The sequence below is a fragment of the Equus caballus genome, chromosome 14, assembly GCF_041296265.1.
Source record: "Equus caballus isolate H_3958 breed thoroughbred chromosome 14, TB-T2T, whole genome shotgun sequence".
NCBI classification, from domain to species: Eukaryota; Metazoa; Chordata; class Mammalia; order Perissodactyla; family Equidae; genus Equus; species Equus caballus.
The window spans coordinates 24,116,335-24,400,843 of NC_091697.1; the positions used below are offsets into that span (position 1 = coordinate 24,116,335).

The 284,509-nt window shown below is 51.0% G+C and overlaps 4 protein-coding genes and 7 long non-coding RNA genes across 15 annotated transcripts in view; 8 read left to right on the plus strand and 3 right to left on the minus strand.

Annotated features, from left to right (window-relative positions):
- Nucleotides 1-12,054: 12,054 nt before the first annotated feature.
- ATP6V0E1 (ATPase H+ transporting V0 subunit e1) lies at nt 12,055-47,182 on the minus strand. Its single transcript, XM_023617229.2, has 4 exons — nt 46,945-47,182; nt 42,040-42,087; nt 20,342-20,471; nt 12,055-12,551 (listed from the first exon to the last, which is right to left on the minus strand). Exons 1-3 carry the CDS (start codon nt 47,046-47,048, stop codon nt 20,378-20,380), a joined length of 246 nt encoding a protein of 81 aa, XP_023472997.1. The 5' UTR covers nt 47,049-47,182; the 3' UTR covers nt 12,055-12,551; nt 20,342-20,377.
- Nucleotides 47,183-47,209: 27 nt separating this feature from the next.
- LOC111767728 (uncharacterized) lies at nt 47,210-48,494 on the plus strand. The gene is made up of 2 exons (XR_011424996.1): nt 47,210-47,337; nt 48,116-48,494. It is a non-coding gene; the product is annotated as an uncharacterized lncRNA (long non-coding RNA).
- A 4,910-nt stretch (nt 48,495-53,404) lies between these two features.
- RPL26L1 (ribosomal protein L26 like 1) lies at nt 53,405-67,130 on the minus strand. Of its 5 annotated transcripts, XM_070232910.1 has the most exons (7): nt 67,056-67,130; nt 66,477-66,595; nt 61,404-61,550; nt 60,871-61,295; nt 60,335-60,511; nt 54,400-54,540; nt 53,405-53,724 (listed from the first exon to the last, which is right to left on the minus strand). In XM_070232910.1, exons 5-7 carry the CDS (start codon nt 60,500-60,502, stop codon nt 53,596-53,598), a joined length of 438 nt encoding a protein of 145 aa, XP_070089011.1. In that variant the 5' UTR covers nt 60,503-60,511; nt 60,871-61,295; nt 61,404-61,550; nt 66,477-66,595; nt 67,056-67,130; the 3' UTR covers nt 53,405-53,595. The 5 variants fall into 5 exon arrangements, with proteins under 5 accessions (XP_070089011.1, XP_070089013.1, XP_070089012.1 ...); XM_070232912.1 differs by lacking the exon at nt 67,056-67,130 and having other exon boundaries at nt 60,875-61,295; nt 61,430-61,550; nt 66,477-66,596; XM_070232911.1 differs by lacking the exons at nt 66,477-66,595; nt 67,056-67,130 and adding an exon at nt 61,742-61,881.
- On the plus strand, nt 56,373-57,801 carry LOC138917255 (uncharacterized). The gene is made up of 2 exons (XR_011424998.1): nt 56,373-56,759; nt 56,874-57,801. It is a non-coding gene; the product is annotated as an uncharacterized lncRNA (long non-coding RNA).
- Nucleotides 67,131-67,689: 559 nt separating the features above from the next.
- ERGIC1 (endoplasmic reticulum-golgi intermediate compartment 1) lies at nt 67,690-170,170 on the minus strand. The gene is made up of 10 exons (XM_023617230.2): nt 169,938-170,170; nt 120,746-120,807; nt 114,462-114,534; nt 104,817-104,911; nt 100,606-100,730; nt 92,743-92,847; nt 87,963-88,023; nt 83,779-83,879; nt 81,002-81,124; nt 67,690-69,561 (listed from the first exon to the last, which is right to left on the minus strand). Exons 1-10 carry the CDS (start codon nt 170,129-170,131, stop codon nt 69,454-69,456), a joined length of 1,047 nt encoding a protein of 348 aa, XP_023472998.2. The 5' UTR covers nt 170,132-170,170; the 3' UTR covers nt 67,690-69,453.
- Nucleotides 95,981-97,952, plus strand: LOC102150246 (uncharacterized). Its single transcript, XR_288252.4, has 3 exons — nt 95,981-96,120; nt 96,694-96,776; nt 97,665-97,952. It is a non-coding gene; the product is annotated as an uncharacterized lncRNA (long non-coding RNA).
- On the plus strand, nt 144,680-146,876 carry LOC138917254 (uncharacterized). The gene is made up of 2 exons (XR_011424997.1): nt 144,680-144,871; nt 145,228-146,876. It is a non-coding gene; the product is annotated as an uncharacterized lncRNA (long non-coding RNA).
- Nucleotides 170,171-223,706: 53,536 nt separating the features above from the next.
- On the plus strand, nt 223,707-227,032 carry DUSP1 (dual specificity phosphatase 1). Its single transcript, XM_023617236.2, has 4 exons — nt 223,707-224,582; nt 224,836-224,981; nt 225,349-225,568; nt 226,002-227,032. The coding sequence occupies exons 1-4, from the start codon at nt 224,216-224,218 to the stop codon at nt 226,370-226,372; spliced, it is 1,104 nt and encodes a 367-aa protein (XP_023473004.1). The 5' UTR covers nt 223,707-224,215; the 3' UTR covers nt 226,373-227,032.
- Nucleotides 227,033-240,081: 13,049 nt separating this feature from the next.
- Nucleotides 240,082-246,359, plus strand: LOC111767729 (uncharacterized). The gene is made up of 2 exons (XR_002799529.2): nt 240,082-240,642; nt 243,092-246,359. It is a non-coding gene; the product is annotated as an uncharacterized lncRNA (long non-coding RNA).
- Nucleotides 246,360-252,949: 6,590 nt separating this feature from the next.
- LOC102150421 (uncharacterized) overlaps nt 252,950-284,509 on the plus strand; it is a 33,350-nt gene continuing 1,790 nt past the window's right edge. Inside the window, exons 1-2 of the long non-coding RNA XR_011424999.1 lie at nt 252,950-253,370; nt 254,193-254,636. This is a non-coding gene — a long non-coding RNA (uncharacterized lncRNA). The remainder of the gene's footprint in view (nt 253,371-254,192; nt 254,637-284,509) is intronic.
- Nucleotides 261,806-267,515, plus strand: LOC138915055 (uncharacterized). Its single transcript, XR_002799531.2, has 2 exons — nt 261,806-262,099; nt 266,621-267,515. It is a non-coding gene; the product is annotated as an uncharacterized lncRNA (long non-coding RNA).

The window sequence follows — 284,509 nt, forward strand, 5'->3', positions numbered from 1 at the left end:
TAATATACCAGTTTTTCAGACGGGGAGACTAAGGCTCAGACGGGTTATGTTACTTGCTCAAGGTCAGGCAGCTAGTAAATGACCCAACTGGAGAACCCAGGACTGTTATCACAGCCTGTGCTTCCAGACTGTTCTTTATACTTCTTAAGGGCACGGAATTTACCTTCTGAGCACAGAACAGAAATCTGATTTTAGTAAGCATAGAGAAAGGAGGATTGGGGAACAGAATTGCTTGGCCAGATTCCTTTAGGGTTTCAGTTTTCTCTTAGGAGTAATTGCCTTTGAAAACGTGGCTCCTGTTTTCACAGATCTAGGGGAGTAGTATAATGTCAATGTCAAAACCGCGGACTTTGGAATCAGAAAGACTTTTCTAGATCGTAAGTTTCAAGAGGGCAGGGACTAGCAGTGTTGTTCAGCCTCTACCTTTCATGCCGGGCACAGAGGCAGTCATTAAATACTGGTTAAATAACAACCTGGATTTGAATCCTTGCTCTACCACGTGTGAAGCAGCACAAATTATTGAACCTCTGTGAGGCTCATCTTAAGTACCCTGTAGGGTTGATGTGAGAATTGAGTGAAAAAATTCACAGAGCACTATGGTAAGTCCTTCACATGTAGCGAGCACTTAGTGAATGGTGGTAGTATTCAGTTGTTTCAAGGACATCATTTAGAAGATCTACTGTAGACGAAATAGCAAGTAAGGATAACTCTAGACTTTAGCAGTTTAACAGCCACTAAAATAATGCTTTTGTACACAACATTAATAGGTAGGTATATGTAGATACCTCAGAGGAAAGTAAAAGCAAATCTCATCTCTCTATCCTTCACAACACCTTAGGGTCTCAGTACCCAATGAAGGAATGAGTATTTTCCCTACTGCACAGGAAGTAGCAGGATTGTAATTATTTTCTTTTTTTAGTCTAACATACCATATTCTAATTTTCCACATAAACCGGAGTTTAAAATTGAAACTCCAATAGAAAAAATACCTTGGGAAGTTTGAGCGGGGTTCCTCTCACTTGTTCATATGACACTGATACATTAAGTCTCCATGGAATACATCAGAGACTATCTTCTCTTGTAATACTATATTTGGAAAAACTCCACCAGATGGTTATTTCTTCCACTGTGACACTGCCCTCTGGACACAGGCATTTTCATTGCCTCGGCTGGGCAACAGTTCCTTGGGATCAAGGAGCAGCCCGATTCTTCTCCTAGCACGAGGCTCTGCCCGTGGACAGCGCTTACTAATGAATTACATTGGATTCCCGCCTTTGCATCTTTCGTTGTCTTGGAAAGGACAGAGTTTTGGCTAACAGAGACCTTTCCATCAAGGTTTGTGAATGACTATATCCTGCTCTGAAGTGAATGAAATCACTGACTGCTAATTGATTTGTGTTTCCCTGGGTGTTCTCCTGCCAGATTGTGCCACAGTCACAGTTGGCAGGAAGTTGGGACTCTGGAATAGCATTGGCTTGAGGTTCGGGAGGCTCTTCTTGTTCTAGCCACAGAGTAGTCACCACCTGCCATCGCCACTTCCAAAGTGCTTAAATTTGCTCCTGCAGCATCATGTACATACTGGGATAGCCGCAGTCAGAAAAACATGTTTTACCAAACGTGAGACAATGGGGGGAAACAAAGCAGTACTTAGGATTCCATTGAATGCTTAAAAGTAAATTATTTATTTTTTGATTAGGTAACATATACATGGTAGAAAATTCAAAAGACATAAAAAGGTATTCAGTGAATATTAAATCTCCCTCCTACCCCTGTTTCCTGGCGACTCATTTCTCCTTCTCAGAAGCAACCAGTTACCCATGCTCTGTGTGTCCTTCTAGAAATATTCTTTGTATATGCAGACATTTCACCCACTTTAACTATTAAACATTTTAAACCTTGATGTATTTGGAACACTGTTCTTGGAGCCAAGACCCCAATTTGAGCTGTACCACCAACTATGAGATCCAGGGTGAGGAGCTGGATCTGTCTGGGTTCCAATTTCTTTACCATAAGGAATCTGGACTAGAACTGGATGTTCTCTGTGATCCTTCTAACTTTAACATTCAGTTCTCCTGAAAAAATTAAAACAGTTGCCACAGGTCCTAACTTTCCTTATAACCTAGAGTTTGCACAGTGTCTAATTCTTCATTAGAGCACAGACTGAGCCCTGCCTGCGGATCATGTGTACGTCTTCTAAATGAGTGTTATCCTTTCGAGTCCAAGTGTTTTCTTTCCCAATCCCTCTGGACCTGTGTGATATGTTAAGATCTCACAGCTTCAGAAGTGAGATTAATTAACTCAAAGCTGGAAAATCTCCAGGAAAAGCTGTGTCCTTCTGACACTTTTAAAACCCAATTTTCTTCCTGGGAAGACTGGAGCATTGCTGAGGGTAAATCTAAAAGAGATACTAATTGATGGTTGGCAATTGGCAGCGATCCCTCACTCACTTCTCCTAAAAAATATTCTTTGGGAGAAGAAGAAAGATTAGGTCCTCCCATTGCCTTAACGTCTCAATAGGATGCAGTGTTCTTTATGTAACAGCTCTGAGCTTTGGTTTCTTACTTCTCCCAGAAAGCACCAAGTTCAGTTCCAAATGCCCTTCCCTAGTCTATCATTTACTTATTTACCCTGATTCCTCACTCCCCATGCCCAGAACCAGGCCTGCCATGGGATAGGAACTTAATAACCGCTTGCGGTCTGAATGCACAGATTAACATCCAAATCCTGCCCATCCTCCATGGCTCAGGATCCCACATCGTATGAAGTCTATTCCTACCGTGTCTATTTCTGCCCTCATTAATCTCCTTTCCTCTCCCACCCAACTGAGCACTTAATATACTTATTGTTTTGTATTATTTATATTATGTGTGTCGATATTTCCTTGACTAAATCAAGTGGCATAAACTCTGACATATCCTTGAATTATGCAGAATGCTTGGCACATCATTAGACAGCATAGTCAAGCCTGTGTTTAGTGATGAGTGGGGAAGGGAAAGGAGAGAAATAAAGAGACTGACACTTGTTGAGTGCCTAATGTGTACGTGAAGACACAGTCCTTGCCCCAGAAGAACTCAGAACCTGGTGAAAAAGACTGACATGGAAAGCTGAAGGTAGAGCAATAGAGTTTCTAAGAGGGGCGGCCCTGGGGCAGCTGTTCTGAACATGATACATCTGTGTTTCAGGGCCACTTTCTTGCTAACTTACTTGGGCAAGTTACCAACCCATCTGTTTTTTGATTTGTCATAACCTACCTCACAGGTTGATTTTGAGGATTAAACGCAGGACCTGACAGTGTTGGCTCCTCCGCCTCCTCCTCCAGTCAGGAGTGTGACTGGAGGCTTCCTAGGAGAAGCAGCACAGAGAAGGGCGACCGGCATGGCAAGAGGAGGCAGCAAGCGGCTCAGACCGTGTGATGACTCTGTTATCTTCCAAAGCAGCATTCCTGTCCAGATTGTTTTGTCTGTTTCACCAAGACTGAAAACTTCTAGGACAACTAATGTGGTTTTTTGTGGTTTGGTTTGGTTTGGTTTTTTTGTCAGCACTGAGCTGAACATACACCGTTAGTATTAGCAACTCTAACTGATAGCAAACCAGGAAGCCAGGGGGTGAGAACAATCCAGCATTTGTTGTAGGAATGACTCCCAAAGGACAGGTACAATGAGACATTCTTGTTGGGGAGGCCAGAAGTAGGACGATAAAAACAGAAAGTGGAGGACTAGGCTGATAAGAAGCAGGAACCAAGACCTGTAGGCGTGATAAGAGTTTGTCCAACTACAGACAGAGGCACGCTCCAGAAGACCCAACCTCGTGTCAAACTGTGAAGTGAGATTTCCAAATACAGGAAGTAACAGTCCAGAGAGGTTGCTAAAGGAAAGAAATAATAATAAAAAGTTCAGAGAATTGAGGGTGAAGTGAGGAGGTCCTGTATATCCAAGGTTTTTCCCCCCACAAATCCATGAGGTCATAAATTTCCCTCTTGCTACAGCAAAACCAAGGATAGTACCTACCCGTTTTGAGTTTTCATCCTGTTTGCACAAGGCGCAGCCCCAGAGTGAGATGTGTAAACTAAATGGGTGCAATGTTCTGCACCTGCATTCACACTCCAGTCACTGTGAGACAGAGAGCACATGAACGAAGCTGAATGCCAACTGTCGATTCTGTCCTGTGAGGAGGAGCAGCGCCAGGAGGAGGCCTCGCTACGCAGCCCCCGTAACTCAGCACCTACCCCGAGGGCACCTGCTCCCTGCCAACCTGGGCGTGCCCCCATTGCTCAGGCTCCAGCCAGAAGGTTTCTGGCTGCAGGAGTCCCGGTGAGCTGGCTACAGCTCTTTCCTGGTGCCCCTACACCAGATGCTTGACATGAGGGGGCTTCTTGTCCACTTACCCAATTGCCTCTTTCCAGCTTGGCAAAAGAGGAAGTCACCTTTGGGAAAACTGGGAGCAGTGGTGGGAATTGAAGTGGGATTAGGACAAAGTAGGGGGCCGTTCTCTCCTCCTCACAAAGCAAGTAACAACAGGTTTAGGCTCCCGTAAACACCACAGAAGGGAGGGCCGGGTGGGTGGTTTCTTCTCTCCTCTCTAGGTGGGGCACAGACAAGTTGGGAGCATTAGAAAGGGGAAATGCGCAATGCTGCTCTTTACCCTGCCCCAACCCAGTTACAGTCTGATGAAGGGTAAAGCAACAAATGGAAAGTCCTTAGGGCCCGGCACATAACAAGCACTAGGAAAAGGTTAGCTACTGTTGTCATTATTACTAACAATGGTTCTGAACTTTTCTGGGGGTCTGATGAAAGCCATAGACTTACTTGCTCCCCAGAAAAATGTACACAAGTATCCACACACCTAATTTTGCAGGCGACTTCAGGGGGTGTGCAGGTGTTTGTGTAATACCCTGATCAGGACCTGCTGCGGTCAGAGGGACACACTCCAGTGTGCAGGAACAGCCGCCTAGTCTGGAGGTCCAAGAGCACAGTGAAAACGCAGGGACCCTCGTTCAGAAATTAAGCATTTCACGACAACAAGAGCAGAGCATTAAACCAGGTACAGGGCCCTTTTAAGCATGGGGCCCTGCGCGACTTCACAGGTCCCACACCCATGAAGCTGGCTCACCAAGACCTCAGAGCTCTTGGTCAGACAGCTGTACCTTTGCTTTAAGTAAACTCAGTATTTAGAGAATGGAATTTACAAAATGTACATTTTTTTTTTTTTGAGGAAGATTAGCCCTGAGCTAACTCTGCCAATCCTCCTCTTTTTGCTGAGGAAGACTAGCCTTGAGCTAACATCCATGCCCATCTTCCTCTACTTTCTATATGGGATGCCTACCACAGCATGACTTTTGCCAAGTGGTGCCATGTCCGCACCCGGATCTGAATGGGCGAACCCCAGGCTGTGGAGAAGCAGAATGTGCGCATTTAACTGCTGAGCCACGGGGCTGGCCCCACAAAATGTGCATTTGAAAGCTGGCCTCTCACAGGACTCTCAGTGAATGAACACTTATTGAGCACCTACTTTATGCAAGGTTGTAGGGAACAAATGCTTGAACAAGCCAGAGATCGTGCCCAGCAAGGCTTTTGCAGCCTTGGGGAAAAGACCTGTAAATCATACGGTGAGATGACAGAAATGAGCAAAGGTTGCTGTGGGACCCCAGAAGGGAGGAAACACCATGGAGACTCGGCGACAGCCCTGGAGCCTGAGACGAGACTCCTCTGGGTTTAAATCCCATTTCATCTACTTAGCAGTCTGTAGCCTTGTGCCTCAAATTTTTCATGTGTAAAATGGGGCTAATAATAATATTTACCAAATGTGAGGATTAAACGAGTTAACGTGAAGCATTTAGAACAATGTCTTGCTTATGCAACTGCTACATAAGTGTTAGCTAGTATTAGCAACAGGGCTGATAACAATGAAGAAGAAAACAGCAAAAAAGAAAAAGCTGTAAAAGGGCCCTAGGGTCTCAGAAATGGGAGGAGGCTTGGGTGTGGGTGAGTGAGGAAGGGCGGGCTGGAGGCCCTGTAGCCATGTCTGCTGAAGGCGCAGCAACACCTTTGGAAGGAGTGGGAGTTTGATGTATTGGAAAGACAGACTTCTGGGTGAAGTCGGGTAAGCCGCAGAAACTTTGTTGACCTCAGTGTCTCCAAATGTAAAATAGGAATCCTACCTGTCCACTAACGTCACAGGATAACGTATATAAAAATCCGTAGTCAGCTGGAGGTGAGGGCGGTGCTGACTGCTGTGCAAGCCACACTGTTGACCATGGATCTCCTTCACAGGCGCCTCTTCGTCCTTTGCCCACCCCTCTGCAGGGGCTGCTGCTCGGGTCTCCAGCCGAGATGCTTCTCTCCCCACTCTACATACTCTCTTCCTGGCCCTTTATCCACACCGACAGCTTCAGTTATCTCCATGCTGGTGCCCCACATCCCCACCTCCAGCCTGGTCCTCCTTGTCAACTTCCAGACCCATATAATGACTGCCCACTGGGTATCTCCTCGTGGATGCCTCAGGCAGCTACAACTCCCACTGTGCATGACTGGACTCATCCGTGTGCCCCCATCTCAGGGAAGTCTCCACGGTCCACCCAGCTGGGAACCTGCGTATGATCCTGGACTCCTCTCTGTCCCTCACCCTCCAACATCCAATCATCTGTATGTGCTAATATGGCCCAATGCAGCTACTTCTCTGACCTCATTTCATTCCTATTGCCATATTCCACGACACTTCTCTCTCCTGGACTCCTGCAACACCTCCACCACTGGTTGGCCTAGAACACCTCAACCACTCCTCTTTGCCTAGGTCTTACTCATCCTTTGGGTTTACCCTTAAAGGTCATTCCTTCAAGAAGCCTTCCTCCACCATTACTTTAGCATTTCTAGTGCTCTTACCCAGCAACCTTACTTCCTAAGATTCCACACCAGCTACAGCGGCGTCCGCCCACCAGGAGCACCTGGGAGCTGTTTGACTGTCTTCCTGCTCAACTCTAAGCTCCAGGAGCTCAGGGGCTGAGTCTCTTGTGCTTACCATTGTTTTGAGCAGCTTACATCCGGACAGAGAATAGGGGCTGAAATACCTGTTGAATGTTGCTGAAGAACTTTTGTGGCTTGCAAAATCACACTTAGCTTCTTAACTCACGCCTCCTCAAATGCAACGCTTACTTTTACAAAACATCTGCTCTGCTTGTTCCGTTTTGGGGTGCAACCCACAGCAGTACCACACTTTGGACAGTGTAAAGAAACAATGGAAACCATGTCAAAATCCTGACTGCAATTGAAATGGAATCCTCACTTGATTCACGTGGCAGCAGTATCAGTCGCAGTGCATCCTCAGCTACTAGAATACTCTGGTTTTGGAGTTGGCATGGGGGGTGGGGAGTGGGAGTTGGGGGAAAAGGGGCGAATACATTTCACGAGGAGAGGGTTTTAACTGAAGCAGTGACACCACCTGAATGAAAGCCTTGCTTGGAGCAGTTAGGAGCGGAAGAACAGTGGGGCTTTTTCTAACCCATGTGGAACCCCAGAACAGTAACACCCCAGGCTTCCACTTTCCTGTGTGGGCAGAATTGGAATCAATGCTCCCTTTTCATTTCCCCATGCTGTGAGCACCTATACAAAAGGAGCCCAGAGTTTTATAAGCTGAATGCTCTGCACTCGGTCCTGCACAATGGAAACAGTTAATCAGAACTGCTGTGTGAATGCGCTGGTTTTCATTGATTCAGAATAGCTTCAGTGTTTTAATAAATCTAGCTGACTTCATTTCCCCAATCCTGAATTACTCTAAAAAGGGTGTGTTATATAATGTTTGAAAGAAGTACTAACACTAGTCTGACATTGGTGCCCCCCAAAACACCATTTTTTTCTTGACTATAAAAGTAACACATACTCTTGATGGAAAATACACAAATTTGCAAAAGAAATAATCATTATGAACAGTTTGGTCTCTTTCCTACCAGGCTTTTTTCTGTGTACATAAGAGTAAAATCCTGGGTTTTTTCTCTTAATGTAATGTTCTATTATCTTTTGTTATTAAAATAACTTTTATTGTTTCTTCTTTTTACTGAAGCATTACATTTTCATTGGAGAAAATGCTGAAAAGGAAAAAAAAAATTAAATCATTTGCAGTTACCATCCAGAGGCAGTATTAATAGTCTGTTGTCTTTTCAGTTTCTTTCCTAGACATATAATCTGGAAAAATGAATTATTTCAGGCACCATGACACTTCTTCTTTTGGACGCAGCATGGCTTACGTAAGTATCTCCTTAGGTTGGGCCTCAAGGTTGCTTTCCATTAATCGTGCTATGATAAATATCCTTTACAATGGTATTTCACACTGTGTTTTTTTCCTTTGAAAATTATGAATTTTCTATAATTAATTTCATCCATTCAACTCTTGAGAGGAAGTTGAAAGAAGGGAGCAAGGAGAAACGTAATCCATAACTCTTGCTCAAGAGTTCATCTCCATTTCAAATATCTTTGTTCTCCCAACAGAAGAGAGCTCTTGAATAGAGGGATGGGATGATGACTCCATTCTACAATGCCTAGATATGTATTTAAAAATACAATTTAAATAAAATTAATAAAGGAGCAATTGACTCTTCAAAATTTTTGGAAGATGAAATCGAAGGCCAAATGTGCCATGAGTCTGAGCAACAATTTAAAATCTCTCAGTTCCAAATATGCATCAGCACGGCAGAACAGTCACCATTGCTAAAAAACGGGCTGGAAGAAATGGACAAATGAGGGCCACTTCTGAAGCAACACCAGAGAAAGATAAAAGAAAGTACTGCTGGGTCAGGGATGAGGGCGTAGACATCACCATACATTACAGAAAACGACGACCCTCAGACTACATCTTCAGAAGCATGCCAGAAATACTCCCGTTCCGGTTGGAGAGCTGGTAGAACCTGGAAGGGCAGGAAGGATGTGGTCCAGACACTTGTGCTATGATTGTTTCTAAGAGATCCCTCTCCCTGCTCAGAGTTCAGGCCTGGAGCCTGGTGCGTGCCTTTCATTTTTCTGTAACCCAAGTACAAATGACTAATCAAAAGGGAAACCAGATGTAGAAAAAAAAAATCAGCTGGCTGCTCCTCTGGGGCCTATCTTTATAGAAAAGTATTGTCAGTGGGTCCTAGAGACTTTGTCATTTCTTTGGAAAATACCCTTGTGTATTATTTTATTTTTTTTTTGAGGAAGATTAGCCCTGAGCTAACATCTGCTGCCAACCCTCCTCTTTTGTTGAGGAAGACTGGCCCTGAGCTCACATCCATGCCCATCTTCTTCTACTTTATATGTGGGATGCCTGCCACAGCATGGCTTGCCAAGCGGTGCCATGTCCACACCAGGGATCTGAACTGGCGGACCCCAGGCCACCAAAGCAGAACATGCGCACTTAACCGCTGTGCCACCGGGCTGGCCCCACCTTTGTATATTATTGTGATTTACAAAGCACCTTCACCACCACCATCTCATTTGGTTCACAACCTCGTATGGCAGAAAGGGTAGGTGTTATCCCGTTTTATAGATGAAAAAATGTTGGCTCAGAAACTAAATGGTTTGCCCAAAGTTACATAGCTAGCAAGTGACAGAATAAGACTGCAAGCCTAGGGCTTCTCCTAATCTAATGATCATCCCAGGAGGCCACATCATGTTCACCTGGACAGGCTTTAGAGGAGAAGGACATTTCCAGTATCCTTTAAGAGCTGAATGGAGCTCCTCCAGTCTGGGCCCCGGCAAGCACCAGAGCATAGGGACTGTTAAAGGAAACATGATTTGCAAGCACCCATCTCAGATATCGGGGCACGCTGTAACAAAATGGTTCAGTTATCAGGGATGAGGTGAGGAGACAATGTACATCTGAGTTTACATATTAATTGCATTTAATCTTCTCAACAATTTCAAAAATGAGGAAACAAGCTCAAGGGTTAAGTGACTTCCTGGGCAAAGGGAACTTGCCGAGTTCCCTCATAGAGAGTTGCTCCCTCATTTCAACAATAGCAATGTAGCTGAGTGATGACAGAGTACCAGTACTTGGCCTTTAGGAGCTTGCAATCAATCTTTCTGGGAGGTCTTTAATCTCTAATTTGGCTAGGAAATGAGCTCCTGTCTTCTTCATAGGCTTCATGCTGATGCCATGAGGGCCTCATTAAGAGTAAGTCCCAGGAGGTTTGGAGAGAACCTTCTAGGTTCAGACTTGAGTTGCTGCCTTTTTAGGGCCTTTCACCTCCCTAGAAGGCTTACTGAACAGGATGTTCCCTGCTAGGGGACAATGAAAACCTCCCTGGCACAGCACCAGGTGCACCAGTGCTCATAGCCCTGTGTTTCCCACTGTTATTAGCGCAGTCAACACACTAATCTTCCTTACTCCTGTCTGAAGGAATTGGCTCCCACCAATCAGCAAGCGAGCCTATGTGCAAAAGTAACGTAATTCAGTTTACTTCCCAATGTCTAATGTACATCACTCAGAGTGAATAAGAAGTACAAAAATGCATCAGTATAAAGGGACAGAATAAGCCAGAACTCAGGGACTTGGATCAGCCAGGGTCATGACCTCGGCCTTTGACTATGCCATTAAACGGGAATGTGCCAAACCATGATGGTGAAAGAGAAGCGCTCCCAGAGCTGCCCTCCAATACTGCTGCAAGCACGCCCCAGCCAGGGTCTGCTGTGCTGAACCCATGCAGGCTCCCCATCAGCTGAGGCCACACGCTGAACTCAAGACAGGCAAAGGCAACACTCAAGGGAAGCGCCACCACATTAGGGACATCATGAGGCTCAGCTTCAAAAACACGGTGGTCTGCTGGGAAGGGTTCACACCGACCCCCAGCAATAATGAGCTGCAGAGCTTGACGTGAAGAATCCAGGTACACAGCTGCAGGGTGCCAAGACTGTGGCATCCTTTTACATACCCAGAGTAACCACCAGCATTGCTTTCTTAGATGGCAAATATTGATTAAGGGTCAAACAAGTTACTCTGATGGGAGACAGCTTGGTCATCCATAATGGCAGAATTCTTCGTTCCAATCCAAGCCCCAGGGCTGGCTTCTGGCCAGGGCAACTCTGAGAGGCGGGGTGGCAAGTGAGAAGTGCCCTAGAGTAGAAATTAGAAAACAGGGACCCTACTCCCCAGGCTGCCCCTGCGCAGCTACATTAAACTGGGCAAGTAATTCTCCGTCTGATTCCTTATCTATAAAACGATGCGTATATCACTATGGTCCCTTCAACTTCAGATCTTCAGGTTTATGGATTCCATGAAATTAGCTAAAGAGGCCCTTTTGCTGGAAATGTAGCGTGGAGTTGCCTAACTCTCAGGAAAACCTTAAGTTCAAAATGAAAGTAAAGAATGGAAAGAAAGAAATGAAAGCACGAGAGTCTCTTCAACTCGAAACTCTCTGGTCATAAGAATAGCAAAGCAATGAGTTCAGATAGTTTGGGAGGAATAAAAATGCAAACTGCAAAACAGGAAATCCACTCTTGGCTGGCTGTCAAAAAGCCATGGGCTGGTGAAAATTTTAGATCCATTTTAGTTCTTAATTTCTTAAAACCAGTAAAGTGCCCAAATTAGTAAATTCTTGAGATGCCTGCTACCAAAACATGGCACTACTGTCCCCGTCCCAGCCTTTTTAATCACTCTCGATTTCTTCAGTCCTATTTCTGAGGGTGTGATGGTACAAGGCACTGCTGGCCCCACCTCGTCCCGTGGCTGGGACTGACCCTCTCCCTTCACCGTCATAACCACTGTTTTACGAACAATGGTCAAATGTGGTCTTGTACTGTAGCTCTGCGTACACTGGCCTCACCTCTCCAAATAGCACATCAGCTCTGAAGCTGCAGGGACCCCGCTTTCCAGATCTTTGACTCCTCCAGCGCCTTGGCTACAGCAAGCACTCAAACGTTGATGAATGATTCAGAAAAGGACTTGCCAGTCTCTTCAGATATCTCAAACCACACAGCCAGGTTTATACATCTAACCCGTTTGTACTACAAGATCATTTTTTTAAAAAGGCATTATTATCTAGAGATAGAAAAAGCTTATAAAAATGAGCTTAACAAAAACACTGAAACCAGATTTCCATAGAAAGCAGAAAAATAATTTTATTCAAAAAGATGGCAGAAATAAGAAATTCATCCTGAAAATATACTTTGGTGTAATTCTGCGGGGACTGATCTCCCCTCTGAACATGCCCTCCTACTGACCGCCCCATGGAGTCCTGCTGTCTTGTAAGTTTTTAAACACTTTGCTGATTCCCACATCGTGAGCAGGCAGGAGGCATCTTCAAATCCACAGGTTCCAAGGAGAGACTACCGTATTTCTCAGAAGAACAGCACCTTCTATCTCAGAAGAGTGCATAATAAACATTTTACGGATTCAGCACAGTTTGGGTTAAGTAGGCACATAATTCATCAAAGTGTAAAAAAGGCGACAGGAAAAAGACTGCATGGTAGGATAAAATATTCAAATGCGGCGTGATGTAAGTAAGGCAGCTGATGGTCAAAACAGGCGAGTCAAGGGAGGTGGTCTGGGTTTGGAGGGGATTTTGCATCTAGAGGAATTCTCTTCATGACCTGCAAAACAAAGCCATTCTAGTAACTGGTCCTTACAACTTCCTCAGGAGGGCAAAAGGTTAACATCAAGAAAATCAATCAGGCCAACAATTTAAAATATATAGGTGTTCAATAAACACTTGGATGAAAAGTCGCTCAATTAATGTGCAAGTGTGGGTGGGTTTTGCAGGGCTGTGACAAAACATTACCAACGACATTGCTGAACTGGGGATCACAAGTCACGGTTTGACTGTGTCCTAGGAAGCAAGAAGAACGGAGCTGACTAAGTCTGATCACACTGCAGTCTCAGGAGTTCACTTGGGTTTCAGGAATCTGTATGTTCCTCCGCCTCTTACAGCAGGGACGCAAGGTTCCCACAGGCATGGCACGCTTTTCTCTACGTCAGACTCCTAAAGAGCAGGCTCCTTGGTACTCAGGGTTGCTCCTGGTTTGCTCCCCGTTCTTGCCACAAGTGTAGGTGACAAACTTCTAGAAGCTTAAAGGTGCGACATCACTTTTACAGAGCTAACAAACATTTAAAACAGGCATCTTCACACATCAAACTAACAGTGGTCGCATAAACTCATTTATATAAGGCTTATTTTATAAGGTTTATATAAATAAAGCCATATATGCTACTTTTGAAATTAAAAAACCAATAAAGAGAAAATATAAATTAATAAATAGTGTCTTTCAGAGGCAATTTCCACACAAGGTTTGAGTTGGTTGTGCATATAAGAAAACAAGCTGGTTATGACACATAATTTGCCAGAATGTTGAAGTTAAGAGCAGGTAGGGTGAAGGGCTAGTTAAGTTGGATGCAACGTGGTTTGTGGCAGGCAGATCTGAGAAGAGAGAGCGGATGGGCCTTGAGGTTTCCCAAATCAAGGGATACACCAGCAGAATCCAGAGGGCAGTGTGATAAAATGATAGGTTTCCCAAGGCCCAGGGCCCAAGGTCCAGAAGTAGGTGGGAGATGCTGCTACTCAGCCTTACGGTGCAAGCTGGGGTAGTCCAGCTGCCCTTGATGGTGGAAAGCACCAGACTGCTGGGGACGCTAAGGCAGGACACTGCAAACAAAATACATCCAGCTCAAGATGTAATCAGAGGACCGTTTTTACAATGCACTAGGAAAATAACCACACTGGGCCAGGGAGGTGCAGTTACCAGAGCTACTGGTTTCTTGTGGCCTCACAGCCTCATAAAACCTTTCCTCTCATCTAATGATCATTTTCTCTTCTTCTCCTTAGGCCAGCAGAACAGTGCCTCTGCACAGACAGTTCCCGGCAGATTATAAATTTCACTTGAGAATAGTGAAGTAGTGGACACAGACGTTTTGTGTGTTAATTTTCTTTGAACAGCATACTAGTTAGACCTCCTGATTGTTTAGGCCTTTTGGACAAATGAACAATCACAAAAAAGAAAAAACAGGTCTTCACTTTTGAAAACCACACTGAAACAGAGGGTAATTTTCACTCAAGCTCAGTGATCCCAGTTTAAGAAAAATGTGAGTGACTTACGTTAAATGGCACAGACGTGGTTAGATTTGGAAGTGAATTAAAGAGCACATGTTCTAATCATCTCTCTGACATGCAATAGCCATTTGGGGGTGTGGGTGAGGAACTCAACCAAAGGGTTCATGTTCTCATTTTTGTAAAATAAAGGAATCACTAAGACTACTTTCAGATAAAACTGCGAATGAGGACAACATAAAAATATTAAGGCCAGAACCAGGAAATCTGTTCAGGGAAGGAAGACTGAGTATATTTCTTAATCAAAGATATGTTTCATTTTTATCTTTATTTTTTCAGTTCAGATATTCATAAAACAATGCCTTCTTACTATTATGTGTAAGGTATGCATTTATCATAGATTATAAGAGGTATTTAAGCAAACTAAAGGTATGTCTATTTAACAACTCAAGGCAGTGTGCCAAATGAATGGCAAACACTGGAGAGTGACATACCTTGAGGGCCAGAAGAAATCACTGAGAAACCAAGTGGCCGGAAAAGGAAGGGCAAGGATGTGCAAGCTGGACGCTCAAAGAGAAAACATCAGAAAGAATTAAGAGAGAATGGGTAAGCAGGGGCAAGAAAGCAGAAAGAATGTTCACAGAATAACCTGCTTTCTAAATTAATGACTGTAGAGGGATGTGAGAGGCAGGAAAAGCTAAGTGAAGCTAATTAGGTCAAGAACGTGAAAATATACATCAAACTAGAAAGTTTCTGCACAGCAAAGGAAACCATCAACAAAACGAAAAGAGAACCTAACAACTGGGAGAAGATATTGGCAAACCATATAGCTGATAAGGGGTTAATATCCAAAATATATAAAGAACTCAAACATCTCAACAACAAAAAAACTAACAACCCAATGAAAAAAATGGGTAAAAGATCTGGACAGACAGTTCTCCAAAGATACACAGATGGCCAACAGGCACATGAAAAGATGTTCAACATCATTAACTATGAGGGAAATGCAAATCAAAACTACAGTGAGATAGCACCTCACTCTCGTCAGAATGGCTACAATTAACAAGACAGGAAATAATAAGTGCTGGACAGGATGTGGAGAGAAGGGAACCCTCATACACTGTTGGTGGGAGTGCAAACAGGTACAGCCATGATGGAAAACAGCATGGAGATTCCTCAAAAAATTAAGAATAGAACTACCATACGATCCAGCTATTCCACTGTTGGGTATTTATCCAAAGAACATGAAAACACGAACATGTAGATACACGCACTCCTATGTTCACTGCATTACTCACAACAGCCAAGACTTGGAAGCAACCTAGGTGCCCATGAAAGGATGAAGGGATAAAGAAGATGTGGCTTATATACACAATGGAATACTACTCAGCCATAAGAAACGCTGAAATCTAGCCATTTGTGACAACATGGACGGACATTGAGGGGATTATGCTGAGTGAAATAAGTCAGAGGGAAAAAGTCAAATACCATATGATCTCACTCATGAATAGAAGATTAAAAACAACAATAATCAATCACATAGAGACAGAGACTGGATTGGTGGTTACTAGAACAGAAGGGGGGAGGGAGGAGGGCGAAAGGGGTGATTAGGCACATGTGTGGTGATGGATTATAACTAATCTCTGGGTGGTGAACATAATACAATCTACACAGAAATCGAAATATAATCATGTTCACCTGAAATTTATATAACGTTTCTAACATTATATATTGGTTTCTAACCAATGTTACCACAATTAAAAAAAAAAAAGAACACGAAAATAGTAGGGCTGGAATCAAGAGGTCATGGAGGAAAGCAGTGGAAGGAAAGGCTGCGAAGGGGTCTGAGTGAGGGCAGACTGGGAAGGCCCGTCCAGAAAGCCGCCAAGCTAGAGAGCCGGACACAGCCTCACATTAGTCATTCTTATCTTTGGTGGCTCATGGGACCTTTCATGACTCTGACAAAAGCTATGCTTACAACACGTTACACGGCATTTCAAGGGCATGTACCCAGTAAAATCTGGGACCTCAGGTTAAAAAACCCAAAACCCTGCTGTAGCCCGTGGAGAACTACTGAGCGTTTCTAGGGCAGGCAGGGATGTGCTTCGGGAAGTGCTCCGTCCAAGATAAACAGGGTGGTGTCTGTAGACTCACTGCCGGTAGAGATGGGGACTGACGAGGAGCCGCCAGAACTCAGCACCGCGGCTGAGGGTCAGGGTCAGGTGCCCAAGGAGGGACGGAAGGACGGACAGACACAGGAGACACAACCGGATCCACTGGACCGGAGCAAGAGGAGAAAGAAGTGATCGAGTAGGTGCAGGCCCTAAGTGACAGGGAAACTACGGCATCAGGAACCTCAGCGGAGACGTGACTGAATTTGGAGCGGCAGCAGAATATCTAGTCAGAGGTGCCAGAGTGAAAGATGGGCTTTCTAACCACCAAATGCCTTGCGCTGCTTAACTTTTCACAAGTATGGCTTAATTTCAACCTCTCAACAGATCACAACCCTTCGAGAGCCCACGGCCTCCCCTGGAATCCCCTCTCAGTACCATGAATGTCATGAGCACTCAATTATTTTTGGAATGCCTAGAAAAACAGCTCCCCCAGAGAGAGGCCCAATTACCAACACCCTCTATTCCTCTCCTGTCCAGATTTTGTAATAAAATAGCATTTCTGCCCTTTTAGGACTGCGGTAACCCTATTAGCTCACCTAACATATTACAATCGTGTGTTAAACCAACTAATTTACAGGACATGGGGTGTGAAGCCAAACCCACTCCAAGGAGATTCCATACAAGCATCACACCCCGAAGGCTGTAGGGAAATGGGACATAGACAAAAACAGCAACCTTGATGTGACAGTTCCGTAAACATCTTAGGAATCTGGGAGAGGCAGTGAAGGCTGGCAGGGGGCACAGATGGAGTGAGCAGTGTTCTTGGAGTCCTGGGCAAGATTTCTAGCCAATGAACACAACGTGCTATCACTCAGCCTATCAGCAATAACCATGGCTCAGCTCCTCAATACATAAAAACAGATCAGGGTTATTACAGAGGCTTCAAGTAGCACTCGATCGGCGGGGTGTTTAATGTGTTGAAAGACCAATTCAATTTCATCTGTATAAAATCATCCTACAGCTTTCACGACTGCTCCTCATTTTTCTCTGCTGAATACCATGTCTGGCTTACACCTCCTACTTTTCAAATCTGGCCTCTTAAAGAAATCACGCACAAAATCAAACGCCTTTTCTCACCAGGGGAAGACAGGCCTAAATCCGGTCTCCGCACTCTTCTGTCACCTCAGAGTTGTATAAAAGTACAAAGTTCAAAAGGGAATCTGGCTCAATCGTTTCATTTTACAACCAAGAAAAGTGAAGTCCTATCTCAAGAGTTCTGTTTGCTCCATTGCTAGGCAGAGACAGGATCTCTGATGGGACCCAGCATACGGTCCTGCTGCAGTCACCGCCTCAACTGAGGAATAAAAGTGACATGGTGTCCCTAATTAGGGTTTGCCTGGCTGTACCCTCCTACTTCCTGGCATTTTGCTTTTAAAGAAACAACCTTTAACAGAAGGGTTTCAAGCTGCCCCAGTGTGTGCTGTGGCAGAGTGCAAGCGATAGGAATCGGTCTGTCAGGCTGACAGACACGTGAGACTGAAAAGAATGGGCAAATGAAACCTTCAGACCCACACACGCAACGTTATTTAGGGCCAAAGGGCCCAGTTCTCGTATTACAAGGGAAGGAAACGAGGCTCAGAGAAGTGGAAGGAAATACTGGAAGGAGATCCAACTCTGAGGCCTGAAGTTCTCAGCTTTAAACCCCAACCAACATCCTTACTCAACACTCACTAGAGTTAAAAGGAAGGCTGGGAAACAAGAGAACTTGATGGAAAAAGAGGCAGGTAAAAAAAAAGTCTTATGAATCGGATTTAAAACTATCTACATAAAAAGGAAATTAAACCCCTTTGGGCAAAGACAGAACTCTAAGGAAAAAAAAGCTGACTACTGACCTATCAAGTTAGCAAATATCCAGGTTGTAAGGAAACAGGCACTCTCCTATATGGATGGTGGGAATGCAAAAATGGTACCATCCCTATGGAAGGGAATGCAGTAATATCTAGAAAAAGTATATATACGCCTTTAACCCAGAGATTCCATCTTCAAGGAATCTAACACAAAGATCACTGGAAAAAATATAAAATGTCATATGCAGAGGCTGGCACTATGGCTTTATTAACAACAACAAAAGACTGGAAACAATCCAAAAGCACATCAATGGCTGTAGAAAGAATTGAGGAGGGTCTCCATATGCTGATAGAAGCAATCTCTAGGATATATTGTTCAGTGACAAAAGCAACATACAGAATACTATATATAATAATGATATCTTTGTTGTAACAGCCGTGTGTGTGCAGGGAGAACGGAGATACACACATACACACACACACATATATATACGAATGTAGGTATGTATTTGCTTATCTTTGCAAAATGAAAACTGGAAGAATAGATTTCTCTGAATACATCCTGTTTATAATTTTGACTTTGGAAATATGTTTTACATATTTAAACAATAGTAGCAAATAAAAAAAATACTATGAATTGAACACAGAATAAAACAACTTAATCTATATATCAAATTGATAACCACTTAGAGGAAATAATCATTTCACGTGACCACAGAAAAAAGCATTTTGTTCTTCATTTGTTCTAAGGACAACTAAAGCAGCAAAGAAGTCCTAAACTGCCTTCAATAAACTTATAAATTGCATTGGTATTATTTTGAAACTATTTTATATGTACTGTAGGATAATGAAAGTAAGTAATTAAGTTATTATCTTTAGGAGCCAAGATTTTCAGCATATGTGAATGATATTCAAGTATAAAACCAAAAACGTTAAGTAAAAACCCTGAAATGATAAATGTGAATTAGAAATACTAACATAAACTCATGATTTATTTCTTCTTAGAAGTACATACTTCCTGGCACTGTCCAACAACCCAGCAGAAATGGACGCACCTAGCCACCAGATCTTGGTTTTTAAATACCGTTCTCACTGAAAAATCCAAGGCCCACTGGGCTCGAGCACTGACTAGCGGACTTGGGTCTTTTCAGAGGGCACTTTAGAAAGCAACTGCAGGAACAGCTGATTTCAAGTCTGGGACAGAAAAAAACACAAGATGGATCTGGGACATCTTGATACTGCCAGAAAGTAAGGAAAATAGCAAAAGACTATTAACAGAAGGACATAGAAGCCAGTCTAGACAGGTTCCCACAGGTCAAAGAAGGAACAATTGGATATAAAAAGGTGAATAAATTAATTGACTAAAATTAAAAAGGAAAGAAAAGAAAACCTCACTGGATACCCGGGAGGTAACTTGGGCACCAACAACTTACTCTGAAAATTAAAAGAAAAGAATTAAATATGTATTTTGCTTTTCCTATATGATCTACATTTCAAGGTTACTAAATAACCCTAGTTGATGAGGGAAAGTTCATCTTTATAGAAACATTTCATCTAATCAAATGCAGAAGTAATGACAGAACCAGAAAATCACCATTTTGCAATTGCTACTGAAACGCTTAATTCAGGCTAAGATCCTCAATGGATAAAATCACTGGATGAGGGTTGACAGAGAACTTTACAATTGGAGGGACCAGGCTGTCATTACCCGAGCCCATTGATCATCTTAGCATCACTCAAGACAAGAGAGTCAGACACTGCCTCCTGATGTGAGACAATATAAAGGTCACATGCCATCTAAGAAGTATGCTTGCCAGAAAGGATGAACCAGAATCTAGACAAGCATTTAGCACTAACTTCCATTTATTGAAAGAATGGAGGTAGAGGAACACACCAAATGACAGGTTTTCTGACTCTCAGCCAGTGAATAAATCTTTCCACTATACCATTCCTCCTCTCTCTGGTCCTCAGAACCAATAAAACCTGCAATTTTAAGGCCAATTTTCAAAAACCTCCTGTCTCTATCCAAAGCATTCAGGAATGCTTTTATACCTGTCAGCCAGTTCTTAAAGTTGCTGAATCTTGCAATATCAAGTATAGGTCATCCTGTTCCTGAGCTGTGTCTGAAAGACTGCATGCGAATTTAATTTATTTAGAGGGCAGGGTAATAGCAGAATTTAAAAAACTCTTACGGATAAATCCTTTGATAAAGAGAATGGCCTAAGTTCCAAATTTATTTCTGCTCTTCAGATCAAGTTTGCTTTCAGCAGCCTGCCCTTGCCAAGTGTTAAAGTAGCCATAAAATTCTGAGGAAAAGTCAAGGCTAACTCTAGCTGACTGACTGACACACTGATGAGAAAGGTCAAGGGTATCGTCACCTCAATGACTGAGCACTGGAGAGAGGGTCTTCTTCCTCAAGGCCAATGATGCTTGAGATACCAGATGGTTTCATTTTTCAACTGTGGTCCAAAGAGAGGGTTGAGTTGGGCCAGAATTGCAATCAGCCAACTAAAAGAATAACAGGGGAGAAACAACAACGAAAGTGGTGAAATCATGTTGCAACCAGACCATTTTCAATTAAGATGAAAAAAAGTGCTTTAGTAAAACAAATCTATTCTGTTCAGACCAAACCTTTAATACACTTAAAGTTCATCACACATTGTGCTGATGGGAGCGAGTCTTACAACAAAATGCTTCACAGAGCAGCACCCTGCCTTCATTTCGATACATCTTAACAGAGCGGTGAGGCTCATCAGAGGACATCCTGGTCTTTTCTCTCATTTTCTTAATCTAAAGTATCCCAGGTTTCCTGGATTCATACAGTCTTACCTCAGAGTGTTTTTACCTAATCTCAATTTATCATCATCACAACTTCCAGGCTCAGGGAAAACGGGTGTTAACATTATCCATTCTCCAGATGCTAAGACCCACAACAGACACGACACGTCCATTTTCACTAGTGCAGCCAAGGTTACATTTCAGCCCACATCTCAAAATTAGACGGTAACACTTGAGCTCCCCTTCTCTAATCACCATCACCACTCAAATATGTGACACATTTTTTGAGCCTCAGTGAAGCTGAACCAAGTGGGCATTTAATTTCTCCTGCTTACTTCAGAATCTAGGTAACAAGGTATTCCTCTGTACTGTAGACTAGTTATGGAGGAAGTCCAATGATGTTACATATTACCTCAGGGAGAGAAGTGAAAAGCAGCAGCAAAAGCAAAAAAAAAGGGGGGGGGCCATGGCTGAGTGGTTGAGTTCACGCGCTCTGCTTCGGCAGCCCAGGGTTCCACTGGCTCGGATCCTGGGCGTGGACATGGCACTGCTCATCAGGCCATGCTGAGGCGGCGTCCCACATGCCACAACTAGAAGGACCCACAACTAAAAATATACAACTATGTACTGGGGGGATTTGGGGAGAAAAAGCAAGAAAAAAAAGGCAGCAGAGTCAAAATTGTCTTTAAAATGTTCTTATACTGCTCACAAAGTTCTGAATAAACGGCTTTGTATCTGATAGAGTAATTCATACACTTAATGAAGTTTCAGAATCACTGAGTTAAGACCAAAGCAAAGACCAAAAAGAAAAGACTGTAAGCAAATGTCTGGCCATTCCAACCATTCTATATTTTACTTATCAAACAAATATTTGATGAGCACCTACTAGGCTCCCGGCCCCAGGGCTACAAAGGAGAAAATGAACTGCCACTACCCTCACAAAGCTGACCTAACATAAGGTCAGGAAGGGAACAAGGCAGGGTGGAGAACAGAGAATGCTGGCGGTAGTGGGGGTACAACTCTGACAACGTGGTCAAGGAAGGCTTTTCCAGGAGGCAGCGTTCGAGCATGGACCAGAATGAAAGGACACACACTGCCTTTAACTCCTATTTGAAACTTAGGAACTGACCACAATTCCTCTCATTTTCTGGGAGGAGGTGTTGTAAAGAAGCCCAGCCTCCATCTCCTGATCCGGGAGGGCAGCTTTTAGTAACAAACTGATGCCGCTATCCTCTCAGCGTAGGACATAGGGAACGGCCTTCTAAGGAAAAGGATATATTTCTACAGCAGTCTCCTCCTAAAATTTTAGGGCTTGAAATTCCCCTATAAGAGGAGAACTAGCCAAAACCAACCAGGCCATTATCGGATTGGATCCCTTTTCTTTCATTTGCTGTCATTTTCAGAACTCTTCCAATCAAAGGATCAAAAGGCTGACTCTGATCACCCGTGATCAGACTGCCGGAGAACCTGCCAGCCCCACACCAGAAGCTTGCACCTACAGACACAACGCCCCACCCTCCCCTCCACACCCCACCAAAGGTGGTTTTGCGACAGGAAACATGACACCTGAGGAAATTGGGCCAAAAGAGATACCTCAAGCTGACTCACTTTATAAACAAAAAGTTAATTCAGATGAGATTCTCTGATCTGTCTTTAGAACCAGAGTATTAAACGCAAACAAGATACCAAGACTTGTATTTGAGGTTTAACATCTCTCTGTCACTGTAAAAAGGAAGAGGAGGAGAGCACAGGCAGACACACGGAAAAGCTCTGTGACTGCAGTGCACACTGACGGTGCAGAGCCAGGAGTCATGGAAAATTCCACACAGACCCAGGACTTCCCCAATCCCAGCAGGCAACAGAAGCTGACTTTAAAACAGTTGTCCGTCTTTTGTTAAGGCTAAAATAACTGGCCAATGCTTAGAAATCTGAACTAAAAATATGTTAGAACCTAAACTAGTCTCTGCCTCCTTTCCTCATCAAAAATGTATAGTACCGAATAAAAACACCATCTCCCTGTGCATGATGCTGTCTAGCAGTGGTTCTCAATCCTGGCTGCACATGATCATCACCTAGGGAGCTTTTAGAAAATACTGATGCTGGGGCCGGCCCCATGGCCAAGTGGCTAAGTTCGCACGCTCCCCTTCGGCGGCCAGGGTTTCACTGGTTCGGATCCTGGGTGCCGACATGGTAGCGCTCATCAGGCCACACTGAGGCGGCGTCCCACACGCCACAACTAGAAGGACCCACAACTAAAAAGTACGCCACCATGTACCACGGGGATTTGGTGAGAAAAAGCAGAAGAAAAAAAACAAGATTGGCAACAGTTGTTAGCTCAGGTGCCAAACTTAAAAAAAAAAAATAATGATGCTATACTTCACATATAACCTTTCTTCTAATTCCCCCAGACACAGTTAAGGAAACTGAGGTAGAGAGAAGCTAAATGATTTGCCTATGGTCACAATACTAATTAGAGGGGAGTGGCTCCTGAACCAGAAATCAGGTCAGACTAATCTTCCCACGACAAAAGTGACCTTCTGAAACATGTTAACTGACAACATTTCAGAAGGCATCAACTTAGCTCAACCTAAACTGTCTGGGAGTTAAGAAAAGAAAGAATCCATCTGCTGCTGACCGATGAAGTGCATCGCAGCCTTTGGTACCCGAGGGAAAGAAGAGAGACCCAGAAGAACAACGTCCACTTTGCTTGCTCAGATTAGGACTCGGGAACTTTTTGAAATTTAATTTTACATACTATTTTTAACGTTTCAAATCAAGCAAAACATCTCGCTTAAAAAAAACCCAACAAACCACAGTTTAAGAAAATTCCTTGGGAAACAGCCCAGGCCAGTTCATTTGAAATTTCATGGAGGAATTTTCCCCCTCTAACCAGCTGAGCTCTGTGCCTGCCCTTCCGACTACCACTTGACTTAAAATTTCCCTTTAAAGCTAATAAACATGATGGAGAACTGGAAGGAGAAAAAAAATCCATTCTGAATTGATGGAAGTGGGTAGTGGGTGGAGGAAGAGGTCATATTCCAATGAATCTATTACTTCATGTGTCCAAGAAAAGAGAACTAAATGTACCCTTCATATTTGCCCAAACTGTTCCACGTCTCCATAACCTGAAGTCCAGACTGAAAACTAACCATCTGAGATCATTCAAACTACTGAGGCAGCTATGGTACAGTAATATCTTTCAAAGAATTACAGAACTGGAACGGACCAGAAGTCAAGTCTCAGTTCCTCATTTTAACAATGAAGAAACTAGGTCCGAGGGAGCTTAAGACCCCACAGTGAAGCAGGGATCGAGCTGGAAGGGGAATCCAGGACTCCCGAGGCCCACTCCACCCCGCTGCTCCCATAGGGTATTAAGGACAAGACAAATGAAGCAGCCTAGCAGTTCTCACTGATCCCACGATCATTTACGAGTGCTGTGCTCCATGTCAGGCTCTGAGGACAGGGGAGGAACCGGCAGGGACCAACTCCCAGGGGTCCATGAGCTTGTGGAGACAAACCAAGGATAGTAGTAGCGTGTGCTTCGATACAGACCAGTACAGGAGCTTTCACTCTACAAACACTCCCTGGCCACTTACCATGAGCTCAGCTCTCGGTTGTTAGAATTCACCAAGCAGAAATACGCCCTCCCCGCAGAGCAGCCTATGCCCCGCTCTCTCAAACCCTGCTTTGTTCTTTCTTTCCACATTCAGATATGAGAACAGGGAACAAAGGCACGGTTACTTCCCGGTGACGTGCAGATCAAGCGGATAACTGCCCCGCTTCCCTGCTGGAACGGAGAAGTCTGGCTAGGACTTCTCTTCTGATCCTCCATCCCTCCAGGGAGAGCCATAATAGGAGTGACCGCCATCAGTGGGCTCCTTGAGAGACAGCAGAGATGCAGGAGGGCACTTGCCCTATCTCCACCAAGACGGACCTCTGTCCGATCCCCTCATCCCCCTCCAATGACACAAATCCTTTCAAGGGCAGCAATGTCATTAGATGCTACTGGAAAACACAGGATTCAGAATTACACAGGGCTGGATTTTAATTTCAGCTACACCAAATATTAGTGGAGTGACTCCAGGCAGGTGCCCTTATATCATGAGCCTCGGTTTCCCCTTTTGTAAAATGAAGATGATAATCCCTGCCTCGAGCTGTTTAGAACTAAACAGAGAGTACATAAAAGTGCTCTGTGCAGTAGCTGAAAAAGAGATGTTCAATAAATACTAGTTATTTTCTCTCTTTGTGAGACAGCTAAAAATGTATTCAAGCCACGGCAAGACATACAACCTAGTTACTTTACAAAGGAGTTTCTCACATAGCACTGAGTAACTCGCGTCTCCACCTCGTCTCCTGCCCGCACCCCCTCGGTGGTAGGCAGAATTCTAAGATGTTCCCTCAAGGCTGCCATCCCCTGGCATACACACCCTGTCTAAAGCCGGGATGGTGAATGTGATGGGACAGCCACTCCTGGGATTAGATCATGTTATATGGTACCACTGGCTTTAAGAAAGGGGAATCATCCTGAGTGGACCTGACCTAATCAGGCGAGCTCTTAAAAGGGACGAGACTTGCCCTGATGAAAGGCATTTGGAGTGTGTGTATCACTTATGAAGTCACTGCCGATCAGCCCGGAACACACCCTTCAATATGTGCTCTGTAACGCACAACTGAATTCCTTTTTCTCCTTTATAGAGAGCACGATGTGAAGCTTTCTCAGTAGAGGGAGCTGGAGGGACACTGCAGGTGTGGGCTGGAAGTCGGCAGAGTGGGTGTGAGGACATTCTGTGGAGCCGGCACAGGCTCAGGCCCAGAACACGGTCGCTCTTTGATCTTGTAGTCTCGGCCTGGAAGTAACCCTTCTGCAGTGCTCTCGACTCAGAAACCAGAGCCCCTGCATGACCTACACGCTTTGAAGGCCTCCTGCTCACACTGGCACAGGGACTCCCACTGCATACCCACGCCACTGATCGCCTGACCTCCTGCCTGTACTCTAGAGGGTGGCTTAATGCTTGCCCAGCACCTCCACACTAACTCTAGTCTGGCCAAACGAACAAACTTCTCTGCATCTAGTAGGCTAGACCACCCTTCTCCAATGAGGTCTGAATCCCTTCCAGTTTTGTCCTTTCTCAGGTGCTCTCCCTCAGCCCTAGGGTACCACAGAGTTTCCTTATATCTTACTAATATGTCATAGTTGATAATAATTATGTTAAACTTCCTCTGTTTAACCTACTGTGTGGGTCCTTATTGGACCCAGACTACAGGATGAGAAGGCTATGATACAAAGGAGAATCTCTGTGGCTGGCTTTGAAGACGGAAGAGCCATATGGCAAGAATGTGGGTGGCCTCTAGGAGCTGAGAGCAGCCCCCAACTGACAGGCAGCAAGGAAATGGGATCTCAGTCCTACAACCACAAGGAACTGAATTCTGCTACAGCCATGGGGGTTTGGAAGAGGGTTGCAAAGGAAAAGGCACAAATCTATTTTCCATTAGCCTTATGCCCACCCCATCTCTACTATGGCTCTTTCACTATGTAGGAATATGCCTTATTTTTGCCAGCTCTAATCTTGAAACATCTTTCCCTTTTTTCCTCCACACTTTCTATACCAGGCCTTTTGGTTCAGAGTCTGTAACAATCCTCTTATCTTCCAAATTATAAAGGAAAAGATTTAAAGTCAGAATAACAAAAATAAACTTTTTCATATAGCAGATAATATATTATGCTGGGCCAGGCACCCAGATTTCCCTTCCACTACAAACAGCCAAGATATTCAAATATTTTAAATGTAGCCATGACAGAAATGTAAGCACTTCTCAGACCTAAGAACTAAGAGAAGGCAAGTACCCAGAGAGCAAAATGAAGTGACTGCAGGTTGCTTTCCACACCTTGCGAGCACAGACTAAACCAGATGAACCTGAGCTTTTGTTTTCAGACCTCACAGGGCCTGGGAAACAGTAGACAAAGCCCAGGAAGGGAGTCTAATAACAGTTTCATTCCCCACCCCACCCCCCAAAAAAGCTGAGACTCCCCAAAGGGTTCTATCTTAAAGTAAGGGTAAATTAGACACAACTACCTCAAAAGGAATGCTAGGAAAATCAACTCTCTCAAATATAAGCATCAAGAATGAAGGAGAACACTGCCACTGAGAACTGACCTTCATAAAGGTTTGCAACTCAAATTCATTCTACAGTTTTTTAAAAAACCACATACCAAGAATTTTACTTAATTTAATCCCACACTGGTGATGGCCTTAGGCATCTGGCAGAAGCAATGTAAATCCTTTCTGGAGGAGCCCACCTTCATATCAGGTCGCAAAGAAGTCACACACATAAAATTATAAGGAAAATGAAGAGCTGGCAGTCAAACATAACTAAACACATATGGAAACAAGGCACCATGAGTGTGAGTCAGCAAAGACAGCAAAGAGCAGACACACACCTACAAGGACTTCAGATACTGGAATTATCAGATACGAACTAAAACTAAACTACGTCTAAAGAAATAAGCTTAAAATACGTGCAGGGAGAAAGAAGGAAAGAAACGAGGGAAGAAAGGAATAAGGAAAGGAGGGGGAAACAAAACCGTAAGGGAAGTAAAAACAGCTTGTATAGAAATGAAAATATAACACTTGAAAATAAAAAAGTCAATAGGTGAGGTTCTAGTTCTGGTAATAGCAGAATACTTGTATCAGACTCATTCTATACACAGTAACTGTGATCCCTGAACAAAACGAAAAACACCTATTTGACGATGCTAGAGTGTGTTCAAACGCAGGTAGAAACTGGAGGGGTTTGATCCTCGAAAGCAGCAGGCCACACTGGTACCTTGATACAGCATTTCCCCTGAGGACACCGTCTAGGTCAGGGGTGGGGCAGGAAAACTGGAGCACAAGCAAGAACCTGCAGTCTTACTGGCTTGAGGTATCAAAAGATGAAGCTCAGAGCTGCCAGAGCAGTTGGAAATTAAGAAGGAAAATCTCAAAAAGGAGGTGATGCAAAGGGGAGCCCCCAAACCTGTGTATAAATTCCTCTTAACTCCTTGGCTGATCCCTGACCCATGAATGTGCCCGGGAAAGGCCAAGGACTGGTGGAAAACACTCAGAAGGCTGAAAAAACAGAGCAGAGATTTCAGCAGCTGCCTACCCCTGCGGAAAGAAAATTTGGAGCCTAAAGTTAGAGGGGCTCAGTAAACACTTCAGGTTTTCCACGGAAACCCCAGAAGGGCCACATCTTCACAGAGAGCTCACTCTAATCTAAGGGCAAAACTGAAATAAATCTGCCTCAACAAAGTGTAAAATCAATCCTCCAAAAATTTAAGATGATCAATTAATAATTTAACTGCTTGTGAGAACAAAATGTATCCTTTTTCAGAGGAACAGAAAATCCAGAGTCTCGATCCTCTACAATATCTAGTACCGTAGTCCCCCTTATCCGTCGTTTTGCTTTCTGCAGTTTCAGTTACTGCGGTCAACCAAGGTCTGAAAATAACACTATGTCATCCACCTCATTTCATCCCATCGTGTAGACACTGTATCATCTCACACCATCACAAGAACAGAGGGTGAGCAGAGTACAATATTTTGAGAGAGCGCGCCCACATTCACATAACTTTTATTACACTATATTAATTGTTCTATTTTATTATTTATTGTTGTTAATCTCTTACTATGCCTAATTTATAAATTAAACTTTATTATAGGTATATGTATAGGAAAAAACAGTATCTATAAGGTCTGATACTATCTGAGGATTCAGGCATCCACTGGGGGTCCTGGAACATATCCCTCACATATAAGGGGGACTACTCTATTTAGTAAAAAACAGACACGCAGAAAAAAAGAAATGTGATCAACAGCCAAGGACAAAGGAATCACCAGAAACTGATTCCAAAATGACACAAATGTTGCAGTTAAAAGGTAATGACTTTAGGGGCTGGCCCTGGGGCCGAGTAGTTAAGTTCTCACGCTCTGCTGCAGGCGGCCCAGTGTTTCGTTGGTTCGAATCCTGGGCGCGGACATGGCACTGCTCATCAAACCATGCTGAGGCAGTGTCCCACATGCCACAACTAGAAGGACCCACAACAAAGAATATACAACTATGTACCGGGGGGCTTTGGGGAGAAAAAGGAAAAAACAAAACCTTAAAAAAAAAAAGAAAAAGCTAAGGACTTTAAAACAGCTCTTATACAACAAGGCTGGTTGGAAGATGGCAGCATAGGAGGATCCTGAGCTCCACTCCTCCCACAGACACAGCAAATCTACAACTACATGTGGAATAATTTCCTCAGAGGGAGATCTGGAAACTGGATGAAAAGAACCTCCATAACAAGGGACAACACCAAGAGGAGTGGAAGAGGCAGAGATACAGTCCTGCTGAGGAAAAGAGCACACCTGGCCACGGTGATTCACGGTCAGGAGTGATCTCAAAGGTAGGGAGCTTGTCCTGCAGGAGGGATTCAAGCTCCACATTAGATCCAGCACAGGAGACACAAGACCTGAAAACACCTGGCTTTGAAAACCAGCGGGGAACATGCCCAGGAAAACCAAAGAACTTCAGGAAAAAGAAAACCTGGTCTTAAAGGGCCCAGGCACAGACTCACTCAACTTGGAAATCAGCACAAAAACACCAGGTAGAAAAGTGCATAGCCCATTGGTAAAGGAGACTCACTTACTAAGCTTGGAGCGTCTCCCAGAGAAGCAGGAGGCAGTTAGGACACCCCTAAAAACTCTGAGACAGTGGTGGCAACCATTTTTGTGACCTAGTTCAGCTCTGCTGATATCAATGCTGGCAGGTGCCATTTGGGAATCCTCCCTTCAGCCTGTTAGTTGTGGATGGGGCAGCACCCCTCTAGGGCACCTGAGGCAGTCATGTGCAGCCAGGCAGCAGGGCCAACCCATGGGGGCTTGCCCTGCCTGCCCTGTCCACCAATGAGCCAGTAGCAGTTGCCCACAGCCTAGCAACCAGCTACACCAGGGGCGTTCCCTGCCCACAAGTGAGCTCACAGCAGTCCTGCACTACCAGAACTCACAGCCAGGAGTGTGCTCCTCCCAACAACACACCCACAGCAGCCACATGTGGCCAGGACTCGAAATCAGCAAGCCCACGGGCCAGCCCTGCCTACCTGCATGTCTGCAGCAATTGTGGTCTTGCCAAAACAGAAGAGCACACACAGCTCACAAAGGGGACACCCCTGGAACATTTGGCACAGATGATGAGAGGAAGCACACTGCTGGGCCGCAAAAGACATCTCCTAAATAAGACAACTTTTCCAAGATCAGGAGATGCAGCTGATCTACTTAATACATAGAAATAAGCACAGAGAAGTAGGAAAAATATTTGGAACATATTCCTCTGTCTCCTTAAAGGAACAAGACAAATACTCAAAAAAAAAAGAACTAAATAAAACAGTGATAAACAATCTACCTGATAAAGAGTACAAAGCAATGGTCATAACAATGTTTACCAAACTTGGGAGAGGAACAGATGAACAGAGTGAGAACGTCAGCAGGCTTAGAAAATATAAAAAAGAACCAACCGGAGTTGAAGAATACAACAATTGAAGTGAAAAATTCAACAGAGGGAGTTAACAGCGGAAGATAAGATCAGCAATCTGGAAGACAGAGTAGAGGAAATCACCCAAGCTGAAAAGAAAAAGGAATTAAAAATGCGGACAGTTTAAGGGACCTCTGCGACAAGATCAAGTGTACTAACATTTGCAATATAGGCATCCCAGGAAAAGAGAGAGACAAAGGGGCAGAGAACTTATTTGAAGAAATAATAGGGGGCTGGCCCTGCGGCTGAGTGGTTAAGTTTGTGCGCTCCACTTCAGTGGCCCGGGGTTTGCTGGTTTGGATCCTGGGTGCGGACATGGCACTGCTCATCAAGCCAAGCTGAGGCGGCGTCCCACATGCCACAGCTAGAAGGACCCACAGCTAAAAATACACAACTATGTACCAGGGGGCTTTGGGGAGAAAAAGGAAAAAAAAACAACAACAAAAAAGATGAAATAATAGCTGAAAACTTCCCTAACCTGGAGAAGGAAACAGACATCCAGGTACAAGAAACACAGAGAGTACCAAACAAGAGGAACCCAAGAGAAACACATAAGAACACATCATATTAAAATGTCAAGAATTAAAGATAAAGAGAGACTTTTAAAAGCTTCAAGAGAAAAGTAACAAGTTACATACAAAGGAATGCCCATGAGACTGACTTTTCAGTAGAAATTTTACAAGCTAGAAGGGAGTGGCATGATATATTCAAAACACTGAAAGGAAAAAATCTACAACTAAGAATACTCCACTCAGCAAGGTTATCATTCAAATGGAAGGAGAGAGAAGGAGTTTTCTAGACAAGCAAAAACTAAAGGAGTTCATCACCACTAAGCCGGCCTTACAAAAAAATGTTAAAAGGACTTCTTTAAGTGGAAAAGAAAAGGCAACAAATAGAAATAAGAAAATTATCAAAGAAAAATATCACTGGTAAAGGCAAATATACAGTAAAGGTAGTAGATCAACCACTTACAGAGCTGGTAGTATGAAAGTCAAAGACAAAAGTACTAAAATCATCTATATCTACAAGAAGAGGTTAAGGGATACACAAAATTAAAAGAAGTAAAATATGATGTCAAAAACATAAAACGTAGGGGTGGTAAAAAACGTGAGGTCAAACTGAAGAGACCATTAAATTAGTACAGACTGCTAAATACATAGGTTGTTACAGACTAACCTCATGGTAACCACAAACAAAAACCAATAGATACACAAAAAATGAAGAGAAAGGAACCCAAACATAACACTAAAGTCATCAAATCACAAGGGAAGAGAGCAGGGAAAGAAAAAAGGAACAGAGAACAACTACAAAAATATCTAGAAAACAATTAACAAAATAGCAGTAAGTACATACCCAGCAATAATTACCTTGAGCTTTCTCTCTTTTTTTCTTAGTGAATCTAGCTTAAGGTTTGTCAATTTTGTTGATCACTTCAAAGAAGCAGCTCTTAGTTTCACTGATCTCTTCTATTGTCTTTTTAGTCTCTATTTCATTTATTATCATTCTGATTGTAAATGGACTAAAGGCTCCAATCAAAAGACACAGGGTGGCTGAACGGCTGAAAAAAGCCCAAGACCAATATATATGTGCCACCTACAAGAGAAACACTTCAAATCTAAAGACACTCACACACCAGAAGTGAAGGGATGCAAAAAGATATTCCATGCAAATGGAAACAAAAAGAAAGCTGGGGTAGCAATACTTACATAAGACAAAATAGATTTTCAAACAGAAAGCCTAATAAAAGACAAAGAAGAGCATTTATCTAATGATAAAAGGAATGATCCAGAAGAGGATGTAACACTTGTAAATACCTATGCACCTAAATACATAAAGCAAATGTTAACAGACATAAAAGAAACTGATAGTAACACAATAATAGTAGGGGACTTTAGCACCCCACCTATGTCAATGGATAGATCATCCAGACAGAAAATTGATAAGGAAACACTGGCCTTAAATGACACATTAAACTACATGGACTTAATAGATATATACAGAACATTCCATCCAAAAACACCAGGGGGCCAGCCTGGTGGCTCAGCGGTTAAGTGTGCACGTTCTGCTTTGGCGACTCAGGCTTCACTGGTTTGGATCCCGGGTGCGAACATGGCACCACTTAGCACGCCATGCTGTGGTAGGCATCCCCCATATAAAGTGGAGGAAGATGGGCGTGGATGTGAGCTCAGGGCCAGTCTTCCTCGGCAAAAAAGGAGGAGGATTGGCAACAGATGTTAGCTCAGGGCTAATCTTCCTCAAAAAGTAAAATAAAATAAAATAAAATAAATTGTAAAAAAAATTTAAAAATTAAAAAAAAAAGAAGAAAAACAACAGAATACACATTCTTTTTGAATGCACATGGAACATTCTCCAGGATAGAGCACATGTTAGCCACAAAACAAGTCTCAATAATTTAAGAAGACTGAAATCATATCAAGCATCTTTTCTGACCACAATGGTATCAAACTAGAAATCAACTACAAGAAGAAAGCTGGAGAAGTCACAAATATGTGGGGAGTAAACAAAATGCTACTGAACAACTACTGGGTCAACAAAGAAATCAAAGGAGAAATTAAAAAGTACCCAGAGACAAATGAAAATATGACATACCAAAATCTATGGGATACAGCAAAAGTGCTACTAAAAAGGGAAGTTTATAGCATACACGCCTACCTCAAGAAACAAGGAAAATCTCAAATAAACAATCTAACATTACACCTAAAGGAACTAAACAAAGAAGGACAAAGCCTAAGATCAGTAGAGGGAAGAAAATAAACTAAATAGAGACTAAAAAGACAACAGAAGAGATCAATGAAACTAAGAGCTGGTTCTTCGAAGAGATCAACAAAATTGACAACCTTTATTTAGCTAGACTCACTAAGAAAAAAAGAGAACGCTCAAATAAATAAAATCAGAAATGAAAGGAGAAATTACAACAGATATCACCAGAAATACAAAGGATTATAAGAAAATGAAAAAAGCTTTTCCTATGAAAAGCTATGCGCCAACAAATTATATAACCTAGAAGAAATGGTTCAGTATTAACTCTCAGTAGACTATGAAAAGTTAAGAATGCATATTGCAATCTCTAGAACAACACTAAAAAGGAAAATACAAAAACGTATAGCTAAAAAGCCCTTAGAGGAATTAAAACAGAATACTAAAAATAGCCAATCTAAAATAAGGTATAAAAAGAAGAACAGAGGAATAAAAAACAGATGAGACAAACAGAAAACAACAAAACAGTGGACCCAAACCTAGGTATACTAATAATTACAGCAATTGCATAAGGAAAATCATTTGCCACTTGAAAGGCAAAAACATTCAGAATGGATAAAAAAGTAAGACCCAGCTATAGGCTGTCTGCAAAAAGGCACATTCTAAATATAAAGACAGGGATGCAATAAGCGTAAGAAAGGTGGTATGATTATTAATATCAGACAAAGTAAAAAACGAGTCAAGGAGTATTACCAAGGATAAACAGGGATATTTTATAATGATAAAAATGTCAATTCATCAAGACATAACAGTCATAAATGTGTATGCTCCTAATAACAGAGTTTCAAAACATATGAAACAAAAATGGAAAGAATTAAAAAGAGAAACAGAAAAATCCACAAGAACAGCTGATGATTTTAATACCCTCTCTCAGTAATTAATACAAGTCGACCAGAAAATTCAGTAAGGAAATAGATGATTTCAACTACCATGACCTGATTTTTATAGAACACAACACTCAACAACCACAAAACATACATTCTTTTCAAGTGCACACGATGGGCATCTACATAAACCGTATGATGGGCCATAAAATAAGTTCAAAAGATTGGAATCTTACAGAGTGTATCTTCTAGAAAAGCACCAAATATCTGGAAATTAAACACCACATTTCTAAAAATGAAAACACAGCATCATCAAAATTTGTAGGCTGTAGCTAAAGCAAAGCTTAGAGAGAATTTTATTCCATTAACTGCTTACATTTAAAAAGAACACAGGTTTGAAATCAATGATCTAAGTTTCCACTGCAAGAAGCTAGAAAAAGAGCAAATTAAGCCCAAAGTCAGGAGAAGGAAGGGAATAAGGAATAAAAGAAAATCTAAATAAATGGAGACAGAACCATGTTTATGATTAGAAGACTCAGTATTGTTAAAATGTCAGTTCTCTCCAATTTGATCTAGAGATTGAACACAATCCCAATTAAAATCTCAACAAGCTTTTCTTTTTTTAGAAACTAACAAGTTGATTCTAAAATTCATATGGCTATTTTAGAACAGCCAAGTAATTTTGAAGAACAAACATGGGGGACTTACGCTTCTTGATTTCAATACAAAGCTACAATATTCAAGAGAGTGTGGTATTGTCATAAAGCCAGACAGAGATCAATGAACAGGAGGGGTAGTCCAGAAACAGACTCACATATACATGGGCAAATCATTTTGAACAAAGATGCCAAAGTAATTTAATGGAGAAAGGAAAGTCTTTTCAGCCAATGGTGAAGCAACAACTGGGTATCTGTATTGGGAAAACAACAAAACAAAGCTTGACCCCACCATTCTAGCGCCTGTGGCCCTCGGAAGCGGTCACGCCTAACTGCCAAACTCTCTCCACTGCCAAGGCATTGTGCAAAGCCTTCAGGACCGAGTCCTTGCTTAGTAACAGGAACTAGGAGAACTAAGTTCAACAGGTCTCATTTCTTAGTTTACCTCAACTTTTGCCAGAAAAATTTTTTCCAAACCTCCCAGAACCATTTATTACGGCCCAAATTCTATCACCACTTGATCCAACTTCCTGTCCTTCCCTTTCTTCCAAACCCTTGCACTGTGTTTTCCATCACTTGCTCAACTGTCTGCCACTCACTCACACACTTCCCGTGTCGCCCACAGCTTCACTGAAACCTGGCTCCCCCAGAGGCTCTCTCAAGCGGAGAAGGCTTCTTGTTCTTGCATCAGCTAACTCAGGCTTTGGCAACGGGGTTAGCAACTTCCTTGCTCTCTCTGTGCTGCATCCAGACAATCTCTCCCATCCTTGTGGAAAACTGACCTCTTTGGGGTGTACGCCTGCTGATTTTACTACCCTCCCATCCCTTTTTACAGTCCAGTCACTTGCCCTTATTTAACAGTGGAGGCTCGAGGCTGCCCTTTTCTGGCTCTTCCTCATCTGTACACCTATGCTGGCACTCTCCAGATTTGGCCCTATCCTCTCGTCTCTTCTCTCTCCATCACTTCCCCTAGGGTAGGGTTTCTCAACCTCAGCACTATTGACATTAGGGGCCAAATTATTCTTTGCTGGGGGGAGTGCACTCTCCTGTGCAGTGGAGGATGGTCAGCAGCATGCCTGGCCTCTACCCACTGGATGCCAGCAGCAGCCCCAGTAGAGAATGACTGTCGGAGGAAATTGCATAATTCTCAGGGCCTCAATTCTCTCTCCCTATTTCCACTTTCCCACTTGACATCTTTTAGAAGTCTCACAGTATCTCAATCTTAGCATTACCCAAGTGAACTTTTATTTTGAAATTCATCCTAACCCAAGTCTCCATCTTAGGAAATGGTTCAAACCAGAAACCTGGGAGCCATCTGACTCCTCCCACATCCAATCTATTGGCAGGACCAATAAACTGTACCCCTCAATTACCTCTCAAATCTATGCACCTCGCTTCATCTTCACTACCATCACCCCAGACCAAACCACTGAGATTTCTCACCCTCATGAATCTAAGAACCTTCTAAATGGTGTCCCCGCTGCCACACTGGTCTCCAAGCAGTCTGTTCTCCACAGAGCAGCCACAGTGATCATCCCACCCAATCTCTCCTTTATTAAAAACCTGGAAAGATTTCCTATTCACTTTATATAAAACCTAAAGCCCTTACCCCAGCCCATAAAACCCGACACAACCTGGCCGCCCTGCCTAAATCCCAAACCTGCCACTCCCTGCCTCACCAGTAAACCCCAGTCACACAACTCTCCCAGAACATTCCAAGGTCCGGACCCCTCAGTGTCTCCGCATTTGCAAAGACCCTGACTGCAGTTCCCCCCATGGCTGACCCCTCCACAAACAGGCTTTCTGTAATCACCCTAAATAAATCTCTTTCTCTCTCCCACTGCCCCTATTGTTCTCTGTTCAATCGCAGCACCCATTTGGCCCTTTAAAGCACTTTCTCACTTTATTGCAACTTCAGAACGACTTGGCTGCTGCTGCTGTCAATCTGCTTGTTTGACTCCCCTCACTAGACGGTCAGCCCAGGAGGGCTGGGGTCTGGTTCCCTCCTGGATATCCAGGAACTGGCACAGAGTAGGTGTTCTATGAAATGCTTATTGGATGAATTCCAGGTGAAGGTGGATAACAAGCTGCGCAACAACCAACCAACCATAAATAAGAGAGACAAACAGAAAAACCCAATGAAAGGAACACATAAATTAGCTAAAACAACACACGGCTTCCTTTGGCTGTCCATGCGGGAGCTCTAAGCTGAAAGGAGCAAGGGCAGAAGGGCCTCACATTTCAGGAACAAGTTTAACTTGAGTTACCCACTGCTTTCCATTACTGTTGCCGCTGTTTCCTTTTATTAGCAGACATCACCAAATGAGATAGGAGACACACACACAAATTACCAATCTGTGGAGAGACAGAGACGGACATTCCACCTATACAAAATACATTTTCTGTCCTGAAGGAGCTTCAAAGCTAGAGGGAAGACAGAGACCACCAACCAGAAGGTCAACAGAAGGTCAAATAAAACACAGTGCTTCCACTGGCCAAGACAGGACAATCTGAACCAGCAAGGCCACTAATTATACTGGATTGAAACACATCAAATATGTTTAAATGTATCAGATCATAACGATACTTCCACAAAACAAAAATTGTTGTTCGCCTTTGGAAGATGCTGGGGAACCAATTCATTATTTTGAAAACTGGTAAGGAAAGAGAAAACCACATATATATCCTAGCTTTCCTTTATGAACTGTTTTCAGTTATCTGGATAACGAAATAGTTGATGAAGTAAATCTTTATTTATGGACATATTCTAGCTAATGAATAAACAAGAAATTTAAAAAACAGAACATCATTAATGATGTTAACAACTCAAAGAAAAATCAGACATTATGGGGCCCAGCCCCGTGATGCAGCGGTTAAGTTCTCATGTTCCGCTTCTCGGTGGCCTGGGGTTCACCGGTTCGGATCCCGGGTGTGGACATGGCACTGCTTGGCACGCCATGCTGTGGTAGGCGTCCCACATATAAATTAGAAGATGGGCACGGATGTTAGCTCGGGGCCAGGTTTCCTCAGTAAAAAAGAGGAGGACTGGCAGTAGTTAGCTCAGGGCTAATCTTCCTCAAAAAAAAGAAAAAGAAAAAGAAAAAGAAAAATCAGACATTATGTACCTCCTGATGAAAGCCTCAACAACATTTATGAAACAACGTACCAAAAAGCTGAACCTGAAAAGTGACCTAGCCCCTAGCTATGACTACCAACTTAGAGCAAACACAGAAGAAAGAAGAACATGTTAAATGACACCATGGTTATGCAATTAACAAGGACTAGACTCTGGAAAACTAAGGGGCAAACAACTCAGGTTTTTCTATTACAATATGCAAGAAAAAAAACAAAGAGATATGGCGAAGAAACCAATAAAGACAGACTTGGAAGACACATTCACCAATTGCAATGTGTGGTCTTTATGTGCATCTTCAGTGAAACAATAAATGTAAAATAAATAAAGAGACAACCAAGGAAATTTAATTATAGGATATTTGATGATATAAAGGAATTAACTTTTCTGTGTGTGATAATGGTATTGCGGTTATACTTGCAAAAAAGAATGATTATCTTTTAGAGATATATATTGCAATATTTATAGATAAACTGATATGTCTGGGGTTTGCCTCAAAATAATCTCAGGCAAAGGGGGAAAGTGTGTGGAGATGAGACAAGATGGGCCATGAGTTGAAAATTTTTGACAGTGGGTGACAGGCAAATGAAGGTTCATTATACTATTCTCTCTACTTTTGTAGAGAGCATACAGTAGGTCTTAAAAGTCCAAAAAAAAAAAGTTAAAAAAAAACCCCATATATGCTATAGTAAAGAGCATCCCAGAAACTGACCAGCTTGTGGCTACCTGGTTGGAAACCAAAGTGGAGGACCCTGGCCCTAGGAGGTGATCCTGTCCTGTGGCCAAACTGGTTCCAGAGCCAGGACCAAAGCAAGGCTGGGCTCAGCTGTGGATCTGCAAATTCCTGGACAAGTGGGCCAAAGTTCCTGTAGGCTGGGCAGGTCCTTGTGTGATGGCGAGTGTTAGGAGGCTGGAGGGGTGAGTGAGGGGGGGACTTGTTTAGGGTCACAGGGGTTTACGGGAATGAGTAGATGAGGGAACTTCTCTGGGAAGTGACTGGGGCTTCCCTGGCTCTTTATTTGTTTACCGCCTGTCTCCCCTCACTAAGGAGGGCAGGAAGATATGTCTGTTTTATTCATTCACTACTGTATATCCAGTGCCTGGTACACAGTATACTCTAAATACATACATTACGTGAATGCATTCTAATCAGGCCCAACAAAATACATGCTACAACAGCCTTGTAAGTAAACTGTGCTTACAAGTAACATACAGTTTTTTGAATCAAAATAATTTACTAAAAAAAAAATCACTGGTAATGTTACTTTACATTTTTCTTGTCCTTCGTACGTTTTTACACACAGCATCTTATGTAAAAACTCACAAAGCCATTGTACAACGTAATCAGACCAAATATTATTCACCCCAGCAGAACAAAGTCACTACTTCTTTTTCTATATCACTCTGCTGGTAAGATTTATAATTAGTCAAGTTCTACAAACACAGCACATTTTCCAAAAAGGAAATGTATCTTCACAATACAAAATTTCTAATTTACCTTGAAGATGATGTGAGTTTTGTGACTCTGGGTAAGCCACAACATAATTCGACATTAAAAACTGACTTAAGACCAAGAGAAAGTATAGAAATAGTGACTAATAGGATTGTATGCTTAAGAAACAAAAGTGATTCTGGTTCTACTGGCAGAGATCCTGATTTATTCAGAGCTCAAACAAGTTATGCCCCATGGAATCAAATCTTAAACTAGAACAAACTGGAAAGAGAAAAAAATTGCCACAAACAGAAGGCTATTTAAAAGTCCATGAATGCATTTCAAAACATGACTTTGTTTAGGAAATACAAAGTCTCTTTGGGTGTGTCTTACTTCAAAAGAGGTGTTTTAAGAAAATATATTTACTAGTGCCAAACAGTGAAGCTTTCTTTGAATTTCAAATTTAATTTCTTATAGAATCTCACTCCTTTGTGGAATAAGGTATGTAAAATATTTGGTGTTAGAATTCCACTCATATGTTTCAGGCAAATATTTTGCTAAACAGAATATATGATCAGGTTTCAAAGAAACAAAATGAAAAAATAATTTCATAGTCTGTACTACCCAACTCATTTCCCCACAAAATGGCCTCCAAAAGCATCTAATGTTGGAACACTGTACTACCTTTATTAACACACTGATGACACTACTGATCCACTGTCAACAGAGCAGTCGCCAGCCCTGTGGGACAAAGGAAAGAATGGCCTAAAATCCAGAAGCAAGAGGTAAGGGTTCATGGAGTTCTCAATCGAGTCACTGGGACTCAAAGGGAAATAATTTCCAACCAAGTCCAAATATTCATTTTACGCTTGAAAATTAAAAATGAGGCTAATTGGAAAGGTTTTTTCCTCTTTGTTTTAAAGAGAATATCATAAAAATTAACCAAATTTCAAAGATGATGGAGGACCAGAAAGTTACAAAACATCTCTGTTCCGTCTCAGTTTAATCTCAGGTCGTTCTTCTGTGTGACCATTTTCTCTTTTTTAAGACCTCACCACCAACCTTACTGCTCATGCCGCAGAGAGCTTCAAAAAAATAAAAACAAAGGCCTTTTCAATCACAGGACCATTCCCTGGCTCCTGGATGGACACAGAGCTCCCTTGTTCGGATTTCTACGGGAGATTCAGTAGGACAGGCTGGTGTTCAGTCACCCTTACTAAAAGGATGAGTTCTTATGATGCATGTACTTCTCATTTACTCTTCAGAGATGAACACGGCTGGTATAAGAGTTCCCTTCACATGTCACCTGTCAGACACCCATTCTGGAGGCTGAGCTATCACCTGAAAAAGCCTCTCTTACCTCTCCAACCAGAAGAAAGGCTAAAGAAGCCCAGTGGAGAAAGCCTCATCATCTAAGCCCCAGCGCCGAAGCAGCCAAACACCACCATCACCGCTCAGCAAAGCTTGTACAGTGGATTATGATTCAGCTGTAAATTCTCAAACCTGCTCTTAAACACGTGACTGAATGATGGGCCAGACAGCCAAAATTCATGGTAATAACTCTGTCAGGGTAGATTTTGATCCAGGCCAAGAACTAGAATTGGCTCATCCCCACATTCTTCAAAAAACCTTAGTGAAAAGCCCCAAGATATAAGAAATTCATAGACTCAGAGTCACAGAGAGCCATGGCCTTTCACCACAGGAATAGAATTGCTGCTTCCTACCTCATTCGGGCATTAAACAATAGTTTGGCCAACACCAATACTCTCCATAGAAGGTGGCCTTGGGAAACTAGAAAGCTTTCTTCTAGAAAAGAGAACCACTGGTTCAAAACTCTAAAAAGAAATCCCTAAAAGGATACATTTAATGGCATGTGAAATATACTTCAATTAAAAGAAAAAGGAAAAAAAGAAATCGTAAGGCCTTTGAATACCCTGAAGTGGTTTTCTCCATGAACTGATTAATACCGTTTTTTCTGGAGCTTGACTCATTCCATTCTTCAGAGCTGAAACCATCTTTAAAACAGTTCAACTGCAGTTCTGCCATTGCTGATGCTCATGAGGATAAAGAATAGTATTCCAAAAATGTGTTAAGCAGTTACCTTACATATCCCAAATAGTTTTCATTCAATGGTTTATATAAACTATATAATCTTTTCAAGTAGATGCTAATTATCATACTTTGACATAGTGTACAGTGAATTGTTTAAAAAAGTAATCCTTACTGTACTTGATTACAATTCTAACTCAACTTCTGTTCACCAAATAAACAAAAAACTCACAATAAAGAAGGCTTTATTCAAACACATGGATAAAGAGAAGAGATTAGTGGCTACCAGAGGGGAAGGGGGTGGGAGGGTTTGCAAAAGAGGTAAAGGGGCACATATGTACGGTGACGGATAAAAATTAGACAACTGGTGGTGAGCACAATGCAGTCCACACAGAAAGTGATACATAATAATGTACACCTGAAATTACACAATGTTATAAACCAATATGACCTCAATAAAATAACTGGGAAAAAAAAAAGAATGGCTTTACTGGCTTCCTAGTGAGATATTTAAGTGAAATGAGCAGGCCTAAATACTTCACAAGAGAAAAATATAAAGTAGTGCAATGACCATTTCCAGCTGATTATAAGCTTTAAATTTATGCCAAATAAATCACACTTGTAATACCAGAAGAACAAAGCATCTGCACAGTTCTTATGTAAATATACTGAACATACGAAAAGTGTGCTATTTCCAGCTCTAGGACATGATTTCTAGCTGTTACATGAGGGACACGCTCCAATGAAACAAAAGTGTAAAGCTGCACATCAGTCATGCTCCACTGATCTAATTTTCAATCACACACATTACAAATACAAAGAGTAACTGCTTATTATGCCAGGATAAAACTACTTATAAGAGAAACATACTTACAAGAGATAGCAGCAAACTGAACAGGTCACCAACATGGTGATGATAACTCTAAAAAAAAAAAAGAAAAATGCAAACATCATTAGATAACCAGCAAACTACGCAGACATGGTTGAAATCTCCTCCCCATGTTATCAAACTGGCAAGGACGGTGCACCAAGAAAACGGATCTGAATCTGTTCAAACACGGGCAGACTGCAGTGGGCCCCGGGGGCACTAGGTAGAAGTTTAAGAACGTAACTAACATTTGTATTTAAAGGGATGTGTATTGGGGCCAGCGGGGGAGGCGGGGCGAGAGAGTGCATAGTGGTAAAGTTCGTGCACTCCACTTCAGCAGCCCAGGGCTTGTGGGCCCAGTTCCTGGGCGCAGACCTACATACTGCTCATAAAGCCATGCTGCAGCAGCGTCCCACATACAAAATAGAGGAAGACTGGTAACAGATGTTAGCTCAGGGCCAGTCTTCCTCACCAAAAATAAATAAATAAATAAAATAAAGGGATGTGTATTGATGCCACAGGTTAGAGGTCTAATCCAAACCCATCTGAAACTGAACAGAAAAGGCTGCAGCGACAATCAGTTTTGACTTCCAAGGAATGACCCTCTTTGGTAGTATTCTCTGTAACGAATACACTTCTAAAAATATGACTCCCTAGCCTTGACCTCTCCCCATCTCCATTCCTGTCTGAAAACAGTTAAACTTGGATCTCTAATCAGCTGAATTTCAACATTTCTAAAATTTAACTCTCTTCCCATTTCTCTTTGCAGAGGCTCTCTTTATGAATCTCTGACTCCCCAGCAGCAGCTCTGCCATCTCCACCCAGCCTACCCAGCCTCAAATCCGTCACATTTTGCTCATCCCTTCTCTGCACCCTCAGTCACCAAACGCTGTGGATCAGTCCTCTGAAGCATCTCTCCCTATGTGGATTTCTTCCTTTCTATTCCACTGTTAGCACTCAAATTCGTCAGGTTTGCCTGGCTCAACTAACTGTGTGAATATTCAAAACTTTCTTCCTTCTCCTTCATTCTTTCCACCATCATCTCGGATTAATCTTTCTAAAATGTTCTTTTCATCACAGCACTCTGCAGCTTAACACCTTTTAATGCCCCCCATCATCCACAGGAGTAATTTCCAAAGAGGGGTCTCCACATCCCACGGAGTAAGCAAGACTATCTCCTAGAACGCAAGAAGCAAATATCAGAACTCCTATTTATTTTTTGACCCATCCTGTAGAAGTTCTGTGTGTATTTTATGTGGCTAATGTATTGGCATATTTACTCATTCAACAGATTTTCACTGAGTGTCCAGTATGCACCAGGCTCTGGGGAGAGGGTAGTGAACAAAACGGATGAAAACCCCCACCCTCCCAAAGTTTACACCAGAGTGGGGGAGACAGACAACAAACAAGATGAACAATAAACAAACAACAACTACCTCTCTGTCTATGGTCGGTAGCCAGATTGTCCTTAAGGGCTGATGGAGAAAATAAAGCAGGAAAGACGAATAAGGGAGTTGGAGGGTGGAGTTGCAATTTTAAAGAGGGTGGTCAGGAAAGGACTCGCTGCGGAGGTGGCACGTGAGCAACACGGAGGTGAGGGAGTGTTCCAGGCAAGGGACTAGGAAGGGCAAAGGCTCCAGGGGAGAGGGGACCTGGCATTCAAAGGGGAAGAGGCCTGTGTGGCTGAGCAGAGCAGGCAGAGCCCAGTAGGTGACGTAAGAGGCACACTGCAGTCCCTGAAAGGAAAGGGGAAGGTATTTGGAGGGATTTGAGGGGAGAAGCGACAAACCCTAACTCCAAATCTATTGGGATCTTGACGCTGGGCGGAAATAGACTGGGGGAAGAGGGGCAAAGGGAAAAACAGAGAACCAGTTAGGGGGAAATCGCAATCACCCGATGGACCAGGCTGGTAGCCGCGCAGGTCATGAGAACTGGTCAGAATGGATATATTTTGAAGGCCGATTCTTCAAAACAGAACTTTTACATTATGCTTATAATACGTAAATAACTATGTATGAGGTTTGTGCTAAAAGCTTTGACAGGTGCACAATAGATCTGTTTGATTTACAGAATCAAGTCCAGCTCCTCACTTGCAGTCAAGTCCCTCCACGCACGCTCCTCACCTCTCTCTACTCTCAAACAGCAGCTCTTCATTCCTGAACACAGGTGCCCTCACAGTCCCCTCCCCCCTACAGGTTTATCATTCTCCATTCCAAGCTTTTGCTCATCTTCCTTCAGTCCCTTGTCCTAAACTGGAATCCCTCGTCTGTCTTCTGTCTTCCTCAAAGGGCCATCTCAGCGCTGAAACAGCCGAGGCTCCGTTGTACTACCTGCTTAACAGTTTCTTATCAAAAGCTCCCTCACTGAAATAGCGGCTCTGAATGTCCTGCTGCTTAGGTAATGCTCGCTGAAGGACTTAGAAGAGTCACCATGACTGCGATTTATTTGCAAACAGTTCAGCAAAACTGTCTGTGTGTATATGTGTACATATAGGTGTGCATGTGTACATACAGGCGTATATGTATACACACACGTATTCATGGACAAAGCAAATGTGAACGTTACCAACTATTGAATGGAGGAGCTGGTGTACAGCGCTTGTACTCCTCTTTCTACTGTGCTGTATGTTTGAAAACCTGGAGCTGACTAAACTCCTGGCACCCGTCCCGGTGCTCCAGCCCACCCCTCCCCAACACCGAGCACACAGGGAGCCCCCTGAGAAAGCCTGAAGTGTTTAGAGAATCTGTGGATTCCTAAAGAGAAGAGAGGGACATCACGGAAAACAGGACTGGTCAGCAAAGCTGGTTCCAGGCACAGACCAGGTTTTACCTGCCCTTTTCAGCTGCAAGCAAGAGCGAGCGAGAGGGGCTGGATCAGAAGAGCTCTGGCTCTGGCCCGTTCTTCTCCCTGCCTCACCCCGTTTTCTGCATTGACGCACAGGGGTCTCACAGGGAGGGGACCGAACCTCAGTCTCCCTTCTTCCCCGCTCACACAGAACCTTTACTTATCGCTTTAAAGAAGATGTTTCTAATCCTTCAAATCAGAAATGCTCTCAGAAATTAAAAATTCATCATAGTCCTTGAAGCAATTCAGCTCCGTTGTGTATTTAAAAAAAAAATTGATTTGCAGTCTTTTCAGGAGGTAAAGGGGAACTGGTACTAATATTTCCATTTTACTTGGAGGAAATGGGAACATGGAAAAGTTAACTAAACCGTCCAAGGTCACAGGGATCAGAAGCAAGGAGCAGTGTTTCTCAAAGTGTAACACAGTAACTCCTAGGAGACACTCTGTGTTTTAAGACCTGCTCAATCCTGCCAAGAGCAGGAAATGCAAGGATGGGAGTGGGGGCTGTGAATGAGACCCGGATAATATTTCACCAGCAGGTCAAATACCTGAATCATGACACTAGGGCTGGAAACGGAGGGGCTCACATAATACAGGAGGGGTTTCACAACCCTGGATAATAGTAGTGGCATCAGGCCCCAAGGCTGGGTATGGTGGACCCCAAATCAGGTGGATTGGAGCCTTTAAGAAAGGAGTGGTCAATGCCACCAGCGCATTAATAAATGCTTTTCTGAGTATGAAGGCTGGAAAGGCAGACAGTACAGTAACGAAACAGCTGAAGACAGAAACACAACAAAGAAGTACTTTGCTGTTCTCTAACTCCAGTAGGAGAAAAAAGTCTGAAGAAGTGAAATTTGGTTAATACAAATTAGTTTAATAACCCCAGAATTCTGACACTCTCCATCATCTATTATAGGTTGGAGACATGAGCACATATTACTGCTGTTACGGGGGGAGGAGAGTAAAGGAGGACCAAATGCTACCCTAGAAACTCATCTACCATTTTTCCTTTTGAAACAAATTATGATTTACTTTTAAGCTACACAGAAGTAATAGGTCTAATATAAGGTTATTCCAGAGGGCAGAAGGGGCTCAGGGCACAAAATATTAAGGAAATAATAGCCTTTTCTTCCTTTAATAAAGCTAATAGAATTATCCACTCAATAGATATGTGAGTGCCTACTGCGCAGGCAAAGCACTGTGAAGCCACCAATTAGTTTCAAAGAATAAAGCAAAAGATGGTGTTTCTGACAAACTGAGACTTCGGTCTAAGTTTCACCACCCCCCGCCCCGATCTTGTGCTGAGAAAACATGACTAAAAGGCAAAAGAGGAACCAGAAAGAGGGTGTTCCAAAGCCCCTCTGAAGATAAAGGTCTATTTCATACTACAATAAAAAGTCTACTTACAGAACAAATAAAGCTCCATTTAACAAAGAAGTCTGGGGAAAAGTGTCTTTCTTAACCCGTCGTTCTAAGAACTTGTTACACTCCCTACGCGGGCGGGAGCGCCCTCCGACAGGTATGACGCAGGGCTTTCTCAACAATACCTCCTGCTGTGCCGTAATTAATCTCGCTTTAGATCAGGCCCCAAGGACCTCCTGGCGCCCACTAGATACAAGGCCTGGGCTCAGCGTCGTTGCACAAGCTTGTCCTGTGCAACTGCGACAACATGTGGAGGCAGAGAGGGCAACTTCTGCTTTATTTATTGGATCCTTTCCTTTAAGTTTAGACAAATGAGGCCTCACTCGGGTGGAGGGGCAGGGCTAAACGGGGAAAAGTCGTCTAGGGACGAACCCCGACTTCTCCTAGGGTCGCTAAAGAGCCATTTCCGACTGCACGCTCCCCACACATGACCATGATGAGAAAAAACCCCCCTAGAACTCCTTCCCCAGCGGGTCCAGGAGGTCCCCTGAGCACACTTGGGCCGGGGACACTGACGCTGCTGCGACCACGAAGTCGGGGTGCCGCACGGGGGTCGGGGCCTGACTCTAGAGTGGGGGCCACGCCAGCAAGGTCGCCCCCGCCCCCGGCCGGCCGGTCCTCCCCGCGCGTCCCTCGCACACTCACCCCCGGTTGGGACCCTTAGGGATGAACCAGGGCACCAAGAAGCCGACGAAGCCCCAGAAGACGCTCATCACGATGAGAGGCACCGTGAGGCCGCTGTACGCCATGGTCGCTGCCCCAGCCGCCAGCCCCTGCCCGGCGGCCTCACTCCGGTCCCACCCGGAAGTGTCAACACCGGGCCGCGTGACCTGCGCGCGCAAGGCCCCGCCTCCCGCGCCCCACGTGACCCGAGCGCCGACTCCACCCCCGGCGCTGAGAGACAGAGCCCCGCCCCCACCTGGCCGGTCTCGGGTCTGCAGCTCCTTCGGGGGACGTCGCTCATCCCCGAGCGCCGGAGCTAAGGGTCAAGTCATGGGGGACTCAGCAAAGTTTTCTGATAAGAACATGGCCCTTTTAGTAAGAGAATGTAGTTATTTACAGCTTTATCGTCTTTTTATGCAACAGACAGATATGGAGAACTTATCAATAGTTAAGTTACTCTCCTGAATTCCTGTATGTCAGGCACTGGGCTGTGAGCTTGAAGTGCTGGAGCTGATCGAACACTTCACTACAGCCTATGAGGTAGTTATAATTATTATCCCCACTTTGCAGTTGCAAAAAACAGGCCTAGGGAGGAGGTCGAGGATCTTGCCCACAGTCACACAGCTAGTTAGTGGTAGAGCCAGGATTCAACCTGAGGGTGTGATATTCCAGATCAGTGCTCTTACTACTACACTACTGTATATTTTGTGCACTGTGCCAGGTTCTGGGGTTACAGAAATCAATGAGATCCCCCTCGGAGTTCACAGGCTGGTGAGGAGATGGACTCGCCACCAGGCCGCTGAGTGCAGTGTGAAGGTAGAGTGGACCAGAGTGCACAGCTTCCCACCCCAGCCGGTCCTGAGCTGAGCCTTGAAAGCAGTAGAAGTTAACCAGAGTAGTAAGGAAAAGGTAAACATGACATTTCTAATGCTTGCCAAGGATTTTCGCACATGTTAATGATAGTTTGTGACAACCTTGAAACAGAGGAGGAAACCAAATCTCAGGTTAGGAGCTTGATAAAGCTCACCGACAGAAGCAAGATGGAAACATCTATAAACTAAATGCAGCGTGCTTTACCATGGACTGCAGTGTCCCTGCGATAGTCACATTTCCTTACCTTGAATGACTTCTTGATTTCTTTCTTCACCAATAGGATGGATTCCTGGATTAAATGAGAAGTTGGACTAATAATCTTTAACATCTGTAGCGACTCTTAAACATGATTCCAAGCCTTTACTGACCAACAAGGTGGGAAACTAGTCATCTTTGCGCTCATACTGCTGCCCCAAAGACTCAGCGTCCGCAGAAATTCCATTGTCCTTAAGTTCCAGTCCAAGCCCTGCCGTTTCCAAGGCCTGTTTCACCCCGTTCATGCGTCTCCTGTGTCCTTGTACTGATGTGTGTGTGTGTATCTTAACCAACCCTCTACCAGAGGGCAAACTCCTTGAGAACAGGCACTGTTTTAACTGATCTCTGCTCCTTAGGAGCACTTTATACATAAAATGTCCTCAATAAACACATGTACAACTGAATTGAATAGTTAAGAAAGGGTGAGACCAGCCAGAGCTAAATTAGAGAAAATAGTTTGCTCCTGCTTTCTTCCCATTCCTTTTTTTAAATTTATTTTTAATTGTGGTAAAATATACATACAATAAAATTGACCATCTTAACCATTTTTAAGTGTACTGTCCAGTAGTGTTAAATATATTCATATATGCACCTAATGTCAGAACTTTTCATACCCACTAAGCAACCACCATTCTTCCTTCCCCTAGCACCTGGCAACCACCATTCTACTTTCTGTTTCTGTAAGCCTGACTATTCTAGATTCCTGGTATAAGTGGAATCATACGGCATTTGTCTTTTTGTGGCCGGCTTAGTTCACTTAGCATAATGTCCTCAAGGTTCATCCATGTTGTAGCGTGTGTCAGAATTTCCTGCCTTTTTAAGGCCTAACAATATTCCACTGTATGATATACCACATTTCGTTTCTCCATTCATCTGTCAATGGATATTTGGGTTGCTTCCACCTTTTGGTTATTGTGAATTTTTTCCCGTTTCTTAAATAAATGCAAATATTTGAAGTTGATCTAAGTTAAGTCTAACTTTTGTTTCACCGTCTCAGCAGCATCTTTGAGATGTTAGGGAGCACAGGGATGATACCAGTTCTGTCTAAATCTGTTCCATCCTCTGGGAAATGAGAAAAATCCTGAATCTCAGTGTTATATTTCTGGGCTGGTATTGGTCAATAGCTCCCTCTATCAGTCAGCCTGTCAAAAACATTTTATCACATGGCCCAAATGAAAACTGGGAGAGAAGGAGAGAAACTGGGATTCAGTGGCCCACCGAATGGAGAAATATTCTTTGTCTTCAAGGCACTCAAAGTCTACTTCAGGAAATAAATCCGAGTCTGGGCAGTGTGCTCCGCGGACCCCTGGGGAGTCCCTGACTCTCCCAGCAAGGCTGTGAGGGCCTCCTTTTCTACCTACCAATCTGTGTGAGGCTGAGTTTTCTTCCTGTGCTTCCCTCAAAACAACATATTGCAACAGACTGAAGGCAGAAGCATTATAAGAATCCATCTGTCTTCTATCAAGCCAGACATTAAGGAATTTTATAAAAATGTAATGCATCACTCTTCTTGCTACATTTTTTGTTTTGTTTTGGAAAAGATGGTTATTTTCCATAAAAATGTTATTTCTAGGGGAGTGGCCCGGTAGTGTGGTCAAGTTCACATGCTCCACTTTGGTGGCCTGGGGTTTGTGGGTTCAGATCCAGGGTGCAGACCTACACAGCATGGCCACCAACAAGTGGTGTAGATCCATGCCCAGGAACCGAACCAGGGCCGCCAAAGCAGAGCGTCCCAAACCGAACTAGGCCACTAGGCCACAGGGCTGGCCCCAAGACTAGCTGTTTTAACTGACAAACTGGGATTTGAATGTCAGTCTTCATAGCTCCCATTCTTCCCACAAAACCATGCTGCCTCTCCTATTTCAAGTAGTAAGTCAACAAAAAACCCTAAGTTATGCACTACTTAACAAGAAGAGACCTTAGAAAACCTGCTCTAGACTCAGCTGCCTTCCTACTAGTGACAGGCTAGGGCGTGGCTGATTTCATTATTTCTGATGGACAAAGAATATTTTATTTATTATTTGTGTGCACTTATACTGTAATTATGGCATTCAGGCAATAAACCAATCTTATATAGTTGTTTAAATTTGAACGATGTGCTTTCCTCACAAAGACTTCTTCATGGGTCAAACTTTTAGAGAACACCCGATCCTATATGCATAGACCATTTCTGGGAGGATACAAAAGAAGCTGGGAACAGGGACTGCTTCTGGGGAGAACGGAGTGACTAAGAGTCAAGGTGACAAGGAAACTTAGTTTTCACTGTATGCCATTTTTAGGTTGTACCATATATAAGTGTCACTAATATTAAAAACCCCCTAATTTAAAAGAACGGTGGATAAAGACCGGAGCCACCAGCAGATGGGAACTGCTCACTGCCTGCAGCAGCAGCGGAGTGTGGCGGACTCCGGGTTAGAGTTTTGTCTGGGTCCCGGAAGATTCAATTCCTTGCCTGCCCAGCTCACACTGAACGCTCTGTGCTGAGCACCTCATGCCTGAGCGCCATATGAAAGCAGACATTCAGAAGCAGTTATCTGAGGTTAAAAAGTTTGGAGTCTTCCCAAAATAGCACAAGGGGACTCACTCAAGTGAATGGACCTCTGCAAATTTGATGAAAAGGTCAGTAGGAAACTGCTTAATTCAGTCATTCCAGGAAACATGTTCAAACCCCAGGGCCTGAAGCTTGACAAGCAGGCCCACCCTCTGGCATTCTCCAGTTCCCATTTCCTTCACAGCCCAAACACAATACTGCTGCCCTTAAATCCTTCCCTTCATTCAAGAACCAGCATTTGTCTGAACTCCCTTCAGAAACACTTCTCCCTCTGTTCTTGCAAGCAAACCCACTGCCAATCTCCTCTGAAAGACAATAGCTAGAATTTGCTGAGCTCTCTGTGCTTTATATGCACTATCTCAAGCAATAAGTCTGACAACTCCATGAGGTAGGTACTCTTTTTATCTCCACTTTAATAAATGACAAAACTGAGGCCCAGAAAGGTTAAGTAATTTGCCCAAGGTCACACAGCTAAGAACTGATAGAGCTGGGATCAGAACTCACATTTGATGCTGAGTTCCTGCTCTTGATCATGCACCAGTATTCACATGGCTTGGTATAAGCAGTCTCGTATGACTGGATGCCTGTGGGGGGATTACAGTTCTCAAAGCTCTTATCTATCACTTAGATTGAACAAGTCGCTGAAAACAAGTCAAGTCTGACTCCTAGGAAACATTGTAATTTAAATTCACTGATGAGAGTAACAGCTGGAGCCTAGGGCCAGACCAGGCATCAGAATATGTTATCCTTACTGTAAATTTAATCTAGTATAAAATCTTTTATGCAAATTTTGGGGTCCTAAAACACTTTGGTGGAGAATAAAGACAAAACTCGTTAGAAAAAGCAAACTACACACCTTGCTGGTTGACCCACTCCTTTTCCTCACTAGACATACAGCTCAGCATGCTAATGCTAACAAAGCACCCTGTGTGGCCCACCTACTCTATTTTATGTGCTGTATATATACTTTCCTACATCCATTTCCACAATTCCCCAAACTTACCCGGTCGTAAGCATCACATGAGAGCTGTGTGAGAAATACACATGCACATGAGACCTGAAGAGGTCTCTCTTCAGACCTCCTGCATCACAGAATCTCCAGGCAAGGGGCGGAGACTAACATGAGCCAGCACCAGGTGACTCCTCCAATCAGGCGAGTTGGGTGGACTGTCACTTTAACTTTCACAGCCTTGAAGATAAGCATTTTTAGCTTCTTACCTCGGTAGGGAAACAGAGGTTCCTAACAATGACTGCCCAAGAGCAGGATGTGAACCCAGACCCATCTGGCTCCAGAGACAGGACAGTATTGTTCTGCCTACTCTTAAATCAATGCCAAAAAGTCAGAGAATGTAGATCAAATTTTGTGGTTTGCGATCCCTTTGATTTCTTTTGTGAAAAATCATGACCTCTTTGAGTGCAGAATGAATGTCAGAATTGGAGATACAAGTGAACTGAACAATAATAGTGCTATAAGCATTCGCATAGTCACAGCTTTCAGAGGGCTCAGAAACAGCCCCCTGACCCTGACGCTTTCCATGAGACAGGAAGGCAGTGCAGGTATTACCGTGTTTTACTACTTAGAAAACGGAAGCTCGGAGATGAGTGATTTGCTCAAAGGCTTATGATCGTCCAGTGGCAGAGCTGGGACTGGAGCTTAACCGCTGGTGACGATGCTTTTCCCACTAAGCAGTACTACTGCTGCAAATACACAGGTTCTTCTGTTCCATACAAACGTCCAGTCTCTTATCAGACTCCAATACAGGGCTGACAGTGAGGGAACACCGGCAACAGCTGGCTAAGGTGGGAAGCGGTTCAAATCCTGGCTCCATCTCATGTTCTCTGAATTTGGACAATTGACCTAAGCTCATTTTCTTCATCAGTCAAAATGGGAAATAACTCTGATTTAGTCAACATTTGAGACACTCGTGTGTCAGATAAGCTCCGTGTTACTAGAGAGCCATAAAAAGCTCAGTTTGATCTATTTTAGATTATTTATCACAGAGGCAAGGGAAGATTACAGATGTGGCTCTGGAGCTAAATCTTGAAGAGTAACTACAAGTTTGACCTGGAGTCTAAAACTCAGATGCCAGCAGGGGCCAGGCAACAAGGTTACACAAGCGGAGAGCGCAGACTAGGGTGCAGCCAGCCCCTGGCTCCATACAACCGACACTGTGCAGGATCAAGACCCCACGCGGCCAGATGAAGCCATCTGGATTTCTCTGTGGAATCCCCCAAGTTTTAAATGTTGGAAATTGACTTTTTTTTTTTTAATTGTGAAAACAACAGAAAGACAAACAGTATCTGTCTGATATCACCTACTGGCCATGGGTTTCCTGAGTTAGCCTCAGGAGTAGGGAGGGGCATTTCAGTCACATGGAAACGGCACTTGCAAAGTCAACATCTTGGGAAGGGCAGCCTGGTCAGGGAGCTGCACACTATTTGGCTTGGTTGGAGCAAAAAGGAGAAGCTGGCCAGAGAGCAATCTGTCAGGCCTGAGACGTGGCTGTGAAAAGCAGCACCATTGCTCAGTGGGGCCTCTGTGCGTGCCAGTTCACAACATGACCTCCACTGAGTGGGACGAACCCCTGCATCAGGGACCAGAGCCCTGGCCTGTCCATCCATCAGCATGAGGGCCAGGCTGGAGCAGGGCTGTCCTACCACTGCCATTTGCTGCTCTGCAGATGAAATGTATGAAAGACCGGCAATCGGGAACCGATAACACGACGGATTGTGTCTAGAATACAATGCGAATTCCACTTGTAATTGGGAAGCAGTTCCAATTTTTATTCATAAAATTATTAATCAAAACAGTAAAAGTAGATTTACAGAGTCACATATCAACAACAAAACAGGAAGGAAACAAAATGTTCCAGAGACACTCTGAAAAGTTTCAAAGGAATACAGACCAGAACAAAAACCTATTAGTTACACCACAGCTACAGAACAGGCTATATTCACTCCTGCATTTTCTCAATAAGTTCTTCCTTATATTTGCCTTTCTCTTTTCCAACTTGTCGAGATTTGGCTTTGCGTTCAAGAATTGTTTTCCGATCTTTGTCTAGTTTTAATCTGGTGATAGCCACCTGTTGGGAGTGGGAAGACAGATGTTAGCTTTTCCAAGTGGAAAGGCTCTCTAACGCTTACTTTGCACAGCAGAGCCTCCCTCGACTACAGCAGCTTGAGGTCGTTCTTCTGCCAGCCAGACTCCCACCCCTGACCCCTGAGGAGTCAGATAAGTCTAGTGATATGAAATCTCATTTAGGTTGGAAAAATCGTATTACTAACATGTTTCTGGTTTGTCTATTATCTCTTGGGAGGCAAAACGCATTGTTTAAAAAACACCTGCATTCCCACCAGTTACTGGGCAATACAGTGATTGTAAGGCTAAGTAAGACCCCAACCATTCTCCCCTCGAGGATCTGAAACTCTGGAGGAGGGAGAGCCTACAAGACAGTGCATAAACTGGGAGTGCGAGGGAGGAACAGCTCATTCCATAGGTGGGTGTGAGGGCCAAAGAAAGAGATGCTCTCTCGCCTCCCTCTGGACATAATCTAGTGTGGAAGTGATGCCTGAAGGCCTGGCACTCTCTTGCCACCTGCTTGAAGAGGGAGCCTTCGCCAAGGCTAACAAAACAGACCGGGAGAGAATCTGGATCCTCCATGATATAATTAAGCCAGTGAATCAGTCAAGCCTGCCTGACCCCTCTCTGGAAGCCCATGCCAGGGCCACCTGTGTCAACAGGACCAACACGTCGATACCTTGCTTGGGTGAATGCCCACGTGGACGGTCGTGCCATTTGCCTTCTCCCGCTGCACCCGCTCGATGTAGATGACATATTTCTTCCTGTACACCTGGACTACCTTGCCAATTTGCTGACCTTTGTAGTGTCCTCGAACCACCTAAGAGGAAATGCAAAAGAGAATTCCCCCATTTCTAACGCATGACTATCATAGCGAGGAAATTGATCACCAGGAACACACATGCTAACACATAACTTTTTCCACAAAAGCAGGTTAATCCTGGCAGTCAAGTCAGCTATTTTTTGGGTATAAATCTGCTTTGTGTTATTCTAAGTCAGGTGGAAATTCACCTGAATTTTTTTCTTCTCTTATCTGAAAAACAAAATGTTCCTTGAATTAGGATAGCCATCAGAGAACAAGTCCTGAGAATTAAAAAATATAATTACTGTACATCTGAAACTAATACAAAGTTATATGTCTATTATATCTCAAAAATAAATAAATATGGGGCTGGCCCGGTGGCACAGTGGTTAAGTCCGTGTGTTCCACTTTGGTGGCCCAGGGTTTGGATCCTGGGCGTGGACCTACACACCACTCATCAAGCCATGCTGTGGTGGCATCCCACATACAAAATAGAGGAAGATGGGCACAGATGTTACTTGAGGGCCAATCTGCCTCACCAGAAAATAAACAAACAGATAAATAAAATTTAAGAAAGAAAAAATATTATTCTCAAGATCTAAATAAAGAATGGTTAAAGACATTATACTCAGACTCTCATGTAAGCATTTAAAATCCTATTTTCAAAAAGTAACTTATGACCTATGAAAATGCTCAAGATATGATCTTTAGAGAAAAAAGGAGAATACAAAGCTATATATAGAATATAGTCTGAATCTTGTGTGTATGTGTTTCATATATGTGGCATATAACACGATGGGATGGAAATATATCCAAATGTCAATAATGGTTGCTATTAGGCACGAAGTAGGGTTACAGATGATTATTTTTCTAATTTATATTCTTCCAAATTTCAATATTTCTAAAATTAACACAAATATTTTATAGCCAGAAAAAAATTAAAATGTCAAATTAAAATCTAATGGGTTGAGCCAGCCCGATGGTCCAGTGGCTAAAGTTTGGCACCCTCACTGCTTCGGAGGCTGGGGTTCGTTTCCCAGTCACAGGACCACCCCACCCATCTGTCAGTTGCCATGCTGTGACAGTTGTTACACAGAAGAACCAGAAGGACTTACAACCAGGATATACAGCCATGCGCTAGGGCTTTGAGGGGGGGTGGGGGGAAGAGGAAGACTGGCCAGACTTTAGCTCAGGGCAAAGCCTTCCCTACCAAAAAAAAAAAAAAAAAAAAAAATCGAATGGATTGTTTTTGCGTATGTACTAAAAATCCGCTCATGTTCCAACTGTGTTAGAAAACCAACTAGATTATGGCTTCCCTGAAGACAAGACCCTTCTAAATAGCTGACACAATGCAGGTGATGTTGATTAATAAGCAGAGAGGAAGTACCACATATAGGGAAATGGCGAATCTCAATGCTCCTAAAAGTACCTAGATTGCCCAGCTTACTCACTGAGGCAATTTTCAGGTTGAAAAGAGAACAGCCAGGCCTCACTGAAAATCTACCACCCTCTGTATCACCAGAGACTCTCATGCAGAAAAATCTGTGAAAAGACCCTATTACGTATCCTCAAGACTGAAGAAAGACGTTAGTAAAACAACTCTAAAGGAACAGTGGGTTAAAGAGAAGTGGACAAATGCTATACCCAGCGAGCAGGGGGATGGGATAAGACTAAATGACTTAACTGGAAAGGTGAGGGAGAAGAGGCAAGAATGATACCCAGTCCGGCTGGGCAACTGGATGGATGGATACGCCTCTGGATGTTCCATCCCAGAGGCATGGAACATTGGGGAAGAATTGGGCATTAGGAGAAAACAGTTTAGTTTGGAACACGTCGAATATGAGGCACCTAGTGACATTCTAGTGGAGAATTCCACACAGAGCCGGAAGGCCAACCAGGTCGGCCACAAAGATGTTGGAGTCATCAACAGCGACGGCAATCGAAGCCTAATTTTGCTCAGAGATCTGGTGGTATAAGAGGGCAGAATGAAGAAATCTGAGAAAGCCAACATTTTGGAAGACCTTGAGAGAGAGACTGAAGTGGCCAGAGAGAATGGGAAAATGGGGGAGCGTGGCCTTGGAGCAGCCAAGAGGGCCATGGAACGGTGAACTACAGGTGGGGTAAAGGAAAAGATGTGACAACGAGCTGGTCACTGGTGACCGTGGCTACAGTGCTCTTGGCGGAGCGGTCAGATGGAAGCCAGGGAAGTCTACAGCAAGGCGACAAGTTCACCAGAGGTGAGGAGGAGGTGGTGAGAAGACAGTCCCAAGGAGGCTGGCTCTGAAGATGATGAGAGAGACGATATATGCTTGAAAGAGATGTGAAGTTAAGGGGTCATTTTTTATTTTCAGAGAGGGGAAAACCTGAATGTGTCTAAATGCTGACGAGAAGGGACAAGTATGGAGGAAAAGTTAAAGCAAACCATGGAGCACAGGGATAACGGATAGAAGGATCTCAAGGGGAGAGGAGAGAGTGGAGGACCGCAGCATATGACAGATGGACCAGCCCTAGAGAAAGAGCGGCATCTCTTTCATTGTAACAGGAGAGAAGAAAGACGGAGGGGCGAACTGCAGGTAAATCAAGCTATGGAGCCAGGAGTTCTGAAAGTTCCTGGATGATAGCTTTAATTTCCTCTGTAAACAGGAGAATAGTGACTGCTCAGACAAAGAGGTGAAATTCAGAAGAACCCAAATGGGACTATTTCATTCTCCTGGTGGACACGTGTTTATCCAGTACAGCCTTTGGAGTCAGACCTGGGTTCACTCATTTTCTGTATTATTTCTTCAATATTTAACCCGAATTTCAGTTTTTTCATATCTAAAAAGGAAACAATTCCTACCTCATAGGCATTCAAAAATGGCAGCTCCTTCTCCCCTACCCTCCTTTTCTTTACCTCACCTTCCAATTCTATCCGGTCAATAATTTTTAATTCATCCAACAAATATTGACTGTGCCCCTGCTGTATGCCAGGCTCTATAATGAGGTCAGGCAACAAAAAAGAGAAGTTCTCTGGCATCATGGGGCTTACTCTGATGGGTAGTAGGCAGATAACAAGTAAACATGCAAATATATGATCACTAACTGGAATATGGCACATGGGATCTTCCCAGGATGATAAAAACAGTCCATGTCATAATTAGGATGATGGCTACACATGACAAAACTCACCTGTGCCTTTTACTGTTCGTACATCATGCCTTTTTTTCTTTAAAAAAAAAAGATCTCAAACTGTGCTCATTGTTATGAAGGAAAAATAAAGGATGCTATGCTGTAACGTGATTGAAGGATCTGGGAAGGCCTTTCTGAGGAAGTGATATTTAAGATAAGACCTGAAAAATGAGGAGCTAGTCAGGGAAAGGGCAAAAGGAAGAGCCTTCTACACAGAAGCAGCATTCTGGGCGAAGACACACAGAGGGAAAACAGATCAAGGTGCATTTAAAGACCGGAAAAGGCCAGGGGGTCTGGACTACAGAGCACGTGGGAGATAACAGGGTGAGATGAGGCTGGAGACGCAGACCAGGACTGGGTCACCCGGGGCCTTGTTGTCAACGCTTTTAGATTTTACAATAAGCACACCAAGGACCACTGATAGATTTTAAGCAGGATCTGATTTGCAAATAATAGCCCTCTGTGGAGAATGCCTGAGAAGGGTAAGAGTGGAAGCTGGAGAGCCTTGAACTAAACTGGAAATGTAAAGAACTGGTCAGATTCAAGACTCATCTCAGAGGCAGAATCAGTAAGACTCAGTGATAGCCTAGAAGAGGCGGTTAGGGAGAGGGTTGTTAAGGATAACTGAAAGGTTTATGGCACATGCAGGTGGAGAAGTGTTGCTTATCGAGGTGTGGAAGACAGAGGAGAACCCGATTACAGAGGAGTAGGAGGGCTAGGATCAAGAGTACTCCCGTATAAGAAATTTGAGATGGCTACAAGATACCTAACTAAGGATGTTCAGCAGGCAGACAGATCTACAGGTCTACGCTCAGGAAAGTGGTCTGGACTGGGATAGAAAAGAGGGAGTTGTTAGCACAGTGCAGACCTTTAAAGCTCCGGAACAGATATCATCTCCCTGGTAGACAATGTAGGCAAGATGAGATGTTAGACCAGGTGCAGGCCCTGACAAACTCCAGCATTTGGGGATCAGACGGAGGAGAAAGCCAGCAAAGGAGCCTGAGCCTGAACCATCTCAGAAGCCAAAGAGAGAGACTATTTCAATAAGTAAGGTGGAGCCACCTGTGCCAAATGCTGCTGGAAAGGTCAAGGAGGATGAGACCAAGATGTGTCCACTGGATTTAGTCGTAAAGAGGTGACTGGTGACGTCAGGCAGAAGCAGTTCCTATAAGGTAGTGAGACAGAGATCAGTCTAGAGAAGATCTTAGAGTGAGTGGCAGGGGAGGAAGGGCAGACAACTTTTTGGAGGCGGCTCGCCATACAGGTGGCACAGAGAATAGTAACTAGAAGAAAATGTGGGGCTGGGAAGAGAATCTAAATTTTCCACTTCTCTTGAAAAATCAAAGAATTTGACAACAATGAGCTTGCATTTCCCTAAGGCAGCAATGGGCTGAAGTACAAACTATCTCCTTTAAAGGCGGATGAGCTCTCCAGTTGCCATTTTCTGGTCATCAGCTCATTTGTCTTATTTAATTTGCCTAACTAGCCCTGATACACATTTGCAATTCCTCCATTTTAGAACATTCTGATGGGAAGGATCCAGGAGAGAAGTTCAAACTGTTGATCACACCTCTGAACTACTCTTCCTACTCTTTCCTGTCACACCCTCTGCTTCCAATCTTCCTCTAAAAGTGCTCCTCACACCTTCAAAAAGTCTCAATGCCTTAGATGATCCACAATCTCCCTTGGCCTTATCGCATCTCATTCTCTAAAACAATGGTTCACAACTAGGGGAGGTGTGGCAGACAGGGGGATTTTGCCCCCCAAGGCATTTGCATTTGCCAATAACTGGAAATTTTTTGCTTGTCACAACTGTGAGGAGTACTACTGGCATCTAGTGGGGAGAGGCCAGGGATGCTGCCAAACATCCTACAATGCACAAGAGAGCTCCCCACAACGTAGAATTATCCAGTCCAGGACGTCGGCACTGCTGAGGCTGGGAAACCCTACTCTAAAATGCGAGCTCTGTGATAACAGGAGCCTTGTCAGTCTCGTTCACTGCTAGTGTCTAGAACAGTGCGTGATAAGCGCTCAGTAAATATTCCTTCAATTTGGGAATCTAGCCCCTGCCTATTTCCCTCACCCCCTACCCGCCACTCCCCTTTCCCGACCAGACATCCCGGGATCCAGTCAGGGAGAACAGAGAGCTTACACTCTCTCACAGGGGCCATGCGCTTTCATACTTCCATGCCTCTGACTTGCTGCTGCTTCTCCATCCTCTCTGCCAAGCTCAGGACCGTCCAACGCCCACACTCCACTAAAGCCAACGATACTGCACACCGCTCTTACCACAGCACCATCCCCTGCAGATTCGAGGTCAAAGAGCCACCCTGAGCCATACCTGGGAAACCAGCGCCCCAGCAAGCTAGCAGCTAAATCCAAGGCAGAGTTTTGCTTAGCTGGCATACTGTTTTTAAAGAAATTATGATGAAAAAACTGAACTTGAACGCTCCTAATGAAGCTGGGCAGGCACTCCCTGCTGGCTCTGGGGCCCAGCTTCGGTCGAACACATCTGCAGGTCACGTTCCTTGCCAGGGTCCTGAGGGCACGTGAGTCTCCGAGGTCCAAGCATACACAACGTCCTCAGGCCAAAGCGGCGCCCGAGCGCCACGCGGCTGGGCAACCAGGGCCGAGGGAGACGTACCTGGACCTCGTCGTCCTTGCGGATGGGCATGGAGCGCACGTTATACTTCTGCCGCAGCTCCTTGGAGAGCGGCGACGACATGATCTTCCTGCGCACGTGCGAGGGGGCGTTGAAGTGGCGTTTGCGGTTTTTGCTGCGGTCCGAGGTCACGAAGGGGTTGAACTTCATGGTGACCGTCTGCACAGAGAGGAGCGAAGGGGCGCTCGGTGGGGTCGCAGGGCTTGCTCTCCACCCAGGACACTCCTCCCTACCCCTGCGCAAGCGCTCTACGGAGGCGGCCGCCTCGGAAGAAGGCGACCGAGGGGGAAGCGGGGATGTGAGGGGTCTAGGGGATACCAGGACGCGTGCGTGCGGGCGTGGGGAGAGGGCGGCACCGGGCCTTGAGGCTGGCCGGGGGAGGAAGGCTCGGGCTGGAGAAGGAGGCACGGTCAGGGGCCAAGCGGAGATCTGGGGAGGCGGGGACCCCGCAGCACGTGGGGAAGGGTCCTGTGGGGCGGAGGGCGTCACATGCGGAGAAAACACTAACTTCCACTCACCTACCTGGCGCTGCGAGGCTCAGAAGGTGCGCGCGCAGGGCCGGAAGTGAGGCGTCCCTGCCGCGCAAGCGTAGAAAGGAAGCGGTGCCCCATTTCCGCAGGAAGCAAACTGAATGGCGCCCCCCGCGGCTTGGGGTGGAATCGCAGTGCCCCGTTCCGAGAGGTCCCCCGGCGCTACCACGAGGCGTTGGCATCGCTGGGGAGAAGGGGCGTCCTTCTGTAGGGCCTGCGACAGAAGCTTATTGACGTCTTTTTTCTAGGTACACCAATAGTCTCTTTGCTATCCCGAACTCTTTCTTTGCTTCCGTTCCCCTCCACAGAGGTCTTTCAACATCATGACGATCCAAATGCAATCTGCAGACTTGCTTCTGCAAAATCACGGAGGAGCCTAATCAAAACGCAGATTTTCGTGCTCCGTCGTAGTCCTACAAGACCAAGACAGTGGTAGGTCGAGGTCAGGATTCTGAATTTAAAGCAAGAACCATCCCCCAAAGATTTTGAAGGTGCACCCGTGTTTGAGGATAGTTTCGAACCAAGCACTTCGTCTTGCAAAACTTGCCCGTAGTTTTTCAGTCCTGTTGCTAAGAGCTGGGTTGTAGAGTCAGACCTGGACCCAAGCGCCTCTTCACGTTGCTGGACCGTGGAGAGATGTCTGCTTGTTTCTGAGCCTGTTTGCTCATCTGTGAAATGGGGATGATCTTAGTAGGTGCCTCACAGAGTTGTTACGAGAATTAAGGGGCTCCTTGTCGAGTGTTAAGAACAGTGTCTGGCACATAGCGGTCAATCACGGTCAGCCATTTTTCCTAATAAAAGCAGAGGCCTATGAGTGCGGCTTGCTCTAGGGCAGCCCTAAGGCCGGCCTCACACTCACCAGAGTTCCCCCATTCAGACTTTTCCCATTAGCTCTCCGGAGGGAAAGTGTAGGCTTTCCGTGTTTGAAGAAACACGTGCCATGCGCCAGGCTGGCTGGAGCTCTGGTTGTGCTGTCTCTCCCTTTTCGACTCTGCGAGTCTTCGGAAAGGCCCTACTCGGTGCCGGGACTCGGCGGCCCGAGGGCGCCCGGGGTTTGCGGCTTCAGCCCCCCGACCCCACCCCCGGCTCCCCGAGGTCCCCCCAGGCCCGGCGCGCAACCCCGCGCCCCGCTCCTTCACGCCCCGCCCCCCCACCCTGCCCGGCTCCTCCAGGCCCCGCCCACCCCGCCCCTCCAGGCCCCGCCCACCCGGCCGCACCTCGCCTCCCCGTGTTGTGCTGAGCTCCGCCTCCCGCCCCCGCGAAGACTTCCCTGAGGAGCTGGCGCCACCCACGGATCCTCAGGCTGAGACTCCTGCGTGGGCCCTGGGAATGAAAGGTCTCGGTCCTGGCTCGGAGACGCCCACTGATTGATTCATTCATTCGCGGAATGAATTGATTCATTCAATTCATATCTATAGATCTTCCTCGACATAGGATGGGGTTAAGTCCAATAAACTCACCTTAAGTTGAAAATATCGTAAGCTGAAAATGCATTGAGTAAGAAGTTGAACAAGATCAACAATTTTCAAAGATTTTTTTTTGAGGAAGACTAGCCCTGAGCTAACATCTGTTGCCAATCCTCTTCTTCATTTTTTTTTTTGCTGAAGAAGATTGGCCCTGAGCTAACATCTGTGCTCATCTTCCTCTACTTTATATGTGGGACGCCTGCCACAGCATGGCTTGACAAGTGATGCATAGGTCCTCACCCCGGATCCGAACTGGTGAACCCTAGGCTACTGAAGCAGAGTGTGCAAACTTAACTGCTAGGCCACTGGGCAGTCCCTCAAAGATTTTTTAAGGAGTAGAAACCTTTATGCACACATAGTGTCATTTCACAAGATGATTTAAGTCTATGTATATTTCAAAAGAAAAAAGAAAAAAAGAAAGAAACCAAAACATTCATTACAATGTAGACATATTCATCCTAGAGTAAATCTTTAAAGTAAGGTGAATCCCAAAGCCGACCTCATCTGAGAGCTGTGCAATACAACAATACATGGAACTCCGTGCTGGAACCCACCATCACAAAGTTGAAATCTTCTAAGTCTGGAGCAGTGTGTATTGAGCACCTACTTTGTGGCAGATGCCAGATAGAAGAGTTTGTGGCTAACCTTGAAATTCAGAAAGGGGGATGCTTGCCAGACTCAGGCACGTCCTGTGCTCTCTCCGAGTTTATTAGTGTCCCCTGACATGTGATGTGAAGTTGTCAAACACGTGTTTACTAATACTCTTGATCAACCAGCGCACCTGGCCTCATCCCGGGGCTTGCTTGATTCCAGACCCCCTGCAGTCAGTGCTGGAGACCTCTGGCCTCGGACTCAGGGAGGATGGCCACACCTGGACTGTTTGCAGAAGCCAGGCAGCAGAGTATGCAGTGAAAGTCGTTGACGCAATAGCAACTGTAAGGCCACCCATTACGTGTGTGTCAGGCTCCAGGAGGAAGGAGGTGGGGGAAGAGTCCCAGGAAGGGAAGATCTTCTATGTTCTCGCCACAAGAGGTGCTGGAGGGGTTAGCTAACACTGTGACAATCATTTCGCAGTGCGTAAGTGTATCAGATCAACGTGTTGTACACCTTAAACTTACACAATGTCATAGGCCAATTATATCTCAGTAAAGCTGGGGTGGGGGGGGAGGGAAAGGAGGCCATTTCCCATGGGCATGGCAGGAGCAGACGCTGTTATGACCGAGTGCACAGGAGGGTCAGAGCAGCCTTACATTTCTTCAGACCCAAGCCCGCTGATGAGTTTGTTCATTCATGCATTCATTCATTCACTCACTCACTGGCTCCTTCTCTGTTCATTCATTCACTTCTCTATCTCACTCATTCGTTAACTCACTCACATATGCATTCATGCATTTGCTCATTAAATTAATCATCGTTTATTTGGTACCTGCATGGAGCCACAGGTACAGGGCTAGATCAAAGGGATCCGGGGGCGGGGGTGAGGTCTCGTCCCTGCTCCCAAGGAGTGAGAGCCTCCTCAGCACAGGGCACCCATGTGAGGGCAGAGCCTCACAACCCAAGATCCTCAAGGTGTATTCAGGATCCACCAGGGTGGTGAGACATTTTTTTACCCCCAGTGTGGATCAGGGAATTAAGACAGGCGCAATGACATCACCAGGTAAAATGCCTAGGCTCCGTCAGTCTAATGAGGATTTAGTGGGATTGCCTACTGTCTTCCCTCATGCCCACCCTTGGAAACACGAACAGGGACTGGTAGAGAAGCCCCAGGACCTAGCCGACGGCTGGCACAGAGGAAATGCCCAGGGAATATTTTCATGTCTCTGAGGCAGAGGCTGATGTGGTGGGAAGTACCTGAGCCCTGGATTCTCACTGCCTCGGTCTGGATCTCCACCATTTCCTGAATACACTTTCGATAAGATATTTAGCCTCCTGGTCACTCACTTTCCTCATCTGAGAAATGGGAATAATGATAGTACTTACCACATCGGTTTGGTGTCAGGATTAAATGAACTCTTAGCACAACGTCTGGCACAAAGTAAGCACTTAGTAAGTGGTAGAAATTATTGTTTATTAAGTGAACGAATAACAATGGCCAATCTGGGGCTGGCCCTGTGGCCAAGCGGTTAAGTCGGCCCACTCTGCTGCGGTGGCCCAGGATGCCACCGTTCAGATGCTGGGCAGGGACATGGCACCACTTATCAAGCCACGTTGAGGTGGCGTCCCACATGCCACAACTAGAAGGACCTGCAACTAAGATATACAACTTTGTACCGGGGGACTTTGGGGAGATAAAGCAGAAAAAAAAAAAAAAAGATTGGCAACAGTTGTTAGCTCAGGTGCCAATCTCTAAAAAAAAAAATGGCCAATTTTATTAGGCTGAGCATTTACTGTCAGGCATTGTGCCAACAACTTTACAAACATCACCTTATTTAATCTGGCAAAGAACCCTCTGAATTGTCCCCTTTATAGCTGAGAAAACAGAAAGAGATGGGAGCAGAATGTGAACATGATCCACCATTAGATACTCAATATGGCTATTGTTATCTTGCAGCCAATATAGTATTGAGATAATGATGAGATTCATAGTCATTAACGTAGAAAGGTGTCTATTAAGGAGGAAAAAAGTAATCTGCAAAATAATATTAACAGCACGATCCCATTTTGTTTATGGAAGGATGTCACTAAAATGTGAACAGTGATTATCTCAGATTAGTGGCATTATGGGTGACTTTAATTTTCCCTTTTGCTCTGATTTTCCTCCAGTGGCACTATGAGCATGTATCATTTGTGTAATTAAAATCATATTTTAAGGGTTTTAAATTCTTGTTTAAGAATATCCCCAACTTTCAATTTAGCTTTTCTCTGCAGGCTGTCTAAAGGAAGAAAACAAAAGACAGAAGACCCTCGCTACTTTCAATTTTCCCTTTTTCTGGTGGCCGGGCCGGGTGGGAGGGGGTGTCGGCTTTCCCTTTCGACACAGACAAGACGATCTTGGAGGGGGCCCGACCGGATGCGCAGCGGTTAAGTTCGAACCTTCTGCTTCTCAGTGGCCTGGGGTTCGCCGGTTCAGATCCTGGGTGCGGACATGGCATCGCTTGGCACGCACTACTTGGTGGTAGGCGTCCCACATATAAAGTAGAGGAAGATGGGCACGGATGCTAGCTCAGGGCCAGTCTTCCTCAGCAAAAAGAGGAGGACTGGCAGTAGTTAGCTCAGGGCTAATCTTCCTCAAAAAAAAAAAAAAAAAGAAAAGAAAAAAAGGTGATCTTGGAGATGAGGTGGAACCACACAATTCCTTGTAACCCTGGAGTGAGGCGGCCGGACAGGGGGTTGAAGTCCAGCTTTACCACCAGCTGGCTGTGTGATGGAGACAAGTTACTAAATCCTGTGTTCCCCTTCCTAGAAAGGAGGTCACACTCACTTCGTAGGACTGCTTGAGGATTAAGAAAGGCTGGGCCTGAACAGTCACTCCTTGCCTGGTACATGGAGAATGCCCAACCACTGGTGCCTGCTACTACAACAGTTAAGGCAGAAATAATTTATTTTCGCCAGAATAAAGTGCATGGCTTCATTGTTACGTGACTGACAGAAGACACCCACTGGGGAGGGAAAAGGGTCTCAGGTGGATGTTCTCCTCCCCCCGGGCCCCCTCTCACATCTCTAGACAGCTGCATCTACCTGCTGGAGCAGCTAATGACCCAGTTTCCTCAGAACGGGTTAGGACTACCAATGGTCTGCCACATTGAGAAAATGTCTTTGTTTCTGGCAAGAATCAAAAACTAATTGATGATATATGGTAATAAAAACTACAGCTGCCACTCATGAGCCCCACGCTGCACCCCACTTCTTCCCAAGGTTCACATCGCGTCTGCGGTACCCGCGCAGGTAGTGCGGCCACAGCCCTGGGGCTTCTCTCGTCGCTGACGCACCTCTTTGGCAGCTGCAGCCTCCACAGGAGGAGCCCTTGCTGCCTGAACCAGCACAGCCCTAGCCCATCCCCTGCCCGCTGTGGGTCTGCGCTGTAATCCCTGAGGGAGAAATCCTCTTACACCAAAACACCGCAATCTGCACTTGGCTAGATAACTGAATTGGTTTAAGAGAGAAATCATAGAAAGGACACATACATACCTTAACTGTTTTATGTCAACTTAAAACGTATTCGCCAATCTTTTGACCCTGAAGCAGGGCTTTTTCCCTGAGAGACCTCTATTGGAGTCCTTCTTCATTATCCTTACATAAAGCGTGTCCTTAAATAAAGCAACCAGAGAGTTCCAGTTTTCGGTTTCTTTAATGTGGAGCGAGGACTTAAGACACTTTCAATGTGAATGCACAATCCTCAAGGACCTCCCCCACCCCCTAACCTTTTCGGTCGTCTTGTTCACATCTAATTCTAATTTTGAGGAGGGGGTGGCAACTCACTTTTACCAGGTCTCTCCAAAGTATTCAACTCAGTTTTGTAGCTGCTTTCATTGTCAGTCATATTTCATGGGTTAACTAAGTCACATCCCTACAGCATAAAGCACAGCTGGCAGAAACAGGTTTGGGAAGCCACAAAACTGACTGACGGTAGGCACACTGCTCTTGACTACTAGCTTTGAGTGTCACAAAACTCAGATATCAGACAGGATGTTAGAGAGAGAACGGGGAGGCTCAATGAAGAGTTTCTTGCAGACCGCTGGCTCCCACTTTCATCCCTGATGTGCTTACCCACATTTGCGCCGTTGGGGGAAGGCCCTCGAAGCACTGCACAGCGGGACGGTGAGTACCAGCAGAGCTGACGATCTGCCTTCGCTGAGCTTAGGGCTGAAAATGGAATGCCAGGTCCTCAGAAATCAAGAATCTATGAAACACCTTTCATTCGTGCAGCCCTTGGCTCAAAGCTGGGAGAAAGGTTAGTGCTGTTCTCAAGGAGATTATATTGTATTTGGGGGTTATGTGGAAACGACTCCCATTTTTCAAAATTTACCATGTACCACTTTCCTGCATCCATGAGCTCGTTCTGATCCAGCATGATTTACTTGCACATATGATAGACTTAATTTCCACGACAGCTCTATGTGGGGTAATTGCTTTTCCCCTTTTTACCTGAGGAAACTGAGGCACTGAGAGGTTGGGGACCCGGCCTGAGGCTGCACAGCTCAAAAGTGACAGATCTGGAACATTCGGTAGGGACTCCATAAAGGAGGGGCTGCATCCAAGGGGTCTTGACTTTCTGATCCTCCTCACAGATCTTTTCCACATTTCCCAATTTCTCTCCTCTGGAATGAAATCCCATGCTGACTGTGACCCCAGCCTCCAGGCCGCCCAGCCAAGATCAGGTAGAAAGAAACACACAGCAATATTTCTGAAAATTAGCCTTTTAATCTATTTGAACCCGATGAGTGGGGAAAGAACTAAAACACTTTTTTCCCTGGAGATTTTGTTTATAAGAATAATGGGTCAGAGGTGTCTCTTCCATAGGAAACCGACATCCCCTATGTCCGCAAGCTTTTTTTTTTTAAAAAAATGCATAAAAGTGGAATTCTAACTCATGTGCATGCCGCCCATTTCCCCACCCCGCCCTGCCCACCCTCTACAGGCACGTGTATTCACACACCAGAGGGACTCCTTCTGTAACTGGGGAACAGAATGTGAAAAAAAATCCATCAAGTGGCCACAGACACCAGAAATAACCAAATGCAGTTTACATTCACAGCATCAGTCAACCTATATGCAAAAGGGGAAGCTTTTCTAATTGGAATACAGAGCCAAAAATTACAAATGGCAGAGACTTGAGCTATCCATAGAGATACAATTTAAAAACTCCTTCCACTGGACACTCCCCTTAATTACAAAAGTATGCAAACAATCTTGATATAAATGGAAAAGAGGCGGGCGGCTCTCTCCCTGGGACACGAGGGCATACCTAAAATTCCCTGGGTGGAATTAGTGCCTGCACCATTGCTCCTCCCTTTTGGGACTAACGGGGAAGGACGCGAGGGAGCAGTGGGGTAGGGACCCAGGCCAGGAGCAAGTGGGGAGACAGTGGAGCCACCCAGGGACAAGGAATGTGTTGGTGTGTGGCCAGCCAACAGGGGAGCTCAGTGGCAAGTGGGCCACAACCGAGCTGCAGAGAGGTGCCAGCGCTGTGCACCTCCTGGGCGCCCAGAAGGTGGACGTCCACAGACGGGAGGATGCTGGTCTGCTTTTCTTCCCCACCTAAGGCCTTGGACTGATGCTGGCTGTCTGGGACAGGCTGAGACCTGATGATTTCAGGGTTGCCGAGAAGGATGCTTCCCGTCTGGACATAAGTGCACAAACCATGTCTAGTTCTCAAAGAAGGACTTCCCGATCACAACCAGCCCCTCCACCAAGAGATGCTCTTGCCACACAGCACAGGGGCCGGCCGAGGCACATTGGCACAGGGTTCAGAGGAGCAAGGTGAAGAAAGGAAGGGGAACTTGCCACCTGCCCAGGGACCAGTGGGCAGATTTCAGTCTCCACCGCTGCTGCTCAGCAACTGGGCATCTGCTTCTTGGGAGAAAAAGAAAGGGATGGGGATAAGGGACTTGAGGCCTGGGTTCTAGGGCAGGCAGGAAGGGATGGAGGGGTAGCGAGGGTCCCAGCTACAGTGCCATCTCTCAGGGGCTTGCCTGGGCAGTACCATCCCTTGTTGAAGGCGCCAGGTGGGAGGTACCATTGGGCAGCCTGGTCCAAAGCTGAGAGCCCAGGTCTGCGGGTGATTAGAGCGTCCCAGTGGCGGGGGCTTTGAGATTGTCAGAGCCTGGATGAGAGCTGGTTGACGTGGATTCTGAGCTGTTCCCTAAGAGGGAAGGGACCGTATCCTTCAGGAGTGGTCCCCAATATCCCCAAGACCCCCTTCCCTGACTCTGGTCTTGGGGCTCCCCAGGGAAAGGGGCACCACTACTTCAGGCAGTGTAGTTTGTCTAAAATTAAACTTGGGGAAAAGAGGTAGCTGCGAAACCATGAGCCGCCTCCTCCCTCCCCCCACCACCACTTGGGGACGCAGCCAGATCCTGGGCCAGAGAGAGGGCAGGAGGAGACAGGGCGCGGAGGCAGGGCTGGCAGTCTCCCTGGGTCCTTGGCCACGGGGCCGGGCAGGTCATCAATGCATCTTGCCCAGCTGGATCTTCTTCCAGGCCTCTGAGGCTGTGAAGATACAGGAGTCCAGAATGCCGGCAACAGTGAAGGTCCCACCAATGATGGCACAGATCTGAAAGGGGGGGAGGTCAGAGATCAGCACTGGGGGACTGCCAGGCCAGACACCTCCCAAATCACGAGATGATGAGCTCAGCAAATGCAGACGCTCTGCCCCATCATGCCCACCACATGGTAACCAATGGGGTCTGGAACATGGAGCTCAAAAAACCCACTTGTTGGATGATGAATTTAATAATATAATAATAATAATAGTAATCAGCATCAGCTCCTTCCCATATGAACCCTCTGAACGAGGAACGGGATTAGACCTATTTCACAGATGAGGAAACTGAGGCTTAGTTAGGTAACTAAGTTCACAGAGTAAGTAGCAGAGCTGTGACTGGAATTCAGGTATGTCTTGATCCTGGAGCCCTGCGATCTTAACTTCCACTCTAAATTTATCAGCTATTTACAATCCCATTTGTGGTGAAGAAATGGAGGTTCAGAAAGGTGGTGCCACTGGCCCAAGGTCACACAGCCAGGAAGCGGCGATCCTGGGACCTCAGCTTGGTCTGACAGGTCCCAGTGCTGCCTCGACTGCGATCTGGGGGGGGCTGACTAGGCAGCACCGGCCTGGACAGCCTGGAGAGAGAAAGAAATCTTCTCTCACACTCAGAAGCTTGCATTATATCAGTGGGATGGGTAGTAGTCAAATAATCACACCGAGAGATGCAAAGCAGAACCAAGGCAAGTGCTAGAGAAGAGAAAGGGGCCCACGGCGCTACCAGAAAGCTCCCATCACGGCCAAGTTTCTCACAGCGTCGCGCTATTTACTTTTGGGACCTGATAATCCTCTGTGGCGGGGGCTTGTCCTGTGCACTGAAGGACGTTCAGGAGCATCTGGGCCTCCACCCATTAGATGCCAATCGTACCCTCTCCTCCCTGTTGTGACAACCAGAATGACTCCAAACATTGTCAAAACTGCCCCCGAAGAAGAAGTGCTGTAGGAGTGAGATGAAAATGAATGCCACTTGCACGTCTGTCCTTCCTAACCTCCCGCCACATAATAATATAATGACCGCAACAAACGCACAGGATGTACACAGCATCTTCCCTGTGCCAGGCATGATTTGAAGTGTTCATGCCTCCCACCTCACAGCATCCCCATGCCAACCCCAGGAGATAGGGACTTTTCTTATACCTATTTTATAGCCAAGGAAACTGAGGCAGAGACACTGATCGCTTGTCCAATGCCACAGTAATCAGTGGCTGAACTGGGGTTCAAAACTGTGGAGTCTGCATGCATGCATTCATTCATTCACTCATTTATTTATTTATTTGTTTGGTGAGGAAGACTGGCCCTGAGCTAACATCTGGGCCAGTCTTCCTCTATTTTGTATGTGGGATGACTCCACAGCATGGCTGACGCGTGAAGTAGCTCCATGCCTGGGATCTGAACCCACAAAGCCTGGGCTGCCAAAGCAGAGCACACAGAACTTTAAACAGTTGGCCATGGGGCTGGCCCCTGCACTTGTTTTTTGGTGAGGAAGATTGGCCCTGAGCTAACATCTGGTTGCCAATGTTCCTCTTTTTGCTTGAGGAAGATGGTCCCTGAGCTAACATCTGTGCCAGTCTTCCTCTATTTTGTATGTGGGACGCCAGCACAGCATGGCTTGATGAGCAATGTATAGGTCCATGCCCAGGATGTGAACCGGCAAACCCCAGGCTGCCGAAGTGGAGTGCACAAACTCAATTACCATGCCACCGGGCCAGCCCCATGGAGTCTGCCCTCTTAACATGACACTCTGTGGCTTCTCAGGCATGAAGTGCCCCACCAAACCAAAGCACTAACTGCTTTGAAGCTGTCAGAACTCCACTCATGACATATCACAATCATGCTGTTTTACTCAAAAATTCCTGGCCTACCTATGAGTTGCTTTCTGGTGCCATAAAAGCAGCACAGTATGGGTGACAGAAGATGACAGAAGTTCACAGAAGACCTGCAAGGAAACTTTAAACGTAGTTTCCCCTTGAGAACATACTTTATGCCGTTCATAAGAACCAATACCACCCATTGCCCTGTATGCCTAGAAGGGAGGCACCTCTTCACTCATGTACCCAGGGGGATCAGAGTGGGAAATAATTTGCCCAAGGTCACAGGGCATGTGTGTGGCAGAGCCAAGTATGTCCACCTCCAGAGCTCTCACTCTTTCCCCCATGCCACATTTAAGGAGCTCTTAAATGACCACAGGACTGAGGAGAAGTCAAGTTGGGCAGCCCCAGAGGGCCTCTGAGGCCGCCCTGAAGGCACCAGCGGGTGGCTGGCCAGTCACTGACAATTGACCACTGGAGGGCTCTGGGAGACAGCAGTGCCTTAATGGATCCTCTGGTGCCGTGTGCAGGAGGCCAGGAGACACAGCGGAGGCAAGAGGGAAGTGTGAATTGAACAGGCGTTTATTTTTAAAATGATATTTCCACGAGATGAGCTAAGCGGAGGCCTGTGGGGCCCGAGGCAGACAGAGCAGGTCTGTACGGATGGGCTGTAAGTGGAGCAGCTGGCATTCCAGTAATAACAGCCCAAGAAACCAGAGCAGCCCCCCAGGGGATGGAGAGGCTGGGGGCGCTGGGGGGATTATTATGAAGCGTCTTCCCCGGGCGAGGCCTCTCCCTCCGGCTTCGGAGCATGACGCAGGGGCTTTTCAAGGAAGATGACGGCAGGGGAGTTGATTTATTTCGGTCGAGTGGATCAGATGATGGGAGATTTTATCCCACAAAATGCTTTTAGAGCTTGGATCAGAGCATAGGAAAATGTGACTTAAGTGCAATGAAGCAAATAATAAAAAAATAAAAAATAACCACACACACACACACACATACACACACATCTATATTCATCTGCACACTCCGGAACCCGCGTGTGCCTATGATTCACATACACCTGGCACCGGGTCTGAAGCCTCCTTTCACTGGGCTGGCCTGGAGCAGGAGACAACACGAGCATTGAGGTACAAGAAGCACACGGCTGTGGGGAAACTGAGGCCTGGGAGCATGGAAGGTGCTGAGCAGCTGACCCGTCCCAGAGTGAGTCCCTGTCAGCCTAGATCTCAGAAGGGCCTGCAGGGAGCTCCCGGTGCCTCTGCTGATAGGACCCAGCTCAGCGGCCTGTCCTCATTATCCTCCATCTATCAAAGGTGCTGGTCACGGGCCAACTGAGGAGGTGGGGGTTCTGGCACGTGGTGGGGGCCCTCAGAGGCTGACAGAGATCTGGTGTGTGCCTGATGCTGCCGCAGCCCCTCCTGTCGTGATTTTGCCTTTTGCCTGCTCGGGCCTCCCTGACAGGCTCAGGTCCACAGGTGGTGATGGGGAGCTGAGGTGCAGGTGGGGGTCACGAGGAGGGGGTCCCGGGGTGCTCTCAGGCTGCGGCCCCCCTGGATCCTGACATAGGGAAGGCCACAGAAACCACCCCCTCCCTGGGAGGTTACCACAGCCCGCCTCGTCCAAGGAGGTGGTCAGTCAGGGTTGCCCCGCGTCCTGAGAAGGCCACAGCTCCTGTGTCTGGAACACAGGGAAATGAAACGCAGCTATGACGCCTCACGACAGCATGTGCGTGTGGACTCGGGCCCCGCATTGGCGGTGGCCGGACAACAGGCCTCACCACGTCCGTGATTCTTTGCCTGATGTGGGGAAAAAAATGACCGACCACAGATGTTAAGTGATCTCAAGAGCAGGCTGAAGGAGGGGCTGAGGGAAGGGAGGACGGTGACTTGGCACCTCCGTGACCCGTGGGGATGGGGCCCAAAGTGAACACAAGTGACTAAAACTGAAAATAAAGCAAATCACGCCCACGACACTTAGTTCCCATGGCCTGTTGCTCTGCATGCAGAAGAGCTCGGAGAACCGGGCCTCCATGGGTGCACGGCCCGGAGGACATGGACCTCCTTGCTGTACACAGTGAGGGTGGACTTCAGGCAGAGTGGGGGTGAGGGGAGCACTGGGGTCTTCCCTGGGGCCTTCCCTGCTCTGGCAGCAGAAAGAGCTCGGCCTTTGGAAGCTGAGTGGTGGCTGTCACTGATTAACTCCAGCCACAGGAGAGCCTTTCTGGGCCTCAGTGTTCTCACCTACAAAATGGGAAAACCACCCCTACTTTGTCCCACCGTGGGAAATCCTTCCGAGCGCCTGGCGCTTAGCAGGTGCTCAGTCAATGATCCCCGATCCCATCTTTCAGTTGACTGGGGGGCTCCAACCTTATCGCTAAGATTCCCTAAACCTCCCAGAGACCCAGTCCAAGAACAATGGGCAAAGTATCACTTATTCCCCAGAGCAGGCCTGTGGGTCCTGATTTCCATTTTCCACCTGACTCTTTAGGCAGAGGACCAGTCAGTTCACGGACAGACAGGACAGCAAGGGCATCCCAGGCACCACCGGCAGAGTCTCTGCAGTTGCCCAGGCCCCACGCACCCCAAGGGCCTGCTCTACGGATGGGGTGGCTTCCTCGGGTAAGTGCCAAGAACAGTTTGTAATAAAGAACATCCCTTGGGGGCAAAGCTCCTAGGCCGGAGGTTGTTTCTGTGCTTTGGCCAGTCAGGGAGCTCCTCGTGTCTCCACATCTGCGACCTCCGCCCTGCTGCTTCGACTCTCGCTTTCCCAAACACCCAGGGGAGAGAAGACGGCAGAAGGACCTGATACACAGCAGGCTCTCTGTACATGCTCATCGAGTAAACGAATGAGCGGCTAGGTGAGAGGGAGCGAAGGAGTGGGTGAGTGGGTGCGAGAGGAATGAACGAATGAATGAATGACTCGCTCAGGAGAGGAGCAGCAGACTCCATGCCCAAGGCTTGGGGCAAACGTGGCTCCCTCTGGGGTGTCAGCCAGGAGCGGGGCTGCGGAGGAGACTCAGGATGGTATAGCGAGCCTTACGTCACCCCAGCTGCCGATGCCTCAGTTTCCCTACTTTTAAAAATGGGAAGGCTAGTCTTCACCCCTCAGGACTGCTGTGAGACTGAACAGGGTGTCCCTGTCACACATGCACCCAGGCACCCACATGCCTGCTCCCTTGGTCCCTCACCGCTGCCATGCCCTTGCACCTCCTGACCAGGCCCCACGCGGGGGGACAAGCTGTGGGTGTGGCAGGGGGGCCACTGAGCCAGCACAGGCAATGCTCCTCTGGTCAGCAGCCCCAGCTCCAGCAATGAAAACAAGGACAATCCGATATCCAGGACCCACTGGGTCTGAGAGAAGCACACTACTTTGCTTTCATCAGAAGTCATCAATAATGCCCCTTTGTTCTTTAGCGTAGACTTCCTCCTGTGGCTCTGCCAGCTTCCTGGCCTCCTACCACGGAGAGAATGAAGTCAGCGTGGCTACCTTGAAAAGAAGCGGGGGGTGTGTATTTCCCTTACATTTTAATTACGGCTCTTAATTTCTTATAATATGGAAAGGACGTGTTCCAACCACACTGGCTGGAGAGCTGAATCCCTCTGTTGTCCCCCAGCACCAGCGTTTTCCCAGTCCTGTGCCCCTCCCGTCCATTTACTTTTCCGTGGTGTGCAATGAAGCAGCGACACACACACATCACACAGGGCGGGGGGAGTAAACATTCCTGGGGTTGGATCCCAGCTCTGCGACCCTGGCCGCAAAAGCCAGTTGACCTCTCTGAGCCTCAGCTTCTCTCATCTGTAAAATGGGGCTCACTCTGAGGACCGAGATGACCCCTCTCTAGCCGCCTGCTGTCCCCCAAGTGCTTGGAAACTGTTCATTCACTTTCCTCGTCCAGTCAGCATCGCTTGAAAAGCTTGTGGAAAGGGCGCCGCAGGAGGAAATAAATAATGAATCGGGGGCCCCATCAGATGCCAGCGGCGGCAGACTGGCTGGAGCCTGGGATGAGAGCACCGAGGCTGCGGCTACGCAGAGGTGGGGGCTGTCATGGAAGTGAGCTGATGACTGGGCCCTGGAAGGGTTAGGGTGGGGGAGAGGGTGTGGTGGTCTCCACCCAGTGGTGTCTCGTCTGGCAGACCCCCCATTCCCACCCTCCAGTGCAGGGGCCAGGGAGGGGAGAGAGCAGAGTCCTCGCCCTGCCATTTTCACACTGGCTGCAGCTGAAAAACAGCCACCTCCCCATCGGAAAAAACCCCCCTCAGTGGCGCAGCTACTGTGTGCCAGCCTGAGATGGCACTGTCTTCTGCCTTCTCATGTAAGCCCTGCAAGCACTACGGGAACCGGTGTGACCTCCATTTCACAGAGGGCAAAACAGAGGCTCAGAGAGGCACTGACTTGTCCAAGGTCCCTCGGTTGTCACGTAGGGGAGGGTGACGAGAATCCAGGGCTGGGAGGCTGTGAAGGGCCCGCTTCTTCTGTTAGACTGCCTGCTTGCCCCAACCTGCAGGCCCCCTCAGTCTCTGTCTTCGCCCATGGAGGGCTTCTTTATATTCTGTTTTCTCAATTCCGATAAGTTTTCCCTATCAAATGTCCTGCAGTAGGGCCCCCTCAGCAGAGTTTATGGAGAAGCTGTGTGGCTGTACGAGTAAGTGCAGTTTGTAAAACAGAATCCATCCCATTCTAACGTTCCTCATACACATCTCAGAATGTGCCTCAGAAAAGCAAGCAGCAGGAGCCTCTGTTCCAACACAGCTATGTGTTCAGACCAGCTGGAGCAAACCATCCCTAGTACAGAGCCTTCTGGAAGATCCAGCTCTGCTCAAACGTCCGGAAGGATCTGAACCAAAGGTTTTTGCACATTTCCAAACCCGAATAACCGAGCCGCTAATTTGCATTCTGCTCTGTTCCTCAGATGATAGAAATTGTCTTAGGGCTGGACCAAGGGGTACGCCCCTCCATCTGTTTGCTCACTGCCTGACATCTATTCATCACCCGCCTGTGCTTCCCAGGCCCGGAGACCAGGGCTCACTAAGAGTCAGGCCTGCGTCCTGCAGCTCACGGTCCTGGGGAGAGAGACACAGGAGGAAAGTCTGAGCAGGAAGAACCGAGGCTCTGGAAAGGCCGCCGTGCCATCCAGCTACAAAGCTGCCCTTTTCCCACCTCACACAACGTCAGTGGGGAAACCCTTCTCAGGTTGTGTCCTCTCCATCCCTTTTACTGTCCCCCTGCCCCAGGCACCTGCTGCCTTCCATGGCAGATTTGTGCAGGTCTCCAAACAGATGAGTGAAAGGCATTCAGACACCGGCAGGAACACTAGAGAACCACCAGCCAAAAGCCTGAGACGGACAGCTTGCTTTTTCTATGGTTTGCATGTGCTTGACTGATTTCATCACACATGTTCACAATATCACCTTGTTTCCTGCTATGATATTTCTTCCTGAGTCCCAGGACGCAAGTCACTGTATCAAATGACCCAGGTGTCTGACCAAGGGTTCTGTGGCTGGAACATCCTTGAGAGCCTTGGTTTTGGAAGATGGAGGCTCCTGAACTGGGTGAGGGGGTGGGGGATGTGGCAGAGGTGGGCTTTGAGGTCAAGTCCCAGCCTTGCCATATACTGGCTGTGTGATCTTGGATGACTTCCTTTACCTCTCTGGGCCTCAGCTAATTCATATATAAAACAGGAATGATAGCACCTACCTTGGAGGGTTCCTGGGAGGGTTAAAGGAGACAATTATAAAATTGCCCAGCACATAGTGGATGCTTAATAAGCACAGCTCTATGATCGCTTCCTCAAGCAGCTGTCGCTTGTATGTTTCTGAGCACCTGCATCCAGGCTGGGCCCCGCGCTGGATGCTGGCGACACAGAGGTGATCTGACCTGGAGCTCATCATACTGAGGCCTGGCAGCAATGAAGCATGACCCAAAGTTTGGGGGATTATTTTACCGGCAAGGAGCACCTTGAAGGCAGGGACTGTGTCCACTTCAGCGATCCCTGCTGCCCAAGGGGAGCACGTCATTACCAGCTGGTACTTTTTGTTGGGCAAAAACTGTCATGGCCATACTGGCCCAGTTTGGCACTTTGTGACTTTTGGCTGCTCCCCCAGTAGAATATAACACACAAGGAAGGACATGCGACAAATGTGAAGCCATCCAATCTGTCAACACCACCCACTTGAAGGCAATCTCAAAACAGGGGCTTCAGCAAGTGGCAGGGGACAAATGTGCGTGTGGGAGGAGGTGCTTCGAAGGGGTCACTTGCGTGTTGTTAAACACCATCTGTTTATTCCCTTAGTGGTGGAATTTTCCGGAACAGCACAAAGCAGAGGTCTGAGCAAGGTGCCCTGGGGGCCAAAGAGGGGAGCCCCGGGCAGCCTGGGGGAGACTTTCTGGAGGAAGAATGTTCCTCCGCTCAGGCTCAGGATGGACAGGTCCTTTCTAGCCCATAAGACCTCGGAAGGGCAACCCTGAATAGGCCAGGTACTTGATATTCAGAAATGCATCGGGGAGGCCCCACCTGCCTCTCCCTTCCACACCCCCCGGCTGCTCCGACACCTCATTCCAGCCCACCCACAGCTGCCTCTGCAGCCCTGCAGCCGCCACATGACGACATCCTGGCCTAAGCCCCCTCTTCAGCAGCCCCTCTGAGGAGCTATTTGCAGAGGCCCCCATTTGGGGTTCAGGGGCTTTGCACGCAAGTGTTTGATTTTAAAAAGAGAGAAAGAGAAGTCACAGCAGGTGCCTCCACTTCCACCCTGGCCCCACCCCAATGCGCAAGGGCTCCTGGGGTCTCTGTGCTGCATGTCTGCGTGCGAGCACCATCCCCACATCTGCTGCCCAGTGACAAGGGCCTTTGAAGCTCCACAATGACGCCATCTGCCAGGGACAGCCGGCTGGCTCCCTCAGGGCTGACCCCACGGTTGCTGCGGCAACCAGGATGGCAGCGTGAGGCCTTCAGAAAAGCCAGCAGGCTGAGGCTGTCAGGAGGCCCCCTGCAGCTGGCCACGCTCAGGCGGAGCTGGACAGGGCAGAGGGAGGAGCAAGTGTTCAGCCTCTGGGTGACGGAGGACAGGCTCTGCCCCGTGACTCCTGAGGACCTCCAGCTCTCAGAAGTCCATCCCCGTGGAAAGAGGCCGTGTGGCCTCCACAAGACATGCTATGCAGGCACCTGTGCTCTTCCCTCTGCTCAGAGCCTCTCTCCTTTACTCACCAGTCTAGGAAATGTCTACTCGCCCTTCAAGACCCATCTCAGGGTTTCCTTCTCGGAACTTTCCAGAGGGGACTCTTGGCCGCCGCTGTGCCTGGGGCACTGCTCCAGTGGAGCCCCCGCGGGATGGGACTGCAGTTCTGTGTGCTTGCCCGTCTCCCCCACCAGCGGGGAGCAGCTTGAGGGCAGGGATTCTGTCTAACTGAGCCATCCCTGCTGCCCAGCAAGGGCTCCGCACGCGGTAGATTCTAGCAAACATTTAGTAAATAAATGAAGACTCTCCATTTCTCAGCCACCTGCCAAGGGGTCTCAACATCAGAGCCTCCACTGTCTGGCATGCAGGAGCAACAAGAAGGGGGACATGAAGAGCCTTCTCAACCCTACAGTGAGGTGTGGGCATAGGGGTGTCTCTGCCACTGTCAGTGCCACAGACCCAGGGCCTCTGAGGAGCAGACCACACCTACACCTGCACAGAGGCCCCTACTCATGTCTCAGATTCTGTCTTATTTTGGGTCTGCAGGGGGAGTACAGGGGTAAGAATCAGTACCAAGACCCATCTGCGGTGCGACGCTGTGGGGCCTCGGGGAAAATCACTTGCTCACAAATTCCGACTCTTGGGTCAAAGGGTTTGTGCGTCTCCCTCCAAAGCGGCCGGCCCAGTTTACCCACGCACCAGGGGCCAGAGGTGGCCTCCCCTGTGTGTGGCCTCCCAATCTTGAGAGCGGCAGGTCTCTCACTCGGCCAGTCTTTTAGGATTGAACTGGGTCTTGTTCTGAATCTCATACCCCCACTTTCTAGTGAACTCTGGAATCTTTTCACTGCCAGTATGGTCTCTTCTGTGAATAATCGAGTCCCGACCCATTTTTCTTTTCGGTTACTTAAGTTTTTCTTACTGACTTATAGGAATACTTCATATACAAATTCTAAAGATTATTCCTTTCTTGTATGTGGGGCAAATATCTTTCCCCAATCCGTGTCTGGTGTTTTAGCTTTATGTTAGGGGCCCTTTGTCGATTAGAAGTTTCAAATTTTTCTGGGGTCAGAGAACAGCAAAAGGCTGTTCTGAGGCTCATGGAAGCGCCAGACTTGTGACACCCTCTGTACCCACATGGCTTTCTGTAACTGCCAAGAGCTCCTTTTCCTGATCTCCCTCGAGCCCCGCAAGGCCCCGGGCGGTGGAGGAGCTGGGATTACTGTTCCTAGCTCGTGGGTGAGGAGATGGAGGCTTCGCCGCAGACATCTGACCGTTTTACCTCCCAGCTCCCACTCTTGCCTCTTCTACTAACTGCCCCCTGGTTTTCCTGTTGGGGAACTCCACCCCCTGGCAATCTTTGTCCTTGTGATCTGGGTGGGGCTGGCCAACTGGACTGCTGCATTCATTCTCCAGGCCACAAGGATGGCATGGGACCTGAGCTGGGCCAATGACAGCACTATCCTATCCAGGATTGGGGTAGAATTACTGAAAAAGAGGCACTTTCTACTGGTAAATTCTATTTGAAAAGGAAGCCAGTACAGAGGAAAGCAGGATGAAGAAAGACCTATTCTGGACATTTGTGCCTGGATCTAGCCATGCCTGAGGCCTACTTACCCCACAAGCCAGTTTGATGTGGAGTTCTGTCTCATCTGTAACAGAGTCTTAACTAATACAAATGTATTCAGAGATGGAAATGAAAGATTCAGGACTAGACTCTTGATCTTGAATCATTAAAAGTATGAAGTGGCATTGTATGGCAGCATGAGGGCCTTTAGGCCTCAGTTTCCCAATCTGTGAGGGAGGGACAATCACGCTATCTCTTCCCCCTCAGCTGACTCTGGGTTACCAAACATCTCCAGGCCTCTTGGCTGAGGCAGGGCACTGTGATGCTGGTGTTCTGACCTCAAGGACATTTTGAATGGAGGCCAGGAAACAGCACACTTGATAGAAAAATCAGCATCAAAAAAAAACTGCCCTCAGCTTGAACCTGCCCCCCAGAACACTGGACTTGATGGAGACAATGGCAAAAAAGAAAGAAAAGAGAATAGGCAGGAAGGAAAGAAAGGAAAAAACCTGACAATATCAGCAGCTATAGTTGGAAATCGGATGTGGGAAAAAAAAAGAGTTAAATCTTCCCTGTAAAATTTACACAGAAAAGGATAAACCCTGCTAAGAATAACTTCCATAAAAATAAAACACTGGAGAAAATCATGAACATCTAATTGAGCCATGCAGAGATCTGCTAAGGAATTCCATTGACTTAGTGGCATTCCCGCTGGAGAGTATTTTCTTGATGAAGTGCCATCGGCACTGATGTGCTTCTGATGACAGTTCTAAGCACCCTAGGAGTCCAAGGCCCCTGTGTGCACCCTGAACTCCTAGCCCTGAGGGCTGCACCCTGTTTCTTCCAGCACCGGCAGGGGCCAAGGCAGGAGCCCACAGCAGGCCCCACCCACTCACCGTGGTGATGAACCTGTACAGAGGCTGCCGTCTCTCCGTGTACTTGACCGTGATGGGGCTGAGGTCATAGCGGAACCAGATGGCGGGGATGATGCGGCCCGTGTGGCTGTAGGCGACGTACTCCTGGGGCGAAGAAAGCGAGAAGGGTGGAGGGGATGTGAGAATCAGACACCAAACCGTGTATCCCAGGAGGCGGGGCCCGGACTGCAGAGGGCCCCCCCACAACCCACAAGAATGGGCTTTCCTCCCTCTCTCCCCTGGAGCCAGACTCCAGGGGCTCCTCCTCACACCCCTTCCCCTGGAGGCTCCCCTGTCAGCATCTGGATAGCAACATTGCTGGGGCCATTTTTGAACTTTTTGGCTGCTTGGAAATTGACAGTATGACCTGGAAGCAGAATCAAAATATGAATCTGAGAACAGAGATGTAAAAGGACAAGTGTGATTTGGGCTCAGTCTGAGTAAAGGCCTATTTCCCCCTTCAACGCTGGGGCCACGCAAAAGCCATTCATTTATTCATCAATAGTGTACTGAGCCCCTTTCCCGTGTGCTCTACCTGAGCTGGCTGCTGGGGACCCTGAGGGAGTAAGTCCCACCCCACCCCCAGAGAGGGTCACAGGGAAGGAGGCAGATGTAAAAACACCTGCAATACCACAGCGCTGTGTGCTGTGAGGGAGGGACACGGAGTGCTGCGGGGCCAGAACGAATGGCCAGCTCTCCCCGGGGGCCTCTGGAAGGCTTAGCGAGGAGGGGACACTCTAAGCCACACATGACGTCCTGAGGGGGGTGCGTGTGTGTGTGTGAGAGTGAGACAGAGAGGGAGAGAGAGAGAGATAGAGAGAGAGAGAAAGGGAGAGAGAGACAGGAGTTTACAGGCCATGCAGGGAGTGAGGTTCTTCGAAGAAGGAACGCACAGAACTGGAAAGCCAGAGGGCTCAGCCCTGCCACAAGCCTTCCTGAGGAGGCACCAGCGGGACTTAAAGGATGCTAAGGGGCTGAATTAACAACATGTCCTCCCTGGTCTGGGCACTTTGGGATGCTGAAAACCTCTGGGCTACTCTCATTCATCTACAACTAGAAACCTAACTAAACCAAAGGGGCACGCCCAACCCCAAGTGGTAGGGCCCGAGCTCTGAGGCTCCCCCCAGGGATCACTGACACCTGCCGTCTCTGTGGTTGCCACCGGCCCTGACGGGCACAGTCCCGCTTGCTCATAGGGCAGGCTGGGGCCAAGGCCACGGAGAGCTGAGCAAGCCGTTCCAGTCGCTGGGCCCTTGCCAAGGCCTCGGGGGAAAGAGCCTTGGGCAAAATAAGATCAGCTTTCTCCAGGGAGAGCGGATGGGGCAGGGTGACTGTCGGGGTCACAGCCCAGAGCTGAGGGACAGAGGAGCATAATAAGAAATAGCAGCAGCAGGCATCATTCACCCAAAGCCTTCTTTGTGGGCTGAGCAGTTTCAAAAACATCGCCTCATTTGATGGCAATCTCATGAGGTGGGCATCATCCCCATTTTACAAATGAGTAAACTGAAGCATGGAGCACTTATGTGATTCGTCCCAGGTCACATAGCTAGCGAGTGACAGAGTGGGATTGACCCAGCAGTCTGCTCCACAGCCCACGCTCTTTGCGCTCAGACTGCATCCGTGTTCCCCCATCTGTTAGATGCTGTCAGTACTTGAGGGTTACAGCGAGATGCCCTCCAACAGACAGTGAATAAAAGAAACAGGATCCCTTCTGGAGAGTTACACCACAGCAGCACAGGTGGATCAGAGCAGAGGGACCTCAAGTCACCCGAGAGAGAGAGCCCAGCCCGGCCGACTCAACGGCCCTTGTTCAGACTGGGTGGGTGACGTGATCAAGAGGCCAGGCTCCAGAGCCTGAGGAGACCCTGGTTCTAATCCCCTCTTGGCCACTTTGTAACTCTATGACCAACTCTCAGTGCCTCAGCGGCCAAATCTGTAAAATGAGGACAATAGTCCCAATGGCAGAGCCGTCACAAAGACTGAAGAAGATGTGGAGGTGGACAGCTTAGCATAATATCCAGCCCAGAGTAAGTACTCAATAAATGATGGCTGCTACTCTTATTATTATTATAATTACTTGAACTAAACAGTCTATCACTTCTAAGGGGTTTGGGCTGCCCTGGAACAGAAGAAGGAGCATCTTGGTGGTAAAGGGAAAGACCCATCCATCAGGCTCTAGTGGGGGGGCCTCAGCTGACAGGCTTCAAGCGTTCACGGCCCCCTGGCAGGGTCTTCTCCGGGGAAGCCAAGGCTGTCTTAGCTTGAAATCACTAATCGTTGGCCATTCCATCCTGCTGGCTCTGACCAGGCTCTTCTTCCCACCGAGGGCTGCCTGCTTCCCCATCGCTGAGTATCAGGCTCCTGGGCCAGCCCAGAAGGATTCACAATTTTGGATAAAGAGCTTGTGCCCCGAGAGCCAGAGTGCCTGTTGTGTGCTGACCAATCGGGATCCTGAGCCTGACGACCGGTGGCCAGATGCAGGACTGTGGAGACGTCTGCAACCCCTGGGACCTTGTGGGGAGGCCTCCTGCCTGCTCTTTCTTCAACAAATCGCCCCCTATCTCCTGGTTAGACTTCCTCCCCTCGACTCTGAGACTGGCCTCCCACCTTTACCCAGGGACAGAGCCTGGCCACAGCAGCCTCCCTGGAAAAAGGCTCCTGAGGGGGACCTGCGGACATCATGCCCAGACACTAGCTGCCTCCGCTCTCGGCCAGCAGAGGGCGCGACTGCACGCAGCTGGGCCCCGCGGCGCCCGCACCTTGTTGGCCACCGTGTACTGGTAAGAGTACCGCTGCTTGCCACTCTTGTCCTCGTACACCGTGGGCACGATCTTCAGGATGTAGTCGTGGGAGGCGAGGGCTGCAGGAAGAACACAGTGGGATGAAGCAGGGATGGCTGGCAGCTCCTTCCACATCATTTCAACCCTAAACCTGCTTGGCCTTGCCAGGGCTGGCGGTGGGCTCATCTCCACATTATCACCACCAATGACTGCCCCTACATCTTCTCCCCTTGGACCCCAGGAATTGAGAGACTCTGCCTGCAGCATTGTGACTCTTGCACTGCATATAATATTAAAGCTCTGGAAACGACCCAGATGTCCATCAATAGGGCAACCATTGAAGAGCGGGTGCCTTGAGAGGCCACTCTCCAAGAGGTATTGTTAAGTGGAAAGGACCGAGCTACAGAACAGGGCGAAGAACATGTTTCCACGTACTGGGGGCAGGGAAGACTCACTCTCTCTAGATGTGTGACTGTACAGAAGAATTTTCTGGAAAGATCCCCAAGACACTATTAGCAGTTTTAGCCTCTGGGGAGGATGGCAGGATTTGATAAAGACGACATTTCATTGTACACCCTCTCGTCCTGTTTGAATATTGTTACTTTTGAAACAAACTGGGTTTCAGTTTTTAAAAGAAAGACCCACCAACCAGAAAAACTCCATCTATGAAGCATTGATTAATTTCTTCCCCCATTTTCAATTAATGGGAGATCAGTTCCCCCTCCACCGGGCCCTCCCACACTCCACTGTAACCCTTACCCTACCCCGCTGGATGGGGGAGGCTGCAGGGCGCAGGGATCGAGCCTTACTCATCCCGTGTCCCCAGAACCCCATGCAGGGCCTGGTACGGAGTGGACAGTGACAAATGCTTATTGAATGAATGGATGGATGGAGGGGTGACTGGTCAGAGGCATGAATGGAAGAGCAGATGAATCAGCTTCTGATAAGCATGAGGTAACCAGAATCAAGCTCTAGGCTGACAGAATGCTGGCCCAAAGCTGCCTAATGTCACCCGGGGAAGGATGGATTCCCTTGGGCCTTCTGGGATGCTAAGAGGCACACAGGACCCCTCTATTATTGCCTTCTAGAATCCCAGGCCAGGGACCACAGAGCTACAACAACACAGAAACTGAGGCCTGTGGGTTCTAAACCTGGTCTCAGGGCCGAGTCACTCCTGAGTCCTTGGACTCATCTTCCGGTAAGAGGGTAGGCGATGTGGATGGCGTTCATGGCCTCTGCCTGCCAATACCACATCCCGGTAAGGAAAGGACAGTGCTGCCTGAACTGCCTCGAGACCTGACTCCTCTGAAAACCTGGGACAAGCCCTGCAGCCTCAGCCTAAGCCCATGAGACCCCAGCACCCCTCTGCTCAGCCCCACAGAGCTCTTCAGTCACCCAGGATTTAAAAGGCACACGCTCGGGCCTCACCCTGGAGATCCCCACTCAGGTCTGGGGTGGCGCTCAGAACCAGGAGCCCAAAGACCACCAATGAACATCGTGTTCCAAATGCCCATTGCCCCGGGCTAAAAACTCGAAGGAATGAAAGGGTGAATGCCTCACGAAGACCACACCCTACAGTCCTGTTAAAATATGTATAAAACACAGATGATCATACGAAAAAAATAAAAACCACCCACGAATCCACCATCCACAGAAAACCGTGGATTCATATTGTCGTGCACAAGCTGCCAGAATTATATTTATACATATATTTACGTTTTCCTAAAATTGGATCATACTGTACCTTTTTCTAAGAACTGAACCTCACAGACACCTTTCCAGCCCTAAGACACAGACTGCAAGCTCCACACACTGGTTTCATCTGCCTCCGTAACCCGGCGCAGCGCCTGGCACTCAGGAGGTGCTCAACAAACATTTGCTGCCGGAATGCCAGCGAGGTTCTCACACATCACGGTCCGCGGCCGCATGCACCCCACGGTGTGGCCTCGTTCAATGTCCTCAACCAAGCCCCGTGGCCAGACACTGATGCTCTTCCTCATTTTCACTCTCATAAACAAAGAACTAATGAACATTATTTTCCTAAATCTTTGCACATTCTCTTAATTATTTCCTTAGCTTGCTCCTCTGTGAGTAGAATTGATGACTCAAAGGCAATGCCCATGATTAAGGCCTTTGATACAATTTGCCAAATGCCCACTAGACCCTGCACCTAATGACATCCACGTGGATTCTCTGTCAGCCCGCTCCTCCTAGGGGCTGCTGGCTCCAACCCGACCCAGGCAGGCCCACGTAATCTTCCCACTCCCTCCCTCCCTCTTGATACCTTATTATGGAAAAATTCAAACATACAAAAAACAGGGAATCGTATGACGAACTCCCAGGTACCCATTCCCCAGCTTCGGCAATTAATTACACATGGCCAATTCTGCTTCCTCTCTACCCCACCACGCCTCCTCCCCCGTTTTATTTTGAAGTGAATCCCAGACATCACATCAATTCATCCACTAATATTTTAGTTGTTTTCCTAAAAGATAAAGACTCTTAAAAAAAAAAAAAATCACCACTACAATGCCATTGTCATAGCTAAAATATCAACGATCACTCCTCAGTATCTTCAAAGATAGGGGTCTCTGCTGGGAAGAAAGACAGGTTTGTTACCAGGAGTGCAGGTTAAGCTAGATCAGGTGGTCAAGGAGGGCCTCTCTGAGGTGGTGGCGTTTGAGCTGAGACCTGAATGACAAGCAGCAGCCCCCGTGGGAAGACCTGGGAGCAGAGGGACCCTCAAAGGCAAAGGCCCAGGGCACCAGGCTTGGGAGCTGAGGAAATGACAGCCAGCCAGGCCTCTGTCCGTCTGCTGCCTGAGCTAATGCACTTCCCTTTCCAGGCGAGCCACCTGAGATGGCTTGTGTCACCAGCCCCAGAGAGGGAAAGGTTTTCTGTCCACCCCCTCTGTGAGCTTGCACACTTGGGCCTTCCTAGCTTGACCCTATTCCAGCACTGGGAGGGGGAGGAGCCCATGCTAACTGCGAGAGCATGTGGATGGCCACCCTGGGACGACACGCGGCCCTTACACGGAGAGTCGTCTCCCCTGCTGCGCTGGAAGCAGCACGCATGGGCATGCACCCCGCTTGGAAGCAATGGGGTAACGGAAAACCAACACCATAAACATCGAAGGCATCACCGTGACGGTGAAACCCAGAAACCACGGATGTTCTCCATGAAAAGACACTGTCCGCAGCAGCACAGCGGAGCCGCCACCAGCCACTCACGCCTCGGTCACCACGGGAAAAGCACTACGGCAACTGTGGTGATGTAATACCACCAAGGACAGAGGTCAGAGGGCAAGGTGCTATCCACACTTGGGAAAAGGGACCCCTGCTCACGGACAAGGCGTCCAGGGACCCAGATAAACGAAAAGCTTAAAGTGCCAGGGGGGGCAGGTTGTGGAGGGATGTTCATTTTGCTTAGATTTCTGACTGCTGGAGAGTAAATGTCTCTTAAGAAATGATAAATGACATATGGGTGAAAAAAGTGAGCTCAGGTGAGAAAATAAGAAAAGTCAAGATAACCTATCCCGCAGGCTCCACCTGCAGACAGGCCTCCTGGACCCGTTCTGTGTACACGTCCAAGGCCCCACGTGCGAGTGCACCTGTGTAGGTGTGCACGTTCTTCCGCTGGGATGTAAAGATGGGCCAAGGTGCTGGGAGCGAGGAGGGAGCAGGCAGGATGGGGCCTGTGTGGGTGGGAGGGGTTCAGGCAGGGGGAGGGAGAGATGGGGGAGGCAGCCCAGGCAGCCGGACCTGACTGAGCCACCCTCAGCCCTGTTCTCACGGTGCCAGTGGAGCCAGGATGAATCCTGGCTCCGCCACCATCCCTGTGGGATCTAAGGTGATTATCTCAACTAAGAACGATTGAGTGGCACTAATGCTAACAATAATGATGATAACAGCTGGTATTCACTGAGGACTTAGGAGGTGCCCAGGGCTGCCACCTGCTTTCCCCAGGACAAGTCGCTTTTCTTCCCTTCTCAGTAAGACAGGGACAAGTCCTCCTTGCTCACAAGGCTACCCGTGGGAACGGAGCACTAACTGCGTGGCTGACAGTGAGCGCCTGAGGAACGTCCCCCCACGCGCCCCCGTTCCTCTCTGCTGTGCTGGGAATCCTGGAGCAGAAGGCCGTTCCCAAGGACATGGGGTACGTACGGTTGGAGGTGAGTCTGTCGGCTCCCCCGAGAGCATTGAAAGCTCCGTGGACATTCTGGACCTGTGGAGAAACACAGCAAGGGGACTGACTCCAGGGTGCCGCCACCTCCAGCCCGGCCCTGGCTACGGGGGGACGGCCAGCTGCAGCCTGTTTAGGACCTTACCTGTGTGTAAAATGGGGAGCCAGCGGGGTCTGTCTCGTAGAGAAGTTGTGGGAAACAGGGCACAGACACAGCACAGGCCTGCCATGTGGGAGGCACTAGCTTGCTTCCTATCCTGAGCACCCACAACGTGCCACTCTGTCCTGGGAACTTTGCATCATCTCATTTAATGCCCCAATGATATTCCACGGGCCCATTTTACAGACAAGCAAACCAAGGCTTGGAGAAGAACCAAAACGTGTCCAGCGTCTCATAGCTGATAACTAGCTGAGCCCAGCTCCAAATCCACGTCTGTCTGACCTCAAGCCTGAGCTCTTTCCATTAAGCAACACAGAAAACTCAAGCAAAGGTGGATCCGGCTCCCAGCGTGCTCCTCCTGAGACCTCACAGCCCACTGAAAGAGGACCCAGGGCTGCTGGCCTCCCACCCTGTCTGCTGCAGGGAACACACAGCAGTTGTGAAGAGACCTCTTCTCATGGCAGCTGGCCCAGCTGTGTCCCCCTGGCAAGGGCTACTGTAGGGTGGGGCTGAAGGCCACATCCTGCCTCTTCTCTGAGGATGAGGGGAAACCAGGTCAGCCTCAAGGAGAATCCAAAGCAGAACAAGGCACACCTGGTACCTGGGGCATGTCACCATGGGCACAGTTAACAGGAGCTGCTGAGCCAGATACCCTGGAAGGCTTCCTGGAGGAAGTGACACTGACACCAAGACTTGCAGGAAAGTGGGAAGTTAATCAGGCATGCAGTACATGCACAGGCATGAGCCTGGATGCCAAGGGGGCGAGAAGTGGGAAGGAGGGAGGTCAGAGAGGTGGGTGGGGACAGGCTCCTGCAGAGAGGGCCATTCAGGAACAATGGGCAGTAGCTGGGTGGCCTGAATGATTCCCGATCCTGGTCTCAGCTCCTGTTTACTGAGCTCTTAACAGAACTGCACACTCTCAACAAACCCAAAGGAAGTGTGTCCACATGCTGCCTTGGGATTGACCATCTGAAGACTTGGTTTCTGACCCAAGAGGACAGTGGTTTTGGAGACACGGGTGCTAGAAGGCTGCCTCCCATCGTCACGTGCCACAGTTTTATCTTACATTCATTTGTATGATTATCGATTAACTTCTGTCTTCCCCGCTAGACTGGAAGCTCCACATGGCAGGGACCACGCTCGTCCTCACCAGTGCGTGCAAGGCCTGGCAAACAGCAGGTGCTCAGTGAAGATCTGTTGCATAGATGGATGGACAACAGATGGGCCGAAGGACCCTCACCTAAGTGTTTTACATTTGAAGAAAATCCTCTTTCCACCATAACAATGCCTAAGCCAAAGGCTGTCACTGTCCTTCTGGTCTGCCAGTGGCACACAGCAACACATGACCGACTGCGGCCCCTGCCTCCCCAGTCCCTCCCCGCTCCTCTGCCCCACCCTGCCCCAGCCCTGGCCTGTCCCCCTGGCTTTGGCTGCAGCTGCCCCACCCTCCTCGTCTCCAGCCTTGCCTCATGGCCCATTGTCCACACAGCAGGTGGGCGCTCTTTCTAAGACACCAACCTGCCTCGTCGGACCCCACCTTCCCAAATCTAACGCAGGTCTCTCGCCCCACATAAAACCCAGCTCCCCACTTCCCCTCCAGGTGGACGCTTCTGAGCCCTCTCAGCCGACCCTAAGGAGCCCTTATTCCCAGGGCTTTGGCATCTCACGGGTGGGACACCATTCTGATGTCGTGGACACCTGCCGCTCCACTTTTTCTAAGGGTAACCTGGAGGGTCTTTTATATGAAAATGGCCAGTTGGGTGTGTCTCAGAGTGGGCGCTGTAGGAGAAGAGTGATGTGTAAGATGGCTGGCCATGAACTTCTCTGTCCTGTGCTTGGCCAAATCCTTCTCATATTTCAGGGCTGACTTAGATGTCACCTTAGGGGTCACCTCCTCTGGGAAGCCCTCCCTGACCTCCCAGGCTGGGGAGTACCCTGCCCCAGCCCTCAGATCACTGCCCAGAATCCGAGGCCTCTCTTGTCCTCAGCCCTCCTGTCCTATAGTATCGTGTTCATTTACGTTTGATTGCTTCTTTGCTTGAGTAAGGGTATTGTTTATTCATCATGCAGCCCCATGGCCTGGCACAGAGCCTGGTGCAGAGCAGAAATTTCTAGAAGGTCTGATGAATCCAGGACTGGATGAGGCACAGTAAAGGTAGACCTGGGGCCAGACACACCTGGTTTCGTACAAGCTGTGGGACTTTGGACAAGTTACTGAACCTCTCTGACCCAGTTTCCTATCAGGAAAAAGAAATGCCATCCAGCATCCCTGAGGGGGTTTTTGCGGGGATTAAACAAGGGGTCATCCATAGCGGCGTTCTCTAGGTAATGAAGTGCGGGTAACGCTCGCTGCAGGCTGAAAGTGTCAAAGTCCCAGGAGGACGGAAGGTGCTGTGGTGCAAAGACTGGGTTAGTGGCTGTGCCACTAACGAGCTGCATGACCCTGGACTCATGGCCCCGTGCCTCAGTCTCCTCATGTGCACACTGAGTTCATAGTGCCTTCCAGGGCTGTTGTGAGGATTGGGTGGGCTGGCGGGTACACGGGCAGTTGGGGCGCTGCCCACGGCTCAGTGCATGGAGAGTGCTCAGCCCACCACCTGCCTGTGTTTGGTCAGCTCTGGTCCATTGGGGGCGGTGACCATCCTCCGCAGCTGTGAGCCCAGCAGGTCTGGCGCAGAGGAGGGCACAGCTAACAACCACAGTGGTAATGGCTCCTCTTGCTGACCACCGACTGCGCTGGGCACTGTTCTCAGAGCTGTATGTGCATCAGCTCAAATTATCTTCACTACGATCCTATGAGGCAGGCACTATCACTGTCCCCACTTTACAGACGAGATAGCTGAGGCTCAGCAAGAAGAAAGAATTTGTCTGAGGCCACACAACCACTAAGTGGTGGAGCCAGGACTTGAACACAGAAAGGCAGGCGGGGCCCTCCGCCCAGCAGTCCCGCAGATGGAGAGACGGAGGGTGTGGGTGGCAAACCCCGTGCAAATTCGCCTGCAGGAGGCGAGTCCACAGTCCCAGGAGGCCGTGCTTCACCGAGTGTGTGGACAGGGAGTCTGGCCCACGGCTCCCGGGGAGGCCGGGCTGTCTCTGTCCCTGAGCCCTGTCTCCAAGAGGAAGAGCTCTGGGGTCTCTGGAGGGACTGGAAAGGTGACGACGAGCCACTCGGGCTGAGCACCAGGTGCCCACGGGGAGCGTGGGGCGGAAGGAGGCAGTGTGAGAGCGGATGTGCGTGTGAGGGGCAGTGCAGGCTCAGGACTGAGGGGGAGGCAGGAGCGGCAGTGCCGCCCGAAGCCAGACCAATGCAAACCCCAGCTCTGCAGCACAGTGCACCCTCTCTGTGCCCCAGTTCCCTCATCTGTAAAACGGGGACCATAAAGCACCTACCTCTGGGGCTGCCGAGAGTGCAGAAGGGGACGGTGCCTGTGAAGTGCGGGGCTGGCGCAGGGGTGCTCTGCTAGGCGCTCCCATGGCAAGCAGACGTCTGTGGCCTGTCCGTGAGGGGGCGGCGTGCAGGAGCGTATGCACGTCCGTGTGTGAGACGTAACAGCCTGGTGAGCATGCCCCTGGGTGGTGAGTGTGTGTGAAAGGATGACTGCACTGGTGTGGGGAATGCTTGTGAGAATGCTGTACACCCAGGTGTGTGTGCTGTGTCTGTGCAAGGATCTGAGTGTGTATGTGTGGTGTGTGTTCAGGGATGGGTCTTAGGGCGTATGGATAAGTACACGTATGTCAGGGCACACCTCCGAGTGTGTATCTGATGAGTGTGTGTAGGAGTCTGAGCAGATGGGTGTGCATATAGGTGTTGTAATAGTGTGCGCATGTGTGCTGGCGGGCCTGTGTGGGTGCTGTGTGCACATCATTGCGCCTGGGGGCACCCGGAAAGCAACCCCACCCAGGAAACGTTCTCATCAAGCCAGGCTCAGGACCAGGGCCCAATTCCAGCATGAAGGCTGGGGCAGGTACTTCCCCCTTCTGAGTCCCGAGTCCCGCTATGTCAGACTGGGGTAAGAGACTTTCCCCGGAGCACCACGGGGTTGGGGTGGAGAAGAGAGAGGCCTACAGCCGGCAGAGAGCTGGTCAGCACTTGCTGCCATGGGTAGGAAACTGCCCGGCTGGGCTGCCAGAGGTGGCCCTTTCGTTGAAAGCAACAGGGGCTCTCAGCATCCCTCATTCACTGCGCCACCCCCATTTAATGGACGTGGGCACTGGGCAGCAGAGCAGACAGGGCTGTGAAGGGGAGTCAGACAGATGTGCTGGGGGACCTTGGACGATGGCTTCTCTGGGCCCAGCTCCAGTCTGCAAAAGGGCCCTCTCCTCCCTCAGAGGCTGCACTGGCACAGAGAAAGCACACACACTCAGGACTTGCTCCTGGAAGTGAGTCCCTTGCCAGGACCTGGTCTCTACCTGAGGTTCCAAGTCCAGCGCACTGTGGAGGATACTGTAGCCGCGCTCAGAAGGAACCCAGGAGCTATTGTATGGAGCAGAGACTCAAAGGAGGCGACCCCCCTGGAAGGCATCCCTCTGTGACCAGGGAGGACAGAGGCGGCCCCTGTACGCCCACCCCGACCATGCCACCTTCAGTGTGCCCCACTTACCTGCAGCGTGTCCCCAAAGGAGAGCTTGTGGATGACATGGGTCATGTCTGGGTTCTGTGGCTGGGCTGTGGCGCTGTGTGTGGACACATGGAAGTTGCCAGGGACCTGGGGGAGATGCAAGGTTCAGGAATTTGGTTGGCTGCCCCAGAGGGTGGGGTGCAGGGTTTCATCCTGGAGTCAGACAGGTCTGGATTTGGATCCCAGCTTGCTCCAAGCCATAGGACTTGGACCTATGGCCACCACCCCTCTCTGAGCCTCAGGGTCCTCATTCTTAGAATGGGGGCAATAATAGTAGCTATTGGAAGAGGCTGCTGGGGTTATGGGGTGAGTGAATGCATGGTAAGTGCCAAGCTGGGCGAATAGCACAGGTCAGGGCCTCCTCGAACCCCAAATCAAGACCATCGTCCACCCAAACTTGCTCCAACACCCTGCACTGGGGGATCCTAGAAGGCGGGGCTGTGGTGGCCTCCTTTCCTCCCTGGGTCTCGAGGCCTTGCAGAGCGCAGTCATGAGAGGTCCTGAATGAATGTCTAGGGAATGAATGATGCTGATGATAAGCCTGCGGCAAGGGCCTCACGACTCTCTAGGGCCTCCCTGTTTCACCCAAAGGCCCCTCCTCCTCCTAGCCGCTCGGACCGAAACACTTGGGGTCATCCTGACCCCGTCCCTCTCACACCGACCTTCCGCCCTCAGGAACGCTGTCAGCTCCACCTTCAAGACACCCAGCACCTGACCTTCTCAAACCCCTAATGCCACCCTGGACTGGGTGGCGGCTGCAGCCTTCCCAACAGCGGCCAGAGGGGTCCCTCTGAACCCTCCAGTTGACCCCATCACTCCTCTGCTCAGAAGCCTCCAAGGCTGCCGCTCTCTCCAGGCGAAGCCTCGTCCTCATGGGTCCACAGGCTGCATGTGCTCTGGCCAATGGCCACTCACTCTGTCCAACCTCTCTGCTTCCTCTCCCACCAGCTTCTCCTCTGCTCACTGGCCTCCCTGTGGTACCCAGAATGTTGCCAGCATGGTGCCACCTTGGGGCCTGTGCCCCTCCCTGGAACCCTCTTCCGAACGGCTCTCCCTCACCTCCCTCAGGCCCCTGCTCAGGGCCCCCGGCCCCCATTCCCCAAGCCCCTTGCCCTGCCAAGGCCCTCAGGGTCACCGGCCACCTTCTCCTCTCCCGCCCTCGTCCGCCCTCCATGCTAGCAGAGCTGTCTGATTTGTTGCTGGATTCCCCAGACCCCGGGGCCGAGCAGGCGCTCAATAAATGTTTATTGAATGGATGAACAAATGAATGAATCACACTAATCCTTAAAACAGCATTTTTGACTTTGGCACCTGGTAATTCCCATTTTACAGAAAAGGAAACTGAGCCTCAGAGCAGTGAAGAAGCTGCTAAGGTCAGGTGTCACGTCTGTTGGACTCCAGACTTTGCACGCTGAAGCGGGACGTGATTCTCTCTGCCACGGAGGCCAGGACGCCATTCTCCTCAGCAGCCCTGGGAGGACGGCCACGCGGAGCCAGTCCTTCTGGAGGTGCCAGGTTTTGAGAGAGAGAAGAGCCTGGCCCTGGATGAGCTGCTGGTCTGCTGTGACACAGGCTTGGAACAGAAAATGAGACTCTGTGTGACCCACATTGGACCAGAGTGATGCCCAGACTGTGGGGACCACGGGGAGGGCCCCTGCCTCGGCTGGGGACTTGTCAGCAGAAAGGACTGCCTTGTGCTAAGGCTCTGAGGCTGAGTCTGCATTGCTCAGGAATAGGGGGAAAGGCATCTGGGCACAGGGAACAGCCTAAACGTGTGGAGGTCAGAAACTGCCCAGTTTGTGCGCATGTGTAAGGAACTAAAAGAGGTTGGTATTACTGAACCCTAAATAAAAGAGGGGTGGTAGTAGCGGGAAACAGAGGCATAAGAGGGATATAGGTTGTTTAGCAAAGGCCCCAAATGCTACTGGAAAACTCAGGGTTTATTTTATTCCAGCTCAGTGCAGGTTTCGTGAGCCGCCTTGGAGGAAGGAAGGTAGAATACGGCCTACGGCTCGGCACACAGCAGCCTACGTGAGTCCGCTGCTTTGCTAAGCACGCCTGTCTCAGACACAAAGCTGTGTGCTTCCCACGGGAATATTCCTGTCTTCACTGGGACCTGAGCTTTGGAAGGACGTGGGAGGCACCAGGCTGACAGGGCACGGCCCAGCCTCTGTGAGCTCAGCGAGTGTGGTGTGGGCTGGAGTGGTGCCTGGGATCTGGGCCCAGGATGCTAGGGGAGGGGGCGACCCACTGGGTCGGAGTAAGCAGAGACAACAGCATCGCCTGCTGCAGGAGCCCAACTACCTGCGGGAGCGGAGCAGCTGAGCTCCACATACGGGCCTCAGTCCGGCCCCTCTCCCCAGCCAGGGGGACCTTGGGCAAGGTCAGTAACCCCCGTACCTCCGTTTCCCCACTGGCAAAATGGGGATAATAACCACAAAGGGTACTGGGAGGATTAAATGAAGGAACAAGTGCAGAGCCAATGGCAGTTGTTAGCAGGCTGGGTTCACAGGACGAACACGCTTGTCGTCAGAGCCGGGAGGGAAGGGCCCTCCAGAAGAGGGAAGAGCAAGTAAACAGGCAGGGCCCAGGGGAAAGCCCGTTGTATTTTAGTAACATTGCTTAGCTTCATTTTTACCTATATAAATAATACCTGGATACGGTCGTATTATAAAAAATTCGCGTGATAAAGTTGGGGCTAAAGTCCCCGTTGCCCGCCACCCCCGGACGTAAGAGACTGATCGCATCAGGCATGCGTTCTTTAGAGGCCTCCTATGCAGTGACACGGGGCCTCCTGTGGACCAGGCTATGCGCAGAGTTCACAATCAGGTTTGGGGCCTGGGCCTCACGCTCCCAGAGGTAAGTGAGTCAAGGAGGCTGGCTCCTGCGCATCTGCCACCCGCGGGCGCCCCACGAGGCTGTGACTCAGTGACTCACTCCCCTGCACCAGGAATCCATCACAGGTGGCTGACTCATGCCAGCACACGCTGCGCTGAAGAAAGCAAAGACGATGCTTTTAGAGCCTGTGACTGAGGAACCGACGTCAGTGTCTCTGATGGATTTTAAAAACACACAGATGGAGCCAGGCGCCAAACCCCAGCCCATTCTGCCCTCCTCCTGCGGGGCTGGGTGATTAAGCGAGGGGTCAGGGCTGCCGGGGGCTGCTGGTGCAGCTCGGAACATGTGAACTCTGACATCTGGCTGCTGGCCAACTTCCTGATGGATGGATAAGGAGGCCACAGGGCAAGGGTGAGCCTGACACTGGGAGATAAAGGGCTGGGGGCCAGCCACCAACCTCGCCTGCCCTTCAGTGCAGCTGGCTTTCTCATCTGAGCACCCTGGACTGAGAGCTTCTCGAAGGTATGAACCTTTAACAAGGGAGAGTGGGGGTCTCCAAGGGTAGGGGGCAGAGGTTGGCCTGAGCTGTGACCTGGAGGGAATGGACACAGCTGGTCACAGCAGCAGCAACGGGTGGGGGGGTGCAGAGGGAAAGAGGGAGGCCTGGGGCCAGGCTGCCTGGGTTCAAGTGCTGGCTGTGGGCCCTTGAGCAGGTCACTTAATCTCCGGTGCCTTGTACCCTCAAGGTTGTTGTGAGGACTAAATGAGTTAATAGCGGTAAAGGGCTTGGGAAGAACCTAATAGGTGGCAGCCATAGGGCGCGGGCTGGTGTGACCATTTCCTAGACTCCCCGCCCACCCCGACCAGAGAAGACCTGTTTCTTGGATGTCACCATGCACATTTTATGAGCACACTTGTCCCCATGTGAGGATGGAAGCCAGCTGATGAGGTTACAGAGGCTCCCAGGGATGGGAGAGGAGGCAGGGTGGGGAGGGCCAGGGCTTGTCCAGTCCCCGCCGTAGTACGTGCTTTCTGTATTCTAATTTGTTCATGTCTCACGCTTGTGAGGTCAGTATTATTATCCCCATCTTACAGGTGAGCAAACCACGGCTCAGAAAGGCTAAATTGCCCAGAGTCATCTAACCAGCGAGCGTCGTAGCCAGGATTCTCGACCACAGGTCTGTCTGACCCCAAAGAGCAATTTCTGGCTCACCCGTAGCCTGTCTGAAGGGCGCCGACTGCAGCTTTGGGCATGTTTGCCAAGGGAGGAGGGTGTGGGGCTGGCTGTCTCTTGCACCCACCCCATACTGGGTGCTGAATAAACCTGGGTGCTCCTGGTTCACTGGTTGGGCAGATGCGTTTTTCTAACCCAGGTGATCGTACCCCCCTGGGGGGGCCCCCACAGTTGGGAGGTGTGTGTGTGTTCATGTTCACCCATCACCCCTCAGACCCCGTCTCAGGGGGTCTCCTCCTATTCTCCACCATAGCACCCCCCTCATTCTCCTTGTGGCCGCCTCATCAGAACTGCACATTGGCTTGTTCAGGTGTTCATCTGTGGGTTGGCTGTCACCCTGTAATAGACCACAAGTGCCACCAAGGGCAGGGAACACGGCTGTTTCTATCAGCACTGCACCCCAGACATACAGCAGACACTCAATAAACAGCACGATGTATGAGTGAACTAGTAAGAGGCAGGGGCAATGGTCAAAAGAAGTCAAGAAGTGAAACAGACAATAGCAACGTAAGGGTCATGACAGAGGGGCTGGTCAGGGGAATGGGAGGGCCGGCTGCCCCGAGGCGCGCACGTGAACCAGACCTGCGGATGAGCAGCAGCTCTCCGGGAGCTTGGTGGGGACAGAGAGAAGGTACCGGAGGCAGAGCAAGAGCCCACCACCACTTCACCCGCCCCCTTTCCCCACTCCTCTCCAGGGCACCCTCCACGCCACCTGGGTCCCAGGCCCTCTGCTTCCCAAGGACTTGCTGTGCCTGCAGCACATAGGTCAGCGGGACACCCTGACCTTAGAGCACTGGCCCTCCTCTTTAATGTATGTTCTCTCCTGTTCCAGGGCCCACCGCGCCTGGTTTCCTCCTGCCTGTCATCTGCTCCTTGTCCTACCTTCTGTCACTCTGCTCCCCATCTCCCTACTTCTAAACCCTGGAGCGCACCAAAACTCAGCGCTCACACCGCATTCCTACAGCGTCCTGACCTTCTTCCATTTCTGGTGCCATCGACCCTTTGCCAGTCTGGTGACGCCTATATTTTAAATGCTTAGAATGTTCTGAATGCATAAAATACATAGGATCACAAAGGAAAGAAATGATATTTAAACAGAATTAAAATATTTTAAAAAATATTTGAATATGCTTCCTTATTAATGCAATAAACAACAAGATCTGGCCACAGGTCAACTCGTTACTGTAATTTCCAAGTGGTGGCGAATATAAACAGTACCTTGAATTACCTGTGACAGTTTTAAAGGGATATAAATATCGGCAATTTCTACTGGTGACAAAGTCACAGGTGCTGCTAATGCTACTCTGGTTTGTTGCCTACATTCATCCTTGAAGAAAATGCTAAATTTGAGTTTGAGTTTAGTAAAAATAAACATGTCCTTTTTCCCCCACCAAGTTCACAGACCGTGGAATTCAGTTCTCACTCCTTGGGGTATCTGAACCCTCTCCTTAGGTAATCCAGCTCAGATCAATGATCCTCGGGCTCTAGTGGCATCTGAACCCCCTGGAGGGCTTGTTATAAGAGTCAGCGGCTCTGGGCGGGGCCCGAGAATCCGCATTCCTAACCAGTTCCCAGGGGATGCTGGTGCTGCTGGTCTGGGGGCCCCACTCTGAGCAGCACTGAGCTAGACTTGTCACCTATTCACCGATGACTCCCACATTTACATCTCCAGCCCAGAACTTCTCTCCAGAAGTAGACGTCCAGCTTCCAATTTAACATCTCTCATGGGAACCCCAAATGAAATGTGTCCAGGATAGAACGAGCAATTCCCAGCCCCACCGCCCATGGAATCCGTGCTTCCCCAAGCTTCCATATCGAGAAAATGTCAAGACAGAAACATAAAAGGTTTCTCTGATTCCACTCTTGCCCTCATCCAACTGATCACCGAGTCCTGCTGCCTCCACATCCCTCATCTGGCCGCTGCCCTTCCGACTCCATGCCACGTCCACTGCCCATGACCTCTGCTCCTGGCCGCTCCAGTGCGCCCCCACACGGCTGCCACAGCGATCTCTCTAAGGGTCTGCAGTCCAGTAGAACGTTCTCTGATGATGGAAACGTTCTACATCTGTGCTAATAAGGTAGCCACTAACCATGTGTGGGTACTGAGCACTTGAAATGTGGCCGGTGAGACTGACGGACTGAATTTTATTTAATTTTCATTAACGTGAATGTAGCTAGCGGCTCTGTGTTAGAAAGTGCAGTTTTACAGCATAAATCCGACTACACTGCCTCCCTGAGTAAAACCCTCAAATGGCTCCCGTCACGGCCGCCACAAAATCCAGGGCACAGGAAAGACCCTGTGTGGCAGCTAACATGCAGAGCCCCCAGGAACCACACCTCCCAACCCCCCACCCTTCAGGCCCCTCCCACCCTGAGCCCAAGCTGGCGCGTGACTCACTCTCAGCCATGAAATGTGGCAGAGGTGACATTCTCTGCTTTGGCACTCCAGGGAGCCCTGAGCGGTCGCGGAAGTAGTCCACCCTGCTAGACAGTCCACGTGGAGGGACCACGTGGAGAGGGAGCGGCCCTGAGACGTGGAGGGAGAGACAGGCCCAGTCACACCAAGCCCCTGGGCCGAGTCTGCAGCCACCCCGCGGGGCCTGCGGGAAGGGAGAGCAGCGCCCTGTGTAAAGGGGCGGCTGCTCCTTGGCTCAGATCACTGTCGTAGTGGAACATGGGGCCAGTGTGGCCAGAGCCTCTGACTTTGAAAAGCCAGAAGTCTGGACTCCGAATCTTTGGCTATTGGCTCTGACAAGTTTGAATGCTGTACAGGACACATGGAACTTATCTCTGGGCTGGGTGTGGCCAGTGAGTTTGCACCCTCTGATTCAGATGTGAGGGATTAGAGGAAGGCAGTTCTGAGCAGAGGCTACAGGAGGCAAGCAGAAGCCAGGAGCGGCCAGTGGCTCAGTCTGGCTGGGACTGGGAAGGGGAGGTGTGGGACACATGGGGATAGCTGTGTGACCTTGGGCAAGATACTTAACCTCTTTAGGTCTCAGTTTCCTCATCTGGAAAATGGTGCTACCTCATAGGTCTCTACTGTGAAAATACAAAAGAGCTGAGAAGAGCCTCTTGTCGGGGCTCCTTGGCACTCCCAAATGCACCGCCCTCACATCCTTGACTTAGGATCCGAAGCTCCTGGTTCTAGTGACAGAACAACAGGGACACCTGCATGGTCCTTTGGAGCTGACCGAGTACTTTCAAACCCCCGCCCCCTCGCCCCTCCCCTGCTTTATTCCTCATCACCGCACTTAGCGCCCACCGTTTCAGTAGATGCTTTTCCGTTTGTATACTGTCCCTCTCCCTCCACTAGAGCAGAACTCTGCCCACCTACTCCGTGCATGGCCCCCGGGCCGACAACCCACCCTGACTCACAGAAGGTGCTCGATGAAAGGTTTCTGAATGAATGAATGTGTAATAGCTCACCTAATCCTCACACAAACCTTGGGTGGCATCATTGTACTATTATCATCATCACAGCCTCAACCTAAAGATGTAAAAACTGAGGCCAAGAGGGTCCAGTGACTTGTGGGGCGTTGCCTGGCCAAGAGCTGGTAGAGCTGACACTCAAACTCAGGGCAGCAAACCCTAAGGCTCTCACCACCCACTGCCTCCCCAGCTGGGGAGAAGAGCAGCCCCCCTCCTGAGCCACCAGCAGGGCCTCTGTCCGCGGGGAGGCCCAGTGGGCACACGGCTCTGCCATCCAGTTTCAGGGAGGAGGGGGACCGAGGGGCTGGGAGCAGAGAAAAGGGGCCCATGCAGGATCTCCATACCTTGTTGATGCTGAACTGCCCCTCGAAGCGGCAGCCAGCCCCGTTGTTCAGCGGGACCTTCATCGAGTTGTCGATGTGCCCCACCTCGTGCCTGCCCATCTCATCCTGTATGTCGAGCCCGACCACTGCAGGAGCCAAGCAGAGAAGAGGGTCACAGACATGAAGAGAAATGGGGAGAGCATGGGGACCAGCCCCCTCCTCTCAGGAGCCCTCCTTCATCCACTCCACGGAGCTCACGTCTGGGGCCCAGAGCCACAGAAAGGAAGTCAGCCAGCACAGGAGGACAAAGCGATGGCCGGACTAAGAGGGAGCAGGTCCACAACGTCCCCGTCCCCTGCCATAGCCTGTGGCCCAAAAGGAAGAGAGGAAAAGAGCTGGAGAGGCAGAGCTAACGGGGCCAGGGACGGAGGTCTGCGGGGTAGAGGGGTGATGACCGCTGAACGAGCCTGCAGGGAGGCAGCAGAGGGTCAGGGTCAAAAGGGCGTCTGATTTTGCTCATATGTGGAAGATAAACACACACACAGATGAGGAGAATCGACTGGTGGTTATCAGAGGGGAAGGGGGTGCGGGGAGGGCATGAGGGGTAAAGGGGACATTTGCACGGTGACAGATGGCAACTAGACTTTTGGTGGTGAACACAATGTAATCTATACGGAAGTCAAAAATATGATGATGTACACCTGAAATTTAGATAATGCTATAAACCAATGTGATCTCAATTAAAAAACCAAAGGAAGGCTGAATCCTGGCCCCGCCTCTCACTAGCTGGGCAACCTTGGCTGAGGCACTCAACCTTTCGATGCCTCAGTTGCTTTCTCTGTAAAACGGGGCTGATAAGAATTACACCTTCCTTGCAGAATTATGAGGATCAACAGTTAACAAGTGCAGAAATGCTCAGAACAGGCTCTGATGCACAGTGAGCAACGAGTGCTTAACAAACATCAGCGCTTACGCTCCTCAGTCCTTGGGTTCACCAGGGGGACAGGCTCAGGCCGTCAGGCATTCATTCATCGCTCATTCGTTCAGACCTCCTTTACCCAACACCTATTCCTTCAGGGCCTGCCCTCTTTTCTTTTCTGGGTTCCTGAGCCTGGGCACTTTTCTAGGTTCCTGAGGTCACTAAATGGGGAACCTGGGACCTGGCGTCCTGGCCCTTGACTCCAATGTGACTCTCCACCTCCTCACTGTGACTCAGCTTCCCCATCTGCAAAATGGGCAGGCCCACGCCAGCTGCATTCCTTGAGATGCTCCAAGCGGCAAGGGGGAGGGCGGCTATAGATTGTGGAAATGCAGGAATTTCCCAGAGAGGCACTAGAAAAGAAGGTGCAAACACAGAAGGAGCGGCTGGAAGCAATTTTAAGTGAGCCAACCCTAAAAGAGGAAAAGGGAAGCAACCCCGTATTCCTTGGTGGGAGGGGGAAGTGAGTGAGGGCCCATCCACAGAAGGGAACGTGATGCAGCTGTTGAAAACGGCGCTCACGGCTCCGTAGTCCGCAGGAACGCTGATGCCGCAGTGCTCAGTTTAAAAGAAACGCAAGCAGGTCCCCGTTTGACTCAGCAGTTCCACCTCCGGGAGCCCATCTTCCAGACACGCACATGTCTGGACATGTGCACAATGCTGCTCTGGGCAACCTTATTTGAAATTGCGACAGCTGGAAGCAACCCGAGTGCCTCTCAACAGGGACTGGTCAATGGAACACGGAACGGCCTTCTCTGGAATGCTAAATCCATATGTGGGGAGAGGCAGCTCAGAGCAGGGCAGCGGCCAACAGCATGGGCTTGTGTGTAGTTCCTCGTTCCGCCCCTGAGTAGCTGTGGGACCTCAAACAAGTTACCTAACCTTTCTGGGCCTCAGCTTCCTCCTCTGTCCTGGGCTTGTGAGGATTTAAAAAATTAAAACAGCACTTACTATGTGCTAGACATTCTTCTAAGTGCCTTTTTTGGAAGAACGCACCATCTGAACACCCCTGTGGGGAAGATAATATCATTGGACCCATCCCATATTGGGAGACACGGAGGCACAGAGAGGTTAAGTAACTTGTGTGAGATTTCACAGCTAAGAAACAATGGAACTTGGACTGGCACCCACAGAGTCTCGATTCAGAGGCCACACCCTTTGGCCACTCTTCTAGAAGACTGCTCATCTTAATGCAGTAATACAGCCGAAGGATTCAGGACAAGGCCTGGCCCACAGTAAGAGCCGAATAAATGGCAGCTGTGGTTATTATTTTACTAATAATATGAGTAATATGAGAACAGCTCCAAGGTATTACCAGAAGAAACAAGAAACCCTGGAAAGGTCCCATGCAGTTGGATCCAAATTATGTAAAAAGAAAAACAAAAACCCAAACATGACATAGGTTTGCAGGCAGGCAGGCAGGTAGACAGACAGACAGACACACACACACACACAGGGGTGCTAGCAGAGGCTTCCTGTGGGGTGGATGGCACCCTGGGGAACTTGTACTTGCTTTACTTTTTTCTTTATATATTTCTCTATTTTCAACACGTATCTTTCTTAAAATAAAAAAATGTATTCCTGCATTGGTTGTGTAACAAAAAATATTATTTTTAAAAGCAGGATATGAGATTGCACACGCGGCATGATCTCAGCCATGTTTAGAGAGGAAGGCCAGCGGGGCGGGATGGCGTCAAGTGAACCGACGCTGTCATCAGGGGGTGGAATCAGGGGCGATTTCTTCTCTCGTTGCTGCTCTGATTTTCCAAAGGTACAATGATGAGCATGCATTTTTTTCCATAATGAAAATGTGAAGTTCTTTTAAAGAAAAGCCAGGGTACGGGGCTCTACCAGGAGCTGCCTGGGCTCAGGTTACGGTCCCGCAGAGCAGCAGGCCGGGTGGGCTGGTGCGCCAGCAGCTTGAGATTGTCTGGTCCCTCCTGGGCCACTGCCCAGAGCTGGGATGCAGCCTGGAACCACATCCCTTCCCTCCCCTGGCCCACCGGTCCCAGTCCTCTGGCCTGACTAAGACTTTCCTTGTTCCAGAGACACGACCAACTCCTGAATGAGAAGCTGTCAGATGAATTATTTTTCTGAGAGAAAGAGAACAAATGAAAATAAAACCAATCCATTGCAACAGGTTGCTTGGCTCGGGGCCCACTGTGGATTCATAACGGTGACATAATTCTCAGCAAAGGCAATAACAGGACTGAATCTCTCCCTATTGCTGGCCACAGACGCACCCAGTGTCCTGCCCTCAGTAGGAAGGAAACCGGGGGAGGAGAAGGGCCTGCATCGGGTTCCATGCCAGGCTGGGGCAGAGGGATGGTTAGAACCCCAGTCCAGGAGGGGACACCCAGTCCCCTCACTAACAAGTCTAGGAGCCAGCTCATCAGATCTGCCCAACAACTTCAGGCAATACCAGCACGAAGCCCGTTTCACAGATGAGGAAACGGACGCTTGAGAGGTTGTCTCAACCAGGGTCATGCAGTTCTAGTGAGCAGAGGAGGCAGAACGTGACTCCAAACCAGACTTCCCATGAGTTTTGTTTTGTTTAAGTAACTCATTCTCATGGTTGAAACAAATGAAAAAAACAAACAAAACAGAGTAGGAAGTAAAAAAGGAAGTTCCCCATGGGCTGCTCACAGCTCAGAGCCGCATCCTCTCCAGGTGTCTGCTCTCGGCGGGTGGGAGGGCTCCTTGCCTTGAGATGCTTGAGAAGTTAGGTGACCCCCACCCTCCTGCACACACCACCCTGCAGCCATTAGCCAAGGATGCCAGGGACACACGGACGGATGGACGGACACACACACACACACACACACACACAAACTGGGGTGTCTTCCCCCATCATAGCTCCCCGTGGGACCAGGCTGTACCCACATCCCTGGTCCTCTCACCTCCCTCAGGCCCTTCAGGCTCTCCCGAGAGCTCTCCCTCAATAACTCATCTGCAGAGTCTCGGGCTCTGCTTCTGGGGAACTGGACCCAAGCAACACCCCCACACCACCACCGCTCCTCTCCAGAGGTAATCCATTAGCAGTTTCTTGATTTTTTTTATTCTAGGAAACCTCCAAGTGTATGCACAGTTGATTACATTCTTCCCCCAAAAGAGTGGGGAGAACCCCATGCTGCCTGTTGGTTGCAGCCTGCCCCGTTCGCCTCACTCGTCCTGGTCATCTCGCCAGTTCCGTGCATGCGGCTCTGCCTACAGAGGCCTCCTGCCGGGGCAGAGGGCTGGCGGGAATACTCACGTTCACAGTGTAAATTGGGCAAACTGATGTTTAAGCTGACGTCGATTTTGCCCCCGCTGTCCTTATCTGGGTCATCGACGTAGAGCTCATTCACGCTGAGGGAGAAAAGCAGAGAAGCTTCGTTGAGATGAGGGCACCGCCCCCACCGGCTGCAGGGGACGGCCAGGGACCCCTTCACTTGGTGACCACTGCTGAGATAACCCAGAGCCCCATCTGGGGGAAGTCTGCGCCTGCTCAGGGGAGCTCCCATCTTGAGGGCGCTCTCCAAATGCTGGCCTTCCAACTGGGAGGGAGGGGACGGAGCGGTGCGAAGAGCAGAGCTTTCTGGCATCAGGCAGATGCAAGTTCCAGTCCTGGCTCTGTCGCCCTCTATGTGAACCTAGGCAGAGAACCCCCTCTTCAAACACACTGTTAACGAGATACAACCACCCACTGTCCATGGGGTGGTCTGAACACTTAAATGAGAAACGTGGGCCTTACTAGGAATTAGGGCCTGGCACCAACAGGCACACAGTACCTTACTCCCTACTCTCTTGAGCTCCCTCCCCGCCTCCAAGCTGGGAAGTCAGGAGCTCCCTGGGTGCTCACGCTCAACGTCCCAGCTCTCACAAAGCCCTGGGGCAGGCAGTGGGTCTGAGACATGACTAGACTAACATACTAGTTTCCTGTGGCTGCTGTAAGAAACCATCACAAAGTTAATGGCTTAAAACAACACATATCTATTATCTTATACTTCTGGAGGTCAGAAGTCCAAAATGGGTCTGCAGGACTGTACTCTTCCTGGAGGCTCCAGGGGAGAACCCATTTTCTTGCCTTTTTCGGCTTCTAGAGGCCACCTTAGTTCATAGCCCCTTCATCCATCTATACAGCCAGCCACAGAGCATCTTCTCTCCTCTCCGACCTCCTCACTCCCTCTTAGAAACTCTTGTGGTTTCATCCTGCCCACCTGGATAACCCTGGATCATCTGCCCATCTCAAGACCCTTGACGTGACCACGTTGGTCAAGTTCCTTTGGCCACGTAATGTAACATAGTCACAGGTTTCAGGGATGGGGACGTGGACATCTTTGTGGGGGAGGCACAGTTTGGGGGCATGAGGCTCTGTGGACAGCCATGACACCTTGTTGTTGGGGACAAGGGTGCCACATTGGGATCTGTCAGCAACATGCATTTATTCAACAAATACTTTTTGAGCACCTACCACCAGTCAGGCATTAGAGACAGTGAGGACCCAGACAGATGTGGTCTCTGCCTTCATCCAGCTTACAGACGCCACTCATCTCCTAAATAAACACCTTACGCCAACTGTGATTACTACTTTGACGGAAAGCTGCGGGGTGTCACGAGAGGGACTAACGGGGTGACTGACCTCTGGGGAGAGTAGGCTGGGCAGCCTTTTCTGAGGAGGTAGGAGGCTGTCCTGGCAAGGAGGGAGGGAGAACCCCTGGGACAGCACGTGCAGAGGCCAGGAAGTGGGGGCACGGCTCATTTGGGGAACCGAAGGAAGGTCACTGCGGCGTGGAGCACAGGGAAGCATGGCATGGGAGGTGGCCGGAGAATGGGCGTGGGCCAAGTGAGGGCTCAGAGGCCACGGCGAGGCCTTCAGTCTTGATCCTGAGTGCAGTGGCATGGACAGGCCTGCCCTTTAACAGGCTCCCTCTGGCTGCTTCGAGGAGGACTGACTGGAGGGACCACCATGCATTAGGGAGACCAGAAGGGAGGCTGCTTCGGTGGTCCAGGTGAGAGATGGCGGCCTGGACTGGGTGTGGCAGGGATGGGGGGCAATGCAGGGCATGGTGTGCCAGAGCAGGCAGGACTCGCTGATGCTCAGGGTGTGGCGGTAGGTTGAGGGGAGCATGCAGAGGCTGCCATGTTTCTTTCTGGAACCATTCATTGGGCTGGGAGCCCCTGGAAGAGGAGTGGGACTGGTGGGGTGGGAAAGTAGTGAGTTCCATGTGGCCATGCTGAGCTTGAGGTGCTCTGGAGACACCCCTGAGGGGTTGCTGGGTGGACATCGGACGGCTGTATCTGAAGCCCACCTCTGATTCTCAGATAACTGCCCATGGGGAGAGGGAACCGAATTTAAAGCCCGGCCTAGTGGGCAGCTCTGGGGCAGTGCCTGAGGTGGCTGGGCTGAGGTTATTTTAAACATTAATTAGGCCCCTTGGGTGCTGTCCACAGGCTGTAAAATAAAGAAGGATTGCTGGCTGTAAACAGTTAGACTCTAAGAGAGCCTTGTAAACGGCCGCTTCTTGGGAAAAAAGGAGTGGAGCCAGGGCAAGGGTATTCATTTTTACTAAGACCCTGTCTTCGTGCCCCAGCACCTAGTGTGATGCAGCTGCTGCTCAAGTAACAGGAACGGCGCGCGCAAAAGGACACCCGGGACTCGTTTCCTTGTGGGGGTCACAGGGATGTTCCCAGAGACAAGAGAGCCACAGAGGCAGAGTGGCCTTCAGATTGCTGGGCCTCCAGCCCATGAAGCCAGGAAAGGCCCTGTCAGGCCTATGTGCATTCACATTATCCCATCTGCCCCTGTGAAATGCCCTGATCCCCACTTTAAAACCAGGAAACTAGGCTCAAAGAGGGTCAGTCCTGTCCCCAAGCATACACAGCAGGAAATGGCCGCGCTGGAGTCCTGCCCCAGGCCTGGGCCCCAGGCTCTCCAGGGCTCCTGCTGCCTCCCCGTCCTCCCCTCCTCAGCATCCAGGGTCCAAGGAGAAATGAGAGGGCCCTGGCCCTGAGGCCCCAGGGTGTGGGGATGGGAGACAGGAGCCTGTGCTTGGCAGGCTCCCAGCACTGGCCCACATCAGAGGACAGGAAGAAGAGATGAGCCAGCGCGGGAGGAGTGAACAGGATTACAGGAGGTTCCACGGGGGGAGGACCGACTTCCCCACAGCCAAATGTTCCTCCTCAGCCTTCAGCGCCCAATTTCTACCCCAGCCGTAATTCGCAACTTTGGCGGGCTGTTGAGTAACAAGATTGCTGGGTGAGTGACTCTTTCTTGAAGCGACTCACCTTTCCCACCTGGAGGCGAGGCCACTGAGGGACTGAGGGATGATGTCACCCCCTGGCAATCCTCTGGTGCACAGCCAGGTGAATCCCAGGTGTGGCGCCAAGGTGAGCTCAGCCTCCAGGCCCCAGGAGGCCTCTCCCAGCCCACTGGCTCCCAGGGGCTGAAGAGCTGCCCAAAACAAAGGGGCTGCGGAGGGATGGGAAACCCACTAGCCTGCAGAGCTTGGGGCCGGGGGTTGGCGGGAGGCGGGGGTTACGTAAGGCCAGGACCGGCTGCTCCCAGGCGCCTTCCTGAAGGGCCTCAGGCTGTGGAATAAACACACACAGTTCAACCACCTGAGCCGCCCACCCACTGAGGTCAATACGGCCGCCTTCCGTGTCCAAAGCAAATGTTCCAAGGCTGCTGGCTTCCTGCCACCCCCTGGCCAGTGTCGCAGGTGCCTGCCAAGCCTAGCTAAAATTATTGGCTGGGCTGAAGTGATTTTAAAATGCCAGAAATCAGCCCATCTAGAAGGAAAATGAACGCTTCTTGTGGATTCACTGCTGTGTGGGGACTCGTGTGGGCCTGACTCCTCCTGTTACTAGTGTGGGTGATGAGCAGGCCTGTCGGGCGGCAGCAGACAGATGTGGGCTCACCTCCTGGCTCTGCCACTTAGAGGCTGGGGGACCTGGGACAAGTTGCTTCACCTCTCTGAGCCTCAGTTTCCTCATCCTTAAAACTGGGGAAGCTCTCTATGAAGTTTGAAGAAAGGCAAAATTAATCTACGGTAACAGAAGTCAGAATAGTGGGGGTGGGGGGGTTACTGACTGGGAGGGGGCACAAGGGAATGTCCCAGGTGGAAGTGTGTTGTCTTGATGGGGTGATGGTGACATGGGTGTAAACATGGGCCAACATTCATCCAGTCTCACCCTTAAGATTTGTACACCCTGCTGTTTGTGAGTTACCTACACCTCACTAAAAAGGAAAGGAAAAAAAGGAGGGGAGGCAGGGAGAAAAGAAGAGAGAAAGGAGAAAAAAGGGCTAAAGATTCTGGCTGCTTGATGGTGCTGTGCGGACCGTGGAGACCGCAGGCTGCCCCAGGCAGGGGTGTGTCTGTTACTCAGCTCTCCAGCACAGGCTCTCCCAGGGAAAGAGAATAAGTCATCACGAGGAAGTGCAGGCCGCCAGCATTCAAATCCTGGCTCTGCCACCCACCGGCCGATTGGCCTTGTGCCAGGGGCTTTGCCTCAATCAGCCTCAGTTTCCCCAGACGTAAAATGGGCACAATCACAGACTCGGCAAAGCCTCAGTAAACAGTAAGTGCTCAGTAAGTGTCCACTACTTCTACTGTTATCATTAAGATCATTGTTCATGGGTGGATGGTAACAGGTGTACTGGGAGTACCTACCTCATAGCACTATGGTGAGAATTAAACGTGTTGACGTGTGCAAGGTGCTGAGCGCAGCCCCTCGTACATGCTAAGGGGCGCAGAAAAGCCAGCCTCACCCACAGCTAATCAAAGGAGAAGCCCCAGTTCTGAGCAGCTGGTGCCAGGCCCCCTGCTAGGGGCTTTGACGGGTAACACCTCATTTAATGCCCACAGCAAGCCAGTGTTTAATAGGGGTTACTGTTCTCTTTTCACAAAGATGAAATGAGGCTCAGAGGAAGACAGATAAAAGACTGGCTAAGATCACTTGGCCAGGAAGAGGCAGAGGCAGGATGTGAACCCAGGGCCACTGGAGCCCACAGCCACTGTCTTTCCCTTGCACTACATGGATAGGACAGGAATCAAAGAAAAACTGAGGAGCAAGTGGCCCCAGGCGGACCTCTGATGCAGGAGTGATGCAAGATTATCTTTCTGATAATCTTCAGATGCCCACCCCGACCCCACCCTACAGGCCATGGAGGTACTAAGGGGTACACTCCCTCTGCGCCCTCTCCCCATCGCCTCCACCTGCCACACCCAGTGGGCTGCAGCATGTGACTCCCAGCAGGTCGAGAGCTCCCTGCACAGAGCACCTGCTCACAGCCTCCGTGGGATGAGCCAGGGAGGTGACCAACGTGCGCCGGTGAGGGAGTGGGGACTCCAGACAGTGTCAGAAGTCAGGTGGACTGCGTGGGGGTCGGTAAGCAGTAGCCACATAGGGAGAGAGGAAGAAAGGGACTGGGAAGTATGGGTGGGGGAGCGTAGGTGGCCTTGAAATTCTAGGCTGAGGCGTGAGTCCGATGACATCTACGGAAAACAATTTTATTTGCTTTTAGAAGAACACTTGAATAGTCTGGATTCCTGCCCAAAGTCACTGAGCTCCATGCTTAATAATTTGATCTAATGGAAACTTACACAGGAGCGAGGCCCACAGCAAGGGCTTGGGGTGGCGGGGAGGAAGGGATGGAGCTTATGCAAGCCGGCTCTCCAGGGCCGGAGAGTTTTACACCCCGACTATTCCAGGCATAAGTAAGTGCACCTATTACCTACCAGGTACATGTCCAGAACCATCCCTTCGCAGCCACCTGGTCCTGCCCGAGCTCCGTCTCCGCAGCCATTGCCCTCGGCCCCTTGACCCCTCAGCCCCTCTCCTTGGGTTATCGCCCAGCCTCCTCACCAGGCCCTTGGCTGCCGGGGTGGCCCAGCCCAAGCCCATCTTCACAAGAGGTGATCTTTCCCAGGGAGGAACCCGATCCCGTCACTCCATGCTCAGAAGCCTTCAGGCCTCCCATTCCTCTTTCATGTGAGAGCCACGGCTCTCCCCCGGCCCTGGCTCACATCCAGGCCGCAGAGCGGGTAGCCTGGGCTCCGAGAGAGACGTCCAGCTCCTCCTGCTGATTAAGCTACTTACTGGCCTCCCCACTCTGCGCCTGTTCCCCGGAGAGTGAGGACACAGCTGAAGGTACCTCCAAGCTCCCAGTGGGTGGGCAGCAGCTTCCTGGAGGTCTGACTGTCTGCTTGGCCGCCGCACCCCAGAAGGGTGCATCCGAGGCTTCCGGTCAACTATTCTGACCAAAACCAGTGGCTCCCAGGAGCCTGGGGCTCCAAAATGCTCCGGGCAGAAAAGGATCCGGTGATGGTGCTGGGGTGCCGAGTCTGGGCACTGGCGACAGACAGACCTGGGCTTCACTCTGGCTCCACCACTTACTAACTCCATTGTGGCTTCAGCCTCCGAGCGCCCAGTTTCCCCATCTGCACAGTGGGACTAACGCCAATAGTGGTACTTAACTCGAGGGGTTCTGGGACAATTAAATGAGATGATCATTGTAAAGGTGCTGGCACGTGGCCACCTATTATAAATCATAACTGGAAAGGATGATGAGCTGTATTATGCTATAAATTATCAATGGAGGGTTCCAGCTACTACATTTTCTTATTATAAAGCCTCATCAGGGTAACAGTTAAGAGCAGCCAGAGCCTGGACAGTCGAAGGCTGGAATGTTCTGCCGCCACATTATCCGAGGAGAGAGGGGCTGGGCTGCTCCCCTGGAAACACAAGGCCTCAGAGCCCCCTGTGCGGCCACTTTCTCAAGGATAACTAATGGCCTGTCCAGAGCCCAGGTTGGAGTCCAGCCACCCAAACAAACAGGCCCCCTCCCCACTGGGCTGGGCCAGAATGGCCTCCTATGTCACTGATAACCACAGGCCAAGGTTGGAGCGACCGTGATCCAACAGCGGTGACCTCATTTCCTTGGGTTACAATCTCATGGGAGGTGGGGGGGCTGACCCACTGTGGTCATAAAACCACCAGGGAGGGCCGGCCATCCAGAAAAGGAAAAGAATTGTGACCTTTGGTTCTTTCTGCATTAGCAGGGCTTCCCAGGGGTCAGAGAAGCTTCTGGTAGAGGGAAGACCCCAAAGGAGCAATCCTTTTTCCTGTGGATTTTTCTGCGGAGTCCTCAGTCCTCACCCCTGTGCACTCCATTTGGTAACTCCTGCACTGTGGTCACAAGGCCACAGAGAGAAGTGGGTGTTAGGGTCCCTGCACGGTCATAGGTGGAGCCTCTGGCCCCGGGCAGGTCTCTCTTCTCATTCTCGCCTGCCTCCCTCTCCAGCCGCTCACACTGTGAATGAAGTGCTTACTAGCCCAGGGCTGGACACAAGGCCAAGAGTCAGTGAATGGCCCCTCGTGCTTTTATTTCTGCCCCCTCTTTCTTCCCCTCTGGGGAAGTGGTGGGATCCGAGTATCCAGAATGTCCCCAGGAGCCGGGACGAGGAAGCCCTTGAAAGGCGAGGGGGCAGAGCGGCAGGAACACACCGTGCTCTTAGGAGCAGCAGGCCTGCGCAGGGCAAGCGGAGCGAGCCGTCAGGCCTGCTGGAGGGGCCCTCCACATGCCAGGTGGGGCCCCACCTGCTCTAGTCACAAGCTCTGATGTCAGAACTCACGGTCAGGGGCCCTCGGCCTCAGCACCACGCCTCGCTATGGGCCGAGCTGAGGATCACAAGCCGCCCCCAACAACGTCAGCAGGAGGCACGGGAGGGCATGAGGAAATCAACATACACGGAACACTGATGACATGAAAGGTCCTTTGCAGCCTTACAACCTTTTTAGTTTAGTTTAGGTGGGGAATAACTATGAATGAATAAATGCACGAAGACATGTGGGTCTATCGCTATTAAAGTATATCAGATGCTATGTTAATTACCTTCCAGGTAAACAATCTTGTTTAAGCCCCATGAAATATCACAGGCCTGCTCCGTCTCCTGCCCTGCTTTGTTTCTCCTTCAGAGCTCTTATCACGAATTGACATAGTCTAGCTCTGTCTGCCTGGGGACCATCGGTGTCCACTGCCCACATTTTCAGCTCCTCTGAGTGTAGAACCACAGGGCAGTGAGTGAGGCAGATCTGGCCCCTGACCTCTGGGAGCTGGGGACCAAGGAAGATGCCCATTAACACACAGCAGTGTCCAGGGCCTGGCCTGACTCGGTTCCACCGACTCCATGTTCTACCCTCCCTGCTTGCTCACTTTGCTCTGGCCACACGAGCTCTTTCTGCTTTTCACCTACACCAGGTAATTCCTGCCTCAGAGCCTTTGCACTTGGTAGTGCCCCTACCAGGAACACGTAAAGCCTCCCAACTGGTACCTGGGACACAGTTGGGGCTCCCCTCTTGCTGCTGTCACTGATTTCCCCTCTCACCTTGCTCAGAACAGGAGGGGCCTGCACAGTAATCCTCCTCCCAGGGAACGGGATGCAGCCTGGAGAGACCAGCAGGTGCCTAGCACACAGCAGGTCCTTCATAATGGCAGCGGGTCTCAATCTCTCACTGCTCTCTCTGCTTCCACCGCCAACTCGTGATGGGGGGGCCCCTGGGACGTCTAGTGGCCCAAATACACACGAGGGGAAGGTGCTTGACTCAGTCATTCCCCTTTAGGGGCTGGGGGGGACCAAGTCCTTTCTCTGACCCTTGCATGGTCAGGGGTCACATCTTGGGAAGCAGACAAGCCTCCCCAGGCCTGGATGGGAGCTGTGACTCTGATCTGCCCTCCCTTGTTGGACCAGCAATACTGAGACCCAGAGAGGTTTGGCAATTTGCCCAGGGTCACAGAGCAAAGTGGTAATTGAGCAGAGACCTGGCCCTGGGTCTCCCAATGCCTTGTCCAGTGCTCTTTCCACCACTCCATGAAGCCCCCTGAGCTTTGGTGCCACGAGGGTTAAAAAGAGGATGAGAGGGACAGGGAAGACAAATGCTCCCAAATGCTCCCAGCAGGCCTAACCCTGCAATTGTGGGCAAGCCCCCGCCTCTCTGAGCCTCAGTTTCATCATCTGTAAAGCGGGGACAGCTACCTCCCAGGGCTGTTTGCAGATTAAAGGGGGTAACGCGGCTACAGCCACGAGGACGACCTTGGGCTAAGCAGCTGTGTTTCCAGTTTCCTACTGTCTCGTGGCTGAGAGGGAGGCAAAGGAAACCCAGAAATTCCAGAGTTGGACAGGGAGTGGGTGGCCCGGGCCCAGCCCCAGGATGACGTTCTGGGTTGTAAACATGGAAACGAAGAGGCTTGGAAGCCTCCGGCCAGTGGCAAAGGCAGGAAGCTTTTGGGTCTGACTCCGTCTCAGAGGGGCGTCGGATGAGTCCGTGACTGAATAACTCCGATGGCATTCTGTGTTACACACACCCCGGAGCGTTTACTAGGTTATCCAGACAATGAATGATTCTAGGAATCGGAGATGGACTCACAGTGCGTCAGTCGCTGCCAGGAAGCCACACTGACTCCTCACCGAGAGTGCGCCCGAGGACAGGCAAGGGGGCTTCGCTGAGGGGCCAGGCTCTGATGTCAGCAACCTCGCCCCCCTCGGCTAGCAAGCTGCACCCGCTTCTCTGAACTCTTCCAGCTTTAACATCAAATGACCCTGTGATGATTCAGAGGGAAAAAGGCCCACTGGCCAAACACAGGGATGGCAAAGATGACAAACGATGGCTGTTCATCTGCGGCCCAGGAGGCCCCCCGCAGAGGAAGCCAACATGTTTTCTTCGGCTTTAACATGGCAACGTTCACTTCTGCTCTAACTTTAAAACCCTTGTAAGAAACGGAGGAGTGACGGGCACCACGGGCTTGGAAACGGGAGTTGGAAGTTCCCGAGGTTTCTGTTCTTTTAAAGCCCCTCCCTCTTCTTAACTGGGGTCCCAGAAGGCTCTGGAACAGGCCACCAGGGGGGATGTGACTTACACTTCCGTCGTTATAAATCCGGTGAGCTCCGAAAGGAAGAGGAAGAGGATGAAGAGACAGCAGCAGACAGAGACTGGAAGAAACAACACAGACGCACAGTTAAGGGCGGTGGGCACTGAAGCAGAGAGGCTGGCACCCACCCTCCAGCCTCAGAGAAAACCTGCTTGGAGGGGGGCCCGCAGACCCTCTGAAGCCCCTTCCTATTCTTGGCCTCAATATGCAGCAGCCTAGCTCCCAGGAAGGGAGACCGCCTTTGGCACTGATCTGACCCTCCCATGCGGACCGACCCCCGACACAGGCAGACCCTCCTGGGGGCCAGCCCAGCTTTCTTCCACAAAAGCTCTTTAACACAGAGGTCAGTCAAAAACAGAGGTTGCAAACCGGTGGCCCACAAACATATTCTCTTTGGCTCGAGTGATATATATTTTAAAATTTGGAGTCGCTACTGAACAATCAGAGAGATTTCACATAAAAGTCCAGATTTCTCGCTGCTCTAGAACACTTGAGCCCTTGTTCCTCCACGGGGTCTGAGCTCAGCACTTTGCCGCAGGCCTCACCACTTCCTCCTGCCTCCTTGATGCCAAGGCCGAGGTCGAATGTCTGCTGCCATTTACCACCCCCCCCAGTGGTGCCATCAACCTCTGTCCGTGTCCCCATCAGAAGTAGGAAAATGAGGACACCAAGCACTGTGCTTCAAGAGAAGGGACAATTCTTTATGGAGGTGAAGAGTGGTCCTACAAGTCTGAAATGCAGAGAGAGTGGAACAGAGTGCTAGGATTGGCCACTTCACTCGTATTAACCTTGCCTGGCTGGCCCCTGATGGTGTCGGAGTTGTGGCTCCTGGAGTCACTCCTTGGGGCAGGACATAACAAGCACTTTGGGGTCTGGCCATCAACCCATCTCCAGCCTCAGCTCCTGACACTCCCCCAACACCCGCCCCCCGGCCACCCCGAGCCACATGCTGTGCCCTCAACATGGCTCTCGCAGTTCCTCTGCCTGGAGTGAACTTCCCCATCTTCCCTCCCCCTCCATGGTGACCCTCTCTGCATGGCGAACTCCTACTCATCCTCCCAGGCTGAGGCCCAACTCAAATGTCCCTTCTGGTGGGAAGCTCCCCCGACCCCCAGAGGTGGAGCTGGTCACTCTTGCTCCTGTCTTCCCAGCCTCTATTTTGACACTTTCCACACTTTATCGATTATCCGTGGCTGTCTCTCTCACTAGGGCAAACACTCCACAGCTCCAGTGCCTGGCCCGGGGCTGGGCACACAGCAGGCAACGACAGGTGTCATGTAAGGCAGGGAGCTGTTCCCCAGAGCATGAAATGAGCACTGAGCATGCCTTGTCTGGGCTAACCACAGAGGCACACAGTGGGCATGGGCTCACATGGTGTGGCCACACTACTCACCTGCTGTGTGTCCCTGGGTAAGCTACTTAACCTCTCCCTGCCTCAGTTTCCTCATTTGTAAAATGGCAACAGTGGTAGCACCTGCCTTACAGGGCTACTCTGAGAATTTCCACAACACAGGGCTTGAAATAGTGCCCAGCAGGTAATCACGGCTCAAGTATCAGTTCAGTTTTAGGACTTTCATCAGGGACACCTTGGAGGGTCTGGCAATTTGGGGAAGGTGATTGACAGACTGGTTGACCCTTAGTTTCTGCAAAGAAAAAAAGTTCCCAGTCCCACTTGCTGATTCTGTTACATTCTTGACAGCCCGACCTGGAGTGGTTGAACCATCATGACAGACCTGAGACCAGCTACTCACCACCACCACCATCATCATCATCATCATCTATCTTAAAATGAACAACGACGTGTCCCCCGTGAAGAGGGAAGACAAGCTGTGTTGGTTGGGCACCTGCTGTGGGAGCGTCAATGGACACCCTATCATCTCACGCTCCCACCTGACAGGGGGCAGGAGCCCATGCCAAGAGTATAGAAATGGAGGCTCAGAGACAGCAAGAGACTGGCCCGGGGCTACAGTGGATGGTGGTGGGACAGGACCAGAACTTGTGCATTCTGGAACCAATGCCCTAAGAAGGGGAATCCCAAGAACTTGGGCTCTAAGTGGAGGACGGCACAGAATCCCAGAGTCCTCACTCAGCTTCCAAGACAAGGGGCACACTAGAATTACTCCCAAACTGTTCCAAACTTTGAAAAAGCTGGATGGGGCGGAGTTTAAGGGTTTACCCTTTTTTTTGAAGAAGTAATACATGCACATGATAGAAAAATAGTCAAGCTTGTATAAAAAGGCATACTGTGCAAGCCTCTTTCTCACTCCTGATCTGCAAATTCCGGCCCAGAGACGCTGCTGTTACAGTCTTGGGTCCTTCCACACACACATGAGCATAGACGTAGAAATCCTTTCTCCTCTGAGCCAACGGCAGCGTAACGTCCGCATCCTCTCCAACCGTGCTTTGCTCACGCAGCGGTCTCCGTCTTGGCAGCTGCCACTTCAGTTCATGCAGAGGGACCATGTGTGTTTGTTTTATGGTATGGAAATTCCTTTCCAGTGCCTTCTCCAGCTGCTGAACGAACCCGCTGCAGGAGATTGGCTCTCAATCCAAGCGTCCCAACTCGTGCCCCTCCGCCTCTCACCTGCAAACGCAGTTACCACGCTCTCTGGAAAAGAATCCCACTCAACGGGCAAAGCAGCCTCCCCTGGAAGCTGGAACCCTTCCTGTGCATCACCCACAGGCCCCACGCTGCAGAATCACGTTCCTGCCCCTCGCGCCCAAGCCCTGACAACCCCGTGGCTGCTGTAATGGGCAATGGACACAAAAGGGGAGGTGTTTCTGAAGGTCAGATCGAGGTCTTCTAGCTGCCCTTCCTTGCCCCAAGCCTCCCAACAGGCCCCAAAGTTCCAACTCTGTCCAGAGCAGAGGTGTGGGAAGGGGCTGGGAAGGCTTCTTGCTGAAACCCACGTTCTTGGCTCAAAGCTTGGAACAGAGCCTGGTCAGCCCAGAAGGCGGACATGATAAGCACAGAGGCCGCTCAGCTGAAACCCAAACGTCCAGTAGCCCTCATCATCCACGTTCTGTGTCTGTTCCCCTAACCCGTCCCCAGACTGGGAGGACAGAGATGGTGACAGCACCACTGTGACCTCAGGCTCTAGCACAGTGCCTGTCTCGGAGAAGGTACGAAGTCATTGTTTGCTGAATGGATAAATGAAACACACGAAGACAGGTAGGAAGTATTTCACCCAGAAAGGCCTCTGAGACTGAAGGCTTGATGAGGGTTTTCAGCCCATGTTTGGGCAAGATGCTCAGGCCGTCTGACTGCAGACTTCTTCCGAACTGACTCAGGACTGGGCAGGAGGAATGTGATCCTCCTAGGAGAAGGCTTGCTGGTGGGAAACCTGGTGCAGCCTGCAAAGGGGGCGCTGGACCCAAGGCCCAAGACTCCGGGAAGTCAAGGAATTTGTCCCAGGCCACGCGGCCGCTTAAGCAGAGGAGACAGAATTCAAACCCCGACCTGTGAATGTCCAGCGCCCTCGCTAGCGCCTCCAGCTATTAATAGCACTTATTATGACGTAATGCAAGATGGGTTTCTGCGTCTGCCTGCCCTGCTCAGCCGTGCACTCCTGAAGGACAAACAGTGAAGCCTGTTCATCAGCGTGGTCCCAGGACTTGGCACGGGGCCTGGCCCCAGGACCTGGTTAATAAATATTTGTTCACTAAGTGGTAGCTAAGGGCTGGCCTGTCATGCCTCACGTCTTTCCTCTGGTGTAGGGGAATTCGCCGTCACGTCCCCAGAGGGCCATTTGGCAGTACCTTCTAAATTTTATAATGCACATGCCCTTTGACCCAGTAATTCCTCTTCTAGGAAAGTTACCTTACAGAAAGAACCATACAAGGATACAAAAATATATGGACAAGGACGTCTGTGATAGCAATAAACAGGACTCGGAAATGTCCACCGTCAGGGGGCTGGTTACATAAACCGTGGGTCGCCCAGATAAGGGACTGACACAGCTGGAAAAAGGAACGTGGTGGCCGTGGATGCGCTGGTGTGAGAGGTGGACACATCGCTGAGGAAAGGACAGGGAAGAACGGTGTGTGCAGGGAGCTCCCGTCTGTGCTTAAAACGACGACACAGGTATATCAAAGACTGAACACATATTTAGAAAATTCTAGAAGGACACACACCTGATTGTTAAACATTCTTGACAAGGGAGAGACTGTAGAGAGCCAAGAGGAGGTTTGAGCTGTTGGCTGGCGGTAGGAAGGGGACCAGAAGCCTCATTTGAACTTTTTTGACTAGGTTCCTGAACTACTTGAACAGATAGATGAACAAGCCCCTTTCCTCTCACGTCCCGAATCTCCTTTCTGTGAGCATCAATGCACAAAGTGTCACAGACCCTCATAGGCCTTGTGGGCCCCAGGAGGACAGTGACAGGAAAAGGAGTGTCATCCATGCACCAAGGACTTGGCACGCACACACACCTGACAGGTGCCATCGCATTTAATCCCCAGATCAGGAAACTGAGGCTCAGAGAGGTGAAGTGACTGGCCCAAGGTCACTCAGCTGCTAAATGGGAACGTGAACCCAGCTCTGCTGGACCCCAGCCTGTGGGACATGCATCCTGCTGCTGGCTGCCCTGTTCCCTTCCCCAGGCATGTGGAGCTACAGGACTCAAGAAGGCATCCACAGGTTCAACAGCTGAGCTGGAGCGGGGAGAGCCAGAGCAGGACCAGCCAGGGTGAGGGGATCCCTGAGGTCATCCCCCTACCTGACAATGGCCTGCCCTGGGAGGCATCTGTGGACGCCACCCTGACTGCCTGGCCCTGAGCCCTGGATCGGGGGACAGTCTGCTGGGAGGGGCCCTCCTCCGCCAGGGTGCAGGGTGGCCCACCTTTTGCGAGCTGTGAAACTTCAGACAAGTCGCTTCACCTCTCTGCCTCAATCTTCTCACCTGGAAAATGAGGGTAAAGTACTTCTGCTTGCATGGCACTTTGGGTTTGCTTTTTACTGTTTTTTAAATAAACTTCTTATTGTGGAGTAATAACAGATGCAAAGACAGTACAGCAAGTTCCCACATGCCCTGCCCCCAGCTTCTCCCTCCGTTAACATCCTGCGGAACCCCAGCACGTGCCCCATGGAGACAGCAACTTTGTATGACACTATCGATGGAGCTGCAGACTGACTCAGAGCAGTTTCCCCACTAACGCCCTGTCCCAGGACCCGCGTGGGATCCCACTTTGCATTCAATCGTCACGCGTCCTTGGTCTTGAACTATGACAGTTCCTCAGTTTCTCCTTGGTTTTCAAGACCTTGCCACTTTTGAAGAGCACTGGTCAGGTGTCCTGTAGAATGTCCCCCAACTGGGGTTGTCTGACATTTTCTCCTGATCAGACTGGGCTGTGGTTTTGGGGTGCCCTTCCCCTTGCATCCTCTCGAGGGGGTGTGACGTCCTCATTACTCCTCACCGGTTGACGCTGATCTCCAGCGCTCGGCTAAGCTGCAGCCCAGGTCTCTCCGCCAGAAGCTTACTTTTCCCCTTTCCACCCTCTACTCTTTGGAAACGTGTCACCAAGTGCGCCCACACTCCAGGAGAGGAGAACGCACTCTACCTCCTGGAGGGGGATGGAGTCACGTATACCGTTTGGACTTCTTCTGTAAGGAAGACTCAGCCCTTCTCCTCCATTTCCTTAGACCAGTATGGACTCATGGACCTTTTCCTTCATTCTTTGGGTTATAAGCCAATAATGCCGTTATTTATTTTGTTACTCGAATCGCCCAGCGTTGGTCTTTGGTCTCTTCCAGGTTGGCTCCTGTGTCCTGCTGACACGGCCCCATCCTTTCTGGCTGCGAGCGCTTCTCTGCTTGCTGGCACAAGGTGCTCCAGGCTTATTTTGTAACCTTCCTGCCCTAGCCCTGCAATCAGCCATTTCTCCACGGAGCCCTGGGTCGTTTTATTGAAGACTGGCATTTGGAAACCAAAATCTGGGTGAGATTATTATTTTTTTAAAACGGATAGAAACATGCTTATGTCAAAAACTCAAATAGTCTAAAAGGTATGAAGAGAAAAGTCAGGCTCCCTCCCACCCCTGAGCCCCGTTTCCTCTCCCACGGAAGCTACTATTGATGGTTTCTGGCATCTCCTTCCAGAAACAGATGATGCCTGCAGCTTGCAGGGTTCCAGTGAGGACAGAGACGAGATGAGGCACCATATGAAGGGCCTGGCAGATGCCCATCCCTTCCTCCCTCCCTGGCCCAGCGTTCTGCACAGGGAGAGCAGGGAGGGGTTGGGGGGGGGGCAACGGTGAGAAGGGCGGCTACTCACTAATGGCCCCGGTGTACGTCGGCTGCGTAAGGTCCTTGGGCACCTTCCTGTAGATGTCAAACCTGCGGAGAGCAAAGGGGACAGGGGTGAGGGGGCGCACAGGGCGGGTTGCAGACAGCAGGGGAAATGGTGTGGCTGGTGTGCCACACAGGTTGCAGGCCGCGCTTCCTCCCAGAACCAGCGCCTCTGAGAGTCCTGCGGGACACCCCTCTGATGGGACCCTGCACCCCACACAGCCCTATCGCACTCCCTCACAACACTGTACCCCCCAAGACGACCTTGACCCCTCATTTGGTTACACTTCTTGGTTGGTGTTCCCCCCATGAGAATGTAATGAGGGACCCATGAGGGCAGGGACCTGGTTGGGTTTTGTCCCCGACCCCATCCCCAGACCCAGCAGAGGCCTGGTTCACAGAAGGCGACTCAGCAGGAGTTTGTGCGATGAACTGAACCCCGGGCTCGGGTTCCTCTGACGCTGAAGGGAACAGGGAAGCGCAGTCTTTCCCGAGTTCTGTGACAGCCTGCATGCTTGCAAGGTGTCACCTCTCCACCCCCTCTTCCCCTTCCTCCCTGCCCCTCCCCACTCTCCTCTTCCCCAGCTCCTGCTTCTGGGAGATCCTCCTCAGCTCCAAGGCAGAGGGGAACACAAAATCCTGCCTGGGGCCCGCAGGCTCAGCAGCTGCTCGTGACGGCTCTGGCTCCCATGTAACATGGGTTTCCGTCCCAGACCCACAGCAGACGCCGTTCTTTCATGCGGATCCCACCAGAGCAGACAGGGGTCGTGGGGTATGGTGGAAGAATTTGGGGTTTTGGACTCAGAGAGATATGGGTGTAATTCTGGCCAGCTGTTTGAGAGTCAAGACCCTGGAATCAGACCACTCTGGGTTCAAATCTTGGTTGGTCTTCTTCTTTGCTGTGTGACTTCAGGCAAAAGACTTAACGTCTCTGAGCCTCAGTTTCCTCCTCTGTAAAAATGGGCCTACTACTGCGAGACCCTGCCAGGCTACTGAGGAGTAAGGGAATACATGTCTGTGGAAGATGTGACATACAGGGTCCACAGGGCAGGCTCCTCACGCACTTGGCTTCCTTCCCTTCACTGAACCTGAGCAGACGGTTCCCACATAGCTGGGTTCAATCAACAGAGCTCCACGCCCACAGTGCTCCCCGGCCCTCTGCAGAACCCACTGAGTGAAGAGGCAGCTGCTCCAGCCCCGGGGGTGGCAGGCTGGTTTCCCTTAGGTGATTGAGAAACAATGTATGCCCTGCTAACTCCCATGCAATGACTTGGAAATCTTGCATAAGATCTGATACTTGACTCCTGGGTGTTCACTCTAATTTCACATGGAACGTGCTCAGTTTCGTAAGACTTCAGGGGAGAAAAAATTCCTATAGGCTGCCAAATTAAAAAGTACCACCTTCTCTCCTGTCTGCTCAGCCACCACTCACCTGTGCTTGGGCCCCAAGGGCACTAGAAACCAGGCTGGGAGTGTGATGGGGGTGGTTCATGATACTGAACCATTCAAACCCACTCGCCTCCTTTATTCTGAAAACGCTAACCCCTTCAACTTTGACAGGCACAGAGAGGTCAGAGCAGGTATTGCAGAGTTAGCCTGCCTGAGCTCGAGTGGAACTCCACGAATGTGAGACCTTGGGCACGTCACTTAACCTCCCCGTGCCCCAGTCCCTCTGTCTGTACAATGGGGGCAATGACAGCAACTAGCTCACAGCACAGGGTTTAGTGGCAAATGACTTGGGGCATATAAAGCACTCAGACCCATGCCTGGCGCCAGGAAGTGCTATGTGAGTATCTGCTCTTACTCTTATTAATGCTCATTTGACGACCACTCATGAGCACCTACTTTCAGGCACTAGGGACATGGAGATAAAATCACCCTGTGTACCTATAGTTTAGCAGCAGAGACAAAGAAGGACACAGAGGGAGCATGCAGTGGTTTTCCATCAGGGGTTAGCTGGAGGCACTGGAGATACCCAGAAAGGGGCACCTGGGGGGTCCATGAAGCTTCCTGCAGGAGGTGATATCTGGACAGAGCAGGAGGACAGGAGGAAGGGTGGGTGGAGGCAAAGAGCAGTCCAGGGGATGAGAAGAGCAGGGCAGAGGCCACAAGGAGGACCGAGCCTGACATGATGGGCACTGCGTTAACCTGCAGTAGCGCTGGGACAGGAACAGATGGAGCGGAGGCTGGAGAGATGGGAGGGAATCCCAATCCAGTTTCCTGGTCCACTTAATACCAGGTCACTCTTGAGCACCCACCGGTGGAACATGGGCCCCACAGCAAAAAATATATGAACCATCATTTCACAACTGGGAGTCAGGGCCGGCCCGGTGATGCAGCGGTTAAGTTTACACGTTCCACTTCGGCGGCCCGGGGTTTGCCAGTTCAGATCCCGGGTGCGGACATGGCAAGCCATGCTGTGGCAGGCATCCTATATGTAAAGTAGAGGAAGATGGGCACGGATGTTAGCTCAGGGCCAGTCTTCCTCAGCAAAAAGAGGAGGATTGGCAGCAGATGTTAGCTCAGGGCTAATGTTCCTCAAAAACAAAAAAATCTGGGAGCCTTGTGGGAAGTTGGAGGCTGCTCGAGGTGAGGAGGTGGGGGTGGCCTGGGGCGGAGTGTCAGAACCCAATAGGGGTGAGGAGGGGCGAGTGGGAGACTGTTACACACAGGGGACTGATCAAATATGTAAATATAGTGAGGATAATGGGGTGTTGGGGAAGGGAGGTATAAACAGAGAGAAAGCAGAATAAAGCCTGTGGTGCAAGAGTGGACACGGAGGTATCAGTGTGAATTCATGACTTTCAATATGCAGAAATATAGAAGCATCCATACGTGTGTGGACACATCATACACATACATTGTCCTAGCTCTTTCCATGGAGGGGGTCCAGGAACAGTGACGGCCCCATAGCAATGAGCACATCTGGCACTCAAATCTTGGCGTCTAAATATCCTTCTCTGCTCAAAGGAATCAGCTCCGTGGAGAAACGGCTGACTCCAGGGCTGGGCAGGAAAAATACAAGATGAACTTGGAGCATATTCTTATGTCAGAAAGCAGGAAAGTGTTCAAAGTATGATAGGGACATGTCTATAGGACAAGAAGCCAGCTTAACAGGGCCCCCACTGACCAAAGAATGGACACTAGGAGCACTGAAATCATTAGTGAGAGGAACAGATTACAACCCACTGGATGAAATAGGAAGCCAGGAGGCTATACAGATATAAAGAAACGAATAAATCAGAAGTTTAATGAGGAACAGGATATTTACATACTTTCAAAGTACCTCCCCACAAAATACTTATTAATTACAAAGGGAAAAAGAGTAACTTTACAGTGAAGTAACTTGGCAGACCTCATCTTAAGCAAGTGACCAAAGTGAGTGTCACCAGTAAGGAGACATGTCATGTGCCTCCTGATATGACGAACTGGGGAGGGCACGCCATTGCTCTGCGGGGATCTTGCTTAAAACACACAACCTCAAATGAATCATGAGAAAACATCAAACAAATCCAAACTGAGGGTCATTCTACAAGATGACTGGCCAGCATTTGTCAAGTGTCACGGTCATGAAAGACAAGACTAAGGAACTGTCACAGACTGGAGGAGACAAGAGACGATGACCAAATCATGCGAGATGTCTGCATCTGCCAAAGGACATCAGAGTGACAAGAGACGGGACTTGAATAAGATCTACAGATTAGTTAACAGGACTGTAGAGTGTCATTTCCCTGGTTTTGGTAACGATATTTTGGTTATGTAACATTTGGGGAAGGTTGGGTAAAGGGTACTGGGAAGTCTTCACAATAATTTTACACTTCTTTTTCCAAGTCTGAATGATTTCAAAATGAAAAGTTAAAACATTCTTTTTAATTTAATGGAAATGAAAAAAAGAATTTTAAAGGGGGAGATTTCACTTAAAAATCCCGTCCAGCCTGCTTTCTTCACACATGCCTGGTCCCCGTAGGCCTCCAACTGTGAGGTGCTGGCTTCACAACGTTTGCTGAGCGTGCTGGGTGTCAGGCAGAGTATGTCTTTGTTGGGGGCAGGGGGTGGGAGTGGGGGTGGGCAGGAAGGCTGGATGAAGAGAGGTCCAAGAGGGGAGCTAAGACTTGAACCAAACTACAGGAGGTGGGTGCTCCGGACAGAGGGAACGATGCTAACCAAGATCGCTTCCAGCCCGTGCCAGGCGCTTTCACATACACAGTTAATTCTCTTACTAACCCTGGCAGATACTGAAATCCCATTTCTCCAGGGAGAAGACTGAGGCAACTAGTTCAAAGCACCCAGCCAATGATTAGCAGAACTGAGGTCCAAACGCAAGTCCGAGTCCGTGGGCCACGGTCCTTCCACTGCCCTGTACTTGTGGGAATCAGTTTAGAGCTCACTTATTGGTAAATTAGAGTCTCAAGGTTTTGCTTATTTGTTTTTCCGAGGATGCTGCCCCAGGGCAGGTGGGAATCTCCTGGAAGACAGGGACCAGTTCAAAACATACGAATTCATTCAACAGATATTTACTCAGTATCTACCTATCAGGTAGTGTTCTACATGGTGGGGAAATGGAAGCAGTCGAGGGAGACACGGCCCCTGTCCTCATGAAGCCGCCAGTCTAGCAATGCTTTTGGCTCCTTGAGAAGGGCCACCTAAACAGAAGGTTCTCTGATAATGATCTCATTCTCACGCCACAAGTCCAAGCTGGGGAGTGGTGGTGGGGTAAACGGAGAGCTGAAAAAGACCCTGGGTTTAGAGCTGACCACAAACCAAGTGAGTCAGCAGTGAATGTCACTGAGAAAACGGGCCACCGGGGAGGCTGGTGAGAACCCCAGGCATGTGACAGATCGGGAAGTGAGCCGTCCCCTCTGGCTCACATTAGTCAGTCCCTCACTGCGGTGATGTGATTAGCTGTGGTTGTCCGCTGTCAAGAGAATGTAGAGGAAAGGGTAAAGAGCATGGGGGGGGGGGGGGGACAGGAAGGGATGCTTAGTGTACACCTACTGTGTGCTGGGCTCATCCTAGGCCCTTGATCGCCATGTTCTCATCCAATTCTCCCGCACAACCTGTGAGTTAGGGATTGTTAGCCCATTTTATAGCTGAGGCTCAGAGAGGCTGGTGACTTGGCTAAACTCACACACCTATGAAATGCCAAAGTAAGGACCTGAATCCAGGCCTAAGTCATGTTCTTGCTGCTTTTCCCAACAATGTGGGGGCAAATCGGGACCACTTGGATGGAAGATGCTTCTTAGGAAGAAAGGTTAAAGAACTGGAATTGCTTAGCCTTAAACAGGAAGCTAAAGGATGGATTCTTCATGGCTGTCAAATAAATCCCCTCTCCCCACGCTCCCACCAGACTATGAGTCTCTCGAGGGCAGGCCTAGGCTCCTTGCTGCCTGGCCCTGCCCGATCCAGGCCCTTGGGGGACTGACCCAAATGAATGAGTCAGTGAATGAACCTGCACGGAGACAAGGTCCACTGGCTGGCCTGAAAAACATTCAGATGAAATGGACGGTGGGGAAGCTGAGCCGTGGATCCTCGGGGGTTCTTTGTACCATTCTACTTTTGTGGATGTTTAGAAATTTTCACTTAAGGAAAAGGCAAAATGGGCTTAAATTAAAGCAAGAGAACAATCAACTGGACTCAAGAAAGACTGACCTGAATGCCAGAATGGGGGGCAGTGACCGGGGCTAAGTGTGAAGAGGTATGTCACCTGCTGGGACAGGACCCCAACACAGAGACCCCAGAAGGGTCTCCTGCCTTCAGTAGTCTCCGCTGTCAGGTCTAGAAGGTCCTCTGAAATCACTGTGTCCAACCCATTCATTTTATAGATGAGAAAAGGAAGCCCCGGGAAGAGGAGTGACGTGCCCAGTTCAAGGTATAATTAAACTCAGAGTATTTAAAACAAAAACAGGCTAATAAAAAGCTGGTGAAACCCTTGTTGTCTCTCATGCTTTTGAAAAGTCATATGCTGGTCGTTCTCAACCAGGGGTGATTTTGCCCCATAGGGGACAAGGGGCAACGTCTGGAGATATTTTTCGTTGTCACACTGAGGAGTGGGGGTGCTAGTGGTACCCAGCCGGTAGAGGCCAGGGATGCTGATGCATCCTACAATGCACAGGACAGCCCCCCACAACAAAGCATTACTGGCCCCAAATGTCTACGGGGCTAAAGGTGAGAAACCCCGTCGTCTGCAGAGCTGGACGTGCATCTTCCCCGTGAGCCTGTGTTCTCTCTGACAAGCCTCCAGGTGTCTCTGCTCCCACTGCTGAGGGCAAGACCACGGCCTCAGCTGCCCCCACGGAGACCAGGATGCGGATGAAGCAGTCTTTCCCTCTTCCTCTTTGCTCTGTGCCTGAGAAGACAGAGCTCATGTGGAGAGAACTGGACAAAGGAGCCCACAGGGAAAAACTAAAGTCCATCTGGGTTTCTGACTGACCTGATGGTGCAGTAAGTACAAGTGCCACTATTTTAATCAAAAAGGTGCCGAATCTGAGCTTCTAACTTCATTACACCTTAGGATACAACAAATTCCTTAGGACAAAACATAGGTCAACATGAGTACTAGGAGTGAATGAGAACAGAGGATGTACTCAGCAGAAACCCACTCCACAGGCCACATCCAGCCCCCAGAGTGAGGAAGGGCTGCCTCGCCTCGTCCAAAATAAACACGCGTGTCTCCTGCTCCCAAGCGAGCAAACTGCCGCTGGAAAGCTCTGACTAATGGATTTCTTCTGTAATTTCTTTTCCTAGCAGAGTGCCTCAGCTTTGCTATTTTAACTTTTGCTGCCTGGGACCGTACTTCTCCCCTGCCCTCGCAGACCAATCTCAGATCGCTCTGTGGTTCGCCATGCGGGGGTGGCTACCCGGCGGGCGCTCCTGATGTCACTGTTTCCAAAGTTTAATGAAATTAGATGCCATTTAGATGCAAGGCATTGGAAGTGGTGGGTCATTTGTCCCAAAAATAGCCAGCCAGGCTGTTAGTTGGCACTTGGGCCCGGTCACCCCTGCCCACCAGCCTGTCAGAGCCCTCGGTGCCGAGTGCCAGGGAGTTAGGTGAAAAATGTGCCTGTTTGTTCACTTACTCATTTCCTCCACCTCGCTGAGAACCACTGGGGCATGTGTGTGTGCACGTGCGCACACGCGTGTGTGTCGGGGGGCACGCAGAGGTAAATGAACTCCCCAGGGCCGAGCACGGGCAGAGAGAACGCCCTGCCAGCGTCAGCTCTGACGAGCCCCAGAGCCACTCTCATCAGCCCCCGAATCGTGTCCTGACACTCAACCTGCTAACACAAGCTCACACCGCTCCCGCTCCTGTCAAAGAAGGAAAAGACGTCTGTCTCCCTCTCTGGCCCCCACGAGGCGCAATCACAGTCACGCTGCTGCCGCCCCGTCGTGAGGGATCGTGGGCACCTGCCTGGTACCTGGACCTGGCACTCACTAGCTCACCTGCTTCTCACGGCCCTGGGCAGGGACACCATCGTGCTGCCCATTTCCCTTGCCCAGGATGTGAACTCCCGCAGTCTGCTTCAGGACACGTGCTCTGACCACTGTGCCACGTGCCCCAGGGAGACAGATGGGGGCTGCAGGGTGGAGGCCTGTGTTTACAGAGGTCTAGATGATGATGACTGTGCACACAGCACTAACACACGCACAGCTCTCTCCCTCCAGCCCAGCCCCCTGTGGTTCCCTCCCCGAATCTCGGTGCCCTAGTCTCTATCACAGGGTGACCTCCCGGGTCCAATGGCCTCCACCTGTGACCTTTCCCATCCCAGAACACCCTCTCAAACCACAAAGTCTTGGCCTTTCCCTTCCCCTCCTTCCCACAGAAGCCACTAAGTCTGGCCAAAGATGAAGAGGAATAAGTCTGACCACTGAGCTTCTAGAAGCCCCTTCTGAAGCAGCCCCCCCACCTCCCGGGGTTCTAGGGACATACACGTGATTCTGGCACAGCCCTGAGATGGCTGCAGGGTCTTCGGCTCCTGCTGAGCTGGGACGAGTCAGACTTGTTCCTGAATCTCCTGCTGGTCGTGCAGGGCCTGCCCCATTAATGGCATTCAGTAAATTCCAGGTGAAAACATAAAATGACGTGTGCACAGGGCTATGCACGGCAGCACCAGCTGTAACAGCAAACGACTGGAGACCATCCAAACATCCACCCAAGGGGACCGCTTAATAAATGACAGAGCATCTGTAAAGTGGAGGACGATACAGCTGGACAGGAGATTGAGGAAGGTCTCTCTACATAGTAAGAGAAAAAAGCAAATTGTGGAACACTGGGGCTGGCCCCATGGCTGAGTGGTTAAGTTTGCGAGCTCCGCTTCGGCGGCCCAGGGTTTCACTGGTTCAGATCCTGGGTGCAGACACGGCACAGCTCATCAGGCCATGTTGAGGCGGCATCCCACATGCCACAACTAGAAGGACCCACATGTACCGGGGAGATTTGGGGAGAAAAAGTAGGGGGAGAAAAAAAAAGATTGGCAACAGTTGTTAGCTCAGGTGCCAATCTTTAAAAAAAAAAAATGGTGGAACACTGTGTTCCACTAAATTTTATGTGTGTTTGTGGGGGTGGGGGTGGGTAAAAACAAACGTACACTCTTGCTTATATCTTCAGAAAGAAACAATGGAAGATGTAAGCAAAAGTGAACACAAATGGTTACTTCTATTATTCTTAGGAGATGCATAAAAAATATTAAATACTCAGGGGTAAATATGACAAAAGAAGCACAAGAAACATACAATAAAAACTATAAAATATCACTAAGAGAAGTTAAAGGAGACCTAAATAAATGGAGAAATATACTATTAATGGGTCAGAAGACTCAATATCATTAAGATGGCATTTCTCCCCAAACTGATCTGCAGATTCAACTCAATTCCCAACAAAATCCCACAGGCATTTTTGTAGAAATTGACAAGCTGATTCTAAGATTCATATGGAAACGCAAAGGACTCAGAACAGCCAAAACCATTCTGAAAAAGAACAAAGTTGGGTCTGACTTCAAGACTTACTATAAATCTTCTAGAAAAAACATAGGAGAAATTCTTTGTGATCTTAGGTTAGGCAAAGTTTTTTTTAGATAAGACAACAAAAGCAGGATCCATTAAAAAAACTAATAAATAAGCTTTCGTCAAGATTAAAAACTTCTGCTCTTTGAAAGGCACTATTAAAAGAATGAAAAGACAAGCGACAGACTGAAAAAAAAAATCTGTGAATCACACATCTGATAAAGGATTTACAGGCAGTATAAAGAACTCTCAGAACTCAGCAAAAGGAAAACAAACAACCCACTAAAAACTGGGCAAACGAATTGAAAAGACATTTCACCAAAGATTTACTAATGGCTAATAACCACATGAAATGATGCTAACATCAAAGTCATCGGGGAAATGCAAATTGAAACCACAATGAGATACTACTCTATACATATTAAAATGTAAAATTACAATTACAAAGGCTGATCACACCAAGTGGTGGTGGGGATGTGGAGCAACTGGAGCTCTCAGACGTTGCCGGTGAGAATGTAAAGTAGTAAACGACTATGCAAAAGAGTCTGGCAGTTTCTGAAAAAGTTAAACATACACCTACCATATGACCCAGCCATTCCAGTCGCAGGCATTCACCCAAGAGAAATGAACGTATATTCCCATGCAAACATACGTAGATGAACGTTCATAGAAGCTTAATTTGTAATAGCCACAAACTGGAGACAACCCAAATGTCCATCACCAGGCAAATGGATAGACAAATTACGGTATACCCATACAATGGAATATTACTTGGCAATAAAAACCAATGAAGTATTGATATGAGCAACGACATGGATGATTCTTAAACTAATTAAGCTGAATGAAAGACAAACTAGGGTATACATGGTATGATTCCATCTAAATAAAATTGTAGACAGTGCAAACTAATCTAGAGTGATCACTGGTTGCCTGGGGAGGGAGGAAGGGAGGAACAGAGGAAACTCTGGGGGGCAAGGAATACATTCATTACCTTGACTGGGACGATGGTTTCATGGATTTATACATGAACACTTTAAGTGTTCCTCAGATTCCTCAAACTGAACACTTGAAGTATGTGAAGTTTATTGTACGTAATTATACCTCAAAAAAGCCGTTGGAAAAATCTTTAATGATAGTCATGACTGAAACACATCAAACAGTCTATGAGTTCGTAACGATACTTCAAAAAACAAAGAAGCCCCATTGGACACCTTTCGAGCTGCTAGATCACCAACTCACTCTTCTGAAAACTGGTAAATAAAGGGAAAACACTAATTCTGACTTTTTTTGGTATACAAAATGTATTCCTAGGTAACCAAATAGTTGATGAGGGCAAAGTTTTATTTTACAGAATAATTTCAAAGAATAATGTAGAAAGACCATAGAATTAGAGAAACCATCATTGTGAACCCTCTGATGAAATACTGGATCCAGGCAATGATCAGCAATGATGGGAAATTTCACAATAGATGGATCGGGCTGCCGTCATCTGAACCCAGGGATCAATTTTAGCATCTCAAAGAGAAGATAACCAGCTATTCTGTACCTCTCAACGTGACGCAACAGGAAGTACACAGCACACTTCTCAATGACTGGCCTAGAATAACCTCACATTTCACCTTCCATTTGATCCTTATCCCACAGCAGTCTGACGCCAGCTCCCCTCACCCACTCTCTTCCTGCTCTAGCTAAGATCACCCAGAGTCACTAAGGGCCGGAGCCAAAGGCTCTCCTCGGTACCGTCTCGGTACAGAAGCTGCTGACTCTCCCTTCCTTCTTGACTCTCTCTTCTCTTGACTGCCTGACGTACCATGGCATCCTCACTCTTCCGCATCCTCTCTGTCTGCTCCTTTTCCTCCTCCTGCCCCTGACACCCAGGTGTACCCCCAAGGGTCTGTGTTCAGGCCCCTTCTCTTTCAACTTCACAGCCAACTCATCTATGCCTTAATTTACTGCGCCAAGTTCCAGAGAGACAGGAGAAAGTCAACCAGACAGACATGATCCCTGTCCTCACAGAGCTCCCGTGGTAATGCCCAAGGAGCCTCCTTATTCCCAGGGGCATCCCGCCTGCCAATCACACTTGACATGTCCAGATCAAAACTCAACAGCTTCTCACACAAAACCTGCTCTTACAATCCCAACACAACAGACGTAGGAGGAACCTCAGGGGTCGTGGAACCCAAATTTGCGCGCCCGCAGATAGTTAAAGTGAAACACAGAAAGGGCAGGCATTTGTGTTCGAGTGAGCAAGGACCCGATTCTTTCCAAGTCACAGTTGGCATGCTCCTGAGGCTCCTGAATGCCTGAGAAGTGCTGAGATGTGCTGTGCTGGCCACCGGGCCACGAGGATGAGCAAGACAGTCAATCAGCTGATCAGGAAGACGACCAAGAAATTCTCAGAAGCTGTTTTAGATGTTCTATCGGCAAAAAGACGAGACCTTTCTGGGCCGGACAACACCCTTTACCTAACTGTCAGAATTTAGGATTTTCACAACAATGGAAACAAACATTAGCAGAAGCTCTCTAGAGACGGGGAGCAGAAATCAGTAGCAAATAGCTCTTGCTTTGTAGCAGACTCTTAACCTGTTCAAAGGACAATGACACAGTTGCCCCGAGCCCTCAGCAGTGGGCAGACTCAGCCAGGATATGCTCCCTGCCGGCCGGCCCTGGCTCATGCACAGCAGGGAGGGTCATCTGAACCCAGGGATCAATTTTAGCATCTCAAAGAGTTCTAAGTCCTAACGTGACCTGCTTCTTGAGCTGTCATGCAAGCTTGCTCCCACCTCAGGCCCTTTGCCCTTGCCGTTCTATCTGGAAAGTTCTTCTCTAGATATCTGCATGTCTTGCTCCCTCACTTCATTTTGGTCTATATTCAAATGTCACATCCTCAGAGAGGCCTATCCTCGCACCAACTAAAACACACTATCCTCCCTCTCTTCACTCTGCTGTGTTTTCCTTCACAGCACTTAAGATCGCTACCCGGCATTATGTGTCTTTGTTCACTGCCGGACTCCACCACTAGAACATAAGTAACAGGAGAGCAGGAACCTTGCCTGTCTTTGAGTTCCACTATATCCCCAGAGCCTAGAAAAGAGCCAGGCACATAGTAGGTCTGCAGAAACACCTGTGTAATGGATGAAGGAGGCAGCATTTCTCAAAGTGTGGTCCATGGACCACTGCCCTAGAATCCACTGGGAAGCTGGTTAAATCTGCAGATTCCAGGCCCCCCCCCCCCCCCCCCATAGAATGAACTAAACTAGGACGGGGCGGGAAGGGCAGGAACCTGCAATGCGGAAAAGTGCAGTTCGGGAGATGCCGGGGGCTAGAGCTGCTAAGGAAAAAGCCGCGTATTTATTTCTAAGCTCAGATTTACTTCCTAAGACTTTCAGTTTGTACCCACCTGAGTCACCACAGGTCAACAGAGGCACAGGCAAGAGGACTGCATTTCCTGGGCTCCAACCCTACGAGCAAGCACTACTTGAGACATGACCTACTCCAGCCCACTGAATCCTCCCCACCACCCAGGAGGTACCTTCAGTAAATGCGGAAACCAAGACTCAGAGAGGCTGAGCCACTCATCTAAGCTCACACAGCCAGCAAGAGCAGGAATCAGGATTGGAACCCTGGACAGCCTCACAACGACCTTCTCCAGCCTCTCAAAAGCTCCACGCTGGCCTCTGGGGGCCTTGGCTGTCTGTGCTCACCGCTGCCCTCCTGTGCCCGTGCGATGGCCTGGTGCCATCAGCAAGCCGTGGGCACCTGGGGATGGAGCGAAGGAGGAAGGGTCCCGTGGACTACAGAAATGGGGTGCGCTGCCACCCTGAGGCCTTGGCGGAGCACAGCTGGACGGGGTCCCTCGCCCACCCCTGAACAGCCCCACAAGCTCACGCTCTCACAGAGAGGAGAGGCCAGGTGTCGGGGCCTGAGGGCTCGGCTGGGAATCAGCCTTCCTGCTTGTCAAGGCCACAGGGAACATGGGTCAGGGGGACAGCAAGGGCCCCCAAAGTGTTTCCAAATCACTGGAAACAGGACGCAGCCAGCGGCCCCACACCGAGACACAGCAACATCCCGAGTGCGGACGCTATAAATGGCAATGTATTCTTAGAGGGCAGAACACGAGCGGGGTTTTCAGAAGTGACCCATCATCGGATAAAAATACAGACGGCATTTAAATGCTGCGCGGCAGGAGCTATTCTGGGGCCTGCATCCTCATCCCTGTGGCTCCCCGCCAGGGCACGGCCGTCAACAGAGATTTAAAAGGAAGAAACCATTGATGTCAGTGTTTTTAAGTTTAGGGGGAGAGCACCGAGGGGAAAGACAGTCATGCCAAGACACCTGTGGAAGGTGCCCCTTCGCGGGGAGCCCAGATGTCCCTCGACCTCCACCCACACCTGCCACGTGACCCCATTTTACTCTGTGCTCGGAGACGCCCCCCCTGCAACATCCTCAGCTACCTTGAGAAGTTGAGGCTGAGTTCTGGCTCGGCCTGGGGGTAAAAGCCTAGGACAGGATTAGGATTTTAAGAGGTCTGCAGGGCAAGGAAAGTATATTAGGGAAGGAGCTGGCGAGGGATCCGGTGTCATGGGGAGAAGAGAATATTCTGTGAGCCAGCCTCTTAACTCACGTCATCTTGTCCAATCCTCAAAACTGTCCAAGACACAAAACTGGGATCATCCCCATTTCTACAGAAAAAGAAACTGAGGCTCGGAAGAGACTGTGTAGAGAGGGCGACTCTCAGGCTGGGAGCCTGAGTCCAGAGAGACAAGCAGAAACGAGGCTGGGAAAGGGCAGAGGGTGTCCCAGGCAGAACGACAGCTCCCACTGAGGTTCACAGCTCCCGAAGCCCAAGGTCACTCAAGTGGCGCGCGGCACAGCTGGGACCTGCGTCCTCATCTGTCTGATGACGTTACTGTGCCGCACGGGGAGCAGCTGTGTGCCTGGGAGGGCAAGTCTGGCTCAAGTTATAAGGTGAGATTTCCAGACAGTCGCATGCAAAAAAGCCTAAGGAAAGGGAGCAGAGCACCCTCCTCGTGGGCCTGGGTGGGAGGCCAGTCGGTGATCATCTTCACTGGGGCAGCTCAGTGCTTCTCAGCTGTTCTGAAGTAAATAGGTTACACAAGAAAAGGGACAGTCAGGGTCTTTGGCTGCCCAATCCCTGTCTGGGGGTTACCTCCCCTCCTCCCCACCGCTCTCTGCTCCAGAAAGGCCCGTCCTGCCGCAGCCCCGTGCCTCCACCTGCACTGTGCCCTCTCCACCACCCTTGCGCCATCCCCACCCTCCTGTCACTTCTGGGGTCCTACTGAGGACCAGGCTGTGCTGGGTGCTGGGAACACAGCGGTGCTCAGACACAGAACTCCCTGCCTTCACCTGGCTCACATCCCAGTCGGGGAGACAAACGATAAATGAACTAATATATGTCTGTACTGAGAAGGGCTATGAAGAAAAATGTATCAGCTAAGGAGATAGAGTGCAATGGAGGTGCTGTTTCGGATGGGGTGTGAGGGGCGTCACAGAAGGCTCATCTGACAAGGTGACAAGCAAACAGATATCTGAATTAAGTGAGATAGCAGCCACATGGATATCCAGGGAAGAGCATTCCAGGCTAAAGGACAGCAAGTGCAAAGGCCCCGAGGCAAGGAGCACACGTGGCAGGCTCTTGGAACAGCAAGGAGGCTGATGCAGCTGGAGTGGGAGGAGGTCAGAGGCCCCAGGTAACTTTTTAAAACTCAGTTCACACATCCCTTTCTCTGAGAAGACATCTCCCTCAGCCTCAGGCCACCTGAGGCACACTCTTCTGCTTCTCTCTGTCATCATCTGGCCCATGGTGCGTTGTCATTAAACACGTACGACTGCAATCGTGAATGAACAGCGCAGCCCACTCTGTCTCATCAACACTATTGGTGTCTTCCCCTCGGAGCTGTGAACTCCTCAAGGGCAGGGATGGTCTTACTGGGGACTTGGGGTCCCCAGTGCCTGGCACTGCACTTAGGTAGGGAGTTATCAAGCAAGAGGCCCACTGAGTCACAGAAGAGTGTGGGTCTTGCCCAAGCCAAGAGCTCACCTGAGACGTATAGGTGAGTCCCCAGAAGGAGCCATTTGGTTTCCTAACCACGCAACAGCAATGAGACTCTCCTGATGAGACCTACGGGAGGCAGAGTGGGCGACCGAGAGAGGGAGGGGCCTCCTCCCCATCCCGCATTTCCAGCATCTGCCTCAAGCTGTGCTGTCCCCACCAGTTCAGGGCTTATCGGAGCCCTCGCTTTAAGGAAAGCCCACTCAGGAAAATAAAAACAGAAACCTATCCACCGGGGAGTGATCATTCACAGACAGAAGACACCCTGCCCTCTGAAAGGTTCCAGGAAACATCAAAAATCCCAAATGAATGAAGGGTCCAGGCACCGATCACCTAGCTGCTCTCATCACCAAACAAGAGAGAACCAGGCATTAGTGTCTCTGAAAGCCGTGCGTTCTCCCAAGTGGAAAACGCCCACCGAGGCTTGGCAGGCACCAGAAGAGAGGGAAGCGGACCAGGAGAGGCCTGTGGCAAACTGGAGGGTCCATGGCCCCTATAAAGGGGGTAGAGAGCCCCTCAGCTTGGCCCATGGCTGGAACAAGGAGCCCCAAGGTGGCCAGATCAGGGAAAACCAGAACTCTGGGGTCTTACGTGAAATCACCAGTTTAAAGATGATGGCAACTAGTTTTTTGTTTTTTAAAATAAAACAGTATACAAATCAAAGAAAACACTTCTATGGGTCAGATTTGGCCTAAGGACCAAACAGTTTGTGAACCTGGCCTTAAATCTTGAAGTATTTTTGTACCAGAATAGACAACAGAACTGAAAAGACAGAACAGGGCAAAGAAACCTAAAAGTTGTGGAGCTAGAAGGGAACTTTGAGATCACGGGGTCCCCGTGGGCCCAGAAGGTTCTTCTCAGGAATCAATTCCAGTGGCTGCCCAGCTGCTAAGCTGAGACTGGAGTCAGTGTGTGAGTGTGTGCTGGGATGGATTAGCAATGTCTGACAAGGACATGGGAATGGGGACACTGCAGACACGCTTCCTGGGTCCTCAGCAAGGCTGATTTAGTCCAGACTCATTTTAAAGGCAGAAAAACAGGTCCACGGAGCTACAACAAATTGCCTAATGTCACAAGTAAGAACTATCTGTGGGCTCTTTCTAAGACAGCCAGATGCTCCTAAATCTTTAGGCTTTTGGAGCTGTGACCTACCAAATAGTAATCTTAGGCAGAAGGTATCTCTAAACCAATAATGCAAGTCAATAATTAAATTTGATTTTTTTTTTTTGAGGAAGGCTGGCCCTGAACTAACATCTGTGCCCATCTTCCTCTACTTTATATGTGGGACGCCTGCCACAGCATGGTGTGCCAAGCGGTGCCTTGTCCGCACCCGGGATGGGAACTGGTGAACCCCAGGCCACCGAAGCAGAATGTGCGCACTCAACCGCTGCGCCACCGGGCCGGCCCCTAAATTTGATTTTTACAGTGGTTCATTTTATCCATGGCTTCTTAGGGACAGAATCTTTTCTAAACAGCAAGGGGGTCGGAGCCCTGATGCAGCCATCTGAGGATGTTGCCCACAGCACATACACTGTCCCAGTGGAGGGCCTTGAGCTGGCAGAGGGGCCTGGCACCAGAGGGAGCCTGGGCCCACGCAAGGGCCGCCGTCTGCCTTGAGCTCGGCCCTGGGCCTTCGGCCCTCCCACTCAGCATGAGTCACGGCTCTCCACTTCACTGTGCTGGCTGCAGAGTCTTCAGTATTACTTGGCTCCCGAGCAAAATGTACTTTTCCAAAGGACATTGATTCAACTGAGCCTGAATTTTGCAATGCCCTGGCAGTGCTGAGGCCAGCCTCCCCTAAGCGAGCACACTGTGTCCCAGGGGATAGGTACCAAAGAATGTGGTTATCACCTCCCTCACATCCTCCCCAAGTGGAAGGATCAGTCCATCCCCCAGCAGAGCCTCCTGGCACGCCTGCCATCCCCTTGGCCTCCCCTGGTCACCTAACTGTAGCATTACCTCCCTCCAGCTCCCCATGCAGTGCGCACTCCTGGACTGGATTTCAAACCACACCTGACAGCAGGCCTGGAACAACACCTGGAAAAGACGCAGATAATCCAGCCAAGGAAGCCCTGCAGTCCGCAGAGCCACGCCCCGCTCACATCACTGCTGGGGCTTGTGGGAAAAGCACAGGCCAGGGGGCCAGGCTGAGGGCGGCTCAAGCACCAACGAGGGCACTGTGTACCTGTTTCCTTTTGTAAAAAGAGACTACTGTTTAGAGCAGTTTTAGGTTCACAGCAAAATTGAGCAGAAGGTACAGAGATTTTCCACACACCCCCTGCCCCTACACACATATGACCTCCCCGTTATCAACATCCCCCACCAGAGCGGGACATTGGTTACAACTGATGAACCTACACGGACACATCAGCATCACCCAGAGTCCAGAGTCCACATTGGGGTTCACGCTTAGTGTTGAACATTCTATGGGTTGGGACATATGTACAATGACCTATATCTACCACTACAGTATCACACAGAACAGTTTCACTGCCCTAAACAGCCTCTTGCTCTGCCTGTTCATTCCTCACCCTCACCCCTGGCAAACACTGGTCTTTTGACTGTCTCCCTAGTGTTGCCTTTTCCAGAATGTCATATAGCTGGAGCCACACAGTGTGCAGCCTATTCAGATGGGCTTCTCTCACTCAGTGATATGTATTTAAGGTTCCTCCACATCTTTTCATGGCTCGGCAGCTCACTTCTTTCTAGTGATGAATAACAGCCCAGAGTCTGGATGTCCCACAGCGTACCTGGTTTTCCAGTCCCTAAGACGTGGGTCTGCAGAGCCAGGGCCTCTGTTGCCTCATGCACTTGCTACATGACTTTGGACAAATTTTTCTCTGAACCTCATGTTTTTCGTTTGTAAAATGGGGATAAAAATACTGACTACTCCATGGGAGTGAGGATTACACGTGGAAGCGCACGTGAGGCAGTGACTCCAGTTTGCAGCACGGCGCAGTGCATGACAGATGGTGGCCGCAGTCGACATCACCAGCACCGTGGCTGTCACCGCCTTCTCTCTGCACAGCGGCATGGGGTGGGGGGAGTGGAGACAACTCTGGCTTTGGGCTCAGAGGCTGGGGTTCAAATCCTCACTCTGCTTAGGCAACTGGCTAGACCTCTCTGAGCCTCGGTTTACCCATCTTTAAACTGGAGCGGGATTACATCTCGCTCCCAGTACAATTTTGAGAAAATGAGATCACCAACTGGAATGCAGAAACAGCCCTTGGCACCCAGTAGGCACTCACAAAAGGTTAGTTCCCAGCTGTGAGGGAGAGGTCTTTGGCATTTCCTGTGAACAGCCCTGCTGAGCGCACAATACAGGGAAGGCAAACAGCGGGCGTAGGAGAGGACAGAGATGGAAGCCTGCTGGTGAGAACCAGAGCCAGGAGGGGCGCCTTCCAGCGGAGTGAGTCTAGGGAGAGGCAAGTGCTGTCCTGCTCAGCCAGGACCCAGCGGACATCAGCCAGAAACGGGGGCAGTAACACCTCTGCAGGCAGCCAAGGCCTGGCTGGCTGTCTTCTTGGTGTCAAATGACAGAGAAGGATGAAACAAGGAGGCAGTGGCCAAAGCCAGTCAGCATTGTTCCTGCGGCCTCCGAGAGGCAGGACTGGGGACACAGGAAATGCTACGGGGCAGCATCAATCACACAGCTCACATGTGCCCCCAGTGGGTTCTGGGGAACCACTGGGCCTGAACAAGGACTTCTGTGCTGTCCCACCAAACGACCTTGGCCTTTTGTCCACAAAGGACCTGCCCAGATGGGAGGCCTATTGCCCCACCTGTACCCAGGATGGTCTGTGACGTGTCATACCTTGACACGCTGTGCCAGTGACCCTGGGAAGGAGGGACGGTCACAATACCTGCTTTCCAGGTGAGGAAGATAAACGTCGCTCAAGGTGACACTAATGCTAGGGAGCCTTGGAGCTGGGACTCAAACCCTTGGCTTTCGGATTCCTCACGGCCGGGAGCCAAGCCTGGGGTCTGCAGAGACTCCACGCGGAGGCCTCCCCATAGATGGTTTCCCACCGCTCTGCATCTGCATTATTGCCCATTCATTCATTCATTCATTCAGCATCCATTCTGCAAATATCACTAGCATCCACTCTGTTCTGGATGCCAGGCTAGGCCCTTGAGATACAATGTGAGCTGGACAAAGGCAGTCCCTGCCTGCCTGGAGCGCGAGTCAAGAAAACCTCCATCACAAATGTGGAGTTATAGGAGGAGAGGAGCGCCAGGAAGCAAAGGCCCAGGGGCCTTCTGTGATCTGCTAGAATTGGGACTGGAGAGCGTATGGGGCGTGGTGGGTCTGGAGCCGGGTGCGAGTCTCAGCGCCACCAGTCGCTAGCTATGGCCTTGGGGAACTTACTTCCTTGCCCTGGTGCCTCAGTTTCCCAGTCTGTCACACAGTGCCCACCCCACAGGGCTGTTCTGAGGGGGTCCGTGAGTCAGCCCCTGGAAAGTGCTTATTTAACACAGTGCCTGGCCTCACAAGCGGGTGCTCAGCGCTGTACCCACTACCACGAGGCTGCAGGCTGTGAGGAATGGAGGACCACAAGCACGTCCTTCTTCCCAAAAGAGAAACTCATCCTCCCCCACAAGTCCCTCTGAGGGCCGCCTTGGCTAGGGGGTGGCACCAGTAGACCCAGGAAATCAGCGAGAAAGAGGGGAACGTTGAGCTCCCCATAGGTCCAGGATGAGACAGAGGGCAGGGGCCTCAGGGACCCCGGGTTACAGCTGCTTCCCCCAGGCCAGGAACAGCTCCCCTGCCCCCTGCCCCAGGGCCTCTCTCCCCACTCTGCTTTCTTCCTGCTGCTCCCCAGCTGTCTTTCCTTCTGGACTCCGCTCCAACTCTCCTGACCTCAGCACAGAGCTGGGGTTCTGAATTCCAGAAAGACTTGGAACATTAAAAAAAAAAAATTTTTATCAGCAACGCAAAAAAAAAAAAGCATGCACACACTCAAATTAAGGACTCATAAGAATCCATACATAGGTAGTAAAAATTTGCTGACATGCACAGGAAGGATCGCCACCACATTTAGGAGGATAGGTATACTGGGACGGGTTGGGGATGCATCCCAGATGGAAGTATGAAAGCAGGCAGGCTTTAGGTTTGTCTCTAAGACGGGAGGCAGGTCTAGGTCATTCTCTATGCTGTTTGATAGGTCTAGAATATTCTATGAAATTGAAAAAAGCTTAAAAGTACTAAAAAGAAATCAGATGCTACAATAACAAAAAAGAATGAATTACTGACACGCATACAACAGGGGTGAAGCCCACAGATGTTACCGTGAATGAAAGACTGACACACACACACACTGTAGGATTCCAACACATGAGGCTGAAGCACAGGGAAAACTCACCAACGGCAAGGAAGTCAGGGGAAGGGGGCCTCTCAGTGGGGTACTGACCGGGACAGGGCACGAGGGAGCCCTCAGAGCTGCTGGAAGGGTTCTGTGGCTTGATCTGGGGATGCTCACGTGGTGTATGTATGTAAAAAGCCATCGAGCTGCTTTTAGCACTTAGGAGGAGAGAGAGCACATTACAGTCAGCTATACCTCAATTTAAAAATTAATTAAAATTCTAAAAAGAAAGAAAATCAAATCATCAGCCAGGTTTGGGACCTTGCCCTGGCTCAGCATCACAGTAAAGAGACTCTCTTTTATCTCTTTCTACACCAACTTGATGTTTGATTCCGTCATTCCTGGATCCTTCGACACCTGCTCTGGAAGAATCCTGAGCAAGGTGCAATGGCAGACACGCAGGGGAAGTGTTCCAAGGCCCAAAGAACATGGGCATCAGTCAGGCTGACTCGGGCAGGAATCCTGGTCCTGCCCTTACCTGCTATGTGAGCTGGGCTAAGTGACGCCCCTCTCTCAGACCTGGCGGTCTGACGTACAAACTGTGGTTGGGATTAAACAAGACGGTGCTCAGCCCTGTGCCTGGCTCATAACGGGCGCTCCAAAAAATGGGACCTGTTAATACAGCTTGTGCTCTAGCCCTCCAGAGCAATGTTTACCAACTGCAGGTTATGACTGATTAGTGGGTTGGGCAATCAATTTAGTGGGTTGCAACCAGTGTTAAAAAAAATTAGACTACAACAGAATAGAAAATATCTATTTGCATTGCCTGTACCAAGGGAAGCATCGTTGTGTTGTTTTTATATGTTGTATGCTGGGTTGTGACATAAAATGTATTTCTTACAAAGAGCAGATGTCAAAAGGGATTAAAAGCCCTGTTCCGTTGGAGCCGACGGCTCTGTGACTTCGCAGGTACCAGCTCAATGTGACAAAGCCCAGCTCTTGGAACTAGGCAGGAACAATAGTACACTGTGAGAAGAACTCTAACACCTCCAAGAAGTCACACTTTTTTTTTTCAGGGCCAAAATGCTCTGAAGCTGAGGGAAGCGCCTAGAGGAAGTGGCTTCAGACCTGGATCTGCATAAACAGTCAGATGCAAATTCCTGGGACTGGAAGGAAGAAGTGGGCCAGGTCAGCGGGAGACTGACAGTGTGGCCAGCCGTGCCCCGGGGCCCTTTGTCTCCTGTCCCACAGGAAGGGCTTGGTGGCTGTGGGGAGCTTCGCAGTGGCCCCGCACGAGATGGTTTCAGGTGGAACCCGGACCCGGCAGCAAACAGCAGGAATCAGCGGGTGAGGGAGTGACTCCGTTCCACTTCTCCTTCAATTCTCTTGATGGAGTCTAGGAGGAAGGCTCATTTGTACTAGTAGGGCTTTCATCACCCACTAATCTCACTTGTTATTAAAGAGAAGAGCAGGCTTCAAGCTCAGCACCTTCTCCCAGCAACATGCCTGAGCTAGAACTTGCTTCTCACTGCTCTGAATTTTCTAGAAACCTTGAATTCATGGCAGGCAACACTGGTTTTCCATTTCTAGGGCTGAGGTAACATATTTACTTTTTTTTTTCAAACTCATCTACCAAGTTTTTACAAGTGGGTCTGTTTAAATAAAATATAAAGCTTCTAATAGTATGGGCGAAGGTAGATATGGCAAAAAGGGTGACAGTGGCCCAGGAGTGGTTCAAATTTGGCGAAGGCAGCTACGGGCTTCCTGAATCTGTGGCTGGGGAGTGCTACCATGGTGCACTGACATCAATGGGTGTCACAAAAGGACATGCCCCCTGCCGAGAAAGGGGGTGACAGAGCTCAGGCGGGGAGAACCAGACCCCCTTAGGGAAGAGCAAAGTCCAGGCCGGCCAGCCAACCAGCCGTGGAGAATCCTTCATGGAAACAGGATTTCACAACTGAAAGGAGTCTGCTCCTGTCACCACCACCAGGCCTTTCTACAAACACGTACTCATTTGTGTGGTCCCCATGCCACAACCAAGTCTCGGCTTACATTTTTCTCTACTGTGCCTCTTTCTCTTCCCCCTTCATCTCATGCCATCCTCCAAACGTCTCATTTCGAGGTCATTTGCATCTTACAGAAGCATTGCACAAACAGCACAGACAGTTCCCACACATCCTTCACCCAGCTTCCCCTAACGTTCACATCCGACAGAGCCTAGAAAACCACAGAAAAATTCTCAAAACTAAGAAATTAACCTTGGTACAATACCGTTAAGTAACGACAAAGTTAATCAGGATTTCACCAGTTTTTCCACTAATGTCCTTTTTTTTGGTCTAGGATGTAATCCAGGGTCTCACACTGTGTTTGGCTGTTGTGTCTCCTCAGTCCCCTCCAATCTGTGGCAGTTCCAAGGCTTTCCTTGTCTGTCGTGACTGCGACACTTTTAAGAGTGTTTGTCAGTTCTTTTGCGGAATCTCAAACTGGGTCCGTCTGACGTTTTCTGCTGATGTAGGGCAGGCCGTGCGTTTCTGGGAAGAATCCCACAGCGATGTGCCTTTCTCAGTGCACCCACCAGGGGACGGGATGTCCATATGTCTTACTACTGTGACGTGAGCCTTCATCAGTTGGCTGAGATGGGATCTGCTAGGATTCTCCACCGTACAGCTACTGTTTTCCCCTCTATAATTACTAAATACCTGGGAGGAGATACACTGAGACTATACAATATTTTGTTGCTGCTTAAACTCCTGCCCCTAATTTCAGCATCCACAGTGGATTTTAACTGAAACAATATTACTGTTCGAATGGTGATTTTCAAATTCCATCATTCTTTCTACATTTATTAATTAGAATACCTGTGACTCCCCCCCTTTTTTTTGGTCTTCAAAATAAAAGTCCTTGGCAGGAATTTATAAACGTTCCAGTGGGCAAAGCTGGCCTTGAGATAAACCATCTCTGACATTTCCACTGGAACAGTCCACTGCACCCCAGGACTTTTCTTGTTTTCCTCTTTTCTTCTTTCCTTCCTTCACCTCATCCTGCCCCACCCATCACCCTGATTTTTGGAGCTGGTGAGCACCAGTCCTGGTAATGTCAAAAAACACAGCTCCGCAGTGTACACGGAGTCTACTAGGCTGGAAATTCACACCTGGGCCTTAACACTTGCCTGATTTGTCAGTCCTAAGTACCTACTAAGCACCAGGCACTGTACTGGGCACCTTGACTTAAACACACTCTGATCTTTACACCAACTTTAGTAGGTCGGCAAGATGCTTCCCATTTTACAGATGAGGAAACTGAGGCTCATTCATTGAACTAACAAATATTTAGTGTCCACAAGTGCCAGGCACCCTGGGTGTTGGGGAAACAGGAGTGAGCAAGATGGACAAGGCCCATGAACTGAAGGACTTATGTGCTCAGGGAGGGACAGACAATACACCTTCTGATCAGCAGAAAGGAAAGGGGATCATGCTACACTTCAGGGTGATGTGATAGCGTGGCAGGGACTCTTCAGGCTGAGCGGTCAGGGAGGCCCCTCCCGGCAGAGACCCGAAGGACGGGGAGGAGCCAGCTGTGCTGAGAGCCTGAGAAGGGGCTTCCAAGCAGAGGGGAGGGCTGGTGCTCAGCAGAGGCTCTGAGGTGGGCGCACAGTCGACCTGGTCCAGAAGCAGCACTGCCTGCCGTGGCTGGAGCATGGGGAGGGAGATGGCACAGCATGAGGTCAGCGAGCAAGGTAGGACGGATCACGCAGGGCCTTGGGGGCTGGGAAAGGACTCTGGATTGTTCTCCATGGTGGATTTGAAGTAGAGCATTGAGTGCCCAGGAGCGGGGACCGAGGTTCACCCAGAGTGACCCCAGCCATCAGTGACAGAGCTGGGCGTCGGCCGAGGCTGGCCTAGCCCACGTCCACCCTAGCCAGGCCCTTCCTCCTCCACACAGCACTGGCCAGGCCCTCAGGCAGAGCTCCAGACACTGCGGAGCTCAGTGTCTGGCACTGGAATGCGTTTTTAAGCTCACAAAGAAACACAGGCGTGGCTAATGCCCTGGACCTCTTCCTCACACACTATCCCTCTGAACCTCCCCCTCCAGAACGACCTGCGCCCCGTCCTTCTCCTGTCCTGACCCCGGGACCCGCGCTCAGGACCAGCCCACGGCCTGCTCCTGCTCAGGCGCCTGCTGGCCTCCACGCTGCCACAGGAGCCTCGGAGCATCCGTTTCTTCCGCGGTTCTGAGAGGTGCACGCACGGCTCCCGTTTATGTGGCAAGCTCATGCTCACGCGGTGTGGTGCAGTGGTTAAGGGCACAGACTCAGGAGCCAGGAAGTCTGGGTTCAAATCTGGGCTCTGCCACCGTCTAGGTGACCCAGGGCAAGTTAGTTCCTGAAATGCAAAACGTTCACAATAGCTGATCCTACGCCCTCACAGGGGTGGACGTGAGGATTAAGTCAGCCAACAGACCCGAGAAGGCAGCGCAGGCGCCCTGACAGCACTACCTCAGCGTGGGCCTTCCCACTGCCATCGCCAGGGCCTTGTTCAAGCCTCCGCCGCGCTCCCAGCCCTCCCCGCTCCCCCGTCGGACTACTGCGTCCACTGCCTTATCCGCCTGGGAGCCCCCAGGACAGGGGCACGTGGGCTCAGCTCTGTCCCTGCCCCCTCCCTGGCACTGTATACCCACTGTTTGTTGACAGAATGAATAAGTAATGAACAAACAAGCAGGAGTCCGAACGGGTAACCGTGCGTCAGAGGTAAGACTAACAGCCTGCAATTACTCAGGACAAACACTTTCAACAGAAGTGTCTGTGGCAGAGCTGGGTGATTAAGACAAGGCTGCAGGCACAGCATAGCCCGCAGGCAAGACGCAGAGGGAGAAGAGCAATCGAGATAACAGAGCCAACAACACTCCAGAACCCCCAAGAACTGACTTCTGAGTTTGGCGTCAGGCAAAGCTGGCTTCTGAGTCCCAGAGCCACCACCTACCGGCCGTGCTATGGTCTTAGTGAGGCCACCGTGCACAGCGGGCAGGCTGCCCCCTACCCAAGGACACCTGACCGAGGCAGAGGGCGAGGGCTGGAATCCAGCCCAGGCCCAGCTGGAGGAGGCATGAGGGCCACATGGGGCTCTGGGGGACCCGAAGAAGCAGGGCTTTTAAAGCACCTCCCGCAGCAGCACCGGCTCCTAGAGCCTCAGTTCCAAGTCGCCGTGAGGACCGAGGAAGGCAGCCACACTTCCCGGGCTGTGGACGGCACTGTTCCCCCCGCGACACTTGTTAACGTCCTGCTTTCTGCGCCTGACACCTGGAACAGTGCCTGGCACACAGGAGGCGCTCCTCGTATCTGCCGGATGAGTGAACAAATAAATGGGCTAATGTGTTTAACAGACATCACTCCTGTCCTTTCCCCCAGCAGCCTGCAGATCTGGTCCCGATGCAGCGGGCTCTAAACTCTCGCAGCCCTCGGTCCGGAAGAAAGCAGAAAGGAGGGAGTCGGGGCGAATTTCGGCCTGGAATGCAGCCTTTTCAGGCAGCTGGGAAAAGCGATAAGGACGGGGCCAGGGAACCATGGGAATTGGGGGGGGACAGGCCCATTGACGCCGAGCACGAAGGCTGTGGCCCTGCCGGCGGAATGCAGGCTGGGCGTGGGCCGGGCCTGGGAGCGAAGTTCCTGAATGACTGGCTGGCCAGGCCGGGGCCTCAGTCCCCTCTTGGGAACCTGCACAGCCAAGAGCAGTGCTTCATCAAAACAGGAAAAATCATAGAGGAAAAATGTGCATGTAAGGGGACTGGTATTTACAGGGAACGGCCCTGCCTTGACCCAAGGACCGAAAGGAGGGACTGGGGGCCTGGGGACAAGACGGGGGCCTGCAGGGGAGCAGAGCCCTCCGGGCAAAGCCAGCCACTGCCCAGCCAGGCCTGGAGGATCCCGGAAGCTGAGGGCGAGCCAGGACTAGGTAGCATGAGAAGGCGGTGAGGGCTCAGAAGTCACGCCTCCAGAGCCAGTTCCCCAGACTCGGGCCTCATGGCTACACACGGAGCTTCTTCCTCGGTGCTACCCACCCAAAGGGCTTCAGGTCGGGTGCCTTCCCTGCGGCCACCTCAGGGCAGGGGAGCGCGGACTTGGCCCCACACACCTGGCAGGCAGCAGCCTCGGGATCTTGGGCGACTCCCGACTCTGTGCTCTTTCTCTGGACAAGAGGGCTCCCACCCAAGTCTGCAGGGCGCTGGGAAGGTCAGCTGAGATTTTGAACCTAGACCTGCGGGGCGCACAGTAGGGTCTAAGTAGACAGGCTTCCCCTGGTTCCTCGGGAGTGGCCTGGACTATAACCGTCACACCCACATGGCAGCCGGTGATCCAGCAAAGGCTCCTCCACCGCACCCCAAGCTTCGGGGATGCACAGCCTGGGGTCTGTGACTTTCTTCTGAACCAGCACAGGATTCTGGCCTCGCTAAGTGCAAGCCTTCTTGTGCGTGATCAAAGAAGGAGCTGGTGTGTGGCTATGCAGACCACCCCCTCCTCACTCAGACCTGCAGGAGGCTCCTGACTGCTCTGGTCTTTCCCTTCAGTCCAGAGTGAGCTTTGCAGACGGTCTGCTTAAAATACTTAAAGGGCCGAAGCTTCTCAAGATAAACAACTAATTCCTAATTGTCCCCTACCAGGCCCTCATGGCCTGGCCCAGCCGACACCTCCAGCTGGGGCACTCCTCAGCTTTCTGTCTGCTGCCACCTCCACCTGCTCACCTCAGGGCCTTTGCCCATGCTATTGCCTCCACCTGGGCGTTCTTCCTTTCAATGACCACTGAACTCAGTGTCTTTCAGATGGCCACTCCAACATCACTGCAGTGAGGTTTCCCCGGACCCTAGAACACTCAGGTCCCAGAACCTCCTGTTTTTCCCTTCACAGCCCACAGATCAACTGAGAAGTACAAATTTAATTGGATGTTTGATTTAATTGCTGAAACCGAGGACTCCAGGATGGCAGGAGCTGTATCGCTCTCATTCACCCCTTGATGGCCGGGGCCTAGTGCAATGACCAGCATCAATGTCTGTAAATAAACAAGTGAGTGAGTGAGTGAGCGAACAAACAGCCTGCGGGGTGACAAGTGCAAGGGCAAGTAAAGCAGAGAGCAGAGGGGCAGGCCCAGGTCTTACTGCTCCCGCTCCAGGGACTACAACGGCAGGAGGAAGACAAGAAGCAGGGGGGAGAGCTGAGTCAGAGGTAAGGGCTTCCCAGGTTCCCAGGGGACGAGACCCCAGGAGGCGGGGGTCAGTGACCTGGGGCCACAGTGGGCCACCGCTGACAATTCCTGAACACCATCTCACTTTGCCTCACAAAACGCTTGGAGGGAGGCACTATTATTAGCCCATTGTCACAGATGAGGAAACTGAGTCCCAGGGGGAGAAAGGCCCTGCCTGAGGTCCCACAGCTGGGATGGGGTGGGGCCAGGCATCCCTGTAAGAAAGCGAAACAAAGTGATAAGCATCTCCTGAAAATGCTGGGGCAGAACTGCTCACACTTTGAGCAAGTAAACATAGTCAAGTGGGAACGCACTGGACTGCCGCAGGGACACCAGCCGAGGACCCCCATCCAGGCCCACGCCGAGCGCAGCCCCTGCACCTGCCCGCTGAACCCCAGCTTGGCCCTAGGGGCAGGCTCATCTAGACCCATCCTACAGACGAGGGCACTGACGCTGACAGGAGTTCCTGCTACACCTAACTCGAGATGCCTAAAACGTCACAGGGATTCTCTTTACTGTACTATTTTAAGGAACTTCAACATACATCAACAAGTCCCCAAGGTCTACTAGTGGCCCCGGGGCCCCAACACTATTTTCCAAAAAGCTTTTAAATTCCCCGGCTGTGAATTTCCTGCCGTGGGGTTTTCAGGGCCCTAACCCTTGGCCGCAGTTCCCCCAGTGCCGCCCAAACGTCTGCCATGTGCTTTAGGCATTTGATATGCATGAATTCAGTCTCAGTCTCAGGTCGGCCTCCAGTCTGTCTTCTGTCACCATGAGAGTCTGAATAAGGAGCAGTCATCCTGTCAGGGAGAACACACCCCCCACGTTTCTGGGGAACACACTAACCCATGCCACTGGGCTTTTTCTGTTCCCCTTTGTCCATGCCCTAGGGAGTTTTTGCATTCACTTGACCGCTTTCTTCTTCCTAAGCACTGCCTTTGCTCAAGAACCTGCTATGGCTCCCCAGTGCCTGATGCAAAACATGCAGACCCAGAGCCAGGTCCACAAACTAGGCCCACCTCCCCTGCCTGTTGGTGGCCCCACTCCTTCCCACACTGCTGCCCCTGCCCCCCCAATCTCTCATCAGGCTGCAGAGCCTCTCGCTAGAACACCATACCTTCCCCTCCACTGATCCCATCCCAACTCATCTCTCCAGTGTCTCTCTTCCAGGAAGCCCTCCCAACTCACTCCCTGCCTGTGCACGTTCTGCCACCTGCTTCTTTTCTGGTCCAGCAGCATTGCCTACGTGGCCTCAACTCCTCTCCGGCCTGTGAACAGACCTCACCTTCCCAACAGGACTCTGCTTCTTGTGAGCAAGACTCAGGTCCCCCCGCCTGGACTTGGCCTTCCAGCCTCGTCACAGCTTCTCCGGCCTGGCTGCTGACCCAGCTCACGCTCAGTCCAGCCTCTCACAGAAACGACACTGCCCACCCGCTGGGGACACAGTGGGCCTTGTCACTGATAAGGCTCTTTTCTCTGGCCTCAAGTGCTGTCAAATTTCCTCCTGCCAACAGGCCACGAACTAATTCACTGGTCCATTGTCCTTTTTTTAATAGAATAGGATGTGACACAATTTAGTAAGTGATACTTTATTAGCTGAAGGTCAACATTTTCAAAACATCAAGTCCATGTGGAAAATGTGAATCAGAGGCCTCTTGGCAGAGACCGGACACCACAAGAGCCAGCGGCTGCCAGCCTGGCCCCTGCTGGGCTGCACCCAGGCCGGGGTCCGGAGCACAGCCCGTGCGGCTGCCCACACCACAGACGGAAGCCGGTCCCCTGCTCAAACTTGTCCTCACTGTGCTGAGGGTCAAGGGCTCACTTACCACACCTGCAATGAGTCTCCAGTTTGCCATGTGCCACGGCTCACTCCTGCCTCTGCCTCTGGATGGCTGTTCTCCTCGCCTGGCGTCCACCCAGCTCCGCTCATCACTGAGGTCTTGGGGTGGCATTGTGGGAGGGCCCTTCTTGAACCCCGTATGAAGTTCAATCAGAACATCCCCAGAGACCCCTGGATGCTTTTGCTCAGAAAACTCTTGATTATTTAGTTGCCCACCTCCCCTGTTGGAACGGAAGCTCATGAGGAGCTACCGTGTCCGTGGTGTGCAGCTCGATGCCCCACCCCCAGCACAGAGCGTGGCACGCAGTCGCTGCTCACAGGTGACTCTGACACGAACGGATGAGCAGAGGTGCAAACTAGTTGTGGCCGGGAGTGAGACCTTCTTGGCAGAAGTGCTCTGTGTGGGACTTCTGGCCCAGCCAAGCTGCCAGCGGAGAAGTGCAGAGCATGTCGGACGCTGTGTTCCCCGGATCCAGACCAGGTACAGCTGACTGGTGTGCGGCTCCCTCTCCCGCCTCCACTGCCCTCCTGGAAACCAGCCTCACGGCCTCTGCCCCGCAGTGTCCTGGTGTTCTGAGAAACGTCCCTTGGGTTCAGGCGAGGTGGCAGGAGGTACGGTGAGCTGTAGCCGCAGCCCACCGTCAGCCCCTCCCAAGGCGGCCGCCCCATGCTCGGCTGGCCCCCAGGAGCACCGAGCCCAGGCAGCGCTCTGAAGGGGTCCGTTTCAGGAGCCCAGACCCACGGCGGCTGAGCGTCCACGAGAGGTCCCCCCAGTGTTTGCATCTCTAAAATGGGGACAGAGCAAGCCTGCCCCCAGCATCCTGAGAGACCCTCCCCTCTAAGGAGACGAGAGGGCACTGCTGTAAAGCACACACACGTCTTTTCCGTGTTTCTGCTTTTGTGACAAATCCCATGAGGAACAATAGCAACAAACCCATTTTCACTGAACCCTAGGAGTGTGACACGACCGACCGCTTAGGGAATTTTCACAACCTCCCTCTGAGGTGGGTACCATTACCCTCCCCACCTCACAGCTGGGGAAACTGAAGGAAGCCCAGAGGTGATGTGATTGGCCGAGGAGCAAACAGCAGGGCCAGAGCACAAACCCGGGGTTCCCGCTTGGGTCTCCCACTCTCCTGATCATTACCACGGCCCAGAGAGGATGTTTAAAATACAGAGGCTGCAGCCCTGATGTCCCATGACACGGTCTCCGGGCGGGGCCCTGGCGATCTGCATTTGAACCAGCAAATTGCCCTCAGCCAGCTGTGAGCCCTGGGCCTCAATTTTCCCATCTGTGAAAGGGGTGATTCCTTCCCCACAGGCTGTTCTGGGGTCATGCGAGGGGAATGCTGGGTATGTGTTCTAAACACAGCCCAGAGGTGCCTGGCAGGAGGTTCCATGGAGGAAGACGCCTCTGGGCAGCCCACCAGCCCCTCCACCTCCACCTCAGGGGCCCTTGGGCTATAAAGGGCCCTCTGAAGATGCCCATACACCTCTGCGGGGCTGCAGCCAAGGCTCTTCCGGCTGCCTCCACCTGAGGCAGTAGCAGACCGGGGAGCCGCTCACAAGTCACCAGGTGGGCTGGGCCAGGGCACACGCCTACGCAGCCTATCTTCTGTGCATTGTCTTTCCAGGCAAGAGCAGCACGCGGCAAACCGGCTGAGCTGGGGGCAGGGTGGACACCAGGACTACATCGCACACCCCACACCGGGGACCCCACAGGGTGACACCAGCTGGGGCACTTGATGGCCACCTCGTGGGCCTGCAGCAAAGACACACACACGTTTCACACACGTACACGCCCACATGCACACTTGTATCCACAGGCACTTCTCTGACAAACAGGGGTGGCTCCCCCTGAGGTCCTCTCCCTTGGCCAAACCCGCATGCCCTCTCTCTTCTGGGCCGTTGCTGCCAGCACGCTCGGGTAAAGATTCCAAAATGACCATTGTAACACTGTCACCTGCAGGGCCAGAGTCCCACGTGGCAGCTGTATCAAGGTTCACACACAGAAATACCTGTGCAAACTAAATAACACTCACAGCCACGTGTTCTGGGCGCTGACCACGGCAGGGCCACGCTGAGCGACGTGCCGAGTTATCTCATTGAAGCGCCACTGCCGCCCAGCAGGAAGGCGTCATCACCATCCCCGCAGATGACCAGGGCGGGCTGCTAGCAAATCAGAGAGCCTGCAAGGAGCAGAGAGACAACTCAAACCCAGGAGGGCTCTGCTCGTTCACCACTTGACGTAAGAGCCTTTAGTGTGCCCGGCACTGTCCTAGGCCCTGGGGACCCCTGGGGGCAGAGCATGGCACCGATGGCCCAGTGGGAGACTTGGAGACCAAGCTCTTAACCCTGGTGTCCACTCTTCCAAAGGCCACCGGCTCCTTCCAAAAGGAGACTTCCCTGCCTGGGGCCCTGGCATCCGCTGCTGGAAGGAGGCCCTCTGAAGACCCTGTGAGGTGGTGGTCCAGATTAGATGACATCAGCCAGCAGAAACCTGGTCCTGTAGGTTAGTCTACTGACACAGGCCCCGGGCAGACCGCACCAGCGTACTGGAAAATCAAGAGCCACTTCCGACCTCGCTCTCCTCCTCTCTGTTCCTTCCCGGTGGGGTGGCCTTCAAGAATCTTCAGGCACTGGGCTCACCGTGGAGGCAGCAGACATGCAACACTGCCCACCCCCACTGCCCCGAGGATGGCAATGCACCTGATTCTTTGGCAGTTTCCCTTTGGCAGGCGTAGACTCAATTATACTAGTCTCTGTTTGGGGTTTCCAGACACAGGCCTATCTCTCCAGGAATCTTTCCAGGACCATCTCTTAAAGATCTTAGGCAAATCTCCCACTTGGGGATGGAATCCTATCGGCCACTGACATTCATGGAGCGCTTACCATGTGCCAGGGCACACATTTGAACCACCTATTAGTCTCATCTTGCAAATGAGGAAAGTAAGGCACTAAGAGGTGTAGTAACTCGCCAGGTCACAGAGCTGGTAGTGGAACACCTGAGCCCTGGGGTCTGTCTCAGGAACCTGGACTCTCAAACTCCATCGCCTCTCTATTAGGTCACGTCGATTCGGTTTCTTTGCAAGTGTCCTCACGTTTCAGAAGTTTTCGGGGTGCCTGAGGCCCCTGAGCTGACTCCCCTCCCTGTCCAGGCCCCGGGCCTCTGACCTGGCCCACATACCTCCCCACCCAGTTACAGGGTCCCATGGCTTTGTGCAGCCCAGCTTCTGCCTGAGGCCTGTTTCCCCTCAGGCCGCCTCATCCCCACAAGCTGCCTAAAAGAACTAGGGTGCAGGTCTCACAAACGAGGGGAAGTGCTGCGTGTGAGGCAGCAGGGAGTGTGGGGGGCAGGAAAGCGAGTGCCCCATCCACAAGGCGGCTGCTCTTAGCAGCAGCTGCGAGCTGCCACGTGGCCACAGAGGCCAGGAAACCCCATTTTTTTTAGAGGCACTGGAAATCCAGTTTTTTATGTGAGATTTCCTAATTTGAAAATGCTTGCATTGAACTCAAAATTTTTTTAAATCTGAGGACCAAATAATCACATCTGTGATTGGGCAGAATTCCAGCCCCCATGCTGCCAGTTTACAATCTCCGTTTTAGAAGATCATGTCTGTCGGGAAGTTTCACAAATGGGGGCAGAGAGCAGAGGAGCCGTGACATTGAATTAGGACCCACTATGAGCCAAGAGCTGTGGGAGGCTCTCTCCTGAATCCTGCACAGCAACCCTGTGGGGTCAGGGTTCATGGTCCCATTTGTAGATCAGAAAGCAGGCTCAGAGGGGTGAAGTGAACTGCCCAAGGACAAACAGCGAGCGGCCAGGATCAGGACTCAGGTGCACCAGGCTCTGAGGCACAGCTGCCCCAGGTCTGCCTGGCAGCACGCAACTGCGGCTCTGAGAGTGCGGGGCAGGCGGAGGGCCAAGCGTGGCAATGTGCCCATGTGGCCCCGCTCCGAGGGGCCTGAGCAGGCGGGGCGGGGCGGGGTGGCAAACCTTCTCATCCAGCCTTGACTCAGGGTTAGCTCAGCTCTGACAAGCACCTGGCTTCGCTGTGACCCAGTTTCGCAGCATGGCCAGCCGAGCGAGCCGGGAAGGTCGGCAGTCGGGAGCGGAAGCGGCCCTGCCACAGGGCCTGCAGGGTGAATCTGGGCAGGGCTCTCAGCTCTCGGAACCCCAGCTCGATTCCAAAAAGGAGGGGCCGGCTCCATCCATCTTGAGGCCCTCCCAGCTCCCAGGCTGCCGTGACACCTAACGCAGGGCAAACCGCTCCACCTGTCTTCCCGCCTGTGAAACGGGGCAGGTGAGAACCCCACCTCCGGGGTTTGCCGTCAGAACAGAACACAGTGGTGTATTCACGGAGCCCAGCCCTGAGCCGCTCACATCACTGACTTCCAGCATCACCGCCACTGAACCGTCTAGCACCTGCGGCTTCTCACTTCCTCCCTCCACAGAGCCAGGTCGGTCCTCTGCACCAGGGACAAAGAGGGGCAAAACCCACAGCTGCGTCACTGACAAGGATCTGGGGACCCAACACCCAGCAAGACACAAACGCCTCCCGTGTAAACTAGAAAAAGCATGGGATTCAGGTTCAGAAAAGTCACTTTCCTGCAGCCGCTTTGTAGCTGCATGACCCCTCTGGGCCTCAGTGTCCTCGTCTGCAGAGAACAGCACCATCCCCAGGGCACACGCATCTCCTAAGGGGTCTCTAAACTCTCAAGTCCCACGTGATGCTCTGTGATAGTCATTACTAAGTCAATGAAGATTTGTGGTTCTCGGTGCCAGAGTTACACCTGCATCATAATGGGGAGCCTTCCTCAGGCCTTCCCCAGCTCACCTGGTCCTAGCAATCACTGAGGACACCCTTAAAAATACAGATTCCCGGGCCCATCCCAGGCCCACTGGACTGGGGGTAGGGGTGGGGGCAGCACAGGGCCCAGGAGATTAGGGAAACCTGCCAGTTCGAGAGAGAGCAGAATTGTTCAACTGAAACTGAAAATCAGGCATCTTGGATCTTCCAGGTCAGGCAGGTTAATAAAGCATTGCTTGCTGGTGGTCAGAGAGCCCTGAGTTTAGGGACCAGCTCTGACAATTGGCCAGCTGTGTGACTCTATGCCAGGTCCTCAACCTCTCTGAGCCTGTTTCCTCAAAATGGGAACAATTAGGCTAACCGCCCAGGCTGGGGTGAGTGTGGAACGTCAGGTGTCCCTCCCTCCCAACTTCCCCACCTCAGATTCTGGGCCATTTCAAGCAAGTGGAGCCAGCGGGGGTGGGGGTACCCAAGGCCTCCCGTTGGGACAGGCAGCTGGCCACATGCTCCCACTGTGGGAGGACCTGAGTGTGTCTGACTTCCCAATTCCTCAGGACACAGTTGGGAGCAAACAATTTCCATCCCCACTGCTAGAGAAATAAATCCTTCCTAATACACTTACACCCTTAGAAGAAAACCAGCAACGCTTTCCAAACACAAAGAGATGCAGCAGCAAAGCACCCAATCCGGCAGGGCTGGACCCTCGGCCAGGTCTTGGGGGACTCTCCTCTCGTTTGGGGTTCCAAGCTGTTTTGTGGGAGTGCAAGTTGGGGGAGCACGGGCCCCATAGCCACAGATTGGGCTCTGATCTGAGCTGGACTGGCCCCTCCTTCCTGCCTCTCTCCTTCCTCCATTTAATACCTGTTGTCTGAGCACCTGCTGGGTGCAGACCCAGCACTCAGCAGCAGGATCCAGTGATGAGCAAATGGATTTGGTTCCTGCTCTCAAGAGCTTACACTCCATCAAGACAGACAGATGTTAAATGACCAATGCACACACAAACCATAGGAATTGTGCTAAGTGACCTGAAGGACAGGTCCAGGTGTGACAGAATGGGACAGCCAGGGACAGGGTGGGGGCAACCCAAATCAGACAGAAGAGGCAGTCTGGGCAGCTCCCTGGAGGAGGAGCACCGGTTGGCCAAGCTAACCCAGTCATCTCCTCCTCCACAAACTCTCTCACCCCATCTCCTCCTTCCCCCTCAGGACCCACCACAATGGAAAACAAACATCTGTGCAATTATTTGCACACTGTCACTCTGCCCATCTTCCCCACTAGCCTGGAAATGCCATGAAGGTAAGGACGATGTCAGTCTCATTTTCCCTGGAATCTTCCCCAATAGGTCTCTGAGTGAGTAAGTGAATGAACAAATGAATGAACGTGCAAACCCGCTTCCCTGGGCCTTGACCTCCCCTCCCCACGGTGGGAATAACCAGGCTCCTGGGCCAATGTTGCTGGGAGATGGGGGCACACTGCCTGTTCTCGTGGGTGGGGCTGCGTGCTGTTATAACGTGGGGTGGGTGGGATGTGAGGGGGGAATTAGGAGCAGGAGAGAAAGTGGGACTCCTGTACCTGGTGAAAAAATCACGCGTGGGGTCAAGAGGACAAGACAACGGCGGAAAGGCATGTGGGGGCACAAGGGAGGCCCCCTTGAACAGCACACGGCTGAGCACCTCCCCAGGTGTTGGCACGACGGATGCTGTCACTGGACAAATCTTATGTCACCCATTGGGCCAGCAAATGGTGACAAGTCCCCAGCCATGCTCAGGACTGCCTCCTGACTTCCCAGCTCCTCGAAGCAGGCCTGGGAGGCCGGCTTTCCTGTGCAAACACCGCCACACGTACCAGGCAGGAGATGAGGGACACTGACAGAGAGATGGGAGGGCAGCATGAATACACAAGACCCCTGCCCAGTGGGGTGGCATCTTCCCCGACCAGAGATGGCCAGGGACAATGGAAGAAGCACTCAAGTTGACAGTGTGGCCCTTGGAGGTTGGGGGTTCATGCCCTGCCCTCAGTCTCAGTTTCCCCATGGGTAAAGCGACACCATTAATTCCTCCCTCTAGATCAAGGTGACCAAGGTGCAAACCTCAAGGATGAGCGCTGAGGTGAACGGGTGATTTCCACCCTTCACCTCTCCCTGCACCGAGTTTCGGATTTGTCTGTGCACAGATTGTGTGCTGGTTGTCCCCTACGCCAGCATTTCCCAAAGTGCGGCACCCATGCCACCAGGGGGACCTGGGGTGATTTCAGGGCAATACTGGGACCTGCTTAAATGGCAGGCGTCACAGTGAGAAGGCTGTTTCCTTTCCGGTCTCATTTGAATGTTCTGAGGACATAAAGAGAAAGTCTCAGATGGGCACTGTTCGGTCTCCAACCTCCCATCTCTCCAGCACCTGCTGACATCCCTTCTTTAACAGACCCAGCAACTTGAGCCAGAACTGAACAACTCTGCATAATATCTATCTGTGGCAGGTGGTACTGCTTTTCCATTTTCAAAGCTGTTATAAAGTTAGCTTTTGTAAATAAAAATGTTAAGTTCAAAAACTGAGTAACTTAAAGAAAAAATTATTAGGTAAATAACATGTGTTGTTTAGGAATATGCCCCAAATTATGAAGATGGTACCAGAATGGTGGAGGATTAAAAATGGGCTGAAGTTTACCATAGCAGAGACGGTGACAGGAGCATCAAAGCCCGCTCTTTCCTCTTCCTCCCGGGCACATGGCGAGACCTGGTCTCCTGACCACTCCTGGAGCCACGTGAGGCCAGGTCCCCAAGTTCAGGACAAGGAAACATGAGAAGTGATGGTGCCACAACCAGACCCTCTCCGCAGCCCTCCGTGTCCTCCCACTGCCAGGCCTCAGAGGGGATCCCACACACTCTCCGGGAGGACAGGGCCACAAGATGGCAGGAGCCTGGGTCTCTGGGTACCTGAGAGGGACAGAGCATCCCCAGCCCCTGGGACTTCACATGAGTGAAAAGTGAACTGTTGCATCAAATCACTGAGATTTTCAGGTTGTTTATAGGAATTAGCTGATTTAGGCTAATATAAAAGGGGCATTTCTAGTCTAATTTCCTGCCAACTTGGGACTCTTCTATGACAGCCTGGACGTCCTGGTGCTTTTTTCTGTAATGAATAATTACTGAGCCCCTAACAGGTGCCAGGCACAGGTGTAAGGGCTTTACAGAGCCGAGCTCAACTCTTCCTCGCGGCAGTGCTGGGAGCCAGGCACTATTGATTAATAGGCCTGTCTTTCAATGAGGTGACCAAGGCCCAGAGTGGTGAAGCACCTGGCCTGCAGTCACACATTTAGCAAGTAGTGAAGCTGAGACTGGAACCCAGGACTGTCAGAGACGCACCAAGCCCTTACATTGCCACAATGCCCACAGCCTCTGCTGAGCATATCACCCAGGGCTGCCGTGCCCCGACTACACAAGACCCCTCGTGTAGGGCCTCGCTGGGTCCTGCAGGAGACAGCACAAGTGTGACCTTGCCATGGCCTGGAGCCCTGCAAGTGAGACAGGAAGGGAGCAAGGGAGGCACGTGGCATAGGGCATGATGGAGACAGGAGGGGCCAGCACAGTCAGGGAGGGCTGCAGGAAAGCACGGGGCAGTGGGAGGGCAGGGGGCATCCCCACTTAGGAAGAACAGGGAGGGCTTCTTGGAGGAGGTGGTGCTTGAGGCTGGCTGCGGAGGGCGGGTGAGATTTCATCTGGCATGGTTGGGTGGGGACACGCTGTCTCACCTACAGCCAACAGCACCTCCTGGATCCTCAGGAATGAGCTCAGGGCAGGCCCGCCACCCTGTCTATCACAAGTGGCCTAAAAGACTCACGCCCACTCCTTAAAACCCTTCCCTGAGCCGGGTGAAACACTCCTAGTCCTTCCAAGCCTCCTTCTATGGGCCTCGCTATCAACTCTTCTTCCAAAGGGCACGGGGCATAATGGAAAGATTGGGGGAGGGGGGACCACTCCATATCACGATACCTCCTACCCCCTCAGGAGTGATACACAGCCCACCGCAGCGGGGCGTGCACCGATGGAGCAGAAAGAGGTGCTGTTAAGTCACGTGAGACAGCCCAAGGGATTCTAGGAGCTGGTGGTCCACTTCCCCGCAGCGGGGCCAGCCTACAGCAAGGAGGGTGAGGACAACGACAGCCGACCAGTGAGGAGTGATACGGGGGGAGCCTGAGAAACGCCGCCTGAACCAGGTGCTGAAGGTCCAGACCACCTGAGACGTCACACGGATGTCAGATGCCCCCGGTGGATGAACTGAGAAGGGTGCTCCACCCTAACCCAGTCCAATCGTGAGAAAGCCTGGCACAAACCGAGGCTGGGGGACATTCTACAGCACACCCGGACAGTGCTCCTCAGGACTGCCATGGTCAGGCAGAACAAGAAACCGAGGAACTGTCCCCAGCCCGAGCAGACCGGGCAGTCATGACCACGAACGCAGTGTGGGACCCTGGAGTGGATCCTGGAGCAGGAAAAGGACATTGGTGGAAAACAGGTGAAATCCAAATTAAGTCTGGAGTGTAGTCCATGAGAACGTGCCAGTGTCAGGGGCTCAGTTGTGACAAATATGGTAACATACGGTGTGACCCAAGGTGAAAATGGGATGGAGGTATCTGTATATCTTTACGACTTTTCTGTAAATCTAAATTATTCCAAAATAAAAAGTGTATTTGAGAAAAAAAGAAAGAGAGAAAAGCAAAATGCCAGAACTAAAACATCAGTCCCACAAGATTGGGGGGCAACAGCTGTCTGGCTGGCTCAGTGCTCTATCCCAGCTTCTAGAACACCGCCAGGCACACAGTAGGCCCTCAATGAATATGTTCAATGATCCAATGACTTCACCACCACAGCTCGCTCCCGGATTGTTGACAGTGGCTCCAAAGGGCAGGATGGCCAGCCCAACCCTCCCCCACAGGAGGGGCTGCAGCTCTGCCCGGCTGCCCAGCAGGGGCTCAGCTGCCCACAGATGCGCACAGTGACAGGAAATGCACCCAGGCCTGGCCTTCTCCCCAGGGACCCAGAGAGCCCCCCCCCCCGCCCCCGCCCCAAGGCTTCCATCACAACCAACCGTAAACACAGCTAAGTAGACAGCAGCTGATGTGGGGTGCCCATGGAGCGGCCCCAATAAGATCAAGACCATAACACTCCCCTCCAGGGCATTTTTGCTCCGGGAAAGCGTGGTTAAGAAAGCCAGCTCTGGTGTCACACACAGAGCACTCGAGTCTCAGCCGTGTCATCCATGGTTTGTGTGACCTTGGCCAAATCCTGTCCCCGCTCTGTGCCCAGCATCCTCATCAGGCAGCTGGGAACGAGGCCTGGCTCCTGCCTCACATGAGGATGAACTGAAGGAACCTGAGGAAGGCCTTCGGCCTGGCACTTGATAAATGGGGCTACTGCGGGCACCACTGTCATCACAGCACAGCCCTGGGAGGTCACCCGAAGAGACACCCTGGGGGCTGAAGGTATTAAAGGGTCTGGAGCAGTGGAGCGTCACTCAGCTCGGGCTGTGGCCAGCCCTGGGGCAGCCGAGGACGAAGGCCAGGTCCAGTGGCAGAGCTGGCAGTGCCATCCCAGTGCCCTTCAGGGGGGGAAGCCCAGCTGCCAGGCCTGGAGGAACCGTGCCCCGAGGGGCCTCTGCCCAACCTGTGGGTCCCACCCTCCTCTGCCTCCGCCTCCAAGGCCGTGCCCAGCAGACCACCGCCCGAGAGCCCAGGGGCTCCACCCCAAGTCCTGTCCACCGGCTGGCATATGCTGGCCACACTGGTGCGTATGACACACAGGCTGCACGCTGCTAGCCACAGACCGTCATCAGCCCTCAGAAGGCTTTGGTTTGGCCTAGCATGAACTATTTTCACACAGTTTAGAAGATTTTCGTCATTTCTGCAAAAATTGGGGAATCTGTGGGGCAACAAGCCACAGAGCTGCCCTGGAGCTGCCCCTTCCAGATGTCCGGTGGGCACAGGCCATGCCAAATCGCCCACCGAGGCACCCGCCTGGGCCCTGGGGGCAAGCGGGGTGTGACTGACCATCTTCTCTCTCACCATAGATTAATGCCCTGGTGTCTGGGGTTACCGCGTGGGCGCCACTCAGAAAGAGGAGTCCGGCTCCAGGTGTAATCACCCCAGGTGTTCTCCCGTGAGCAGGTCCCCGGTTTCACCAGGTCCACCCACCAGATGACCTTCTGCAGAGGTCTACCAGGGCTCGGCAAGGAGCATGGGGCCAGTGCCGCCAGAGTGGGCCAGGAAGGGGGAGACACACCCTATCTCTAAGCCTGCTTATCTCGCATTCCACATGAGCTCCTCTCATCCTCACGAAACCCCTGCAAGGAAAGTGTGAGCACCCCGATCTACAGATGAGGGAAACTGAGGTTCAGAGAGACCAAGTGTCATGTCCAGGGTCCAGGCTAGTAAACACGGGGAAGGGACTCGAATCCAGAGGGATGTGCTGAACGAGCACAACGTGAGTGTCTGTTCCGAGGGCGGCCTGGCAGCCGGGGAAGCATGCTGTGGGCAGCCCTTGGAGGGACTTGGCAGGGTCGGCCCTCCACCTAGCGCTTCCCCCCCGAAGACCTGGAGTCACTTTCTCCTCACGGTGAATGTACTCTTGGACGCAGCAAAACATCCAGAGGCCAAAGACACCAGGATGCCCCAAAGTTCTCAAGGGACATTTTGGTTAAATTCTATATGTCAGTGGCTCCTGGTGTGAAAGCAGGAGAGAGGAGGGCAGAGAGGGGAGGAGAGAGAAGACCTGGTGGGGAATCATAAAAATCAATGATGGTAGAGTATCGGCAGGCAGGATGGCCCCGGGTGAAGCTTCCCAGCTCGGGAACCACAGACCCAGGTTCCAGCCTGAGCAGTGCACCTGCCCTGCTGTGTGCCCTGGGCCAGCCACCCCCAGCTGGGAACCCGGCTTCCTGTTTTAAAACTGAATAAAACAGGGGCCAGCCCAGTGGCGCAGCGGTTAAGTTCACACGTTCCGCGACTCGGCAGCCTGGGGTGCCCCAGTTGGGATCCTGGGTGCGGACATGGCACCATTTGGCAAAAGCCATGCTGTGGCAGGCGTCCCACGTAAAAACTAGAGGAAGATGGGCACGGATGTTAGCTCAGGGCCAGTCTGCCTCAGCAAAAAGAGGAGGATTGGCAGCAGATGTTAGCTCAGGGCTAATGTTCCTCAAAAAATTAATTAATTAATTAAACAGACAAAAAACTGAATAAAACAAACAATTAACAGGGTGAAAAAGCAACCTTTTCACCAGGAGAAAATAACTGTGAACTATATATTTGAAAAGGGGTTAGTATCCAAAATATACAAGAAACTCCTTCAACTCCACAGCAAGAACAAAAACAAAAAAACACCAAACAACCTGATTAAAAACTGGGCAAAGGACTTGAATAGACCTTTCTCCAAAGAAGTATGGTATGGCCCACAAGCACATGAAAAGATGCTCAACATCACTAATCACCAGGGAAATGCAAATCAAAACCACAGTGAGATATCACCTCACACCCATTAAGATGGCCATTATCAAAATTAATCAACAATAACTAGTGTTGGTGAGGATGTGGAGAAAGCGAAGCCCTTGCACACTGTTGGTGGGAATGTAAATTGGTGCAGCCACTATGGAAACAGCATGGGGGCTCCTCAAAAAATTAAAACAAGGGCTGGCCCGTAGCCAAGTAGTTAAAGTTCCACACATTCCGCTTCGGCGGCCGGGGTTCGTGGGTTCAGATCCCGGGTGCAGACCTGCTCCACTCATCAGCCACGTTGTGGAGGCAACCCACATACAAAGTGGAGGAAGAATGGCACAGATGTTAGCTCAGGCTTAATCTTCCTCAAGCAAAAACAACAACAAAAATTAAAACTAGAAATATAATATGATCCAGGAATCCCACAACTGAGTGTGTATCCAAAAGAGCTGAAATCAGGCTCTTGAAGAGACATCTGCACCCCCATGTTCGTTGCAGCATTATTCACAATAGCCAAGATATGGAAACAAGCTAAAAGTCCATGGATGGATGAATGGATAAAGAAAATGCAGTACATACACACAGCGGAACATTCTTCAGCCTCAGAAAAGGAAATCCTGCTGTGCGCAACAACACGGATGAACCTAGAGGACATGATGCTAGACGAAATACGCCAGTGACAAAAGGACAAATACAACATGATATTCACTTAGATGAGGCATCTAAAATACTTAAACTTATAGAAATAGAAAGTAGGACGGCGGTCGCCAGGGGCTGGGGGAAGGGGAAATGGGGAGTGGCTCTTCTACAGGTACAAAGTTTCAGTTACACAAGATGATTCTGCTGTGCAACATTGTGCCTCTAGTTAACAACACTGTATCATACACTTGAAAATTTGTTAAAAGGGTAGATCTCATCTTAAGTGTTCCTACCACAATTTTTACAAAACTGAATAGTGTGATGATAAAGTGATAGCATGAGAGTTTCTTGGGGTGAGGGAACTGTTCTGTACCTAGATAGTAGGGTGGTTACGTGATATAATGTCTTAAATTTCATAGAAGAGTACGCCAAAAAAAAGGTCAAGTTCACTGCATGTTAATTAAAACAAAATAATTTACCAATAACCATATCTATCTCGTGGGGCCAGGGTGACTTTTCAGTCCAGCAACTGGCGCAGCACAGTGCTCCACACGTGACAAGCTGAGGAACCGGCAGGCGTTCCTAACAAGATTAGCACTGCCTCCTCTCCTCCTCCAGAGAGACTCCAGCCCAGGACTGGAATGCGAGAGGGAAAGCTAAGGCCACCGAAGAGGCTGCGTGACACCAGTACCCAGTGTTTCAGGGCCTGTGACTACACTTAAATTTAACAGCCAGGCCTCTCATCTTGAATAGGGTGTCCACCTTTTGGATAAACAGAACATTTAGTCCATTTCAAATGGATCTTGCTTCCTGTCCAGCTAGGCCGCCCCGGCAGGTTCCAGGAGGAAGGTGTTGCTGGGGGGATTATACTGTCAGGGGTGTGCTGGTCCCCAGGGGCCCCTTGATGCACCAGCTGTGTGACCCAGCATCTCTGAGGGTTGATTTCCCTGGACTTAAACTAGGAATAATACTGCCCACTCAGAGAGTGAGGAATTTGCAAAGCTACCTACATACCTGCTAGCCCTCAGCAGTACAGGGAAGCCCAAGTTCCACCTGCCTCTCCCGAGGGTCAAGACTTTTAAAAACAAATACATAGTAGTGCTGGAGGTTTTTTCCTGTCCTGTATTTTTCCTGCATATACAACCAATGTAATTAAGTTAACAGACTTCAAGTTGACAGCAGACAATTAGGCTTAATTACCACTTCCTTAAAGGATCAATTAGGGCTGTGTTTCCCAAACTATATCCTGAGAAATGGTACTGGGCGCCCTAAGAACAAGGTGGCTTAGACAAAAAGCTTGGCAAAAGCTGGGCTGAACCAAGTGACTCGGGTTCCTTTCGTGCAGGACTTCTCAGAGCCTTTAGTAAGTCGTGAATCTCCAAGTGGGAGAGCCGATATGAAGGAGCAGAGATGGGAGATGCTGAGTCAAGTCAATCATACAGAGCAGGGCTTTGTCAACCTTCCTCTACTTACAGATCGCCTGGGGATCTTGTCAAACTACAGATTCAGGTTCAGGGCGGGCACTGGGATTCTGCATTTCCCACAGGCTCCCACGTGATGCCGAAGCTTCTGGTGTGGGGACCACAGCTCAAAGAGTAAGCCCATCGATACAAAGCTAAGACTCTCTCCTCCCACTGACCATTTTTCTGGTGAGGAACGTGTCCCAGAGTAGGAATGGGATTGCCAAAGGTCACGCAGGGGTGACGGTGGGACCAGACTCCGCTCCCCAGCCCCTCCTCCAAGGACCTGCTCCACCACCCAGCTGCTCCGGCCATCTCGACCTTGCTTGCTATGGGTTCTCCCCATTTAGAGCAGTCCTTCTCAGTCCTGGTTGTGCGCTAGAATCACATGAAGTTCTTCAAACAATACTGATGCTTGCGCCCTCCCCACCCCCGATCCTGATTATTGGGTCTGGGGTGCAGCCTGAGCACGGGGATTTTTAAAACTCCTCCAGTGATTCTAACGTGCAGCCAGAGTTAAGGTTCCCTGACACAGAGATAAGCTTCACCCCAAAAGCCCTTTTCACACCTGCCTGCCTCTCCAAGGCCTGACAAACAGCGCCTGCCAGCAACTCCCAAAGCAGGAAAGGATTGCCAGATGGGAAACGGAGTTAGCAAGGCCCCAGCTGGCCCAAGCCCTGTCTCAAGATAGCACGGCATCACAGTCAGGACCCCAAACCCAAACCGCCTCAGGAGGAGAGTCTCCGTCTCACTCCACGTCCAGACAAGGAGGGAAACACGCTCTACGCCCTAAAGCCCTGCTGGCCAAAGTGGGGACACCTGGGCCCTTCAGAGCGAGATGCTCTACGCTGGTGTGAAACTGGGGGGGTTGGGGGGGTGGGGCACTAAAGACCATTTCAGAATCAGGTGTCAAAAAAAAAAAGCTGATGACTTGAAGCTTCTTAATGAGCACTGCTGGGAAAGGAGTAGAGATGAGAAGGAGTAGAGAAGGCCGACAATGCAGAGGTGGTTTCCGGTGTCTCCAAGCTCAGCGAATGGAAGGGGAGCTTTAGAGACGAGCCTGTGGGACACAAGCGGGGCTCTGGGCCAGAGGCGGTCCCAGCCCCAGCGCCTCCTGCTGACCCACCATGGCCCTTCACTCCCCTCGTGGGTAAAGCGAGGCAACAACCGGGCCTGTCCTCCAGGGCTGCTGAGGGAGGACAAGTTGATGTATGCAAGAGCCCTAGCGTCAGGACCAGGAAGTGCTCAATAAATGCAAAATACCAGATTTTCACAGAATGTTTCCTCTGGTCTAATCTTTACTTCCCTTTTGCCCTGATTTTTAAGTCTATATTTTTAAAAACTTTTTAAAACATAACAGTATTTGTTTCTGTCAGCGTCCCCAGCTTCTTTCTGGAATGAGCTAGGGCAGAAATACGGGCACTCACGTTAGCTACTAGCTGCTGAGTGTTACCTGTGTGCCCGGAGCCCCCGGTGGTGGCCGGGGCTTATCTTGGTGTAGGCAGTGAGGGGGCCACAAGGTCTGCAGGGCCCCCTCGGGCGAGGCTGCATGGGGAGCTAAGGACTTCATACTCGATCCTCAGAGCAACAGGCCTTGCTTGAAGACTGAAGCCAGGATGTGAGAAAATCAGGTCAACTCTGGAAAGCTCACGAGGGTTCCTGAGGAGAGACCTCTCAGAGGGCAGAGCCAGAGGCACACCAGGAGGCCGGCGCCAGGGGCTGCAACCCACGCAGCCACACAGGGTTCCAGGCTCTGAGGGGTCCCTGCGCAGCTCAACGCTCTGCTGTCGCTGCCCTGAAATTCTTAACACCTTTCCTATAAGGGGCTCTGCATTTTCGTTTCGCACTGGGCCCCACAAATTATGTGGCTGGCCCTGCCTTGCAGGGACATCTCACCTGCCCCTACCTCTACCCTAACAGGGGAGGCAGCGACAGTTACTGCTCCCTCTTTAAAAGGAAGAAACTAAGGCTCCAAGAAGGTAAGTCACCTGTCCCAGGATGCAGCTGGTCAGTGGCAGAGCAACAGCATATCCCAGGGCTCGGGGTTTCACCCTGGGGACCGCCATTGCGAGGGAGCTGTCCCCCCCACCCCCCGCCGCCCTAGGCTGGGAGGGACGAGCAGGTGTTCTCACCCTGCCAGCCGGAACTGGCTGCAGTTGGGGCCAACGCCCACGGATCTGGGCCACACGGCCAGTTCCACATCAGCAATGTGCAGCGATTAACCAAACAATGCAGCAGGAGCAAAGCAAACAGGAGTCATCTGCGGAGGCCCGGGACCCCTCCTCTGCACCCTGCATCCCGCCCCCCCCAACACCGAGCAAATTCAAGGACGGACGGGGAAAATCCCACCGACAGCTGAAAATCTGCCCCATAAAGGAAGAGCTGGCATGTCCTGTCACACCATCCCTTTGGCTTCCTTGACAGACTCTGAGGAGCATTTCTAAGGGGCAAGCTTGGGCCAGGCACCGTCTGGGCGCTGGAGCTACAACAGGGAACACAACAGATAACCATCTTCGCCCTAGGAGGCTCATGTTATAATGGGAGAGAGAAAAAGCTTAATAATTAAGGGAATTATGTAGTGTCAGAAAATACAGGTGCTTAGAGGAAATAACACAAATGATGAAAATAGCGGCCAAAACTGACTGGGTGCTTCCTCTGTGCCTAAAGGCTTGACACGCACAGACTCATTTAATCCTCTTGGCAGCAGGGCCTGTTTTCATCCCCATTTCACAGACAGGAAAACTCACAGGAGGCAGGTTGCACAAGGTCCCAGAGGCAGTGAGAAAACAAGGAGTATTGATGAGAAGGGGTAGGAGGTTGCTATTTTTGCCCTCGCCTGATCTTGTTTTGTTTTAACGAGAGCAAAACAAGCAGGAAGCCTGGCCTCTCTGGCCTCGAACTGGAGGAGAGGGTCCAATCCACTCCCCCACGGTTCTTAAGAGACCTGACAGGGTGGTGGGCCCCTCCAAGCCCGCCTTTTTCTCCTAGAGCTGAGGTTTTGGAGCTAACAGCCCGAGTTCAAACCCCAGCTCACCAGCATGTGGCCCTGGGCAGGGCATGTGGCCCTGGGCAGACAGCTTTCTCCCAGCTCTTTGATTTAAAATGAAGATGAAAAGTCCCTCCCACAGGTGACAAGGGAACAGAGATCCAGTGTGCACTCTGCAGCGCCTGTACACTGGTGGCTGCCCCACGCACGCCCCACTGCTGGGACCCCACAACGGCCTCCTCCCTTCTCCCCTCCAGAGCTGAGAGGCAGGGTGACCTGACATCCGGCTCTGCACAGTGGGCACGAGGCAGAGGGCTGAGCACGGCGAAGACGTGATGAATGAGGACTGAAGAGAGGCAGGCGCGGGGCACGGAGGCACCGTCCTCAGAACCTGAGCTATGGAACTCACAGCCTTCAAAAGCACAGGGCACCGGGCACAGACGGCTCAGGCTCCAGGGTGCACGTGCGAAGTGAGGAACCTAGTCTCCCTGTTCCATGGTGAACGTGAGCCCTGGAGAAAACTGATGAAAACACCTCAGGAAGCTGGGGCCCCGATGGCACCTGGGCACTCCAAACCTCCAACTCAAGGGGCACCAGGTCGGGAGCTGTGTGGGACCCGGGACGCTGGCCGCCCTCCAATCTAGCTCCCGTGAAGTGCAGGGCAAAACCCAGCACGGGGGCCTCAACTTCCTCCTCTTAAAGTGGGAGACCAGGTGCAGAGTGAAAGGATTCAATGACCAAAAGCAGTGATTTCCCCAACAAGGTCAAAATCACCAGAACCCACTGCATCATGTGGGGATGGAGGAGGGGGGGACAGGAATTATCAGCTGGGTGAGGGGCGGCTTTGTGGAACCAGGAACCATGTGCCAACCACAGTGCCCATGGCCCAGGTGTTGGCATGAGGACCGCCCCCGAAGTTCCATCAAGGGGGCTTGTTCGAATCTGCCCTGGGTCTGCAAGCATTCGTCTGACACCCTGCGGCCGCCTCCAGGCTGCATGGAAGGGGTGGCAAACTCTGCTGGGGCATGTCAACCAGGGTAAGGGGTCTAAAGCCAACGTGCCCACAGGCCGTGGGGGTCACTGCTGGGCTTTCCTTCCTAGGAAAGCTTACTTCAGTCACACCTGTAAGGATGGAGGGAGCAGGCAGGAGGGAGAGCTGGCTCCTGAGAGCAGGCACAGAACCCCTGGTTTGTAGATGAGGAAACGGCCGGCCTCACAGAGCAGCCCCTCACCCATGCATGCCCACTCCTGCGCTCCACATCCTCCCAGGCTGTGGTCACGCTTGTCCACACTCAGCCCTCACAGGTGGGACTTTATTCTTAGCTCCAGGCTGCAGTGGTGAAACAGAGATACTGAGAGGGCTCCCACGCTTGCCCAGGTCACCCAGCTGAGCCACCAAAGGAGCTCTGAATCCAGAGCCTTTGCCCCTAATCTCTAGAATATACTGAACTGCTCAGTGGAGTGGGCAGACCAGGATTCTAATTCAGCTCCTCCCCAGCTATTCTCCTGGCCACACACCCACAGCAGGCTGCCTCGGGCCAGGGCATCCCCTGGGGCTCCACCCCTCAAGGGAAAGTCTGGTGGAGACCCCTTCCCAGGCAGCCTTCCAGAAGGCCCAGCCCAGCACAACGTGGACGAGGAGGCAGCTGGACCCCACAAAGGACCCATTGTGGTGCCTGCAGAAAGCCAAGGCCAGCCAGGGCTCGGCCCTCTGCAGGGCCCTGCCCATCACTCCCCTGGCCTCCTCCCCTCCACATGGCGCCCCCAGACCCCAGCAGGACCAGGACTGGCTGGGGGACGGGCCTCCGGTTCTGCCCAGCCTGTGGCAGCCTCAGCCTATGGAAACCTAAAACTCTCCAGCTGCTGCCAGCCCCCTGCGGATGGGGCTGCAGACCCCCGCGGAGCCCTGGGGGCTCAGTCAAGGTGCCCCGGACGCACCTGTCAGCCCAGCCGGGGTGGGGTCCACGGAACAAGGCTCTGTAGTGGGGAGAGGGGGATGGCATGTTTGCTCCCATCTGGGGGAGGGAGGAAATCTGTTACCCAGTATGGGGGAGGGGAGGTGGGTTTGCAAAAGGTCGGGGCAGACTGGGGAGGGGGCTGGGCGGAGGGAAGGGGTGGGACGGCCCCGGGGGGCGGGGGGCTTCCCCTCCCGCTGCACGAGGGGGCCCTGCACGGCTCCAGCTGTCTTTGTGCGTGGCAGGGGGCCCGCCCGGGGTCCCCCAGCGCCCGCCGAGGCATGCATCGGGCTGGGGGCCGCTTCTGGGAGCCCAGCGGGAGGGCCCCGCGGCGCGGCCGGCCACCGCCTGTGCCCGCGGAGGGGGCTCCCCGGTGGCCAGGGGTCGCCACACTCACCTCCTGAAGTCAAAGGGCATCGTGCCGCCGCCGCCGCCGGGGGAGGGAGCGCCGCAGGCCAGGCGGGCCGCGCACCGCGTGGGTCCCCGCCCGCTGCCAACGCCTCCTCGGCCGCCCCGCCCCGCCGGCCGCCCCCCGCCAGCGACACTGGCCGCCGCGGCCGCCGCCGGGAAGTGACGCTCCGCGCAGCCCATTGGGCGCCCGCCGCCCCGCCGCCCCTTCCGCCGCCCGGTTAAAGGGGCCCGCCGGCCGGGGGTAGGCTCCCTCGGGTCGAGGCTCTCGGAGGGGGGGCGCCCCGCAAAGACTCACGCGCTCGTTCCTTCCAAGCGCCCCTGTGTTTTCCTTCTCTTCCTCTGTGTGGCCTCGGGCAAATCCCTCTGCCTCTCTGAGCCTCCGAGTTTTGCATTTGTAAAACCGTTCCACTGAGTTGTGAAGATTACATGGAACGATCCAGATTTGGGCCGTGGACGGCGTCTAGCTCTGAGTAAGGGCCTAATACTGTGTGAGGAGGGACGAGGTCAGGCAGTCCTAGATCTATAAAGTGGACCCACCACTCCCCTGCTGTGCCTCTCTGGGAAAGACACTTGGCTTCTCTGAGCCCCCATCCCTTTCTAGCCTGCACAAAAAGGACGATGACAGTTACTCGAAGGGCTTTTTCCCGGGGGCCCAAAGAGAAAGTTGGAAGACCGGCTTAGTGCAGGGCCTGGCCCCCAGGAAGGGCTTGGTCACCCGCAGTTGTAGTTGCCCTGGTAGCTGTCTCTGCTTCCAGCTTCTATTTACTGTTCACTGGAACGGTGTTCGCTGAGCACTGGCCCTGATTTAAGTCTATTCAGGACAGTACAGGTTGTTTCAGAAGCAAACAGGCCTGCTGTGTGACCTGGCCCACAGCAGACCTCTCTGAGCCTCAGTTTCCTTCTGTGAAATTCACAGGTAATCAGCATTTCCCTCCAGGATTGCTGGACTAGATGAGATGGTAGTTGAGATGACACAAGTCTCTTGTAGAGGAAATTCATTCTGAACTCCTCCCCGCCTCCCCCCCCCCCCCCCACCGCCCTGCTGTGTTCTGTTGGTCCCACCTCCAAGGGTCTGGTGACACAGGGCTTGTAAAGTCCCAGGAGAGGAAGGTGGGGGTTCCTGTTCAAAGAGCAGGGCCAGCGGGCAGTCTCTTCCTCTATAAATAGAGGGGGATGGTGGTACCTGCTCCCCTGGGAGGATTCGGAATGCACAGCGCCTGCACCTGGTCTGGTGCGGGGTGGGGGGTGGGGGTGAACCACACGCTCCCTGAGCGCTCCCTGAGCGTACACCATGGCCTGACCAATTGCCTCTCCTTCCTTCTGACCTCTGGCATTCCTTTTTCTTTCTTTCTTTCATTGATTGATTCATTCATTTATTCAACAAAGGGGCTGGCACTTTTGGGAGAGAGAAGGAAATCTCAGTCTGAGCTGGAAACCTGGGGACAGCAGGAGGGGTAAAGGGGCCTTGAGCAGCCGCTGGGCCCAAAGGACTGTTTGTTGGGCCCGTGCAGGAGGGGAGTCATGCAGTGGTGGACAGTTGACCACAAGTCCTCCCTTCTCAAAATGTGGTCCACGGTCTGGTGGTCCAGTGGTGATCCAAGGCCAGCTGCTTGGGCATCGTGGGGCGGATTCTCAGCCCTAGCCCAGACCTGTTGGATCAAGTGTGCACTTCACATAATCCCCAAGAGACTGGCTGGCACATTGAAGTCGGAGAGGCTCTGTGGTACAGGACCTTGCTGGGGCCTTGGTCGGGGTGGGGGGCAGCTTTTGCATTTGCTGCTCCTTTCGCCTGGAGCACTGTCCCCTCTCTGTCTCCCACCCTGCTGTTGGGCAGACAAGGTGCCTGGCTCCCCAGTAGGGTTCTCCTTTTCTTCCCAACTGTTAACTGTGTTAAAAGAGCCCAAACTCTGGAGCCAAAACTACATAGGTTCATGTTCCAGCTTATCCTCTTACTAACTTATTTTACCTCTTTACCTCAGTTTCCCCATCTGTAAAATGCGGGCAATAATAGTAACTTCCTCATAGATCTGTTGTAAGGATGAAATGTGTTGGTGTATGCCAAGGACTTAGGACAGTGCCTGACACAATAAATATGAGTTTGACTATTGTTATTTTTGCGTGATGATGGAGCTCCAGTTTTTGGCTGGGCATATGAGTGCTCAGAATGAAAGCTGCTGTTTCCCAGCTTCCCTTGCAGCTAGGTGTGGCCATGTGATAGGTTCTGGCCATTGAGCTGTAGGGAAGTATCTTGTGGAGCTTCAGGCATAGTGGGTGCGTATGACCCTCTGTGTCCCTTTCTCCATCTGGCTGCCCAGAACATGGATGCCAGCATCCTGGACCACGTGGTGAAGGCCACACACAGTAGGGCAACAAGGTAGGAGCCTGCATCACTGTCACTGTGTGGCACAGTACCTCTCCTCAAACACCTACCCAGACTTCTAAGCAAGAGAGAAATAAATGTCTAACTTGCTTAAACTACTGTTATTTTGGATTTTCGGTTACTTACACCTGAACCTAATGCTAATACACCTGCCCAGCCTAGTTAATTACTTGACGTGGCTGAAACACTACGTACAGAATAGGCCAGGTTCCACATTATATGCTTGCATGGTACCCTATAGTTTTCCCTGGGAGAACTCGTCAGAACCTGTCCCTATATTACTATGAATTGGCTACTGTCTACTCCCCGTCTTGACTGGAAGCTCTCCGGGGAGGATGGACGTCTGTTTGCCCATTGTCGTCTCCCAGCATCCAGCCCGGGCCTGCCGGTGGTGAGCGTGCAGTAAGTATGTGTCAAAGACAGGATGGAGGCTTCCCCGGAGGCAGGCCTTCCACAGAACAGAGAGGAGGGGGAGGGGACACATCAGCAAGGATCCCTGTGGGGACGCCTGAGGTCTGTGAGCAGACCAGGCTGCCAGTCCCAGATGGTCCATCTGCCCGAATGACTGTGGGAGATGGAGCTGAGGGAATCAGATTGTGGGCTGCAGCAGGTGGGAAAGCGCTGGGTCTCTCTGACCAGGGAGGGAATTAATAAACGCTGCGTTTTAGGATTACCATTCCTGTGGGACTCTGGTAGCCAGCCTCCAGAGATCCTCATTCCCTGATAGTCCCGTGCCCTTGTCTAATGACCTCCCCCAATGAATAGGGCGACGCGGGTCACCAAGAGGACACTGCAGAAACGGCCTATGTGATTCCTGAGGCTAGCTTTAAAGAGCACTGGGGTTTCAGCTTTGGCTGTCCTGAATCACTTGTTCTGGAGGAAGCCAGATCTGTGTCCTAAGATTCTCAAGCACCCTCATAGAGGAGTCCGTGTGGCAAGGATCTGAGGCCTCCTGCCAACAGCCATGGGAGTGAGCCATCCTGGAGGTGGGTCCTCAGCCCCAGTCAAACCTTCACAGCCGCAGCCCCAGCCCACAACTTAACCACAGCCCCACGAGTGGCCCTCAGTCAGAGCCACCCAGCTAAAAACTGCTCCTGGTTCCTGACCCTCAGAAACTATGTGAGATAAATGTTTCTTTTAAGCCACTGAGTTGTGGGTAACCCGTTACACAGCAGTAGATGATTAATAGAACCTCTCTCTGCATTTGTTTTTCTACCAGCACCTTCTCTCTGCCTTGCTCACCTCACGCCCAACTGGTCTAGTGACGTGGAAAAAACTTCCGTCAGACAGCACCCTAGCTGGGTGACCTGGACACGTTGCTTAACTAGCTTGGGTCTGAGTATGAAATGAAGGATGGTAACACCTTCCCTGTGGCAAGTAGCCTCTGAAATCACCTCCCCAGCTAATCCGCCTCCTGGTATTCGTACCCTTGTGTAATCTCCTTCCTGAGAGTGTAGGCTGGGCTTATCAACTCACTTCTGATGAGCAGAATATGGCAGAAGAGATGACAGTCGCTCCTAAGACTAAGTTATAGAAAGACTGTGGCTTCTGTCTTGGATGCTCTGTGCCTCTAGGAGCGATGGCCCTGGGCAAGCCAGCTGCCAGGTTGTGAGGCAGCCCTGCCGAGAGGCCCGTGTGAGCGAGCCTGCAAGGGGATCTTCTGAGGCCTGACAACAGCCCTGGGAAGGCGTTTGGAAATGGATCCTTCAGCCTCAGTGGAGCCTTGAGATGCCTGCAGCCGGGCAGACGGCTTGACGGTGACCTCAAGGGAGAGCTTGACCCCGAGGCATCCAGCTGAGCTGCGTCTGGGTCCCGTGAGATAACAACCATTTTTGGTTTTAAGCCACTCAGTTTGGAGTGATTTGTTATGCAGCCACAGGTAACAAACACGTGGCCCTCAAAGCTTGCTGTGAAGATGAAGTGACAGGTACGGTGCTTAGCACGTAGTGCGTGCTGGTCAAATGCTTGCCAAGTGAACCAGTCAATGAACCAATGAATGTTCTGTCACGTGGGATGTTCTGTGGATCCAGATGCTCACCCGCCTCCACCCCCTCCTGCCAAACGCATAGCTGGGAGTTGTTTTAAGCAGGGGAATGGCTAAGTCAGATTTGTTTTTCTGTAGTGGGAACTGGTCTATGTTCTTGGGTGTTGCTGGTTCAGCTGTGGTCTGGATGAGCAGAGATTAAGAAACAATAATCCTTTGTCAGCTCAGAGAGGTCTTGAGCGTAGCTTGGGCCTCGTAGCAGGTAGGCGGCTGAACGAACAACTCTCCTTTCTTGCTCTCCTAAAGTCTCCTGACCAACTAGAAGATACTCATTCATTCATTCATTCATTCAATTATTCATTATAAGCTACTCACTGAACACCTGTATGACAGGCCCTCTGGATGTAGAAACGAACATGACAGATCCTTGTTTTCCTGAAGCAGGGAGGAGGGAAGCAGAAGTGTGGTGCCATTACACAAAACAGGGCCAGGGCACCAATTCCTGTGCAGATGCAGTTTTGTGTGGTAAGTGTAGTGGTAAGGGCAACACGAGAGGTTCTGGGAGGCCGGGCCCTACTTCCACCCCTGGAGATGAATTGGTCTGAACTCTTTCAGATGAAGGTGACAGAAGTCATCTCAAATCAACACACACTGTCTTGGGCAAAAAGAAAAGAAAAGAAAAGTTCAGAGGTAGAGGTGGATTTCAGGCACAGCTGAATCCAGGTGCTCCAATAATTGCATCAGAAATCTCTCTACCTCTCCCTAGGCTCATCTTTTTTCTTCTGGCTTTGTCTCCAGGCAGGCCTTCCCTTTGTGCTGGCAAAATGTCTGCCCAAAGCTCCAGGTTGATGTTTTTCCCACTCAGCAACTCCAGCAAAGATGGCCTGTTTCCTGATACCTCCAGTGAACACTCCTGGGCTGACCCTCAGGGGCCTGGCTTAGGTCGTAGCTCTGAACGATGGGCTCCAGGAGAATGGAGCATGTGGATGGGCCAGGCCTAGGCTGAACACCAGCCCCTGGAGCTTGGGGTGGAATCAGCCTAATCCCCCACACAGACTCAGATGGGAGAAGGGTGGTTTCCTAAAGACAAGTCAGGGCAGCATTGCCAAAGACAGAGAGGATGTTGGGAGGCTAAATCATCAGGTATCTTCTACAGGGTGTCAGGGAGGGCTTCTGGGAGGAGGAAGAGTCTGAGCTGGGGCCTGAAGAACAAGCATGTGTTAGTCAGGGCGAGAAAGGTAGGCTGGGTGCATTAGTTGTTTATTGCTATGAAACAAATCACCCAAAACTTAAAATGAACATAACAAACATTTATTATCTTGCAGTTTCTGAGGGTCAGGAATCCAGGAGCAGCTAACTGGGCGGTTCTGACTCAGGGTCTCTCATGAGGCTGCAGTCTCTGACGATGACTGGAGCTGGAGGCTGCAGGCTCGCTCGTGTGGCTGTTGGTAGAAGGCATTAGCCCTCCTCACGTGGACTCAGCCATAATTCTGGCCGTGACATGGCTTCCCCCGGGGTGAGTGATGAGAGGGAGCCAGCTTTTTATGAAGTAGTCTGCAAGGTGCACACTGTCACTTCCACCTTCTTCCGATCACAAGTCCAGCCTACACTGGACTCACCCTCAAAGGGAAGGATCACACAAGCATGTGAACACCAGGAGGGGGTCCCGGGGGTCACCTTGGAGTCTGGCTACACACTGGGCAAGGACACAAAAGCACCGAGGTGGGAAAGCAGACAGCATCGCTGTGACCCAGGGTAACATCGAGCTGGAGAGGTAAGCAGGCGGGGGCCAGACTGTGAAGGACTTTGAGAGCCATGTTAAAAATGTGAACTGTTTTCTCTAGGCTGTTAAGGGCCCTGAAGCATTTTAAGTTGGGGTGCATCGCAATATTTTGATTTGAGGGTTTGAAGGAGTCCAGTATATGGCACTCTCTTTCCTGTCCATGTTCTGAACAAATGAGACTACTATCTGTAGGGGCCTTCCTAATGGTGAACCTCAGAATTTGGCAGATGGACCTGCCCAGCCACGGGAACAGCAGAAAAAGTGCAGGACTTCCCGGGAAGGGAGAGGGGAGGGTGGAGCAGAGCAGGGTTCCCAGGAGGCAATCTCTTCCAGAAAGAGCTGGACAACATAGTCTCAGACCCCAATCACCAACCTGCCAGTCAGAATTCACCCACCTCCCCTAGTGATGGGTGAGGGGAGACCAGAAGTGTTGAGGGAAATCCCTCCTTCTGGAAACCAGAGGAGTGGGGAAGCACATCCTCTACCACTTTTGTGGTTTTTAGAAATATCACTGTGGTGCCCAGTGTGGAAGATGAGCTGGAGTGGAAGGCCAAGGAGAAGGCTGTTGATATCTCCAGGCAAGAGATTGGGAGCGGACCCAAGTCTTGGGAGTGGAAGGGGGGTCTGGAGGCAGTTAAGAGACTTTTTGTCAAGCTACTCAGAAGAGTACCAGAGGCCAGGGGGCTCAGACACAAGGGTTTATAGGCAGGCAGTTCCTCAAATCTCCCCAATTTGTCCCACTCTCAATCTTCCCATCTCAGTTGATGGTAGCTCCATCAATTTCCAGGTGCTCCTTATCCTTGTCATCATCCTTGACTCCTCTCTGTCTCTACAGCATTGCTATAATGAGCAGAGTAGATTTGAGGTTCACTGAGCTTATTGAATCTGGATTGATGTCTTCTCAATGTTATGGAAAATTACCAACTATCATGTTTTCAAATATTACCTCTGCCCTATTCTCTCTCTTCTTGCTTTTAGTCTCTCTGTTCATTCCACATCGTTTCTTCTGACTTATTTTCCAGTTCACTAATTCTCTCTTTGGCTGTGTTTAATCTGCTGTTAAACCTGCCCACTGAATTCTTAATTTTAACTATTGTGTTTTTCAGTTCTGGAATTTGTATTTGGTTCTTTTTCACATATGCCATGTCACTATGCCAGATGCCTTCTGTTTGTCCTTCTGGAACAATTCTGCACTCTTCACCCTTCCCTGTATGCTGGGAGGTGGATCTGCATTGGTGGCCCCCTTACCCTCTGACCTCCAGTTGGCTTCAGCCTGTGTGGAGCACCTGCAGTAGCTCAGAAGGAGGAAGGGGCTGTGGCTGAGTGGTTAAGTTCATGTGCTCTGCTTCGGTGGCCTGGGGTTCACCTGTTCGGATCCCGGGTGTGGACCTACATACAGCTCACCAAGCCATGCTGTGGTGGCTTCCCACATAGAGGAACCAGAAGGACTTACAACTAGCATATACAACTATGTACTGGGGCTTTGGGAAGAAAAAAATTAAAAAAGAGGAAGATTGGTAACAGATGTTAGCTCAGGGCCAATCTTCCTTAAAAAAAAAAAAAAGAAGGAAGAAGAGTGAAGTTTTGGTATTTATTCTCCCAGCTTTCACCCTGAGGGGTCACCCATGCTGGTGTATGCCTCCATGAATGTCACAGTTGCTGTCAGGTGGTCCTCTCCATCTAGATCCACCCTTCTGAGTTCTGGTACTCTCCTTGCCCTTTCAGGCCTAAGGATAGTGATGGCACTCCACCGTAACTAGCTCCAGGGTACCTCATGGTCTCCCTACACCCTTCCCATTCTGTTAGAAGCATCCCTTTGTTAAACTCTCCTGTAACCACGTAGACTATACCATCGCTTTCAGGCCAGGAAACTCTCTGATATAGTTACTTTGTATGTCTTCCAGTCTTCCTGCAGAATTTTCAGGCTTTTTATCTCCTTGAACACAGTAAACATTGTTACATTGTAGCCAGCACCAGAAATTCCTGTGTCTGGAGCGCCTGAGGTCCAGTTTTGCTCATTCTGCTTGTTATCACTCCTATGTATTGTTTTCTCATGAATCTGATGATCTTTGATTATGTGCTGAAAAATTGTGTTTGAAAAAATATTTATAAAAATAATTTTAGGCCTGAGATGATTTTTTGTTGCTTTCTCCTGGCACCTGGGACAAACCAGCCTTCTGGGATCACCTTATTCCTAGTTCAGAGCTTGAGATTTACTAGGTCACCCAGACAACTGGGAGCCAGGCTCCGTCTGTTCAAGAGCTCATCTACTTTCATTTCACCCCTGCTTTGATGGTGCAGCCTTTCAGGGTCACAGCCCAAGCTGGGGGGACAGTCACCAAGGTCACCACCTTCGGCAGACCCTGTGCTCTGATGTTAGTCGCCCTGGCCTTCAACATAAACCCAGGAGAAGGGTATCAGGACAAAATAAACCCAGCATCTGAGCTATTTTAACCACCTCACATGGCTCCCTCCCGGACATGAGCCAGCATCAGCTCCCACCTGGGTCCGATGATGCTGCTCACCCGGTTTCCTGCTTTCCGTCTTGTCACCTACGGCCATTCCCAACACAGCAGCCAGAGCAGACCTTTTACATCCTAAGTCTGAGCGCGTCCCTCCCCTGCTTGGAACACCCCGCATCTCACCCTCTCACCCCATGTCGCTCAGGGCGTTGTAAAAGGCGGGTCCTTACAATGGCCAAAGCGCAGGGGTCTGCTCCCATTAGGTTTCTGAACTCCGTTCCTTTTTTTCTTTTTCTTTTTGTTCTCTCTTCCCCAGCTCCCTCCCTGCCTCACCAACGCACACCCTAATTAACTCCTACTCACCCTGCAGTTCCCAGCAAAAAAGTCACTTCCCCAGAGATACCTCCTCTGGGCCCCAGACCAGGTGAGGTCCCTGGGTACCCTCTCATAGCACTCTTGAGTAAGTGTCTATATCTTTATGAGGTTATTTTGACCAACATCCCCCCGGGGACTGTGAGTTCCGGAAAGCTGGGACCATGTCTGCTTTGCTGGCAGTCAAATCCTCAGCCCCTGGCACAGCACCTGGCACAGGGTGGGTGCTCGCCTCTCCTCAGAGAAGTCCATGGTGGCAGGACCCAGGTCCCTAGCAGGGGTCTACCTGGTGCAGGGGCTGCTTCAGATCTTTGTTTATCTTTTTGCACCCCATGCCTTGCTCATTGGGAACCAGACCCAGAAAGTGGGGGTGCTGGAAGAAGGGAGTGAGGGGTAGAGAGAAAGGGGAAGCTGCTTCTATCCCCTTTGCAGTGTCCTCTGTCCTCTCACCACAGCTCGCCAAGCCCTCACCCACTCAGGGCTGGCCCACCCCACCCACAGTTCCCTGTCCCTGGAAGGTAACACTTGTCTCTCCCCCTCCCCTACCTTCCCTTAACTGACCCATTATCCTCCAGGTCTCAGCTTGACTGTTTCCGAAAAGCTTCCCGGACTGCTAGTAAGGAAGCTGCCAGGGTCCCACAGATAGCGCAGCTGCAACTCACACCCAGGTCTGTCTGCCAGCAGAGCCCAGGCTCTCAGCCACCTCATTACACACCTCATTACTACCAGTTTCTGCCTCGAGGCCCGGCCGAAAGACACGCCCCCTCTCTAGGCCTCAGTTTTCTCCTGCAGGGCTCGGCCTTCTGTAGATTTCAGGAAGATGGCTGAGAAGACCGAGGTGGGGCAGGAGGCAAAGGGAGGAGGGGTTACGGGGAAAGGAGAGGAGGGAGTCGGGGAGAGCGAAGAGGGGTGGTAGCCTTGGGCCAGCCAGACATGAGAAACGCCAAGTACGTGAACTACGCCAGCCTCTGAGCTGTGAATAGTGTGGCCAGGCTGGCAGCCCAGGTCTGCCCTTCCCGCCCCGCAGCCCCGACCCCAGATCCTCCCCCTGACCTCTGTTCCTGCGCTCCCTCTCGCTCCCTCTCGCTCCCTCTGCTCCAGCTGCGGTGGCTCCCTCTGCTCCAGCTGCAGTGGCTTTCTGCTGCTCCTGGAACATGGCGAGAATGCTCCTGCCTCCGGGTCTTTGCACTGCTGCTCTTCTCTGGTATCTGCTTGCTCCGCGCATCTTCAAGTCTTTGCTCAAATGTCTTCTCCGTGAGCTTCTCTGTCCCCCCTACTTAAAGTGACACGCCTCCCAGGTCCCCCCTTTCCCCTACTCAATTTTTTTCATAGCATTTGTCACCTTCTAACGTACCATTATATTCGTTTATTCATCACTTGCTTATTCTGTGTGTTGTCTCTCTCCCCTACTAGGACATCAGCTCCAGGATGACAGGGATTTTTTGGTATGGGCCGGGGTCCCTGCTATGTCCCAGCATCTGGGACCATGACTGCTGCATACATAGTAAGGGAACAATAAATATTTATTGAAGGAATGAATGTACATCAGAGTGAGTGACGCCAGGGCCAGCAGGACCTCGGCTTGTGTGGCCACTGTTCTGCAAGGAGGAGGGTTGCATAAATGGGAGGTTGTTACACGCTAGGGGACTGAGCAATTATGGACGAATGCTGAGGATGACGGAAGTCAGGTTCTCCGTGTTGGAGAAGGGAGGCACAAACGTGGGAAGGTGGAATACGGGGTTCTGAACTGGAATTGAAGGAATTGGTATGAGCTCATGGATTTTAATATAGATAGATATGGGCCGGCCCAGTGGCACAGCGGTTAAATTCACACATTCCGCTTCTTGGCAGCTCGGGGTTCGCTGGTTTGGATCCCGGGTGCAGACATGGCACCACTTGGCAAGCCATGCTGTGGCAGCATCCCACATATAAAGTAGAGGAAGATGGGCACAGATGTTAGCTCAGGGCCAGTCTTCCTCAGCAAAAAGAGGAGGACTGGCAGTAGTTAGCTCAGGGCTAATCTTCCTCAAAAAAAAAAATATATATAGACAGCTAGATATAGAAGTGTGTGTGTGTGTGTGAATATACATACATCTCTTTCCTAGCTCTCTTTATCGGGGAAGGCCTAGAAGAAATGACACACTTACTGCCCAGATCTTGGTTTCTAAATACCACTCTCCACTGAAAAAACAGGGCTCCTTGGAGAGGTAGTAAATTCTCAGGCTGGGAGAGGAAAAAGTACAAGATGAGCCTGAAACATGTTTTTGGGTCAAAAAGTACGGACATGCTCAAGGAATGATGGGGACATGTCAAAAGGACACAAGAGCCAGCTTGAAGGAGCTTCCACTCATCAAATCTGCAACAATTTAAACATCAAAACTGATAATGATAATAGCGAATTGTTACACATGGAATAAAATAAGAATCTGTGAGTTTACAGTGATATAAATAAGTAAATAGATAAATCAGTGGGGGAGAAGGGAGCGCTCTTCCTTGCAACAGGACACCAACTAATAAACGTGGAAGGAGTGATGGAATTAGAAAATCCCCACTGGCCAACAGATTCAGGCGAGAAGCATCGGGTGGTGATGATGTGGCTGCTTCACGTTTGCTCCCACACTCGCCGGTGCTGGTCTCCTCCTCTCACTCGAGGAGAACACATATATATGGCCTTCAAGGGGTGGTTAGAAGTCCAAATAGCTCACTTTTTCTGCCTGTGAATCTTGTCTGCCTTGGAGCCTGGACCCATGGCGACTCCCCTTTGCAACACCTGCGCCTGACAAAGCGCCAGGTACAGCAGGTGCACAGGTAATGTCAGTTGAATAGGTACCGTATGTGTCGAGGGACATATGTGTCCCTCTCTTATCACCAGCCCCTGGGAGGTAACTCTCTAGCATCTTTGGACTGATGCCCACCTTCTCCCTCTTTCATGAGTCCTCTGAAATCCAGATAAATCTAGGAGGGCCGAATTTCCCTTGCAAGGTACAGTTCGGTCCTGCCTCTTTCTTGAGACCCACTTGCCTGACCCTTTTCCCCTTAGCACATTAACCACTCGCTGGGCCCCTGCTCTGTGAGGCTCGAGACTTAACGTGCTTTGGATTGTGTTAGCCTTGTTTCAATCCTGGCTCCCCCATTCTCCTGGCTGTGTGACCTTGGGCAAGTTACTGAGCCACTCTGTTTGTTCATTGGTAAACAGATTAGTAATGCTCATGGCATAATATTAAATGACTTGATGTCAATCTAGAGCTTAGCATGGAATCCGCACATAATATAAGCTCAATAAAACGGCAGTTTGCCCACACCCTCCTACCCTCCTACTCTGAGGAGAACTCCAGGGAGGGTGTACACAAAGGTAGCAGCATTTGGTCCACACAGGGAGGGGGCTTTTGTTTCAAACAGATAGAGGGCCTCTGACCTGCCTAGGGCGTGGCCTCCATCCGCACTTTCAGGAGCGATGCGGCTCACCCAGGCGGCGCTGGCTCCTGCCTCCAGCCGTGGGCTCTGCAGGCTGCGTGACTCAGCACCACCTTCTTTATCTTTCTGAGCTCACCTGGGCCCTTTCCTCTGCAGTCTGCGGCTTGGGGCTGGGCGGGTCTCTGCCACCCCATGCCCGGGGCTCCTCCCTCCATGCTGGCTCCTTGGCTGGACCCGGGAAGCCTGGGAGGCCTTTGTGTGGCCCCGGCATGAGTGTGTGTCACGCTGAGTGAGTGTCACCGTGTGTTGGCAGCACTGACGTCCAGGAGCAGACGGGTCTGTTCTCCGGGCTGCTGACTATGCTGCGCTTCCTCCGGGCGGGCCGGTGACCGGCTGCATGTCACTGACATGGACTCAGGAGGAAACAGAAAAGGGAGACCCGAGCCACTCTGGGTGTGATTCCCGTGTCACTGAAGTCCCTTCACCTCCCTGACCCTCAACCTCCTCATCTGTGAATTGGTCATCTGTGAGGGTTAGAGGTCATTCGCTCCTTCATTTGCAAGTGGATGATATACCAGTGAACAGGACAGAAGCTCCCTTCACACGCAGGTGCTTAGCTCCCCGTAAATAACGACACGTAAAGATAAGCCCAATAATAATCTGTTCTAGGCATCTCGGGCCAGCTCCACATGGTCCGAGGTGCCTGCAAATAGAGAAAGGCCACGTGAAAACCTGGCTCACCATAACCCCAAGAAATGCACGAGAGGTGAGGTCAAGGGTGTATGAGGAAGCTTTGGGGTCAGAGATCGGGACCCTAGGCCAAGCTCTGTCGATTTCTGTCTGGGTCACCTTAGGATGTCCTGTTCCCCACTATAGCCTCACTTCTTTGGGGTCGTTGGAGGGTCAAGTGTCTGTTCTGTGGTCATATTTGAGCCCCCACTACTTTGGGTCTGGTTCTGGCTGGACCTCGAACCCCACAGCCTCCCTGGTACCCTGGCCGTGTTGGTGGAGTGAGGTCTGCCGGGATAACATCAAGGTTTCCCTGCTCTGTGAGTTCTTTCCATTACCCTTTCATTTGTTTCTTCCTTTACAAAACAATGACAATAAAAGATATTCAAACAGGAGAAAGGGTCCACAGTGGAGAGGGAAGTCTCTCTTGCCCCCTCAGCCCCCAGCAAAGGCGACCACTGCCGAGGGTTTTTTTTTTTTAAGGGACTGGGCTTTTTGGTGGCCGCAGTGACCCCACCCTTTCTTTGGGAAGGCAATGGAGGTGGGCATCTCTCTGCTTTCCCTGCCAGGAGCTCTGAGGCCAGAAGGGAGGAGGGGGCGTGGAAGCTTCCCAAGGAGTTGAGGGTCCCCCAGAAGGTCAGAGGGCTGGCAGCATCCTCAGGGTTCCTGCTGAGGACCGAGTTCAGTCTTTCCGGTGGCCCCCAGGGGAGACCTTGGGGTCAGGGGTCCTCCAAGAGAGACCTGTAACCCTGTCTGGAGAAGGTCTTCCACGCTTTACAAGTACTCGTAGGCTTTCTGGCTCCTCTGACAGGGGCTGGAATTAGGGTGGGTTAGGAAATGGAACTGGAGAAACCCTGGGTCTCACTGCATGAGCTGGCAGAAGGGAGGGGACGTTGACCGAACATCTACTTTCTGTCAAGGGCTTTCGTTAGGTTATTTAAAAATTATTCTTTAAATATACAAGTAGTGTAGGAATACGTTTTCCATGTAAAAAATGAAAACCTTACAGATAAGCCTAAATTCCCCTTTGATCTCAAGCTCCAGTCTTGGTTTCCTTCTTCCCCTCCAGAGGTAACCTCTATTTTCAATTTGATGTGAATCCTTCCAAATTTTTCTCTGCATTTTTCATCCATATATTTTAAGTTGTCTTTTAAGATTAATAGTATCACATCTATTATTCTGCCGCTTAATTTTGGATTCATAATATAGCTGGGAGACTTTTTTTCAGGTGAGTACAGATGTACACAAGAGCTTCTGTGTGTGATGCTCAAATCAGCCCCGCTCCAGATGAGCAAAGAGCGGCTCAGAGCACGTCCATGACTCACCCAGCTGGTGAGTCGTGGAGGAGCAGGATTCAGATGTGGCTTTGTCTCTCCAAGTTTGGGCTGTACCTGCCCTTTACCTAATCTGCCTGGGTTTGTGCCCTAAGTTTTCTTTGGCTTATGACATCATCAAATGGGTCATTTAAAGGGCAGATTGGTCATAAGGCAAGGGACAAATTGGCCACCTCCCTTCTCTGTTAAAATACCTCCATGGCTCCCCAGTACCCAAGGGACCAGGTATAAGTCCCTCAACCCGATAAGGAAAGATCTGCTAGACAGGGCTCTTCATAACTTCTCCAGCCTCCCCTGGCCAGGCCCTGCTTCATGGTCAATGCTTCATCCAGTTTGTGTTTTCCAACACTTCTAAGCGATTAACTTAATTCTCACGCTATCTACCTGGAAATGGCATCAGGTCCCACAGGTTAAGGGCTCAGTCCTAGAAGACTGCCCAACCCCCACTTCAGATGCCAATCATGAGTCCAGGTTGTCATCAGTGCTTCTGAGTGACCAACTGTAAGTGGGAGGTTCCTACCACCCTCTCTTTGGGTTCAATTAATTTGCTAGGGTGGCTTGCAGAACTTAGAGAGACATTTACTTACATTTACCATTTTATTGTAAAGAATACAGATGAAGTACGTGGGATGAGGTACGTGGGATGGGGCGTGGAGCTTCCACGCTTTCTAGCATATGCCACTCTCCCAGCACCTCTGATGTGTGCACCAACCTGGAAGCTCTCCGAACCCCCTCCTTTTTGGTTTTTATGGAGGCTTCATTATGTAGGCATGATTGATTAAGTCATTAGCCACTGGTGACTGAAGTCAATTTCCAGCCCTACTCCCCTCCTTGGAGATGGAGGAGGGGTTAAGTTCCAATCCTTCAATCACTGGTTGTTTCCCCTGGCAACCAGCCACCCCTGCCCCGCCCCCCGCCCTGTCCTTAGGGGCTTTTCAACAGGGTGAAGACCAAATATATATTTCTTACTGTAAATCAGAATTTTTCATACTCCAGAAAAAACAAACTACTGATGGTTCCCTTTCTGCCATGCCTTTTTCCCCTTCATGTCCTTGAGGCAGCCCTCCAATGCCTGGAAGACCCGATCCTCAACTCAACCCTCTGTGCCTGGTCTACAGCAACTCATCCTTTAGGACTTAATACAGGGCCATCTCCTCTTGGTTGCCCTCCCTGTTGCCCCCAGACTGGGTTAGCTGTCTGTCCTCTGTGTCCACAATGTCTTGTCCTTATCATTGTCAAAGCATTTCCTATCCCATTCTAATTGTCATTGTATCTGCCTCCCACTCTTAAGTGTGAGCCCCTTGAAGTGAGGGTCTCTGTCTCCTTCACCTGTGTCTCCAGGCCCCAAGTGAGCCCTGCAGTATGTGGTGGGCGCTGCCTTCGTGTCTGTGGAGTACAATGAATGCTTCAAGAGAGCGAGTGATTTGTTATCTTGTGTTGGGAGTTTCGGTGATGATGGGATAGAGACGAGGTAAACAACAGGATAGTACTGGGAAGAGAAATCCAAGATCTCTTGAATTAAACTTACCCAAATGGCAATCATACTGTCCAGATCTATGGCGACTGTTGGATCATATTTTCTCAAATATCCTGTTTCTCTTAGCTCCGTGACGTTCCTCTTTTTCTTCTCTTTGATCTGATCTTTAAAGATGTTGAAAGGGGATGTGTGCCAAGGTTTTAATCTGAAATCAATCCCACCCGGGCTGGTTGAGCCGGTGGCTTCATCTCCTGGGTCACGTCCCTTGTTTCATAAGGGTATGAAAACCCTCTGCCCACTCTTGATGCTGGCAGGGATTTCCTGAGAAGAGGGCCTAGAGAGTTCATTTTTTTGGAGGGACTATTCCCCTCTTCAAGATAACAGTTAAAACTTACTATCTCTCAATTAGCATTTTGCCACAAAATCCCAATGTCATCTTCTGTTAGTACTAGAATTAGGGGAAGCCCAAAGCTTTCACCCATTTTCTTTCATTTCCCTTTTCTCTGAACAAACCTGGGGGAAAAGCTCTCTTCGTTTCTTTTTTTCTTAACAATTTCATGCTTCTTTCACTATAAAAGTATGAAAGAATAGTTTTTAAAATATGGAAAAGCAGAAAGTAAAAGAGCCCCACTGACTGAGATACCATCTCATTTAGAGTTCTTCCAGACTATTGTAGAGTTTTAAAAAATTATGTAATATATACACCAAAAAGTGTGTATAACACATGTACAATTTAAAGAATTATGGAGTGAATACTCATAGATTTATCACCCAGCTTAAGAAGAGACCATCAGCAATACCTTAGAAGCCCTGAGATGGTCCTCCTTCCTAACCCACCCAGAGGTAGCCACCGTCTTGAATTTTGTGTAAGACACTCCTTGGCTTTTCTTTATGGTTTTAGTGTGTGTATTGTATATATACAGTATATATTGTATTATATTGTGTATATATTGTGTCCCAAAACAATGTGATGTTTTTGACCTTTATATAATTGGTATATATTTTTTTGCAACTTGCCCCTTTCATTTATTATGTTTGTGAGCTTCATGCATGTTGACGGTGTAGATCACTCATTTTCACTGCTCTCTTGTAGTACGTTGTATGCATACATTGTGCTCCAGTTTACCTATCCATTCTCCTGCTGATGGACATGGGGATGGTTTCCAGCATTTGTTTTTCATCTTTAAAACATTTTATTAAATGAAATGATTAAGGATATATTTTTATGGAGATAAAATATACGTAAACATAAAATTTGCCATTTTACCCAGTAAGTGTGCAGTTCAGAGGCATTAAGCACATTCCCATTGTTGTGCAACTGTCGCCACCATCCATCTCCAAAACTTTTCTCCTCTTCCCAAGCTGAAACTCTGTCCCAATTAAACAACAACTCCCCATTCGCTTCTCCCCACAGCCCCCGAGAACCATCACTCTACTTTCCATCTCTATGAATTTGACTCCTCTAAGTACCTCACATAAATGGAATCACACAGTCTTTGCCTTTTTGTGACTGGCTTCTTTTACTTAGCACAGTGTCTTCAAAGTTCGTCCGTGTTATGGCGTGTGTCAAAATTTCCTTCCTTTTTAAGGCTGAATAATATTCCATTGTGTGTAAAGACCACATTTTGTTTATCCATTTATTTCTTGATGGACACTTGGGCTGCTGCCACCTTTTGGCTCTTGTGAATATGCTGCTATAAACACGGGCGTACAAAGATCTGTTCGAGTCCGCCTTTCAGTTCTTTCGGGTCTATATCCAGAAGTGGAATTACTGGATCATAAGGTAATTCTATTTTTAATTTTTGAGGTCCCACCATATTGTTTTCCACAGCAGCTGCACCATTTGACATTCCCACCAGCAGTGCACAGGGTTTCCAGTTTCTCCACGTGCTCACCAACACTCGTTATTTTCTGGTGGCTTTTTGTTTGTTTGTTTGAAATAATGGCCAACCTAATATGTATATGAAGTGGTTCCAGGTTTTTCAATAAGCAAAACTGCTATGACTGTTCTGGTATATACATCCTGGCACACATGTGTGAGAGGTTTTCTAGTTATATAACTAAGAATGGAGTTGCTGGGTCATAACATACATGTGTGTGTTATTCTCCGATGCGGCCGTATCAGTGTTCACTGTCACTAAGTGTAGGTGCTCATTCTAACTGCCTCACATCCTAACATTACTGTTGTCAGGCTTATAATTTTCACCAGTTTGGTGGGTGTGAAATGATGTTTCAATGTGGTTTTATTTTGTATTTTCATGAGTAATAAGATTAAGCATCTTGTCATATTTCTTTTCTCTGATGTAAAATATTTGTTTCAGTCTTTTGCCCATTTTCCTATTAGATTGTTTGCCTTAGTTTTATGAGTTTGTAGGACTTCTTTATATTTTGGATAATAATCGTCTGTTGATTACACATTGCAAATATCTTCTCCAAATTTATGGTTTGTCATTTCGTCTCTTTTGATGAACAGAAATTATTACTTTAGGGGCTGGCCCTGTGGTGCAGCAGTTAAGTGCGCACGTTCCGCTTCTGCGGTGCAGGATTCACCGGTTCGGATCCCGGGTGCGGACATGGCACCGCTTGGCAAAAAGCCATGCTATGGTAGGCATCCCACGTATAAAGTGGAGGAAGATGGGCATGGATGTTAGCTCAGGACCAGTGTTCCTCAGCAAAAAGAGGAGGATTGGCAGTAGTTAGCTCAGAGCTAATCTTCTTCTTCAAAAAAAGAGAAATTATTTACTTTAGTCATATGTATCAGTCTTTCTCTGTGTGGCTATACTTTCTGTATTTTGCTTAAGAAAACCGTCTCTACCTGAGATCATAAAGATATTCTCTATTTTCTTCTAAGATGTTTCCCCCCAGCTTTATAACGTTGTGTAACTTTAAGGAGTACCATGTGATGATTTAATATACGTACATATTGTGAAATGATTACCACAGAAAGATTAGTTAGCACATCCGTCACCTTACGTAGTTAGCATTTGTGTGTGTGTGGACGGTGAGGACATTTAAGATCTACTGTCTTAGCAGATTTCAAGCATAAAATAACAATATTGTAAATATAGTCACCATGCTGTGGATCCTCAGAACTTCTTTATCTATAACTGAAAGTTTGTGCCTTTTGAACAACAGCTCCCCGCCTCCCCCACTCCCAACCCCCGGCAACCACCGTTTGACTCTCTGTTGCTGTGAGTTCAATGTTTTTCAGATTCCACATGTAACTGAGGTCATACAGTGTTTGTCTTTCTCTGTCTGACATACTCCACTTTGCATAATGCCAATCTATGGTCGAGGTCAATCCATGTTGTTGCAAATGGCAGGATTTCCTTCTTTTATATGGCTGAATAATTCTTTCAAGAGTGTTAAGGTTTTTTCTTTCACACTTAAGGGTTTGATCCACCTGGAATTGACGTTTTGTGTGCTGAGGAGTATTGTTTTCCCCATTTGGGCAGCCAGCTTCCCCAGCTTTATTTACAGAATCATTGGTTCTTTCCCCATTGGTCTTCAGAGTATCCTCCATCAGAAACTAGGTTTTCTAATACGTGTGGATCCCTTTAGTGGGGCCGTTTGTTTCCTTCCATTCACCTGTTTGTCAATCCCTGTCCGCTTTCACACTGTAGGGATTGTGGTTGGTGGGTTAATTTCCTGCCCATAATTCTGCATCTTAGTCTTCCTTGGCTCTTTGCTCTTGCATGTAAGCTGAAGGTTCAGCTTCCCACATTATGTGAAGGACTGAGTTGGCCTTTTGGTTGGAATAATATTAGGACACTTTGAGGAGAATTGCCTTCCTATCCACAAACGTGGTGTGTGTCTCCATGTATTGAGGTTTTCATTAATGTCACCTAATAAAATTTTATAACTGTTGACCACGGAAAAGTCACTACAGTTTAAACAGCAGATATTTATTTAGGCAAGTAGAATTGCAATTTGGGAGACACAGATTTGGGTAGAAATCCAAAACGTGCTCCGATCACAAGAGAGGGGCTTAGGGTTTTTATGGGAAAAAGGGAGGAGGATGAGGTAAGTTGTATTAAGGCAGAGTTCACTGGTGCTGGATGAGGTAAGGCTGGGTTTGTACTTCACTCATTGGCTGGAGATTCGGTCATCAGCCAAAAGGCTAGACTTGTCCTTCATTGACTGGTTAGCGATTCGGTCATCAGCAAAGTCCAGTTTTATCAGTCCTTACAAACAGGATATTCTTGTCCTTACTGACTTCTTGGAATGTTGGTGGTTTGGTCCAGTTTGGAAGATAAAGAAAACAAGACGTGCAAGGCAGTTCCCCAGAAGTGGCTGCTCTGGCTCTATTTTAATGTGGCTCTACTCTTGTCATCTTCCACATAACTTTCTTAAAAAAGGCCTTGACAACTTCTCCGAGGTACCTTACGTTTGTGGTTGCTCTTGCAAATAGAATATCGTGTCCGTGTACTTCTAAAATGGGCTCGTAGTCACACTGTATATAACGTGCTTTTTCCAATTATATCCTATTACACAACTCTTTTCCAAGGGTTCCTGAACATTTTAGGGAGGAGTGACTATCTTGCTATTTTGGACACCTCAGATTTCTGGTTTTTATTTTGCTCTAGTCTCGTTAGATGTTTTGTTTTCCTTGAAGAATTTGGGGTTTGGGGTCTGACAACCTTGAATCACAGTCCTTGCGCTCCCTCACCTTAGACCACACCCTTAGCCTCTCTGTGCCTTTGTTCCTCATCTCTAAAAGGGAGATCATGACACTGAAGTGCCTGAGGGTTACTGTAAATATTCAGTAAGATTACCTTTGACCTTGTCATGAAAAGAAGTTAATCTTGTCAATTTGCTGTTTTCCTGTTTAACCTGAGGGGTAATTCAAGGGTGACAAAGATTTATGAGCTGATTTTACAGAAGAAAGAATGCCTCCAAGGATCGCCAGATAACCAGCCCCTAGCTGCCTGGAAGTCAGATTGCCCAAGGGTTCATGGGGAGTGAAAGATACATGGATTACCTCTTTGTTTCTGGAAACTCCTCCTGCCACACCTCTTAGCTCTATAAACCCCCCTGCCTTCTTCTCTTGTTAGGGAGGATTTGAGAGAACTCATGCTCCCACCTTCTCATCTTGGCCAATTCGAATAAACCTTTCTGCATCTCCAAGCAGGGCTGTCTCAGTGTTTGGCATCAGGTACAGGAACTTGAGATTAGGAGGTTCAGTATCAATTTCTCCTTCATGGGTTGTTATGATGATTAAATGAGATACTAGAGTATAATTCTCAGCATGGAGCCTGGCACACAGCGAGAGCTTGATGAAAATTAGCTACTATTATTTCTCCACAAAAGCTTTCACTTTTCTTCTATTTTGCTAGGCATTGATTGTTCTACTTGAAATCAGCATTTGAAAAATTGGAAAAGAAAAAGCAGGATTTCTGTTTTCTCTTGCACCTCGTCTCCCTCCCACACTCCTCCTGCCATTCTGCTGCTCTCTCCAGAGTTACGTCCTGGTGGCCAGTGCTGGACAGAGGGCTCCCAGACCCTCTAGTGTGTGGCAGAGTAGAGAGTGAAAACACCTCCTGCCTTGAGGATGCTGACTCCAGGCTAACTCTTGCATCTGTTCCCTCCTCCCCGTTGTCCAGCCACTGCCTGAGCTCGGGTCTCATGGCTGCTCCCTGTTCTCCCTGCCTCTTGCTTCTCCCCATCTTGTCACCTGAGCTAGCCTTCCGACATCTCAGCTTCACCACCTGGTAGTGCCACCCCCTGCCTAGAGCCTTCCAGGGCTTCCCACCACCCTCAGGATGAAGCCCAAGCTCACTGGTCTGCTTTCCAAGGCCCCACATGATCTGGCCTTGACCTAATTGTTGTCACTGACTGAGCTCCTATTCTGTACCTTACGCATGTTGCCAGACCTGCTGTACTAACTGCTGGGTAGGAAACATCCTTCCATTTTATGGACGAGAACACAGAGGCTCAGGGAGGGGAAACGACTCCTCAGAGACCTTGCAGTTAGGAATTACAGACACAGAATTTGAAACCAAGTCTCTGGCTCCCAGGCCACCTTGGCTTCCCCCTGTGCCTTGGCTCTCTCACCAGGCTTTGGTAAAGACTTGGCTTAATCCAGTGTCACACATGCATGACCCTGGGAGGTGTAACACGTTTGAGTTCATTCACACTGCTTCAGCACAAGTGAGTAAGAGGGTCTGAAATGGGTCAGGGAGAGGGTAAATGTCAGAAGAGCAGCCTGAGGTAAAAGAGAAAGTGTGCCCTGCTGGCCCTTTTCATCTAAGGCTGAGCCCTGGGGAGGGGGGTGGGCTAAGCTCTGGGCAGGGAGTGGTGACATGGCTCCTGGGAGGGGCAGGGCGGGGAGAGTGGGTGAGGTAAGGGCTGAGGATGACGTAGGGGTGATGGGGGAAGTGAGTATGACCAGGAAATAAGCATGCTGAAACCACCCTAGGAGGATCATCGAGATGTTCCTGGCATCGATTGACATTTAAAAAATAGTAATAACTACATTTAAAAATTCTTTGTGCCACTCATTTTCCTGGCCACTCAATTGTTCCAACAACCCTGAAAAGTGGTTATTTCTATTCTCGTTTTGCAGAGAAGGAAACTGAAGCTCAGAGACCCAAGGGGACTTGCTCAAGGATATCAGCACAGAAGTAACAAAATCCAAAGTGCACAATTGGCCTGCCTGGTGCCCCAGCCCGCCCCGCACTGTCCCCTCCACCTGTGCCATTCCACAGGCATCGCGGGTCCTCCAGGTGTGGCTGGTAATTTGGGAGCTGTGTAAAGATCAGAAATGTTCTTTAAGAAAAAGAATCCAAGAGAAAGACCCTGGTAATCCTGCCACTGGGTGGATGCCATGCCACCTCTCCCCCACGTTCTGGGCAGCCGGCATCTGTGCGTTTCCTGCCTACATGTTCCCAAGTCCACTTCCAGAGCCTGCGTAGGCCTCTTTCCAGGTCCTTCCTGACAAGGGAAGACCTAGTGCTGCGGGATGCTCAAGGGTCTGCTTTTGAGTGCGGGAGCATGGGCTGCAAATGCGGGCGGGGCTGTCCCCACAGCTGCCCAGGGGCTGGATCTGGGGCAGGAGGGGAGGGGGGCAGGCAGTGGTCACGGGCCTCCTTTTGCTTTCTTTCTCTGGGCCCTGCCATGCTAGGGACACCCCTGTATGGGGTGTAATTACTTTTTAAATGTAAAATTAATGTATGTCCAGAGAAGAAATTAATTGTTCAAAAGAGTGGAAAACGGCATGCCAAAGCCCCCGGGTCCCTCTCCGGAAGGAAGCCCTGTAAGGAGTTTCTTGTGGGTGCAAGTGTGACCCTGGGCAGGCCTGAAGGACGGCAGCGTCCCGGCTGGGCTATCAGCCCGCGGTTCAGGTTTCCGAATGCTCAGTCCCTTGAGCTTCGGTCTTTCAAGTCGGAAATGCCAAGAAGAGCAGGGAGGAAGGAAAGGAAGCCTGGGGGGTCAGGGGACGCTTGGAGTGGGCAAGCGAATTTACAAGTAGAGCTGGGTGTGAAGAGATGGGATGAGGCATGGAGAGAGCGGCTTTGGGAAAGGAGCAGGAGTATTTAAATGGAGTTCTAGAAGCCTCCATGAGCCCTGGGCGATGTCACACTCTCCTCCATCTCTATAGAAAACCAGCAGTAAAATCGGTACTGAGATTTCCATTTCTGGCAATATGATGTGATGCAGGCTCGACGAGCTGAGGAGTCGAAAGAAAGATTTCTTAGACTCTCAAGGTCTGGTAGTAGTGCTCCTTTATTCAGAGAACAGCATGGGGACAGGATGCATGGGCAGTGAAGAGCTGCAGTGGGGTTGAGGGTAGGGCTAAATTTGTAAGGCATAGGTATGTGAGTTATTTCTTTACAAGACAAAGGAAAGATCAGGAAAAAAATTGTTAAATTGTATCAGTGCAGGTGGGGTCTGGTTATCGGGTGGTCCTATAACTTTGGATAGGGATCAGGCCGGATCAGGTCAGGACGCCCTATTCTTCCCGGAGGATGACATAGGTCGGTATGTAGGGCAGGACGCCTTGGGCTTCATTCCCTGGGGCAGCCTGGATCCGCATCACGATGGACCAGATCGTGTATACTCTTTATATGTGTATTTCATAATAAAGAAAATTAAAAACAAAATCCACACGTTTGGCAACATTTCAGGACTGGGTTTGCTTAGGGGCAGACGGTCGGGCACAGGCTAAGACGAGCCTCAGTCCAGGAGCAGGGTGGCTGGAGGGGCAGTGCTCACCGGGTAACGTGACTGTGCAGGCGTCTCCCTTCCTCCCTTCTTCCCTCCCTCCCTCCCTCCCTCCCTCCTTTCCTTTTTATCTGCCTATCTCTCTATCTATCTAATCTATCACCTACGTATCTATCAATCATCTACTCACTTTTCCTGGACAAAATGGATTATCTTGTTCTGCAAGCTAGTTTTTACACTCGGTGCTATCTCTCAGGCAGCTCTCAGCCCATGATCATCTACCACATCTTATCGGAAGGCTCCATGCATTAGGAGGCGTAGTTTTGGAGGCTGAAGAGAGCTCATGCCCATGTGTGGCTTCTGCTGCTGGAAGGGCTGCCATCCGCCCAGTCAATTCTTTTAAGTGCGTTTATGGGATTCTTGTGATAGCCTCCCACCTCGTCTCCCGCGCCCGCTGTACCTGCTGAGCGAGCCTGTTCTCTCTCTCTCTCCTGCTTCTAACCCTCCGGCGCCCCCGCCTCACCAGGGCTCAGGGGCAACACCTGTTCACACTTACCCTCTCTCCTCTCTCACTCAAACTTCCCCAGCCACATCCCCACTTTGGTGTTCTTCAGAGAAGCCTGGCACGCTCCCACCTCACAGCCAAGCACCTGCTGCTTGCTGAGCCTGGAACACGCCACCCCAAGATCAGCGTGCTCCCCCTTGTCTTCCTGGGGTCTTCACCCCGATGTCCCGTCCTCACTGAGGCTGTCCTGTCTAGAACTGCAGCCCCTCTCCCCACTAAGCACCCTCTACTCTCCTCCCCTGCCTCATTCTTCCCACCACACTTATCGCCATCCGACATCTCGTCTGCCTGACGTGCGCTTTACTTATTTGTTTGCTGGCTGTCTCCCGCTCTTCCTCCCACAAGAATGCCAGCTGCACGAGGGCAGGGATTTCTGTGTGCTGATTTTCAGTCTCTCTTCTTCCAAGAACAAGGCCTGGCTGATCAGGGATGCTCACTAAACGTCTGTTGAGTTGAATTCTGTGGGTGTTTCCTCCGTGCTTGTTGAAGAGGGAGAAGCACCTCCTTTAACCCAGCTCTGAAGACCCTTCATGAGTTTGCCTTCCCATCACTCTAGTCTCTTGGCTGGCCCTTTTGCTGCCTGGCTACCCTCATCCCCCAGGCCCTGTGGTGCACCCCTGGTGACATCCACGTCCCCCAGAGGCCACATGTCCTCTCAGGAGTCTCTGCCCAGAGAGCCCTAACCTTGGATGACGTCTATGGGTCTCCCGGACTCAGCTGTAAGTGCTCCCTCCTGCAGGCAGTATTCACTCAGCCCCGCCAGGCAACATGGCCTCAGGTCCCCTCTTGGGGAGGGAGGGAGTGAGTGGCAGAAGGGGTCGGGGGAGAGTGGTTCACCTACAGCACAATTTGGTCAAAGGCTGCTCTTGCCCTGATCCAATCTTGGAAGAAATTCTCCATTCATGAAAGAATGGAGAAACAGATGAGCAATTAAATGCCTGAGTCCAGAGTAATGATGATTAAGGAATGTTGCGAAAGGACATTATTACAAGGCTCTGAAAGTATTTGAAAGCTCTCCGGAGTTCGGGAGAGTGGTTTGGGTGGGCTGGGCCTGACTGTTATCAGAAGGGGCCGGGCCCCTCATTCCTGGCCCGTTAGGTCACCGGGAACCATGAGCCAAGAGCAAGGCCAGAGGTCGTGGTTTGCGCCTCACCTTAGCTCACCCTCTTGTGAGAGGCAAAGGTGGACAGATCTGGGGAAGGGCATCCCTGCCGTGGGTTCTCAACGCAGGAGAATGATCTGTAAAATGGGATGACAATTATGAGACCTAAGACTTGTCTTGTGAGTGGTCGAGGAGATTAACGAGGCCCTGCCGGCAAATTGAATTGGACAGGACTGGACACAGCAAACCCTCGGGAAATGCGGGAGGACACTGTCAGCGTGGATTTTCTCTCCAGAATGGCAGCTCCCTGAAGCAAGGATGCTGTGCCTGTCCCCACAGCATCCACAGAGCCTGAAACAGTGCCTGACACACAGGCGACACTCATCACACAATTGTTGAGGGCATGAGCGAACCAATTACATAACCGCCTCCTGGTGACCGCGCCGGGAGGACAGCTCGGGCTGGGCACTGTTTCCCACCACTCGGTGCCGCAATCGCCTGTTTCCCGTGGCCCTGCGCAGCCCTGACAGGCAGTGACCGCACAGGGCAGATGACTCGCTGGGTACTTCTCCAAACGCTCCCTGGGGCCGGTGGAATCCCCAGGGCCTGGCTCATCAGGACGAGCAGATGACTGGGGGCCCATTGTGGCCAGTCTTCCTGTTAGCTGAGAGCTGGTTCGCAGGGTGGCCGGACCTTGAGGTTCTGTTTGGGGAAGAGAATGGAATGGACAGCCCCAGGGAGGAGGGACATTGTGCGGGCCCCAAAGCAGGAAGCGAGCCCAGCCTGGCCCACCCCACAGCTCCTCTGCGAAGCTCACTTCTCCCTGCTCTGGCCCTGAGCCTGTCTGTGCCCTAGGAGGCTGTGCCCTTCCCTGTAGTCAGTCGTAGCAATATCGGCTCACGGTCTTTGTATTTGTCTTTATTCCAAGGACCATGCTCATCACATTATAGGTATTTGTAAATGTGAGTCAAATGACACAGATCAGTCAGTGATCTCGCCTGCAGGGTACCAGACAGAAGGCCTCCAATTATTTGCCTGTAGAATCTGTGGTTACCCCAGCAAGAAGTCATCGGAAGAGGGAGGGAAGAAGAAAGAGAATGTAGAAGGTGCTGGAACTAACATTTTCTGAGCACCTATGTGGGCCAGGTGTGTGTTTCATTAACTCTCCACCATAATCCAGTGAAGTGAATATTATGATCCCCTTTCTATAGACGAAAAAGTGAAGGCACAGAGAAGTGAAGTGGCTTGCCTAAGATCACGCAGTAAGCAAGTGGCAGAGCTGGTATGTGAGCCTCATCTGCCTGGTTCCATCAGCTGGATGGAGAAGGCTAGGGCGTTGCTGTGTCGTGAGAGAATGGGGAAAAGTGGAAGGGGCTGCAGGAAACTGGGTGAGAAGGAATGGGATATGTCTGCTCTGTAGATCAGACCCAGACCCCTGGGTGTGCCCTGCCCCTGCCTTCGGGACGTCCCCTGTCATGGTTCCCCGGGACTGACGTTCGCCGGCCTGCGGACCCACCCGACACCTCCAACACATTCAACCACTTTCTCTTGGGCCAGCTCTGCTTTTCAAGTGGCTTCTCTCTTTTTTCTCATATCGATCCTTTCCTAAACACTTCTCTCTCAGTCCCTGGACCAGAGTGTGGGTGACCTTGACCCCACAGGGTTGTGTAACACCCACTGAAGGCTCCAGGAACCCGCAACTTCTCAATAATGCTGAACTGGGTGAAATTTCCCAGTAACCGCCCCCTCCTCCTGACTAACACTTTCTTAGCTTGGCAAGGCAATGTCCTATTTTTAAAGAGCCCAGTCATTTCGTTTAGATTCTTTATTTGTTTTATTTTAATGACCTTCTGAATCATTCATTTTTCTACTTTTGAACTGATTCACTCTTGGACACTTCCTTGTATAGAAATTCAACCCCTTTTTTAAGACTCAGCACCAACCACCACCTCCTCCTGGAAATTGTCCTCATCCGCGCCCTCCCCTCTCCAGGAAGAAGTGTTCTCCTCCCCACTGTCTGTGCCGTTCATCTGATATTTATTATAATGTCACCATCATTATCATAATGAGAAAAATAATATGCTAGCCAATTGAGTCGTTTCTTATAATTCTCATGATAACCCTAGGAAGAAAGTAATTATGGTTTTCATTTGACAGATAGTAAAACTGAGGCTCAGGGAGCCTCTTGCTCAAGGTCACATGACCTAAGTGAAGAAGCTGAGATGCTAAGCCAGCCCATCTGGACTTCAGAGTGAGTGTCTTGAAGACAGCTATTTGTGCGAGGGTGCCTGGCTCTTGCTGTGATGATGGCTTTGACGTCTGTCACACGGCCCCCCACCCGAGACTGTGAGCTCCATGATGTGTTTGTTCCATGTTGCATCGTATGTAACAAATATCTGCAATAAAGAGCTGATGTTCCATAGATGTTGACCAATGGCTGGAAGACTTCCTGTCCCTTCTATAGTGTTTGCTGCTCGAAGCTTTACACAATTTCGTGTTCTTGCAACATCAAGTGCTTGGTAGCAAAAACAATCAATACACATTGAATAAAGGAAGTAAGGGACGGGAACGGGCTTGGAAGACTCCAGTGGACGTATTTTCCAGCTGAAAATCTTCTAAAGGAAATTAAAAGAAATTCTCTCTGTAGCTCAGGACCAATGCTGCCAGACAAGACCTCTTCATCCCTTTTTTGGGGGTTGAACTGAACTAACAAAATCTTATGGACTGAGAGTTCAGTTAAGTTCATTCAACACACCTTTAATGGGTATCTGCTGTGGGCCAGGCCCTGTCTCACAGGCTAGTGCTGGAGATGGCTATGTGAGCAACTCACCAGGTGGAGGTCCCTGGGTGCCCACCCTCTCTCCTCTCCTGTGGGAGACAGGCTCCCTACTGCCCTGAGAGCAGGCAAGAGTGGGGCCTTGGACTGGGGGCAGGGAGGGGCAGTGCCCTGTCTGGTCAAAGAGGACCAGGCAGGAGAGGTCAGCAAGCCAGCAGCCTCCAAGAAGTGAAGGCAGGCGGCAGAGCAGAGGCCTGGACGAGGCGGGCTCATCTCTCCAGGACTATGAAGAAGACAGGCCTTTGGACCACGAAGTGACAGTGGAAGAACCAGATGAGGTGGAAAAGCTCTGGGAAGGGCAATAGAAACAAGAAGCCAGTTGGGGCTGGCACATGGAGGCAAAGAGAGTGAAGGGTCCCCTTATCCTTTGACTGAATGCTTTTTGCCTCAAATTCTGTTTTGTCCATCACCAATACCGCTAGCCCTGCTTGCTTTCTGTGTGTCTTTTCCTGACCGTCCTGTGCCCAGCCTCTCATGGTAACCTCACAGGTTACCAGCATCTCCTTGGCTTTTTGCTTAGGGAGTTTTGGGTCTGAACTGCAAGCTTTGCCTTTTGATAGGAGCATTCCCCATGGGAAACAGTGGAGCCCAGAGGTTAGAACAGAACCCTGGGGCCAGGCCACCTGGGCCGAGGGCCTCCTGACAGCTGGTCAGTATTGAACGGGGCACTCAGCGTACCCTGTGTACTTTCTCTCCTGTGCCCAACTCAGAGATAAGGTGGCGCAGAGCATCCCCACTCGGCTGATGGGAATATGGGCCCAGAGACATGAAGTCAGTTGCTAAAGGCCACACGGCAGGAGAATGGCTTTGGCATGCCGAAGGACCACACATTTGGGTGGGCCAACTGACGGTCTTGAACTCAAGAGCTTTTGACTCTTGGATTTGGCTGGAAGGGCAGGGAAACCTGACCGACTTCTTCTCATGGTCAAGGATGAGACCCAGACATGTTGACGGCAAAGTAATGGTAACAGTAATAATAACATTACCAGCAAGCACTTGTTCAGAATTCACTATGTATTGGGGCCAGCCAGGTGGCGCAGCAGTTAAGTGTGCACATTCCGCTTCGGCGGCCGGGGGTTCACCAGTTCAGATCCTGGGTATGGACACGGCACCGCTTGGCAAGCCATGCTGTGGCAGATGTCCCACATATAAAGTAGAGGAAGATGGGCATGGACATTAGTTCAGGGCCAGTCTTCCTCAGCAAAAAGAGGAAGATTGGCAGCAGATGTTAGCTCAGGGCTAATGTTCCTCAAAAAAGAAAAGAGAAGTCACTATGTGCCCAGCACCATGCCACGTGTTTGATGTGTTTCATCTTGTTTACTTTCCTCAGCAGAATGATGAAGAGCAGGGACTCTGAAGCCAGACAGCCTCGTTGTGGATCTCAGTTTTGCCACTTATTGGCTGTGTGACCTTAGGCAAGTTACTTTACCTCTCTGGGGCCTCGGTTTCCTCATCTATAAAATGGGACAGGTGATAGCACCTTCTAATAGATCTCTAGCATATAGTAAACAGTGTATAAATATTACTGTTCCATTTTAAGAAATCTAAAATCAGCTTCTTCTTTCCTTGGCTTATGAACAGTGAGTATATAAAAAGAAAACTGATAGGATGGAATGGTTCATTTTTCAGAGCTGCAAACAATAGAGAAGAGACTTTCCAATACAGAAGACATCAGAGTTGACAGCCGTGGTCTCCATTTACAAACAGGGAAACAGAGGCTCAGAGGGGGTAAGCTGGTTGCCTGAAATCACACAGCCAACAAGCAGCAGAAGGAGGATTTGAACTCAGATGTGTCTGACGTCATAGCTCACGTCCTTAATCATGACGCCAGTTGGCCAGTCCTGGTCGTCATGGAAAGATCCGGTGCCTGGCCCTGCACTGAAAATGGAAATATGAGTCATCAGCCGTCCCCAGGAATGCCTGAGGAGTGAGAGGAGCTCAGCTACGGGGCAGAATGTTCCGCCAGATGCTGAGGAGCAGCTGCCAGCACGACTCAGTCTCTTTCATGCTGAGGAAAGGGAGGAGGAGAGCATGGGGAACAGGGCCACAAGCCGGCGGAGCGCAGCCTGGAGCGGGGCCATGACTTGGCGAGTGGTGTCAGCCTCACACATCTGGCTTCTGGAATGCTGAGGCCCCAGAGGCCAGGCCGGAGGATCCTCTCCTCCTGCAGCAGGCTCCTCCTCTGAAACAACCCGGGCGGCTTCGTCGAGAAGAGTCTCGGGCTTTCTAGGCCCTCCTGGACCAGGCCAGGTGGTGACATGTGAAATGGCCTTCTTTGCCCACTGACGAAGGCCCGGTGTGTCTCTGTAGACACAGGGTCGGAAGAAGCAAGGCTTCAGAGTCAGATGGCTCTGGGATAGATTCCTGGCTGGGCGACCCTGGCCAGTGCCTCAGTTTCCTTATCTGTGCATGGGGATCATATTTCTCCTTTGCAGGGTCTGGAGAAGGGATAGCATGCAGAATGCCTGGCACCTGGTGGACGTCCACCCAATGCTCTGACAACTTGCCTGATCAATGAACGGATGAGCAAACTAGTATGGCGTCCGGCACAGCGCCAGGGTGCAGTAATCCCTGCAGTTAGAGGCATTGTGCCTGACCTTCCTTTTCTTTTCTTTTCTTTCTTTGCTGAGGAAGATTTGCCCTGAGCTAACATCTGTGCCTATCTTTCTCCATTTTTCAGTACGTGGCCCACCAGCACAGCATGGCCACCAACAGAGCAGTGTTAGGTCCACACCCGGGAACCAAACCCAGGCCCCGGAAGGGGAGTGCACCAAGCCTAACAGTGAGGTCACAGAGCTGGCCCTGACCTTTTTCTGGCTCCAGTTTCCCCTTTGCTCCAAGAAGAGCGAAGTCCTGTCTGGCCTTTTCCAAGCAGCAGCTGAATGGAGAGTGAGGAGCTCAGCCTGTGTGTCCTTGTTGTGCCCGTTGACGGGGCCCCACCTGACTCATTTTTGATGCTTGTTCTGGTTCTACCTGGGAAAGTTTGGGACTGGCCAGTGTGACTTGGTGAGGTCGGTGATTCATTCTGGTCCCAAAGGGAACAAAAGCCCAGGTCTTCCCAAGGGCCCCTGTGCTCGGGCTGGCCTCATCCTCGGTCAGGGAATGAGTAACCCTCCTCCTCTGGGCTGCTCCTGTTTTCACGTTGCCTGGGACTTCAGAAATCAAACAGCACCTTCCTCTTTTCTTTGCTCCTAGGGGAAAAAGGTGCGTATATAAAGGGAGGGCTGAAAAGAGCACCAGAGCCGCCATTCATCCCGCAGCGGCCATGGGAGTAGACTTCTCTGGGAAGGAGCATCTGAAACCCTGAGCGCCCCTCATCACACGACCTCTTTCTCTGCCTGGCTGGAGGCGGGGCTTGCAGCCTGCTGTCCAAACTTCCTCCCCAAAGGTGGAAAAACAACGCACCCTCCACAACCTCCTGGAATATTTTAAAAGTATCCTTGATGATATAATTTGCCTGGGGCGCTCGTCACTGATTCCCTGCTTAGATAAACCATAGGACCTCAATTTTCTCTCTGCAAAATGCAGACCCTCATATCGAGTGGGGAAAGCTGTCACGGGCCGCAGAGATGACGGACGTGAAGCAGAGAGCGTGGGCCTGGGGGATCCATCCCCTCCCTGAGTTTCACTGAGGAACTGGGCCGTGGATGGGCTGTGCGCTTCTGTGATTTGTGTCTTTGTTCCCGTATGAGGGCTCCACTTCTCTGGAAGTCAGACCTCCTGCCAGAGGCTGGACCCTCAGGTACACGGACCCCAGCTGGAGGAACAGAGCGAGAGGACGGGAACTCCGAGTAAGGCCTGAGAGCCACGAAGCCCGAGCACGTGCCTTTGACTCCTCGGCTGAGACAATTGGGGTAAAAGGAGGCAGCAGCCGGGCGTCCTCAGAAGCCATCATCTCAAACGGTGTGACGTGGGCTGAGTCACTTCCCCTTTCTGGGCCAGAGGGATTTTTTTTTTTAATCAGTAAAACAGAGATAATAATTCCTACCTGACGGGGCTGTAGGGCCTCGGGCATGAACTAGTGATTATGAGCATGACGCTTGGGTTCAAACGCAGGATGCAGCCGTCTGGTCCCACTGAGCCCAGCTTGCTCATGCTCATGGGGAGGGCGGTCACAGCGTCTACGCAGAGGCACTGTGAGGACTGATGAGATGAGGGGTGACGCGTTCGGGCCAGGGGATCACAGCACTGGATCACTGACGGCTGCTCTGATCTCAGTGACCAAGTCCAGGTTCTGGGACAGAGCAGGTGTTCCAGCAATGCCAGCTACCGTGGGCATGGAGATGCCGTTACGCCGAACACAAAAATAGAACCACAGGGAGTTAGCTGTCAAAGGCATAGCCGACGGAGCTCATCGCCTTCCTTTAGCTCACCCCCTGGTTTTAGATCACCCCCTTTAGATTACCTTCACACAGCGGGTGCGGAGCCCAGAGGGGAGACGCGCCAGCCTGAGGTCACCACGAGCTGGAGGCAGATCCAAGATCGAAGCTCATTTTTCCCTGCCCAGGACTCTTGGCCGACCCTCCTTCACCTGGCAGACTGGGGCCATTCAGAGTGAGGACATTCACTGGCCTCAGTTTCTCCCGAGGAATCGCTCTGTGACAGCCCAGGGCCGGGAAGGAGGGTTGGAATCATCCAGAAAGAATAGGAAGGAATTATGGGTGGCAGCAGGGAAACGCCAATGCCTTTTGGAGAGCTCTGCCCCCGTGAGGCAAGGTGACAGCCCTGCTGTGGGAAGCAACCCAGCACCTGGGCAGGCTCGTGTGCAAATGAGTGGCTCAGAGACAACTACTGTAGACGGTAACCGCGGCCACCATTGCCGAGGGCCGACCGTGGGCCAGGCCCTGTGCCAAGTGTGTGCATCTCATGAATTCTTACGGGAATCCTGTGGGGTGAGCGCTCTGTTACCTCAGCAGACTGAGGCACAGAGAGGCTAAGCAACCGGTCCGAGGCCCCACAGCTAGTCCATGGTGGAGCTGGGACTTGGACCTGAGCAGTGTGGCTCAGAGCCGTGACCCACAACCCCTCTGCTGCCCCCATGGGCCGTTCCTCACACCTGTGTCACCCTTGTCACTGCTTCACATGTTTCCACCTCTGTGCCCTCATCCTGTGTGCAGCCCTATGGGGCTCACAGGGTCCCAGCCGAGGCCCAGCACCAGGGAGCTTCTCACTCACTCAACGGGTTTGTCCGAGCCCTGCCGTGCACCTGGGCCTGAGGCCGGTGCAGGCGAGGGTGGGAGCAGGATCAGGCTCCAGACTGCCCTCACCAGGCACGGGCCCTGACTGGGCAGAAATGAACCTGTCCGCTCCCGGGCACTGGCAGTGGGCAGTGGGGCCTCGTGGGAATGCTCAGCAGGCGAGAGACATGGGTGTCGGGGTCCAGGGTCAGGGGTTCTGGTCTCAGCTCTGCACTCGATGATTTGCAGCCACCGAGGCCAGCCCCCACCTCTCACTGGGTCTTGGTTTTCCCCGCCAGGATAATGAGGCCGGGGTAAGAGGGGTGGTCCTGAGAAGCACACTCAGCTCGCTGAGATGGTGGGGCTACGACTTGCCTGAGACCCCCGGCCCGGGTGGTATCAGGCTGGGCTCCGATCTGAGGGTCCAGTGGACGGCCTGGCCCTGCCTGGGTCTCAGGCTGTTTCAGATCCTCGGTCAGCCCCATCACACACCAGCTCACAGGGGACACCAAATGTCCCTGAGTCCTTCCTGTGAGCTGACAACCTCATAGCTCCATCCCGACCTGGGAGAGGCCTGCTCTGGTCCGCGTCGTCGGAAGATCAACAGCATCAAAAAACATCTGAAGATGCTGGGTCACGCTCTTCAAAGTCCCTCTGCTGACACTTTCTCATTTCAAATTAATAAAATTCAAAATTCTGAATAAATAATTCAAAACAATAATAAAGGTACTGTTCACCGAGTTGCAGGGGCCTTTATATATGCCTCTCATCCTCACAGTGACCCTTCCATGGCATTGTTATCATTACCATTGCATTTCACGATGAGGAGATTGAGGTTCCGAGAGGCGGAGGTGACTATGTAAGGTCACAGAGCTGGGAGGTAACAGAGCCAGCAAACAGGGGTGTCTCATTCCTCAGCCCAGGTTCTTTCCTCTCCAGCATCTGCACTGTTGGCTCTTCCTTCATTGAGTACCTACTGTGTGCCAGGCACCCTACTAGGTGCTGGGGCACAAAGTGAACAGGCCAGGCCTGTTCCCTGTGGGGGCCACAGTCCATAGGAAGCCTGTGAGGCAGTATTGTTACTCGTCAGAGGCAAAAAGAACCATCTCTCTGCCTCGGCTCTGCTCCCCCGGCTCTACCGCTTACCGCCTGTGCGACCCTGGGCAGCTACCTTTGCTCTCTGTGCCTTGGTTCCATGGCTGTCAAATGGGGCAAATATTAATTTCTGCCTCGTTGGGTTGTTACAAAGAATTCCTTAGGAAATGCACATCTAGTTCTGACATTGCCTGGCCCAGAGAAGGCGCTCGGTACCCTGTGGAAGGCTGTCACTGTTCCATCTGCAAGCATGTTCTGCAAAGCTGTTGTCACTGTCAACCCCATTTGACAGCCAAGGAAACTGAGGCTCGGGGGCCAAGTCTTTAAGGCCACAGAGTAATAGGTGAAGCTGAAATGGAGCCCTCGAGGGTCCCAGATGCGTGTTCTCTTCCCCCTGAGCCCGATGGCACCTGCGTTCCTGGGAACCTTCCCCTCTGGGTTCCGAGTCAGCTGCCTAGGAACCGGAGCCCCGATTCAGGGAGGGGAAAGAGGCCCGAGAGACGAGGGGTTAAGCAGGTTGCTGGCACTGCGGCAGAAACTCCAGGAAGTGCCGGGCTGAGCGGACTTCTAAGAAAGAGGGAGGCGGGAAGGGACATACTTGTCCCGGCCTGAGGTCCAGAGGTCAGCCTGGCTCCTGGCCCAGAGGCTGGCTCTCAAGGGGGCCCCAGCGTCCAGCCCAGCTTGGCTCAGCCCACACATGCGTCTTGGAGGCCAGCTGTGACCCTTCTCCAGGCTTGCCTCTCCCAGCCTTCCCAGGTAGACGCCTGTGGCCTGGGGCCTAGGGAGAGGTGGCCTGGGCTGGAAGAAGGCCCTCTGCTTCCTTCACCATTCAGGTCCTTGGAGAGCACTGTCGGGCCTGAGCTTGAGGGTCAGGGGTCTTGAGTTCTGGCCTGGCTCTGCCCCTTTTGTCAGAACCCTGGTCATGTGCCCAAATGGCTCCAAGACCCCGTTTTCTTGTTTGTAAATGGGGCAAATAACAGTACTGCAACCTTTGGGGCAGGTGAAGCCTCAGTTTCTCTACGTCCTGGCATGGAGCAGGTGTCCAGCAGTGCTGGCTCCCATTCCTGTAGGTGGGGAGCCGGGGCCAGGACCTCGGCATTCTTGGTGCTGGGGGTGGGAATTCCTCAGTGCTCCCTGCGTGTTAGGTTTCCTGGGGTCTCGTTGAGGTCACAGCCATTACCAGGGCTCTGCTCTGTGTCTAGGAGGGAGACTACCAGGCAGAGTCCCTGGGATGGTGTGGGTGGGGGCTGACCACAGCCTGGCTCTGCAGGCCACAGGGTGCTGTGGGGTCCCCAAACACAGGGGCCTGTGTGGTGTAGGCCCAGCGCCCAGGCACCCTGAGTCTGGCCTCAGTGTCCTCAGCAGCCCTCACAGAGCATCGCATGGCAGTTACATTAGATCACACGGTCACACGTGGTGGGCGCTGCACACCGCTGCCTGGAGTTTTCTCTGAAACGCCCAGAGGCAGGGCCTGGTGGCTGTGTCAAAGTGACGACACCAGGTTGACTCGGCCCCAGGACCATGACCCTGTGGAACCCCAGGGCTGGACTCCTGAGGGCCAACTGGCTTGGGAACCCGGGACCCCTGCCACCCTGGGCCTGCTCTGGTGGCTGCTCCAGTGACACCCTGCTTCTCATCTACCCTGACCCACTGCGGGGTCCGGGCTGTGGCCTGGAAGGGGCCCAGGGACTTTTGAAGGGATTTTGGAGGGCTGAGCCGGGCAGCCGGCCCCGCAGGCTTCGGCTCACTGACTCAGCCCCCACCTTGACCTTTCCTTCCCCCTGGCTATTTATGGGCACTTCCTGCCCCTTGAATAGGTAAAGAAAGGGAAGCGAAAGAAGCTCCATGTGTGGCTTCTTGAACAGCTGGCAAATCATTTTCTTTTAATTAACTTTTAAAGTGATATCTGCTCGGAGTGAGGAAGCCTATGCTGGGAAGCACAGACATTGAAAATTGTGCGTGTCCCCCTCCATCCACGCTCCGGGAGCACCGCCGTGGGGGGGTGGGGGGGCTCCCAGCTCCATCCAGGGAAGCCCGGTGCATATGTCAGCCATTCAGTGAGCGTGTGTCGGGCACCTATCCCGTCTGTGCAGGTCCCTCGGCAACACAGGCCTCCTGAGAAAGACGATCCTTTAGGTCAGGAGTTTTCAGGATGATTTAAAAAATCCCCAAGCCCAGGCCCCACCCTGGGCAAGTTACACTGGAAGCTCTGGGGATAGGACCCATGGGTCAGGACTTTGAACCCAGAAGGTTCCGGTGTGGAGCCAGGGCTGAGCCCCACGGCTCTGGGCTCCTCCCAGCAGCTGGGCGGGGGTGGCCGCCATGTGGCCTGTAGGGTGGGAGAAAGGTTGCCCAGAGTCTCTGTTTTTAAATCTCACAGCGCTGCTCTCCATCTGGGAAGACAAAAAAAAAAGGATTTTTTTTTTTTTTTTAATTCAGAGAAATTTCCTTTTATTTTACCAAAATGTCCCATTCTCTCTTTCTCCTTGGGAAGTTCCTTTGCCAGGGCCAGGCCCAGGGTGGGCTGGAGGTTCTCCTGCCTGTTAGTCGAAAAAAACTGTGAAGGAGGCACTGGAAGACGCCACTCCCGGGGACCTGTGCGTCCTTGAGGAGCCTTCTCCGTTTGTCCTCGAGCAAATAAACCCAAACGTCACCTATTGTGCTCATTTCTACAGAAAGAGTTTTGTAAACACTTACCACTTTCTGGAATTTAGTGTTTTGACAATGGTGGGGGGGGCGGTGTGTGCACGTGCGCGTGCGCGCGTGTGGTCTGGAGAAGTGTGTCTTGTTCACCTTGTGTCCCCAGTGTCCTGGTGGTGTGGCCTGTGGCACATGCCAATAAACATCTGTCAAATAAAGGAAGCTGAATAGGTGGCACTGTCTGTGAGGCCCTGGGCTGGGGACTTCACAGGCTCTGCCTTCCTCTGTCCCCTTGACGACCCCTGTAGGAGGTGTCGCTGCTACTCCCCCATCTGCAGGTGAAGAACAAGGCTCAGGGGACAAGGACGTGGAGGTGGTGGGTGGCACAGTCTGGGTCTCCCTGTGCCCCGCCCATCCTTTACTGCCTGGCACCCCTGCCTGCAGGGAGCCGGCCCCCATCCCGGGGCCTCCCCCTCCAGGGCGGCGCTTGCTCAGGCTGGCTCCCCGTGGCCACAAGACGGACAGCTGTGGCCCTGAGCAAGCGAGACTTCCCCTCTCTGGGCTCAAAGTGTTAGGGGCTAAAATCGGGACCATGATGCTGACTGGCGGTTGGTGCTTACTGAGTGTCACTGTGCTCTGACTTTGCACTGTGAACTCACCTCGTCCCCACACTCCCAAGTGAAGCCTATTATTATCGTGTTGACACACGTTCTCCTGTCATTGCTCTGCCCCATTCAGCCAGGAGCCCAGGTCCTCTTGGCCTGCCCGGCCCTCCAGGGTCTGGCTGCTTCTGCCCTTCCTCCTCTCTGCCTCCCTCCCTGACCTCTCTCTTTCTCCCCTCTCCCTTTTTCTCCTTTCCTCCTCCCTCCCTTCCTCTCCCCCGCCTTTCATATGCCATAATTTTGTTCTCCAGATACATTGCATTCCCGAACCAAGGCTCTCATTTGCTGGTATTTTCCTTCTTCTTACTTTCTACTCCTTGCCAACCTTTTGGCAGAAGGAGTAAGCTGTTTACTCAGTTCATTCACACAGGGGCGGGCTTTTCTTCCTTTTGTCAGCACTGTCTTATTTACAGGATACGATCACACTCTATTAAACACCCTGGTGTACTCTTGCCCCCTTCTCTCTCTCTTTTTCATTATTCTCGCACTCATGTAGGTCCCAGTCAAAGACCTCAGGAATGGAACCAAATTCTCCTTCTGCTGGGCTCTGCCTTCCCATCGCACTTATCTGTGAAGGCAGCAAGCCGTCATTGCGTCCCGCAGGAGGTGGACTTTGCTCCCGGAGTCTGAGAGTCAAGGCTCAGCATCTGTCCTCAGGAAGGTTATTCTGCAGGGGAGGCCCTGTGTGTAAACAGACATGCGTACGGCACGAGGCGGGGCTGTGGGACGATGACCCGCACGCTGTACATGTGGCCCCAGGGGCAGCGTCCATCCCAGCCCATCACATCCCAGGAAGGGCTCCTGGGGCAGGTGTAAACTGAATCTTGAGCTGAACTTTGAACTGAACCTTTTTATTTATTTATTTTTTTTTTTTAAAGATTTTATTTTTTTCCTTTTTCTCCCCAAAGCCCCCCGGTACATAGTTATATATCCTTAGTTGTGGGTCCTTCTAGTTGTGGCATGTGGGACGCTGCCTCAGTGTGGTTTGATGAGCAGTGCCATGTCCACGCCCAGGATTCGAACCAACGAAACACTGGGCCGCCTGCAGCGCAGCGCGCGAACTTAACCACTCGGCCACGGGGCCAGCCCCTGAACCTTTTTTTTTAAATAGCTTCATTGAGGTATATTTTAAATATCATAAAATCTACCCTATTTAAGTATACAGTTCAGTGCTTTTTTAGTAATTTTTCCAAGTGGCGCAACCATCACCATAAGTCAGTTTTAGAACATTCTCGGGGTCGCCCGGTCAGATCCCTCCCTTGTGCCCATTTACAGGTCATCCCTGTTCCCACTCCAGCCCCAGACAACCTCTGACCCACTTACTGCCTGTCAGTTCGCCTTGTCTGGACATTTCACGTGCGTGCGATCACACACCAGGTGGTCTCTGTGTCGGTTCTCTCGCTTATCTCAGCATCTCTGCCATTCATCCATATGGCAGCACCGCCATTAGTTTGTTCCTTTTTATCGGTGAATGGGGTTCCAGCATATGGATTTCCCACACTTTGCCTGTTAATCAGTTGATGGGCATCTAGGTGGTTTCCAGTTTTTGCCTCTCGTGAACAATGCTGCTATGAACACTGACTCACAAACCTTTGTGTGGACGTACGTTTTTGTTTCTCTTAGACAGGGACCTGGGAGTAGAATTGCTGGGCCACATGGTAAGTTTGTTTAACTTTCTTTTTTTTTTGCAGGGAAAGATTTGCCCTGAGCTAACATCTATTGCCAAATCTTCCTCTTTTCTTTTTTCTCACCAAAGCCCCCAGAACATGGTTGCATATCCTAGTTATAGGTCATTCTAGTTCTTCTATCTGAGCTGCCACCACAGCACGGCAATGACAGATGGGTGGTGTGGTTCCGCGACTGGGAAGTGGACTGGGGCCGCCGAAGCAGAGCATGCCGAACTTTAACCACTAGGCCATCATGGCTGGCTCTGCTTCACTTTTTAAGGAACTGCCAAACTATTTTTTGAAGATGCTGCCCCATTTTATATTCCCCCCTGCAATGTCTGAGGTTCTGTCATTCCACATTGTAGCCAACATTTGTTATTGTTTGTCTTTTTGATTATAGTCCTTCTACTGGGGGTGATATAGATTGCATTTCATATTTGCATTTTCTTTTTTTGAGGAAGACTGGCCCTGAGCTAACATCCATGCCCATGTTCCTCTGCTTTATATGTGGGACACCTGCCACACCGTGGCTTGATAAGCAGTGCGTAGGTCTGTGCCGGGATCTGAAGTGGCAAACCCTGGGCCACTGAAGCAGAGCGGACGAACTTAACCACTGTGACACTGGGCCAGCCCTGCATTTTCTTTTATTTTTGGGGAAGATTAGCCCTGAGCTAACATCTGCCAATCCTCCTCTTTTTGCTGAGGAAGACTGGCCCTGAGCTAACATCCATGCCCATCTTCCTCTACTTTATACGTGGGACACCTACCACAGCATGGCGTGCCAAGTGGTGCCATGTCCACACCCGGGATCCGAACCAGTGAACCCCAGGCCACCGAAGCAGAACGTGCGCACCTAACCACTGCGCCACCTGGCAGCCTCCCAGCCCTGCACTTTCTTAACGACTAATGATGTTGAGCATCTATTCATGTGCTTATTAGCTATTGGTATATCTCCTTTGGAGAAATACCTGTTCATATCTTTTGCTCATTTTTTGATTGGATTATGTGTCTTATTATGTAGAAGTTCTTTGTAAATACAGGATACAAGTCCTGTATGAGATTTTGTTTGCAAATTTTTTGTCCTAGTCTATAGTTTACCTTTTCATTTTCTTTTTTTTTTAATTTATTTTTTGAGGAAGATTAGCCCTGAGCTAACATCTACTGCCAATCCTCCTCTTTTCGCTGAGGAAGACTGGCCCTGAGCTAACATCCGTGCATATCTTCCTCTACTTTATATGTGGGATGCCTGCCACAGCATGGCTTTTGCCAAGTGGTGCCATGTCTGCGCCTGGGATCCGAACTGGCTAACCCAAGGCCGCCGAGAAGCAGAACGTACGAACTTAACTGCTGCGCCACTGGGCTGGCCCTTTCTTTTCACTTTCTTAACAGTAGCTCTTAAGCACAAAAGTTTTGAATCTTGATGAATTTCAATTTATTAATTTTTTTCTTCTATAAACCAGGTTAAGAAATGTTTGCCTAACTCAAGGTTTTGAAGATCTTTTCCCTATGTATTCTTCTGGAAATTTTATTGTCTTAGCTCTTACGTTTAAGTCAATGATCCATTTTGAGTTAATTTTTACGTACAGTGGGAGGTAAGAGTCTAAGTTCTCCCTTTTGCTTGTGTGTGGGTAGCCAACTCTGCCAGCACTGTTTGTTAAACAGACTATTCTACCCTCGAATGAACTTCCCCAGCACTTTTGTCAAAAATCAATTGACCAGGGGCCGACCCGGTGGTACAGCGGTTAAGTGCGCACGTTCTGCTTCAAAAGCACGGGGTTCCCCAGTTCGGATCCTGGGTGCAGACATGGGCACTACTCATCAAGCCATGCTGCGGCAGCCGTCCCACATATAAAGTAGAGGAAGATGGGCACGGATGTTAGCTCAGGGCCAGTCTTCCTCAGCAAAAAGAGGAGGATTGGCAGCAGCTGTTAGCTCAGGGCTAATCTTCCTCAAAAAAAAAAGATCAATTGACCATAAATGTAAGGGCTTATTTCTGGACTCTCAATCCTGTTCCATTGATCTACATGTCGGACTTTAGGCCAGTACCACACTGTCTTGACAACTGTCGCTTTATAGTGAATTTTGAAATCAGGAAGTGAAGATCCTACAACTTTGTTCTTATTTTTAGAGAACGTTTTGGCTATTCTAGGTGTTTTTCATTTCCATATAAATTGAGGGTCAGCTTGCCGATTTCTGGGGGGAAAAAGCCTGCTGAATTTTGATAGGGATTGCGTTTGCTCCGTAGACCAGTTTGGGGAGGCTTGCCATCTTAATACTGTTTCCAATCCAAGAACACGGAGTCTCTCCGTTTATTTACATCTTCACTGATTTCCCTCAGTAAAGTTTTGTGATGGTGTACAAGTCTCACACTTCTTTTGTTAAATTTATTCCCAAGTATTTTATTCTATTTGATACCATTTGAATGGAATTCTATTCTCAGTCTCGGTTTTGGCTTGTTCATTGATTTCTACACATTGATCTTGTACCCTGTGACCTTGCTGCACTTGTTTATCAGCTCGCATAGTAGATCTTTCTAGATTCCTCAGGATTTTCTATCTACAGGATCATGCCATCTGACAATAGGACACTTTCACTTCCTCCTTTCCAGTCTGGATGCCTCTTTGGTGTGTCTCCACCTGCGAGGCTGCTCCTGTTCCAGGGTGTCTGCCTGGGTTCTTATTCCCCTAGAACCTCCATGGCTCATTCCCTCACCTCCTTAGGTCTTTACTCACATGCCAACTTCTTGCCAAGGCCTCCCTGGAACCCCTACTTCAGCTGAACCCCTCTCCCCACCCCAACCTCCACCTCGCACCCCCTAAACCTTCTCGTGCTTTATATTTCTCCACGTCACTGATCACTTCAGACTTTACACCTCTCCCCTCTCAAGACAGTCCTGAGATCTCCGACAATGAGTAACGCACCTGGAAGGAGGGCAAGAGCTGGTACCTGGTCACTGTTGGATGAAGGAGGGTCCAGGAGTTTCCACTGGAGCACTCAGGGCCAGCCCGCCCTTCTCGGCTGGGAGGGGAAGGACGCCTCTAAGCAGTGGGGAGGACATTCAGGAGGCAGTGGGGGGTTACCCAGGGGCCCCTCAGGTGCTGCCCACACTCAATTGAGGCTCACATACGGCTGTGCCTGTGCTGGACAACCCAGCCCTCCGGGGTCCACCTGAGGCTTGTTTGCACTTGATCTGACCTGGGGAGGAAAAGCTGGTGCTCAGGAAATGGGGAGGGTAGTGGAGGGTAGGGGAGGGCTCCCAGAGACTCCTCCAGCCCTGACCTGGCTAAAGGCGCTGCTACCTTGCGGATCCACTGCCCCTGCACAGCCCCTGCCACCCAAGGGGCAGTTGCTCCCCCACTCTGGGGCTCCATTTCTTCCTCTGTACACCCCGTGTGAGAATACCTCCTCAGGGGCCAGCCCAGCCCCGTGGTGCAGCGGTTACGTTCTCCCGCTCCGCTCCAGGAGCCCAGGGTTCGCAGGTTTGGATCCCTGGTGTGGACCTACACACTGCTCACCAAGCCATGCTGAGGCAGGATCCCACATAAAATAGAGGAGGACTGGCACAGATGTTAGCTCAGTGACAATCTTCCTCAGCAAAAAGAGGACGATTGGCAACAGATGTTGGCTCAGGGCCACTCTTTTTCAAAACAAAAACAAACAAACAAAGAACCTCCTCATGGGCTAGGGACTCCAAGAAGATATTATCCATTAAAAAAACATCTTTTGGTAGTAAAATACACATAACATAAAATTTACCATCTCAACCACTCGTAAGCACACAGTTCAACGGCATTAAGTACATTCACGTTGTTGTGTACCCCAAGAAGATATCATCCTTTCAAAAGTACTGTTCATTCCCACCCTCCCGTCCTGTGTCCCACCCCTGTGCTGGGTGTCACCCTCTGCCCTGTTCTTGTCTCCTTGAGCGGTGATTTATGCGTCCCTCTCTCCAGGGTGGGACCATGTGTAGCTTATCTCCTTGGCCCCAGTGTCCTGAACAGGCCTGGCACAGAGTGGATGCTCCGTCCAAAGGAGTCAGAGAGAGGCGGGAGGGGGCGAGCCTTGGGCGCAACGGCAGTCTGCTGGAGCACCAGTGGGATGTGAGGGCGCCCCAGACGGAACACTGTTCTTACAAATAGTGCCTTCAAATCACCCAGCCCTCCTGAGAGCTTTGGAGGAGGGCGCTACAGTCGTCTCCATTGTGGAGATGAGGAGCCTGGGGTCGAGGGAGCACATGTGACTTCCCCCAGCATTGCCCTTTGGGGTTACGGGCAGAGCTGGGATTCGAGCCCAGGCACTGGGGCAGGCACACTATTTTTCTTTAAATCATGAAGCATTTGAATGTTACTTTCTTAATTGATGCAAGCACTCTACACTGTTAAACTCACTTTGAAAGTGATCCAACTTCGCTTCAACTGTAAGTTCTCTTTTACTGGCACACCTTGATTTAAAGAATACCATGACTTTCCATTGACAGGTCGCTAGGTGAATCGTTAGAGCGAACGGTTTATTACAATCTCCTTGTTCTCATTCTCAAGTAGTGTCCGAGATTATTGTCTACACTAGAGAACAGAGTATTAGCCCTTATAAATGGGTACTGCTTATAAGGTGCAGCAGAAAGATCCCTATTAACGCCATGAATGGTTCATTAAGGAAAATAACTTAGTCCACTTTTAGGCTGTTTCTCCAAACCCTCCTAGCCCTTCTCAGAGACTGGCTCACCCAGATTAACATCCATCGGCAGAGCTGGGGGAGTACAAATCTCTGTGGATTTGGCAGATGGTTGGGCTTCAGCTTCCTCCTTTGCAAATGGGGACCTCCTTGTGGGGACGCCGGGAAGATTAATGAGTTGGCTGTTGAAATGTGTCCGGCACCCCCAGTAAGTGCTGGAGCATGTTAACAATTTTCACTGTCTCAGCTGAGCTAGTTGCCTTGGCTGACAGCTTCCAGTTCATCCAGAGCTCAGCTTGAGGCCGTGTGACTGGACCCCACCTTTTATTATGACAAATTTCAGGCATACGGCAAGGTGGAAAGAATACCATCCATGAACACTCTTACACCCATCACATAGACTGAATAAGCGGTAATGTTTTGCCGTATTTAATTGACTTATTTGCATATCTTCTTCTGAATCTTTAGAGCAAGTTGCTAACACCATGACCTGTTATCGATAAATACTTCAGCATGCATCTCTTAAGAACAAGACGTTCTCCTAAGCAACCACCGAAGTAAACACTTTCCTATGTTGTCTACCATCCAGCCCTATTCAGATTTCTCTGCTCAGCAGAGGGGACTGTCAGATGTTCAGATTTTTGCCAATCTGATGGATGAGAGTCTCTTGGTGTAGTTACGATGTGTTTGTCTCTTTTTATGATTACGAATGAGCATCTTTTTACATGATCAGGAACCTCCTGCAGTTCTTTTCCTGTGAACTATCTGTTCATAGCTTTTGTCCATTTTAAAACCATATTTTTGTTTTTTGCATTTTTAAGAACTCCTTAAATATTGGTGAAGTTAGCCTTTGTCTTTAAGTTGCAAATATTGTCTTCCAGCTTTCTTTTTTTTAAAACTTTGCTTATGGACATTTTTGTGTCATGAAAAGGGTTTGCAGCAATTTAGCTTTAGTTTTTTTTTTGGAGGAAGATTAACCCTGAGCTAACTGCTGCCAATCCTCCTCTTTTTGCTGAGGAAGACTGGCCCTGAGCTAACATCCATGCCCATCTTCCTCTACTTTATAAGTGGGACACCTACCACAGCATGGCTTGTCAAGCAGTGTGTAGGTCCACACTTGGGATCCGAACCGGCGAACCCCGGGCTGCCGAAGCAGAACGTGCGCACTTAACCACTGAATCACCAGGCCGGCCTCATGGCTTTAATTTCTATGTAGTTGAATTTATCAAGCTTTTCTTTCATTATTTTGAGTCCTAAGTTGAAAGGCTTTCCTCACTCCTTGGTAATGAAGAAATCCCCTCATGTTTTCTCCTACAAATTGCAAGATCTCATTTAAAAAAATCTGGATCTCTGGGCCATTTGGTACTTATTTAGGTGTTTGGTGTGAGGTATGGGTCCACTTATCTTTTTTCCAAATGGTTGTCCAATTGTCTCAAGACCACTTACTAACAAGTCCCTCATGCCCCAGTGGTTGGAGATGTCACCTTCGTCACACACTGAACTCCCATTTGTCCTTGGGCAAATTTCTGGAGTCTATTCTGCTCCCTCGGTCTGTCTGGCTATGCAGGCTCCCAACGACACCATTTAACCGTGGGGGTTCGTGGTACGTTTGAACTTCTGGTAGGGCTTACTTCCACCCCACTGGCCTTCCTTTTCAGTTTTCCTGGCCATTCTTGATTGTTTATTATTTCACATCAACTTCAGAATCAACTTGTTTAACTCTAGGAAAGGAAAACCAACCTACCCTCAGCATTTTCAAGAGGATCATGTTAAATGGATATCTTTACCTGGGTTAAACGGACATCTTTATGATATTGAATGTGGATTATCAGGGGCTATCTTTGGGGCACAGACTCTGTTATGGGTTGAATTATGTCCCCTAAAAAAGATATGCTGAAGTCCCAACCCTCAGTACCTCAGAACGTGACCTTATTTGGAAAGAGGGTCTTTACCCAGGTTATCATGTTAAAATGAGGTCATTAGGGTGGGACCTAATCCAGTATGACTGGTGTCCCGATACCAAGAGGAGACTGGGCCACAGACACACAGGGAGAATGCCACGTGAAGATGAAGGCTGAGATTGGCGTGATGCCTCTGCAAGCCAGGGAACACCGAAGATTGTCAGCAAACCACCAGAAGTTGGGAGTGAGGCCTGGGACAGATGCTCCCTCACAGCCCTCAGAAGGAACCAACCTTGCCAACACCTTGGTCTTGGACTCGTGGCCTCCAGAGCTGGGAGACAATCAATTTCTGTCGTTTGATGTCACTCAGCTTGTGCTGCTTTGTTATGACAGCCCTAGCAATCTACTGTAGGCCCCTCGGAGGACCTCAGAGGTCAGAAGCGAGTGGCCTATCCAAGGCTTCAGGACACCAAGAAGCATTTGTGTGCTTCCCTGTTCCCGACCCCAAGCAAACTCAACCAGGCCTGTGTCGTGCCTGCCTGAAGTTGGATGAGAGGACCAACGAGTGCCCTGGAAAGCTGGAGGTGTGACTTCACTCTCGACGGGTGGCCAAACCCATTGAGGTCAGGGCCAGTGAATGAATCATTTGTGCAATGTGGCTCAGTGAGTCAGGGAGGGCCAGGCAGAAAGCCCGAGTTTGGGGCATATTTCCTTTTCCCTTTTCTTTTCGACCTAGAAGCAGCCCCCTAAAAGTCATAATCCCCCCAAATAAACAGTGAAATGGTGCAACACGCCATGCTCATGACATGCCCACTGAATGCTGTGAGAGATGAGGACAAAAGACTGAGAAAACAGAGAGGGGGACACCAGGCACCTGGCTGTGCCACTTACTTGCTGCGTGCCTCTGGACAAGTTAGTTTCCTTCTCTGGGCCTCCATTCCCTTCATCTCTTCACCTGGGGGTGGTGATGGTACCTGTCGCCCAGGGTTAGCGTCACGGCATGCTGAGGAAATGAATCTAAGGCAATTGGTAAAGTGCCAGGCTCATAGTAAGTGCTTAATAGAGATTGGCAATGATTATTATTAAGAACTGCCCCTAAATAACCTACTCACAAAGGCCAAATTGGGATGCACAATTTCTGAGTCTTCCACTACGATTCTGAACACACCGCCAATAACTTTTCTTCCTCTTTCCGTCAGGGAAGAGTTTGGAATAGACAAAATATGACCTCATTTGCTCCCCCCAACATTAATTAATGTTTCCTAATTATGAAAAGGAAATTACGTCTCAATTCATAATCTGTCTAAAAGAAATTAACTAACAACAGAAAGCTGTCGCTTCTCACCCTGGCGTCAGCTCCCCCCGCGGCTGGGGTGTGGCTTGGGGCCATGTTGGCAGGCTGTGTCCTTGGTTCAGGGACAGGCCTGAGTCACCGAGGCCCTGCTGCTTCCTGGTTCCTTTCCCAGGCTCCTGTGCTCATCTTCATGTGTTTGTCCGACAAACCTGCCTTGAGGTTTGTGCTGGGGACCAAGAGGGGCAAGACGTCACCTCCCTGCTCCCGGGCTCGTGGGAGAGACAGGAACGAGCAGCCCTGGGGACCGCTCACACAGGCTGCTGGGGCTTTGTCTGCTCCCATGGTGAATCTGAGAGTTGGTCTCAGGGTTAATCCTGCCCCATTCAACAGGGGAGGAAACTGAGGCTCCCAGGGAGAAAGTGGTAGACAATTGAGGCCCATCTCTCAGGGGTATTTCTTCCAGATATTTCTATCCCACGTCAGTCTTTATGTCTCCAGACAGACATCCTCTCCTTGGCATCTTCCCCTCATAACCCGCTCCCAGCTCGGTGAGGGCCCCTTTTCTGGTCTCCCCAGTTTCCACCCTGGCACTTAGTACCTGGGTGTACTTTATCAACAAGTCTGTCTTCTGCTAAAATGTTTGTTACTTGAATGACTGCAGCATTTCAATTCTTGTCTACCTTAAACCTTTTTATGTGACTGCATCCTACCAGATCTAAGGTGTCAGCAATTCTAAGACCCCCCTGATTAATTTATGCACCGTTAAGAAAGGAAAATGCAGGGCCGGCCCAGTGGTGCAGCGGTTAAGCGTGCACGTACTACTTCGGTGGCCTGGGGTTCACAGGTTCGGATCCCAGGTGTGGACATGGCACCGCTTGGCACACCATGCTGTGGTAGGCGTCCCACATATAAAGTAGAGGAAGATGGGCACAGATGTTAGCTCAGGGCCAGTCTTCCTCAGCAAAAAGAGGAGGATTGGCAGATGTTAGCTCAGGGCTAATCTTCCTCAAAAAAATAAAATAAATAAATAAAATCCTTTTCAAAAGAAAGAAAGAAACAAAGAAAAATGCTGTCATTTAACTATGTCAATTAACTATGATATGCCTCTGATTCTAACTCACCTTCCACTTTAAGCAATGTTAAAATATGAAAAATGTGCCTTAGACTCAATGAAACATAAAAGCAATTACGGCTTTTAAACGCAGCCTAGGGGAAGAAGGCTTTATAAATAGCAGTACGTTAATAACAACAAAGTTTACTAAACACTGACCCTGTGCCAGGCATTGTTCTTAAGTGCTTTTCATCCACATCCATGATCTCATTCATATCAGGAGCTGACACACTTTTCCTGTAAAGGCACAGAAGCCAACATTCTACGCTTTGTGAGCCATACAGTGTCACAGCTACTCACCTGCCATTGCAACGCGAAAGCAGCCACAGAGGGTACGAAAGCCAACGGGTGTGGTTGTGTCCCAATAAAACTTTATTTACGGACACTGAAATCTGAATTTCATACAGCTTTCACGTCACAATGTTACTCTTCTTTTGATTTTTTCCCCCAACCCCTTAAAATGTAAAAGCCATTCTCAGCTTGTGGGTTGTACAAAAAGAGGGAGTGGGCTCGATTTGACTCATGGGCTGTAGGTTGCCGACACCTGTCTCACGTGGTCTTCATCTTGGCCCTACAAGACAGATGCTATTATCATCCTCATTTTACACGAGGAAACTGAGTCTCCGAGAGGTAAAGTAACTTGCCCAAGGACACACAGCTGGTGAGTGGTCAAGCTGGGATTCTAACCCAGGTGGTCTAACTCTGTAACTTGCTTTTAACAAGTTACCCTGAATATAATAAATATGGTTTACCCTAAATATGGTTGCCTTTTAACATCTTTAACTTTTTTCCTGTTTACAACAGTTCCAATTTGTGTTGAAAAATTCAAACCATACAGAATTATAAGGAAGAAAACAAGAGGAACCCACCCTCCTGAGATAAACACTTAAGGGTTTGAACACACAGGTCACACAATGCTGACTAGATTTAGAATGTTCCGAACACTGTGTGACTTTGGATAGGTTGCCTAACTTCTCTGGGCCCTTGTCTCTCAATCGAGGGGGCGGGCTGAGATGACGTGGCTCTGCAGGCCCTCCCAGGCCTGACCGTGGAGACCTGTCGGTAAGGCTTGTGCAATAGCAGCTGGCTCTGTCCTAACCGCCTGGGTGTGGAGGGTGAAGTCAGCCCTTGCCAGTCCCTTCAGATGGGCCGAGTGGCTGCTGGGTCTCCCTGCCTGTGGCTCCCCCAAATCCCAAGCACTGAGTGACTTTGGAGAGGCAGTGGGGACACCAAGGCCTAGGTCAGGGATCCTAGGAGCCTCAGGCTCCCTCCAGGGCTGGGGCCAGGGACCACTCTGCTCAGAGAGTCAGAGGCTCCAGCCAGCGCTGCCGGGGTGGGGCCTGCACGGGCGAGGCCTTCACAGACGGGGCTTCCTGAGGCGGCTGCCTGGGCCCCAGCTCCTCCTCCCAGTCAGACAGGCCCAGGGCTTGGATCTGCGTCCGAGGATTACCAGCTTCGTGACCTTGGGCGTGTCCCCTCTCTGAGCCTCTTTCCTTGCCTGTGACTTGGAGATAACAACCTCCTCACAGAGGAATCATTGATTAGTTCATGAGATGATATTTGTCATGCAGAAGGCACAGGGAGAGGTTTAATAAAGGCCAGTTCTGTTCTCTTCTCTTCTGAGACTTTTCAACAGTACGCTTTAAAAAAACTCGTCCATCATGGCACAAACTGTGGACCTACTATGTGCCAGGGCTGCATCCAAGGTCGTAGGGTGGTGAGGTATAGAGATGAGAAAAACACAGTCTGCCCTCAAGTAACTCAGGGAGGGTCAGATAAGGAGCTGAGAGACTCTTACAGTCAGAAGGTTCGGACAGAGTCCTCCAGGGCTCAGGGGTAGGAGACGTTGGAGAAACCAGGGCAGCCTCCACGGACATGGCTCTTTCGGTCTTGAAGGATGGGGAAAGATTATGGCCAAGTCCACAGGGGGGAGCGTCCTGGCAGGGGAAGGAGGAGCAGTGTGAGCAGAGGTGGGAGTGGGAAAGGACGTGGGCCCAGCGAGTTTGCCTAGAGAACAACAGGAGAGTCAATGAGAGTAGCGGGGGCTGGCCAGACGGATGGGCGAGGCCCCGTGGTGGTGGGCTTTGGATCTGGTGGGAAAGGGGTGCCACGGAGGGTACTGGGCGAAAAGGGAGGAGCCACCAGATAGCCCAGAGGAGACAGTACCAGGGCTGTGGACTCTGCCAGCTCCCTCTGCCGAGAGTGCCCCTCCTAGGAGAGACCCACTCAGGCCCTTTCTCACACACTCTCACTTAGGCCTGGATGGATCATATTTCCAGATTACAAATGGGGAAACCGAGGCTCAGAGATGTTAAGCTGCTTGCCCAAGGTTGCGGAGCAGTGAGCTGGGCTACTTTCTGACTGTCGTCTGTGGGAGCGCCACCCTTTCTCCTCCTGTGACCCCAGGACAGAGCCAAAGTCGACTTTGAGGGCAGGATCCCGACAGGGATTAGAGGGTCACGCCAACCCTGGCTACACTCCCCACAGCCCCGAGAGGTACGTGTTGTTATCTCTGTCACAGGAGGAGGGCCTGGAGGCTCAGCGAGGGGAACTGACTTACTCAAGGCCACACGTAAGGGTGGGGTGTCCAGGCCAGGCCTTCTGAGTTCAAATCCTTCCTGCTACCCTACACTGCCCCCGGGTTTGTTCCCAAGCGCATCTAAAATGGGGAGGAGCCCAGGCCCGAAAGGCCCGGTTCTCTTCCCTGAACCCATGTCTACTGATTCCTCCTCCTTCGTGGCCCTCTGCCTGCCAGGCCTGCAATTCCAGTCCCCGCTTCTTCTGCAGTCACTACAGACCCCATGATGCTGGGCCTCCCTTTGGCTCCATCTCCAGCCAAAAGCAGCATCTCCACTGCTTGGACTGGGGGCCTCAGTGGCTACCCCTTCACCACCAGACCCCTGACCCCAGCTGTTGTGTGTCAGTTGGTCTCAGGGAGGGACATTTCCCTCAGCTGGGCCCTGTCCCAACCATACCTACTGGCATCTCGTGGTGACCTTCTCCCGGATTCTGGTGCCAGAGCCTGAAACGCCCAGTGGCATGATGATATAAGAAGTGCTCTGCTGGGAAGGGGAAAGCCAGGAGATCTGGTGAATCATAACGAGAGAGGTTGGGTAGGGCCTGCGTTCCTCACACCCACCGTCTCTCACTTGGGCTTAAACCGGCCACGAAGTAGCCAGCTATAAACCCACTGTACAGATATGGTCTTAGAGGCTCAGCACGGAAAGAGATTCACCTAGGATCACCCAGCAAAGAACTGACAGCATGGGGATCGAGCTATGCTCTTTCGGAAGGGGATAAAGAGGAAAACCCCAGAGCTCAGCAGACACCTGACTCCAGGGCCAGACTGCGCCCCATCACTGTAAGATCTGCATTAAAAAGTTTTCTTTTTAAAAAATGTGAGTAGAGGAAGGTATAATGAATGTTCCTGGCAAACAGAAAAAAAAATTGGGGCAGATCAAGTTGGTATGCTGTGAAAAGTCAGCAGCTGTAACATTTTATGATTCAACCCCCAAAATATGTGAGTTCCTCAGCTGAATAAGTAGTATAAACAAATAAAGAATTTTTTTCTTTTTTTTTAAAGATACTGGGAGGGTGTTGCCATTATCTGAGGACCTCTGCTGTGCTCAGTCAATGTTTATCTGAAGGTAGAAAACGCCCTTAAAAAAAAAAAACAGCCCAAACTTTTCTAGAACTTGGGCCGAAAGTTCGAGCATGTGTGAACACAGAAGCCAAACGGGGCAAATGCAGAAGTTGCCTCTCTTGGTGATATAATCAACAGATCAACGACACAGGGTGGCAGTAAAATCCCCGCCCCCTCCGCCCCGGAGGACAGGGGAAGAAACCGCAGAATGTTCCTGACTCGGCACCCCGGCCGGTGGCGCAACCTTTCTGTTTGTGTACCTAGCGCGTCGCTGCCGCCACAGCGGTCTCCGCTGCCCTGGGGGCCGTCAGTGGGGCTCAGGGGGCGGGTGACCGCATGGGGTCTTCCCAAACGTTTGTCCAGGTCCTGGAAAGCCTCCTAAAGCCGTAAGACGGGATTTCGAGTTCAGCCCATACAGATGGCGAGAACCAGGGCCTGGGGTTGGTGGTGGTGTTGGTGGGGGGCTCAGCCCCCCGCTGGAGCCCCCAGCCCCGCGCACGGAAAGCTCCCAATCCTTACACATTTGTGGGAATAAAGGGCGAGCCGGCGCGGCTCCATCTGTCCCAGGCAAACGTGACCAGAAACGCGCCAGGCGGCCCCTGGGGGGCGCTGTCGAGTTGCTCTGGGGGTCGTCTCCCCAAACGCCAAACCCAGCCAACCGCAAGGGCACCTTGCGACCCCCCACCTTGATTTCAGCCCCATTCCCCGGCTCGAAGTCTTCTAGGGACCACACCACTAGGAATAACATTTTTTTCGCTGGGGGTTTGCTTGGAAGGCATTTTACTTGTTAAATGTACATTTTTTTTTAAGTAACAGGAAATGCTGGGAAACAGGAAAGCATTTCCCTAAACCCCTCCAGCCCAACTCACCCCGGTTGTTCTTGGTAGGAACAGTTCTATGAACAAACTTCTAATTTTTCTCCGACCCTTATTTCAGGCTCCTCTCTCCCCTCGGTCCCCCCCGCCCCCCATTGTGATACTGGGCAAGTAAATCGCTTCTCCTTGGGACCCTGCCTCCCCGCCTGTTGGGGACGCGGAAATGAAAGGGGCACACGTGTCTGCGAAGGCGCAGGAAGCCCCTTTCCGCTGGGGTCGGAGGCGGCCGGGGGCGCAGGGAGGGGCGAGGGGGCAGGGCGCGGGGGCAGGGGGCAGGGGGCAGGGGGCAGGGGGCAGGGGGCGGGGGTGGGGGGGCCGAGGCCGCGGGCACGCTGCCCGCTGTGCCAGAGGTCAGCCCTCGGCTGGCAGCCCGCCCTCCTTCTCTGCTCCACGCTGGGGCCGGGGAGCAGCGCGGGCCGGGTCCCTGGGGACGCGCCATGCGCAGGCCGGACGGCCGGGCGGGGGCCGGGGCCCGAGCCAGCGCCAGGCCAGCGGACCCCGCTCGGAGGCCGATGACGTCTTCGCCTCTGGCTCCGCCGGCGCCAAGCCGGGCAGGGCGGGTGACGTCACCACCCGGTCACGTGACCGCCATTCAAACAAACAGACCCCCTCCCCCTGCGCGCCCGCCCCGCCCCGCCCCGTCCCGGGAGAGGCCACATATAACCGCGCTCCCCGGGGCCGAGCTCGCAGTGAAGGACAGCAGGGCTGGAAGCGTAGCGGGGCCGGAGGGGCAGAGCTGGGGAGAAGCAAGGAAGCCGAGGCGCCCGGAGTCCCGCACCGCGCTCCCTCGTTCAGTCAAAGGCAGTTTGGGGTTCGGCGCAAAGCAAGCCAGGGCCGGGCTTTTCCTCGAAAGCGGTCGCCCTGCTCTTGGCTCCCGAGGACAAAGGGCACGGGAGGATTTGCACGCTGGGGGCGCTGGGGCCGGCCATGGTCATGGAGGTGGGCTCCCTGGACGCCGGCGGCCTGCGGACGCTGCTGCGGGAGCGCGCGGCGCAGTGCCTGCTGCTGGACTGCCGCTCCTTCTTCGCCTTCAACGCCGGCCACATCGCCGGCTCGGTCAACGTGCGCTTCAGCACCATCGTGCGGCGCCGCGCCAAGGGCGCCATGGGCCTGGAGCACATCGTGCCCAACGCCGAGCTGCGCGGCCGCCTGCTGGCCGGCGCCTACCACGCCGTGGTGCTGCTGGACGAGCGCAGCGCCTCCCTGGACGGCGCCAAGCGCGACGGCACCCTGGCCCTGGCCGCCGGCGCGCTCTGCCGCGAGGCGCGGGCCGCGCACGTCTTCTTCCTCAAAGGTACGCCCGCGGGGACCCTCGGGCGGCCGGACGCCCCCTGCCGCCTTGTTGGGGGACCCCTGCCCCACCTGGAGCGCGTGGGCGCCTGAGTCGGATTCTGGGGACTTGTCATTGGCATTGTTTGCCTCTAGGAACAAAGGCGATCCGAGCCTCTCCGGGGTAAACTTCCAGCCCCGGTGGGTGGGGGAGTTGAAGGAAGGTGCCCTCTCACCCCCGCGGTACTAACGGAAACAATGTCTCTTTGTATTCCCAGGAGGATATGAAGCTTTTTCAGCTTCCTGCCCGGAGCTGTGCAGCAAACAGTCGACCCCCATGGGGCTCAGCCTTCCCCTGAGTACCAGCGTCCCTGACAGCGCGGAATCAGGGTGCAGTTCCTGTAGCACCCCACTCTATGACCAGGTTAGTAGGGGACCGTGCCAGAGGGGAGAAGGAACAGCTGGCAAAGGTCTGGAAGGGCAGCGCTGGTGAAAATATGGAAAGTGACCTGCGGCTTATTAATAACGGAGGGGACACAGGGAACTTATTGATCCCATGGCTAAGTGGTATGATGGAGCTTGAGTCTCGAATTGCCAGCACTACAGAAACGAACCTGTTAGCCCTGCCCAGGCACGTGGGTTTAGTTCCCAATTATTTAGACAACAACGGCAGTGCAGAGAAGTTCGCCCAGTATTGAAACTGACTTTTCCAGCCGGGAGTTTTTGTGGGTGTGGGCACTGGCATTGACATGAGCGAAGCTTGACAGTTGTTGGATATTCCTGGATTTCAGGGTGGCCCAGTGGAGATCCTGCCCTTTCTGTACCTGGGCAGTGCATACCATGCTTCCCGGAAGGACATGCTGGATGCCTTGGGCATCACTGCCTTGATCAACGTCTCAGCCAACTGCCCCAACCATTTCGAGAGTCACTACCAGTACAAGAGCATCCCAGTGGAGGACAACCACAAGGCGGACATCAGCTCCTGGTTCAACGAGGCGATCGATTTCATAGGTGAGTGGAACAGGTGCCTGGGACTTCTGCCTCACTCCCCCATTTGAGCCACTGGGCCCAACTCTATGGCAAGGACTTGAATGACCTTCTTCTAAGCCTTTCTCCAGACATTAAATGTCAGTGTGGTGTGGGTAACATGCCTGCAAAATAATGGATTGGATGGCCCACTTTACAAATTGGCGACCCGAGGTTCAGAGAGTTGAATTGATTTGTCCAGTATCAATCAGCTGGGTGGCAATGGCTGGGCGAGGTTATATCCTTCGCTGCTGTTCTTTGCACAGTGCCCCACTGCCTCCACGAACAGTGTCCGTGTGATGGCGTGAGGCGAGGGTGGCCACCTCTGGACAGGACCCATGACATTTCTCAGACACCCTGTGCCTGGGGTCGGGGTCGTTCTGAGCTCTTGAGTAAGCAGTTGCCCTTCATTTTCCAGACTCCATCAAGAATGCCGGAGGAAGGGTGTTTGTCCACTGCCAGGCGGGCATTTCCCGGTCTGCCACCATCTGCCTCGCCTACCTCATGAGGACTAACCGAGTGAAGCTGGACGAGGCCTTTGAGTTTGTGAAGCAGAGGAGAAGCATCATCTCCCCCAACTTCAGCTTCATGGGCCAGCTGCTGCAGTTCGAGTCCCAGGTCCTGGCCCCGCACTGCTCGGCCGAGGCCGGGAGCCCTGCCATGGCCGTGCTCGACCGCAGCTCCTCCACCACCACCGTCTTCAACTTCCCCGTCTCCATCCCCGTCCACTCCGCCAACAGTGCGCTGAGCTACCTTCAGAGCCCCATTACGACCTCTCCCAGCTGCTGAGGCCGCGGGAGGCGATCCGCACAGCCCACCGGACTCCAGGCTCCTTGAGGAGAAACGCACTGACTCCGGGGAGGGGGCTCGGGAGGGCCGGTCCTTATTTATTTAATTTCACCTGAGTTCCGCTGGGTTCCCAGGCAGTCACAGTGATGACTTAGCGTCGAGACATTTGCTGGACTCAGCACGTTCGGGACCAATATATAGTGGGTACATGCAGTCCCTCTGACAAAAAGGGGCACAAGAGAAAGGACTCTTTGTGAGCCAGTTTCTTTTTGCTCGCCCTCCGTTTTTCGTAGGAACTCTTCATGCTTGACATACCTACCAGTGTTACCATTCCCGGCGACATATATGTGTGAGAATTTACCTTATTTATTTTTGTGGAGGTGGTCTGCCTTCACAAGCGTCAGTGTCTACTCCTAGAAGAACCAAATACCTCAATTTTTGTGTTTGAGTACTGTAATATCCTGTAAATAGATCCTGAACAGGTTTGTTTTCAGCACTGATGGAAAGCACCAGTGTTGGGTTTTTTTTTTAGTTGCCAACAGTTGTATATTTGCTGATTATTTATGGCCTGAAATAATATATTTCTTCTTCTAAGAAGACATTTTGTTATACAAGGATAACTTTTTTATACTACAGAATAAATTATGACATTTCTATTGATCCTGCAATGCTTTATTTCTTGGGCAGCCCCACCACACCCATCTTGCACTAGTGGAATAGTGGAGAACCCGGAGGCGGGCCTCCAGAGTGTGTGTTGGGTCTGACCCCACACTCCTTGGTGGCTGCAGGATGGCTGGGTTGCAAGGGAGGTAGAGAGTGTAATCTGTCACAAAAAACCACAGCTGTATCTCCGACCATGTCACCCAGGGAGCCCAAGTGTCTCCAGAGCCAGAAGTAGGACATAGCCACTTGCCTGGGTTGCCTTTTTCTTTGAATACCTTCTCCAGAATAATACGGAACCTTCCTCCTGTTTCTGAGCTGTGCTAGAGTCATGAGGACGATAGTAATGTGTTCCTACTATGTGCAAGGCGGCAGTGTGTGGTATCTGCCCCCAAAACGATTCAGCAAATCGTTTACAGATTTCGAGACCCAGGGTGGTGGGGGTGGGGGTGGGGGTGAGGGTGGGGGTGGGGGAATTGGGCCCCACATCTGTTCTGCTTCCTAATTCCATGTGCCTTGTGCCCTATCGGGTGCTTCTCATGTGCTCTCTTGAGCCTTTGATAGGACCTTTATTTTTGTGAAAGTAATACCTCAGATGGTTAAAAAAAAACCCCAATCACCATAAGCAAATAGAAGGTAGACAGATCACCTGAAATCCCCACCCACCCCTAACCTGACACTTAGCGTTTTGGAGCCACATCTCTGCGTGTGTACACAGCATGTTTGCTGGCTGCCTCCTTCAGGTCACCTGCTGCTCTAATTTCATGACTTTGTTGAAGAAGACAGGCAATTAAGTCTGACCTGCTCTAGGGCAATATTCTGGATTTTTACTCTCTCTTGCCAAAGCGGCCAAAACAGAGAAGGTGTAATTGACTACCAATCCAGTCTGTAATGTTGAATTAAATAATAGTGAAGCTTCTGGGTTGCTGGCCCCTTAGCTGCTGCACCCCATCTGCTTGTCTCTGGACAAAGTGCTGTAGGAAGCAGAAAAGGAAAGCTCTTACTTGACTTCTCTGGGAGCGCCCTGAGCAGTGGTCTTGGTCCAGTCCCGTGGCTCAAGGCCTTGACGCAGAATCAGTGCCCTTGACCTTTCCCCACTGGTTCACCGTCTGTCACCTGACTCCCAGGGCCTTAAAGATCCCTGTGTTCTAAGTTCGAAGAACTTATCCTGGCTGGCAAGCTCATTTCCTCGCTGGGCTTCCGTTTGCAAGTGCATTCACGCCTTACAAAACAAACCGTACCCAGTGTTTTTATCAAACCCTAGAAATCTACTATTGCAAATATCTCCCTTCGTGGAAATGTACCAGCGACTTCGAGCCCATGGCAGATGCCATGGCTGACTTCCCCATGGGCTCCGGCCATCACTTTCTGCTTGGCAGGCACTGGCTGAACAAAATTAATCTCCAGTGTGATCCACGCAGTGGAAAAATACAGCGTCTGCCTTAGGGAGCCGCCGGTGAAAACAGTTCACTCGCTTCTCCCAGCACAAGCCGTTCCACCTCCCACCAGCCCGGGAGAGCAAGGGTGGTTAGCCCTTTCCCCATGTATCCGATTACCTGTCTTCAGGCCCTCCAGAAAAATGTCACTTTTGGCCTGAGACTACGTTTCTTAGGGAAAAAAAAAAGTACCTCATGAGGAAAAGATGCTTAAACTATTGAAATGTTTGTTTTTCAGTGGGAGGTTGAAATAGAGACAACGCAACATTTAATACTGATAGTGTGGTAATAATAGCTGTGAATTTTAGAGCTGATGTCGTGTGCCACCCACTGTGCTAACTGCTTTCCATAGGATCACATTTAACCTTTAACAGCAACACCCATTTTACAGAGGAGGAAGCTGAGGCCCAGAGAGGTGAAGCGACAGCCTTGTACTTCCAGCCCACCGTCACACAGCAAGTAAGTGTCATTGCAGACATTGAGACCCGGGTCTGTGAGGAGACTGTTGCCTGAAGCCTAGTGCAGTCCAAAAGACAGTGTGAGGGAGCGGGGAAAAGATGAGCTTTCTAGCCAGCCAGACGTCATCATGGTTTTACCATGCAATTTTGGGGTAGAAAAGCTGTTTATCCCTTTGGGCCTCAGTTTCCTCATCTGTATGATGAAGATAATGAAACCCGTTTCACTTGTGAGCAGGAAATGGGCTCATGAATGTAAAATGCCCGGCAGGTCGTGGGCCCTGGGGAAACACTCAGACCCTTTTACCTCCCCTAGTGACCTCTAGCGGTTCTTGGGTCTCAGTTTTCCCACCGGTAAAATGACAGTTTGCACTGGGTCTAATGGGTAAGGTTCCTCCCAGCCCTGTAATTCTAGGACATAGAAAGTGCATCAATGCATACTTTATGCTTTTCTGTGGTTTCCAAGTACCCATTGTTCCATTAGGATACTTCCAACACGAAACGCTTCCACCACATCCTCTCCTTTCCTTGGAATTTTGCAAATCATAGCTAATTTGCCCTGGACCTGCAGCCTCCGGCGTCTGTCTCCCTGCCTCCTTCCCCTGGCGCATCTAGGATGACATCATGGTGTGTACACCTTTAAGATTATATAAATCTGTGATCATACAGTGGCCTCCATCCCCATGGTAATGCGGAGGAGTTTCCCTTTTGTGAGGAAAGCTGTCATGTCACTTCCTGATGCTGACAAATCAGTTTAGGAGATTAAACTAAGCGGGGGGGCGGGGTGCGAGAGGCAGCCTCTGAGAACTGCTGGCCGCGGTGGTTTCTGGTTGCCATACACAGAGGCAAACAAAACCGGGCCACGCGAGGGAGCCCCGCCCAGAGCCAGGCCCGAGCTCGGGTTTCCCACACCTCACCAGGCCGGCCTGGATCCAGGTCACCCTGAGCTGGTTTTCTCCGCAGGTTGCCTTCTGGGGAGCAGGTGGGAGGGCTGCCCACCTCTGGGGACTTTCCTGGGGCTCTGCAGGGCACGCCTGTTGGAGAACAGCCTCTGGGTCCAGACGAGCCTCTGCTGCCCTTTGTCGGCTCGGGAGGTATTCTCCCTCCTGGAGAACAAAGGGTGCGCACGTTGCTAGCACGACAGTGGACAAAACTGGGCTGCCACACAACCAGAAGGACCTACGGCTAGAACAGACAACTGTGTGCTGGGGGGCTCTGGGGAGAAGAAGAAAAAAAAAGATTGGCAACAGATGTTAGCTCAGGTGCCCATCTTTAGAAAAAACAAAACAAAACAAAACAAAACTGGGCTGCCAAGGAGAACACCGTAAAATCACCTTTTTCTGGACTGTGGCTTTTTAAGCCAAGCAGCAGGTCCACTCACTCATTCATTCATTCAACAAACACTTATTGACTCTGAGCCTGGGATACTCTCATAGGAGACAAAGTTCTTGCTCTCAAGTAGCTAACAATGTGGGGGTGGGGGAGCATTCTATAAGCAGATAATTAAGAAATAAGGCAAGGATGAAGGCTATGAAGCCGGGATAATAAGGGGGTGCTACTTTAGAACTTGGCGTCAGGGAGGCCTCTCTGAGGGTGGCTAAGCGGAGACCCGGATGGTGCCACCCAGCTGCCGCGTGAGGCCGAGCTGAGAAGAGGGCTCTGGGCCGGGAGGGTGGCAGAGACCTGAGGTTTTAGAGGGATCTTCCAGGACTGGTGGACAGAGCACGGGACATGGAGCCAGCTAGACCTGAGTTCAAGGCTTGATCCTGCCACGTGTTAGCTGTGTGACTTACTGTGGGCACATTACCAAACTCTAAACCTCAATTTTCCCAGCTGAGATACAGGCCAATAACACCTGGCCTTCAAGGCTCCTTAAGGATTAAATGAAAGGCGGTGACATCTGGGCACACCAGTGAGGCTTGGGAAAGTCTCATTGTCCTCTCAATGACTCAGCTGGTCCCCATCCTGTCCCCATTCTGTCGTTCGAGCAGCAGCACCCCTCCCCAGAGTGTCCTGGAGAAGGGAAACGAAGAAGGAGGTTGTGCTGCCCGTCCTGACACACAGCCCAGGCCTGCGTGCCCATCTGGCTGCCCTCCGGCCTTCGGAGGCTTGTTGGGGAGCGGCCTCTGCATGGAGACCCCGGCCCTGCCCCGTTGACCGTGGGCGAGGTGTGCCCTTTCTGCACCTCAGTTTTCTCGCCTGTAGAGGCACGTGAAGTGACCTTCATCTATCTTCCTTTCCCACCCAATTGCCGGCTCTAAGCCACTCCCCACCGAGCAGGGAAGGCTCTGTGTCCCTGGGTTCGTTCGGGCTGGTTCAGGGGGACAGAGGGGAGAGGCACGTCTGGGAAGGGGCAGCAAGGGGCCGCGGGCCTTTGGAAGGCGGGTTGGTATAACAGACATGTGACTGGTCCTGCAGGAATAGGTCCCACCCAGGGCCCCGCGGGGGCATCACATAATTCTGGCCCCCTCGGTCTTGCCCTTTTCTCCAGCTCAGGGCAGTCCTGTGCCATGGGCCACACCGCAAAGTTCTGATTTAAAGGATTCATGGAGGTTAACGCCAATGGACATCTGAGGTTGGCTGCCTCCTCTTCATTCCTCACTTTTCACATCTCTAAAAAGGGAGTGATGAAAGTATTTGCTTCATGTCCTAGTTGTCAAGATCAAATGAAATAATGTACATAAAATGTTTTGCACAGCACTTGACACAGCAAGCGATGTGACTGTTTTAACCATCGTCATCATCGTCATCATCATCATCATTATAAGGGAAAGACAAAAAAAGGAAATAAATGTAGACAGCTGTCAAATTTTCATCTCTAGCCGACACCTCTCCCCTACCCGCAGACTTGTAGATTTACCAGCCTCCTTGAGATAGCCATTTCTTGGTCGAATAGACTCTCAGATTTGGCAATTCCAAAAACAAACTTCTGATTTACCGTTGAACCAGCCCCTGTGGTCTTCCCACCATTGTTATTGGCCACGTCATTCTTCCATTACCTCAAGTCAAAACCTGTGGCGACCTCTGTGACTTTGCCCATTTTCTCATAACCTATATTTAATGCACCAGAAATTGAGACAGGTCTATTTTCAAAACATAACCATTTTCAAAACATACCTCCTTCTCATCACTTGCAAAGCCACCTCTCTGGTCCCACCCCCATCCTGTGTTGTCTACGTTACTGCGGCAGCCTTGTTGCCGTTCGCCAGCCTTGGCACCGTCTCGCTCAGTCCATCATCGATCAGAAGAAGCCAAAGTTATTCTTTCAGCATTGCATATAGCTCACATCTTGTGATGACAGATCCTCTCAGTTTTTGCTTCCCTACAAATATTTTTATTCACTTTCATTATTAAAGAATGTTTTCACCAGGCAAAGAATTCTAGTTTCAACCTTATTTCTTTTACCACTTTGAAGATACAATCCATTGTCTTCTGACTTTCGCTGTGTCTTTTGAGAAGTCAGCTAACTGTCTTAGTCTCGTCCCTCTGAGGGCAATCTTTTATTTCTGGCTGCTTTAGGATTTGCTCTTGTCTTTTTGTTGTTGTTGTTTTTTGGCAGTTTCATTATAATGTCTCTGTAGTTTTCTTTCTATTTAGATTGCTTGTGATTTGTGGTGCTTTTGAATCTGTGGCTCGGTATCTTTCATTAATCTTGGAAAATTCTGTTATCATTTTTCCATTTTGATACTTTTGCATATTGAACGTAGTTATTTCAACACCTGTGACCAACAACTATATGGATCTTCTTGTCTTTGTATCTACTGCCCATTGTTTCTCTTGTTTTTTAAAATCATGTTTTATTCCCTCATATGCCTGGGTGTTTTCGTTTGAGTGTAAGGCACTGGATATGGAAAATTTTAGAGATCATTTGTGGCTTGAGGTGGGGTTATCCTCTTCTCCAGAGGGTTCACTTTGGGGCAGGTGGCTAGGGGCCTCAGAATTCCAGGCCACCTTCATCCAACCAGAGGCTGAGATGGCTTGAGAGACCTTGAACTCTGTGATGGCTGCTTCATTCTTCCTCCAAGGCTGTGTCCTTTAGGGCTTGTGACTAAAGGCTGGGGGATTGAACAGGCCCCACAGCCTGGATTGCTTTTTGGGGTAACACTAAAAAAAACCCCAGGAGTGTACCAGATTCCCCCTTCATGTGCCTTGAACACTATTTTTCGACCCATTAGGCTTCTGATTCTTTCAAGAAGTCTGCTCCGTTTCTTAGCCTTTCAGCCTCCTATTTCAGAATTGGCAGATGCCCTTTGGGGGAGAGAGGCCCCCAGTCCTGTGCTCGTCCCTCTGGGTTTTCCTCTCCCAGATCTTGATCTCATAGTTCCTCACTGCCCTTTTAGTGCCTGAGTGTGTGCAAACTAGAATACCTACAAATATTCTATCCCGCTTTCCTAGTGCTCAGCAGCACGGAGGTTCTGAATTATGTAGTCTGCCATGACTGGACGGGAGTCGGACTTCTAAAAACCCAGAATGAAACTTGTAGCGCATCAGGTCTTTTTTCTCCTCTGCTCAAAACCCTCCTGGGGCTCCCATCTTTCCCATTTTTCTCAATCCTAAAAGGCCAAGTCCTTACAAAGGCTGTGAGGCCTGACATGATTTGTCTTGCTGATGTGTCTCTGATCGAATCCCCTGCTGCTCTTCCCCTCACTCCAGCCAAGCTGGCCTCATGGCTCCTTCTAGCACAGGCAGAGTTCACTCTTGTTTCGGGGATCCACGCTCTTCCTTCTGCCAGACCCATCTGCCTTCAGACCTCGGCAGGGCCGGCTCCCTCGTCTCCCCTAGCTCTGTGTTCAAGAATCGTCTCATCTGTGGACCATTCCCTGACCACATGCCCCTTAAACCAGCAGCCACCCTGCCCCAAACCTCACCATGCCATATCGTTTCTCTGCCTTACCACCCCCAATATTTCCTGGTTTGTGTGCAGTCTCTCCCCCGACTCAAACATGAGGCCTTGAGGGCAGGGACCCTGTCTGTGTCTGTCGCGCACACCCCCGGATCTCCTGCGCCGAGAACCACACCTGGCACGGAGTGGGACTCAGTCAGTGTGGTGGACAAAGGGAAGAACTTTGATGGCTCTGGACAATCCCCTCCTTTCCGGGTCGGTCCTGGGCCCAAGCTAGAGGGAAGTGAGTCCTTTCTGCTCAACCAACCTCTTTCTCTTCCACATGAGGCAATTTCCCTTGGAGACTTTCCAGTAACACACGGTAGTATGTAAGTGAAATAAAGTGTATAAAAGGGCTTTGTAAGCAGGGAGCAACACGAGGGTCCTGGCTCTCCGAGACCCACTGTCCTGGGGTTCTGGGCTTGGGACCACCGCTGTAATTCTGGAAAGGACGACGGTGAGAAAATCTGCTCAGGGACTCCACTCAGAGCCCCATCCTCCCACCACTTCCCCCCACATTTCCTCCCTCCCGTCTGAGGGAGAATTCCCCATGGCGTGAGCCTCTAACGAGGAGAATGGGGCAGTGGGTGATTCATGGGGAAGTCTGTAGGGCCGCTCGGGGCTTATGACTCACGGCTTCTCATCTAATAGGAGGATTAAATATCCATACTGAATCTCCCGGAAATGTCCTTTGCTGAGGCCCACAGTGACCACTGGAGATGCTCCCCCACAGAGCTCTCAACAGCACCTTGCTGGCACCTGTCACTTTGGGTAGAAGTATGTCTGTTGCTCAGCGGGAGGGGGAAGGTGGGGAGCGGACTTCTGCCTCCCCCATCGGACTGTGAGCCACTGAGGGCAGGACCATGCCCTTTTCGTTGCTGTGTTCCCAGCCTCCCGGGCAAGGCTCAGCATACAGCTGGGGAAGTGAATGTTCAAATAAATGAAGAAATATTTGCAGGGGTCTTGAGGGACCTCATTCTAGGACCTTGCCAGCCTGACAGAGCCTCAAGGGGGTGGCAGGTGGGGGAACTGTGAGTGTCAGCCAGGCTGGGGCTCTGTGTCCACTGTGGATGACCCTCGAGAAGCTAGGGCAGATGGCCTAGTGGAGACAGGTGCTCTGAAGCACAGGCCAGTCATGAAACAAGCACCTGCTGAGCTCTACCTGCTGCCAGGCCCCTGTGCTGGACACTGGACACACAGGGTGGAGAAGGCACGGCCCCTGACCCGGGCTCTCCGGCAAGCGCTGGAGGCTGATGGGGTGCTCCAGGATTTCAGTGTGGTGGTCTGGGAGCTGTGGGTGAGGGATAGGCAGGGTGAGGGGCGGGCAGGGCAAGGCGGGGAGGGGCAGGAAAGTGGCAGGAACAAGGAGGAAAGACTTTCTGCGGGGGTGACCCTGGAGCCCAGGGGTCTGGGGACTGGCTCAGGGAGGACTGCTGTCCTCAAGCTGATGAGGGATGATCTGAAGCCAATTCACTGTTGTTCGACAGACGTCATGGAAGGAAGAAAGGCCCCAGGACTTGTCCCAGGCCTGACCTACTTGCCCGAGGGGTGAATTCCCCGGAGCCCTCCCGAGAGTTCCTGTACTTGTCCCCCTCATGTAGCGCCCTGTGCTTCCTGAGGTGGGCACTGCAAAGTGTGGGCACTGTGGTGCCCTGAGCGAGGCCAAGAGAACACCCCCAGGGAAGAGGGACCGAAAGGCCTCACGGGCCCCGGGCCCCAGCGTGCCCCAGTATCACCATGGGATGAATTGTGGGTGGTCCCCTCCACAGCAGGCAGAGGAAGGGTCGACTCTACCACGAGCTGCCGCCCTGGGGTGCAGGGCCTCGCGGCCTTGGAGGGGCAGCACCTGGGGGCCCACTCAGGCCGTTGCTCATCCTACTGTAACGTGTATAAGAGACGGGGGGTGACTTTATTTCTAACGTCCCCGGCCAGAGCTGGTGACCAGTAGAACCACGACAGCTCAGAGTGGGAGAAGAGAGAGAAAGGAAGCCTCTTTTACTGAGCACCTGCTGTGACCATGTGCTTTACATCTGTGACTTATTTCATGCTCCCGTCTGGCCTCTTTGGCAGGGCTTACTATCACTGCCGCGTCACGAGGAGGTGTCACTGAGGCCTGGAGAAGCAGGGGATTCACCTAGAGCCACAAGCTGGGCTGAACTCAGTGTCTGGTCTGAGGCCCAAGCCTGGCAGGGTCTTTCCACGGCACCAGGCCAGACGAGGGTGAGTCCTGCCCTCACTCTGGGGCCCACCATCCCTCTTTAAGATTAGGGAAGGTGGAAAGTGCTGGTGACGGCTGCTAGATGTGGCTTCCTCCCAGGGCTCCTGGGAAGGGGGTTTGTTTATTCTTGTGTCCTCAGCACCCTCGATAAATTCACAGACCGTGATTAAACTGACTATGTCGGGCATACATGGCTGGTTCCCCAGTATCTATCCTTCCTTTCTTCCTTAGTAATAGATTTTAGCCAGGTATATGTCCTACATTTTCCAGTCTTTCTTGCAGACAGGTGCGGCTATTTGAGTAAGTCAGGCTTAAGATATGTGCCACTTCCAGGGAGTGTCCTCAAAGAGAGGGAGAATGCCTTTCTTCCCCCTTTCATCCTTCTTGTCTGGAATATAGATGTGATGGCTGGAGCTGAGGCAGCCATTTTGAACCATGAGGCAATGCTGGGAATGATGGCAGAGTACCAAGATAGGAGTCTGGGTCCCTGAGGACTGCTGGGGGATAATTCTCCATGGCATTTTTATACCTCTTATGACAACTTTTGTCTTGAGTCATTTTTTTCAAAAGATCTGTATGGCAAATAGCCTGGGGGAACAGAGATAGAGTCTCCTTCTGGAACAGAGAGCAAATTTTAATATATTTTATTTTTCAGAGCAGTTTTAAGTTCACAGACAAATGGAGTGGAAAGAACAGAGAGTTCCCACATGCCTCCTGTCCCCACACAGGCACAATCTCCCCCACTATCAACATCCCCCACCAGAGCAGGGCATTTGTTACAGTCAATGAACCTACCTTGACATGTCATTATCACCCACAGTCTGCAGTTTACATGAGGGCTCACTGTTGGTGGTGTACATCCCCTGGGTTTTGACAAACATACATTGACATGTATCCCCCATTACAGAATCATACAGAATAGTTTCACTGCCCTACAATCCTCTGTGCTCCACTGTTGGTCCCTCCCTCCCCTCAATCCCTGGAAACCACTGATCTTTTTACTGTCTCCATAGTTTCACCTTTTCCAGAATGTCCTTTATGATTTTACAGAATGTAGCCTTTTCAGGTTGGCTTCTTTCTCATAGCAATATGCAAGCAAGTTTCCTCCATGTCTTTTCACGGCTTGCGAGCTCATTTCTTTTGAGCACTGAATAGTCCATTGTCTGGATGGACTACAGTTTATTTATCCACTCACCTACTGAAGGACATCTTGGTTGCTTCCAAGTTTGGGTCATTATGAATAAATAATTACAAACATAATTCATAAGTAAATATTATAACCAAATTATGAATAAAGCTGCTATAAACACCCATGTGTGGGTTTTTGTGGACATATTTTGTTCTTCTTTGGGTAAATAGCAAGGAGTGTGATTGCTGGATTATAGTGTAAGAGCATTTTAGTTTTGTAAGAAACTGACAAACCATCTTCCAAAGTAGCTGGGCCCTTTTGCATTCCCACCAGCAACGTGTGGGAGTTCCTGCTGCTCCAAATCCTTGTCTACTTTTGGTGTTGTCAGTGTTTTAGATTTTGGCCATTATAACAGGCACAGAGTGGTATCTTGTTGCTTTAATTTGTGATTCCCTGATGGCATCAATGTTGAGCATCTTTTCATGTGCTTATTTGCCATCTTTATATCTTCTCTGGTGAGTGTCTGTTTAGATCTTTTGCCCACTTAAATGATCAGGTTGTTTGTTTTCTTATTGTTGAGTTTTAAGAGTGTTTGTGATTTTGGATACAGTCCTTCATCAGATGTGTCTTTCGCAAATATTTCCTCCCAGTCTGTGGCTTGTCCTCTCTTTCTCCTGAATCTGGTGGGTTCCTTTGTGGCCGAGGAAACTCTATTTCCACAGTCCTGTGTAGTTCAAGCTGCTGTTATGCCCGCCTTGGCTTGCAACCGAGCCCAGTTCTAGCTGACACAGGGAGCCACGCTTCTGCCTGGAAGCCTCCAGTGGCTCCCCTCAGGCCCGGAATGAAGCCCCCGCTTTCAGTCAGTCTGGCGCCCGGCAGAGTGGTCAGGAACAAGGCCTCCGAAGCCAGGGGGCAAGTTCTGGTGGCGTTGCTTCCCAAGGCTGTGACCTCGCGGACGTTACCTTCTTGGGGCCTCAGGTTCCTCACCCGTGCGATGGGCTAATAACAGCACTACCTCATCAAGCGGTTGGAGGGCCGAACGGCTCATCACAGCAGACACTGCGTCCAGCACATGGCCGGCGCCCAGTCCACGCGGCCGCGGGCGCTCTGTCCCCTCCCGCCGCCCCGCGGTGGCCACACCCCCTTCCTCCCTGGACTTCAGTGGGCGGAGCCTGCGCCCCCCGCCGGACTCGCTCCTTTCTCTCCGCGGGAGCTCCAGCCCCACACCCAAGGACACTCGCCCCGCACACGCACACGTGCCCCAACACATACACTCACCCCCACACTCACACACGTCCACGAACACTCGCAAACAGGGCAGCACACACAAACACACTCTCGCACACCCACCCATGCTCACACACACATCCATATCCACACTCAGATTCCTAGGCTCACACACACACTCCTACCCACACACGCTTGCACTCAATGCTTTCATGAACACTCACTCACACTCACACACACACGTTCGCACGCACCACCACACACACTCCTTTGTGGGGCTGGCGTCTCCCCCCTCCAGAGGTCCTGCCTGACCTCCCTCCGTTTCTCCAGCTTTGCGCCTTGTTCGCTGACGCTCCGCTGGGCTGCCCCCACATCCTTTCAGCAGAGGGATGCCCAGGCGCAGCCCTGGCTTCTGTTGCAGGGTGACGGTGCTGCTCCCGTCCGCGCGGGGGGCACCTGTTGCTGCGCAGGGCCACATCGAGCTTGTTCGCAGTTGCATCCCAGCCCTGCCACAGGCCTGGAACACAGTGGGTGCTCGAGCAATGTTTTGGAGGACGAACGAACGAACGAGTGAATGCACAGGACCACAGGGTGTCTGAACAGGAAGGCCCTTGTGCACACCACCTGCCAGGGGAGCCGAGGCTGAGTGAGAGGCGCGGCCGCGGCCCAGGGCAGAGCACGGAGGGACGCCCCACTGGGCCTCAGCTTCCTGCCTCCCACTTGGCCGGCAGTTCTGTCTCCACTTTTCCACAGGGACAAGGATGCGGCCTCCCCTCCTTAGTGGGCTGGTTCTGGAACCCACTATTCTCCCACTTCTGCCCCTTCACAGAGAGCAGGCAGGCTAGGAGCGAGTGGGCAGCAGCCCAGGGGGCACAGGCCATGCTTCTGCTCCGCGTGTGGCCCAGCCCTCTCCCTGGGCACAGCACCCTTCTGCCGGCTCCCGCCTGCCACCAGGGCTGTGAGGCTCAGCAGGTGAGGCTGGGCAGGAATCAGGAGCCCCCACGCGGGCTCCCCACGTGTCCTCCCTCTCTGTTGGCCTCGATTCTCACCGACTGGATGCACATATCAAATCTTGGGAAGAGTAGGTAGTTTGAAAACAGTTTGAAAATGCATATTCAACCTTCTTTTTGATTTTTTTTAACGTCAGGTCGCAACAGCAAAAAGCAAGTTTGACAAAGATCTTCTTGGGGGTGGAGTGGGGTGGGGGTCGTGGCGAAATCGAGACAAAGGTGTTGAAGATTTGGAAACGCTGCCTTAAGAATGTGGAGACATTGAGTAGTGAAATTGATGTGCTTGGTGTGAGTGTGCGCCGTTTTGTGGGTGCTGAGGTGTGTGGGTGCAGGTCGGCAGCTGTGGGTCCCTCGTGTGCGCACTGCTGAGGCCCCTGTGTGATTGTCTAGGTCTGAACGTATGCGCCGCGCTGTCTTGTCTGGATGGAGAGGAAGGATGTGCCATGGGGGGAGGAAGGGACATCTTTGGGTGGGAGGCCAGGGTGGTCCTGGCCTGAGGACGTGAGGTGGGAGCCAGCCTTCTCCGTGTCCACTGCCCTTGGCCGACTGGACCAGCAGAGCTCATGGTCATTTAAGGTGCTGGCTGGGTCAGGCAGCTGTTTGGGTGGCAGGCCACCCGGGGCCGAGATGGTGTGGGCCTTCCAGGGGGGCCCTGGGAGCTATTTTTAGTGGTCTGGGCTGACTCCCAAATCCTGCTGACTATTTCTGGCCCCAGAAGACTGCCCTGAAGGATGTGGAAAATTTTCGTGTCAAGAATGTCTGATTTCCCTTTGGCTATGCAAGGGCATTGCAGAGAGACCAGGACAAAAGGCTGGAGACCCGAGGGCTTCTGGGAAAATTCACCGGCACTGAGAGCATGAAATGCCATCTTCCTGCCCTTTGGAGACTACCATGGACTGTTAAAAACACCAGCGTCATTATGGGCGACCATCTGGCCCGGGTTGCCTCCGTGTCTCAGTTTAGCACTAGAAGCCTGGCATCCGGGACACCCTTCTGACCCAGGCAAACAGGGACGGTGGTCACTTGAGCTCCGCTTCAGCCTCTTTTAGTTCTAGAAGTGAAATTAATCAGAACGAGAATTGAACTACCCGCATCACCTTCCAGAATGTTCTCAATCATCACATACCGGAGGTGCTGTTTTCACCTCCATTTTCACATCAAGAAACTCAGGCACAGAGCTGCGAGGCAACTTGCCTAGTGCAGAACAGCCAGTGAGTGTGGGGCCAGGGTGTAAGCCCTGCTGCTCTGAAGCGGTAAGCCTGCGGCCGGCACGAAGAGGGGCTTTGCAGGCGGGAGAACCTGGGTTCAGCCCCTTCCTAGCCAGACACTTAACCTGGGATAAACACACCGATTTAGCCAGACTGTCATGGGGGTTAAGTGAGAAAGTGTGGTTGCATGCAGCCTGAACTAGCAGGCGCCAGAAGTACCAACTCGGGGCCCATGGCTCTCCCTTTGGGGATGGCAGCCCGGCTGTGTGGACCCCCCTGCCAGCTGCACCACGCGGCACCTGGGTACCAGAGACCCCCTACTTGCCGCTCTCTTGCCAGGTAGCGAGGGAGGGAAGCGACATGGGTGGGGCAAGAGAGCCGGGGCCTGCGAGCCACCCGTCCCAGTCCTGCCCTCGGTGCCCTGGGCGTCCTCGCTCGCCTCTGGCCTCCACTGTCTTCAGCGTAGGGTGGGCCAGTGAGCCTGCCCTCGCGGGGGCGGGCACGGACACTCCGTGAGGCCTGCTCCCCCGCAGCCGCCCCGCAAGGCTGGTCCGGAGCCGGGCGCTGGGAGGGCCCAGGGTGCGGACGTGCGTGTGCGGCGCGGGCGCTAAGGGAGGGGAGGGGATGCGCGGCCGGGGGCGCTGTTCCTTCCGCGGGCCGCGCGTCAGCGGGCAGGAAGGGCCGGCCTGCCGTTCCCACCGCCCCCTCCCGGCCACTCAACAATAGGGCCGCCCGGAGGGACCGTGCCCGGGGAGTGTATGTGCGTTTGTGCACGGGTACCCTGGGGGATGCTGAGAGGCAGAACGGGAGAGCAGGGAGAGGACCCCTCCCTGGGTCCACCCGCGTCGGCCGGGGCCGCGTCATCTCGTCTAGTCCCCATGGCGGCCCTTGGAGGAGGCCCTCGCATCCCGGGCGTGGGCATCGCTCAGGGAAGGCCCTGCTGGCTTCTGCCTGCTTCCAGCGCTGGGTCTGGGACCTAGGCTGGGCCGGGGACAGGCTGAGCTGCAGGCGTGCCCAGCCTTTGACGAGAGACCCGAGCTCTGCCCCCAGGCCGGAGTAAGGCTGTGGGCTCAGCAGCATCCCTGTCTTATACGCGGGCAGCAGAGGCTCAGACTAAGGTGCCTACCCACCCTGCAAACACCTATTTATTATACCAAAAAGGATTTAAGCTCCTAAAGAAAGGGAAAGAATCGTCATTAACTCAAGCTTTCCTACTTCAGTGGTGCCCCGGGGTAATCAAATGGCTGATGAGGGTAAATTTCTATTTATAGACTTACACCTGCTTGAAAATGTAGAAGGAAGGGTAAAATTAGAGACTCATCATTGTGCAACCTCTAATGAATGGATGGGGCAGCCACAGCTGCTCACATCTCAAGAAGCCGGACAGACAGTGTGAGCCTCAGCAGGGAGGAACATGTACCACCGGGAAGTGGTCTTGCCCCAAACTCAAACCTGCATCTGATGGAGCCCCTGCATTTGAACAAGTTACAGGAGCGACAGGGGACAGAAGAACAGGTTAAGGGGCACCTCAGGGATGCAGGCAGCCAACTTCAGATGTGGGAGACGCTGTCGATAAACCGCTGCTGTCTTCTACAAATACATTGCAAGAAGAGAGACAGAAACAATAAACAAACAAGTCAATAAGTAAATAAATAAATGTGGGGGGGAATTGATAGAGTAAAGATTTGGAGACATGTCAACCAATCACCAGATGTAGATAATCATTTAGCATTCTGATCTAAGCAAATTGTAAAATGGACAAAAAAAAAAAACACCTCAAAATAAGTGAAAACCATTTATGAAATAAGAAATTCAAATAGATCCCAGAGAATCACCTGCTGGGGGTTTGTCATCACTGGGGAACCAGACGGGACCCTCGGGGTCAGGCAGCTTTGAGACTCCTGCCTTGGGGTGCCGTGGGAACTGCCCCGGGACACTGATCCCTGCGGCCTCCTCCCACTGGGCACCCCTGGTGGACAGACACACCCTGGAGTTCGGGGGAGGTGGGGAGGGGGAGGGAGAGACCGTTTTCTCCCTCCTGTCCTCTGCACTCGGGTCATCTCTTTCTGGCGCGTGCATCTTGCAGGAAGCCAGGATCCGACCTTTTTGTTCAGTCTGCCCAGAACCCAGTGTTTAAAATTAGACCCCTGGAGCCAGTGGGCACTGTGTTCCTGCTCCCTGGGAAGCGGCATAAACAACCAGCTCCAGTTGCTGGGACGTGTGCCCCAACCCGGGGTGGCCCAGGACGGCGAGGCGCACCCTTCTGAGGACAGCACCCGGCTCAAATCCAGCGGTGGCCCTTGGGCCTGGATCACAGCCTGGGCGCTGGCGGCTCTCTGTTCTCTTCTCCTGATGGTCTTTCCATTTTAAAGATGAGGAAATGGAGTCGCCATGAGCCTTGCCCAAGGTCAAACAGCAAGTTTTTATTATTATTAATTCGTATACATAGGCTTTAGAAATTCTTGTTTAAAATGGTTTGCTCTCCTCTTAACAGGTTAAGTCGTGTCCATGGGGAAGATTTCAAAGCAGCCAGGATGTGATCTGTGATGAGTGGCTTCTCTCCAGCCCCACCCCAGTCTCCTGACTCTCCGTTGGAGGAACTGATGCCATCAGTGTGTCACGTGGTCAGCCTTCCTCTGCCGGCTTCGAGAGAACGAGGGCTTGAGGCCCAAGGGGACTGGTGCGTGGAAGGAATTAGCTTCTCTCCTCTGCATCCCGAGTGGTACCGGTTATGAACCATCCTTCGGTGAACTGAGCCTTTGTCCCTTGTGTCATTTTCCACATTCTGTGCCAGATCCTGACCCCCAGCTGGTCGGTTAAACCAGCCCTTCCATACCTCTCTTTCCCCTTCCTCTATCTCGGAGAGGGCGCATTGTTAGCGTGCACACCTGCCTCTGGGTTCCGGCTGTGTGGTACCCCACGGTGGGTGCGTGTAACTCATAATGTGCCTCCTCTGACGGGCATGCAGTTCGCTCGAGTCTTTTGCGTGTGTGCTTCCGTGTGTATTACGTGCACATACGTGAGGGCATCTGCGAGATAATGTCCTAGAGGGTCAGACGTTACTGCTTTGTGTCCGAGCTGGTCCTAGCGCCCAGGCTTCTGGGGCAAAGACAAAAAGATTCTGTAGCCAGTCTGGGATCAGCCTGGCCCAGATCTCCGGCTCTCCTCGATCTCCAGTTCTCCTAGAACAGACTGGAAGTTAGAGGAGGGGAACAAGAATTCCAGATGTTCAAGGAAGAGAATGAACGGTTATCGTGGGCCTACTACGTGTTAGGCATCTCCACGTTGCCTTATTTAATTCTCACGGCAGCTCTGTGGGGTGGGTACCTGTTTCCAGTTTACTGCAGAAGCTCAGAGAGGTTAAGTCACTTGCTTGGGGGCATACAGTGGGTAAGTGGCAAAACTGGGATTTGAACCCAAGTGAGTCTGAATCCAAAGCCTGTGCCCTTTCTGCTCCACCACCTAATGGCTGCAAATGCGTCCAGAATGGCCAGGGGTCAGGCTGGCAGGTTGCCCACCTCCAGAGGGTATTATTCACATTGCAGTCTGTGTGCTTGGCATCCCCGGCATTGTGCAGTGCACAGTCTGTGAGGCCGCACATGGCAACCCTGCTGGGGTGCCCATGCTCTACTCTCAACAACAACAACAAAATCGCTAAACACAATCACCGCCTTTAAGAACATGCAGCAGCAAACCAGTTGACTCATAAATTCTTTCTCTTATATGTTCATTAAGAAGTTGTTAGTGATACTAATAACATCAAAGTTGAGAGAGGCTGTTTCCTGCCTTCCAGGGCCTCTCGGTCACTGTGATTTAGAAGTGCCTTGTGATCAAAGGGGAGGATTGGACTGACCCTGTTGGGCTGAGGATCAGGGAAGGCTCCTTGGTGGAGGGGGCAGTTGGCTGGGCTCTGAAGGATGAATAGGAGTTTTTGGTAGGAGAGGGTGTAGGGGGCGTGAGGGTGGAGGAAGGACATTTCAAGCAGAGGGAACGGCCAGCAGAAGGCACAGGTGTGAAATAAGCAGGCCCATCAGGAGCTGCCAGTGGTTCCATGTGACTTGGGCGCGGGGAGTATGGGAGGAAGTGGGGAGCAGGCAGAGGCCCTTGGAGGGATTAAACACACAGACACACGCACATGTGTGTGCAGTGAGCAAAGAAGGGCCCCTGGAGACCCTGACTTGGGTGTGAATCCTGATCCTCACTCTGCCATCTTGGGTGAGGCCCTCCCCCACTCTGGGCTTCGTGTCTGCATTCGGGGGAGGGGACGGGCTGTGGCCCATGGTGGGAGTAGGGGTGTCCGTGGTTGGCGTTGTGTGTGCTGAGCCCTGCAGCTCGCTCAGCTGACCTTGGCAATGCGGATGTACCTTGTTTGGCGTGACCCTCCCTGCTGGGGTCAGGCCCAGCTGGCAGCCTGGGGAGGCCAGGGTGAGGTAGGGGCCTTGGTGGGGCAGGGGAATGACCTCTGGCTCAGTGGTCTGGGTGCCGCCCGGGCTGGGTGTGCAGACACCTTCCGCGGGCTGGGGCGGTGAGGGCCCACTGAGAGCTGCTGGGTCTCGGTCCCCTGTCAGCAAAGCGGCCACTGTCCGCCTCACAGAGGAGGGGACCGCAGCCCCGGTTCGCACAGGGAAGGAGGGCTGCAGCCCGCGGCTGGTGGGCTGCTCTGGTCTGGGTTCTGTCTGTCCTTCACTTCTTTCCTCATTGCCCCTTCCCAGGTGACAGGTGAGGTGGGGGCCGGGGTCGGCTGCCGCCCTGGCTTCCGTGCTTCCCGAGCTTGAGTGAAAGCAGTGTCTCTGGGTCCAGCCTCGCACTGTGTGCTCTCGGGGTCGCCTCCTCCAGGCCTCCGTCCCTGTCCAGAGGCTCTTCCCTCTGCCTGGAATGTGCCAACTCCTCTTTGCCTTCTCGGCAAACTCCTGTTCATCCATCAAAACCCAGATTAACCAGCACCTTCCCCTGGAAGCTGTTCGAGACTTTGCCTTAAACAGAACGAGTCCCTCCTCCCTCTGGCCTACCCGGGCCCCTTCTAACATCCTCTCTGTGCCCCTCTGCAGGGGGTTGTGATTGTACGTGGGCCTGTCTGTCTCCCTAACTCGATGATTAATTCTCTAAGCGCAGAGGCTGTTCCTGCTTATCTCTGCACTCAGCTCTCGCTGCAGGCCCCAGAGTGTAGCAGGTGCTCAGGAAAGCCTCAGTTTAATTGGGGTCTGTTTGCTTTGTAAAACTAGATAATGTTTGCTGAGCCTGTACTGTGTACAGCACTGTACTAAGTACTTCTCACACATTTAGGTCTCACAACAACCTCATGAGGTCGGGTTGTTATCCCCACTTCACTGAAGAGGAAACTGAGGCTCAGAGAGGTTAAATAACCAGCTCAAGGCCACATGGCCAATAAGTAGCATAGGTGGAGCCTGTTCAATGCTGAATTCCCCAGTTTGAACTTACATATTGCTATTTCTCAAACCAGCATGAAATGGTTTGAACTGGTGCTTGGACTAGCTCTTTTTAAAAAAACTGAGCATTTATTTATTTATTTGCTGAGGAATATTGGCCCTGAGCTAACGCTGTTGCCAGCTTCCTCTATTTTGTATGTGGGATGCCGCCGCAGTGTGGCTGGATCCACACTGCATAGGTCCACGCCCGGGATCCCAGCCTACGAACCCCAGGCCACTGAAGCGGAATGTACAAACTTACCCACTACGCCACCGGGCCAGCCCTGAGTATTTATTTTAAAGTGTATTAGAAGAATAAATAACTAGTGTATCAAACTCATGTGTTCCTGGTAAACTTTTATTCTTATAGTTTCACTATCCGTCTTTGTCTTAACAGTGTGTTCACTTCTTCATTTAAACCTCCACTAGTTGTGTGTTTATGTCAATGGGCATTAGAAGAAAAATATGTCATGCATTAAACTCAAGACTTTTGACTGCGATATAATTTCCTTTTAGAAAACAAGTTAAGTAAAAATGGCAATTGATTTAAATGAAAGTTTCAAGTAAAAACAGTAAAGGTCTTGAAGAAACCCCTGCAGTGATACTGGAATGAGAGGGGACTCTTGCCCATGCCCCGCTGCCCTCCTGCAGACAGTGGGAAAGGCGAAGGACAGAGGGAGCCTGACCCTTGAGGAGACTGAAGGCTGTCCTGGTCCCAGCTTGCCCCATACCCACCACCTGTCCATTGCCCTTCTCCCCGCAACGGCCAGAGTGACCTTTGAAAAATGTAAGCCACATCCCGTTCCTCTCTTATGAACGCCTTTAATGGCTTCTCAAAGCATTTACGAGAAAGCAAACTCCTCCCCACAGCCGAGAAGGCCCTATATAACCCAGCCTGCTCCAATCTATCTTCTCTCTTCCTCATTGGCTGTGTTGGCCTCATTGCTATTTCTGCCTCAGGGCCTTTGCACGTGCTATTTCCTCTGCTTAGACCATTCTTTTTCCAGATCTTCACACAGATGTCTCTTTCTCAGCCACCTCCCCAGAGAAGCTCCACCCTCCCACACCCCTCACAACTCAAAGTAGCTCTTCTAAGTACTCACAATCACCTCACACTTGTTCGTTTATCTGAGCAGCACCTCTAACACTGTCTAGATTTTCTTCTTTCTTTTTTTTAAAAAAGCGTATTTTTTGTTGTTTGATTAGAGCAAGAACTCTGTCTTGTGTCCCCAGAATAGAGTCTGGCAGGTAACAGATGTTCAGTAACTATCAGCGGGGCCCCTATGTGTGTGAGTGGTGGCTGAGGGGCTGGGGGCGGGTTGCATTAAGCTCCTGCATCCACAGCTGGGACCCGAGCTCCTCCAGAAACAGCTGAGAGGTTTGAGGCCTCCAGCCGAACAGTCCAGGCAGCTGAAACCAAAAATGCAGACGGGCTTAGTCACCCTTGGAGCCTGGTAACGCTGGCACCAGACCCGCTCCCCAACCAAACACATCACAACACCCGGGCCTCGCGTCTCCAGGGCCCCAGATGGCAGCTCTGGCACGCGGGAGCGGGCAGCCGCTGCGGCGCGGGCAAGGGGGTGGGGTGGGGGTGGGGGGTGTGGGGAATGAGCCAGGCTGAGGGTCACAGATAGGGTCACCCGGCCTGGGGACAGCCAGTGGCCAGCGGGGGTTCTGAGCACAAACTTTGAGACAAGTTGCCTTGAAGAACGAGCTCAAAGCTGTTGAAAAATAAAAATCCCGCTGATAAACCGAAGCAGACCGCTCGGTTGTGAAATCCATTTCCATGACACTTTGTGTGTCTGCGAGGGGAAATTCTCTCCTTTCTCTTTTGGTTTATAACGGCTTTATTGAAATACCATTCACATCCCATATAATTCACGCATTTAGAATGTACGATTCCACAGTTTTCAGTATATTCCCGGTTGAGCAACCATCACCACATGAGTCTGAGACCATCTCCACACTCCGAAGGGACGCCCCCCACCTGTCGGCATCCCTCCCCGCCCCTCCCCACCAGCACCATGCGCCGGGACTCTCATGCTGTTTCTGTAGATTTCTCCTTCCAGACACAACCTAAAGGCAACCGTGTGTAACCTCCCATGGCTTCTTTCTCGTAGCATGATGTTTTCTGGGCTCATTCGTGTCATAGGATGTGTCAGGACTTCATTTCTCTTTAGGGCCACGTACTATTCCACTGTATGGATGTGCCACATTTACTCTGTTCACTCATTGGTTTATGGACGTTTGGGTTGTTTCTGTTTTGGGGTGTTGTGAACAAGGCTGCTGTGAACATTGGGCAAGTTTGCGTGGACATATATTTTCACTTCTCCTGGGTATATATCTAGGAGTGGGATCTACTTTCTTCTAAAAGGAAAAAAAAAATCCCCCACATCCAAATGTGGATAGTGTGGAGTGGATTTAGAATGTCACTTGCCGCTCTGATAGAACCAGTGAACTTCACGGTGGGGCCGTGGCCGTGCCCGGAGCAGACTGGAAGCTCAGCGAGGGTTTCTGAAGGAATGCCCAGATTGTTCCTTGTCCTGGACTCCCCAGAGAAAAGGCCTAGGGGTAGCAATTCCACAAAAATGGGTCTCCATCCACTCATTCAATAATTACAGTGGCACATAGTAGTTCCCCAGATGCCGTTTGAGTGTAACGAACGGTGTAGAGTTTCTTGGACAGAGATGGGGGAGCCTGAGTGTCCGTGTGAGGAGCGCAGCATGCAAGGGCAGGCAGCGCGGGGCGCCGGCACCTTGGCGCAGGGGGGAAGTGGGGCTCTCTCCGTCCCTGTCACTCCTGCTGTTTCCTCCTGGAGCCGGTGACCCTTCCCCCAGACTCCCGGTGTGAGCTCGCCCTGTCCCGGGGCAGCAGCCGCCATGGGACGAGAAGGCGCCATCTCAGGACCTTGATCTGTGGTTAGCACCCATCCTTGGGGCGCCCCGCTCCTGTCTTTGTGTCTGACATCGAGGACCTTTCTTACTCTTCTGTGGAATAAAGAGTGTCTTCCTGTGGCTTTTTTCTGGTTCTTGACGTATTTCCGCTGTCCTCCTGAGGACAGTCTAAGTTGTGCCGGGCGCCTCGGGTGCAGAGGTGAAGAGACAGGCCCTGTCCGCCAGGACCTCCACCTGGTGGGACAGACACGGTTCCCCAGGCAACCCAGAGGGACAGGAGGACTCAGAGGGGCCCCTGATCCTAGAGCTGCCCTTGGAGGCTCCTGTCTGAGCATATACAACCCTCTGTGTTTTACTAACTTGTCAGACATATTCCTACAATCGGTTCCTGCTATACTTTTGTTCTTAGAATTTTCATATGTATCTTTATTTTTAAGGAAGATACTCACTCGTTCATGCATCAACATTTATTGAGTACCTGCCATGTGCCAGGTCCTCAGAGGGGTCCAGAGACGAGTAAGACGGTACCTGGGCTTGGGTGCCTCACGGTCTAGCAAGAGAGAAAGACAAGGAAATTACAGCCAGCCCCGAGCGCGTGCTGGAATAAGGGCGTCTACGGGACACCTAGGATTTCTATTCTGTCTCACATATAATCTTCTCACTTAGAATATATAAATACACCCATATACATATTTTAGATATTATTTTAGTAACATCTCTGACATATAGTCTGTTCTCATCTGGATTATATGTAATTTTATATATTATTTTTTCTTTTAAATGTTATATTTTTAATTTTCTTCTCAAAAGATATTTTCTATCTTTCTACTGCCTCTTTGAGTTTCATCTTCTTAATGATACATTTTTTCTTTTTGAAAAGGTGCTCTTTTCTCATGATTTTAACAGAGGTGCGTTTTCAATGGAGAAAGTTAAAAAATATAGAAGAAATAAATACATAGATAAAAATTGCTCATAGTCTCAGCCACTGGAGACAGGATTTGTCCGCCTGTGGCTGTCTTCCCTCCCAGTCTCACCTCTAGGGGTAAGCAAGATTAGTCTGTTCCTATTGAGACAGTAGAGTCTTACGTGGTAGTTAATTCTAATGGGACTGGTAGGGGCACAAGTGTCTCAGAAGGCGACGCATCTACACCTCCCTGCCCAGAGGAAGGCTTCCATCCTCTCCCTCTCTGGGTCACTAGCTCCCCAACGTGGCTACTAAATCCAGGAGGCTGGGGCACGACCAGCCAACCCCGTGGCAGGGAGGGTGTCTGGAAGCCTGGGACTAGGGTCCGAGCCGATGCCCAAGGTCAGGGAGTCGGCTGGGCTCCAGATCCCAAGCCCTTGCTCACCCCGGGGTGGGGGTGGGTGGACAGGGCCAGGCCCCCTACAGCGAAGGTTCTAAATAAGGCCCTGGAATCTGCTGTGTCAAGTGACAGCTGAGAATCCCTGTGGCCCAGTGTCCTCTACCACCCGGCCCCAGAGTGACGTGGGGGGTGCCGATGGCAAACCAAGACCCCCCGCCCAACCTTCAGCCACCCTCCAGCCTCTCGGAGAAAGGAACTTCTCAGAGAAAACAAAAGTGAGTGAACTACATGACCTGTGACACCCAGCCCGGGAAATGGGAGTCCCAGCTCTCTATGGCGAGGAGGTGGCCAGTGTTTCACCGAGCTGGAGGAGAAAGGAGGACCACGAGAGGTCTGGTGCAGGAAAGGTCACACAGACCCCTCCTGATGGCTCCAGGAGGCAGGTGTCACTGCCCCCTGTGCAGCAAGGCAGAAACTGAGGCTGGGAGAGTGAGTGACTCGTCCACCGTCACACAGGGTTGAGGCGACTCTTAAGACAGACACGGTTAACCCCGTGCTGTCCTCCTTTACCCTGGGCCAGCAAAGGCCTGTTGGTGGCCTCCATCTCTGCAGGCGCTGAGCATCCTGCAGGATCAATTTCCCCAGCACCCCGCCCCCCCTCCCCCCCCCTCCTCTCTCCACCTCCTCCCTCCTCCTCCCCCTCCCTCCTCCCTCCATCACTGCGCAGGCAGGATACTCAGCTCCTCATCTTGGCTTCCCGGCAGCCCCCAGCCCTGGCCTTCACACATAAATATTTATCTAGAGAATTAATAAACACAGAGAGGAGGCCTGCAGATAAAACCAGGCTGGAGCAGAATCTTCCACCACAGGTTCTCCTGGGGGTCGCTACGTGCCCAGCCGCACAGCGCTGTGTGTGTGTATGTGTTGGAGGGGGCAGTGTTGTTGATAAAAGAGGCAGATAGTGGACTGCAGAGGTTTGACAAACAGATTCTGGAGCCGGGCTGCCTGGATCTGAATCTCAGCTTCTCAGCTGTGTGACCTCGGGCAAGTGCCTGCCCCTCTCTGTGCCGTCTCCTCCTCTGTGAAACAGTGGAGTGGTAAATAGTCCATGCGTCCTAATTAATGCAGCCTCGCTGGTACAGGAGTCAGCACAGTGCCTGGCACACAGCAAAGCTTTTAGAGTGAAAATAAATACTCGGGAAACTGAGTCAAGATTCCACGATGAAGTAACTTTATGACAAGGGAGAGGCCCCCTTCAGGAGGAGGCTCCTCAGAGGGGGTAACATCGGAACGTTCTGGAATTCTCCCCTCTCAAACCCGCTGATGACTCCTCTGCTGTCCTCAGTGGCAGCCGGAGCGGGTTTGTTGATTGTTTCCATGGCTCACAAGGCTCCACACGGTCTGGAGCCCAAAGGAACCCCTTGATTTCGCCCCATGAGCCTGCTCTGCTCGCCTCGCCCATGCGAGCTCCCTAGTCCCCGCCCCCCCTGCCCCCGCCTCCGCCCCCCCCCCCAAACCCTGGAGCTGCTTTCCACTCCCCGGTTCTCTCACGCCCCACACCCCTATTGCACGCTGCCCTCTACCACGTGTCCTTCCTCCAGCCTCCTCGCCCACCTCCACCAGGCCGGCTGCCGGCTCTGCCGCAGGAACCCCTCCCTTGAGTCACCCTGGCCCGCAGGCAGGGGACAGACCCTCTCAAAGCAAGGCTCTGAGGATGCTGCCTCTCTGCCTCGGACTCCCCACAGCTCCCCTCCCACCCGCAAGAAAACCCCAAATCCTCGGAGCTCACGGAGCGCCAGACCACGCTGGCCTCTCCTCTCCAGCCGCCTCTCCTCCTGCCCCGCCGCTCACCCACTCTGACCACACGGGCCCCCTTGCCGCTCCGCCTCGGAGCCTGCGTCCCTGCCGTTCCCTCCCCTGAAATGCCTTTCCCGGGTGCTCCCACGGCAGGTGCTTCCCCTTCTAGGTCTCTGCCCGGCATCGCCTCCTGAGAGCCTCACCGGGTCCCCCCAGCACCCCACTCTCTCTCTCACGTGTGCACACCCTCCTCATCTTGTCACCCCTTTCCTGCCTTCGTTTTTCTTCAAAGTGCTTATTTCCACCTGAAAATATGTTATATTGTAATAACTGTATTTATAGAACGTATAAATAGTTTATAAAATTTACAACATTGTCTGTTGCTCTGAAGTGTAAGTTCTAGGAGAGCATGAATATTGCCTGAAGGAAAGATGGAAGGGGAGAGCGATGCAGGGAGGGAGGGAGGAAGGAAGGAAGGAAGGAAGGAGCCGAGGGTCAGATCTGCTGGGCGGACACAGGAGGGCGCGGGGAGGTGAACCCCAGGCGCTGGGACATTCGAGGGGACGGTGGTCTGGCTGGCTCAGAGATAGGGCACTTTGTGACGTATGAGGCGGGAGGATGACTTTTGGAAGAAAATGTGTGGAGCTTTAAATACGAGAAAAGGGAGCTGCGGCACCAAGAAGCAGAATTCAGTATTGACCCTAAATCCTCTTCCTTTTCACTGGAAGGCAGGGTAGCTTCTAGAAAAGAGAGGGAGGGTCGAGTCCTGTAGCTCGTCCTCCAGCCTCGTCTGAGCTGCTCTGCCGACCCTCCAGCCCGGCAATGGGGAGGGTGTGGACCCGGCACCGGGGCCAGGGAGGAGCTGGCAGCGTCACACCCTCTGGAATGCTGCGGCTGCGAGTAACTCGCTCCAGATTCGCGCATTCCCGTCAGAACACGAAACCAGAGGAAAAACCCGTGAGGCCCAGATTGATCAGCACAGAACTTAGCAACAGCACAACAGGCTGTGGCCAGCCGCCCTGGCCCGCTAGAGGGGCTTTCCGCCAGGCCCGGGGTTGGGGGACTGGGAGCTGGCTCCACCACCCCGACAGGCTTGCAGGGCCCAAAGGCCCCCCACCACGGGCGTCAGGGTGGAGGCACTGGGGCTCCTGCTGGAACCACGGGGCTCCCAGAGATGGTCTGAAATCCCGGTCTTCCCCACGCGCTCCCTTCTATGGGGTCTGAGAGGAGAATGCTGACGGGCGTCCCCACGCGCAGCCGTGGTTCACTCTGCTGGTTGGGCAGCCAGGAGCTGACAAGGGCATGGGGGACTTCTGAGTTTCAGAAACATCCAGATGGTCCGGCATTTCTTGGTGAGTCATGCCCTCCCGTCTTCTCCACCACATCTGGACAGCGAGGAGCTTGGCCGGCTCCTGACCCAGTTCCTCAGTCGCACTTCCCTCCTTCCAGGCCAGCTTCAGGCTCACTGGGCCAGCGTGGGTCTATCTCAAGCACATGGAAAAGTCCAGAAAATCATACTGCCGACAAGCACCCCTTTCTCCTATTCAACACCTAATGATTTGCTTTATTGGCGTCCCATCTTTCACTTTTTCTTTGAAAAAACCCACGAACTCTCAGATGTATAAGACCTGCGTGAGCACAGGCCTGGGAGGTGGCGGTGGCGGTGGTGGGATGTCCCCAGGCCTGTCCTAGAGAGAAGCAGACCAGCAGAGCTGGGGAGAGGGGTGGAGAGCACAGGCGTATCAAAGCCCGTGGCGGAGGGGGAGGGGGTGTGCCTGGCACGGGTTAGCTGCTCAGGGAGCGGGGTCCCAGCATTGCTGCAGCCTCCCCACTTGCAGCCTGTGAGGCTGGCCCAGGGGAAGATGCCCAGACCGGGGCTCAAGGTCACTGGGCCAGGAACAGGCCCAGGACGAGGAGTCTTGTTGGGAGCAGAGAGAGGACAGCCACTGATCCCCCAGTGCTGTCCCTTCCTGGGGGTGCAGAGAGGAGGGCCATCTCCAAGCTGGGTCCCTCCAGGGGGTGCTGAGTGCTAGGACCTGCTGGAGAACAGTGACGTTGCAAGTTACCCTGATTCCCTGCTGCGCCTTTTGGGGAAGTGGAGGCAGGGCACGGGCTTCTCCAGGGGTGGGGGGTCTCTGGGTTCACCCTGATGACCCCTTTCTCCCCCTCTGCAGCAGCTGCCACCTGGCCTGGTTGAACCTGCTCGTGGCCTGGCGTGGCCTGCTCGTGCAGTGGCGGGGAGTTAGGGCCGACCCTTTCAGCTGGGGGCCTGGAAGAGCCGGTGAAGGGCCAGAGCCTGGGATCGCAGCAGCCCCACATCTGCGCGCCTGACTCACGGACTCTGACATAGTGACGGTTTGTGCAGCTTGCTAAGGAGAGAGCACCCAGGCCTGTCCTCCAAGGGCCCCGTCTGAGGCCCTATCTCAGAGGTGCGGTAGTAACAGGATCCCTCTGGAGCCCCAGCCCCCAGAGGGGAGTCCCTGCCCCACCTACCAGTCTGTGGCCCGTGCACAGTTTCTCCTCCCTGAGTGTCACCGCTTCCTCGCCTGTGAGCTGGGAGGACTAAGTGACCAGTGTGGCTCGTTCCTGGCACCACATACACGGCAGCCCTCATTCTGGTAAGTGCTTGGTGCTCCTGCCACCCTCCACCCCACTGTATTGCAGCAATTCCCAAAGTGGGGTCCCCATAACCATAGCAGCGTCACCTGGGAATCTGCTAGAAACGAAAATTCCTGGGCATCAGGAACTCCAGCGTGGGGCCCAGGGGTCTGTGTTTAACAAGCCTGCTGGGGGATTCGGGTGTCCACTCATATTTGGGTACTACACTTATAGGGCATCAACCTGACCATGTCACTTTGCTGTTCTAGAACCTTCCATGTCTCCCCACGGTCTTCTGGATAAGGTCCAAGGGCTCTAACCAGCGTTGGAAGCCCTCCCCCGGTGGCCCTGACTGGTGTAGGTGCTCGGCCTGTTTTTCCAGTCAGATGACACCCTGCTGGAGGGTGTCAGTGACCGGGGTCTCTGTCCTGGGTGCTGGGGCCCCAGTGCAGGAGGCAGGAGAAAATGATGGTGTGTGATGGCTGCGTGTGTGGCTCCCAGTTGGAGTCTAGGCTCAGAGTCTGGCCTCTTCCTGTGTGAGCCAGGCAAGCTGCTTCACTGCTTGGAGCCTCAGTGTCCTCATCTGTCAAATGGGCACGATAATTAAGCGCCTGCTTAGGTCGCTGTGAGGATTAAACACCATCGCCAGGGCAACGTGCTCAGCTGGTGCCTGGCGGGTGCCTCATAGCATTGAGGGTCCACAGCCCTTGTCCAGACCCTCAGGCGGGAGCTTTCACAATTCTGAGTTTTTCAGATTCTAAAAAGGGAAATACACCATATATTACACAGCACATCCAATGAGAGGTCTTCTATTAGAAAAACATATTGATGTTTCTGTATCAAAATGTATGAATATGCAAAGTATTGCAAATGATATAGACTATTAACAAGTAGCTTCTCATCAGCTCAGGTCATGCTAAGGCTCTTGGACTTTTCCAGAAGGTGATGGGGAGCCGTCCAAGGGTTTAGAGCAGAAAAGTGACACGGTCAGGCTGATGCCCTAAAGAGCAGTGCCCAAACATGGGCGGGTGCCAGGATCACCAGAGGGCGTGGTCAACATAGACCACTGGCCACACACACGGTCACTCAGGCCTCATGGCGGCTGGTGAGGAAGGCGTGGTCACTCTCCCGTTTTACAGATCTTTCTGCAGAACACTGAGGCCCAGGAAGGTGAAATCACTGGCCCCGGTCCTTGCAGCTAAGTGGTGGGCTTGGGACTTGCCAAATGACTTTTGGGACCAAATTTATGAAAAACCTTTTGGTTTTCAGAGATTAACTGCCCTCCTGCTGGGCTCTGTGAGAGGCCTGTGACAGAGGGAAAGAACACAGGCTTCGGGATTCAAACCGGTACCAACACTTCTTGGTTGTTTCACCTCAGCCAAGCAACCTTGCCTCTCTCAGCCTCAGTTTCCCCATCTGCAAATTGGGATTAGCAGTTGTCCTTGGGCAGGGTTGAGGGAGGGCATGCTGAGATGAAGGGTGCTGGGCACCAGGGGAACCAGGAGGAGCAGCGTGGCTACCGGCTCTGCTCTCCTCTGGGGCACCGGCTGAGCCCTGGGAATTCCCCAGGCCCCGCCCCCGCCCACACCCCAGCATGCCTGGGCCTGGGCTCCAGACCAGGAGGAGCGCTTCCAGCCTGTTCTGCCCAAATAGTGCAGAGCTGGCTCTGTTGGTGGCTCTCTGTGGTGATGGCACCTGAATAGGATGGGGCGAGAAAGCTGCCTCCACACCAGGCACCCGCAGGTGCTCTGCCCGTCCCTGGGACTCTGCAGGAGACAGGCCGGCTCACCCAAGCTGGCAGGGCCACTGCCATCTGAAGGAGGCCACAGGGCAGCTGGGCCTCGGCACACGAGCCCTCCAGGGAACCCAGCAAACTGGGTGCTTACTGAGCCCAGGTCTGGGCTGCTCTTCCCATTCCAACCGTGGAAGTGGCCGCATTTCCAGTCGGGGCACTGACTGTCTCTCTCTCGAAAACTCTTCTTTCAAAGTTCAACATCTGCTGACCACCACAGCGGATTGGGGAGCTCGAAGTTTCCAAAACCAGAGGCCTGAGTTCAAACTCCAGCTCGGCGACGGCCAGCTGTGTGATCTTGGGCAGGTCCTTGGCTCTCCGTGCCTTAGTTTCCTCAGCTGTAAAGGAGCTGCCACCTCTGTCCTTCTAGGGGTCAGATGGAAACCTCGGAGACGCCCTTGGCTCAGCTTTCTCTCACCCCCACATCTGAGCTACCAGGAAGTCCAGGCGGCTCGACCTCCTGATGTTTCCAGAACCCAATCACATCTTTCTCCCACCAGCTCTACCCCGCTGCTCAGAGCCACCACGGCCTCACCTCCCTGCTTGCACCCCGGCTCCATGATGCTCCTTCTCAGCGCCCTGCAGTGCCTCCCCATCACTGACGTCACATGTGTGCCCCGCGCCTCCCCCACCCCTGCCGCCTCCCACCGCTCTCCCCTGCTTGCTCTGGCCGGCCACCCTGGGCTCCCCCTGTCCTGCACATCCTTCCCTGATGCATCGCCCTGGCTGTTCTCTCTGCCTGGAATGCTCTTCCCTAGATGCCGGCCTAGCTGGCTCTCTTGCCTTTGCTGGGTCTTTGTTTAAATGTCCTCCATCTGACTCCAGTATTTAAAGGGCGGCCTCTGTCGCCCCAGACCCCCCTGACGCCCGCTTGCCTTGTTTTCCACACGCTCTAATCGCTGTTTAACACACCCTGTATGTACTTCAGGTGGCTGTGTCCTCCCGTCACGGAGTGTGCGCTGCAGAGGGCAGGGGATTTTGTGGTTTTTTCTCTGCTGCGCCCCCATACCAGAACAGCGTGTGGTCCACAGTAAATACTTAACTAGCATTCAGGGCCCACTGCAGGTTTGTCGCGAGGGTAAATGAGTTCCTGCAGAACACTTGGCGCGCGTGGAGCTCCTGGGAGGAGCTCCGGAGTTCTGCTGCGCTCCTGGGCTTCCGGACCGCTGCTAAGCCGGGGTGTCCAGAGCCGGCCGGCTCTGCCCCTGCCGGACGACGTCCTCTTGTGCACACTCCTGAGGCTGTGAAGGGCCCGGGTGCCCTGGAAATGCTGAGCAGTGACGGGGTGGAGGAGGGGCCGCAGATGAGGCCCGAGAGGCCGGGCTGCACGTGCTGAAGCACTGGAACGCAGGGCTAGGGGTCGGGGCTTTCTCTGAGGGCATGGGGAGCCCCAGGGAGGCCTTGGTTGGGGGCGGGCAGGGGAAGAGGTTGACGACTCTGAGAACCAGGACCTGTGCCCTTCGAGGTCTTAAAGGGGAAGGTCGCTGTGGCAGCAAGGGACTGAGGACGCGCTCTTCCTAAGGGAAGGGTCTTCACTTCAGCCCCCGCCCATGGCCGGGAGAGCAAGAGGGCCCCCAGGCCCCCCACCCCGTGCCTAGCCCAGGGTTGGGGAGGAGGTGAGTTCCCGTCTCCGGCAGTTTTCCAGCAGCAGTCCTGGGTCACTAGGGAGGAGAGAGAGCGGCTGGACCGTGGGGTTCTCTGACCCGCAGGAGGGGTGCAGATGGTCTCCCAGTGATGGGCAGGAGGTGGGCTCAGTGCACTGGGGGCTTCCGGGGAGGGTCTCTTCACCCATTCCTCCAGCACGTGCTCAGCGAGCACCTCCTCGTGGCCAGGAGGGTGCCGGGCACTGGATGCACAGTGGGACAAAGATGAGCAAGGCCCTGGCCCGCCTGGGCTTGACCGTCTGGGGCAGGAGGCAGCAAGCCAACCAATGAGCCGACAGTAGTGAATTAGAGTTGTGGGCCCTGCTGCGAAGGGAGTGGGCCTTTCACGGGAGAGACTGATGCCGACTGGGGATCTGGGGAAGGCTTCTCAGCATTCTCAGCGAGGACCGCATCAAGCCAATATCTGAGGTCAGCAGGAGGTCTTCACGCAAAGAGGGAGGGGAAGAGCCTTCCAGGCAGAGGGAACAGCAGGGGCGAGGCTCAGAGGCCACTCCCCACCTAAGGCTGCCCAAGATGATGCTGGGTTTTCCAGAACTGGTCAGAACCCGCATTTGGGGAATCCACTTTTAAAAGCAAAACTATTAGAAGGGAGGCCCAATGTCATGCTTACTAGGGTCTCCTCTGCCCTTTAAAAAACAAAAGAACGTTTATCCCCCACCCCTACCGGCTAGGAGAAAAGAGTTTGGCCAAGAAAGGAAGAGAGGTGGAGTCAGCACTTCCTCCTTTGGAGGTGGGAACAAGCTCACCGAAGAACAGAGGGAAAATTAATTAATTAAAGGATTTCATGCGTTCAATATTTATTGATCCCTTACTGTGTGCCCGGCATCGTCCTAGTGCAGGGCACACAGCTCTGGACAGGACCAAGTCCCCCTTCACAAAGCTTACAGTCTAGCAAGAGAGACAGACAGTTAACAAGTCAGCAAATAAAAATATCACTTCAGGAGTAAAACGATAAGTGCTATGAAGAAAATAAGGTGAGGGTAGAATAGTTTAGGGGCAGGGTTGGTGGTCAGGTAGGGCCTCTGTGAGAGGATGATATTTGAGCTGTATAAAATGAGAGAGGAAGCCTCAGAGGATGAGAGGTATTCCACACAGAGGGAACAGCAAGTGCAAAGGCCCTGGGGCGGGGGTGGGGAGGCAGTTTAATTGGGTTGAGGAGCAGCAAGGAGGCCAGCGTGGCTGCAGTGACATGAGGGAGCAGACTGGTGGTAGGGAAGAGGGCGGGGAAGCACTGGCAGGCAGGTCAGGCAGGGCAGTCAAGTTCCTCAGGGTGTGGGTAACCCTGTGTTCAGGGCCTAGGGACTGCCACAGATGTTCCAGCAGGGCTGGGTTCAACCAACTGTCTGCTCTCAGGCACAGACCAGATGAGATAGCTGCTCTGTGCAGAGATGTGGTCCCACAGACCCCACTGTCCCTTCCTCCTACTTTTTTTCTAAGTCTCTCCTTCTAGAATGTTCCATTAGTCCAGTTTGGGGTGGCAATGGTGACTGCGGTGGGGAGGCTGCAGCTGGAGGCCTAACGTCTTCTCCTTCCGGGCACAGCTCTTCTGTTCCCAGTCAATATACTGGCCAGATTGACTTCCTTTCCCCACTGTTCGCTCTGGATCCTGCTCTCTGCCTGGCCCCGTTGAAAGTCCCCACACCCCATGCTGGGCCCTCTGGGAGCTCCAGGCCACATGCTGGTCCCTGCCAGTCTTCTTCTGAGCCACCTTGCTGTCCCCAACCCTGCTTTCCTACCCTTTGCCTTTGGGTCTGGGCTTCCATTTGCTACCTCATCTTGGTTGGCTCTTGGCTCTGACCTCGTCAGCTGGTGACATATCCCATCTGATGGCCAATTAATTGATCTGCAGTTGTAGACGATGATGTGTTTGCCCCGTGTTGACACACATCCCTGTGGCCAGGCCCTCTGTGGGGCGATGGAGATGAAAAAGACGTCTGCCCCCAAGGAGCTCCCAGGCGGCAGGGGCGACAGAGCTATAGAAACTCGGCCGGAGGAGTAACGCCTCCACGCCCACAGCCATCTTCCTTTGCTGTATGGTCTATCATTTTTCAAGTTTTTATCTGGAAAAATTTCAAATCCACAGAAGAGTTGCAAGAGTGGTTCAATAACCACCCGTCTGTCTTCACCTAGAGCAGGGGCCCCTCAGCTTCTTGCTCGAAGGGGCGGTTCCGGAGGCAACAGCTAGAGACAGTTTTGGTTATTACAACTAGGGCCTGCTACTGGCATCTAGTGGGTAAGGCCAGAGATGCTGCTAAACATCCTGCAATGCACAGCATGTGGTGACTGTCCCTTACAATAGGGAATTTTCTGGTTCTCATGACAATGACAAAAAAATTGTGGTGCTGGATGTTAACTAAACTTACCTCACAATGCGTACATATATCAAATCATTATGCTGTACTAAACCAATACAATGTACTAAATGTACTAAAACCAATACAATGTCATAGCGATATGAATATCAGACAAATAGACTTTAAGCAAATATATTAATAGGGATTATGAAGGAAAATACATAGAACCAAAGGGAAAATCCTTCAAGAAGCCATAACAATCATAAACGTGTATGCACCTACAAGCATAACCTCTAATATATAAAAGGAGAAATTTACAAATCCACAGTTAATTTAGGATAATTTTAATATATCTCTCTCACGCAGACAAAAGAGAAAAGATACAGATAATTTCAGCAAGGAAATATACGAACTTGTTTATATATACACACCAGCAGACACTGACGGGGTCCCCTCTAGGACCACGTGGTACCAAATCTCATAGTATCGGGTGGTTATCCCCAATAGCCCTGGAGATTACATCATTACAACAAAGTGATGAACTTGGAATTGCTGTATCCAAATCTAGAAAACAAAAGGGAGAGAGAAATTTCTGGTCCAAAATGTCAGTGATAACCAGGTTGAGAAGTCCTGCTCTAAACTGACGGGTGGGAAATGTTTTGACTCAGGTGCTTCAATCTCTCTCTCTCTCTCTATTTCTTCTTCTTCTTCTTCTTCTTTTTTTTGAGGAAGATTAGCCCTGAGCTAACACCTGCCACCAATCCTCCTCTTTTTTTTTTGCTGAGGAAGACTGGCCCTGAGCTAACACCTGTGCCCGTCTTCCTCTATTTTATGTGGGACACCTGCCACAGCATGGCTTGCCAAGCGGTGGGTAGGTCCGCACCCAGGATCTGAACCAGCAAACCCTGGGCTGCTGAAGCAGAATGTGTGAACTTAACCGCTGCGCCACAGGGCTGGCCCCATATTTCTTCTTCTTATTATTTTTATTTTGTTTAGCCCTTTGGGAGTACATTGTAGACATCGTGACTCTTTGCCCCTAAATACCTCAGTACCCCCTGTATAATCACAGTACACATTTGATACAGTACAATTATCTTGTGTACAATTTATGTTCAGATGTTGCCCATTGTCCCGATAGTACCGTGGCAGTGTTTTTTTCCCCCATCTGAAATGCAGCCCAGGATTAAGCCCGCATTCAGTTGTCCTGTCTCTTTTCTCTCCTCTAATCTGGAACAGTTACTTCCCCAGCCCTCTGTGTCTTTCGCGACCTTGACATTTCTGCAGAACACAGGCCCATTGTTTTGTCGAGCGTCCTTGTCCTTGGATGTGGTTTGTCGGGTTGCTTCCTCATGATCAGCTCCAGGTCCTGCGTTTTTGGCAGGAAAGTCTGGCAGCGCCGCCAAGGTCTCAGTGCTCACGTCGAGAGGCACGTGACATCCGATGGTTCCAAATGTTCTCTTTGCTGAACTGGTATCTGCCAGATTTCTCCACTGTGAAGTACGCTTTCCCTTCGGGGATTAATAAGTAACATGGAAACGGGTGCTTTGAGCCCGAGGACATTCCTGCCCACCCACAACGGACTTCTCCCCGCTGATGCTTCTCACCTAAATCAGGTTTTACTCTCATGGAGCCAAATGATTTTCTAACTCCATCATTCCTTGAGGCTTCTGACTTGACGATTCCTCCACACCCACCGGTGACAATGAATGCGTTTTTCCTACGACAGTAGTCAGGTGATGATTTTATAGATCCATCACTCCCTCTCTGTCTGTTAGTTGGGACTCTTCTCTCCCTCCGTCATCTTTCCTTCCTCCCTTTTCCCTCCATTTTATATCTATCTGGGTAACTCTATGCATTCTTTCTTAGTCAATATGTTATAACCTGTTGCCTTCATTGCTCAGTGCTCAGTTGTCCCCTCTAAGTCAATACTCAAATTGTTCCACCATTGGCAATGGTGGTCTCTATCCTTTTCATGTGTCCCCATCATTCTTCTGGCAATTCCTTGTTTTCTGCCAAAACTTGATGTTCTGGGCTCCTCTTGTATTTTTCCTGTTTCAGCCTTGGAATCATCCATTTCCCCAACTTGCCCTGGTTCCTTTCCTTGGGGAGTGATCTTTAGAAACCAAGATCTGGGTGCTAGGTGGGCTCATTGTCACTGGGGTGTCGTTGACCCCACGCCCTTTCAGCAGACAGAGGTAGAAATCAACCTTCATTCGTGTTTAAATATATTTACATCATGAGCTCATACCTTCCTCTCAAATTCCAGTCCAGCACCACAGGCTTCTTTCTCATCTTCCCCTTCCATATTTGTCGCCCCCTTGCTGAAAACCCTGACTCCCATCAACATTAATATATGTGTTCATTTGCCCGGTGCTACGACAACCACAAAATAGTTTCAACCGTGGCGAACACCAGTAAACCTATCGAGTAACGTTTAGGCTTTCCTTCCTGTTCTGCTGCCTTTAGAGCAAGGGTGCCCTTGTCTTTCGGCTGTGTTGAGAGGTTGCTTGGAGTCACTGTTTTTCTGCTCTCTGTGGTATCATGCTATCACAGTATATGAGACCAATTTGCTCTACAGTTAGATTAACTTGCTTTTATTTGCATTTAATATTAGGTTTTTGCCTGTTCTTGTTCATTTAGTTTAACACCTTGCTTAGCTGCTCTCTGGCTCTGCCTCCTGCGACAGTGGACGATGTCCTGAGCTAAAACGCTGGGCGCCGGTCGTGCTGTGGGGGCGCCTCTGCTGCAGGGTTTCCCGAATGTGGCCGCGTTCTCCTGGCTCTAGCAGAGACGGTTCCACACAGGCCTGGCGTTAAATCACCGTCAATCACGCTGTGAGAAATGCATTCCTTTTCTGCTTCTCCTTCCACTCTCTGCCGACTTCAAGGAGAATGTCTCAGGTGGTGCTACTGTGGCTTGAACGCCTCTTCAGCACTTGCTGATATTCCTTTGGAACAAGGAGGCAGAGGCCTCAAGCAGGAGCCTGCGGAAGGCAACGCTATTTAGAGGGAAGCCACAACGTTGTTTTATTTATCTGTTTGTTTCTTAGAGCCCGACTGCTTGGTTTCGAATGGTAACCCTGCTTACTTTTCAGCTGTGACCTTTGGCAAGTTACTTAAGAGCTGTGTGCCTCAGTCTCCCCGTCTGCCTACTAGAGCTATAACGGCACCCCATCGTAGCATCGTTGTGGGGATGAATGAGTTAATGTTGGTAAAGTGCCCCCCGGAGTGCCTGGCACGGGGTAAGCTCTATTATATTCATTTTATGGCAACTTTCTGTTGATAGGAAGCGAGTCTAGTTTTCCATTTGGGGTAGTGATGTAACATTTCCTTTTAAGATACATTTAGTTCAACGAGCCAATTAAAAACAAAGGTTAAGTTAAAAAATACGTGGCCTGCAGATTTAGCAAAAATCTCCAAAGCACTGTGGCGTCAGGTGGACCCGTCCCTGCAGGTTTCCTTTCCGGCCAACTTCTCAATAAAATAATATCCGTGAAGGGACACTGCGCAAACTGTAAAGTGCTCTCCTTCCTCCCGCCCTCCCTTCATCCTCCCTGCCATCCTCCTCCTCCCTCCTCCCATCCTCCCTCCTTTCTCCTCCCTCCCTCCTCTCTTCCTCCCTCCTTCCTTCCACAAATAATAACAAAGACTCCAGCCAGGTGCTGTGTCGGGCCGTGCGGTTCCAGAGGTGAGTACGTCACGAAGCCCGTCCTCCTGGAATTCACAGCCTAGTAGAGGAGGCAGACTGGTAGCCGGATAATTATTGCTCTGTGGTGACTGCCCTGATGGTGGAGTTCAGCAGAGCATGTAACTGGAGCATGGAGGGGTGGACTGCCTTAGCAGCCCAGGTGACGGGGGCGGGTCAGACACGGTTGCTGAAGCCAGACCTACACCTTGAAGACTGTGCAGGATCCATCGGGGTGAAGGAGAGCGGGAAGGCGCCCCCCCACAGAGGGCTTCATCCGTGTAAAGGTGTGCGGCCTCAGAGAGCACGCGTGGTGTGTTAATTCAGGAGAATCCACAGCACGTCAGGGTGGTGGCGTGCAGGGCACAAGGCTTGGGGTTGAACAGGAGGCTGGAGAGGGCCATGGGGTCACGGTAGGAAGGAACCAGAAGGCCAAATGGAGATCTGAGGCTTGACCCTGTACCACTGGGAGCCGCTGAAGGTTTCCAAAGGACAGCACGACGTGGTCACATTGCACTGGGGAAGGTCATTCGGGGGCTGGGCCAGCTTGGAGGGGAAGGCCTGGAGTTTGCACTGGGGGACTCTCTCAAGCCTGGCGCCACAGTCCCTGTGCCCCAAGCCTCCACCCCTTCCTGAGCCACCTAGGAGCCTGGCTCCCCAGAGAGGCCCCACCCGGCACGGTAGGCAAAGACTGGGTCACCCTGCCCCGGCCCCCATCGCAGCCTTGCCATTCTCTGGCTGGGTGGTCTTGGACTAGTTACTTTCCCTCTGGAAGCCTCGGTTTTTTCCTCTGCCCCATGGGCAGAATCCCACCTGCTTCAAGGACCACGGTGAAGCTCAGTCATGGCACCACAAGCGACAGTCCTTCGTGCCTTGTCCAGGGCCGTGTCTGTGCATGGGCTGGGTGTTTGTACCCAGTTTCTCAAACTCCCATAGCGCCTGGCTGAGTCAGAGCCTCAGCATATTCGCTGCCCCGCGCCCAGCTCGGGGAACTCCACCTGCTCCTGCCCTTTCCAGGAGATGCTCTAGGGTTCACTCACCATTGCTCTGTGCACACAAGAGGTTGCCACCGTCTCCTGATGGCCTATCCCCAGCACTGACACCTGCCCCCACTCTGGATAGTCCCACACTGGAGGACCCTTTACCTGGGTCACTATATGCTCTGACCTCCTTGTGAGTCGGGGGACAACACAGGCTCAAGCCAAATAGTCTTTCATCCATCCATCCATTTATTCATCCATCCATCCATCCTTTTGTCCACCTATCTGTCCACCTGTCCATCCATCTGTCCATCCATCCATCCATCCATCCATCCATCCACCTATCCATCCGTCTGTCTGTCTATCCATCCATCTATCTGTCTGTCTATCCATCCATCTAGCTCTCTATCCATCCATCCATCCATCCATCCATCCATCTGTCCACATCCATTCAACCTCTGTCCGTCATCCACTCATCTTCACAGAGCCCCTTTGCTGTGCCAGGTGCAGTGTAAGCTCTGGGGAGAGAGGGATGAGTGAGATGGACTCGCGCTTGCTCTCACACACAGTGTGTTTGTTCAGGAAAACGTAAGCACACCAAAGTGGCGGAATGTGGAGTCCAGGGTTTGGGGGATTGAGGCACAAGGCTGGAGAGGTTCGCAGGGTTTAGGGTGCAGTCTGATGGAGGAGATGAACACACACAGGTAAACAAGATCATGTTAGCCTGTCACAGGATGAGGAAGGAAGGAAACAGGGCCATCCGGGGAGAGATGACAGGGTGTGTTGGAGTGGTGGCGTCAGGGAGAGTGGGGCTCTGCGGGTTAAGTGGACTGGACCTGCTGATGGGTGAGCTCAAGGGATCCTGAGGGGCTGCAGCCAGAGAACTTGTAGCCCTGAGGGGGGATGGCCCTCCAGATGGCTCTGAGGCTTCCGGGGCCCAGGGAACCATCTGCCCCTGTGGGGAAGACCTGGGTTCAAGTCTTGGGTCTGCCACTCCCTGACTGGTGTGACATTGGACAAATCACCTCCCCTCTTGGACCTGCAGTTTCACTATCTCTAGAATGGGAATCTTAATGGTAATGTCCCCTTGAGTGACGATGATAATGTACTTTCTCAGATTTCGGTGATGGCTTTCACCTGAGCTTGCTTTATTTACTTTTTAAATTTTTGTTTTATTACGGTAAGACACTTAGGATGAGATTGACTCTCAAGAGATGTTTAAATGCACAGCACAGTATTGTTAACTAGAGGCACAATGTTGTACAACGATCTCTGGACCTTATTCATCTTGCACGACTGAAACTTTATACCCATTCATTACCCCTCCCCTCCCTCATGCCCCCGGCCCCTGGCAACTGCCAGCGTACTCTCTGATTCCATGAGTTTGACTCCTCTGGTGACCCCACATAAGCCAAACTCGGCAGTACTTGTCTTTCCGTGACTGGCTTATTTCACTTAGAACGATGTCCTCAAATTTCGTCCGTGCTGTTACATATCACAAGATTTCCATGCTTTTTAAGGCTGGATAATATCCCATTGTATGTATATACTGCATTTTCTTTACCCCTTCTTCTGTCCATGGACATGCAGGTTGTTCCCACATCTTGGCTGTCGTGAATAGTGCTACAGCGAACATCAAACTAAAAAGCTTCCACCCAGCAAAGGAGACAATCAACAGAGTGAAAAGGCAACTACAGAGTGGGAGAAGATATTTACCAACCATGTGTCTGATAAGGGGTATATAGCCAAAGTAATAAGGAACTCCTACAACTCCACAGCAAAAAATTGAATAACTCAATTGAAAAATGGACTAAGGACTTGAATTTTTCCAAAGGAGACACACAAATGGCCAACAGGTACATGAAAAGATGCTCAACGTCACTGATCATCAGGGAAATGCAAATCAAAACCTTATACCTGTGAGGATGGTTGTTACCAAAAAAACAAAGACAAGTGTTGGTGAGGATGTAGAGAAATTGAAACCCTCGCACACTGTTGATGGGGATGCAAAAAGATGCGGTCGCTATGGAAGATAGTATGGAGGCTCCTCAAGAAGTTAAAAGTTGACTACCATATGATCCAGCCACCCCACTTCTGGGTACTTATCCGCAAGAGCTGAAACCAAGCTTTCTTTTGCAGTGGGCAGTACTCTCCTTCCCCAGGTGCCCACTGTCCAGAGGTCCCTGCCTTTCTCTTGCACTCCCTGCCTCGGGCCTGGGGCCTTTGCTGGGGTGCTCAGGAGCTTCTGAGGGTGGGATTAACAGGCACTGAAGCTCGGTCACCTCCACAACTTCTAAATTGGGTTTCTCACCAACGATGTGAAGATTTCATGGAACAAGGGGCCTCTGCCGCCACCTGCTGGGCACCTGGGGAAAGGGCTCTTACGCCCCAAGGAGCCCTTCCTGCTGTCTGGGCATTTATAAATGCATGCCAGCAATAGCAATAACAATAGCTGTGATTTATTAAATGATTGTCAGACATTGTACCAAGTGCTTTCAAGACACGATGTCTTAATCTCCAACAGCCTTGAAATGTGGCTGCCTTCTCCTCATGTATTTATATAGAGAGATGAGGAAGCATGCTCAGCAAGAGAAAGAATGGTCAACATCACACGGCCAGCGACTGGCCAGTGGATTCGAACCCAGGTCTGTCTGGCCCCAAAGTGGGGCTGAGCAGCGTCCTGGAGAAAGGCAGAGAGGGAGCGAGAGGGTGGGCAGGAGAGGCTGGAGGGCTGTAGAAGGTTCTGGAAACTACTCCTGGTGACCTTCCCGGGAAGGTCCACTCACAGCTACTCCCTCTCTGGATGCCCAGGGCCTTGCTCTGAGTCCTCCTCAGCACATCCTTCTGCCCACCTTGGGCGTGCACTCCCTCACCCAGCATCACAGCTGGGGAAACTGAGGCTCCAGAGGTGGAGAATCTAGACCATGGATTCCAGAGAGTGTGGGGCAGAGGGGAGACTGATCCCAGGCCCTGAGCCCAGTGCTGGGGGGATCCAAGTGAACAACGAGAAACAGGGAAGGCGACCTGAGCCCAAGTTTCTGTCCACGTCAACTCCTCACGATCCGGGGCCCACAGGGCAGGTGGGCATAGGGGCTGGGAGACCCTCTGTGGGATAGATTCCCGGTGCGCACTCTGAATGATGGCCTTGCCACCGTCAAGGGCCCCGCCTGTCCGTCAGGAGGCCTCTCCAAGGGAGGGCCTGCCACGATGTCGGAGCAGCACTCTTTTCTGGCTCTGCCACTTCCCAGCTCTGAGATCTTGGGCAACTTCCTTCAGCTTTCCGAGCCTCAGTTTACCCTTCTGTAAAATGGGACTAATCGCAGTCTCTACCTCTTCGAGCTGGATTGGGAACCAAGTGACAACCCATACCTAAAGCCCTGAGTGCTCAGGAAGCACTTGATAAATGGCATCACTAGGGACCCCCACAGACACACACTAGCCAGGCCTCAATGCCTCTGCCAGGCTGAGAAGCAGGCGTTGTGGGATGCCTCTGCAGGGGAAACTGAGTCACTAGGTCAGGAAGTGCCTGGGCCTAGGCTTCAGCTTGAGTCACAGGCCTAATGCTGGGAAACCTCCCTGCAGCCACCTCCAGAAATGCTTCGTGCCTCTGTCTGGCAGCCTCAGAGCCTCCACCCCGTGTCACCAGCCAGGGGACCTTCCCCCAAGGAGCCCCCCGCAGCCAGGCAGGCTCAGCCCTGCAAGATGTATCCGATGGACGAAGGACGCTGAGATGCACATATATCCCTGCTCGACAGGCGAGGGAACTGAGGCTAGGAGGGGCAGGTGATGCGCCCGCCGGCACAGCGGTGTGGGGGTAGGACCCTGACTCGACCCCAGGGCGTTCATCAGAGGAAGCTCGGTGGCTGGGCTCCCTCAGGGCTGATTTACAACCCCAGCTCAGGCCTGGGATCAAAGTTGGTTTGCAGGAAGCCCTTCCCATCCCGACTTCCCCGGGACCGGGACACGCTTTGACGTCAGCACGTCCACATTCCTGCCCTCGGGCCCCAGGGTGGGGGCACCGACTTCCTCCCTCCAGCGTTGGCGTCGCAAACAGGAAGCTGGGTCACGAGGGCGGTCCCGCCAGGGCGCCCGGAGGAGGGGGTGGGAGGCCAGGCCAGGCGGCGGTCCCAGCGCTGGACCACCTGGCGCAGGGCACGGGGACGGCCGGGTCGTGTTATAAGGCGCCCCTGTGCTCCGGGGCCCGTACAGAGGGCCTTCAAGGCTTCATCCCTTTGGTCTTCACAAACGACACGCTCACGGATCACGATTTCTCTCTCGGACTGACAGCAATGCCTACCGTGGGCCGAGCGCTCCCTCCAGGCGTGCGCTTCACACGGGTCCTCTCATTTAATCCTTATAAACACCCCTCTTATCGTCTGTTAACAGATGAGGAAACTGAGGCACTGCAGGCTAAGTCAGTCTCCAATGTCCCGCGGCTGTGGGGAGTGGGTGGGGACTCGGACCCAGCGTCTGCCGGGAGCCCCGTCCCCGCCCTCTCGGCCCTTGCTCCGCGTGCTGGAAACTGCAAATCCGACCACGTCTCTCCCTCCTCACCCTTCCATGGCTCCCCTCTACCCGGGGACGGCGGTCAGCCTTTCTCACAGGGATCTGAAGGGACCCGCGCTGCCCTGCGGACGGAAGGACATTACCCCCGATGGCATCGCTGATGCTACAAAACCAACAGCCTTGTCTGGGTCAATCAAGGTTGACCTCGAGATTAGGACTCTTTGGGTCTGTTAAAACATCTCACTTGGTGTCACGAAGTGTCTCGGAGGGCCTCCACAGGCCGTCCCTAGCGATCGCTGTCTTCCATGCCCTGGTTGGGCCCCGTTCTCCCAGCGGCAGCGAGGGTTTCTGCCGTCGCCAGAGTTCAGTGGGACGCGAGGCGCCAGCTCTGGGGGCGCGCGGCTGGCTCGCCACTCCCGGTTGACAGATGGGAGCACTGCGCCGAGCGTCCGCCGCTCACACAGCCGGAGAGCGGCAGGGGAGGGGCCAAACCGGGGCTCAGGCTTCAGCCGCCCCGCAGCGCTTCGGGGAGCCACCCGGCCCATCCCCGGAGGAGGCGACCCTGGCTGCGGGCCGACCCAGGCGGCCGGGCCATTTCTCGGGTTACGGCGCCCTCTGGCGGTCAGCGTGCAAAGGCGAGGAGGGCACGGAGCCGGGCGCCGGGTCCACCGCCTCCCTCTGCCAGGGCTTTGTTCATCCATTCCGCAAACATTTTTGGAGTGCCTACCGAGTGCTTGCCAGTGGGACAGCCGCGGGGACACGTTGGGACCAAGGAAGACACAATGGCTGCTCTGGCCACACTTAAGGCTATCTGGGAGAACAGTTATTCACACACCCACGACGTACGAATACAGCCTGTATTAAAAATGCGTGGAGGAAAAATTCAGGGTGCATGGGAGTGCGTGCGTGAGGGCACCGAGTCAGCCGAAGTTCCCTAGAGGAGTGGTTTGACTGGAAGGGAAGTAGGAGACGGGGTCGGGGTGGGTGGGCATCAGTCGGGGGATTTCAGGCAACAGACGCAGCACGTACAAAGGCCCCGCGTGGGGAGGAAGCCTGGCGCGCAGGCAGGCTGGAGGAGTCTGGAGCCCAGTGGGGCCGGTGGGAGGGGTCACGGCAGGGGAGGAAGGCTGGGGAGGTGGGAAGCCTGGTCTCCAGGGCCTTCTGAGCTTCAGCTGGGAGGTTTCTTGTCTCCTCTGTGCATCAGGATGGTGTGGTGGTTAAGGGTGTGGGCTGTGACCCCAGGCTGCCTGGGTTTCAACCATTTCTCTGCCTTTTGCCAGCTGGGTGACCTTGGGCAAGTTGCTTAAGCTCTCTGTGCCTCTGTTTTCTCCCTTGGGTAATTGAGGTGATAACAGGGCTCCCTTCCTAGGGCTCCTGTGGGGGTAAATGAGGTAACATGCCTGGAAGAGTGCAGGGCCCTTGGGAGTGCCCGGTGAGTGCTGGTCACTATTATTATGGTTGTTGTCATTGTAATTGGAGGGCTCTGGGGTGGGGTGACATGATCAGAACCCCAGTGGCAAGAGGACTCCAGCCATGGAGGAGGATGTGAAGGGGTGTGGAAGGGGGCAGACCAGGCAGGGGCTGCTGCAGCCCTCCTGAGGGAGATGATGGCCACCCGGACTAGGGTGCTGGCGGGGAGGAGAAGGCATTCCAGGTGTAATCAGGAGGTAAAATCAGCCGGGCGTGGCGGATGGATTGGATGTGGGAGGCCAGGGGGAGAGGATCCAACATGGCTCCTAAGCCCCTGACTTCACGCTGGATGGAACACGAGATGAGGACCAGGGCGTTGTTATTCGACTGGTTGATAGATTGAGTAGTGATTGACGGGGAGGTGCTGGCATATGCAGGTCCATGGTGAGCGGCAGTTCCTGGCGGTGGCCTGGAGGAGCTGTCCAGGAGAGGGGGCTGCAGGGCTCGGCGCTCAGACAGTGGCCCAGGCGAGAGAGGATTCTGGATCACCTGTGCAGGGGCTGTTATTAAAGCCGTGGGCGGGGACGCCACCATAAGGGAGGGGATGCGGAGGTGGGGGAGGCAAGGCCTGCTTCTGAGTGCCAAGGAGAGCCCACCTGCAATGGCTGGTTAGGGAAGGACGGGCCGGAAGGGACCCTCGGGCTAGAGTTTTTGGATCCACCACCACCCGGCCCAGGAAGGTGCGTCTCTGTCTGCCGGGCTCGGGCCCTCCTTCCTCAAAGGGCCTGTCAGCCTCAATCCGCCATGTGCATCCTCTCTGTTTCTTTTAAATGCCCCTCCCCTGCCACTTATCCTCACCGTGTGGGCATTCCCGTGATACTTTCTGCTTCCTTGCCTCTCCCTCCATTTCTGTATCCTTCCTCTGTGTGCCCTGCTCAGCCAACACAAGAAAGATATCACCAATGCCCCACCCCCACCAACTCTCCACGCTTTCCGTCCCCTCCACGCCCTGACAGCCTCTTCCCTGAGGTCTCTCCCATGGGTGGTTTGAGTTTGCAAAACTCATGGATCCAGGGCTAAGTAGGTGGGGTGGGTGTCTTCCTTGTCCCCTGAGCCTGTTCCAGACCCTTCACCTTCTTGCAAACACCCCACTCCTTTGAGGTCCCAGGCCTTTAGCTGTCCCCCCCTTGCTCTTCACCTCCTCAGCGTTAGTCTCCTTGACCAACTTCCCAGCCGTTCTCCGCCCATTCATGGAGAGCTTGGAGCCCCACTGTCTTCCTCTTCACCCCAAGCTTTGCCACCATCTTGGACGACTTTGCTGGCCACACACTATCGGCCTGTCCAGTGTCACGGCCTCTCGTCCTCCTCCCTGTGACTGTGCATTTGATGTTTCTCCTTTCAGTGCTGTCAACTCTTACGTCATCTATTTGGGGGCTATGTCATGAAGTACATAAACACTTGGGATGGTTCTTGCTTTCTACTGGACTAAACCTTTCATGGTTATGAAGTCTCTCCATCTCTGTGACGTTTGTCGTGAGGTCTCCTTCCTTGGATATTGCAGAGCCAGACTTTTGATTGACGTTTGCATGATATATCTCTTTCCACCCATCTTTTTTACTTTCCACCTTTTTTATCCTTATATTTAAATTGTGGGGTTTAAAAAAATTCTAATCTGATATTCTTTGTATTAATTGTAATATGTAGTCTGTTTTTATTTCTTCAAATTACCTACCTATTTTGAGTTTGTCTCCACCATATTACTATGTCGTTTTCTATTTCTCCCGCCTAGTCCATGTTCTTTTTCTATCCTCTTTTTTTTTGGCTTTGTATTAGGGGCTGCCATAACAAAGTACCGCGGACTGAATGGTTAAAACAACAGAGGTTTATTCTCCCAGTTCAGGAGGCCAGAAGTCCCAAAGCAAGGTGTCTGCCGTGCTGTTTCCTTCCGGAGGCTCCAAAGGGGAACGCCCCGCTGCCGGGCCTCTCTCCCAGCTCCTTGTGGTGGCCGGCAGTCCTGGGTGCTCGTTGGCTCGTAGACGTGTCACTCTGATCTCTGGATTCGTCTTCAGGTGGCGTTTTCCTGGGTCTCTGTGTCTTTACCTGGTCATCTTCTTATGAGGACATCAGCCATGTAGGATGAAGAGCCCACCCCCCTCCAGTATGTCTGAATCAGTCACACCAGCAATGACCCTATTTCCTGATGAGGTCAGATTCCGAGGTACTGGGGGTTAGGACTTCAACACGTCATTTTTGGAGGACATAATTGAGCCCATTCTTTTGAATTAAATGCTTTTTATTATTTTATTCTCCTTCTGTTAATTTCTTAGTTACGCATTCTTTTACCATGCTTTGGTGATCGTCATAAAGGTTACAATATGCATCCTCTACTTATTCAAATCTAATACAATTAGCATTTTTACCATCTCTTGAACAATGCAAGACCTTGGAGCACCTTGACTGCATTTGCTATCATACTTTTTGTGCTGTTATTGCCATATGTATTTAAATTCTACATATATTTAAAATTCCATGAAGTGTTGTAATTCTTATTTTATATAGTCAATCTTCATTTACATAAACCCGCATAGTTACCTTCTTCGTGTGTATCTTTCTTCTTTGATTCTTCCCTCTGAACTTATTTTCTTTCTGACTGAAGAAATTCCTTTAGTTGGGATCTACTGGTGATGAATTTTATGTTTTAGTCTCCAAAAAAATGTTTTGTCTTCATTCAGGAAGGCGATATCCACAGCATATCAAATTCCAAATTGTAGGACTTTAAAACATTTTACCTCTTTGGGGATATTATTCCACTGTCTTTTGTTTCCCTCATTACTGTTGAGGAGTTAGCTGCCTGTCTAATGTTCCTTTGAAATTAACATTTCTTTTTTCCCTCCGGCTGCTTGTAAGATGTTCTCTTTGTCCTTGGTGCTCAGCCGTTTTCCTGTGATGTGCCTAGGTGAGTTTTTATTGGTATTTGTTTTGCTTGAGGCTCTTGGCATTTCTTGAAATAGCTTGAGGTCTTTCATAACTTTTGTAAAATTTCACTCACTCTCTCTTGAAATACCCACTCTTTTCTCTTTATTCTCTCCTTTTTGAGACTAGATTTCATGCACGTGTTATGGGCTGAATGTGTTCCCCCCCAGATTCATATCTTGAGCCCTGACCCCAGGGACCTCAGAATGTCACTGTATTTGGAGATGAGGCCTTTCAGGAGGCAACTAAGGTAAACTGAGGTAAAAATGTGGAGGTTCTGCCCTCCAGGAGCCCTGGCAGGTCCGGATAACTCCCGTGCCGAGGCAAGAAAGAGGACAGCAGAGAGCAGGTGCTCAGTGCACGGCAATTTGACAAGTGATGGGAGGCAGCAAAGAGCATGGAGGGGTAGTGTGAAAAACCACTTTAAAGGTGAAGTTAGATCTGCACATGGAGGATTAGAGGAAAATAAATGCTGGCTGACTCAATTATCTGAATGGTTGTTAAAATCGTACAAACGAACTAGAAGATGGTATAGATACATATTTCTATCATCTTTGGGTTGAAAAGTTATTTTGAAGTTTCACATCAAAGGCAAAAAACATAAAGGAAAAGATTGATAGCTTTGACAACATAAATTAAACGTTTTTTATTTTATTAAAAAAATCAAAATGAAATTGAAAGCCAATAATAGACTGGGAGAAATCTTGTCACCATGTATGACCAACAAAGGATTATTGTTGTTACTAACACTCTTACTAACCGATAACACTTCGCCAAAAAACCAACAAAGGGTAAGGAAAAGCAATTCATAATAAGATAGTCATAGACAAATAATAAAACGTAACACTTGCCAGTAATGAAATGACAGTATATTGCAACGGCAATGAGACGCTGTATATTTAAAGTATCTCACTGATCAAAATGAAAAATAATGCCCACAGGTGGTGAGGTCACAGGGAAGCAATAGCCCCATATTGCTGGTGGAGTAGTGGATTGTTTCAATCTTTTTGGAGAAAGTTCTGGCAGCGTGAGGCTAATGTCCCTGATCCTTGCATATTTTTTGACCTAACAATTCCTCTTCAAGGAATTTATCCTATAGAAGCAACTGTGAGATGAGCAAGAAGACAGCTTCAAGGACCTACACGACAGTGATGTTAGTAATGGAAAAATTCTGCATACAATCAAAATGCTTATGAATAGGGGAATGATGAATACATTATGAGGCATCCAATCAAGGGAATACAGTGCAGTTCTTAAAGCTAATGATAAAAATATACAGGAGCAATTCAGAAAGCGCCAATACATGACGTGGGACCCTGGGGCGCGGTTGCTCGGGAAGCCACCGTCAGCTCAGGAAGCCTTAGGGCCACATGTGTAGAGCGAGGTGAGAGCCCACCCTCCCTGAGACCCTCAGGATAATCCCATTGTGCCTCCCAGCCCTCAGCCCTCTCCCAGACTTCCCTCAGCCCTGTCCTGCCCTGTCCAACCTCTCGGCAGACCCATCCTCTCCATCTTCCCTCTTCTCACTCTTCTTGCCTCCCCCCAACTCTCTCTCACACACACAATACACCCACCAACCCACTCTCACATTCACTCACACCCACCCACACATACTCACACACCCCCACACACATCCACACTCACTCAGACACACCCCCACACATTCACCCACACTCACACACTCCCACAAACACACATTCCCATATTCTCGCCCTCACCCAACCCTCACACACCCACAAACACACACACTCACACACACTAACAGTCACTCGCCCCTATATTCACTTGCACTCACACTTTCATTATACCCCACACATTTACATTTGACACATTTACACACATCTTCACACACCCCCTCACACTTCATTCACCCACCCCCACTTTCACACACTCACACACTCACACTCTCATATACACTTCCACATTCCACATAGTCACCCCACACTCACACTCACTCACTAACATTCACTCGTACACATTCACTCATTGACACTCACACACGCTAATACTCACCCACCCATATATTCACACACACACTAACACACTTTCACATGCACTCCTACATTCACACTTTACACAATCACACTCACACCCACTCCTCCACAATCACTCACACCCACTTGCAGTCCCCTCCTCTCCGGCCTGGACTGGTAGTGGGCTGTCCCCTGAGGATGCGGCACCCTCTGGATATCTGAGGAAGATGTTTCCACCCTTACCGGTGCCTGGGAACCTGGACATGGATTCGCAGGGTCCTGCACGCCTCTCCTCCTCTGGGTCTCTGTCGTCTGGTGATGCCACCCCTTCTCCCGCCTCATGGCTGCCACCTGCCCTCCTCCTGGATGCCCCCTAGTTCACAGAAGACTTGAGTTCACTTGGGAGGATGTTGACGCTCGTAGGGGTGAGTGACCCACCCAGATCCCAGGCCTCGAAGCCTCACCCCTCTCCACCCCCAGTGACCTGCCTGCCCCCACCTCAGCCGCCTGCCCCATTTCCCTCTGTGGACTCTGCCATCTCAGAAACCACGCTGCTGTTGACACCTCAAGTGCAATTGCCAGCCCCCTCCCACCACTTCTCGTCCTGCCAGCTCGTGTGCCCAAGAGCCTCACTGTCACCATTCCTGCTCCTTAATCCCCTGGCCTCACCCTATTCTCATTCTCCATCCTCCCCCACTGCCTCAGCCCCTCCTTCCCCAGCTTCCATCTCAGGGACCATCACTTACAAGCGATGTAAGTGCCCTCACTGCCCTGCCCTCTCTTCTCCATCTTGCTTACCTGGCAAAACCCTGACTCGGAGGAACCCAGCCCTTTGCCGTCCGCGGGCCTGTCCCTGAGCAGCTAAGCATTGCTGGATAAACCCCCCCGCCCAGCTGCCTGAACTCACGTCAATTCGGTTTTGTGACGTGTACAGACAAGCGGTCCCTCGCTGCCCTGCCATCCTACTGGGATTTTCCAGGTTTCCCGGCCCGTTCCCGAGAGCACAGCTCACCCCGGGGCCTCTTTCCTCTAAGCCCCAGCTGCTTCCTCACTCTCAGCTGATGACTCCGACTCCTTCTTCAGAGAGTAAGAGGAGTCCTGGCAGATCTCACACTCCCACCACCAAGGCTACCCGCCGCCCCCACCCCGCGTCTCAGACACCCTACCTCTCCTCCTGCTCGCAGCAGGCGTGTCCTTCTCCCCACCACCGCCACCAGCCTTGGGCCCTAGAGGCCCTCCGGCTCTCTCAGGAGCCTTGTTTGTTTGGTTTTCTTTCCCTTCAGCATCACTGACCCCTTCTTCAGCTGATTCCCACCAGCATGCAAGCATGCCAGGGCAGGGGGGTAACTGCGGCCCACGGGCAGAGGCTGGCCTGTAAATAAAGCCTTCTCGGCACACAGCCGCACACATTTGTTCAGCTCCATCTATGGCTGCTCCCTCACCACAACGGCAGAGTTGAGTAGTTGCGACAGAGACCTCATGGCCCTCAAAGCTGAGAAGGTTTACCACCTGGCCCTTTACACAGGAAGTTTGCCCACCTCTGGGCTACAGCATTGGTTCGCAGCTGCATTTTGGTGTTGCACAGGAGGGGGCTCCTGGAAATGGGGGTGGTTTTTGGTTGTCACTATATTTGGGGGGCTCTACTGGCCTGTACTGGGAGGAGGCAGGGATGTCAAGCATCTGGCGATGCACAGAATAGTCCTGTGTCACAAAGAACTCTCTTACCCCAAATGCCAGTGTCTCCCACCATTCAAAAAAACCCATCACTAGTCAATCACTCATTCAATCAAACAAACAGAAAACCCCCTTCATCATACCACACGCCTCCAGCTGCCATCCCATCTCTCTACTCACCTTTACAGCCAAACTTGCAGGAAGATTATCTAGACATTCCATCTTCGCTTCCCCAGCCACTCCCCAGGACACTTTAATCAGACATCTGTGTTCACTATTCTGTTGAAATTGCTCTTGTCAAGCACCCAGAGACCTCCACATTGCAAATCTAACGTGGAGATTAGATTCTCTGTTCCCTTTCTCTTCTTGCTGCGTCTTCCACCAGCATCTTCACAGTCGACTTCTCTCTCCTGGAGGACCTCTTCCCAGCTCAGGGCACCGCACTGGCCTGGTTTTCTGCTGGCTGCTCTTCCATCTGATCTCAGATCTCAGGGATCCTGAGGTGTGGCCCTGTCAATGCAAATAATCAATAATCATTCAATCGCAAAAGAAAAGAAGAGAGTTTTGAGCCAAACTGAGGACTATAGCCCGGGAGTCACGAGGAAAGAAAGTGCTGGAGAAGAGTGATCTTCAGCTCCATTTCCAAACAAAAGACATCCATCAAACATGACAGGGGTGCATTCTTTCAAGGGTTAAGGAGATATTTCATTACAGATCAGCACGTCCACAGTGTGTCAAAATGACCCTCATGTCACGGGAAGGGAGACACCTTCAAAGCGCACTGGCATCACAAGAAGGGAGGCATCAATGCTTATCTTCAAAGAGCACATTCTTTACTTTAGGATAACAGTTAAAGCAGATGTGCAATGTATGTTTGACAGGCTGTACATCAGGCTTCTTTGAGTCAAATAAAATTTAGGCCAAATCAATTTCAAACCAGAATGGCTTCCCTCTACACCTCAATACATAAAGTTTTCTTGTATCATTTTTCCCTTTGATCAATAATAATTTGATAGAAAGCATTGGTGATCAAAATATTATCTCTTGATGCCAAAGTGGTTGCTTCCTGGCCTGGGTGCATCATGTTCCTCCTCAGAGCTGGGCTTCACTTTAATTGACCTGCCCAGTTATCCATATGGTGGGGGAATAGTCAAACATAATTGATAATCCTAGGGGCCGGCCCTGTGGCCCAGTGGTTAAGTTCTCACGTCCCGCTTCAGTGGCCTGGGGCTTCTCTGGTTCAGATCCTGGGCGCGGACATGGCACTGCTCATAAGCCATGCTGAGGTGGCGACTCACATAGCACAACCTGAAGGACCTACAACTAGAATATACAACTATGTACTGGGGGGCTATGGGGAGAAGAAGAAGAAGAAGAAAGAAGATTGGTAACAGATGTTAGCTCAGGGCCAATCTCTAAAAGAAAACATTGATAATTATAGAGGTATACACTGACAGGGGAAGTATTTTTATAGGATGTGTATCTTCTCAATTCAGTCAAATTGTTGTGCAAAGGTTGTACATGTGCTTTTGTATGACCTTTTATGATTACATTGTGTACAACATCTGTAAAACAGATACAGTAACAGTAATAAGAAACCAATCAAGAAAGTTCGAAGTGGCTGCAACTGAGCAACGAGAAAGCGGTCAGAAAACGAATCTTAGGCACATTCTTTGTCCGGAAAAAGAATCAAGTCTTTCGTTTCCTTGAAGTTGCAAGATTGGTCGATCATCTCAAGTCTCTGAGCAACCATCACTCTAGCAGTAGACAGACACACAGCATCACGAAATGCAAATCATTGGCAGTTTACAGGTGCAAAGATTGACCAAGCCAGAACAACAATCATTAGGAAGGCCTGGAACCCTGACCTCAAAATAGCTCCGAGCCCAGAGGGCAACCAACCAAACGGGCCACAGCGCTCTAGGAGGCCAGCAGGACGACCTACATCATCGAGGAGATTTAGATTATCTTTTGTGACCTTTAGCTCTTGTTTTATTTGACTCGTTTACATAAAAGCAACATTCTTCTCCCAGGAGTGCACAAGCGCCCCCCTGTTGAGCAGTTAGGATGCCAGGAGCTCTTTGACTTTGAAGGATGACTTCTGCCAGACTGTCCATTTGGTTCTGTTGATATTCGATAGCTTGTTGGGTGGCACGGAAGGTTGAAGCCATCATGAGGAGAGGTTATGGACGGCCTTGGCAAGGTCAGTTGACCCATAAGTGGGAAATAATGCCCTAGCAAAGGCATATGCCAGTTCTGTATTATCTACAATTGGGTTGCATGTAGGAAGCCCCTGAAACTTATAGTTTCCTTCAGCTCTCTTGAGTTGATATGAGAATGGTGGTGTGGGATATGCGCAGTAGGGGGAAGATTTTCTTCCCAACAGCAGCATCAGGGGTGAGCGCTACTAGTCCACATCATCCTCTCCAGGAAATGAGCAGAGTGGGAAAAGTACCGGAGCCACACAGAAAAAAAAGCATCCAGTGTTTTCAAGAGATACAGCCTAAGTGAGCCCACACGCCCAGACTCTTTTGTTAGGTTCAAAAGAGGGAATCTCATGGTCAGGAGTGTAATGGTTCACACAGATGACATGGTAGTCAGAACTAGTAGGCTTGTGAGAATGGTTATAGGAACAACAAAGGTTTCTGTAAATTTTGAGCAAAAATGAGATTGATTTTGGCCAGTTGAATTTTGTTTAGGGTCAATTGGGTCATTAAAGCTATTATAGTTTTTACTCAATTTCTACCACTCTCCTGATTTTTGATCTATACCCCAATGCATGCCCATTAAGGGGAGTATGTCAGCTTCCCAACTGCCAGTTCCATTATTTGGGGAGTCTCCCCAACATAAAGACACATCAAGGGATGTAACAGCATAATGGTTTTCTGAACTCCAACGAGGTGTGAATTCATGGTCAACAGAATCATAGAGGAGAGTCAAGTTACAAATATTAAGTGGTAAACAACCCCGAGTTTTTCCAGTGCCATTTATATTTACAATACACAAGGAAAGATTTTGGGTGAGTACGCAAATTTGGGTGAGAGAGACACCGTGGTGAGCCGGAGTGTCCAACAAGATGAGATGGTATCCGGGGCTTGTTTCCTGGAGGGCGGCCGTAGGAAAACCCCACGTCTTTTCCAGGTGGATTCCTCCACCTTCCAAAGACAGAGGCCGTGCTCCCAGTTCAGGACTATCATGGGGTGGCTTGCCCTTGCACATGTCCAGCAGTTGGTACGGCTGGCACTCCTGGCGACTTCCTGTAGAGTCGGGAAGAAAGGGTGAGAGAAGGCGGTGCAAAGTGGGTGTGGCTTACGATAATAAGCACCATGAGGCAGCACCCATCCAGATCGCAGACGTTTTGTTGTTAATCAATTTGTGATTTAGTTAAACAATATTAGATGGTTCTTATGAAAGGATTATTAGAACCGAGTTTTGTGATTAAGTTTTAACTTATTTTGTATCAAATGTAGAGGAGGTGAAAAATAAGGAGTGAAGTATTGAGGTGGGCAAGGACAATCGGGCAATAGTTAACTGATATTAAAAAGGCTATGTAAAACACAAGGAAGGTGACCCTCATCACGTAAGGGTATTAAAATTGCTAATTTACTCAGGAGTATGATTATTGTAGCAATTATAAAGTGGCTATACGATTTGCTCATTACAAAGGTTTAAATGGGGAAGATCTAAGATTAGAAATACGGGCCTGGGCCTGGGTCTCGGGATTCACAGTCTCTGTCAGATGTCGCCTTCCTCTCATCCTGGTGTGGTGGTGTTTGTTTTAGTCAACTGGAGCCCGGTGTCAGAAGCAGGAGCTGACGTTCCCTCAGGTGGAGGGGCCTTTTTTAAATGAGAAGTGCGGATCCCTGACTTGACTCCTTTTACTTTCACAGCGCGTGGATTAGTCAATAATACCCGATAAGGTCCTTTCCAATGGGGTTGCAAAGAGTCTTTTATTTGATGCTTTTTCCAATAAAGAAAGACCCCAGGTTGTAGTCCATGATTTTGAGGTCTTCGTCTCCAGGAGCTCAGTGTGAAAGGAGAAGTTCCCCTACGTATATAAAATTGTCCTATTTCAGTCCTGAGCTCCCTTCTCCTCTCTGCTCACACTCTCCCCGCAATTGAGCTCATACAATCTCGTGACTTTAAATACCTTCTGTATGCTGTTGACCCCACATATAAATTTCAAATCTAGATCGTCCTCCCCGGATCCAGATTCACGCATCCAGCAGCCTAGGCGACACCTCCTCTTGAGTGTTTCACACCATCTCAACATGAATAGCTCCTGAACAGTACATGTAGGCTTGCCCCAAAACTTGCCCCATGGCCCCAAGTCTACTGGAACCGCTGCCCACACAGTTGCTCCAGTTGGAAACTTAGGGGTCACCCTTGAGTCGTCTCTTTCCCTCCCCCGCAGTCCAGCCCATCAGCACATTCTGTTATCTCTGTCCCCAAAACACGTCCTCCCTCTGTCCACTTGCGTCTGTCGGCCCCACAGCCCCAGCGCACCCGCCTCCGTCCCTGCCCTGGACCACCGGCCACAGTAGCCCAGCACGTCTCTGCATGGCCTCTCTCACCCCAGGTCATTGCCCGCAGCGTCCTTCAAAGACTGACTGAGCACCCACCATGAGCCAGGGGCTGGGGATAAAAAGTGAGCGAGACAGGAAAAGACAGGCACACCTGTCTCTGCTTCCACTCACCTTCTAACAGGGTGAGAGAGTGTGTAACTCAACAAGATGTGACAAACGCTGTGAAGAAAACAAACAGGGTGCTGAAATAAACAACAGTCTGCATAGCGTGGCACGAAGGGTATTTTTGAGTAAGCAACATTTGAGCCGAAACTTTGAGGTGGCAAGGCCTTGTGGGCCCCTGTGAAAAGCTTCAGGCCTGATAGGAGAATCTTTGAAGGATTTTAGGCAGAGGAATTATAGAATCTGGTTTATGTTTTAAGATAATCCCTCCAGCTGCTGTGTGGACGATGGACTAAGGTGGGGTGAGGTCAGGAGGAGGTGGGGAGCACAGATTGGCCAGGCCCCATGTGCATAGCTCGTGGCCAAGGGCATGAGGTCAGCTGGCACGATCCACAGGGCTGGCGTGGGGCGGGGTGGGGTGGATGGCTCCCTGGAGGAAAATTGAGGTGCTGTTGCCAAAAGAAGGGGAATGAAGGCTGGGTTGGAAAAAAGTATTAGCTGTCTGCACCAGGGACCAAAGTGGAAAGAATCAAAGGGAATATTACACAGACCAAGACTGTCTGAAAGCAAAGGGCCTTCCTCACCTGGGACAAGTGGGGCTCAAGAAAAGCTTACTCAATAAAGAGCTGACGGACGTCTAAATACGCAGGGCTGAGCATGCCAAGGAGAGATCTCTTCCCTTCTGCTGATCCAGGAGGGGTGTGGAAGGAGAGGCAGGAACTATCTATCGTGGTTTCTCGAGGATGTAACACTTGTAAAGCCATGGTGCATGAGGTCCAGTCTGAGAAAAGCCCCCTGGGATCAAGGCCACCATCCAGCAAACAAAAAAGGCAGCGTCAACAGCACCCTCCTCCACCCGTGCTCCTCGGTCACCATGAAGAGGTCTCACGTCCTACCTTCCTCCCCCACCTGTAGGCGCTCCGACTTCGCTTCCACATCCCACACAGCCCTCCCCCAGCCTGACCTGCCCGCTCCCCTGCTTCTCCTCCTCCGCCTGTCCTCTGAGAATCTTCCCAAAGGTGGAGGCGGGAGTGCAACGAAGCCGGCCCATCGGAGGCAGGAAAGGCTCCGAACGTGCTCCTTCGGGAGTAATGATGCCAGCGTCTGCAGCTGTCAGAAGTACTCCCCCTCGGGCCCCCTTGCCCAAGTCTGCCTTCCTCACCCCCCGCGGAGTCAGTGGTTTAAGGGAGGAATGTCTGAGGGTGCCTGCTGAGAGCCGGGCGCTGTTCGGAGCATCAGAGTTACAAGAGGAAGAGGTCTTGTCTCTGCCCTGGAGGAGCTAACGCTTTACTGAATGAGACAGAGACGTAAGCGAAGCATCACAGATCAACCCAGTCTGGCAGGGCAGCGCAAGGGGGGTCTGCCAGGGGACACTCTGGGGGAGGCCACACGGAAACTGTGAGGTTTGAATGGAGAGCCGGGGAGTAGGCGTGATCCAGGCAAAATGGGTGTGAGAGTGCGTAAATGTGTGCACTTGGAGCGTGGGCAGGGGAACGTTCCAGATGGAGAGAGAACCAAGTGTACCATGGGTACGGATCTCAGTCCATAATAACAGGCATGCATGAAATGAGCTTATTTTCCCCACAACTTCCTTTCTATTTTGAGACCCCATTCCACTGGGGTTCCCTCCCTTCCCCCCAAGGTCACGGCCAAGTTCCAGGGGCTTGTATCGTGCCAAGGGGTTGATGGGCTGTAGGTGTAGAATCCAGGAGCTGATTCTCGATTCCAGCTGCCCGCGTGGTAACCCAGACTGGTCCTGGAGCGCCAGTTATGAGCTGAATCCTTGCATCGTATTTGCTTTCTGCCCTGTGGCGTGTTTCCTTTGAGTAGGGAGGGACAGAGAGACCCCAGGTGAGAGAGGAAAGTCCTGGGTTTGAGGAGACCCAGTTGTTACTTTAAAAGTATGAGACTTCCACTTCTGTAAAGGTGGTTTACTCGGCTGCCGCGTAGCAATGTGCGGGGGGATGTGCGGGTGACGGCTCCTGTGGAAGAGCAGGAGGGGAGCAGAGTTGGGGGGACCCTGCATGTCCTCTCTCTTTCATCCATTAAGAAGCCACGGCCTGAGCCTGACAGGTGCACGGCTCTCTCCAGCAGAGGTGGGTGGGCTCTCTGAGGCCGCTGGGGTCTCACAATTTCGCTCCCTCCACATCATGCCTTGAGAGGCCTTCTAGACGATTTGGGGCTATTACTCACCAATTCTGTTACTGGAGAAAGTGAGGGGAACAAGTGTCAGTGACTTGGCTGGGGTCGCGGAG

Excerpts from the sequence above, each read along its gene's own strand:
- ERGIC1 (XM_023617230.2), bottom strand. The coding sequence starts at position 170,131 with ATGGGCTGCGCGGAGCGTCACTTCCCGGCGGCGGCCGCGGCGGCCAGT. Across the intron at positions 120,808-169,937 it reads ATGCCCTTTGACTTCAGGAG|GTTTGACATCTACAGGAAGG; the intron begins GTGAGTGTGGCG and ends TGCTCTCCGCAG. Across the intron at positions 81,125-83,778 it reads AGTACACGGTGGCCAACAAG|GAGTACGTCGCCTACAGCCA; the intron begins GTGCGGGCGCCG and ends TCTTCGCCCCAG.
- RPL26L1 (XM_070232910.1), bottom strand. The coding sequence starts at position 60,502 with ATGAAGTTCAACCCCTTCGTGACCTCGGACCGCAGCAAAAACCGCAAA. Across the intron at positions 54,541-60,334 it reads GCAAGGACGACGAGGTCCAG|GTGGTTCGAGGACACTACAA; the intron begins GTACGTCTCCCT and ends ATTTCCTCTTAG. Across the intron at positions 53,725-54,399 it reads TGGGCATTCACCCAAGCAAG|GTGGCTATCACCAGATTAAA; the intron begins GTATCGACGTGT and ends CACTCCCAACAG.
- ATP6V0E1 (XM_023617229.2), bottom strand. The coding sequence starts at position 47,048 with ATGGCGTACAGCGGCCTCACGGTGCCTCTCATCGTGATGAGCGTCTTC. Across the intron at positions 42,088-46,944 it reads CCTAAGGGTCCCAACCGGGG|AGTTATCATCACCATGTTGG; the intron begins GTGAGTGTGCGA and ends TTTTTTTTTTAG. Across the intron at positions 20,472-42,039 it reads TCAGTTTGCTGCTATCTCTT|TTGGCTGATTGCAATTCTGG; the intron begins GTAAGTATGTTT and ends TTATTCTTTTAG.
- DUSP1 (XM_023617236.2), top strand. The coding sequence starts at position 224,216 with ATGGTCATGGAGGTGGGCTCCCTGGACGCCGGCGGCCTGCGGACGCTG. Across the intron at positions 224,982-225,348 it reads GCACCCCACTCTATGACCAG|GGTGGCCCAGTGGAGATCCT; the intron begins GTTAGTAGGGGA and ends CCTGGATTTCAG. Across the intron at positions 225,569-226,001 it reads CGAGGCGATCGATTTCATAG|ACTCCATCAAGAATGCCGGA; the intron begins GTGAGTGGAACA and ends TTCATTTTCCAG.